The sequence below is a fragment of the Mastigoproctus giganteus genome, chromosome 10 (assembly GCF_048544385.1).
Source record: "Mastigoproctus giganteus isolate SK-2022 chromosome 10, ASM4854438v1, whole genome shotgun sequence".
Classification (NCBI taxonomy): domain Eukaryota; kingdom Metazoa; phylum Arthropoda; class Arachnida; order Uropygi; family Thelyphonidae; genus Mastigoproctus; species Mastigoproctus giganteus.
Window position 1 is genome coordinate 117,880,464 of NC_143584.1, and position 243,793 is coordinate 118,124,256.

General features: G+C 38.2%; 1 protein-coding gene and 1 non-coding gene across 2 annotated transcripts; one reads left to right on the forward strand and one right to left on the reverse strand.

The window, feature by feature from the left end:
* Positions 1–39,967: 39,967 nt before the first annotated feature.
* Positions 39,968–40,040, reverse strand: TRNAR-UCU (transfer RNA arginine (anticodon UCU)). Its single transcript has one exon. It is a non-coding gene; the product is annotated as a tRNA-Arg (tRNA).
* A 210-nt stretch (positions 40,041–40,250) lies between these two features.
* Positions 40,251–220,525, forward strand: LOC150079250 (uncharacterized). The gene is made up of 4 exons (XM_090383001.1): positions 40,251–40,362; positions 118,636–118,712; positions 197,246–197,908; positions 220,295–220,525. Exons 1-4 carry the CDS (start codon positions 40,353–40,355, stop codon positions 220,523–220,525), a joined length of 981 nt encoding a protein of 326 aa, XP_090239127.1. The 5' UTR covers positions 40,251–40,352.
* Positions 220,526–243,793: the final 23,268 nt, after the last annotated feature.

Consider the following 243,793-nt stretch of genomic DNA (forward strand, 5'->3'; position numbering starts at 1 on the left):
TCCAGATCCTGTTGCAGCAGCATAGTGTCAGTAGTGTCCTTGACACTATGCTGCTGCAACAGGATCTGGAAAGGTTGAGCAGATGGGCTGAGAGGAGGTTATTGGAGGTTTTACGGTGCAACGGCAGCTAAAGGCCATTATGCACCAAACAATGGTAGGAATACAGACTTTAAAAATAAGTTAACAACATTTTGTTGATTGCCAGTTGGATGAACAGCTTTCTCTGTTTCAACTAATTTTTCATATGTTTTGGTTTCCAAGCTGTTTTTTTTTTTTTTTTTTTTTTACTGTGTTCCAAAATTTTGCTTTCCCCAAGCATAGGTGTTGTTACCTGTGCAGTTCAATAAAGTTCATTGCAAACTCCATAGAAATTTAAGCTTAATCTGCTTCAAAGTAACGATAACTGCACATTAGCCTTAGAATGTTATCAGAACCACAGTTTTGTTTATGGATAAATTTGGCATGGTCCATTAATGCAAAGTATTAAGTGCAAGTTTTATCTGCAAGTATGCTTGTGCTAGTTTGTTTCATGAATAAAACCAAATCTGCTTTTTTTCACAATAAAGTAAAGATTTTTCTGCAGTTTTGAATTAACATTGTCCATATCACCATATAAAGCAGCTTGCATATGTGGACTGCTATTGTTACCAAGAAAGATGGATCTGTAAATTTCAGCATCTGGAAATTATGCTTCTGTATGACCTAATTGAAATGTTTAAGGCTTTAAATAGGTTGCATGGACATCTGTCTTATGTAGGGTCTCTCTCAAACATTAGTTCAACTCCACCATGGTACACTATGATTATATATAACTGTAAAAAGCCCAGAAATGTGTGTAGGTGTTGTTTATTTGTTTTTGGCCTCTTATTTACCAGGAAGCAGAGATCACCAAAGAATGCTTCCCAGTTCCCGGCCACTCCACAAGGAGGCAGACCATGATTTTTCTTGTACTCCCATGGAAGAAAACAACAATAAAAAAATAAATAATAAATAAATAAAAAATTACTGCTCCCAAACAAGCAGTGCCAGCAACTGTGATAGGAAAGCAGAAATAAGAAGAATTAAGGAATAAAAATTAAAGGTATGAGAGACCGCCAACATTGATCAACATTGCACGAAGTGAAAAGTAGAAGTAATGGTGAAATATCTTGCATTATTAGAGATAGTTCCAACAGATGATTTCATTAATCACCCACAGTAGGAATATAGCAGGTGTGAGCAACATCAGTTGCGGGATCAGGAATAGTAAATTCTGCAGAACTAGAAGCAGAAGTTGTAAAATCCAGAACTGAAGAGGAAAAAAGTCTACATCTAGTGAAAACTGCTTGGGAAAAGACTTGCAGTTCAGTGTGAAGTGTATTTTTGATTATAGAAACACAGGTTCATTTCCAGAGGTAATAAGACCAGTAACAGTAAAATGCTTAATGAAGGTCTGAGTATTGGAGACAAAAAAACAAAACACATTCCCACTCTTTAGGGCAACCACATAGAGACAGTAAAGATTAAGAGAGATTAAGTATGAAGAGTTTGCAATTCAGAAAACCATGCCCAGTGATTAGATAAAGGATATAACAGACATGAAGAGCACCATTTATGAAAAGAATTCTGAACAGTGTAGGATGAGAAGAAAACACACCTGCCAATAAGTAAAAGGTTCCAGTAATGGTGACACTCACTCACCCTTAGTATAAGAGTGAACACTGAGTTCCCCTGGGATTCAACTTAAGGGGTGTCAACTCAAGTCAATGTAAAAAGTGAGCCCACAATAAATGAACAAAAGGTCAAGAGGAAGAAACTAAAACAGTTTTTAGTGCATGAGTGGAGACAGTCCTGCACACATGTATATACACAACAGCATGGATTTTTGGATGGACTGTAATTTCTTCTAGAATGTAACTTTTTTTAGAGTGCCAGAACCAGGCATCCATGCCATAGTAATAGATAGTCAGAAAGGCCACTTTGTATAGAATGTGAAAGGTGCAAAAATTAAGACCACATGATTGCTAACATGGGGATGTAATTTTTGACCCTATCTCAGATGTAATTAACATGGTTAAAAAAAGACAAGCATTGATCAAAAAGAATTCTTAAAACATATTCAGAAACCATAGTGAGAGAGCCAAGTGTGAGCCAAGGAATTTTCAGTTTGCCTTTTGGTAGCATCATTTTCATTTTGTTAACAAAAATAAAATAAATATATAAGGAAAACCATGAAGCTAAATCATTCATAATGGTGTTACCAAAGATTTCAAGACTAGCATGAGAGTTGCCAATGAGAATAGTCAGGTCCTTGGCATATGGTAGTTTGGAATGATTTGGAAGAGGCTTTGGAAGCCACTCATCCAGAGCAGAATTCCAGACATGTAATCCTAACACCAATCCCTGAGGACAACCTCTTAGCAAGGCATGTGAAATAGTTTATTCAGATATTAAAATGAAAGTTTTGTGTTCAAAATAACTCCAAAGTAGCTGGTAAAGAGGTAAAGGGCAGTGTACTGCACAGCCAGCCAAGAGAGCTACACCAGAGAAATAGCAAGAACATACTTGGAGATATTAGAATGACCTCTAGAGAAGAGTTCAACAGTAGCTTCCTGTGCCATGTCCTGACCTGGAAGACATACTGAACCTAAGAGATTATGCATTGGTCCTGAAATAATCTAATACAATGAAGCCACCAAGTGTTATAAAATTTTTCCAAGGTTGGAATGTAGAATTTCACAATGGAAGAAGCAGAATGTTTATCAGTATTTATCCAGTAAAAGTCAGTATTAGAAGTAGCAAATGATGCAAGAAAGCTTATAAAGCATCAGCCAAAAAAAAAAAAAAAACTATGTGCTCATGAAAGCTGTTTTATGTGAAAACGGTCTTTGACGAAAATCGGGACCATTTTACAATCGAACAGCTAGAACCGAAGTTATGAATGATGTAATGTTTTATGCTCACTCCCACTACTTACTCTACCGAATCAACGTTAGTAACAGCGTCATACTTCAGTCCTAAATATTTAGTATGAACAATGTTTTATGCACGTGCCTGCTACTTACTCTACCGAATCAACATTTGGAAGAGGTTAGCGAAATCCAAGCCAATAACCTAATTACCTATTTGATTATAGCCATTTGTTAAATAGCACGATTACAAAAATACAAGTATTTGCATTGTTAGTTGCTGCTATAGATGTTTTCACATTAATAATTTTCTGTGTAGTAAGGGACTGAATGCCACACTGCTATAGCCTTTTTGCTGAATGGTGCCAAAGTAAAATGCAGAGCATTGTGAAGAGTAAAGATGGAGATAGCAACGAGCGAACAAAAACAACAGACTATCAAGATTATGTAAAACAAACAGAAAATCAAGCGGATTTAGCAGTGTCTTCAACCAGCAATGCCACTGTTCCATCTAACGATAATGTACCTGAAGTAAGTATTATGTACAAAGGAACATGTCTCCAATTGCGAAGCAGATGAGTTTAAATGATCAATGCAACTTTTCCTTATCCCAATTACCATTTACATAAGAATGTGCATTGAGTGATTGAAAGGTTATTTATAAAAAATGATTTCTGTTCTGTATGCTACATTTGCGATCGTCTATAGTTCAAACACAACAAACCAGCTGCTAAAGATGCACCATTAATAGTGACTGCATTTCCCGATATCGACGTTGATGGGATTCTTGGGTGGAATAGCAGCAGAGGATCACTTAAGAACAACACCATTCCAGCGACTGGAAAGATTACCATCAACAACTTAGTGGTACCCGTAAAACCTATCCAACTTCCTGTCCCATATTTTGAATACTATGATGTGGTCACAAAGGAGCTGGATGCAAAAAATTAATTTTGATGGATTATATAATTGGATTTCAAGAAAGCTTTTGATACTGTCGTACATGGAAGACTACTGTACAAATTGGAGTAGTGTTGGGATTAAGAGCAAGTTCCTACATTGGATAATATTATTAGTGGAGCCCCAGGGTTCAATATGGGGCCCACCGTTGTTTTATATATTTATCAATGATATTGATGAAGGTATAACAAGCTTAATGTCCAAGAATGCAGATAATACAAAGATTGGCAGATTGTTAATGACAATAACGGCAGTGTGCTACTGCAACAGGATCTAGAAAATTTGGGCAAATGGGCTGAGAAGTTGCAACTAAAGTTTAACGTTGACAAATGTAAAGTACTGCATATAAGTAGAAGTAACCCCAGAGAAACATATCAATTTTGTGGTATGACACTTAGAGTGGTAGAAAATGAAAAAGACCTGGGAGTAGTTGTGCAGTCAATTATGGAGTTTTCTGAACAGTGCAGACAGGCTGCCAGAGCAGGTCATGGGATTTTGTCAGTAATATACAAGAACTTTGCGAGCAGGGATAAGATGATTATCCCCTTGTATAAGGCAATGGTCAGGCCACACCTTGACTACTGTGTACAGGTCTGGAGACCTCATTTTAGGAAGGATGTAGAGTTGGAGCAAGCACAGAGAAGGGCAACAAGGTTGGTGAGTGGAACAAAGGGGTTCTCACCTAACTGCCCTCTTCTGAATGGAATCTAGAAGCCTGAGAGATGTTTGGGGGCCACTGCCCCAGATGTGGGAACAATATTCCATGGTGGGGGGGGTTTGCGATTTGTACAGACTGAACAGCTGTTTGGAAGAAAAGTAATGCAGAGAGCGAAAGAGAAAACCATGTTTTTTAGATGCAGAGGAAGCAATATTTGTAATGTGCTTGTGCGAAGAGAGATTAGAAGTCAGGGTAATCCCCAAAAGAGATATATCATCTTGCCTAGAAATCTGAGTGCCACCTATAAGCATAGGAGCAGAAAAATCCTTTTTGCAAGATATAAGACAAGACTGAGTTTTAGAAGCGTTGAAATCAACTAAGTTGTCTTTGCCCCACTGGAGAATTACCTGGAGATTGGCATTTAAGGAATTGGTAGCAGATATTCGAGAAGTTGAAGCTGATTGAGCAGGGCAAGGTTTCTCAAATTGGAAAGTGGAATGCAATATGCTATTATCGGCAAAACTGGATAGGATTTCCACTCAATGGAAGGTCATTAATATACAAGAAGAAAAGAGTGGGGGAAAGAACTGAACCTTGGGGGACACCAGTGTTAGTGGAGAAGTTAGAATACAGCCATCACCCTTGGTGGGCGATCAAAGAGAAAACTGGATAACCAATTACTTCGGTCATACTGCATGATGGAAGAGATGGGGAAGGGTTGACCGGAACTTAGCTCTGTAGACTAAATATGGGTTCACCACTTCAAGCCTCCAATAAGCAAAGTGGTGGTATTACCGGTTGATGAGAGTCATCTACCACCTAGTATTGCCTGGTAACACAGAGGGGCGGCATTCCTCCATTTGGTGTGGGCACCACACCTCGACCCCTGCTTACGTTGGTTCATATCTGGATGGTCACCCACAGTGTGCTTGTTCATGGAGGTTATACCCATAATTACTAACAGTCCCACCATCGTGAAGGTGCAAGCAGAGGATTTGGCTGTCACAGACCGTCCGACCTTTGCCAAAATTGGATCTACTTGACTTGAAAGTCACCCGAATATCAGTTCCATCAGCGTTTTAGACTCTCAGGTAGTCAGTACAGCTTATCTGGCATATCTGAGAGAATGTCTGTCACATCCTCAAAGACCTTATGTGGTATGCACTTCTTTTCTTTGGTGGCATGTCTAAAATTAACTGGTACAGGCATATGAATGATGCAAGAGAGCAAGCTTATATATCATCAGCCAAAAAAAAAAAAAAAAATCCCATTTCGCCCATCCATTAGCTCGAAATATTCGTCTAGTTCTGCCTTAGATTTATTTAAGCTGTCAACTACAACGACAGATAGAAGTTTTTTCCAGCAATTAACCACCTGCTGGCTAAAGCCAAACTTCCCCACATCTATTCTACAACTGCCTTTTCTCAATTTGAATTTATGTCCCCTCAGGAAAGAGGAGGAATCCCACCAGCATTCAGATTGCTCAAACGTTTCAAGGCCTTATACACCTTAAGAAGATCACCTTGCAGGTGCCTAGTCTCCAGGCCTTGTAATTTGCAAAACTTAAGCTTTTCTTTGTAAGCACAACCCTTTGTTTCTTTCGTGTTGCCCTTCTCTGTACTTGTTCCAGCTGCTCTCCTAAAATGAAGCCTCCAGACCTGCATACAATATTCAAGGTGTGGCCTGATCTCTTTGAGTATTTCCAGAGTTTAATTCACCTCTGCCATTCCCCTCCCTGAATAACTCCTCCTGTGTGAATGTAGATTCAAAGTACTCATTTAGTTTGTTAGCTATCTGAGTAGATCATCACCCCAGGGGCTCACATCTGATGAGTATGGGCTTGGCACACCCAGGGTCCTGAGCTGGATATCATCATTCTTTTTTTTTTTTTGGTGATCCTCTCTCTCAGGGTAACTCAGAATTTTGTTTTTGGTTGGGGCAGCATATGCCTCTTTGCACTATATGGCTAATAATAATAACAGTTGAACCATCGATATCAAGTGGGCTAATCTGATCTTATGTTGTAACAGGCCAAGTTCAGTTTCTGTGCATAGCAGCCTGGTCGTACCCAGTGATTCTTAGCGCCCTCTGCTTCCACTCTGATCCTCTCGCTGCCGTAAGAGGGGAGACTGAAAGCCACTGGGGACAGGGCCATTTGTTTCGGTGTGCTGTCGTGTGCTTGAGGGTTTTGTCTTTTCCTCTTCATGCTGACCAGGTGTCTTGGAGTGAACCACTACACGTTCATAACAAGGCTTGCCATCGAGGTGTGCGTGAGTGGATTTTAGGGAGGCAGGCCAACCAGAACTGTCCTAAATCTTCTGAGATAGAAAGATATTGGATCCATTAGTGTTTTAGACTGAGTGTCTGAAAACACAGAATGCCTATTCCCCCCTCTATGTCCCTCTTCACCATCATACCGATATAAAAACCCACAGAATTCCAGTTTATCAGTGTTATCACAAATGCAATAAGATCGACTTTACTACCTGTTTATAATAGATTGCGCTAACAGAAAAGCCCAATAAACCAGAAAGTGCAAATTGTTTTTTGGTCGTGACCTCCAGAAACGTGTTTTTTAATGGAAAGATCCCTTAGTGTCTCTCCACCCGCAAAAATACATTTTCTGTATTTATTTACCCTGGCATGTTTCAAGATGCTGACAGAGAGAATGCGACATACAAATAACACAATAACGTTTATTATAAACAAAAAGGTCATGTATACAATCTTCTTTCCAACAATAATAGTACAATGAGTAAAGTATGTATCGATTCTAAGTGCAACAATATGCTAACAACAGGATATAATTAGAGTTATGAAATCCAATAGTGATTTCATGGTCTAGTGATTTCATGCAATTCTACATTCTATCTTCCAAAATAAATCCGGTCTTTGACTTCTGACATCCTCTAAATAATACTAGAACATAAACCATGATATACCTTATTGAATTAATACCAATTTCTACATATAAAAGAATAAGAAAGGAGGCATTGAGTTTAAAGAAAATTTGGCTGTTTCACACATGTTCATTCATATGTAAGAATGGTTTGCTTACCAGTTTAAGTGGGTTTGTTCCGGGGCCTGTTACAAAACTTCCTTCTATAGTGAAGTTGGCGGCGGTCCTCTCTGGTCTTCACAATTCTATCTTTCCTTCCAGAATGGATGGTGCGGACAGCTACTGAAGAGGCTCTGGTGAGAAGCCGATGGCGACTTTGGCAGTGACGGTGAACTGCGGGCAACTATGATGGTGGTGAAGATCTTCCGAGGAACAATGTTGACCAGAGCTAGTAGAGCCGTCAACGGTGGCGACAGAGGCACCCCTTTGGACTCATTTTCGGCCCTTTTTATATTCTGTGCTCTCCTTTGTCTTCTATAGCAAAACTCTCTCATTGGCCAATGGAAGTCACGGGTTTCCTGCCCAAGATGGTCCAGGGATGACTCATGCTTCCAAAAGGGTCCCTCTGCCTCTGGTTGACTTATTTGGGTGCCGTGGTGTTGGAGACCTTAACAACTAACAAGTGCCCACCTACTTTCTCAAGCTGGCTTCCCTTCTTGGCAACATCCCACGACGTCCGTCCTGTTACCCCGGTCGTAAAATATTTTGGGTATCGCGGTTGGCGAAAGGGCTTGACCTGCTGCATTCTTTCATTGTAGATTACTTGATGCAATTCTAGATGTAACCCTAGATAACATTTTCTCTGGCTCACTGTATCCTATGTTCGACATATGCTGCGAGTGTACTAGTCTTTGGCCCGGGTGCTATGATAGTCTTCGGGGAAGTTCTATCTTACTTGTCATCAGATATGGGGGGGAAGAAACTAATTAGAGCAAGAGGTTTTCATGTTCCCTGGGATACAAACTTTGCCTAGCTACAATGGAAATATTCTCTTTATTCTTTCAACTAGCAATATGTACCCAATAGTTACGCAACTCAGGCTTCATGTTGTTCTGTTACGATATTAATAACTGAGTATTAGTTTGATTGATTGAAATTACAGGGAAGGTAAAAACTCTCTGGCTAACAATAATTATGACCTTTTAGAGAGTTAAAAAGCTTAGTAATACAGCGAAAACTTTCAGCTTCTAAGAACTTGGAACGAATTACGAAAAAAAAAAAAAATACTATATGTTATGTTCACATTACGATTTTTTCACGATACCTCCATTTATCCCTACAGATGTAAAATAACTTTCCATATTTTTTCAGTAATACGTATTACTGAGAATTACGTAAGTCGGTGAGTTCCTCTATTGTTATTAGCTATATGGTGCAAGAAGCCTGAGACTTATGCTGCACCAGCCAAAAAAAAAAAAAAAAAAATTCTGAGTTACCCTGAGAGGGAGAGAAAAGCAGAAGGGAATCACCAAGATAAAGAAGAATAATGATATCCAGCTCAGGACCCTGGTGTGCCAAGCCCATACTCACCAGATGTCAGCCCCTGCGGTCACGATCTTTCCTGAAATCCAAGTATATGATATCAAAATTATTTTTTGCATCCAGTGCCTTTGTTACTGCATCACAGTATCCATTAAAACTAATTAGACAAGATCACCCCTTAACAAATCCATGCAATGACTACAGTATAATTGCATTGCTTCTTTAATCAGTGATGCCATTATTTTCTCTGAAACATAGGCTAACAGGTCTGTAATTATTGATGTCACCTGTCAATCTCCCCTTTCGTGAATTAGGGACACATTTCCTGAACGGATACATTGAGTGGAGGCCCCAGTTTGCTGCCTCCCTTAATCTAATTGGATAAATCCCATGCACCCTGGCTGCCTTTTTTATGATTAGTATAAAAATGCATGCATTTTTATTTCTTGCTCCATCCCCATCAGCAAGTCACCCTATATTTTTGCCACTACTATACTCAGAGAATAATAACCATTTCATGCAGTAAGCTATTTTTGTCTGTTCTAATGTACACACCTTGACTTGGAACTTGGGAGGCAGCAATAGAGACTATTGTGAGTCCGGCTAAATCACAGCAAGAGATCGTCACTCGATCGGTTCGGACAAACGTGGATTTAAATTTCATTAAAACAATGAGAAAGTAATTCTCAGCGGAGAAATTAGAGTATTACTATAAGTAAGGAACGTACCTTTGAGGTGAAACCTGAACTTCCTAACTATGAAGTGATTATTATCTGGAGATTGGTATGAATAAGAGACTTTAGATTTAGCGACTAATGCTGAACAATCTGGATATGCCACCTCATGCAGATGCAAAGTTTCTCTTTCTACTCATAAGATTCTATTTTTAATTGGGTCAGGTTTCCAGGACAATAATTTTTCTTTCCCCCACAAAATTAGTCTCTTGACCAATACAAGGATTCAAACCTAAGGGGGAAGGGACCTATATATATTTGGAGAGGGCAGTGTCGTTCATTGGTTGGGAAGTAGTTTGTTCGTAATTTTGTCGGTTGTTGAAGTCGTGACTGATTGTTGTGGAGTGGTGAAGAGAAGCAGAGATCCAGTAGAAAAATTGTCGTTGAATTAGTGTTATGAGAAAAAGTTATACACCATGGAACGCTGTCTAGAGCCTTCAAACATTGGAGGAACACCGAAGTTTTCTGGTAAGTTTGCTTGTACTTTAATAGCAAATTAAACGGAACAACCCAACAATAAGACCTACCCCTCCCTCCGCACTGTCGTTGATTACTTACATTCCTCCTCTCAGATTTACTGGTAAACATTTTTCCTATTGTTAATACTAAGCACTATTAAATGGTCAATCACTGGTAAACATACCAGCCAACTTTACACAGTTACCTAAATATTCGGACAGCAAGGTGCCTATTGACGCATTTGAGTACGAGCAATGAATATCTAATAAAGGCCTTACGAAGAACAAACCAATTAATATACATGTGCCAAGTATGTCTCAACTTTTAGTATATTGAGCAATCTTCAGTATATCGCAAATAAGATACAGAGTCGTACTCTTTAATACTGAGATGCAACCAGCCACTGCTTTGATTCGTTTGTATCATATATGTATGTCTAATAAATCATGTTTTGTTTGTTTATTCCTGCCTCTTTGACCATTCTCTAGTTACACATAGTTCACAGAATAAGTTTTTAATGGAAAAGAACCACCATTTGCGGCTGCTCTGGAGTCTAATCATCTGAAATGGGACCAGAGTGGAAATCACAGCGCCTTCTTGTTGTCGCGGATCTATCCTTCATATTTCAGGATAAGATTTGAGGACACGAGATAGTAGTCCTAAAAGTAAATCACTAGTCGATCATATGAAAACCCAGGTTTCCTCGAATACTAATATTAGTGATAGCCTTGCCCGGTAGCTTTATTTTACTCATTGAATGTTGAGTAATTGTATGAGTTGATTGTCTTAATCGTTAAGTGATAAAGGTTATCCGGCAAGCACACTATAACGGGAAAGCCTGTGGAATAACTGGTGCTAATTGCGACCAGGATTGAATTATCTTCCCGGGATGAAAAACCGTTCTTTGTGAATGCCTGTGATCAATTCTAAGTGTTGTAAACTGAGGAGAGTAGTGACAATAGGAGAAACTAGAGTGTAGAAGTTGAAATAAAGGGGATTACTACCCTAATAGAAAGAAAAAACTTCCAGCACTGGCAGTTTTGTGGGTACAGAGAATAGTTGAGGCATTTTCTGTAATTTTGTTTTTCTCTTTCAGCAATACAAACAACACAGACTTCTACAAATACGCTCATATCAGTTAACAGTGAGCAACTAGTAACGTTTTGAACTATTTATTCTCACAAAAAAAAAAAAAAAAAAAACAGTTGCTATATGTTAGAAAACTCGTTTTTTTTAATTGCTCAGTACTAACATTATAGTTCTGTTTCAGCTACTTAAAGGTAAATACACTATTTTGTGGGATCCCAGTTTTACCCAAACATTAATAGGGTCACTCTAATTTTACCCAGACTGATAAATCTGATATGGATGAACAAGGCTCTCAAACAACAGATATGGAATTGGCAGCTCCTTTATTCGGGGCGCAGCAAATACAACCCCCTCCCAATCCTGTTAGGCCTCATGTGCCCATCTTTTTTAGCAAACGTGATGAACATCCCTCAGTCCAGTTGTTTTTTGAAACGTTAGAGAGCATCGGCAAGTTAATAGCAGTCTGTAAAGCAAAGTTTTGTTCCCTCGCTTCAGAGTTTTTGGCCCAATCAACCAATTTACGTAAAGAAAAAAATTATAGCGCCTTCAAAAATGCCTTTCTGGCACAATTTGAGAAAACAGAACTTATAGTAACCTGCTTACATCAGTTCACAACAGCCGTACAAGGATTGGCAGATCAGTAAAGAATTTAGCCCTGCTAGCCTTCAAAACTCAGACCAATTCTGAAGAATCTTTTAATATACTTGATCAAGCTATGTTAGCTCAATTCCTCAGGGGAATTTCAAATAAAATTAAAAGAATGGTACTTTCCCAGCACCCCTTAACCTTTGCAGAGGCAGTCACGATAGCGAAAAGAGAGGAAACTAATAACGAGCTTTTAGAAATGAGAAATCAACCGAATAATGCTTTTTCTAGTCAAATTGACAGTGATAAAGTCAGAAATCAGCAAGAAAATCATTTCAAAAGCATTATTAGCCCCTTACAAGACCAAATACAGGACCTCAATGAGCATTAGCATTGACAATAAACAATCCCACTCATAACAATTCAGAAACTCGAGTCGCACCTATTAATGAAATAGACCGCTGCCAAAGCTATAATATCCCCGCACTTGCGAAGAGTTTAGTTCACAATATTCACAGACAGGCAAGGAGACACCGTTGCCCTGACAACGCAGACCAATGAACCTTACTGGAGATGCTCTCCTGCTACATGCTGTTAGGAAGCATGGTTTACCAAATACTGCCTGTGAAGCAAGACAAAGGGGGAATTGTTTTACTTGTCGCGGTCGACAAAGCATGCACCGCCCGACACCAATTTCTTCTCCTTATCAGTGCACAAATTTCGGAGCAAGTGAATACATCACAAAAAACACTGCATCACAAAAAATTAGTACGCCCCATGTTGGTGGCGAAACTATAGTTTTAAGGGGAATAGAGGTAGTAATGCAAATGGAAGGTATGATAACAGTAAAAATAGAAGAAATATGAACTCATATCCAAGGGAAAGAAGGGGAATATTTAGAAATGAGTTTACTTCTGATCAAAAACACCCTAAAGCAATTTTAGGTAGGCCAATTAATCAGGTAGATAGTGGAAGTTATAGGTGAGGTAGAGATAGCTTTTTTTTTTACTAAGACGGATGTCAGGACAAAGTAAAAGGGACTATCAACGACATAATACGGCTTCCCCACGTAAAAATTTAGACAAAGTAAGTAAACCTTATACCCAACATAAAATGTGCAACATGGGGTGTATATTTTGGGCAATGACGCAAAATTACCGATAATCTTAGGATTTATTCAAAACGTTCCGGCTAAATTTTTATTTGACACAGGAGCAAGTGTCTCGCTTTTGAGTACTGAATTATATAATAAAATTAAGTATGATAGATTGCTAAATCCCCAGACCTAACAATAACTGGTGTTTCCGGTTATGTTGTTCCCATCCATACTGAAATAACAGCGAGTCTTAAATTGGATAATGCAACCTTCCTGGAAAATATTTTAGTCACTTCTAGTAATTTTAAAGGGAAGTATGATGTAATATTAGGGTTAAGCATCTTAAGACGATTTTCGTTTACGATAGATCTGGGTAAAGGGACTATACGCTCAGTCCCATTGAGAATTTGCTTGAAAGAAGGTATTCGGGAACAGTTTTTGAATTCTAAACCATCAGTAGCTAAATTAACATTTACTACCAACTTCTGAAAGAGTAGTAATGGCTTTCTGTAACCAGCTGCTGGCATCTACTGAACAATTAGTGTTAACAGAACCAAATTCTAATTTAAGTTGTGATGATTTGGCTATCAGGTACTCAGTGGATAAGATAGGACCAGAAAATTAAGTATTAGTGGCTAATTTGACAACTGAACATCTACACCTTCCTAAAGGAATGGGTGTTGCTAGCCTAGAAAGTGTTAGGAATAATCCAGTTACTTTTACAGGTGAGAAAGGAGATGAGAAAAAGGTATCTCCTGTGACTTTAAAAGACTTTGACCTGGATCATGTGACAGATGATCAAAGACACAGGTTGTCAGACCTGTTGTACGAATACAGAGATGTATTCACTAAATCTCCAGCCCAGGTAGGTGATTCTAAAGTGTTTAAACACCGAATTAAATTGACCGACAATATCCGAGTGAAGCAGATAGCGAATAGAGTTCCTTTTATGTTGAAAGATGAAGTTTGCAGGCAAGTGAATGATTTTTAGAGTCTAATATCATCGAACCCAGCAATTCACCTTATTCTGCCTATATAGTTTTAGTGAAGAAGAAAGATGGCACTTATCATCTCTGTATAGATTTTGCAAGCTAAACGCTAAAACTATCTCCGACAATTTTCCGATCCCTAACATGGTAGAAATTCTGGAAGTTCTTGGCCAAGTGCGTTATTTTAGTTCCTTGGACTTGCAGAGTGGATTTCACCAAATCGAAGTTCACCCCGCAGATCACCATAAAACAGCTTTTACCACAGGGGAATCATTATTCCAATTCCGAAAAATGCCTTTTAGGTTAAAAAATGCCCCGTCTTCATTTGTGCACGCTATAACCTTGACATTAAAGACCTCCAAAAAGACTCAATCTTCACCTACCTAGAAGACATGATTGTCGCTTCTTCTGACTTTGATTCACATCTCATGAAACTGCGGAAAGTCTTTCAGCGTTTAAGAGAATACGACCTTAAATTGAAGCCGAAAAAGTGTTTCTGAAGGAACAGCTGAGGTATTTATGTCACTTAGTAAGCGGTGATGGTATTCGCCCGGATCCAGCTAATGTTGCTGCAATTCGAGACTGTTGACTTCCAAGGACAGTCAAACAAGTCCAATCATTTCTTGGAATGGCAGGATTTTATAGGAAATTTATCCCAAATTACACTGAAATTGCACGCCCATTGACCCAGCTTACCAAAAAGGAAACACCCTTTGTTTGGAACAGTTCCACTCTGTTGGTTTACCCCGATTTCACGAGACCTTTCATTGTTTCTTCGGATGCATCATCGTATTGTGTTGCAGCGTGCCTGAAATTACAGGTGGATGACAATTCAAGACAACCAGTCGCCTACGCTTCTAGGCTCTTAAAATCTGAAATTATGTACAGCACTATGGAAAAGGAAGCCTTGGCATTGGTTTTTGTAGTAACTCAGTTTAGACCTTTTCTAGTGTCCAATCACTTTACGCTTATAACGGATCATCAACCATTGAGCTTTTTGCTCAATCTGAAAAATCCCTCATCACGACTGGCACGATGGAGTATGTTACTGCAGGAGTATGATTATAAAATTGTTTTCCACCCCAGTAAAGTATACACTCAAATGAAGACTTTTTCTCGGCCAGTGTTAGAGGAGAAAGAAAATCAGAAAAAGCCAAAGAAATCTAAAACTATAGAGTTAGTCGCTCCCATATCAGCTGATGTAACCATGGAATCACTGGTTATGCCCCAGCAACAAACCAGAACTTTGATTAAAACCCTGCAAAGAGAAGACCCAATTTTAGAAAAGTTAATTGAACAGTTGGAAGGAATACCCCAGGCATCTGCAAAAATCTCAGATTCCTTCTATTTAACTGAAGAGGGAATACTATATCACTACACGCTATCTGACCCTGGAGCTATGCGAGAAGAGTCAACTGAACAACTCGTAGTACCAACTAGTTTGAAGACAGATATTCAGGTCATGTCATGACAGTGTTCTCAGTGGAGGACATTTGGCTTTGTAGAAAATTAGAGAAGGTTAGGAAAAATTTCTTTTGGATTGGGATGTACAGCAACGTTAAGAACTATATTGAGTCATGTTCATCGTGTATGGAACATAAAGGTTACAACCCTAAAGCAAAGGCGGCTCTGATGAGAGTCCCTGTTGAAAACTCACCATGGGTTAGTTTCCTTAGACATTCTTGGACCACTTCCAATGTCCTTGAGAGAACATAAATATCTATTGTTAGCGGTAGATAATTTCACTCGTTATGCTGAAGTAATTCCCATCCAAACTCAGAAGGCCGACGAAGTGGCTACGGCTTTTATAAACAATGTAATCACTAGACATGGGATGCCCAAATATATATACTGACGGATCAAGGTACTAATTTCATGTCCTCATTGTTGCAACAAGTGTGTGAGAAACTGAACATCCACCAACTCCACACATCTTTTCACCCTCAGTGCAATGCTAAAGTTGAACGTTTAAATCGTACCTTATCAAACAGTTTTTCACATGTGGTGAACGACGCTCAGTCAGATTGGGATGAAATGGTTCCACTGCTGTATATCATGCTGCCACTCACAGTGCTATGCAAGAAAACACCCAATTTCTTAATTTATGGAAGAGATTTAGTGTTACCTTCAGACTTATGGCACGCTAAAGTGAGACATTCGTACGCATCTGTGGAGAACTATTCAGAACAAATGTGTGCACGCCTTAAGAGAACTTATGAGTTTGTTTCCGAACATTTAGAGAAAGCAGTGCAAAAACAAGAACGCAGAGCAGCAGTTGCTGTAGATAAGAATATTCATGTTGGGAACCTAGTTTATCTGTTTACCCCTAAGGTGAAAGTGGGAACTACCAAGAAACTGGCTCACTTGAGCACAGGTCCATACCGTGTGATCAGTCAGACCTCACCGGTCAACTTTGAAATACAGAATTTATATGTTCCCAAGGACAGACAATTAGTGCATGTAGATAGATTGACGAAAGTAATTGATAGGAGAGTTTTTCCTGAACTTAGAATGGAGGAATCAGAAGATAGTGAATCCCCAGATCAAGAGGACACAGAGAGAGAGTGCCAAAAGAAACATGGATCTTTGATGATCCCATGGTGGAAGAGAGTGATTGGATCCCACAAACAGACCGGGCCTGTAATAACCCAACCAACTAGAACTGCAATTATTCCAGAGTCCATTCCTTTAAAGCTCCTCCCAAATAAGGATCAGAATAGACAAGTGAAGATAAAACAGCCTGAAGTGTTAGTGGAAACTGCCCGTGAACCAACCCAGTCGCATGGGTATAACTTGCGCAGTCGTGATTGTGTGACCCACACCCCACATATAGTAACTATCACCCCTCCGACCCAAAGTGAAATGTTAGTTCCCGAGTCAGCACCCGATAGAAGAGAGGGAACAGAACAGTTATCCCCCTCAACGAACAGGGAACTTCTGACCAAAATGAACCAAGCGGAATAGACAGAGCGATACAGTGTTATGTTAGGCCCCCTCACCTTGAGGATGGACCCACAAAACAGTGATCAAAAGTTTGATTTAGCTGGTTTACTCAGAGATGCATGGAGGGATTAAAAAAAAAAAAAAAATTTTTTTTAGGACGTAGGAAAGACGCACAAGAGTAACAGGTTTTTTTTTTCCCTCTCCCTTTATAGTTTGGTTTTCGTATTCTATAACAAGTATGAAGCTCAACCTGAGATGTATGCTGAGAATGATGGTTCTAGGAACATTTTTCCTGTTTTGTCAAGCCGATAGAGTTGTGTCAAGTAAAACATGGAGTGTGTGTGTGTGTGTGTGTGTGATGACTAAACCTTCCTTGTCTCTGCGTAAATTAATCAACCCAGAATAGTTGTTCAATAATGAACTGTGGAAATTGCCAGTGGGTATCCCGGATTCTTCTTGAAAACAGCACTTTGATCCCAACGGCCCATTTTTTGTTAAAACAATCTAAAAGAGAATGGCACTTCAGTCATTTAGAGTATTGTTATGAAACAGAATGTGATCAGCAAGCTTCATGTATATGTCAGAGGCAAGCAGATGAAACATATTGGCTAGTGGAGTGTGGATCACAGACTGTCAGGAATCCGCCAGTGATTTCCTACAAAATGTGTTTGACACCACCCATGAAAGATTTGCATCAGATTAGACACGAGACACATTTTATCTGACGAACAAGTGCATTTTGAGGAACAGGGATTAGAGGTCATATTTACGGACCCAGTTTTCACTACATTAGAGAAGGACACTTTAATAATAAGGAAATTTGGCAATGAAAGAACTTTTGTAATAAACAAAACCATTTCAGGCAGAAGTTCCTCGCGAGCTCATGTTAACCCCAGGACCATTAAAATTTCTTTACATTCCAGCTAGGCATGTTGAAAATGCTTGAAAAGTAAGGGTAGCTAGTGTGTCACATGCAAAACATCCAATTGGTCTAGTAATGTCTTCCACAAATTTGGGGCATACTGTGTGAGTTTCCAGGTAAAAATCAAATTCAAAAAATGACAAGTCCAGGGTCAGTGGAGCTGATTGTAACATTGTTGATGTGAGCCTGCCTGAGGGCATGTAAGATGAATGTAAGAGATTGTTATGCATTTTTTGTTGGGAGTTGATAAACAATAGACACTGTTTCCCACCTATCGTATCTTATATAATATATCTAATTTTGGGTATTCTGGTGGCAACAATTATTTGGTACTCTAAGCTCATCATTAAATCCATAGCGCAAACAGTCAAGGGTTTTTCCTGCTGGTTAGTGCCCTGTGGAGAATGTTTCGGATTGCTTGGCACCTAACAAGCATAGCAGGCCTCACCACCGATGCAGCTGTTAGAACAACCACAGGAAGGGTGCAGGAATACTTGGAAGAACATATCCCCATGGAGCCAAGACCACTTCTGCGGGTCGCACCCTTCCAGATCCTTTTATACCTATTTGCACTTATACTTATAGCCGATTCAACATGTACCAATCACCAGATCTTACATGCCAAGATAAAAGAATTCCATGCAGACTTATGCCGACCTTGCAGAATCTCCACTAAAGTCCGTGTTACCTTATTAAATTTGGAATACAAGCAATGTCTATGGTTTGTTTCCGACACTGAACAAACTCTTTTTCAATTACAGCCGACTTTTAAACAAGTACAGTGTCACTGGCAGACAAAAAGAATGTACTACACTTTTCCCACGGAACTACATCTCATTAGTCAAGTTTGCTTGCCCTCAAAATGCCTTTTGTGCGTCCCTGGCTACCATTTTGAGGCAATAACTAAGGAATCCCTAAGCTGGCCTGGAATTACAAACTGCATTGCAGGAGATAGTGGTTCGAACTGCCTCATCATTGATAGTCAGTCCTGTTTACACTATCGAGTATGGTTGGTCCCAGACTTTACACAGGTGTACAAAGTCCGGAAAATTGAAGGAGTCGCTTGTCTTTACATAGTCGAAGTTCAGACACATGCTAATGAGACCATTGAGACTATTTCTCTAAATAATTTTGCAATCACACGAAATAACATTGAGATTCAAGTCTTAGGAACACTCGATCAACCCACCGATATCCTTGAACATCATTTGATTTTGAGAGTGTGTGATAATAGTGAGGCTTATTTAGACCAAGCAGCTTTAGTGTCCAGACCAAAATACGGAGTAATCGGTGACACACAAACAAATTACAGTTTCAAAACAATTCATTTTCGATGACCGGATGATACAATGTCAATTTTTTGAAGAAAAGGTGCGATGTCAAAAAAGTGAATCTTACTTAGAACAAATGACAGCAAACAAAATCAATAAACTTCCAAAAACTCAAATTTCACACCAGCTGGAAATTGAGCCCTCAGGCAGGCTCACATCAACAATGTTACAATCAGCCCCAGTGACCCTGGACTTGTCATTTTTTTAATTTGATTTTTACCTGGAAATTCACACACTATGCCCCAAATTTGTGGAAGACATTACTAGACCAATTGGATGTTTTGTATGTGACACACTAGCTACCCTTACTTTTCAAGCATTTTCAACATGCCTAGCTGGAACTGTTTCAGTAAACTTTCAAAGCATATTAGTGGCCACAAGATCAGTTAAACTAACCCAAGAAACAACCACTTACACTATCCAGTTCAAGACAAATACCAAATGTCGCAATGAAAATCTGTGTCTAGTTGCCCGAACCATCCTGAAAGACAGAATTTTGTTTGGAAGACCCAGCACTACAAATAAGTCACCCTAGCTCTTCACAAGTCTCCTACATATCTAGTTTTGCACCCGGACAGTCACCTTGGTCAGTATGGTTTCATGAATTAATTGATGGAGGATTCATTTCCTGTATCAAAATACCTATTATCCTGCTCTTAATGGCCTTGTTGGGAATTTTTGTTGTTTCCTCATGCATGGCATGCTTCTGCAAATAAATTAACGGCCATGTATTGTGGAGTGAGTACGAAAGGGAAACTTGAATGCGATGTTTGTGATAGAGAGAGGACAAGAAGAGTAAATGGGAAGTGTAACTGTGAGGTGCAACTGTTATAAGATGTCCCCCCCTCCTCTGAGTTGTGCATAAAAGGGGGAGTGAGGTGTGTAAATGAGGCAAATCTTTCGTCTGAAACCAAAACTCGAGCGAAGGGGCAAGTGAATGGATTTTTTTTTCTCTTCACACTTATTTTTTTTTTGTTGTCTTCCCATCTGCAGTTTCGCCAGTATTCTCCTCCAGGACTTTTCTTTCCTTTATTATGAGACTATGGACCTACCTTAGCACCCCTGTGCGTCGATTTGTGGGAGGCTCAACTCGCTCCTCCCCTTCCAAGAACACCAATCAAGGGCGCCCTGGAGCAGACTTGGTGGTGACTCCCCGGACACTAGCCGAGCACTGTCGAAGACGCCAGACAATGGGACCACAACCAGCAAAAAGGATACACAAGGATGACACCCACCTCTAAATGTGCTTTCCCCGTCAGACATCACAGCAGTGTGCAGGAGATTCTTAGCCAACCCTCATCAGATTTTCCCTGCACAAGTTCGCCACGAGACGCCCCTCCAAGATGCTGAGCATTCCATTCTCCAGTTGGACGGTCGTAGACTTCCGTTTCGTAAGGGATTGCGAACATCCCCTATGCACCGTAGAAATAGCTCTGATTACCCGCAACAATCAAAACTTTGCTGCTATACTAAACCCTGGAACTTTCACCTCTTCACACTTCAGGGCATGGGTAAATCCATTGGTACGTCCCTACAAAATAATCTTCACAGATGGAAAGAGAAGGCTCGAATACTTCAAGAGACACTACCATTTTAAACAGTAATTAACATCCAGGACTTCTGTCCCAGTCAGGAAGCGCTACCTGAAGTAGGGGACCACCAATTCCAGTGCCCCTGGGGCCACTCAACCATATCTTGTACTGTGCACTCGGCCAGCGTTCGCACTTTTGGCTTGAGTGCGAGGGCCTGGTTGAGGTGCGACGCGCTTCAGGTCTGACACAGTGGTGGGTGTGATATGCCATCAGGCCCTTTGAATGTGCACTCGGAAAGGACAGCACCAAGGGTAGAGGTAGAGAATTGAAGTTTGTAAATGGAAAATATTCTAGTTTTGTAAAGGTTAAGTATTAGCAAGGCTAATAATACTTAAATAAGTTGTAAAACTAGTTCTGTTAAACTTCCAAATATTGTTATCTATGAATTGTGCATATATATATATATTGTAGTAACCTATATTAATCAAGAAGGTATTTTATGTTATCTTGGTATTTATCTAGATATATTCTTTTACCTATATTCAATGTAAGTATAACTAAAAGCCATGTATTTAACCGTTACTGATGTTGAAACTAATTATATTGGTGCAGACAGGGTTATAATACCTGTCAAAGCTAACCATGCTAAAAATTACCTGCTTAGGTAATTTTCTATGTTGATTTTTCTTTGTGTTTTGTGGATAATCATGAAGTACATGACTATATAAATAGCCATGCAACTTCATGCATAAATATATTATAAATCAACTAAGTATATCACCCTACAGTTATGTGTTAAACATAATTGTGAGTTACTATAAACATTTACTCTGGTGAATCCTTATGTATTTTGAGGAGTAGCTGACTCACTTTGTATGTAACTGAAAGGTATATCTTATTAAATAACAACGTATGTATAATGTGTTATCTTTTTTTACACTGTCATAGATACAAATTATGTCTAGTGATTAGTTTATATAATACCATGTTATTGAATGCTTAAAGTAGGAACAGATATTAACCTTTTTATTTATATTTATTTCATATCGTATTGCCCTCTTGAGTGAGAAGAATATCGCAATAGTCACGTGAAGCCAACTCTAAGAGAGATGAACACCTCAGCGCACTTTGGACTGCCAGTGATATATTTCTTCCAGCGACCAAAACCACAGTTCCTAAAATCAACAGCTATCAACTAGAGAACATTTCTACAACATAAGAAATAAAAGAAAAGTGTGTGTATTCCAGAGACATTTTATAACAAACTTTGAACATGTTTTTTGAGCAAAATATTAAGTTTCCAAACTGGAAAAAAAAAAAAAAAATTGTTCCAACCAAAGTAAGATGTCACAGATTTTGTACCATAATGACATGTTGTCCACAGACAACCCAACCGACATGTAAAAATTAGTATGGAATACATTATTTTCTTTTAGGTACTAATTGTATTAGGTAAGAATAATTCAATTATGTTAGAGGAGATATGCGAGTTTTCTTCTACTCCCCCCACCGAGAGATTCCATACCTAATTTTTTTTCGGTTCATCCAAAACCTAGAATTTTGAGCATGAAAACTTTTCTTTTTCCCCTGCTAAAAATTTTTGTCCATATGGGGAAGGAGTATAAAAATGCATACATTTTTATTTCTTGCTCCATCCCCATCAGCAAGTCACCCTAAATTTTTGCCACTGCTATGCTCAGAGAATAATAACCATTTCATGCAGTAAGCTATTTTTGTCTGTTCTAATATACACACCTTGACTTGGAACTTGGGAGGCAGCAATAGAGACTCTATTGTGAGTCCGGCTAAATCACAGCAAGAGATCGTCACTCGATCGGTTCGGACAAACGTTGTGGATTTAAATTTCATTAAAACAATGAGAAAGTCTAATTCTCAGCGGAGAAATTAGAGTATTACTAAGTAAGGAAAAGGTTTCACCTTTGAGGTGAAACCTGAACTTCCTAACTACGAAGTGATTATTATCTGGAGATTGGTACGAATAAGAGACTTTAGATTTAGCGACTAATGCTGAACAATCTGGATATGTCACCTCGTGCAGATGCGAAGTTCCTCTTTCTACTCATAAGATTCTATTTTTAATTGGGTCAGGTTTCCAGGACAATCATTTTCTTTCCCCCACAAAATTAGTCTCTTGACCAATATGAGGATTCAAACCTAAGGGAGAAGGGACCTATATATATTTGGAGAGAGCAGAAAGAGTCGTTCATTGGTTGGGGAATAGTTTGTTTGTCGTTTTCTCGGTTGTTAAAGTCATGACTGATTGTTGTGGAGTGGCGAAGAGAAACAGAGAGATCCAGTAGAAGAATTGTCGTTGAAGTAGTGTTATGAGAAAAAGTTATACACCATGGAACGCTGTCTAGAGCCTTCAAAAATTGGAGGAACGCAAATGTTTTCTGGTAAGTTTGCTTGTACTTTAATAGGAAATTAAATGAAACGACCCAACAATAAGACCTACCCCTCCCTCTGCACTGTCGATGATTGCTTACATTCCTCCTTCAGATTTACTGGTAAACATTTTTCCTATTGTTAATACTAAGCACTATTAAATGGTCAATCACTGGTAAACATACCAGCCAACTTTACAGTTACCTAAATATTCGGACAGCAAGATGCCTATTGACGCATTTGAGTATGAGCAATGAATATCTAATAAAGGCCTCACGAAGAACACAATCTAACTAATATACATGTCTCAACTTTTAGTATATTAAGCAATCTTCAGTATATTGCGAATAAGGTACAGAGTCATACTCTTTAATACTGAGATGCAACCAGCCACTACTTTGATTCGTTTGTATCATATATGTTTATGTCTAATAAATCATGTTTTGTTTGTTTACTCCTGCTTCTTGACCATTCTCTAGTTACACATAGTTCACAGAATAAGTTTTTAATGGAAAAGGACCACCGTTTGTGGCCGCTCTGGAATCTAATCATCTGAAAAGGGACCAGAGTGGAAATCAAAGCGCCTTCTTGTTGTCGCAGATCTATCCTTCACATTTCAGGATAAGATTTGAGGACACGAGATAGTAGTCCTAAAAGTAAATCACTAGTCGATCATATGAAAACCCAAGTTTCCTCAATAGTGATAGTCTTGCCTGGTAGCTTTATTTTACTCATTGAATGTTGAGTAATTGTATGAGTTGATTGTCTTAATCGTTAGGTGATACAGGTTATCCGGCAAGCACACTAACAGGAAAGCCTGTGGAACATTAGTTTTAGCAGAAAAGTCTTCAAAAAAAGTAGGAAACACCAATTCTAAAAGGCATTTATCATATGGGTTTAAAACAATAGATGTAACTGAAATTTTGTAATAAAAATGCCCATGAGATGATTAACACCAGTACAGCAAAAATTTTTAATCTTTTATACAGCGAAGCTAACTTCTTCCTGAGTGAATGGAGATATGAAATTGTCAAAGGAATAAGGGGCATTAAGATCACAAATAGATTGGTGTAAAGCAGAATGATCGAGATAATTAAAGCATAGAAAATCCATTTAACAGTTATTCCAGGGGATTGTCCATCTATAGGGAGAGAATTGTAAATTTATTTGGGGGAGGGATTTATTTAATTGTAAATTTATTTGGGGGAGGGCAGTTTATGTCTAGTAATATGATAGTATAAATCAGAGCTGTAATGTTCAATACGTTCTACGTTGACATTAATATTTGTAAAATAATAAGAGGAGTTTACCTCAATATAGTACATAGAACACTTCCGTAAGTTTCATGTTCAAACCTATTCGGTAATTTTCATTCCTGTGATCACAACATACGGTCGAAAAGCCTTGTCAGCTTCAGGAAAGAAAAATCGTTTTGAATATTTTTGTTAGATTCTTTTTAATATTTTTAATTGTGTTAAATTGATTTTAATTGTGTTAAATTGGTTTTTAATTATTTTTTATTCTAATGTAAGTTTTTCGTTTTAATTTCTGGAGAGTATCATATGGAAGTATTCTACGTACTATATTGAGAAACTCTTATTATTTTACAAATGTCTAGTAATATGATAAGTATGGTTCTAGGATCATTGTTGACACACACACAAGGACAAGATGATGCCAGTATTTCATATTGCAATCAGAGATGGCTTTGATGCATCATTTGTTTAAAACTTTACAGTCTCATTTTAGATATTCTACATCAGGAGCAGGTCAAGAATGACAGTGTTAAAAAGTGCATCTGGCTTTAAAAATTGTCTCCAGAAAACTGTTAAATCACCTGTCCACCTGGTGGGATTGTTTACAGTAACTTTTTTCCTTGCAGCTTTGAAATAGGCACGAATCAAAACTTCATCTAAAAATGTAGAAAGCTCATTGGCAGAGACTGCATTAACAAAACTAAATTACCTTTCATTCCTATTAATGAAGTTGGAAAAACAGTCTCATAAGACAATTTAAAGAAAGCCTTAAATGTAGGAGTATGAGTGATGTTAAAGGTCTAGCATCTTAAGTGAAAAAACAAGTAATGCACTGCATTCATTAACTAACATTTCAGGCACTTTTTTATTATTAAATTAATTGAATTTTTGTTCCTTTTTATGTGATTAATAGAAGTGAGAAGTAAATATAGTTATCTCCTTATCAGATTAATTACTAACTTTAGAGAACACATAATAAAGCACTATGGTTTTATTTTCTCTAAACTGATTTGTTCCGTTTAATTTAGCTGTATAATATTTATTACTTTTCCCACATAGTATTTGATGTGAAAACATCTTTGGCCGCGCTTAATAAATTTCGGACTGAAGTAAATCCAATTAGTCATGATTTTGCGACATGGAAATTAGGTCATTTGATGACACTTTGGTTTTTTGATTTGATTGACTAACCAGAAATGACATTTTGCGACACGAAAATGAAGTGTCGAAAAATCATAACAGAATAGTGAATTCCAAGGGGATGAAATAGGTGTCAATCAGAGTTGTCAATGACTGAAATTACGTAATTTTCAGTGTGGCTATTTGATCAAAAATCATGATTCTTTGCCATGTCATTTCCGTGTCGCAAAATCACGTGTCAACACGATTTTGTTGATTTGAAGCACTATTCATGCGACAAGGCATGAATGATGCTTCAAATCGACAAGCCTGTCGTTTAACCAGCTTTATTTTTTTCTTGTAACACAGGAATGTATGCTGGCAACCTAAAGGTTGCAGGTTTGAATCCCGCATTGGGCTTGGGTCAGAGTAGTGCAAAATCCTTGGAAGGTGCATTATGGCCACCGAAGCTGATGCGCCAACAACTAACAAAAAAAATGAATGTATGTTTGTGAGTTTGAAGCTGCCTGAAGCGGAGACAGACATTAACTTCTTGATCATTGCGATGGGGTCTTCTTTGTTCTCGCCCAAAGGATTGTTGAGAGCGTTATTTAGCCACAGCAAAATGTGCGTGTGTAGACTACCACGATGTTGAAATTGTATGCGCTTGAAAAAGTTGACCGTGTAAAATTGACCAAATGGGTTATAACATTTTGACTGCAATATATTCATAATTACATCCACAATCTTCTTGAAGTATATCGCACAAGTTACAGCATCTTCATTCACTAGCTTCTGCATGAAGTCTGTGTCGCTCGCATCAGCCCCACTAATATTGTGCCCCTTATTCTGTAGCTTGTACAATAGCTCAAGTATGCGCGTCCAACCGCTTTCAATGGCACTCAGAGTCAAGAACATTGTAGGTAGCTCTCTAATCATGGCGAATAGATCGCACTTACGTTGAGCCCAGTAGTAGATTGAGTTTGTAACTGTCCTTAGGAAGGCCACATTGTTTTCAATACAGCTGTTAATGTATTCTTTGGGTTGAACTTACTTGCAGGTCAGGTTTGCATCTTTACCTATGTATTTGAAAGCCACCGTCAAAGAGTCTCGTTTATCTCATTATCTTCATTGCTACATGAAGGAGATATGGAGTGGGGCCACGTCGGTCAGATCGTCTGAGCCCACTCATTGCCATCATGAATGGAATCACATAAATTCACTGAACGTTCTGAATTGTCCAAGATGAATGCTGGGAAAGGAGAGTTCCTCTGCATGCTTGTCAAACAGTAAGTTCTGCAGTACGTTAGTTTTTCCTGGGGCGATTCTAAGATATTTATCGTCACTCCACAATGTTTGGTGTTCGACGATGAGACTTTGCTCGATTGGAACCGCTTTGCTTATGTAGTCTTTAGCCAAATTAATTTCCATGTGACTGTCATTAAAGAATGACAGTCAGATACAATCCATAGAGAGGAATGTCGACCAAGTATTGAAGCCATGCTTTAACCACTCGCTTTCTTACTAAATCGATCAAATAGCTGGACTTGTGTATTTTCTTGCGTTTTATGTGCACAAATAAGGCGCATGAGACACACATACGGACAATACGGTATTCTGGGCCAAGTGATCAATGTGCCAGTTTCGGTCAATCTGCCTTGGCAAGCGATGGACCGTCTCGTTGACTAAAACAGGCACATTGATCACTTGGCTCAGAATGCATATATTTGTCTCAAGTGCCTTATTTGTATGAACGATAAGTGAGGAGAATTTCTAGGTGGACAAAACCGTTCGACTTAGAGCACTGAAATGGTGCTTTTCTTAAGTGACCCTCTGCTGTTGATGTCAACATTGGGAAATGCAGTGCATATCAATGGTGTATCTTTAACAGCTGGTAGCTTTGTCGTTTCGAACCATAGACTATTGCAAATGTAGCATACCGAACAGAAACCATTCTTCATAAATATCCTTTCAAACTCTCAATGCACATTCTTATGTAAATAGTAGTTAGTGTAAGGAAAAGGAGCATGCTCATTTACACTCATCTGCTCCGCAATTTGAGAAATGTCCCATTGTGCATAATACTCACTTAGGGTACGTTATTATTGCTGCTCTTATGTTATTTCTCCCTGATTGGGGGTTCCACCTCGTGATGGGTATTGCTACCAATTATAAAGGGTGGTTGTTGTTAGGTCTGATGTTACTGTTGGTCGAGGAATTCTCTGACAATCCTACAGTTGTGCAGGATGGCAACTTTCAGGAGTTCCTTGTAGATGTTCGCTGGGAGACCTATTGCTGCTAGGCTGTTATGTAGGTTCTTTGGCACCATACCTGTGGTTGACACGATGATCGGGATGGTCAATGCTTGTTGCATATGCCACATCTCTTTGATCTCCTGTCTTAGGTTCGTGTACTTCCTGATTTTTTCTGCATTGGTTTTTTGCAGGTTGCCAGTGTTGGGTACCGCTATGTCAATCAGATAGGTGGCCTTTTCCTTCTTGTCCACGAGGGATATTTCCAGTCTGTTGTGCGGGATTGTCCTATCCGTTATTATGGCGTGGTCCCAGTACAGCTTGTGGGTTGTGGTCTCTAGTACTGCCTGGGGTTTGTAATTGTAGTATGGTATACTTTATTATTATTGTTGTTGCTCTTATATTATTTCTCCCTGGTTGGGGGATTCCACTCCGTGACGAGTACTGCTACCAAGTAAACAGGGTGGTTGTAATGTCTGGTGTCACTCTCGGTTGAGGAAATCTCTGACTATCCTACTAGACTGCTATGTAGAGTCTTTGGTACAATACCGGTTGTTGACATGATGATTGGGATGGTTGATACTTCTTGCATATGCCACATCTCCTTGATCTCATGCCTCACGTTCATGTACTTCCTAATTTTTTTTCTCATGGGTTTCTGGACATTGCTAGTGTTCGGCACCGCTATGTCAATCAGATAGGTAGCCTTTTCCATCTTGTCTGCAAGGGTTACGTCCTGTCTGTTGTGTGGGATGGTCTTATTCGTTATTATGGCGCGGTCCCATACAGCTTGTGGGTTCAGGTCTCTAGTACTGCCTGGGGTTCGTACTTGTAGTATGGTACACTATCTTTGGTCAACTGGTATTTCCTCGCTAGCTTCTGATGTATTATCCTGACTACCTGGTTGTGTCTATGAGTGTACTCAGTCTGGGTGATCGCGTTGCATCCTGCGGTGATAGGTTGGATTGTTTCTGAGGCCAGGTGGCCTCTTCAACATGTGTCATTTGACATTCCGGGCTCCTTTGAGATGTATTTTTATAGTTTCTGGTGTTGAGTTCTTCGGTAATCTGGAGCAGTTGCTGAAATTGCTTCTCGGTTGCTGCGTAGAGCTTCATGTCATCCATGTACATCAACTGGGTTAGGGTGTACAGGTTCTTACTTCCTTTTTTGAGGTTATTTCCATACTGGCTGTCGTTGAGCATGCCAGTACGGAAATGGTGGATAGCGGGTTGAGTGCTAGCCAGAACCAAAGTGAGCTCAGAGTATCTACCTGAAATGTTCCTCTTCTAATGGGAATTGGCCTGGTTGTGATGTTCTTGACCTTAATGGTGATACTCCATTTCGCCATTGTTGCTCCTAGGAAGTTTGTCACTATCAGATTGACCTTGTAGATCTTCAGGGTCTCTATTAGCCAGCTATTATTATTATTATTGCTGCTCTTATATTATTTTTCCCTTATTGGGGTGTTACGGGTATTACAACCAAGTACACAGGGCGTTTTGTTGTTATGTCTGATGGTCGAGGAACTGTTGTTACTGTTGGTTGAGGAACTCTCTTACAATCCTACAGGTGTTCAGAATTGCAACTTTCTGGAGTTCCTTGTAGATGTTGGCTGGGAGACCTATTGCTGCTAGGCTGTCATCTAGGATCTTTGGCACCATACCGTGGTTGACACCATACCCGTGGATGATCGGGATCGTCATTACTTGTTGCATATGCCATATCTCCTGTCTTAGGTTCGTGTACTTCCTGATTTTTTCCCCATGGGTTTTCTGCAGGTTGGGAATCGCTATGTCAGATAGGTAGCCTTTTCCTTCTTGTCCACAAGGGTTATGATTGGTCTGTTGTGCAGGATTGTCCTCTCCGTTATTACAGCGTGGTCCCAGTACATCTTGTGTATTGGGGTCTCTAGTACTACCTGGGTTCGTAATTGTACTACGGTACACTTTCTTCGATCAACTGGTATTTCCTTGCTTGCTGCTTCTGATGTATTATCCTGGCTACCTGGTCATGTCTGTGAGTGTACTTAGTCTGGGTGATCACCTTGCATCCCGTGGTGAAGTGTTGGACCGTTTCTGGGGCCAGGTGGGATCGTCGACATTTGTCATCTAACACTCCGAGCTCCTTGGCGATGTATTTTCTATAGTATCTGATGTTGATTACCTGGTCTTGGATGGCGAGCATGAATCCTTCAGTTTCGGGGAAGAGCATTCCGCTCGTGAGCCATGCATTGGAAGCAATTTTCTCTATGTGACCCTGATGTAGATCATTGTAGTATCTTCCGTGGAGTGTCTTCTCTGCCCACCTTTCTAGCTTCGTTTGTACCTCCTGGTTGGGGGGAGCTCCTCGCTTAGGTTGAGTGGAGTATAGCGCTTCGCTATCTTCCTTATGGCCTGGTGGAGTGCAGCTGCGTGTTTCTGGAAGTATTCTTTCAGGTTAACTATCGCTGTCTTCTGTTGCTCAGTGAGGTCTATCAGGCCCCTTCCTCCTTCCTGGGCAATTGTCAGTCTCTCCACGTAGCTCTCGGATGGTGTAGTCGGCCCTTGGTCATCATTGTTCTTGTGTTTCTCATGATATCCTCCAGCTTGCTGTTAGTCCAATCTATAACCCCGAAGGAGTATGTTAGCACTGGGACTGCATAGGTGTTTATGGCTTTAACTGTGTTCCCTCCGTTCAGCTTTGCTTTGAGTAGGTTTCTGGTCGACCGGGCTGGCCAGGTGGGTAAAGTGCCTGCCTGTGAACCCAAAGGTCGCAGGTTCGAATCCTGCCTCGGGCTTGGATCGGTCAGGCAGGCCTTAATTTGCTTGTTCTGTAACTGCTGAGCCCTATCATCCTCAAGTATTTGTAGGCCTCTCCCTCTGCCATGGCTTCGATCTCTTTGCCAGTCAGCAGCTGGTAGTTTCGGTTAACTAATCTTCCCTCATGCAATCCTTGCATTTGTCATGACCAAATTCCATCCTAATATCCTTGCTGAATTCTTCAGTGATCAGGAGTAGTTGCTGAAGGTGCTTCTCGGTTCCCGGGTAGAGTTTGATGTCATCCATATACATCAGGTGGGTGACGGTGTACAGGTTCTTCCTTCCTTTGAGGTTATATCCGTACTTGCTACTGTTGAGCATGGTAGATAGCGGATTAAGTGCCAGACAGAACCACAATGGGCACAGGGCATCTCCCTGAAAGATACCTCTCCTGATGGGGATTGGCCTGGTTGTGATGTTTTCGACCTTAATGGTGGTACTCCATTTCGCCATCGTTACTCCTAGGAAGTTTGTCACTATCAGATTGACTTTGTAGATTTTCAGCACCTCTGTCATCCAGCAATGAGGAACAGAGTCGAAGGCCTTGCGGTAATAGATGTAGGCTGTGTACATGTTGTGGCGCTTCTTGTTTGCTTGCTCCATAACCGCAGCATCAATGGTTAATTGCTCCTTGTATCCTTTGCTCAGCTGCTTGCATCCTTTCTGCTGTTTGGCCATTATGCTCTGGCTCTCCAAGTGGTCTGCTATCTTCCTGGTTATGCAGCTGGACAGGATCTTGTACATTGTTGGGAGGCAGGTGATTGGCCGATATTTTGCTGGGTTTCTTGTATCTTTGTCTTTAGGCTTCAGATATGTGATTCCTTGAGTGAGAAACTTCAGGATTGTCTCTGGATGCCTTATCACTTGGGTGAACTGCTCTGACAGGTGCTTGTGTGCGCAAGTGAGCTTCTTCTAACAGTAGTTGTGGACATTATCTATTCCTGGAGTTTGCCAGTTGTGAGAGTTCTTGATTGTCTGTTTTACTTCTTCCCGAATCTCCCATCCTCTCAATTCTTGTACATCCTTGGTTTTCTTGCATTCTAGTTCTAACCAGGTGGCTCGGCTGTTATGTTTAACTTCCCTGCTCCATATGTTTCCCCAGAAATCCTCAATCGTCTTCTTCTCGGGTGGTCCGTTCCCTTTATTATTATTGTTGTTGTTCTTATATTATTTCTCCCTGATTGGGGGTTTCCACTCCGTGACGAGTACTGGTACCAAATACAAAGGGTGGTTGTAATGTCTGGTGTTACTGTCGGTAAAATCTCTGACTATCCTACATGTGTTCAGGATTGCAACTTTCTGGAGTTCCTTGTAGGTGTTCTCTGGGAGACCTATTGCTGATAGGGTGCTATGTAGAGTCTTTTGCACCATACCGGTGGTTGACATGATGATTTGGAAGGTTGATACTACTTGCATATGCCACATCTCCTTGATTTCATGTCTCACGTTCCTGTACTTCCTAATTTTTTCCTCATGGGTTTTCTGGACATTGCTAGTGTTCGGAACCACAATGTTAATCAGGTAGGTGGCCTTTTCGATCTTGTCTACAAGGGTTATATCCAGTCTGTTGTGCGGGATGATCTTATCTGTTACTATGGCATGATCCTAGTACAGCTTGTGGGTTTGGGTCTCTAGTACTGCCTGGGGTTCCTACTTTTAGTATTGTACACTTTCTTTGATCAACTGGTATTTCCTCGCTAGCTTCTGATGTATTATCCTGGCTACCTGGTCACGTCTATGAGTGTACTCAGTCTGGGTGATCACCTTGCACCCCGTGGTGATGCGTTGATCTTTTCTGAGGCCAGGTGGCATCGTCGACATGTGTCATCTGACATTCCGGGCTCCTTTGCGATGTATTTTCTACAGTTTCTGGTGTTGATTACATAGTTTTGGATGGCCAGCGTGAATCTTTCAGTCTCGGGGAAGAGCATCCCGCTTGTGAGCCTTGCATTGGAAGCAATGGTGTCAATGTGATCTTGATGGAGGTCATTGTAGTGTCTGCCATGGAGTGTCTTCTTTGCCCATCTTTCTAACTTTGTTTCTTGTACTGTCTGGGTGGGAGGGGTTTCCTCGCTCAGGTTGAGTGGGGTATACCACTTATCTATCTTCCTTATTGCCTGATGGAGTGGTGCTGTTGTTCTCGAAGTAATCCTTCGGGTTAACAATCACTGTTTTCTGTTTCTCTATCAGGCCCTTTCCTCCCTCTTTCTGAGGTATTGTTATTCTCTCCACTGCTGAATTCGGGTGGTGTTGGCAACTCTTGGTCATCATTGTCCTTGTCTTTCGCATGATATCTTCTAGCTCGGTGTTAGTCCAATCTATGACCCCGAATGTGCATGTTAGTTGTGGAGCTGCATAGGTGTTTATGGCTTTAACTGTGTTCCCTCCGTTTAATTTTGCTTTCAGCAGGCTTCTGAGTCTCTGATGATATTTTTCGATCAGGCACTCCTTGATTTCCTTGTGCTCAAACTGCTCAACCTGCATCATCCCTAGGTATTTGTAGGTCTTTCCTTCTGTCATAGCTTCGACCTCTTTACCATTCAGCAGCTGGTAGTTTCAGCCAACTAATTTTCCCTGGTGCAGTGTGTGGGTCTTGCATTTTTCTAGACCAAATTCCATCCTGATGTCCTTGCTGAATTCTTCGGTGATCCGGAGTAGTTGCTTCTCTTGCCACGTAGAACTTGATGTCATCCATGTACACCAGGTGGCTGAGCGTATACAGGTTCTTCCTTCTTTGAGGTTATATCCATACTTGCTGCCATTGAGCATGGTAAATAGTGGGTTGTGGGTTGAGTGCTAGACAGAACCATAGTGGGTTCATCGCATCTCCCTGAATGATTCCTCTTCTAATGGGGATTGGCCTGGTTGTGATTTTCTCGACCTTAATGGTGGTACTCTATTTGGCCATTGGCGCTCCTAGGAAATTTGTCACTATCGTGACCTTGTAGATCTTGAGGGTCTCTATTAGCCAGCTATGAGGTACGGAGTCGAAGGCCTTGCGGTAATCGATGTAGGCCGTGTATAAGTTGCGATGCTTCTTGAAATCTTGCTCCATAACTGCGGCATCTATGGTTAATTGCTCCTTGCGTCCTTTGCTCATCCGCTTGCATCCTTTCTGCTGTTCGCCCATTATGTTCTGACTCTCTAAGTGGTTTGATATCTTCTTAGTTGTGCAGCTGGTAGAGATCTTGTACATTGTTGGGAGGCATATGATTGGCCTGTATTTTGCCGGGTTTCTTGTATCTTCATCTTTAGGCTTCAGATATGTGACTCCTTCAGGATTGTCTCCGGGTGTTTTATCATTCAAGTGAACTGCTCTACTAGGTGCTTGTGTGCGCAGATGAGCTTCTTGTACCAGTAGTTGTGGATTTTATCAATTCCCGGGGTTTGCCAGTTCTGGGTATTCCTGATCAACTTTTACTTCTTCTAGAATCTCCCACTCTCTCATCTCTTGTATGTCCTTCGTTTTCTTCTGTTCTACTTCTATCCAGGGTGCTCTGCTGTTATGTCTTACTTCACTGCTACAGATATTTCCCCAGAATTCTTTGATCATCTTCTTCTCGGGTGGTCTGTTTCCTGATTTCTCATCTTTACCCAGTTTCCTGTAGAAGGCTCTTTGGTCCTCATCGAAAATTCGGTTGTTTATTTTCCTCTAGGAGCTCTCTTTGTATCAGTGTAGTCTCTTGCTGAGTGCGAGGAGGTTCTGCTTCAGTGTGTCCAAGTATTCTCTGATTTCTGGTCTTATGTTTGCTGTGGACGCTGTCTCTCTTGAGGATGCCCTTCACTTTTCCAATCAATTTCTTACTTCTATTACCCTGTTGGTACTGGGTGAACTGACCTATCGTGACTCTTAATTCTTCTATCTTCTGCTGAAGTGTTCTTTCCCAAGCTGGTGATTCCTTCTGTTGCTGGTCTCTCGTTTCTTTTCCATTAATCCTAGTGGCTGCTATGGCTGTGTGGATAGCCTCCAGTGTTGCACCATTGTTGTCAAGGTAATGTGGCATTATTTGCCGATTGAGGTGATCTGTTACTCTCCACAGGATTTTATTTGGCCTCTGCTTAGGTATCACGTGGGTTCTTGTGGGGGCCATTCCTTCGAATTCTGTTAGGGCCTTCTTCCACTCATCTTCTATTCTGGATAGCATGACTTCGTCTCTTTCCACTTCAGCTACTCTGGGTTGTATTTCTTCTTGCTGTTTCTCCTCTGGTTCCATGTTGACTATATTCTTTTTGCTTTGTAGCAGATCGCTGACATTCTGCTTGATTTTTACCAAGATGGCAGGAGCATTAGGTTCTTGGTGATGATGGTCCTTCTTTGGTCTGCTGATCGCTGTTCGGTGACCTGAATATCCAGGTATCGTTCCAACTACTTAGTATGTAGTCATGATCTGTACATTGTCATATCAGTCTCTAGCCTGGTTATTTCATAGTATGCTCGCATGATGTACGTATTCATTTTAATGCTCCAGTTCATGCGTTCGCATTTTCTTCCTTCTTGGGTTGCGCAGGAAGCATTGCCAATTGGTGGAGCTGGAAGTTCTTACTCTTCTCTTGTGGTAGCCTTATGGGGGACAGAGCCACTTGCTCCAGAGATTGTCTCCAACTTTTCAAACCGAGCCCTCTGCCCAAGGCCTGAACGCAAATGAATTTATCCTGGGCCACACTCGATGCAGTATGAATAATATTTAACTGCGACATCATCCATATATGGAGGTGGACTTGTTTAGCTACGGATTATGTCCAGTGGTTTATTTATTTAGTTCTCCTGGGTGACAGCAAATGGCACCACCATCTGCCTCAGCTTTCACTGCACCCTTGCCCTCGGGGAAGGTAAGTCCTATGGGGTAACTTTTTCGCGATGTTTTTTTTATTATTATTTTTGTTTTTTTAATCATTTTAATAATATTATTATTATATCGGTCTCCCAGCATAATAGAGCCGAGTTTGCTTCTACCAATACGGGATTCGAATCCGGGTCCATTAGGCTGGTAGTCCAGTGTCTTAACCACTGAGCCATCGTGCCCTATTATTATTATTATCATTTTATTTTTTTTTTTAATTTTTTTTTAATTTTTTTTTTTTTTTTTTTGCAATGGGATAACATACAGGCTGATAAGACCATACTAGGAGATATTAATATTAATTTACTAACCGATGAAACTGATAATGTGATACTCAGATACTCTGCAATCTTAAACAATTATGGATTTGGACATATCTTACTTGGAATAACTAGGCAACAAAGAATGGAGGGTGATAGAACAGTAAGCTCTTGTTTAGATCACCTTATAACAAATATAAAGTTGAAGTATGCTAATGCTTACATACTATTAAATCAATTTTCAGATCACAGAACATTTATACTAATAGTGGATATGTACTCATAACAACATCCATGTGAAGATATAAAATTAACAAATGTTACGAAGAAAAATTATTTATCAACAGGTAAACTGAAAGAGAACATAGATAACATGTTAATACAAGAGCAAGTATCTTAAACAACAAATGTAAATGTCTTTTCAAATAAGATAATACAAATGATAAACAATTCGAGGTTTAATACAGAGAAAAAAGTAAATCACCAGCTTGCAACATAAATTCTAGGAGTAGCAGGATTAAGCTTAAGAAACATTTGATGACTAACGAAATAGAAGAATTAATGGTACAAAGGGCTAAATACTTCAGGCAGTATAGAAATTGTCCATCAAAGAGAGAACATTATTACAATTATAAAACACTCAGAAATCAATTGACAGGTATGATTAGAAAAGAAAAAAACACTTATTACAATCAACTTTTTATGGATAAGCAGATAACTCAAAAGGATAAATGGAACATTATAAATAACCTGGTCATAGGTTATTATATAAATAAATAACCCCTATAAATAACATATATAAATAACCCCTTCTTTTTTAACCCTAACTTGAAAGTTGTCCCCCCTTGAAAAAAACTAATAATTTCCATAATTTCCACTCAATTTACAAAATTGAAACTCTTGATATACATAAACAGAAGTATATTCTTTGATTTCCTACCTTTAGCGCTCAGCAAAAACTATTAATTCACTCGAAAACAGCAAAAATATACGATCACATATACATTTATGAATTATTACTTGGGCAAAACGGCGTTCGAAGCTTTAAAGAGACCAGTGATCGAAAACACTCTCTCAGATTGGACACTTGTTGGTTTAATGGTCAGCAGTGCTCTATAAACTTTCTCCAGCTTTTCACTTCTACTGCTAGTTGCCTCCAAAATTTTAAATTCTTTGCTGATTTCCAATTCATTCGGATATTTTGAAGGCTCTTCAGTTAATCTCTTTATTACACTATCATACTCTCGGATGAGTGTATCTCCAACATCGGAACTAGACGAGTCTTTGTTTTCTTCTAAAAGAACAGGTCGTTTATTTTCAGTTTCTTCATTCAACGCTAAGACTCCTTCGGAATGTTTTGCAAATAATCTCTGATAAATCTCTTCAGCACGCTTTTTCAAAACTTGCTTACTTGGAAAATCAAAAGTTCTTGAACCTGAATCCTCTTTTCTAAACTTTTTGGGATTATGTAGATAGCTCAGCAAAGCTACAGTTTGGCAATTTCATGTTGCATTGCAACGCTGCAAAAAGCTTTGGTGAAACTTTAAAGCAAATGGGTTTTCTGCTGTATCAAGCTTAGCAAGCAGAAATTCTATTGAAGACTCTGCTTTAAGTAAGTCTGTATCTTCTGAGGTATTAGCATTAGCATTAGCATTAGCATTAGTAGAGGCATTTGATGCAAGAAAGCAAGCTTATGCAGCATCAGCCAAAGAAAAAAAAAAAAAAAAAAAAAAAGTAACATAAATAAATAAAAATAACCACTTCCACTTCACCCCTCTGTTCGTTCGAAATACCTGTCCAGCTGAGCCTTAAACTTATTTAGACTATCAACTTCCACGACAAGGGATGGAAGTCTGTTCCACCCACCAACCACCCGCTGGCTAAAGGCAAATTTCCGCACATCTATCCTACATCTGTCTTTCCTCAATTTGAATTTATGCCCTCTCAGGTGATTTTTCTGAGCTAGAGGAAGAATCCCATCAGCATTGAGCATGCTCAAACCATTCAAGGCTTTGTACACCTCTATCAGATCACCCCGCTGGTGCCTAGTTTCCAGACACTGTAATTTGCAAAACTTAAGCCTTTCTTCGTAAGAGAACCCCTTTGTCCCATTCACCAATCTAGTTGCCCTTCTCTGTACTCGTTCCAGCAGCTCTACATCCTTCCTGAAATGAGGCCTCCAGGCCTGTATACAGTACTCTAGGTGTGGCCTGACCATTGCCTTATACAAGGGAATAATCACCTCCTTATCCCTGCTAGAAAAATTCCTATATATCATTGACAAGGTTATAGCCTTCAGAATCATTCCAACTGGTCGCAAAGTTTCACATAGCAATTCAAGTGTTTTTCAGTCATCGTCAGACACAGCTTCAGTTGACAGTACTACATAGAGTATTTGGAATGCAATTTTTCAATTTCAAAAATCTTTCAATCATATAGAATGTGCTATCCCATCTAGTCTTGTAATCTAATATAAGTTTATATTCTTTCCCATTAAAATTTGCTTTAACAAAATTTTGTAATACAGTATATCATTTTTGGTAGGCGATTTTCGAAAAAGCTTGCAAATTTTTCTGACTTTGTTAATAGTTTGTGCAATATCGCCATTGGATCGAAGAAATAAATGAGCTCATCGGTAAAGTCGGTTTGATAAAGCATGCCTTGCTGTCTTTCTTCAACTTCATCATCACTACTTTCTTCATTATTTTCATTTTCTTCATTGTCTTTGGGAGACTCAGAGACTGTGGCTGGCACCATAATTGATTGCTTTTTCATAAAGTACATCTATAACTGACGGATGTATACAATGGGCTATACATTGTTGATGATTAGGCGTAATTTGCTTGCCAAACTTAATCATCATTGCTGCTCCATCGGTGGCGCAGGCAACAATATCCTCATCCAAGTTCAAACCAAATTCCTTCAAGTGTCCATTCACAATTTGCTCAGTTCTTCTGCTATCAAGTGAACCATTAATCTCAATAAGACCTAACTACCAATGATTGTCTTTTGAATGCACATTTATATTCATATAGCTTTTTTATTTTGTATAGAGTCAATGAATACCGTGCATCCAAAACCAATGAATTTTTGAAATGCTGAATGAGTTCTTCTTTCTTAGTTTTATAATAATTCAGAACCATATTTTTAATTCCATTCACTGAGGCTGGTGGCAATTTATCGTATTTATTTCTCTGAAGGTGAAGGCTTGATTGTATAAACTCACTCTTGGCAATTGAATTAAAAGAAAATCCATCTAAAGCAGCTAATTTTGAAATCTCTTGTTCCATAGACTTTTTAACGATAAAATTTTCAAATGTTCTTACCATTTTTACAGGAGGTTCACTGTTATCTTGTTTAATGTCAATCTGATGCATTTTCTTTAAATGCAACATCAAAGATGATGTAGATCCTCCAGACGACTTCACTATCTTCTGACATTTCGAATATTGTGCTTCATCTTTGCTTTTTCGGGAAAATAATTCCATACATTTGATTTCATCTTAGACATATTAAGAGTAATAAATATTAATTAGTAGGAATTTATATCACCGACAATTTTAAATAAAAATATTGAAGATAACAAAGGCACAAGACTATGCCTCACTCCCGCAAGCATTGAATGAAGAGTCTAAACGAGGCAAGTTTCAAAATTTTCACGAAAGAAATTTTTTATTTATTTACTTGCAATTTTTTTTCCCCCAATTAAATCTATTGTATTTTCAAAATTACATAAAAGCTAAATTTGGTGAAGCTGCTTTTTGGAGAACATTTGATCGCAAATTTAATAGGAATAAAGAAGCAAAAAACTTTCTACGGTCGAAATTTGATGCAATATTCAGCGAATCTGTTTCTAGTGGGTAACCATCAATAAGGCGCATTCCATAACCTGCCTGGCGAACAAGATAGATGGAACGGAGAAATGTTGAGCATTTTCTTTTATGCTATCGCTCCGACTCAGTCGTAAATGAGTACAACTGCATCGTGCCATGATACAGGTGGGAAGATAAAAGGTACCCCTCCTAGATTTGGGCCACTTGCCCATGAGATTCGTACCTAAACATAAAATAAAATAAAAAACATGTTTAAAACAAACAAAAGAAAATGTGCGTAACAAAAAACTATATATTCGAGGGCTGACTAAGAAAATATTCGAATCCAGTTTTAGAAGCTCGGTTTCGGTTTTAACAACTCAATATGAAAACCGGTTTGCAAGCCCTAGTTTAAATGCTGTCGTATGACGTCTCTTGTAAAGCTGCATCTCTAACATTTTTTTTTTTTTTTTTTTTTGATGCAATAGGCTGACTCTTCTTGGCTTTAGTAACTTTTGCTGAAACACAGAAATTCAGCTGCTATAATTGTACCATACATGCAAAAAAGACATTCTTAATTGTTTCTTTTTTCCACAACTCTCTACATGACTAAACGTATGCAGATACAAAAAAATAATAATAAAAAAAAACTTACTCATCCCTGCCGGGACTCGAACCCGGGACCTTTGGATTAGAAGTCCAACGCGCTATCCACTGCGCTACAGGGACTTTTTTTAAGGGAGTAAATAATATTATATTTCTAGAAATATCGTTTGAGATTTATAATTCAGTTACATAAAATTTCTTGTTTTATAATTTAATACAGAATACAAATTTCTTCAAGACATAAATAAATGTAATCTTGTTAATTTAACGTACAATCTTATAAAACTACTTTTACATCCCACTTATATTAATGGCGCTAATCGCTAAGAACAAAATGTCGATATATTGAGCTTACGTGAAATAATTTCGAAAGTTTGCACTGTTCAGATTGCATGAAAGCAGAGGAGGTAGTCAGTGGTTAATCTGTAATTTTGGATGTTTACAGGTAATTCTTCGAAACTAATCTGTTTCTAGCTGCCTCCGTACTAACCAGCTGTTCTAATTCTATACGCGAAAGCACGCGCTTCAATTGTGATGTGATGAATACACTTAATTTAATGTTAAAGGTGTTATTTTCATCAATTGTAATAGCTATTGTAGCTGCACTGATGCAAATGTACATCTCATAATTGGACGTGTCATTTTAATCTCATCGAACACCCGTGCTTTAATTGAGTGTGTCAATAGTGGTGAAAATACTGTAGGTTGATGTTGCAGTTTTCTGTTGTTTGTTGCTAAAATATTAATATCCTCATTTACTTCTTAATTATGTTATTGCGTTGTTATACATAATCATATTATTGTGTAACTGGACATGTGCGTCTGGAAACTAAGCACTTGCAAGTATATCTGACAGGTGTACTCTGCGCTCAGAGCGCCAATCTGAATACAGTGTAGTATTTTACAGCTGCCGTTTCAGGCAAAAAAAAAAAAGAAAAAGAAAATTTTAACACAAGAAGCAATGACCAGTGTTGATACGCCGTTATTGGGCGCACTTACATAAATTTACATTATTATTATTAGCTATATGGTGCAAGGAAGCCTGGGGCTTATGATGCACCAGCCAAAAGAAGAAAAAAAAGAATTTTCCAAGTTACTCTGAGGGAAAGAGAGAGAGAGAGAGAGAGTCAAAATAAGAAGGGAATCACCAAGAAAGATATGAATGATGATATCCAGCTCGGGACCCTGGGTGTGCAAAGCCTATACTCACCAGATGTGAGCCACTGGAGTTTCATTTAGGGTACTTGTGGCTACTGGTTCCAGATAAGTGTGCCACTGTTCTAAGTGTAAGCACCAATATGCAACTGTAAGAAAAGCTATCATTCCAAAGTGCCAGTATTGGCAATTCTGCTGTTGATCTTATGTTACCTTCGAGAATCAGTAAACGAGTCACCAATGGGAAGAAACATCTCTTTGGTAGCTCATGCTTCTGCGTTTCATGTAGGACTACTTTATATATATATATATATATATATATATATATATATATATATAAAAAAAAAAATTTGTAGTCCTCACAAAATGAATACATTTCATCCGAATTGGGTGGTTATATATATATATATATTTCAGCTGTCACGATATTTTATGATAAATGGTAAATAGTTAAACCTTACTGCACGTCATTAATGGACTAAAGTCCCTTTAAAAGTACTACTAAATGATGGATAATGGGCAGTCGGTCAGTCATGTTTTTTTTTTTTTTTTTTTAATTAGTAACATAACTAGTGCGTATCGATAAAAATAAACACTGCTTACAAACTATTAAAAGGCCCAGACCAAGGCTGGGTTAATCCAACTGTACAAATTTTAGTTTAAGCTTGATAATTGTCAGTAGTCTATTCCCAGTGGAAGTATGGGAAATGTCATTGAACTGGGTATGCATTTTTTAAAATAATTTTTTAATAAAAACATAATTATTTTGGAAACTTCATATTTAGCTTAGTAATAGAAATATTGTATTTAGCTTAGTAACAGAACTCATACATTTTCATAAAAAATAAATAAAATCACTGGTTATGACAACTAATTAATCTGTTGATGAAGAAACTGATTCCTCTCTCCACCCCTCCCCTACCAACCAAGTCAAAGGTGGAGAATCATGTCCAGATGGAAATGTAGATTTTTCTGAACATCCAATCTCAGCAAAAAGTATTATCAGATGAAACTATACATGTTCCATGCAGTCCATTAACATCATGCTTCTGTTATTGATGATATACACACATAGAATGCAGATACTGCTCAGAAGGTGGCCCACCCTCTCGGCAGTACCTTAATCTGTTACGTGTAAGTTAATGAGGCACAATAAAAACATATCAGAATTGGTTTGTGCTGGTTATGTTAATCTCCCTGCTTGCAGAAACAAATTTTATTTTAAGCTCGCTGGTTTTTGGCGCTAGTTGTTCTCAGCATGGACATTGGAAGCTTTAATTTTAAAGGTTAGACTGCCAGTAGGGGATCAAAGAAAGACAAACTACATTCAGACGGGAATATAGAAGACTTTGCCACATTTTAGCTTTTTTTTTCTTTGATAAATTTAAAATCGTTTACCTGTAATAAATACAGGGTTGTTAAAATTAAAGTATCCCTATGTAGAGGGCTCTGGAGTGAGTTCTAAGGCTCGTACTGAAGAGAATTTAGAATGCGAGCGCATTCTTTATTGGAAAAAAAAATTAGTTACAAAATTTGTCACTATATGGCTGGCACTGTGGCAATATAAATCACTTGAACAGTGCTACAATTGTTCAATGTGTCCTCCATTTTGGACAACAACAGTTTCCATTCGAAGAACATCATTTTCTACAGCAGAACGTAACATGTCAACTGGAATAGCCAGCACATGACATCTAATGCTGTCCTTCAGATCTGCCAGGGTTTGACATCCTTCCCGATACACCTAGTTCTTCAAAAAACCCCACAACCAGAAGTTGCATGGGGTGAGGTCTGGTGATCGGGGTGGCCAAGATGTTTGGAAACAATGGCTGGTGACCCGTTCGTCTGTAGTGTTGCCTTAGCAATCTTTGGACACAACGGTGGATGTGGGATGGTGCACCATCTTGCACGAATATGGTATCCTGAAGGCACCCACATTGTTATAGCTCTGGTATTGTGAAATTTGCCAACATTTCATAATATCGCTGTCCAGTGACGGAACGGGTACAGGGGTCCAGACGGTGTTACCTGTTTAAAAAAATATGGCCCAATCATGAATATGGCCGTAAATCCACACCACACTGTCACTTTTGGAGAATGCAATGGGACCTCTTGAATAACTTGAAGGTTTTCCGTTGCCCAAATGCAACAGTTGTGTGTATTCACTTATCCATTTAAGCAGAAGTGGGCTTCATCACTCCAAAGGATGTTCCATGGCCAAGTGATATCCACTATCATTCGTGCCAGAAACTGAAGTGTGTATGTGAAACGAATATCTGCATCACCATGCTTTAGCTGCTGTAGCATGTGCATCTTATAGTACTGCAACCTGACCCATTACTAGCCTTACGGTGGAATACAGCATGTCCACTTCACGAGAAACAGCTAGCACACTTGCGCTACCACATGGAGATTGACTTGATAAATCCATGACAACCATAGCCACATCTTCAACACAAGAGGAGTCCACTCATTTTCGACCTCTATCTGGTTGAACACCAAGATGTCCTGTCGATTCATATTTCGCAATCATTTTGTGGACAGCATCAACAGCATAGGTCCCACGCCTTATGAGCTTCCAACGCTGGAATTCTCTGATAGCCACAGCTGCATTTTTGCTGTTCTGATAGTACAGCTTCACTAATAATGCCTTTTCCTGCAATGTTGTTGGCATTGCTGCTGCTGTAGTGCAGGCAAACATCTACTGTATGATTTTGAAGAGACTGCTTTGCTTTTATACAGTACAGTAGAGCTGAGAAGTGGCGCTGTGGCAATAACTTTTATATTATGCATATAACGTAAGTTTTTTTGCATAACATAACTAAGATAGTTATGCGCCATACAGTGACAAATTTTGTAACTAATTTTTTTTTTTTTTTTTATAATAAATGGTGAGTGCATTCATTATTGTACCTGTTGTCCAAATTTCTCTTCAGTACGAGCCTTAGAACTCGCTCCAGAGCCCTCTACATAGGGATACTTTAATTTTAACAACCCTGTATTTCTCCCTTCCACTTTCAGTTATTTAAATGCTCATTTTTTTATTGAAATGTCCTGTGATGGGCATTAGAAAACCACCCACTTCCCTTCTTTCCCCCATAATTGTTTATATCCTGATTAGTCTTCATCTGAAAATTACTGGATATTCATTGAATTCCAGGAAGGGTTGTTTGGTAATTTTGTGGTCAGTTTTAGGAAAGTTTACCTGAGGGAACTAATTTTATTTCATTTTAATTCTGTTTACTAATCTCTCTCAGAGCCTTTTAAACCTCAATCAGGTCATCTCTGAGGTGCCTGGCTGCCAAGGTCTGTAGACCAGATAATCTGAGTCTTACCGCGTAAGGTTGTCCTTTTGTGTTTTCTCACCATTTGAGTTGTCTGTCTTTGGACCCTTTCAAGAAGCTCAATAGCTTTTTTCAAATGAGTTTTCTATACTTGAACACAGTATTCCAAATGTGGTCTTATAATTGCATTGTACAGTGGGATTATGACCTCCCTATCTCTACAGGATAACGTTCGATGAACCATCGATAGGACACCATGGGCTTTCCTGGCTGCCTGGTTAGACTGTTCAGGAAACTTCATATCCACTTATGTCGTAATTTCCAGATTCCTTTCTTCCTCTACTGTTTTTATTTCAGCCCCACCAAGTGTATAATTTATTTGGGGCTTGCTATTCCCCAAGAGATGATGATGAGATTCTCACTTGATGAGAATCAACCTAAAGAGCAAGTTGGCTTTAGGACAGGATTCTCAACTATGGATCACCTTCATGTAATATCACAGTTAATGGAGAAAGCAAATGAATATAAAACACCATTATGCCTGTCATTTGTGGATTATGAAAAGGCATTTGACTCCATACAACATAAGGCAATGTTTTGGGCACTGGACAGACAAGGAATAGATACTCCATACATTATGATTTTGAAGAAAATATTTGAGAACGCTACCTCCTTTATTAGACTAGACTAGGGGCAGGCTGTCCCGAGAGTGCAAGGGATGTACTGCACCTGGGCATCAATGTTCAAGGGGTGCCTGAAACTTTCATACATATATAAAGAAAATTTTAAAGGAGGGTGCCAGATTTCAATTTGCACCCAGGTGCCACATACCCTCGGAACGCCCCTGAACTAGACAAAGACAGCAGCAAATTTAAAATTGAGAAAGGAGTTCGACAAGGCGACAAAATATCTCCAAAGTTGTTTACTGCTGCCCTTGGGGAAACTTTCAGAAGATTAGAATGGTCGCAGAAAGGAGTCAATGTGAATGGAGAGTACCTAAACAATTTACGATTTGCAGATGACATGATCCCAAAGAATTAGAGGAAATCTTAATCAGTTATGCAGAGTTAGTAAGGATTTTGGACTAAAGATGAATAGCTAAAACAAAAGTAATGATGAACAAGTATGCTACAGAAAGGGATATAATCTTTGAAGGAGCAGTAATTGAAAAGGTGGATTCATATACATATCTGGGAAAGTCATTAGCTGTAATAATGATAAATGGCTGGAAGTCAAGGGAAGAATAAATTTCAGGTGGATAGCATTCTGAAAATACAATCGCATACTGAGGAGCAATATCCCAATTTGTCTGAAATGTAAAATAATGAACCAATGTATACTCCCCACCATGACTTATGGAAGTGAAACTTGGGCACTCACCAAAAGAATGGAAGAGAAGCTGGAAACTACAAGGGAAGAATAGAATGAATTATATTAGGAATCAGACTGTTAGATAAGAAGAGAAACACATGGATTAGGTAGAAAACACAAATAAAGAACATTATTATCAAAACTAAAGAACTGAAATGGACTTGGCAGGACACACATTCCAAAGATATGATGACAGATGGACTAAGAAAATAACAGAATGGTACCCAAGGGGAGTTAGAAGAAACCCTTGAAAACAACACCGGAGATGGACAGATGAAATTCACGAGTTCATGGGTAGTAAATGCATGGTCATTGCACAGAACAGAAGGAACTGGAAAGTTGCTGGAGAGGCATTCATTCTGAAGTGGATTGAAAATGGCTGATGATGATTTCCCAAGTGTAAGACCCTGCATTTAGCAGCATTAAAGCATAGCTGCCACTTCTGAAGCCTGTTCAAGTCATCCTGATAAACCCTTGCTTATAAAATGCTTGACACCGATCATTAATGACTCTACTAATCTTTACAGCATCTGCAGATTTCGACATCATGCCTTCTATCCTTTTATCATTTCATTTATGAAAATGAGAAACAATGTGGTCAAAGCAGCTATCCTTGACGGAACCCCCTCTCCTGATGTTACACCAATCTGAAGCATATCCATTAATCACAACCTTCTGCTCTTCAGCCACCCAGCAATCCATCTTAGAATCCTAGCAGTGATCCCAACCTGTTCAAGCTTATACAGTAACCTCTCAGGAAGGACTGAGTCAAATTCTTTGCTAAAATCCAAATAAACTGTCGAAATTGTTTCCTAAATCCAGCTCATGAGTAACTGTGTCAAAATAGCCTACTAAGTTAATTAAACATGATTGTCCTTAACAAAGCTATGTTGTGTGTCTTTCAGAATGCCATATCTCTATAAATGTTCCTGGATTGCACTCTTAGTCATTGCCTCTAAGAATTTTCCTACCACTGAAGTCAGATTAACCAGTATGTAGTTACTAACTTTACTCTTAGAACTGCCTTTATGTATTGGCAATACATTGGCACTTCCAATCCAAGGAATCTCCAAGTCCAACAATGCCCTCATGATTAACTTCAATGGTTTAATACACTCCCTAGTGGTCTCCCTGAAAACTACCAGGTATATGCCATCAACTACAGGAGCCTTACTTGCCTTATGTTCAAAAGTTTTTCTAATAAACAATTATCTGTAATTATGAAATTGCTAATTTCATATGGCTCAGCCTCACTTGCACAGCCTCTTCTCAGCATGGTCTTTTGTCAGTAAAGACTGATTCAAAGTACCTGTTCAGTTCATCTGCAACATTAGATGGGCCCGGGGGCTCACATCTGGTGAGTATGGGCTTGGCACACCCAGGGTCCCGAGCTGGATATCATCATTCTTCTCTTTCTTGGTGATTCCCTTCTACTTTTTTCTCTCTCTCTCTCTCTCTCAGGGTGACTTGGGAACTTTTTTTTTTTTTTCCTGGTGCAGCATAAGCCTCAGGCTTCCTTGCACCATATGGCTATTAATAATAATAATAATAATAATAATCTAAGTCTTTCCTGCACCTAGTGCACAAGAGTCTGATTTGATTAGCTTTCTTCTCTGTTGTATTCGCATACATGAAAAAGTCCTTGTTCCCATTCTTTGCTCTCTAAGCAAATGATTTTTAATATGCAGCCCCGGCCTCCCTAACCTTATTTTTGGTAGTATTACATTTTTTTCATTTATTGAGTACAACCAACTTGTACCTGTTGTAGGCTTCAGTACTTTTCATTGCTCTGTAACTATCCCACACTGTCTTTTTCTGCCCTATTTGATAGCCAGTCCTATGTATAGCTGACAGCATCCTGTGTGGATTAAGCCACACAACTCTCATCATTGCAGGACAAGGTCCAAATGTAAAGTAGGGACTTTACATTTGGACCTTGTCCTGCAATGATGAGGGTTGTGTGGCTTAATCCACACACCCCAGTGCCAAACTTACAAAAGCAACAAATTCTTTATATATTTATATGATTTATAATAGAATGTGATTGGGAAGGGGAATTTATAATTTCACCAGTATTACACAACGGTGCATCCAAATTGTGATGTTAGCACTGAATATATTAATTGCTAAGAAGTAAAACAAACATGTAACATCATAACTCTGCTAATTTAATAAATTAATGCACATTATTAAAAGTATTTCAGTTATATGAAGTGTGATGTCTGTTCTTTTCTGCAGCCAGCAGTATTTAAACTGCCTAGTTAATACAATGGTCTTAATGCAGAACAAACTTTGCATTTTACAATGAGTTTCCCTGACATTTAACTACTTTCAAACAAGTGTCACACCAAAATATTTCTGCTATTTAAAAGAAACCACCTGTTATTGAGAAGAACTAGTAAGTCATGAAACTGGTGGTTATCGTTTAAGTGGGTAATCAATTAACCTCTTTCCGATGGCACATTACAGCCTAAGCTGCCAATGTGCCATACAAAATTAAAGAATTTTTCCAGTGCATCAGCAACTATGATGCTATAGTGCACCACTTTGGCTAGGCAGTTTAAATCTTGGTAGTCACAAAATCACAAAAATAGGCCTTTCTTTCCACTGTTATTTTATTGAATAAGAATAGCTAGAAATAACTAGTTATATTTAGATATTATTTTATGCAGTAAAATAACTAAATATATTAATTTATGAAATAAAATAATAGCTAAAGAAAATATAAATTAAATAGCATACACAAAAGCACTCACCAAAAGTGTTGGGTTACTCAGAGAATTCGGAATGGAAATATGAGTGTCATTAAGAATGGTTGTCGGTGCCACTGCGGATATTGAAACATTTTTCAGTATCGTTGTGAGTATCCTTTGTAATTTGTGGAGTTATTGTTACATTCTACAATTTGAAGGACCAGCAAGATCTGAAACAGGCTGTCTCAACTTTTGGATGTTTTCAGATTAATAATATAGGTTTGTGGAGGTGGGGGGGGGGGATATTTAACATAATATTCTGTTTCAAAACTTATCTAAAATTCATCAGATTAATCTTTTAGTGATCGAATTTGTTTGAAAGTAGTACAGTATAAGGCCAAATCATTGTGAAGGCAAAGTTTGTTCTTTAAGCCTATTGCAGCAGTTTAAATTCTGCTGGCTTCAAAAACATATGAAAGGATGAGATAGCCCTCCTAACTTTTTATATAATTTCAATAAAATCAAATACCACTAGTTCATTTATAATTTTTAAACTTTTAAATTTCTTTTTTTTTTTAAATAACTAAATGCAACAAAGCATAATATGTTAAGAGTAAGAGTTTTATATCTATATAATATCGGTGTGGATACACCTCAGATAACTCTTAAGGAAAAAAACTATTATAGTAGTAGTGTGGAAGGCATCATTTCCTCTGTATCTCATATTGTGCTCATCCTTCACAATGAGTTGCCATGGTATTGCACTACTTTGAATAAGTAACGCTTCACTAATAGAGAAGACTTGTTACTTATTCTCGGTGGGCACCAACACCCAGACGGTACCTTATAAGTTATACATATAAGTTCCTTTTTCTTTTTTTTTATATGTATAACTTCAGTGAAGTTACAAATAACATGTAACTCACTTGCATACTATTCACCTTCAAAACAATTCACTCTCTTCTTTGACCATGAAAAATTCAATTTTTCATAGCCAAATTCACTGAATGTTGAACTATTAAAAATTAGAATTGGAACTTACAGACTTTCACCACCTCAGTCATGTCCAGAACTAATTCTACAACATAAGTCTGTCTGATTTGTTGATCTGCACATATGTTTCCTCCCTGACAAGCAGAATGCAACAGGTATAGATCTAAGCAGGAACAACCGGGGGGAGGATAATTGTTGATCCTTCAAGCTCACTCAGTGTTGACCTATTGAAATTAGAATGGAAGTACCATTCTAATTTTAATAGGTCGACCACCTCAATCATGTCCTGAACTAATCCAACAACACAGATTGGTGTGATTGCCACCTGCACAATTTGTTCTATCCTGACAAGCAGGATGCCAACAGGTATAGATCTTAGCAGAAAAAACCAAGGGAGGGTGTAATTGGTGATGCATATCATATATTGAAGGTAAAGTGGAGAGTACATGGTAAGCCCCTGTAATCCTTTCCAGAAAGAGATTTCTAAAAGGAAGAAAAACTTTTTCTTGCAGCACATCAGATATTGTGTTGAAAGTGCATCACGTGCCACTTAAAGGCATATCCCTGAGCTGCTAGAATTTATATCCCCCCCCCCCAATACTGATCCATGGCACCAAATGCTTTTGATAACTGGATAAAGGAATTATTGTATATTGATGTCTAATTATTTATGTTTTTGTTGTTTTTTTTCTCACATTGGTAGGTGTGCTCAAAAAATCTGTTATTTTTATATCTGCTAATAGTAATACTACATTTTTTGCAAGAAAAGGAAAAATAAATAAATGTGTGCTTCATTCCTGAGGCTTTGCTACCTGGGAGTCAAAAATCTGATGGAAGTGATAGTCGGGTCCCACTTGCAAGTAAAGTGGATCGAATTTTGGCAAAATCCAGTCATTTTGAGACAACCAAAATGGTGGGGTGTTAGCATGCATATTAGGTATATGTGTGTACTGGAGCTGGATAATCCATACACATACACACAAGGACCATAAAGTTTATTTTGGCATGATGCCAACTACTGAAAAGGTCAAAAGTTGTGGATCATGCTCCTTCATTTAAGCATTTTTCAGTGAGGGAACTAGGGTGTCTGTAAAGTGTGCCAATGAGTTATTTTATTATTTTTTTGAATTTATGTTTTTGACTAGAAAAGGGCTTGTTCACATTTGGATAGAAAATAAAGGATGTCACATCAAAAAATTTATCAATTAAAATTTTAAATAAAAGTGGTTGGGGGATGCACTTGGTGGGTGAGATGCACACTCATTAAAGTGCATCTGGTATTCCTATCTACTACCAACCAACCAGAATATTTTGTGATTTTCATCTATTCATTTTTAACATTTACAGCATTTCCGTTTAAAAAAACTTTCCTATATATATATATTGCTTTTTTTTTTTTTAAGATTCTAAGAAGGAGTAAATCTGGATATAACCCTCCTTCTTCTGGAGTTTGGGTTTTGGGAAGTGTGTGATAGAAACTGAAGTCTAGGAATCGTTTACTTCATAGAATTTTTTTACAATGCAAGTTACATATGTTTATTTCATATTTAACTTTAAGCTTTGCAGGTAGAAAGGCTGTGCTTTACAACTCAGTGTCTTTCCACGCTCTCTTCAGTTTTTTTTTTATTTGGCATAGTTTTTTTTTTTTTTTTTTATGTGATCCCCAAACACGAGAGGTATTAGAACCTATAGTACTTAGTACCGTGCTTGGGTTGGAGGTTGAGAAGACGAAAGAAGATATTTGTTGACATTGGACTAGAACTTCTGTAGACTGTAATTTTCAGGAAATACGTATGAAGGAAGGTTGTTCCAGAAAACGGCAGTTGAATGAATAAATGAGGAAGATGAAAAGTTGGTTCTGTGGGTTTGAAGTTGGACAGTAAATGGATGTTGGCTGGTGGCGGCACGTGTTCGGACTGTTTTTAAAGAGAGCAGGAATTATAAAGCCAATTCAGAAGAACAGTGCCCATGGAAGTATCTGTAGAAGAGGCATGCATTAGAAATAGTATATCTATGAGACAGTGAGTGGAGAGACTCTGTTAGAGATGAATCATTAATTAACCTAACTGCCCTCTTCTGAATGGAATCAAGAAGTCTGAGAGAGGTTTTGGGGGCACCACCCCAGATGTGGGAACAATATTCCATGGCAGGGCGGATTTGTGATTTATACAGAGTGAGCAGCTGTTTGGAAGAAAAGTAATGCTGAGAGCGAAAGAGAAAACCAAGTTTTTTAGATGCAGAGGAAGCAATATTTGTAATGTGCTTGTGCCAAGAGAGATTAGAAATCAGGGTAATCCCCAAAAGAGATACATGTATATCATTTTGCCTAGAAATCGGAGCTTAAAAGATAAGCATAGGAGCAGAAGAATCCTTTTTGCGAGATATAAGACAAAACTGAGTTTTAGAAGGGTTGAAATCAACTAAGTTGTCTTTGCCCCACTGGAGAATTACCTGAAGATCGGCATTTAAGGAATTGGTAGCAGATTTTCGAGAAGTTGAAGCTGATTGAGCAGGACAAGGTTTCTCAAAATGGAAAGTGGAATGCAATGTGCTATCATCGGCAAAACTATGGATAGGATTTCCAGTCAATGGAAGAAGGTCATTAATATACAAGAGGAAAAGAGTGGGGGAAAGAACTGAACCTTGAGGGACACCAGCATTAGTGGCGAAGTTAGAAGACAGAGAGCCATCTACCATCACCCTCAGTGAGCGATCAGAGAGAAAACTGGATAACCAATTACTAAAAACAGTTGGCAAACCATAAGATGGAAACTTCTCTAGAAGATGCCAAACACGATCAAAAGCCTTTGAGATGTCAAGAGCAACTACTTGTGTTTCACCGAACCTTTCCATTGAATTAGTTCATAAATGGGTAACACAAGCCAGAATATCACCAGTGGATCGACACTGACGGAATCCATACTGGAGATCGTTGATCAGACGGAAGGTTTCTAGGTAGTTTAAGAGTTGGCGGTTAATTGATTTCTCCATTACTTTAGAAAGAGTAGAAGTAATTGCAATGGGACGATAATTGGATGGGAGGGATTTGTCACCCTTTTTAGGAACTGGCTGGATATGAGCAAATTTCCAAGAAGAAGGAAAAATACCTTTGGAATAAGAAAGTGAAAAAAGGCGGCAAAGAATAGGAGTAAGTTCAGGAGCACAAGTTTTGAGAACAAGTGGAAAAATGCCATCAGGACCTGGAGCTTTCTTAACATCAAGATTCATCAATATCCTTTTGACGGGAGACCACAGGAGGCATTGAATGGAGTGTGTTGGGAATGGTGAGAGGTGTTTTACCAAGATCATTAATACATGAGCTGGAAGAAAAATGGGATGCTAGCAGGTCAGCTTTATCCTTGGCTGAAGTGACAACAGAACCATCTGGTATGGACAGAGGTGGGAGCCGAGATGGGCAAAAGCTGCGGCCAATAGCTTTGGCAAGGGACCAGAATGCTCAGCTACCATTAGGGCAAGAAGCAAGTTTTCTAATCTTAGCCTGTTCAAACTCTAGTTTGGACTGATTAATAAATGCTTTACAATTGTTGCGAGCTTTGGTGTAGGCAGAAAATGAAACTGAAGAATTAGAAACAAGCCAATTACGATATGCAACATTCTTCTCTTGAACAGCTTTAGCACATTTATTGGAAAACCAAGGTTTAGATAAAGGACAAGATTTTAAAGTGGAGTGTGGGATAAAGGATTCCATTCCTGCAAGAATAATTTCACTGACACGATCTGAGCAAACGTTGACATCAGAAGTTTTGAAACAGTAATCTGACCAAGGAAAAGAAGAAAAGTCTTGCAGGTCATCCCATTTTCCATTCTTGTAATGCCAAACAACACAAGGTTGGGAATAAGCATGAGATAAAGGTTCCATTGGAGACGAGACAATCAACAAGTTGTGTACTTAGAAGGGTTGTTTGTGAGAAAAAGATCAAGCGTATTGGCTGTATGATTAGGATTGTCCGGTATTCTTGTAGGTAAATGAACAGTCTGTGATAGGTCATTAGTAATTGATCAAAGAGAGGAGATTCCAAATTGCCAAGTCTCTGACAGGGAATATCAGGGAATATGCACAAGTACCACCTTTGAGGCGAAAGGAATCACACAGCGAATAATTTGGGCATCTGAGATGAGCAGTAGTTGAATTAACCGATAACTCAGATTCTGTCAGAAAAAGTACATGGGGTTTGGCAGACTGCAAGTGGAAATGGACATCGTTGAGATTAGAATTGAGACAATGTATATTTGTGAAATGAATTAGGAAGTGCTTGGGAGGTTTAGATCTTTTCGCAGATAAGCTTGCTCTATTAGTTTGACAATTCATGGTGTATTCAATAGTAAGAAAAAGTGAGTGGGACATGTTGTATGAAGTAATGAAATTTTTGGATATGGCGTACATGTGGTAAGAATATACCCAGATCCTTGACATAACGTGGCCTTGACAATGCTCCCCGCATACACACTACTCGGACTCCCTCCAGTCACTATCTGGCAGAGTAGAGGTAGCAAGATTATACACTAGCTGATTCGGAAGCCTCCTAGAGAGTTACCAATAGGTTTGGTCCGGTGTACTAACTAGCGGCCAGTCTGTGAACACCGTTTTAGAGCTGTACCCTCGAAATGTAAGGAATATTGGATCTCGCCACGACATTCATCATAACCTTAAAAGTCATCAATCATACTGCATGATGGAAGAGATAGGGAAGGGTTGGCCGGAACTTAGCTCTAGAGACTAAACATGGGTTCCACCACTTCAAGCCTCCAATAAGCAAAGTGGTGGTATTTCACCGGTTGATGAGAGTCATCTACCACCTAGTGCTGCCTGGTAACCAAGAGGGGTGGCGTTCTTCCATGTGGTGTGGGCGCCACACTCGACCCCTGCTTACCTTGGTTCACACCTGGGTGGTCACCCACCATGTACTTGTGCATGGAGGTTATACCCAGGATTACTAACAGTCCCACCATCGTGAAGGTGCAAGCAGAGGATTTGGCTGTCACAGACCCTCCAGACTTCGCTGAAATTGGGTCCACTTGACTTGAGTGTCACCCGAATATCAGTTCCATCAGCGTTTTAGACTCCCAGGTAGCAAGTATAGCTTGTCTGGCATATCTGAGAGAATGTCTGTGACAACCTCAGGGACCAAAGGAGTTTGCCCACTTTCCCTTGCTTATAAAGGAATCAGTCTTGTGTTGAACATTCCAGCAATGAATTTCATTAATGAAGAGCATTATCTTAATACTACATTTATATTTTTAGAAATTGAACATGGCATTAATGAATTTCATTAATGACAGCATTATCATTATCTTAATGCTACATTTATATTTTCAGAAAATGGATATTTTGTTGCTTAACTTTGTGATTTTAGCTGTTTATATCAAAGACAGTTATCAGTAATGTTCAACAGCACTGCATGGCTGCTGCTATTATTTCACAAATGATTTTAATCATATAGCAAAACAACAAACAAATACACACAACACAAATAATTTACAACATTCTATATTATTTCTACATAACATTGTAGGTGGCATATTCAAGATATGTTTGGTTAAATTTATTAAAATCTTTATAAAATTTTTCATTTTTTTTTAACAGCATGCAGAAGTGCAAAAAAATAAAAGAGTGTAATACATTGTGTGCTGGTTTTTAACTTACATTAGCATTAGTAGAGGCATATGAGGCAAGAAAGCAAGCTTACGCAGCATCAGCCAAAAAAAAAAATGCTCCCATTTCACCTCTCTGTTCGTTCCAAATACCTGTTTAACGGAGCCTTAAATTTATTTAGGCTATCAACTTCCACAACAAAGGATGGAAGTCTGTTCCACCAACCAACTATCCGCTGGCTAAAGGCAAACTTCTGAACATCTATCCTTCCTCAATTTGAATTTATGCCCTCTCAGATGATTATTCTGAGCAAGAGGAAAAATCCCATCAGCACTGAGCATGCTCAAACCATTCAAAGCTTTATACACCTCAATCAGATCACCTCGCAAGTGCCTAGTCTCCAGACACTGTAATTTGCAAAACTTAAGCCTTTCTTCATAAGAGTAACCGTTTGTTCCATTCACTAATCTTGTTGCCCTTCTCTGTACTCGTTCCAACAGATCTACATCCTTCTTAAAATGAGGCCTCCAGACCTGTATACAGTACTCAAGGTGTGGCCTGACCATTGCCTTATACAAGGGGATGATCACTCCCTTATCCCTGCTATAAAAATTCCTGTATATCATTGACAGGACACTGTCAGCTACTCTTGCAGACCATCTGCACTGCTCAGAAAACTTCATATCTACCTGCACAATTATCCCCAGGTCCTTTTCGTTCTCTACCACTGTCAGTGTAGTCTCCGGTACATCTTGTACCCTATTATTATTTTATTTATTTTTTTACTTGGTCTCTTTCCAGGAAGCTCAGGCAACCTAGAGGAGACTAGCCAGAGAATTATGTGCAGCCTGGCTACCTCCTAGTGGTGTGTGCGGGCAATGTGGGGTCCCACCAGGGGCCCTACAGCCAAAAGCCGGGACACCCAACAGAACCCAGCACAATACTTCATTTACAACACAAAAATTTTTTTCTGGCATTCACAGTGATACTGTTAGTCTCCACAGAGTTCATATGGCGCAGATGTGGGAAACCACCGGAGGAACCTTTCCCCCAACACTATGTCAGTGTAGTACCACAGAGTTGATACATTACTCTGGGGTTACTGCTTCCCATATGTAGTACTTTACATTTGTCAATGTTAAACTTCATTTGCCACCTCTCAGCCCAACTTTTCTAGATCCTGTTGCAGCAGGATCTATCACTGTAGAGCCTACGTGCTCACATGAACTTGAGTCATCTCAAGCAAAGAGAATCAAAAAAGATGATTCTTCACATGACCTACCTGCTTTTTTAATTTTACACTAGTTATCAACGAAACCTCTTAGTAGCTTATTGCAATTTCTTGTGCAGAAAAGCATAGAGGCTGTAGCAGGTACTTCCAAAATTGTCAAATGCCTTCGCTCAGGAGATCTTCTTATAGAGACTTCCAATCCCAGTCATTCTAGACAACTCCTGAAGCAAACGACCTTCAGAGGCCTTCCTATTTCAGTAACCCTGCACAGAACTTTAAACACCTCAAAGGGAGTCATTTCAGAATGGGACCTCCTTAATGTTCCCGAGGAAGAAATTGCTGAACTTAAGGCACAACGTGTTGTCGGTGCTGAGAGAATTATGACCAAACAAGATGGTGTCCTTACACCCACAAGAAATGTTATCCTTACCTTCAGCAGTCAGAATCTACCAGAATCAGTAAAAGCTGGCTGCCTTTCCTGTAAGATCCGACCATATATACCAAATCCACTTAGATGCTTTAAATGCCAGAAGTATGGTCATTCTCAAACAGCATGCCAAGGTAAGGCAATTTGTCCCCTGTGTGGCTCATCAGACCATTCCCAAAGTGTCCCAATTGCCAGGGTACTCACCCCGCATATTCTAAAACTTGTGAATCATGGAAAATGGGAAAGAAAATAATGAAGTACAAGGTTGAGAAAAATGTATCATACCAAGAGGCACATAAACAGATATTAAATGTGATGCCTGCCAAAACATATTCCAATGCAGTCAAAAACACTAAAGAATTTTCAACACAGACTTATATTATTATTCCTCCTAAATTATCTCTTGCTCAATGGGCTAGATCCATCCTTGTGGATGGCGAGACACCGACAGCAACTAAGACTCCATCAAATTTTACTAATACAATGCCATCCAAGCCACAACAAGACGTTCCCAACTCAGACACATTATCAAAGGAGAAAGATGCTCATCATACACAAAATAAACCAACTGAACGAACTATGGAAATCTATGAGAAGTTAGGTAATGAAGATGCTGTTTTCATGCTGATGATGAGATGGATATTACTTTCCCAGTCTTTTCAAAACGAGAGAAATATAAACAGGATCGAGGGAAAAACAAACGATCTGACCAATCCACCTAACCTAAACCCAAGTAATGCAGAAAATTATTCAATGGAATTGTAGAGGACTAAGAAGCAATCTTAACGAATTAAAATACTTAATGCACCAGCATGATCCTGCATGTATTTGTCTACAGGAAACTTATTTATCATCAAATTATACCCCATACTTCTCATGGTATATACTATATAGAAGTGGCAGATGTTCTGAGTCTCCGGCAAGAGGTGGAGTAGCAATATTAGTTCATAGTAATGTACCATCGAAACCTGTTCAGCTTTCCACTAATCTAGAAGCAGTAGCCGTTCATATTGTTCTTGAAATTAATCTCACTCTTATTTCCATTTATATTCCACCAAACGTTTCATGTTCCATTGCAGAACTTGACGATTTACTTAATCAACTGCTCCAACCTTTCTAGGTGATCTAAATGCTCATAATCCTTTGTGGGATTCCCCGAACATAGATCATAAAGGGAGGATGATCAAAATTGTACTTGATAATCATCACTTAACACTATTGAATATTGGTGTGCATACTTATATCCACTTGCCTACAGGTTCAAGCTCTGCTCTGGATCTGTCCATATGTTCCTCGTCCATTTATCCTAGCTTTTGATTGGACAGTATTAACTGACCTTCACAACAGTGATCACTTTCCTATAATATGCAAAATACAGATGGATACAAACTATACATCTAACCAAAGAATTACGTGAATTTTCACCGAGCTAACTGGGAGAAGTTTTCGAAAACAGTGCAATTTGACAATCATTTGATTCTTACTGCATCTATTAATAATGCCACTAGACATATAGTAGACGAACTACTTGGAGCTGATGCCAGCACAATACCGAAAGTAAACCTTACGAAACAAAGGTATAATAATTGGTGGACAAGGGATTGCTTTCTTGCCAAAAGAAAACAAAACAAAGCTTGGAACATTTTTCGCCGAAATGCTACAATGGAGAACCTTATAAACTATAAATGGCTGAAAGCTGAAGCACACCGAATTCGTAGAAAAGCTAAACAGGATGCATGGATTGGATTCAGTTCTACCATCTGCAGAAACACTGACCCCAGAATAATTTGGAAAAATATCCATATCCTCAGTGGAAAGTGTCAACAAACCAAAGCCCCAATCCTGTCCTGGAAAGGAATAGATATTTCTTCTCCAACTGATATTGCAGAGGCATTAGCAGAAACATTTGCAGTCACTTCACCATCTCAATCTTACGAAGACTCATTTAGATGCAAAAAATGTCTGTGGAAAAATATAAAATTAACTTTGTTACAAACCAATCTTATTCTTATAACCTTCCGTTCACTATGAATGAACTCAACAAAGCTCTCCAGAATTCTTGAAATAGTTCTGCTGGACCAGATGGCATTTTCTACATAATGCTTCGCCACCTAAACTCAAAATCTATACTACTGAAATTTTACAATAGAATCTTTGAGGAGAATGTTTACCCTGATACATGGCATCAGTCAGTTGTGGTAGCCATAGCGAAACCCGGGAAAGATGCTACCTCCCCCAATAGTTATTGTCCTATATCTTTGACCAGCTGTTTAGGAAAGATAATAGAAAAGATGGTTCACAGAAGACTTGCCTGGATTGTTGAAGATCAAGATGCTATAACACGCCATCAATTTGGTTTCTGCCGTAACAGGTGTACAACTGATGTCCACATCAAGGTTGAAGCTCGCATTCGAAATGCTTTTCTTAAAAAAACAGCCCATGGTAATGATAACTTTTGATATTACCAAAGCATTTGATACAACCTGGAGATAAGGAATCCTCCAAGACTTATACAAACTTGGACTGAGAGGTAACCTGCCTAGATTCATTCAGAATTTTCTTCACCTCAGGACCTTTCAAGTAAGATTCCAGAATGAGCTGTCCAAAATTCACATGCAAGAAGGAGTACCTCAAGGATCGACTTTAAATGCCATACTCTTTGCGTTACATACCAATAGCATTATAAGAGACATCCCAGCTATGATAGAAGTTTATATGTATGCAGACAATCTTGCCATTTCCTGTCAATCATCGAACATGGCTACCTTGAAAGACAACTACAGATAGCAATAAACAAAATTGAAACTTGGATAGTTTCAATTTTGTTTATTGCTATGGATAGTTAATCGATAGCAACGGCTATCAATTAACCGATGAGAAAACAGCAGCAATACACTTCTGTAAATTACGATTGCTTCATCCGGAACCCATATTAAAACTGAAAGGCAGAGAAATACTGATGACCGACTCCATAAAATTATTGGGTCTGAATTTAGACACCAAATTAAATTTTCATAAACATGTAACCTATCTACGAACTACATGCCTCCAGAAACTAAACATCCTTTGTGCAGTATCTTCAACATCTTGGGTGCTGACAGACAGTCATTGCTGAATTTATATCGTGCTCTAATCCGGTCATGATTAGATTATGGAGCTATAGTATATGCATCAGCTAAAAACAGCATCTTACGGTCTGAAAACCATTCAACACAGTGCCCTTCGATCAGCACTAGGCGCCTACAGAACCTCGCCAGTACAGAGCTTGTATATTGAAATTGCGGAAAGTGCAAATATGCTTTTACCTCCATGGAATAAACATGATATAAACATTGATCTTTACTTCACTCAATGGTCAAAAAATACCATTCCATCGCTTAACATCCGACAGTTACATGCCAACTATACTTCGCAATGCACTGGGAAACTCATAATCTATACGGATAGCTCTAAGTCCCAATCACATGTAGGTGCAGCAGCTGTGTTCCCTTCGCACATAATTTCAAATTCCTTCCATCTGCAGAGCTGTATGCTATACAGCTTGCATTAAGTGAAATATGTCAACAGTCGTCCCTCTCTGCCTTAATATATACCGATTCGCTCATTTTATCTCAGCCATACAGGATATACAACATTCTCACCATCCCCTTCTACAAGAAATTAGCTTTCTTATCTACCGATGTCAAAAAAACACTCTGAAATAACTCTTTGCTGGATTCCAGGACATTCTGGAATAGAAGGCAATGAAAATGCAGCCAAGTCAGCATCAGAACTATCAAACGAAACAATGATAGTACCATACACTGATTTCAGACCAATTATTATTAGAGCAAGTGAAGATGAATGGACTCAAATATGGGGAAATCAAACTAATAATGAACTCCAAGAAATAAAACCGAATCCAGAAATATGGAAATCAAGCATCAGAAAAAGTCGCAAAGAAGTAATGCTTGCGAGACTACGAATTGGCCACACTCACCTTACGCATTATCATCTACTAGCTTGTTGTTGTTTGTTATTTGGTTTTTAGGAGCATTAGCAACTAAGGCCATATTGCTCCAGGATATGCGGTGGTCATTCCCTGACCTTTCTGCATCCTCCGTATTTGGTGGTGACGGGCTCGAACCCCAGTCTAATCAAGGAGCGTGTACGCACTGCTGCTCCTTCCCATCTGGCTACGCAGGCGCCATATCATCTACTAGCTAATGAGAATACCCCTCTCTGTTTTCAATGCCAAGTTCAGCTTAGTTTGGATAAAGGATGGTCATCCCATGATGACCATCCTTTATAAGGTAAAGTCTGATGGCACAAGGTTGGGACTGTATGCAAGATGTGAAAGAACAGTGCTCTCAAATTTGGCAATGGTGTCTCTTGCCAAGATGTTGGTATGGAATTTAGAATTGGTAGTGTAGCTTCTTCTTTCAGTGTTTCTACCCAGCAAACAGGGTTTTATTGCACACTCCCCACTTCCAATTTCTCTCTTATTCCAAACAATGAAAAAAATGATTTTTTTTCTAGTGGGTGGCTGAACTTGAATTTTTTCATCAGCGAATCTTTTCATCTTGTGCTTCAAGTTCAGTTTTCATCTGAGCTTGAATTTTTTCATCAGTTGCCACTCTACCTTAGATTCATAGTGGTTTACTCAGGTCTTATTCTGAGTGATGATGCTTTCAAAAAAAGTCACCTATGGACTCGTACTGCTTCAGAAGGTCAGTGCACTTGTATACTCTTTGCTCGTTTGCATAATCTACCTGACACACGGCTTCCTGACTTTCAGATTGTCTACAATTGTTTTTGACTTCATTAAAGCCTGTTCTCGCTCCTGCACATGTTTACTGGGTTTAACCACTCTCTCCTCATTTTTCATCATCATTGCAGGCATGGATATCCTAACCTTGGCATATCCATCAAACCACTGCCAGCCATCACAAAGATGCTTAACCTACTACCTTACTGTACTCATATCAACTGCCATGTTCCCATAAACATTCTTTAAATGTCTGTGAATTTCAACAGGCTAAATGCTCTCTGTATGCAGAAACTCAAAACAATGCTGCTTAGTATGCATATCAATCAACCTGCATTTTCATAGACTCGCACAGCCACCTCATTGCAGTGTTGAAACCGGCAGCAACATTAAAATCAGCAACATTACATTTTGTACGCAATATACACGAGAAGAGAAAAAAATTAGAGTCATTATTTTCGGAGCGTCCCGCTTATTTTTTAAATTTTATTTAAGTGACACCTGTGAGGTAGTACAACACAATTGCAAAAAAAAAAAAGTTGCAAGAATACTCTCACTGCATTGCACAGATATTTTCGTGCAGTTACTCTGTAAACACCATAAAATTTTACTTTTAAGACTATTTTAGTAAAGCTATGTCTATGTTTAGGAAGGTAGAGAAAGTTTCAGTGAAATACCTTGAACAAAATCCTTTGCACTTCTGCTACAGTGCACAAGAAAAGAACTGCAGGTTTAAAATTCTTAAATTAAAGGAGCCAGTAGACTGATATGGGATATAATCAGAGAAATAACTATAATTGAGAATAAAATGGATTTTGTTTTCAAAAAATATTGTTTTCAAAAAATACAACATCCTACAATAAGTATAAATTAGTAGTGGTAAATTGAAGTTAGCAACTAAGCTTGTATGGCATCGGCTCACTTCATTTTCTTCCCTTCATAAAATTTGCTAACCGTTCTTTAAATTTATTTAAACTACCCACTTCTACAAAACCAACAGGAAGTTCTTTCCAACAATCACTCACTCTAGTTAGAAGCACATTTTGCATCTGTCCTGCAACTATCTAATTTTTCTAATTTTAAATTAGAAAAAGAGTTCTAATTTAAATTCACGTACCCTTGTGTGTCTTGTCCAAGAAAGAATGATTTCATCGGCATTTAGTTTATGCAACACATTTAAAAAATTAAACCAGTAGTTTTCAACTGTGCTGCCACGTCGCCCTATGGTGCTGCAACAAAATTCGAGGGGTGCCACGTAATTTGGGTTTAAGTTACTTAAATTTTTTTTTTTTAAATTTATATATTTATTTCATTGTAAAAAGGTACATCCTTATTATTGTGTTCCATAAACCACAATGACATTATTTACATATGTCAACTAATCATTCTATTTACAATTCCAAAATAAAAATAAAAAATACAAAAAACCTCACATAAAAGATAACTAGCAGGGATAAGGAGGTGATTATCCCCTTGTATAAGGCAGTGATCAGGCCACACCTTGAGTACTGTATACAGATCTGGATTCCTCATTTTAGAAAGGGTGTAGAGCTGCTGGAGTGAGTATAGAGAAGGGCAACAAGATTAGTGAATGGAATAAAGGTTGTTCTTATGAAGAAAGGCTTAAGTTTTGCAAATTGCAATGTCTGGAGACTAGGCACCTGCGAAGTGATCTGATTGAGGTGTATAAGGCCTTTAATGGTTTGAGCAAGCTCAATGCTGATGGGATTCTTCCTCTTGCCCAGATTAATCGCCTGAGCAGAGATAAATTAAAATTGAAGAAAGACAGTTGTAGAATAGATGTGCAGAAATTTGCCCTTAGCCAGCGGGTGGTTGATTGCTGGAACAAACTTCCATCTGTCGTTGTAGAAGTTGACAGCTTAAATAAATTCAAGTCAGAACTAGACAAATATCTGGAGTGAATGGATGGGCAAAATGGGAAGGGTTTTTTTTTTTTTTATTTTTTTTGGCTGATGCTGTTATAAGCTTGCTTTCTTACATCATATGCCTCAGCTAATGCTAATAACAGTTTCATTGCATACAATATTACATTACGGTTAACCTTGTCGAGTGAGACTCAACATTACACTAACATGTGCCCCAGAACTTGTGTATCAAATTAAGTTTGATGATAAATTGCTATGTATATTGAAGATATATTGGCTACTCGGAAGAATTTTGTACATCTTACCTATGTGAGTTAGGATTTTCTGTGCTAACCACTATAAAAACTAACAAGAGAGAAAGACTACAAACAATTGAGGGAGAAACGAAAGTATGTCTCTCCAATGTTCCACCTAATATCAAAAAGATCTGCGAATCACACCAGGCACAAATATCTCATTGAAAATTTATGTAAACCATGTGTTTAAATACCGTACTTGTACTGTATCTTTCCAATTTTGGGTTGATCTACACTGATGATTATTTAATAGCTCTGTATAAAGAATAAAATTATTATATAAGTATATATAATATGTATACATTTTTTTTAAATATTTTATATATATATATATATATACACACACACACACACACACACACACAGAGAGACAAAGACACAGAGAGAGAGAGAGAGAGAGAGAGAGAATCTGATCTAACAGGCAGAAAATAGGGGTGCCACAAAATAAAATAAATAACTTAAGGGTGCCATTTCAGCCTGGTCTGTACTTGTTAACAGGAGAGACTGCTTCTACAGGGATGGGAGACACTTAAATAGAAAGGATGCAAGAATATTTGCTGATGCTATCGAGGTAGTGTTATGTGGGTTGGAAAACTGCTAGCTTGGGGGGATACAAGGACTAATAGATTAACAGTAGCCACTGGCAGAGGTGAAAGTGATTCTTGCACTGCTTCTATTGGAATGAGCAGCAGCCTGAAAAACAAGATGCAGGGTATTTCAGAGACTACTGGAAGTCACTGCGGTACAAGTAAACACATGGGTTGTGTTAGGGTAGCTAAGAATAGGAACAGGTGCATGTATACTTGCGTGTACACCAATGCTAGGAGTTTGGTAAATAAATTTGATGAATTTGAGGTATTGCTCAAAACATCAAAGGCAGATATTGTTGATATATCAGAGACGTGGTGTCACACAGATATAAGGAATGCAGAACTGGAATTTGGGGAGTACAATGTGTACAGGAAGGATAGACAGCATAGGAAGGGAGGAGGGGTTATGCTATTAGTTAAGAAACACAAAATCCAAGGAAGTGAAGCGAGTCCACATCACTGGACAGTGCAGTGTCGAGTCAGTTTGGTGTAACATAAGCATTGGGAGATCAAAATTGAGAGTAGGAGTGTGCTATAGGCCTAATGACTCTGATGAATATAATAAGAAACTGTACAGGGAAATAGAGTGGGCCAGTAAATCAGTCTTATAATGGGGGATTTTAATTTCCCAGATATTGACCGGTATTTGTGGGTTGTTCACTCACACACTAGCAAGGCTTTTGTGGATTTATTGGATGATTGTTTTCTACATCATGTTCGGGAGGCAACTAGAGGGAGTAATACTCTTGATCTGATTATCAGTAGTGATTTTTCATGCATTAAGAATCTGCAGATAAAGGAACCACTAGGTGGCAGTGATCAGTGTGCTGAAGTGGGATTTACTCAAAGAGGTAACTACCATCAGGGGTAAAGGGAAGGGTTTTTGCTTTTGTAAAGGCGACTACGATGGTCTGAGACAGTATTTAAATTCTGTACAGTGGGACCAACTGATGATGTTACCGACAGCAAATTCAAAATGGGAAGCATTCAAGGAATTTATCTTTTAAGCTACTGGGCTTTACATACAAACTAAGAAATATTGTTCAAGGTTTAGGCCTAAATGGATATCAGATGAACTAATGAGACATGGCAGAGAAGAAAAATGCATGGGATACATATAAAATAATGGGTGATATGGAAGCCTATGATAGATATAAGCTGGTCTGTAACCAAGTCACAAAGGAGATTAGGCAGGCAAAGGCAGATTATGAGAAATCCTTGGCAAAGGATGCAAGGAAAAACAGGAAAGAGTTCTTTACCTATGTAAACTCTAGAAAGAAAGGGATGAATCTGATTGGTCCACTGGATATTGATGGTTCCACTGTTGACGATCCTGCTCAGGTGGCTAACAAACTAAACGAGTACTTTGCATCTACATTCACATGAGGAGTTATTCAGGAAGGGGAATGCCAGAGGTGAAGTAAACTCTGGCAGTGAGCTAGATGATTTTGTAATAACCGAGAGGAAAGTGGAGGAGAGATTGTTGAGGATAAACTTAAAAAAGGCACCTGGGGTGGATGGGATCTATCCAGTTATATTAAAGGAGGCAGCAAAGGAAGTAAGCAAACCCTTAGCCATAATTATTAGAGCTTCTTTGAAATCAGGGGAGGTACCCATAGACTGGAGATGTACAAATGGGACCCCAATTTACAAAGGCTGACACAAGTAATTATAGACCTGTGAGTTTAACTTCTGTTCCAGGAAAATTAACGGAGGCACTAGTTAAAGAAGCACTGCAGGATCATCTAGACAAGACTTCAGTTATAGCTCGGACACAGCACAGTTTTGTTAAGGGAAAGTCTTGCCTGACCAATTTGATTGGATACTATGATGGAATCACAAAAGAACTGGATTCAGGGAATAACTTTGATCATTATAAATTTGGATCTTAGAAAGGCTTTTGATACTGTTGCACATAGAAGACTGCTGCACAAATTGGAGCAGTGTGGCATTGGAGACAAATTGTTGCTATGGTAAAGGGATGGTTGAGGGGGAGAAGACAGAGTGGTAATCAATGGACACTGCTCATCATGGTCTAATGTTATTTCAGAATAATCACATGACAGGGCATAAATTCAAATTGAGGAAAGACAGATATAGGATAGATGTGTGGAAATTTGCCTTTAGCCAGCGGATGGGTGGTTGGTTGGTGGAATAGACTTCCATCCCTTGTTGTGGAAGTTGTTAGTCCAAATAAATTTAAGGCTCAGCTGGACAGGTATTTCGAATGAATGGAGGAGTGAAATGGGTGTTTTTTGTTTTTTTTTTTATTTTGGGCTGATGCTGCATAAGCTTGCTTTCTTGCATCATATGCATCTTCTAATGCTAATTAAAAAAAAAGGATGAAAACCACTTACTTAAACAGAGTTCAATCATGTTTCCTTGCAGGTACCTAAATTTCCAGATGCTGCAATTTACAGAACTGAAAACATCCCACCTTCTAATTTGAATCTTGGTAAGATTACCCTTTTGTGTTCTCTGCACTTGTTTTTCTAACAGATCTGCGCATTTCCTAAAATGAGGCTTCCAGACCTGTATGAAGTACTCCAGGTGTGACCTAACCATTGCCGTTTACAATGGAATACTGTCTCTGCTGGAAAAATTGCTGTTTATCCTTGACAGAACACCGTGAACTACCCTAGCTACTGTAAACTGCTTAGAGAACTTCACAGTGGACTGTACAGTTACCCCTACTACATGACCTCGAGTGTGCTACGTTCTGGAGTCAGTGCTATCCAAATGCATTTATTAATGTTAAACTTCAGTTGCCACTTTTCATCCCACCTTCTAATTTGAATCTTGTTGGAGTAGCATACTTTGATTAATGTCATTAACCACTGTGCCAACCTTTGTGTCATCAAAAAACCTAGACATTAAACTTGTTATACCTGGCTTCATGTTTAAAACAACACTGAGCCTAGAACTGAATCCTGGCAAGCTCCACTAATAACAGTAGTCCAAGGAGAGCAGTATCTGCTGTTTACCACTGTCTTCTACCAGCCAGCAGTCCCTTTATTCATAGTAGTAACTTACTCATAATGCTATACTGCTCCAATTTGTACAGCACACTTTTACTTGGAATATTATCAAAAGGTTTTCTGAACTCAAAGTATATGATGTTAAAATTATTTTTTGCATCCAGCTCCTTTGTTATTCCATCATATTATCCAATAAAACTGGTCAGATAAGACTGCCCCTTAACAAATCCATGTCCTGACTAAGGTATAACTGCATTCCTGTATAGATCTCTTCTATTACTTCTTTAACCAGTGAGTCCATTATTTTCTCCAGAACAGAAGTCAAACTAAAGGGTCTGTACTTATTCATCACTTTTTGATCTCCCTTTGTGAATTGGAGATATATTTGCACATCTTCAGTCCATGGGTACCTCCCTCAAATGCTCCCATAATTATTTCTAAAGGTTTGCTTTATAACTGGATATTCTATCCAGTTATATATGTTTCCATATATAACTGGATAGAATCCATCAACCCGAGGTGCGAAGTTCATAAGTACTCTTGCTTTGGGTGACCTGGATTCCAGCTCATGACCTGCTAAATATGGTGCCTTTTTTGTGAACTTTCCTGACTATGTGATTGTCTGGAGTATAAATAGAAAATTTATTTAAATTTTAAATGTACAGGAACTCCTTGACTTAAGTAATACTCGACTTACGCAAATTCAACTTTTCATAAGTTTTTGCCAGCTGGTGCAAACTAAAAAAAAGTATGGAAATGTATTTTACATCTGTAGGGGTAAATGGAGGTATTGTGAAAATATCGTAATGTGAACCCAATAACACTTTTTTTTTTTTTTTTTGTAATTCGTTCCAAGTCCTTGGAAGTTGAAGATTTTGTTATATTACCAAGCTATTTATCTCTCTAAAAGTTCATATTTATAATGGAAATTCCCATTATAAGAATCAATTTTGAACGCCTTTGTGATATTTTTCTAAATCATGTTTCTGGAGGTCACGACCATAAAACAATAAAAACAATTTGCACTTTCTGGTTTATTGGGTTTTTCTGTTAGTGCATCTAATTATAAAGGGGTAGTAAACTCGATCTTATTGCATTTGTGATAATACTGATAACTGCAATTGTGTAGGTTTTTACATTATGGTGAAATGTGTTCCCCTTCACTGAAATCTTCAATCATATAAAAAACAAATTTTCAGAAACTTCTCTTCGTTCCTATTTACGCATTACAATGATGAAGAGAAAGCGACCAACTTAAAGTGCAAGTGGTGGTAGTGTCAGAAAACGAAACAAAATTGATTTAGAAATGAAGATGAAAATTATTAAGAAGTACGAAGAAGGACAGAGTTTGTCATCTATTGCAAGGGAATTAGGTCTTGCTGCTTCAACAGTCAATACTATTTTAAAGGACAGTGTGCTTATAAAAGGACATGTTAAAGGATCAATGAACTTAAGATCAACAGTGATCACAAAACTGAGTTCAGGTGCTATATCAAAGATGGAACAGCTGTTAATAATATGAATGGAAAATCAGATTCAGAAGCGAGCACCCCTGAGTCTAATGACCATTCAAGCAAAAGCAACAAATATTTATGAAGATATTAAGGATAAGTATGGCGAACCTCAACCCAAGTTCGTGGCAAGCAATGGGTGGGTTAATAGGCTCAAGCATTGCACTGGTTTCCACAACGTTAAAGTATGTGGTGAAGTCTAGTGCCGATTCTGCAGCTGCAGAGAAATTTTGTGATGTGCTGGAAAAAATTATTGGTGAAGGCAGCTTATTTTTTTTACGTTGACAAGACTCCTTTGTATTGGAAAAAAATTCCGGATCGAACATACGTTGCCAAAGAGGAAAAGACAACGCTAGGTTTCAAGGCTTCAAAAAATAGGGCCACTCTCTTGTATGGGGCTAATGCAGCAGGAGACTACAGATTAAAACCACTGCATGTGTACCATTCTGGAAATCCTCGTGCATTTAAGGGCATCAATAAAGCCACCCTGAGGATTGGTTTAAATGCTGCTTTATTACCGAGGTTGAAAAATATAAAGACAACGATGTTCCTTTCAAGATTTTGCTTCTATTAGATAATGCTCCTGGACATCCTGTGCATCCAGATGATTTCAATTCAGATGTGAGAGTCATATTTCTACTGCCAAATAGGCGCCTCCGTAGCCAGGTGGGAAGGAGCAGCAGTGCGTAGCACACCCTTCTTGATTAGACCGGGGTTCGAGCCCGTCACCACCAAATACGGAACATGCGGAAAGGTCAGGGAATGACCACCGCACCGGAGCAATATGGCCTTAGTTGCTAATGCTCCTAAAAAACCAAATAACAACAACAACAACTACTGCCAAATAGACTTCACTCATCCAACCTATGGATCAGGGTGTTATTTCGAATTTAAAAGCATACTATTTACGCACAACATTTGCTCAGGCATTGTCTGCAATAGATGATGAGAAAAATTTCATGTTAAGAGACTTTTGGAAATCTTACAATATTTACCACAGCATTTTAAACATTAATTAAGGCCTAGGTGGAAATTACTAAAAGTTGTTTATATGGTGCATGGAAAAAAATATGCCCACGGCACATAAAACGCTTCGAAGGATTCGAAAAAGACTAATCATATGAAGAGGTTACAGATAAGATTGTAATGGTTGCAGAGCTAGTTTAGTTGGAGGTTGATGCCAAAGACGTGGAGGAATTAATAGAGGAAGAAGAGAAGGAATTATCTAACGAAGCACTTATTGACTTGCAGTCATCAATAGTAAAAGAAGAAAATGCTGACGAATCTCAAGATAAACCAAATGAGGAGCCGAGATGCTTGATCACCAGAGAGATGGTAATGGCATTTCATGCAATTGTACCGGCAATGGCAAGGGTTGAGAAGATGGATCCTGACAGTGAACGATTGTTAAAAGATAACAGAGGAATAAATGATATGCTTGCTTGCTACAAAGAAATCTATGATGAAAAGAAAAAAAAGTCACCATCCAGTCATCCATTAATATGTTCTTTCGTATGATTGAGCGGCCAACCCCCTCTAAATCTCCATAACCCTCAACCTCTGCAGCGGTGTACTTATCAGCTGAAGACATCAATTTTGGTAACGATGCTCAAGAGGTAAAACTTACTGACGTTATGCCTGTCTCCTCTCTTTTTTTGTAATTTTATAATTTAGAAATTTTTTTAAATTGCACGCTTTTGTAATTTTTCCTGTGCATGAAATAAAAAATTGAATAAATATTTCTATTTACATGTTCGTCGAATATATATATTTTTTTGATTCAATGATTCAGCGAGTGCTGCACAAGCATGGGGGAAATTCTGACTTACATAGCGTTCTGCAAAATGCAGCCCTTATGTAAATCAGGGAGTTGTAGTTGTAATGCAGTTATTGTTAGCTTCAGACAATCCATGCAAGCTTTGTATGTATATTGTTATCAGTAACTCTGTGACCTATGTGATGCTAGTAAGCAAAATAAAATTTGCTGCCCTAAATGTTGAATACTGATAAACGTTAACCAATCAAAAAGCAATGTCAAAAAAAAAAATTGACACCCTTCTGAACTGCCTACGGATGGCAGTTCAGAAAAGCAACACCTACCTACTTGCAGTGGCCCTAATTGTTATATAAGACTCGTGAACAATGGTAACGATTGTAAAGAGATACACAGCATGCATCAATTAATATAGTCGGGTGTCGTATAGCTTATTTTTAGTTTTAGGCAATTTGTTGTCTGGCCTCTTTTTTTTTTTTTTTTTTTTTGTCAATATTTGTGCTGAAATATTTGAATTTAATATTTAAATTGGCCAAGTATTATTGTTTAGATTTTACTATTTCTAAATTTAAATTTTGCCTGTTCAATTGCCTTTTTTTCTCAATGGAAAAAATTGTTTCCCCACATCGGCTTAGTCTTAAAATATTATTGATGTACTTTTGAAACGAACATAATCTGATTTTATTTGGGAGGGAAATAAAAAGAACACAATGGTTGTATATGATAGGCGTTTTAACCTGTATCAAACAGCCAGCTGTAAAGGATACGGTTAACAGATGTCCTCGTTTCCTAGGACAGATCCTAGTTTTTAGCGAGTACTCCCTAAAAATGAGGACATCCGAGTACTCAGATGTCCTCACTGATTTTACACTTGTGTCCTAGATTTTTATAATTTATAAAAATCATCCCATCATAAAATGAATTTTAATTAAATATTCTGTGTTGCACCTTCGGTCAATACAACATTTGTAGGAAATTTTAAATTCTTTTGGGCAATTTATACTAAATTGCCTTAAAGAATTTAAAATTTCCTACAAATTTCCAGAATAAATAAAAATAATGCACTGGTTACATTAAGTGGACTGTATTATTACATAAGTAGACTGTATCATCATCATCATTTGCTCACAAGCAAATATATGGGCTGCGTTAGGGTAACTAAGAGTAAGAACAGGTGCATGTATACTTGCATGTACACCAATGCTAGAAATATAGTAAATAAATTTGTTGAATTTTGAAGTGCTGGTCATGAAAATTCATCACAGGCAGATATTGTTGGGATATCACATTCATGGTGTCATACAGATATAAGCAGTGCACAATTGGAATTTGGGGAGTACAATGTGCACAGAATGGGTAGAAGGGAGGATGGGTTATGCAGTTAATTAAGAAACACACAAAATCTGAGGAAATGCATCCAGTTGACATTGGAGGACATTTGAATTGAGTCAGTTTTGGTGAAATGTAAGCACTGGGAAAGCAAAAATGAGAGTAGGAGTGTTATAGGCCTAATGACTCTGACTAGTATAACCAACAGTTGTGCATAGAAATAGTGGGCCAGTAAATCAGAATGTCTTGTATGGGGGATTTTAGCTTTCCAGATATTGACTGGAACTTGTGGGTTGGTCACCCGCACGCTAGCAAGACTTTTGTGGATTTATTGGAGGATTGTTTTCTACAGCAACATGTACAAAGGGCAACCAGAAGGAGTAATACTCTTGATTGGATTATTAGCAGTGATTATTGCATTAAGAATTTGCAGATAAAGGAACCATTAGGTGACAGTGATCAGTGTACTGATGTGGTATTTCCTTAAAGATGTAACTACCCTCAAGGATAAAGGGAAGGGTTTTTGTTTTTGTAAAGGTGACTACAGTGGTCTCAGACCATTTTTAAATTCCATACAGTGTAGGGTTACCATCTTCTGAACTCATAAAAAGAGAACATTTACATGTTTTGGGGCAAATAAAAGAGGACAAAAAGTTCATCTTGGATTAAAAAAAGAGGACAGAAAAGAGGACAAATATATTATGCAAATAATAAAATAAAGACACTGTAAACCACATTTACTGATGTTTAGGACTAGTACATTCATATTTGTCTTGAGAAATTATTTCTTTCAATAGCTCTGGATTACCTCTCAAATATGCGTAAAAATTAACGCATAACATATGTTTGAAATTGTACTGCAAAAACAAAATACCTTTTACAGAATTGACATTTAATCTATTCCTTTCTTTCGTCCACTGACTTTGCATTAGAGAGAATACTCTCTACATTTACATTGTGAGGAGGAATTTCAAAGAAAAACTGGGCAATTTTCAACAATTCTGAGTGGAATTCAATATTTTTTGAATTACTAAAATATTTGGCCCACTTTTCATGTATTAGCATGTTTTTAAAGTCTTTATTATTCATTTGACCCTCAAAAAATTTCTTCAAATTGTTAAATTGGTCAAAACACTTATCAATTGTTACCCCTTTGTCAATCAAGTAGGAAATAGAATATTCTACATCATTCCAGCTTGGTACTGCATCCATTTTCATCCACATAAAATAGGAAATGGATTCCATATGGTGAAGCCACTTATCTAAATATTCCATGCAATTTCTATACAGGTTTTTTGTATCACTAGAAAATTTTTCACATTCAAGTACAAGTCCTTCATGTTTTTTGTATAGCATTTCCTTTACTCTTAATGGCATGAAGTTGTGATCCATCCGTTTCAAGATAATTTCTTTCACTGAAACTAAGACATCTAGCACTTCTGCAGCTGAGTTTCCCTTTCAATTCGTTGTATGTGTGTATGGAATACACTCATAAGTGATTGCATGAACCAAAGATGAATCTCACTAAATCCATTTTCAAAGAACCTTTTTAATCACAATGGGAGGTTTTTTTCTTGGGACAGAAAATAAGCCTGTAAAGCAGGAAACATATCTATGAACCTTGTGATGCTTGGAAATAATGAAAGTCTTCTCGTCTTGCTGTGAGAAAGGAGCTGTCTATATTCAATCTCAACAAACTCACAGTATTCCTTAAGCTCTTCAGTCTGGACTGTATAATTATGAAAATACTGGTAAATTTTAAAAACAATGTTCTCTATATCAACTTCTCAAAGTTCTGCGGCATTCCGAAGACAATTGTTCAAAATATGTGCAGGGCAGCCCACTCCAATCAAAGTCTTGTTATGCAACAATTTCTTTAATTTTGCAAAGACATTATTCCCTTCTTCATTTCGTCTCAGTCCTCCAAACATTGTATTGCAATTGTCCCCAGTGAATGCAATACATTTTTCACACAAACCATTTTTTTCAAGAGTTTCTTTAACATACGTAGAAATGTATCTGCAGTCTCGTTAGGCATCTTCTGTAATTCAATTAATTTTGTTTATAACCCTCCTTCGTTTACATCAAAATACTGAATAATTAATGGGAAGATTTTTTTCAGAACCATGATTACTTCCATCAGTTTTTACAGTAACATTAAGAGAATGATTTGCAAGTACAAAGTTTACAATGGCTTCGGCTTCTGTCTTGGTTCTAGTGCAGTAAAATCTTTTTGCTATCTCAGAATCAAAAAATACATCTTTTAACATGACAGTTGTACAATCCATTGATTTGTAACTACTATGATGTTTAACAGTGTGAAAAGCAAAGGTATCCTCTGCAGCAGCCAGATCATATTCTATTTTACCAACAGCTTTGACAAAAAAAATCTGTAACCTTTCCCGAAGAGGGCCTCACCTTTGAACTGCTTTCTTGTACTTCTCAGTTTCAATGTGATGCTTCAAATTTATTGTCAAGAATAATGATGATGGAACTTCAGATAAACCATATGGACATGCCTTAGTAGCTGGAATTGATCGCTATCCACGGAAGGTAACACGTAGGATGGGAAAGAAGAAGATAAGTAAACGTTCAAAAATAAAACCTTTCCTCAAAGTGTATAACTAAAACCACCTCATGCCTACCCGGTACATATAATTTCAGTATCTTGTGCAATGTAGATAATATTCATTTAGTTTTATAAAAGTAAAATTATAATATATAGATAAGCAACTGTAATGAGAAAAAGATTGAGTGTTGGCTGTTGGTCTGGTATTCTAGTGGGTAAATGAATAATTTGTCTGAAGTCAATAGTAATTGCCAAAGCCTCAGCATTTTTACCTGGAATTGTGAACATTAAAATCACCACGGAAAATTTCCTCACTGTTAGGCAAGTTGGACTGGAGAAAGTCGGATTTCAAAAAAAGGAAGCCAAAGAGTTCCAAGTGATTAGCGGAGTTGGGAGATTAATAGAGGCAACAGATGAATTAGACAGAATAGGACAGTGAGATTTTAAGCCAGAGGAGATCAAAAAGGAAGTTGATAGCCTGATATTGAGGGACATCAGTAAGACAAAATTCAGTATTCTGGAGGCTGTTCAAAGCATTATCTGAGCCTTCAAGGAAGCAGCTAGTCCAGGGGCTCACATCTGGTGAGTATGGGCTTGGCACACCCAGGGTCCTGAGCTGGATATCACAATTCTTCTCTTTCTTGGTGATTCCCTCCTACTTCTGACTCTGTCTCTCTCTTTCTCAGGGTAACCCGGAAAATTTTTTTTAGCTGGTGCAGCATAAGCCTCAGGCTTTCTTGCACTATATGGCTAATAATAATAATAATAATAATCACCAACCCCTTTATTGGCTACTGAAACATATGTCCCCATTCTGCGAACTTTACATTCAGCTTCCCATTCCTCTCGGCCAGATACAAAACATGGAAATTTGTTTTTCATCTCTTCTGTAAACATGCACTTCCTTTTAGGCATTTTAGGGGAAGTATATTCTTTATAATATTAATTTTTATAATTGAAATAATAATAAATATTTTTTATTGTAAGTAGTGAAGCATAAATTTTATTAAGGTTAGGTTATGTTTTACATTCACAACTAAACTAACCTAATTGCAGAAAAGTACCTACAGGTATAAAGATGGATAATAAATATTTTTGTAATTAAAGTGAAAAACAGTATTTTAAAAAAGGTAAACTTTGGCATTAAATAAACCAGTGTCTGCCTCTTGATTGGATCGTTGATAAGTAAATTTAGGACAGTATGCAACTTTCGATCAATTTGGTGTGCACACAGCTCAAATACACGTTTTCATATGCTGCAATCAATTTCTAGAGAAAACAGTCCCTCTAACTGTCAATATTTATTTGACCTGCTGGAATTCCTGTAATTTATATATCTTTTTCTAGCACACCATCTGATCTTCACGCGGTATCTACTCTCTAAACCAAAATATTGTATTCCTAGACTATATATAAAATTTATATGTGCGTAAATTCTGAAGTAGGCGTGGGTTGGTAACAATCTCAATGCACTAAACTGAGCATCGTCGGGGTCTTACGCCTAATTGTCAACATGGAAATTCGAATTGAAGAATCGTCTCCTATTCCGAAAGAGATTCTGTATAACGTAACTTGGTAGTTTTCGTCGAGCTTGCATAAAAAAATGGCGTATAATATAAAAATCCGGGCATTTAGACAAATTTATAAAAATCCACCCGGACAAAAATTTTAGACAAAAAATCCGGACAAATCTGGTTAAAAGAGGACAAATGGTAACCCTAATACAGTGGGATCAACTGATGTTACAAACAGCAAATTTTAAATGGAAAGCCTTCAAGGAATTAGTCTTGGAAGCTACTAAGCTTTTCATACCAATTAAGAAATACTGTTCAAGGTTTAGGCCAAAATATATGTCATTTGAACTAATGAGGCTTGTGGCAGAGAAGAAAAATGCATGGGATGCATATAAATTTTAAGGTAACACAGAAGCTTATGGTAGAAATAAGCTAGTCTGTAATCAAGTCACAAAGAAAGTTAGGCAAGCGAGGGCTGATTACGGGAAATCCTCCTTGACAAATGATACAAAGAAAAACAACAAAGACTACTTTACTTATGTGAACTCTAGAAAGAAGGGGATGAATACCATATGCAGTACTTTGCATTTGTCAATATTAAACTTCAGTTCCCACTTCTCAGCCCATCTGCTTAACTTTTCTAGATCCTGTTGCAGTAAAATACTGTCTTTACTGTCATTAACAACCCTGCCAACCTTTGTATCATCTGCAAATTTAGACATTAAGCCAGATATACCTTCATCGATATCTTTGATAAATACACAAAACAATAATGGCCCCAGCATTGAACCCTGGGGGAATCCACTAATAACATTAGTCTATGAAGAGCAGTGTCCAGTTATTACCACACTGTCGTCTGGAATCTATCCAGTTATACTGAAGAAGGCAGCGAGGGAAGTAAGCAAACCCTTAGCCATAATTATGAGGGCATCCTTAGATTCAGGGGATATCCCCATGGACTGGAGATGTGCAAATGTATCCCCAATTCACAACAGGGGTTCAAAAGGTAACAAATAATTATAAACCTGTTAGTTTAACTTCTGTTCCGGAAAAAATAATGGAGTCAATGGTTAAATATGTGTTGCAGGATCATCTAGACAAGCCTGCAGTAATAGTTCAGACACAGGGTTTGTTAAGGGGATGTCTTGTCTGATCAGTTTGATTGGATACTATGATGTGGTCACAAAGGAACTGGATGCAAAAATTAATTTTTTAATTTTTTAATTTTTAAAATTTTAAGGTAACACAGAAGCTTATGGTAGAAATAAGCTAGTCTGTAATCAAGTCACAAAGAAAGTTAGGCAAGCGAGGGCTGATTACGGGAAATCCTCCTTGACAAATGATACAAAGAAAAACAACAAAGACTACTTTACTTATGTGAACTCTAGAAAGAAGGGGATGAATCAGATTGGTTCACTTGATATTGATGGTTCAAATGTTGATGATCCTGCTCAGATAGCTGACAAACTGAATGAGTATTTTGCATCTACATTCACACATGAGAAATTCTGTAAGGAACGGGAGGACAGAAGTGTACTAAATTCTAACTGGGAGCTAAATGATTTTGTAATAATAGAGAGCAAAGTTGAGGAGAAATTGTTGGAAGTTAAACATAAAGGCACTAGGAGTGGATGGAATCTATCCAGTTATACTGAAGAAGGCAGCGAGGGAAGTAAGCAAACCCTTAGCCATAATTATGAGGGCATCCTTAGATTCAGGGGATATCCCCATGGACTGGAGATGTGCAAATGTATCCCCAATTCACAACAGGGGTTCAAAAGGTAACAAATAATTATAAACCTGTTAGTTTAACTTCTGTTCCGGAAAAAATAATGGAGTCAATGGTTAAATATGTGTTGCAGGATCATCTAGACAAGCCTGCAGTAATAGTTCAGACACAGGGTTTGTTAAGGGGATGTCTTGTCTGATCAGTTTGATTGGATACTATGATGTGGTCACAAAGGAACTGGATGCAAAAATTAATTTTGATATATATTTGGATTTCAGAAAAGCTTTTAATATTGTTACACATGGAAGACTACTGTACAAATTGGAGCGATATGGCATTAAGGGAAAGTTGCTACAATGGATAAAGGGATGGTTGAGTGGGATACGACAGTGTGGTAATAACTGGACACTGCTCTTCATAGACTAATGTTATTAGTGGATTCCCCCAGGGTTCAATGCTGGGGCCATTATTGTTTTGTGTATTTATCAAAGATATCGATGAAGGTATATCTGGCTTAATGTCTAAATTTGCAGATGATACAAAGGTTGGCAGGGTTGTTAATGACAGTAAAGACAGTATTTTACTGCAACAGGATCTAGAAAAGTTAAGCAGATGGGCTGAGAAGTGGGAACTGAAGTTTAATATTGACAAATGCAAAGTACTGCATATGGTAGCAGTAACCCAAGAGAAAGTACCAACAGCATGGTACAACCTCGGGAGGTGGAGAATGAAAAAGACCTGGGGAGTAATTGTGCAGTCAGATATGAAGTTCTCTGAACAGTGCAGATGTGCTGTCAGAGCAGGTTATGGAGTATTGTCAATGATATATAGGAATTCTGCTTGAAGAATTCCTATATATCATTGACAAGGAGGTGATTATCCCCTTTTATAAGGCAATAGTCAGGCCACACCTTGAGTTCTGCATACTTGTCTGGAGGCCTCATTTTAGGAAAGATGTAGAGTTGCTAGAATGGGTATAAAGAAGGGCAACATGATTAGTGAGAGGAAAAAAGGGATGCTCTTACCAAGAAAGGCTTAAAGTTCTGCAAGTTGCAGCACCTGGAGACTAGGTACCTTTTGGTGATTTGACTGAGGTGTATAAGGCCTTCAATGATTTGAGCAGGCTCAATGCTGATGGGATTCTTCCATTTGCTCAGATTACGAACCTGAGGGAGAATAGATTCAAATTGAGGAAAGACAGTTGCGGAATAGATGTGTGGAAGTTTGCCTTTAACAAGCATGTAGTTAATTGCTTTGACTGACTTCCATCTGTTGTTCTGGAAGTTGATAGTTTAAATAAATTTAAGCCTGAACTAGACAAACATTTGAAGTGATCGGATGGATGAAATGGGAAGTTTTTTTTTTTTTTTTTTGGGCTGTTACTGTATAAGCTTGCTTTCTTGCATCATATGTCTCAACTAATGCTAATTTGTCTAATCTAAAATCGATGATAGTAGATTACTTGACCAATTTATGAATTTTAAGGAATTTGTTTCTGAGAAAGAAAGATGATAATTGGGAAAACTTATTAGACGTTAGAAAGTGGGCTGAATATTTTAATCAGTGCAAGAATTCCGAGGTATGTTCTGAGCTTTTAATATAATTTTGTCGATATACATTTTTCATTTTTGCTCACAGTGGAACGTAAGCATGTATTTTCATTAATTAGCAATCACTGGAGCGACATTAGAAATACTGTAATATGGAAACAAATACTGTGAATAGTATTTTGTTGATTACTTATATATGCATATAATTTCAAAATGGATTGGCAGTAAAAAGATATATGTGTTGTAATTTTTTAATAATAAATATAAATTTTGAAATGACCACATTTTTAAAATTAAAAATGCTCTAGTTTCTGAAATCTAGATCTGGTAACCCTATACAATTAGGGTTAACATCCCTGGATCATAAGAAAAGAGTACAGTACACTTCAGGTGATCAGGGAATGGTTGGGGAGGGGCTGGTAATTTCATATAAAAAATGTAGAATATAATTTTTATTAGTATCACAAAAATCAAATTATATCACAAATTAAAGTAGGTAACTATATACATTGCAAATGCTTTTGCAATGAACAACTATCAAAGATCAATAATTAGAGCTTTAACAAAATTATAATATAAAGTTTTAATTGAATAAATATTTTGCCTTACTTTGAACTTCGGCTAACATTTTTTTTTTTTTTTTTTGGTTCCCCATCAGTGGCGGATTTCCGCACAGGCGCACGAGGCGCGCGCCTGGGGCCTCTTAAATAGAGGGGGCCTCAATGGGGGGGGAATAAATATTTTGCCTTACTTTGAACTTCGGCTAACATTTTTTTGGTTCCCCATCAGGATTTGGCGGATTTCCGCACCGGCGCGCGCCTGGGGCCCCTTAAATAGAGGGGGCCTCAAATATCAGGTCTCAAAAAAAAAATAAAATTGTTTCATTTTTAATTTTTACACTCATCATTATTACCGTTACTGAATAAAACTACAATTTAATATGAGAAGTTAGTAAACTCTTATGCGAATATCCCTACATATTATATGAAATATCTATGCGAACTAAGTGAATCTGAAGTAGAATACGTATTATCATTAATGCTTAGTTGTGCCATTTTTTTCATTTAAACATTAGTTAAAATATGTATGAAAGAATTGCGCAACCAAAATTATTAAAACCGCAACACCAAATCTAGAGCGCGTGCTATAGTAAAAACTTGCGCGTAGAATGAAGTGGTACCGAAAATATTTAGAGGGGGGGCCTCAAAATTGAATTGTGCCTGGGGACTCTCAAGTGCTAAATCCGCCACTGTACCCTATACAGTAATTGTAAAATTGTAAGCAATCAAATTCTTTGAAATTACTGAACCATTAACAAATTTTTCACGAGTCGACAGCCAATCTATTTCTTTCATCATGCTAAAGACTCTTTCAACATTAGCATTGTGGCTTGGTATTATAAAAATGAAGGAATGTATTTTTAAAAACTCTGAACTCCTAGTTTTATTCACGTTTTTGAAGTAATCTAACCATTTATCCAATGATTTTTTCATAGAAAATTCAGCATTGGTGTTCACATTATCCAAAAATTTATTTGTTAGAAAATTAATCAAATAGTAAAGCATCATCAATTTCTATAGTTTTCGATTTTAAATATACAAGAGTTTTTTTCAATTTCATCCCAATTTGGCTTGTCCTGTAATTTCATCAATTTAAAATTTTTAAATCCTTCTAGAGAAGATGTCCAGTTTTTGAGATATTCCAAAGATCTGACATATGTTGACAAACTTGCCCTTTTATATTGCCGGATCTTGGTTCATTACAATTAATTCTTCAAATTTCTTTTACTTTGAGCGGAAGAAATTATTATTATTAGCCATATGGTGCAAGGAAGCCTGAGGCTTATGCTGCACCAGCCAAAAAAAAAAAAAAATTTCTAAACTTCCCTGAGAGAGAGAGAGAGAGAGAGAGAGAGAGAGAGAGAGAGAGAGAGAGAGAGAGAGAGAGAGAGAGAGAGAGAGAGAAGGGAATCACCAAGGAAGAGAAGAATGATGATATCCAGCTCAGGACCCTGGGTGTGCCAAGCCCATACTCACCAGATGTGAGCCCCTGAGTAGATTCTTGAAACTTTCGAGCAAGTAAAATATCTTCCACACTTTCTAAAGTGTGAGTAACCCCAGAGTAACTTATCTACTGTGTGGTACTACACTGACAGTGGTAGAGAATGAAAAGGACCTGGGGGTAATTGTGCAGGCAGATATGAAGTTTTCTGATCAGTGCAGATGGTCTGCAAGAGTAGCTCATGGTGTCAGAGCTGTTGGAACGAGTACAGAGAAGGGCAACATGATTAGTGAATGGAACAAAGAGTTGCTCTTACAAGGAAAGGCTTAAGTTTTGCAAATTACAGTGTCTGGAGACTGGCACCTGCGAGGTGATCTGATTGAGGTGTATAAAGCCTTGAATGGTTTGAGCATGCTCAATGCTGATGGGATTCTTCCTCTTGTTCAGAATAATCGCCTGAGAGGGCATAAATTCAAATTGAGGAAAGACAATTGTAGGACAGATGTGCGAAAGTTTGCCTTTAGCCAGTGGGTGGTTGATTGCTGGAACAAACTTCCATCTGTTGTAGAAGTTGATAGCTTAATAGATTCAAGGCAGAACTAGACAAACATTTGGAGGAGTGGATGGGTTTCTTGCATCATGTACCTTTGCTAATGCCCATGATTTCTATTAAATTATTTTTTTCATTTTCAATCTTCTCAATATTGCAATGAAAAACATTCATGAGCGAGTGAACGAACCATAAATAACTTTCGTTTAGCGGATTTTCACAAAATAATTTTATTAACACTGGTGGATGTTCCTGCGACAGAAAGTAGCTTTGAAGTGCGGGGTACATTTGCAACACTGTGTATGCAAGGAAATGACAGCCACCTGGTCTGGGCGTGAGAAAGCAGTTTTCGATATTCTACGTCAACAAAATCGCAGAAGTCTTTTAGAGCCTCAGTTCGGATAAATTTTCATGATCAAAGATTCACTATCAATTGGTAGACCATTAAAAGTATGTTGTACACAGTTGTGCAAGTATGAGCTGGGCATCCATCTGCAATCAATTCTTTTTTAACGGCATTTTGTAGAGGAAGAAAACGCAATATATGTGGTTGAATTAGAAGCGTTAGATAATCTGATTTTTTTATTTTATAATTTCAAAGTTTCAAAAAGAGTACATTCGGCTTTTGTAAGAGTACGCTGTTTTACCACCCGAAAAAAAGAGAACATGTACTCTTAACCCTGACTTGGTCTGATCCCAGTGGTGGATTTAGTACTTGAGAGGCCCCAGGCAACCCCCCCCCCCCCCCTCTAAATATTTTCAGTACCACTACAGTGTGCATTCTACGCACACGTTTTTACTATAGCACGCGTTCTTGATTTTTGTGTTGCGGTTTTAATCATTTTGGTTGCGCAATTCTTTCATACATATTTTAACTAATGCTTAAATGAAAAAATGGCACAACTAAGCATTAAATGATAATACGTATTCTACTTCAGATTCACTTAGTTCGCATAGATATTTCATATATGTTGGGATATTCTCATAAGAGTTTACTAACTTCTCATATTAAATTTTAGTTTTATTCAGTAACGGTAATAAAGATGAGTGTAAAAATGAAACAATTTTATTTTTTTTTCGAGACCTGAGATTTGAGGCCCCCTCTATTTAAGAGGCCCCAGGCGTGCGCCTGTGCGGAAATTCGTCACTGTCTGACCCTTTATACAAGAGTACGGATGGTAACCCTATATACAAGGGCAGTTGTGTCATGTCTCCTCGTAGCCGAGTGGTCAGGAGCGGGAGTGCAATAGCACACACTCTTTGAGTAGACCGGGGTTCAAGCCTATGACTGCTGAATACGGTCGATCTGCCAACCCGCACTGGACCAGCGTGGCGGATTATGGTCCATTTCCCTCAGCATGAATTATTGAGGAGGCTTCCATCCTGCAGTGGGTTGATAATGGCTGCGCTTTTTTTTTTTTTTTTTTTCCTCTTCCATTTGTTCCAATGGTGACAAAAGAAATAACATTCAAAATAATTAAATTTAAAAAAATAATTTCTGGAGTGGAAAGCAGCAATCTCCTGAAATATAAATTTAAGAAAAAAATAAAGTAGTAATAAAAAATTAGTTAGAAAATAAGAAAAGGGAATAAATGGAATGAAAATGAATATTTTAGTGCTTAACTTCGCGATTTTAGCTGTTTATATCAAAGATCAGTTGTCGGTAACATTCAACAACACTGCGTACACTGTATGGCTGCTGCTATATAGTGTTGTTGCCATACGACATACTACGGAATTACGTTTTTAAATTATTTGAATAAGGCTATTAAAATTTCTAATTTCTTAGCTAAAAAAATACCACCTACGTGAATAGCACTTTCACGAAATTTTGTACAATTAACTGAAATTATTTATTAAAAGTTAAAAAAAAAAAAAAAAAAAATCGTGTTTTTACTCCAGTACGGCCACCAGGTCAGTGGAGTTTACAATAAATCATCAGTACAAACATTAATCATATTTAGCAGTCACGGGCTTGAACCCTGGTCCGCTCAAAGAGCACCTGCTATTGTATTCTTTCTAATGACCATTCTGCTACAATGCACTATACTACAAGATAGTAATTTCGAGATTCCCAAAGTGTGGGGCGCACTTCACTCTGTGGGCATACACTTGTTTTTGTTGGGGGTGGTTGTTTTCATGAATGTTGTTTTTTTTTTTTTTTTTTTTTACTACATAATAGATAAACCAACCCACTAATCCAGATACAAAGTTTTTGTTTGTTTATTTCTTGAAGTTCACTTCAAAAAATAAATAAATAAAGCAAATAACTTTTCTTTCGTCATTCTCGACTGTACTTCATATGGAAAAATAATTCAACATTAAATGTTTCAAAAGATTCTAAAGAAGTTTCACTTCTGCTATCCGTGCGCAGCACGTGCGCGCGCGCACGCAAGGTCCAAGGTATAAAAGTTTGGGAACCTCTGACTTACGAGATACGATATTCGCGCTGAAATCACTACTGAAGTCACTACAGTAGCTTACTAAATCCTTAACTAAATTTAAAAATACTCTGGCAAAAGGGACTGTGACTATTAAAACGGTTTATGTTAATTAGTAAAAAGCGCAAAAATTTTCGAAAAACGTTATCCATTTCGAGTTGTGAATTCTTCACCTATATACAGGGAGATCCAAAAGTCAGTAAACAATTAAAGAATCGATATTTCAGTGAATTTTTGACGTATGGTAACGAGATTACGCAGAAATGCATAAAATACGTGGATTTTTTTCTCCGAAAGAATGTCAAAAATTAGTTCCTAGTATTTCCACCAGGTGGCGCTGTACTATGAATGATGTGCCGGTGTCTGCTATAAAGGTACTCATTGCAAGAACAACAGCTAAGTTTTAGTGACCGTTTGGGAACGAAAAAGAAATGAAGCTAAGCGGTCATGTTATCATTACCGGATAAAGCACTGTTGGTGAAATGTTATTACCTTAACGCTGCAACTGCAGCTTTGCGATCTTTCCGTCAGCTGAAGGGTATGCGACGTGGTAAAGGACCAATGACTATTACAGGACTAAAGATGATGATTAAGAAATTTGAGACAACTGATTCGTTACAAGATCATCCACTAAGTGGAAGACATAGATACTCTAATGGCATCATCATCACATTCTTGAAGTTTCACGTCTAACTGGCATACCATATGGGAATATGTGGAGATTGTATGGATATCCAATCTCCACACACTCCTTTATACAAGAGTTTGTATAAAGGCGTTTATACAAGAGTGGATATCCTCCGTAGATATCCATACAAATTTTCAACACCTTCAAGAACTCAGGTGCCCCGATTTTGCAAAGCGGGAAGCATTTGCATTACGATTCTTCCAGCGAATTGAAGAACGTGACAACTGGCTGTCAAATGTTTTGTGGACGGATGAAGCCCATTTTACTCTCAATGGCACTGTAAACACACATAATTGCAGAATTTGGGCAACGGAAAACCCTCGAGCTTACACGGAAACTCCATTGTATCAGTCAAAAGTAACAGTGTGGTGTGGTGTGGATTCACCTCTTCATTTGTTATAGGGCCATTTTTCTTTCAGGAAATCAGTGGCTCTGGTTTTGAAACTCACTGTCACACGTCAGCGTTATGCTGACATGTTACGAAACTTCATTATCTCTAGCCTGGGGGAAAGGCAAGCTTTGGATGTTGTGACATTCATGCAATATGGAGCACCACCCCATATTGCTTCTCCTGTGAAACAACTGTTACTCTCAGTATTTAGAGAGAATCGAGTGATAAGCTGTCACTTTCAGCATGAATGGCCTCCTGACCTGACGACTTGATTTTTGGTTATGGGGCTACCTGAAGTCACGAGTCTTAGTTATTGTTTACAGAGATCGCCCGACTTTATATGACGGCAGGTATCAATGATACCTCCAGAAATGCTGTCATTCTGTCCATAATGTCGTTTCTCGTCTTCAGGCAGTGCTCGATAACGAGGGCCGCCACATTGAACATTTACTATAATGAGGTGCTTTGTGGTGTTAATGATCAAGCGCCACCTGGTGGACATGTGGAAATAATTTTGACATTCTTTCGGAAAAAACCACATCAAAAATTCACTGAAATACCAATTCTTTAATTGTTTACTGACTTTTGGATCACCCTATATTATTTTGGCTAAATCCAAACCTTGGGTACAAATTGTCTGCGCAGTGGGCGTGGTCTTAAACAGATATTGTACAGTCGAGTTCTGTGATTGGGCGATTATTGTGATTATAGCAGAAAACGAGTTTCTGTGGTCTTAAACAGATATTGTACAGTCGAGTTCTGTGATTGGGCGATTATTGTGATTATAGCAGAAAACGAGTTCCCTATTTAAAAACAGTGGTAAGGGATATTTTAACCAAACATGCTGAGCTCTTGCTATCATTAGTCTTAGTTAAGCTATTTATCCTCCACCTTACCGCTGTTTTTATAGCGGAAACTGAGTTCCCTATTTAAAAATAGCATTAAGAGATATTTTAACAAAGATTAGTTTTTATGCGACTTCGAGAGGGATTTATGCAAAAAAAGTAGTTATTTTTGAAAATTTGTAATTATATTCGCATATTTTAATTCCGCGTTGCCGTTTCTCTTTACCTTTATTTAGTCTTCGATGTATTAGGATGTTTTTGGTGTGTTACATGTGGGCAGGGACAGCAGTGAGTGGCACCTGCCAATCACTGCATTGTTTCTGTCCGTTAGTCGAAATTTGGACTTGTACCCAAGAACTGGAGATTTACCATTATTTTAATTAGTTTATTATTTATGATTATATTACTTATTAAAATGTGAATTGCGATGCTAAATTTAAATGTATATACAGGGTTGTTAAAATTAAAGTATCCCTATGTAGAGGGCTCTGGAGCGAATTCTGTGACTCGTACTGAAGAGAAATTTGGACAACTGGTACAATAAAGAATGCGCTCGCTATTTATTGGGAAAAAAAAATTAGTTACAAAATTTGTCACTATATACGCTGTTCAAGTGATTTGGCAATACAACTTGAACAGCGCAACAATTGTTCATAGTGTGCATAGTATTAGGGTCAGGTGCCACCTGTGGTTTCCCGCATCTGCGCCATATGTTCGCTGTGAAGGAATACAGTACTACTGTAAATGCCAGAAAAGTGTTGTGTGTTGTATATGACATATTGCGTTAGGTTCTGTTGTGTGTCCTGGCATTTGGCCGCAGGGCCCCTAGTGGGACTCCACGTTGCCCGCACACACCACTAGGAGGTAGCCAGTCTGCCCATTATTCTCTGGCTTGTCTCCGCCAGGGTCGCCAGAGCTTCCTGGACGGAGACAAAAAAAAAAAAAAAAGGGTAGAGTCGGGGAAGTACAGAGTGTATGCAAGAAAGGAGGGTATAGCTAGAAATATGGAGGATGTAGGCGAAGGTATCCTCCAGGTTATCAATGGAGCAATAAGCTCCATCAGTTGAAAGGGGAACCCGGGAAGGATGATAAATAAGACAGCAAGAGAGCCGTGTGCAAGTTGCCACTGAGGAATGAGGTGGTCCATACGCCAGTCGATCCTATCCAGGTTAAGATCGGTTGGCCAGTTAGGTTAGGATCAGATGTTTGGGTTGTTCCTATTTTGTGTTGGCAATAGGGTGCTCCTTCTTGTGAAGAGGGCTTGTGCAAACTTAGTAAACTCATAGTAGTAGTTTTCTTCTGTGATGAATAAGTGTTCATTTCCTTGAGGGTTATCTTGTATACGAGTAAACAGGATGCTGCGGAGGTCCTCATAGTATTGACAGGTATATACTAGATGGTTCCAGTCTTCTATTTCACCACATGCACAGTAGGGGTTGTCAATGATTCCCATGGATTTTAATTTATGGTTTATTGATCCGTGTCCAGTAATGAGGTAGGTGGTATAAAGACCAGGAGAAAACCAAATTGGAGATTTAGGAAATACGGCATTCACATACGGTATAAATTTCTTGGTGATTAGGCCCTTCTCGGTAGCAGTCCATCTGTCCTGCCAGGTCTGAAGTAGTAGGATGGCAATTTTTTTCTTTTCCTGCCTGATTTCATTCAGGTTATTGATGGAGTGTCCAAGGATAGTTGCTGGTATACCCCTGGATAGACAGTAGTGGAGGCCCCTTCGAATAACCTCCAGATCAAGCGGAAGGACGCCCGCAAGAACCTGAAGGGCTGGGTTGCTAACTGTGCAGCATGCCCTTGTAATAGTAAGAAGGATGGTGCGCTGGATGGTTCCCAGTTTACTTTTGTTGTTGTAAAGAGTTGCCCTGCGAAACCAGACCCCTGATCCATACGTTATGAAGAGAAGGAAGATTGATTTGTACAGAATCTTAAGGGTGCGTCGGTTCAATCCCCAATCGCGACGACTCACCCGTGCGATGAGAGCAGTGTAGTTTCTCACTTTCGCGTGGAGGTGTGCAAGATGTGGAGAGAGAGTGAGCTTAGGGTCAAGTACTATTCCCAGTAGTTTTAACGTAGAAACTAGCTTGACGGTTTGGCCTTGAAGTTTGATAGTGGGGTTTCGCAACAATTGTTCAATGTGTCCTCCATTTTGGTCAACAATAGTTTCCATTAGAAGAACATCGTTTTCTACAGCAGAACGTAACGTGTCAACGGGAATAGCCAGCACATGACGTCTATGCTGTCCTTCAGATCTGTCATAGTTTGACATCCTTCCCGATACACCTGGTTCTTCAAAAAAAAACCACAGCCAGAAGTCGCATGGGATGAGGTCCTGTGATTGGGGGTGGCCAAGATGTCTGGAAAAAACGGCAGATGACCTGTTTGCCTGTGAAGTGTTTGTTGCCTTAGCAATCTTTGGACACAATGGTGGATGTGGGGTGGCACACCCACATTGCAGCTCTGGTATTGCGAACATTTCATATCGCTGTCCAGTGACGGAACAGGTGCAGTGTCCAGTCGGTGTTACCTGTTCAAAAGAATGTGGCCATAAATTCTCACCACACTCACTTTTGGAGGATGCAACGGGACCTCTTGGATAACTCGAGAGTTTTGCCGAAATGCAACAGTTGTGCGTATTCACTTGTTCGTTTAAGCAGAAGTGGGCCTCGTCGCTCCAAAGGATGTTCCATGGCCAAGTGATATCCACTGTCATTCGCGCCAGAAACTGAAGTGCATATGTGAAACGAATATCTGCATCACCATGCTTTAGCATGTGCATCTTGTAAAGATAGTACCGTAACACCTGAGGCATTATTAGCCTTACAGTGAAATACGGCATGTCCACTTCACGAGAAACAGCTGGCACACTTGCGCTACCACATGGAGATTGACTTGATAAATCCACGACAGTCATAGCCACATCCAACACGAGAGGAATCCACTCGTTTTCGACCTTTACCTGGTTGATCACCAAGATGTCCTGTCGATTGAAATTTCGCAATCATTTTGCGGACAGCACAAACAGTCATAGGTCCAATCCTTATGTGCCTCTGACGCCAGAATTCTCTGATAGCCGCAGCTGCATTGTTGCTGTTCTGATAGTATAGCTTCACTAATAGCGCCTTTTCCTGCAACGCTGTTGGCATTGCTGCTGTAGTGCAGGCAAGCATCTGTATGATTTTGAAGGGACTGCTTTGCTTTTATAAATAAATTTAATAAATTTTCTGTTTATACTCCGGGACGACCAAACGGTCAGAGGAGTTCACAAGATAGACAGAATACAAGAAACAGCACCGTATTCAGCAGTCACGGGCTTGAACCCCGGTCACTCAAGGCACGTGTACTTATGCACCCGCGCGCCTGACCACTAGGCTACGGCGCTGAGAAGTGGCAATAACTTACGATACGTTATTTGCATAATTGTAACTAAGATAATTACGTGCCATACAGTGACAAATTTTGTAACAAAATAGTTTTTTCCAATAAATGGAGAGCGCATTCTTTATTGTACCAGTTGTTCAAATTTCTTTTCAGTACGAGCCTTAGGACTCCCTCCAGAGCCCTCTACATAGGGATACTTCAATTTTAATAACTCTGTATATATATATTAATTTTATACATGAAATGTTAGTGCAGAAAAATATTTACACAAAAATCGTGATAAAAATAGTTCCCCGAAAACTTTTTTGCGAACACCGGGGTATCATGTTCAAAATCCAGACATCTTTTTACCCTAACTATAACTGCATAATACCTCACATAGAATACTGTTCAAATTTCTGTTTTGAGGGCAACTGTAATTTTTTTTTTTTCTATGAGCAATGCCTGCTACCAAATCATTTTTAGAAAAAAAATAAAAACTGCCTCCCCTCCTTTTGGACTTATACAGTATATAGTAGTACGTAGTAGTAGTGGCACATGATGCAAGAAAGCAAGTGTAGGAGCTTATGCAGCATCAGCCAAAAAAAAAAAAAAAAAAATCACACCATTCCCTCCAAATGCCTGTCCAGTTCCTCCTTAAATTTATTTAACCTATCAACTTCCACAACGACAGATGGAAGTTTGTCCTATCAATTTCCACAACGACAGATGGAAGTTTGTTCCACCCGCTGGCTAAAGGCAAATTTCCGCACATCTATTCTACATCTGTTGTTTCTTAATTTGAACTTATGTCCCCGTAGGTTCGTAATCTGAACAAGTGGAAGGATCCCATCAGAATTCAGCGTGCTCAACCCATTCAAGGCCTTATAGACCTCAATCAGATCACCGCACAGGTGCCTAGTCTCCAGCCACTGCAATTTGCAGAACTTAAGCCTCTCTTGGTAAGCCTCTCTTTTGGCAAAGTCAGGCACACTGACACGAATCTAAATTCCTTAAAACCTCAAATTTTCCCGGATAGTGAGCAGCTTCAAGATCTGAGTACATCCTCTTTTCTTTCATTATAAGATTTTATGGATCAGAGCTGAACGAACATTGTGAACACCTACAGTCATAGTAATATATATGATGCGGTGGAAGCCGTGGTGGCTTTTAGAACCAAAGTTGATATCAGTAATCAATTATTTCATTGTTTAGAATTTCGGATAAATAGTTTTCTATTGAATTAATATTACACTCACTGGCTCAAAAAATATAAACATTTTGCAATTGGTTTCACCAAATAAATGTATGCTATGGAAATATAAGTTATTTCATGGTATGATCACAAGTTCTTTGGTATCAGATAAATACAATTTTTTTCTGGATATTCTTAATGGATCAGGTAATGGGAAGTCAAGTGATGTTTCCGATTTTCAGAAAGGTGTTATTTTTGAAGCACGTGTAAAAGAAGCCGTAACAGAAAAAAAGAAATTAGTGTATCAAAACCAACCATCTCAGACATATATACAATGAGTGGAAGATGAAAGGAGAATGCACTGCTAAAAGGAAGTAATGCGGCAGAAAGTCAGCACTCCAAGAGCGAAACCGCAAGAAGTTAATGCGGACGAATTGTGCATCAGAAGAGAAGGTCTGGTGTGCAGTAAATGACTGAAATTGAATTTATGCAAAGACTCATTTCCAACAGAACTATGCGGCGGGAGTTGAACCTGAGATTTAGTAGTCGTGTGTCTATAAGAAAGGCACTTCTTTGTTTAAAAAAATCGAAACATTTTGGCTGGAACAGTGCCGCTAACGCCAAGACTGGACTGTGGAACAATGGAAAAAGACTGGTCTGACGTGTCTCGATTTACACTTTTTGTACCAATCGTAGTGTACCTTCAATTTCATGAAGGCAGATTCTCGTGTCCGCCATTCAAGTAGCTGAAGGTGGTATCATGATATGGGTTAGGTTCTCGTGGTACGGACTGGGTCTGGTTATATCGTTAAAAGAACGCGAACCATCTTCATACCGCAGTGCTTCGTTTTAACCCAGATTTCGATGGATGTCCTCAAAACGACAGCGCAATTATCCATTGCAAAAATTTTATCTGAATTCTTTCCAGCAACAGCCCCAACATCTACTCTTGCCGCCTAATTCTCCAGATTTGAATTCAATTGAAAATGTCTGAGATGTGTTGGATGGGGCAGTTTGGCTTCGCAGTTCTCTGCTGACCACAATATAGTAGCTGACAAATATGATATAACCAGTCCTCCATCAAGAAGAATAGTCTTACCTGGAACTACACTTCCTCAGATTCTAGTGGTCTATGCCATGACATGTGAGGACTGTAATTTGGGAAACACGCAGCCCTCCTAGCCATTAAATAAAGGTTTTTAATTTTTTTTACCAGTGACTGTAGAATGGTTAAATCAAAGGAAACGAACTTTTCCTGCACATTCCGAAAAAGGGAAAAAAGTTCCTCTTCGTTAAAAAATGACATCCAGTTTCATATTGGGCTTTTCCAACTCTGCCTGGACAAAGTGGCAGGTAATTTATTTATTTTTTTTTTTTTATGATTTATAACATGCTGCTCGAAGGTAAACTTAATGATTTCCAGCCTTCTGTTACTTCCAAGGATTATATATATTTGTGATCCTCTAGTTCTTGTCTTCCCAACAAGTGACCATCTTTGCAATTTTATATAAGCTGTTTATTGAAATATTACTTCTCCTGGCTAAACGCTAATCATCTACGTTTCAGAGTTCTATTAAACCACGTTATCAGGTATCTAAACCATTGCAAGATGAACAACTTGCAAATCTTGAGAACAACACGCTGTTCCAATGTTATTCTCTTCAAACTACATGTTGCAGCCTTTGCTTTGTGATGTGGCTCTGCCGTGTTGGAATCTATAAATACATCCTTAAAATTGTTACAGTGCTTTACTGAATTTTCCGGAACAACATCGTAGGAAGTAGTAACTCGCAGTACTTTATAAGATAGTCCCCCAGACACAGATTCTTTATTGAAAATTGTTTGTATTTAGTTAACAGGATCGTTAGTCTCACAGTGATTCAAGAGGAGCATGATGATGGAGTTTAGTGAAACTCAGAAGAATAGACAATCTGTATTAGTAGTCACGTTTCAATTGACATCTTGTGCCAGTAGCAGCCTGATAAATTTAACTGGTAGTGCCAAAATATACTAAAAAAATATATTTTTTGACTGTTAGAACATTTCTTTTCCACAATATTTAAATCAGATAATAGTAACGGCAAGTAATGCAAGAAAACTTAGCTTAGTATTAGTCCAAAAAAAACCTACAAAAAAAAAAAAACGGTTCACTCATCTGTACCCTTCAAGAATTTGTCTAGTTCTCCCTTGAATTAATTAAATCCATTCACTTCCACAATAACAGACGAAAGCCTGTTCCAAAAATCAACAACTCGCTGACTGAAGGCACACTTCCGCCCATCAATCCTGCAACCATCCTTCCTCAACTTCAATATTTGCCTCATCATGTGTATAGTCTCAGCAAGTGGAAGTATACCATAAACAATCAGCCTTCTCAATCCAGTCAAGGCTTTAAATGCCTCAATCAAATCTCCCTGCAGGTGCCTGGTCTTGAGACGCTACAATTTTCACAACTGAAGCCTTTCTAGGTAAGTGTAAAGTATGTTGATGTCAAACGGCACTAGGGGTTCGTTCCCCCATCTCCGCATTGCTTTCACTGTAGGTGAATCAGTTCACTCGGAAGGCCAGAGATTTAAAAGTGTATGGATATTGTACATGTGTAATGTCATGTACCATTGGCCTTTATAGGTATGTTGAAGGTCTGACGGCTCTGGGGATTTCTCCCATCTCCGCGTATGTTCTATGTATCGAGTGATAGTACCCTGTCGATGCCAGAGGTTTAAAAATAATGTATGGGTTATGTGGTATGTCGTTTGTTGTGCCCATTGTTCATCCGGCCTATTGGCCGCCGGGACCCCAGTGGGACCCGGCGTTACCATACCTAGCGACGGGGACGCTGGCCGGGTGTACCAAGAGACTAATTATACTCTGGCCTTTCTAGGTAAGAGAACCCTTTTGTTCCCTTCACCAATCTAATTGCCCTTCCCTACACCTGTTCTAGAAGATCTACATCACTTCCTAAAGTGACGCCTCCAGATCTGTATACAGTAAAGATGCGGCCTCATAGCAATTGATAATCACCTATATCATTGACAAAAACTCATGAGCTGTGTCTGGTAATGTCTGCACTGCTGGGAGAAGTTCAACGTCTGGCTGGACAATTACCCCAGGTCTTTTTCATTCTCCATTACTGAGTGTAGTACCACAGTTGATATTAATTCTGGGATTACTGCTACCCATGTGCAGTACCTTTCATTTGTCAATGTTAAACTTCAACTGCCATTGCTCAGCCTATCGACCCAATTTTCCTAGATCTTGTTGCAGCAGCTCACCCTTATGACAGTAACCACCCAGTCAATCTTTGTATCATTTGCAAACGTTCACATTAAGCTTGATAGGTATTGAAAACAACAATGGACCCAGCACCCTGGGAAGCCCTACTAATAACAGTCTATGATGAGCAATGCCCATTGATTACCAATGTCTTCCACTTAATCGTTCCTTTAGCCATAGCAATAACTTGACCTTAACACCACATTGCTCTAGTTTGTACAGCAGTCTTTTATATGCAACAAAATATCAAAAGCCTTCCTGAAATCTAAGCATATGATAATAAAATTAATTTTTGCATCCAGTTCCTTGATCACTGCATCATAGTAACCTATCACATTAGTTAGACAAGACCCTTGACTAACATGGAACAATCCATGCTGTGATTGCAGTATAAACGCATTCTTGTCCAAATAGTTTTGCATTACTTCTTGAACTAGTGATTCCATTATTTTCCCTGGTACAGACGTTAAGCTAATAGGTCTATAATTACTCATATCGCCTTTTGATTTCCCCTTTATGAATTGGGGATATTCGTAGTTCTCCAGTACATAAGGACCTCCCATGAACCCAAGGAAGCTCTCATGATGATGGCTAAGGGTTTGCTTACCTCCTTTGCTGCCTCCCTTAATTTAATGGGATAAATTCCACCCACTCCAGGTGTTTTTTTTTTTTTATGTCCTTCCTCAACAGTTTCTCCTCCACGTTTTGGTATCACAAAGTCATTTAGTGAAAGCTTTCAGCCTAGGTCCTCTGATTTCGTTTATTCTATAACAGCAACGGAAAGTCTCTTTTTGACTTGAATACGTCTTTTAATTCGGTCCGATATAGGGGGTTCTCTACGAAAACTCTAGCGTCCAAAAAAATGGCAAGATTTGTCGCGCTTATATCTCGTAAATTATAAATGATAATCTAATGATTTAAATTTTGTTGGATAGAGGGTTTGTCCGTATCTAAAATGGTGGGTAGTGGGGGTGTGCAGCGGTGAGGGGTAGCGCTTGCGCGTGTACACTGAAAATGGCGACGCCGCGCGGCGTTTGGGCAGTGTTACTTTGGATTGCGAAGAGATAGGACGCTGAAATTGGTGTTGATTTGTAGAGAATAACAGAATCTACAATATTATTTAGCAATAATAAACAATAAAATAAAATTTTTAAAGTGATAAGCCGATAAGTGTGCTGAGTTGAAGAAAATTTTTATAATGTCGAAAAAATTGTAAAGGAAATATGAACAGAAATGTAAAAACGTATATCATTGGAAAGAAAAATTCAAAAGTTCAACTTGAAGTACATTTCTACATCGCCCACTACTCTGGGCAATACTTGTATAGCTTTAACCTTTGTAAGAAACATCGATGTAAATACTGTGCCATATGTATCTTACTTCTCCTATCACTGGCCTTCGGTGCCACCGTAGCCAGGTGGGCAGGAGCAGCAGTGCGTAGCACACGCTTCTTGATTAGACAGGAAAGGTCAGGGAATGACCACCGCATATCCCCGGAGCAATATGGCCTTAGTTGCTAATGCTCCTTAAAAAAAAAAAAAACCCAAAATAATAAAATCATTGGCCTTTGATAAATAAAATTATACTTCACTTATAACCACCAAGACTTTACATCTTCCTCTAATAACACAAAGACAAATTCACGCCTTACACGATTGCGATTGTGTCCCCGCACATAACCCACACCAATTCTTTTTTTTTTTTTTTTTTTCAATGGTTGTTATTGTTTTGTTATTTTGGTTTCCATATTTGCTCCGGGAATATGCGGTGGTCATTCCCTGACCTTTCCGCGTTCTCCGTATTTGGTGGTTACGGGTTTGAACCCCAGTATAATCAAGAAGCGTGTGCTACGCACTGCTGTTCCTGCCCACCTGGCTACGGAGGCGCCTGTTTCAATAATTTTTCAGCAAAAGATAGAGACAAACGAAAACAACCAATAATAAACAATATAAATACACAGTGGGAGTCAATTAAATAACGAGACTGCGTGCACTCTGCGTTTAGTATTGACGTAATAGGCGAAAGTAGTACATGATTAGATCCGCTAGTGAGGTCAGCGGATCTAGAAAACTCGTGAGGTCAGTAGTTCGTGATTTATGACGGAAAGAGTAATAGTAGTTTTGTGCATATCGTCAGAAAATGGAGCAAAGGGCAGTTATCAAATTTTATTGTAAATTGGGAAAAAGTGCTACGGAAACTTGACGATTTAAATAAGGTTTATGCTGATGAATGTTGGCTCGACCAAGAGTGTTTTAATGTGTTTTCGTAAAGGACGTGAGTCGTTAGAGGATGATCTCCGACCTGGCCGACCGATCTCTATTCGAACACCGGAGATTGTTACATTAGAAAAATTGTGACTGAAGACAGATCAATTTCAACGAGGTTGCTTGCTGAGTTGATAGGTAGCAATAAGGAATCTGTACGAGAAATTCTAAAAGAAGAATTGGGTAAGAGAACAATTTGTCCCCATTTTGTACCGCATTCGTTGAGTTTCGAGCAACAAGAAAAGAAAGTCGAGTGTTGCATCGAGTATTTTTGGCAAAAAAAAAAAAAAAAAAAAAAAATCGATTCCAGTCATTGAACACCCCTCCCTCCCCATTTCAACGGATTTGGCTCCCACAGATTACTTTTTGTTCCCTCAGATGAAAACAGCCATGAAAGGAACGCGATATGGAACGATAAAGGACTATGAACCATGTGGTGCAAGAAAGCCTGAGGCTTTTGCTGCACCAGGCAAAAAAAAAAAACCCAAAGAAATCTGAGTCACCCAGAGAGAGAGAGAGAGAGAGAGAGAGAGAAAGAAAAGAAGGAAATCACCAAGAAAGAGAATGACTATATCCAGCTCAGGAACCTGGGTGTGCCAAGCCTATACTCACCACATGTGAGCCCATGGGGTTAAATCGAAAGTGATTATTTCGAGAAAATATATAACCTCACTTGCCGTTAGTGTTATTCTTTTTTTTTTTTTTTTTTTTGTAGTAGTAGCATCAGTCTCGTTATTTAATTGGCACACTGTGTTACTGTATATAGATCAGTAATAAATTCCAACAGGTGTGTACATTTTTTTTTATCAGTTGTTCAAGCAGTGTCTTACCCAATGGCATTTCACAGCCGTCGCTGGCTTATACAAAATTCTCACGTGGTATAATCAGGGGTGTGCTGCCAATTTTTTAAAAAGGCGGCGGGGGGGGGGTTGCTCGAGAATAATTTCGGATGACGGTCATCTCCAGTTAAAACTTATAAAAACTTTTTTAAACAAGAGGTCCGCCCGTTGCATTCTCTAGTGCATCGCTCGTTATAAATATACACTGTGCTGACACTTTATTAGGTACATCCGTATTGTGCACACAAATGGTTTGTCCCACAATGTTGCAAGTCACATGACCACAGTTGTGGATATAAATGCAGCAGAACAACCTTTCTAGCATCAGTTAAGCGTACAAACAGTAGAAAGAATGGGGAAAAAGAGCGATCTAAAGGATTTCGAACGTGGCATGGTAGTAGGTGCAAGACGTGCTGGACAAAACATCTCTGAAACGGCAGTTCTCTTGAACTTTTCACGCACCACAGTGTCAAGGGTGTATCGACAATGGTGCAACGAACAGAAAACATCCTCTCAACGGCACTCCTGTGGAAGAAAATTGCTTGTTGAGAGAGTCAGAGAAGGATAGCTAGAATTGTGCAAGCAAACAGACGGGCCACAATGTCGCATATCACGTCAGAATACAATCTTGGTGCGCAGAACAAAATATCGTAACGAACCACTGGTTTCACTTTGTCGCGAATGGGCTACAACAGCCAACGGCCATATCGCGTACCTTTGGTGCGCGATATGGCCGTCGGCTGCTGTGGTTTTGGGTTGTGTTATGGTGTGGGGAATGTTTTCTTTGCTCAAGTTGGGTCCATAGATACCCACAGATTCACGTGTGAATGCCACATCCTACCTAAATCGTTGCTGAAATGCATCCGTTCGTGTTGAAAGTTTATCCTCAGTCAGATGGTTACTTCCAGTAGGATAATGCGCCGGTGCACAAAGCTCGAATCACTATGGAATGGTTTCAGAAACATGACAATGCCTTTTCTTTGCTGCAGTGGCCCGCTCAGTTTTTCGGATCTCAATCCTATTGAACATCTTTGGGATGAGCTGGAAAGGGCTGTTCGCTGCAGGACTACATCTCCGTCGAATCTAAAGGAATTGCGTGACACACTAATGTCTACATGGTACTCCATTCCTGCCGAAAGTCTATGAGCTTATGCTGCATCAGCCAAAAAAAATAAATAAATAAATAAAAAAATCACACCATTCCCTCCAAATGCCTGCCCAGTTCCTCCTTAAATTTATTTAACCTATCAACTTCAACAACGACAGATGGAAGTTTGTTCCAGCAAGTAACCATCCGCTGGCTAAAGGCAAATTTCTGCACACCCCAGGGGCTCACATCTGGTGAGTATGGGCTTGGCAAACCCAGGGTGCTCAGCTGGATATCATCGTTCTTCTCTTTCTTGGTGATTCCCTTCTACCTCTCTCTCTGAGACAATGGTGCTTTTTGACTGGTGCAGCATAAGCCTCAGGCTTCATTGCACCATGTAGCTAATACTACTACTACTACTACTAATAATAATAATCTATTCTATATCTGTCTTTTCTTAATTTGAATTTATGCCCCTTAGGTTTGTAATCTGAACAAGTGGAAGGATCCCATCAGAATTCAGCGTGCTCAACCCATTCAAGGCCTTATACACCTCAATCAGATCACCGCGCAGGTACCTAGTCTCCATCCACTGCAATTTGCAGAACTTAAGCCTCTCTTGGTAAAAGGATCCCTTCATTCCCCTCACCAATCTTGTTGCCCTTCTCTGTACACGCTCAAGTAAATCTACATCCTTCCTAAAATGAGACCTCCAGACCTCATTTTAGGAAGGATGTATGCAGTACTCAAGGCATGGTCTGACCATTGCCTTATACAGAGGGACAATCACCTCCTTTTCCCTGCTAGCAAAATTACTATATATCATTGACAAAACCCCATGACCTGCCCTGGCAGCCTGTCTGCATTGCTCAGAAAACTTCATATCTGCCTGCACAATTACTCCCAGGTCTTTTTCATTTTCTACCAACTTAAGTGTAGTACCACACAGTTGGTACGTTTCTCTGGGGTTACTTCTACCCATATGCAGTACTTTGCATTTGTTAAGGTTCAACTTCAGTTGCCACTTCTTAGCCCATCTGCCAAATTCAGGCTGTTTTGAAGGTTAAAGGAGGGTCGACATGCTATTAGGTAGGTGTATCTAATAAAGTGGCAGCACAGTGTATTTCAGTGTAAAGGAGTGAGGCTTTAAGTTCAGGAAAGCATGCGCTGTTGTCAATACAGGCCATTATTAATAGCAAAATCAAAAAGAGAAAGAAAATGAACCTTTAAAAAGTTCAATAATGTTATAATGGCATGAATTAATTTCGAAAAACAGATCCATTTATACTGAATTTTCAGTTTTGCAAGCGACCTCTATATTATAGTAGCTTGCCACATTTTTTGAATTTTAAATATGGCTAACAGTCTATTGTAGATTGGGCGCATCGCTCCAGTGATAATGCTTGGTAGTTTTTATTAATTCAACAATATCGAACAAAGAAAGGGGAGGAACTTAAATCCTCAATAATATTTTTATTGTTATGAGAATTCATCACAGATACCATTAGTGTACTTTAACAATGAGGATTTTAACATGGGTGTAGAGGGACATTTTCTCAGTTAATAGTAATACGATAATGAATTTAAAATATTACACTCCAAAGGAAATCGCCGTCCACAATACGGAAGATGATCTTTGGGTGTCGGCTTTTGGATATGTCTTTGACCTCACTTCCTTATGTCAACGATATAAAGGTCTGTTATTAAAATTTTTATTTCTGGTTTTGCTCTATGATAATGAAATGTTAAATACACAGCTCGACAAAATTAACAGAACAGGTTAAAAAAACGTGTAATTTGCAGCTTTCGAGGAAGCGGGACAAAATTTGGAATGGTGGTGTACTGTAGAATAACGATGAAATGAGGAGACGAGAAACTTCGGACAGGTATACGGGTTGTATAAGAATTACCAAAAAGATAACATCGATACAAGATGCTAGAAAACATGGTCACATGACATCACTACTGCGTATGATCCCCTCCAACGGCTAAACAGCCTGACAGCGGTGAACTATGCTCTATATAAGGGTGTCTATAAGATGCTCCGCCAACAATCTAATTCTTCCACTAGCGCAGACAAGGGCCGCCTTAACGCTACGGTCAAACCTGCCATGGCCGAGGGGCCTAATTTTCAGTGTATATATTTTCAAACGTAGCGATAAAATTTCTAATAATAATAATAGTTTTTACACATGACGGAAAAATATGTATCAATGTACGGATGAATAAAACAATATAATATAAATATAAAAACCTATGTAGTATTTTATTTATATGTATGTGTGTTATATATATATAAGGGACCTCAAATTTCAATATGGCCGAGGGCTTGTTTCATCCTTAATCCCCCCTCCTGGCACAGACCTTAACTGACCAAGTGACAGAGGAGTTGGCTGTCGGCTTGAAATGCGACGCCCAAGGGCGTCCCACTCATGTTCCATCGGCTTTAGTCTGAAGATCGTAATGACCACGGCAGTCGTTGAATGTCTTCAGTTTCAAGGTATTCCTCCACCACTTGAGTTCTATATGCAGTGTTGTCATGCATGAAAAAAAAAAATCTGGGCCAACCACACCCCTACAAAGTTGCACATAGGATTCGAGAACTGTTCTCCGTACCTCGGCGTAGTTACGGTATCCCTACCAAAAACATGAAGAGGGGTACAGCCATTGATCATTATTCCACCCCACACGAGAACACCGCCTCCACCTAAGTGTCCCTTTCACTAATATTGGAGAAATGGGACCCCATTCTTTGTTGTCTGTAGATGAAATGGTAAGTATCCTTTCAAACAAATTTACCAACAGACTGGAAGAAAATTTTTAGATTGAAAAACTCCAAGTAAACTAAAGAGACGATACGTCTCCTTTATTAGACTAAAACTTTCAAACTAAAATGAATTTAGTTCATATCAGTTTGAAAGCTGTTACTTCAAAAGTACAAAATAAATATAGTGTGGAGGCTAGTTCAAAAATATAAAAAGAAATGCTTAATGGAACGGAAACGGAAGCAGGATACACACAAATAATTTACATTCTATATTGTTCGTACGATTTTAACGCAACTTAGTATGGCTGGACAAATCTTTCTTTTAGAAATTTTGGCAGCCGACGTTCTATCTCTTAAGGAAAAGCAACAAGAAGTATCTTGTTGCTTTTCCTTAAAATAAAATTTTATGAAAATTCATTCATTAGGAATTTTTACATGCCGACGGACGGATATGGTGAAGACAAAAGGCATTTTATGTTTATATGGCAACAGGGGCGTATTCACGGGTAGATAAAGAGGGCAGATGCCCACCTTAACCAAAAATTTTAAATTAAAGAAAAAGAACGCAGGAGGCTTTCTAAAAAAAAAAAAACTCGAAAGCCTGTTCACCATGCTCCGATGATACCTGGACCTGGTTACCATGCTCCCATTACGATGACACCTGGATACGCCACTGCATGGCGTATCCAGGGGTAAAACAGAGCAACGATGAAAAGAATAAGAGAAATTTATCTCAATATAATTCGTAGAACGCTTCTTAATAACACTCTCCGGCAAATAAACAAATATAAAAATTAACGCAAAATGAATACAGTAATAAAATTAATTTAAAAAAACACTTAAAAAATTTAAACAAGTTCAATGCAAATTTTGAAAAAAATAAAAATAAAATAAAATACTTTCCTTCCTGAAGCCGACAAAGTTTTCGACCACAGGAATGGAAATTACCGAGTATGTATGAGCCGAAATCTGAGAGATTTGTCTTCACGCATGCGCGTAAAAGACCACGAATCGGAGATTAGATATGAACGTTAATAAAATTCTCATGTCATTTAATTTCGATGGTTTCTGCAATTAATACTTTAGTACAATTACGTAGAACATTAGGTATTTTGGCCTCATTGAATGAAAATGTATGGTTTTCGTTAATGGCATGAAAGGCAAATTCCGACGCTACAGAACGAGAAGCATGAACTGAGGACGCATGCTGTTTTACTCTCAAATCCAGTGTGTACTACGTCGAACCCTGGTAAGACGAGTCGCAATCACTGCAAGAAATGTATACCAGGTCATTTACTTGTGTAGTGAAAGAAGAAAGGACTGCGCAATTGTTCAGTATAGTGTAATTTCCGTATTGGTCTGGCCACAATTTTAAATTAAGTATCTTTAAAGAATTTTAAGTTCTTTGCCAGTTTGTGCCACTTTTCAGCATATGGGACAGAAATAAAGTAGTTTTTATGTTACTGTTGTTGGTTGTGTAAGTTTTTTTTTATCCCATCTTTAGCTCGTAGCCTAATTTGGTTTATTGAAGCAAGGGAGTGACTCCTGTTTAAGAAGCTGCTGGTTAATATTTGTATTTCTGAGTCTAAAGCAGATTTCGTCATTGAATATTTATAAGCATTGAGAAATTGATTGAAAATAATAGACCTTTTGTAAGGTAATGGGTGATAGCTGTTATAATGCAGCAACAGTTCTTGTCGGGTTACGGGAGCTTCCCGAGTAAGCATGAAATTTAGAAAATTTAATTACATGTACTTTGTTTTAGTATTTTCCCTTTCCAATGTAAACTTGAGTCCAGGATGAATATTATTAAACTAATGTAAAATGTCTTAAATAGTGCAACTATCGGTGATAACCAGAACGTCGTCTAAATACCTCCCGTAATACTGGGTAGAAAAGCCGTTAAATGTATACGAACAATAATTGAGCATATACGTTCCTCGTCATTATACATTCGTGTATACATTCCTTGATATTAAGCCACTTAGACTCAATCCCATTGGCAAACCAAAAATTTGTTCGTATACCCTGTCTCGAAAGGTGATATACAGTAGTTGGCTTTAACTAGGAGTTTAATCAAGTGAAAATTTTCTTTAATAGAAAGCTTCGTATAATTAATCGGTATAGAGTTATTATTTAACATATCCATAAAATATCTAATGTATATTCGATGTTTACATTCGTATATAACGAAGGAACATCCAGTGAGAATAAATTATCATTATCGCCAAGTCTACAGTCCTTAAGGTTATTAAATAATGGACCGTAGCTTTTTATCCCAAATTGTATCGCCTGTCTAAAGGGTTTTATATTATTATACAGTAGCGTTTCGCAAACCGTGTGGTCCGTGGACCCCTGGGGTTCGCGAAACGTTCAGAAGGTATCAAGTAATATGTGTCTATATTCTTAAAAAATATACTGATAGAATGACAACGAATTTCATTATAGAACATTACTTATTTTCGATACGATTAGTATACATATTTCAAATTACTCGTTCTATATATAGCAAATTGATGATAAATAAAGTTATTATTCTATATCTGTACAAAAATAAGAATAAATTTGAGTTGTTTTACACATAAAACTTTGAATTTTCTTTATATATATATAAAATATTGAGGAAAATAATAGAAAAGGTAAATCAATCAAATAATACCATTCAGGGAAAACGCTAAGGATTAAAAAAATAATAAATAATAAAAAAAAATATTATCGCTTTTTACCCACAATCCGGGATGACTTCAACTGGGGCCAACCACCCAGACTGAAGACAAAAAACGACAAGAAGTTCTCTTTTTCTGTAATGATCAATATATGCTAAGTAATTTAAATCTAAACCAAATATAGTGATTAAAAATGTTAGGAAATTTTAGAATCAAAAGTAAGAAAATATAAGTAAATTATAAATAAATTATAAATGTCATATATTAATCATTGTTGACCCGACAGAGAACGTAATTTAATGATCACAAGAAGATTAAATATATATATAATACATACTACATATCTACCGTATCCAGGACATAATTTAGTAACGATAATAGTCGTCAAGATAAATGTGGTGCCCCTATGTGATGGATACGGTAAAAATAAATAAATGATTAATTAACCAATCAAATTTAAGTTAACGCAAAGAGAAACATGCAGATAGTAAGAAGAAAAACTAAAGGAGTAGGAATAATAGAACCTGAACTCCATAAAGGCGAAAAATAGTGGTATAGATAAGAAATATTTTCTCCCACGTCCTCGGATTGCCCTAATAATTTCGGAGAAATAAAAATAAAGAGTGTAGGACAGCTAAAAGACAATACAAGACATAAGTTGTAGCTCGGGTATGCCCGGGATCGCAAACCCGTTCGTATAGTAGGACTCTGAGTTGAATTTGCATGTTACCTCAGCGTGAATTTAAGTAAACTTAAATGAATTTAACTATGTATTAAAAAAAAAAAAAAAAAAAAAATGATACACTGTAATATGCAAGCCGGTGGGTACAAGTTTTCTACGGCGTAAGACACCAAGAAAGCAAAGTGTATCCTATGTACATATATACATGGCACTAAATATGACAATTATATTGAACCAATGTGTTCAGAAAACAAATTTTTGAAATTAATTATGCTTATCGCTTTCCTCAAGTGGTATTTCAGGTAAGCGATGGAGAAATTATTATTAATCAACTTGTTGTACAATGCTATTATGTTTGCTGAACAGTTTTTATTATTATTGCAAATATAATCAATCCTCAGATATTGGGATAAAATGATATTAGCATGCACTGATTTACCTTTTACCTTTTCTATTATTTTCCTCAATATTTTATACACATTATGGTTGTAATGCATGATTGCTCTGCAACTGCATTGACCCATAAATATTAGTTACAGTCGTTATAATTATTAACTTTTTTATTACTAATATATATATATATGTGCTGCCATCCATAGTTCATTATTCGTCTATATAATCTGGTTAAGATTACTTTTTGTCAGTGGTGTGGCTTTGCTTTGGAGTGTTTGTATCTGTTCTATTTTTAATTTTCGCTGCATCAGGACCACCAATATTCAGGTCCTCTGCATTGGCGGTTCGATCTGGGGATCGGGTGGTGGACTGATCTTTCGTTCGACTCGCCTTTGCGGCGTTTTGTCTAGCGATCGAAATGCAGCGATTCCCTGACCATTATTGGCCTTGTGGTCCTCTGTTGAGATGGGGCGTAATGGTCAGTATATTTTTTGGTTTATTTTTGCTTTATTTTTTTTATTTTATTGTAGTGGTTTACATCTCTGTTGGTGATATTGCACATAAATTTGGATCTGGTGCACGTCAAGAGGGGGCGCCGTTAAATTTCTGTTTAATTGGCATTCGAAATTTAATGGATTATAATTTTATTATCTTTACATTTAGATGTTCTAAATTATCTTAGTTTCTGCTGCAATATTTTTACTCTTGTTACCCATCTCTTCCCTCCCTGTTGGTTTTGTCTTATGTTTAATTTTGACTATTTTCGCTCTTCTGCCTTGTCATGCTGCTGGAATTATAATTTTTTTTTTTAAATTCTTATTCTAATTTATTTTTATTGTTATATATGTATGTATATATATACATAGATAAAAGGGAAATCTGGTCTTGCGATAGCGTATGCTACAGAGTAATAAGATACAGACTGTCAACTAGCTGAATTAATCCCAGCGCCACCAATATTGGACATATAAACTAACCTGTCAATCAAAACCTAGAGAGTACTAACGCGCATGCCCAATACTAATAAAGTTATTATTGTATTAAAAAAAATAATATTCGGCATAGCGAGTTCATTTTTAATTGCATTTTTGGTTACTATAATTATAATTATTTGTGTTATTATTATTGTATTATTATTATCATTTTTTTTTTTTTTTTTTTTTGTATTTGCCTACTGACATTATGAATAAGTGTCTTTCATGTAATAATTGGGGAGTACGGTTGTACCGGTTTCCAAAGGTAATTTCTCATAATTGATAGAATCAGAAAATATTTAATGAAATGTAAAAAAAAAATATATATATAATAATAATAAAAAAAAAGCTAATTAATAACTGATTCCAAACTTATTCCATTAATTATTATTATGAATAGTGTATTGATATTAAGCGGAAGTTAGGTGTACATTTACAAAGTGAAGTCTTAAACTTTTATCTTAGTCAGTATTGGTTTATGTATGTTGTCTGTTAGATGTATTGCTGCTAGGCGCCTCCGTAGCCAGGTGGGAAGGAGCAACAGTGCGTAGCACACGCTTCTTGATTAGACCGGGGTTCGAGCCCGTGCCCACCAAATACTGAGGATGCGGAAAGGTTAGGGAATGACCACCGCATATCCCCGGAGCAATATGGCCTTAGTTGCTAATGCTCCTAAAAACCAAAACAACAACAAGTACTGCTGCTAAGCTGTTACGTAGTTGTCACATTTCTCTTGTCATTTAGAGGATATATGGAATGCAACATTCCCATACTGTCACCATCTTGCATGTAAAGTCTTAACCACAGTGTATGTATTCTCTGGGAAATCTATTGCTGCTCGGCTGTTATATATTGTGTCATATTTCTCTTGCCATTAAGAAGAAATATATAATAATAATAATTATTATTAGCTTATATGGTGCAAGGAAGCCTGAGGCTTATGCTGCACCAGCCAAAAAAAAAAAAAAAAAATTCTGAATTACCCAGAGAGAGAGAGAGTCAGAAGTAGAAGGGGAATCACCAAGAAAGAGAAGAATGATGATATCCAGCTCAGAACCGTGGGTGTGCCAAGCCCATACTCACCAGACATGAGCCCCTGCGGTTATGCAACATTCCTACAGTGTCATCATATACCATGTAAAGTGTGAACCTTTTATTCCACTCAGTGCTGGTTTATGCATGTGTTCTCTACGAGATTTGTTGCTGCTAGGCTGTTATGTAAGTGTCACATTTCTGTTCCATTAAGAAGACATATGTAATGCAACATTCCCACAGTATGTTTTCTCTGAGAGATATATTGCTTCTTGGCTATTATATATTGTCACATTTCTCTTGCCATTAAGAAGATATATATTTTTTATTACATCTTTCTAACTCAGACCTAGTGGCTTTTTTGTTATTTGGTTTATAGGAGCATTAGCAACTAACGCCATATTGCTCCGGGGATATGCGGTGGTCATTCCCTGACCTTTCCGCATCCTCCGTATTTGGTGGTCATGGGCTCGAACCCCAGTCTAATCAAGAAGAGTGTGCTACACAGTACTGCTCCTGCCCAACTGGCTACGGAGGCACCTTAGGTGCAGTCTCCATACTTGAACACAGTATTCCAAGTGTGGTCTAACAAAAGCCTTATATAATGGAATTATCATGTCCCTATCTCTACTTGCAAAAGTTCGATAGATCATCGATAGGACACCAAGGGCCTTCCTTACAATGCTCAGAGAATTTCATATCTGACTGTATCATAACACCCAAGTCCCTTTCCTCCAGTACTGGGTTTAGTTGAACTCCACCAAGTGAATAAATTATTTTGGGATTACTGTTTCCCAGGTGTAATACCTTACACTTTGTTGGATTAAAGCATAGCTGCCATTTTTTTGACCATTCCTGAAGTCTATCTAAGTCTCTCTGAAGAAGCTCAGCTTGACAGCGATCATTAACTACTCTACCAATTTTAACATCATCTGCAAATTTAGACATCACGCCCTCTATCCCTTCATCAATGTCGTTTATGAAAATTAAAAACAACAGTGGTCCTAATACTGATCCTTGGGGAACCCCACTTCTTACATCAACCCAATCTGAGGAATAGTCATTTATCACAACCCTCTGCCTCCTGCCCTGAAGCCATCCTGCTATCCATCTAATGATTTTTCCAGTGATTCCAACCTGTTCCAGCTTATAAAGCAACTGCTCATGTGGGACTGAGTCAAAAGCTTTGCTGAAATCTAAATAAACAATGTCGAAATTATTCCCTAAATCCAGTTCATGAGTGACCCTTACATTCCCCTCACTTCATACATACAGACCCTCATGGGTAGTACAGTTGGTAGAATCACTGTCCTTTCCACGCCGGTTGAAAAGATATCAGTTCAATTTCAGTAGATGATGAGGAATTTTTAAGCACCTTTTTCACTCTGTGGCCAAGTTAGTTGGGCTCAGGTGAGGGTAGTATGGTTTTTTCTCTTGGAAATCCCATGGTATATTGATGATAATTTATAGGCTTTGGATGGGTGCCAAGTAGAAGTTTCTTTAAACTACACATAATAACTCTGCAGAGTTTTGTACTATCACAAGAGATAGTGTGGAGTGTAAGGAAACATCTAGCTCTGCCTCAACATCACACAATAGCACCTATATATATGGCACCTGTTATACATAACACACTACACTCAAAGTCAGTGAGGTCATGCTGCTGCTCCGTTCTCTTGCTGAATTGCACATATACAAGTGGCGTTTAATAAATTATCTACCTACCTCTGAAGGTAATGAGACAAGAGGCAAAAATTTTTTATTTTTCAGCGTAACTTCCCTGAGCTTCAATACACTTGTTCCATTTTGTTGGCAATGAGGAAATACCAGACAATAAAATTCTTTGTCCTGTTCATAAAAGAATGCAGAAACAGCAGACTTTAGTTTATTATCATCAGCAAAGTGACGTCCACGTATGTTTTTCTTGAGCTGTCGAAGCAGGAAATAGCCACTTGGGATCAGATCCTGCGGCCTGTAAGATGGATGGGTAAGTTCTGTAAAGTCACAGTCTCTCAAATCAGCAGCAACAGCATATGATCTGTGCACTGGTGCGTTTTATTGAAGAAGCAGCACACTTCTGGAAAGTTTTCCATGGCATTTTTTCCTTTATGATATCCCTTAGGGTGTACAGTAGCAATGCATATGACTCCCCGTTGAGTGTCTGCTTGTATTCCAAGTTTCCCTTGGCATTACAAAAAATAGTGGCCATAATCTTGCCAGCTGAAGGTTGTGTCTGAAATTTTTTGCATGGGGGAGAACCCTTGTGCTTTCATTGCACTGATTCTTAGCATTAGCATTAGTAGAGGCATTTGATGCAAGAAAGCAAGCTTATGCAGCATCAGCCAAAGGAAAAAAAAAAAAAAACCACTTCCACTTCACCCCTCTGTTCGTTCAAAATACCTGTCCAGCTGAGCCTTAAACTTATTTAGGCTATCAACCTCCACCACAAGGGATGGAAGTCTGTTCCACCAACCAACCACCCGCTGGCTAAAGGCAAATTTCCGCACGTCTATTATACATCTGTCTTTCCTCAATTTGAATTTATGCCCTCTCAGGTGATTTTTCTGAGCTAGAGGAAGAATCCCATCAGCATTGAGCATGCTTAAACCATTCAAGGCTTTATACACCTCTATCAGATCACCTCGCTGGTGCCTAGTCTCCAGACACTGTAATTTGCAAAACTTACGCCTTTCTTCGTAAGAGCACCCCTTTGTTCCATTCACTAATCTTGTTGCCCTTCTCTGTACTCGTTCCAGCAGCTCTACATCCTTCTTGAAATGAGGCCTCCAGACCTGTATACAGTACTCTAGGTGTGGCCTGACCATTGCCTTATACAATGGAATAATCACCTCCTTATCCCTGCTGGAAAAATTCCTGTATATCATTGACAATACTCCATGAGCTACTCTTGCAGCCCGTCTGCACTGCTCAGAGAACTTCATATCTGCCTGCACAACCACCCCCAAGTCCCTTTCATTCTCTACCACTGTCAGTGTAGTACCACAGAGTTGATACGTTGCTCTGGGGTTGCTGTTTCCCATGTGTAGTACTTTACATTTGTCAATGTTAAACTTCATTTGCCACCTCTCAGCCCATCTGCTCAACCTTTCCAGATCCTGTTGCAGCAGCATAGTGTCAGTAGTGTCCTTGACAACCCTGCCAACCTTTGTATCGTCTGCAAACTTGGACATTAAGCTTGATATACCATCATCAATATCATTTATAAAAATGCAGAAAACAATAATGGACCCAACACTGAGCCCTGAGGGACTCCACTAATAACATTAGTCCACGACGAGCAGTGTCCATTGATTACCACTCTCTGTCTTCTCCCCCTCAACCACCCCTTTATCCATAGCAGCAATTTGCCTCCAATGTCACAATGCTCCAATTTGTGTAGCAGTCTTCCATGTGCAACAGTATCAAAAGCCTTTCTAAGATCCAAGTATATAATATCAAAGTTATTCCCTGCATCCAGTTCTTTTGTGACTGCATCATAGTATCCAATCAAGTTGGTCAGGCAAGACTTCCCCTTAACAAAACCATGCTGTGTCTGAGCTATAACTGAAGTCTTGTCTAAATGATCCTGCAGTGCTTCTTTAACCAGTGCCTCCATTAATTTTCCTGGAACAGAAGTTAAGCTCACAGGTCTATAATTACTTGTGTCAGCCTTTTATCCTCCTTTGTGAATTGGGGTCACATTTGCACATTTCCAGTCTATGGGTACCTCCCCTGAGTCCAAGGAAGCTCTCATAATTATGGCTAAGGGTTTGCTTACTTCCTTTGCTGCCTCCTTTAATATAACTGGATAGATCCCATCCACCCCGGGTGCTTTTCTTGTGTTTATCTTCAACAGTTTCTCCTCCACTTTACTCCCAGTTATTTCAAGATTCTGTAGCTTACTGCTAGAGTTGAATACACCTCTGGCATTCCCCTTGCTGAATAACTCCTCATGTGTGAATGTCGATGCAAAATATTCATTTAGTTTGTTAGCTACCTCAGCAGGATCATCAACACTTGACCCATCAATATCAAGTGGACCAATCTGATTCATCCCCTTCCTTCTAGAGTTTACATAAGTAAAGAACTCTTTGCTGTTTTTCTTTGCATCCCTTGCCAAGGATTTCTCGTAATCTGCCTTCGCCTGCCTAACCTCCTTTGTAACTTGGTTGCATATCAACTTGTATCTATCATAGGCTTCTGTGTCATGTGTTAATTTGTAAGTATCCCATGCATTTTTCTTCTCTGCCATATGCCTCATTAGTTCATCTGACATCCATTTTGGCCTAAACCTTGAACAATATTTCTTAGTTGGTATGTAAAGCCTAGTAGCTTCCAAGATAAGTTCTTTGAATGCTTCCCATTTTGAATTTGCTGTTGGTAACATCATCAATTGGTCCCACTGTATAGAATTTAAATACTGTCTCAGTCTATCGTAGTCGCCTTTACGGAAGCAATAACCCTTCCCTTTACCCCTAATGGTAGTTACCTCTTTGAGTAAATCCCACTTCAGCACACTGTGATCACTGCCACCTAGTGGTTCATTTATCTGCAGATTCTTAATGCATGAAGAATCACTGCTGATAATCAAATCAAGAGTATTACTCCCTCTAGTTGCCTCCCGAACATGCTGATGTAGAAAACAATCAGCCAATAAATCCACAAAAGCCCTGCTAGTGCGGGAGTAACCAGACCCCAAATTCCAGTCAATATCTGGGAAATTAAAATCTCCCATTATAAGACTCTCTGATTTACTGGCCCACTCTATTTCCCTGTACAGTTCCTTATTATTACTCATCAGAGTCATTAGGCCTATAGCACACTTCTACTCTCAATTTTGATCTCCCAATGCTTATGTCATACCAAACTGACTCGACACTGCACTGTCCAGCGATGTCGACTGGCTTCACTTTCTTGGTTTTTATGTGTTTCTTAACTAATAGCATAACCCCCTCCCCCCTTCCTATCCTGTCTATCCTTTCTGTAGACGTTGTACTCCCCAAATTGCAGTTCTGCATCCCTTATATCTGTGTGACACCACGTCTCTGATATCCCAACAATATCTGCCTTTGATGTTTTGAGCAATACCTCAAATTCATCAAATTTATTTACTAAACTCCTAGCATTGGTGTACACACAAGTATACCTGCACCTGTTTCTATTCTTAGCTACCCTAACACAACCCATGTGTTTACTTGTACCGCAATGGCTCCCAGCAGTCTCTGAAATACCATGCATCTTGTTTTTCAGGCTTCTGCTCATTCTAATAGAAGCAGTGCAAGAATCTCTTTCACCTCTGCCAGTGGCTACTGTCAATCTATTGGTCTTTGTCTCCCCCCAAGCTAGCAGTTTTCCGACCCACCTAACACTGCCTCGATAGCATCAGCAAATATTCTTGCACCCTTTCTATTTAAATGTATCCCATCCCTGTAGAAGCAATCTCTCCTGTTAACAAGTACAGTCCAGGCTGAAAAAAATTCTACCCCTTGAGCCTTGCACAATCTTTCCAGGGCCGAATTGATCGACAAGGCTCTCATCATATACTCCCTCCTATCGTGTCTGGGCAGAATTGCAGACACTTTCAAATTCAACCCTAATTCTCGGCTTTTGTTCAGCAGTGACCTGTACTTGTTAAGTAATTCTGCCGGTCTCCTACTCTTAATATTATTAGTGCCAACGTGTACAACTATATCACCTTATGTGCCCTTAAAAGATGATATTCGCTCTACAACGTCATCAACCTTTGCCCCTGGCAGATATACCCTGGTCCTGTTCCACCTATCCTTTTTACAAAGCATGTTCCCCGTTTCCCTGACAATAGAGTCACCAACAACTACTAGTTCCTTTGGGACCAGCGCATTCTGCCTTGGGGGTTGCCTCTGTGTCACGCGATGCCCAAGTGCAAGCTCTGGAGTTGATGTGGGCAGCTGAGAGCTTGATGGGCCCCTCAATTTAGTTTCTTCGAGGGCATCCACCCTGTCCTTCAAGCTCTCATATAGGCCCACAAGAACGCCGAGTTGTTGCCTGATATCGATACACTCCTTGCATCGCGCACACACAAAGACATCCCCCATGGCAGTATCATGTCCCGTACCCGATTGCTCTGCAAACATCAAGCAAACAGTGCATTTTATAAGGCTGTGAGTCAGAGGACAACTGCCCCCCTCAGTTCTGCTCTGAGCCACAGCACTTCCGTTAGCTTGAGCCTTTTGCTTTGCTGCTCTGGTCTGAGTCATGATTCTATTAATCAGTCATGATTCTGAGTCATAATTCTATTATTAATTAATTATAGTTAATTATGTTATTAATTATGTTAAATATAATTAATTATATTACGTTTGTAATCTAAGTCGTTATATGTATTTATTTAAAGGTACAATTTAACTGCTAACGAAGTTCAAGAACGCTATCTAGTACGGTATATAACTATCGTATCACAATGGCGGGAAATTTACGAACGGTAGCGGAGTTGAAACACGTGGAAACCCTTACCGATACTTTTATGCAATTACAAGGCTGAGTAAAGAATAAATACACCAAATTAATCAGAAAATCACAAAATAAAGTTATACTACTAAATTTAAATCAAAAGTTTTAGAAAAACAATAATTTCAAATCAATAAATAAGAAAAATCCACTTAGCGGCTTTGAACACGACCGTCTCTAGTAGCCTCGTCAGCAGACTGACGAGGCAACTAGAGAGGCTTCTTGCTTGGACTCAAGATCCCACTGATGAACCCATGTTTCATCACCCGTAACAATTCTGGAGATGAAAGTTTCAGGATCACTTCCATAAAGTTCTAAATTCTCCTCTCGATACTGTAGTAGTAGTAGTGGCACATGATGCAAGAAAGCAAGTGTAGGAGCTTATGCAGCATCAGCCAAAAAAAAAAAAAAAAAAAAAAAAAAAAAAATCGCACCATTCCCTCTAAATACCTGTCCAGTTCCTCCATAAATTTATTTAACCTATCAACTTCCACAACGACAGATGGAAGTTTGTTCCAGCAATTAACCACCCGCTGGCTAAAGGCAAATTTCCGCACATCTATTCGACATCTGTCCTTTCTTAATTTGAACTTATGTCCCCGTAGGTTCGTAATCTGAACAAGTGGAAGGATCCCATCAGAATTCAGCGTGCTCAACCCATTCAAGGTCTTATAGACCTCAATCAGATCACTGCACAGGTGCCTAGTCTCCAGCCACTGCAATTTGCAGAACTTAAGCCTCTCTTGGTAAGAGAATCCCTTCATTTCCCTCACCAATCGTGTTGCTCTTCTCTGTACACGCTCAAGCAAATCTACATCCTTCCTAAAATGAGGCCTCCAGACCTGTACGCAGTACTCAAGGCGTGGCCTGACCATTGCCTTATACAGAGGGACAATCACCTCCTTTTCCCTGCTAGCAAAATTCCTATATATCATTGACAAAACCCCATGACCCGCCCTAGCAGCCTGTCTGCACTGCTCAGAAAACTTCATATCTGACTGCACAATTACTCCCAGGTCTTTTTCATTTTCTACCACCTTAAGTGTAGTACCACACAGTTGGTACGTTTCTCTGGGGTTACTTCTCCCCATATGCAGTACTTTGCATTTGTCAAGGTTGAACTTCAGTTGCCACTTCTTAGCCCATCTGCCCAAATTATCTAGATCCTGTTGCAGTAGCACACTGCCATTACTGTCATTAACAACCCTGCCAACCTTTGTGTCATCTGCAAACTTCGACATTAAGCCTGATATACCTTCATCAATATCATTGATAAATACACAAAACAACAGTGGACCCAACACCGAACCCTGTGGGACTCCACGAAGAGCAGCACCCATTGATTACCACCCTCTGTCTTCTCCCACTTAACCATCCTTTTATCCATTGTAGCAACTTACCCTTAATACCATTCTGCTCCAATTTGTACAGTAGTCTTCCATGCGCAACAGTGTCAAAAGCTTTCCTGAAATCCAAGTATATGATATCAAAATTATTTTTTGCATCCAGTTCCTTTGTGACCACATCATAATAACCAATCAAATTTGTCAGACAAGACTTTCCCTTAACAAACCCATGCTGTGTCTGAATTATTGCTGCAGTCTTGTCTAGATGATCCTGCAATGCATCTTTAACCAGTGACTCCATTATTTTACCCGGAACAGAAGTTAAACTAACTGGTCTGTAATTACTCGTGTCACCCTTCGAACCTCCTTTGTGAATTGGGGACACATTTGCACATCTCCAGTCCGTGGGAACCTCCCCTGAGTCCAAGGATGCTCTCATAATTATGGCTGAGGGTTTGCTTAGTTGCTTTGCTGCCTCCTTTAAAATAACTGGATAGATCCCATCCACCCCAGGTGCCTTTCTTATGTTTAACTTCAACAATTTCTCCTCCACTTTGCTCTCAGTTATTACAAAATCATTAAGCACACTGCTACAATTTGATAACCTTCTTCCATTTTCAAACTGTAATAATTCCTCACGTGTGAATGTAGATGCAAAATACTCATTCCGTTTGTTTGCTATCTGAGCAGGATCATCAACAGTCGAACCATCGATGTCAAGTGGACAAATCATATTAATCCCCTTCCTTTTAGAGTTTATATAAATAAAGAAATCCTTGCTGTTTTTCTTAGCATCTTTTGCCAAAGATTTCTCGTAATCCGCCTTCGCCTGCCAAACCTCCTTTGTGACCTGATTACAGACTAGCTTATATCTGCCACAGGCTTCTGCGTCACCTGATAATTTATATGCATCTCATGCATTTTTCTTTTCTGTCACGAGTCTCATTAGTTCATTTGATAACCATTTAGGCCTAAACCTTGAACGATATTTCTTAATCGGTATATAAAGTCTTGTAGCTTCCACGATTAATTCCTTGAATGCTTCCCACTTAGAATTTACTGTTTGTAACATCGTCAGTTGATCCCACTGTACAGAATTTAAAAACTGTCTGAGACCACTGTACTCCCCTTTACGGAAGCAAAAACCCTTTCCTTTACCCCTGACGGTAGTTACCTCTTTGAGTAAATTCCACTTCAGCACACTGTGATCACTGCCACCTAGTGGTTCCTTTATCTGCAAATTCTTAATACACGAATGATCACTGCTGATAACCAGATCAAGAGTGTTACTTTCTCTGGTTGCCTCTCGAACATGCTGCTGCAGAAAACAATCATCCAATAAATCCACAAAAGTCTGACTAGTGTGTGAGTGACCAACCCACAAGTTCCAGTCAATATCTGGGAAGTTAAAATCCCCCATTATAAGACATTCTGATTTACTGGCCCACTCTATTTCTCTGTACAATTGTTCATTGTACTCATTCAAGTCATTAGGCCTATAACACACTCCTACTCTTATTTTTCCTTTCGCAGTGCTTATCTCACACCAAACTGACTCAACAGAGCACTGTTCATCTATATTAACTGGGTGCACTTCCTTTGATTTTATGTTTTTCTTAATTAACAGCATAACACCCCCTCCCTTTCTGTCCTGTCTATCCTTTCTGTACACATTGTACTCCCCAAATTCCAGTTCTGCATTCCTTATATCTTTGTGACACCACGTCTCTGCTATCCCAACAATATCCGCCTTTGATGTCTTGACCAACACTTCAAATTCATCAAATTTATTTACTATACTTATAGCATTGGTATACATGCAAGCATACATGCTCCTATGCCTATTCCTTGTTACCCTAACACATCCCATATACCCAACTATTCCATGATGACTGCCATCCGTCCCTGAAACCCCAACACCCCTCGCTCCAGGTCGCTTCTTATTCTAATAGAAGTTGTGCAAGAATCACCTTCACCTCTGCCTGCGGTTACTGTTAAACTATTTGTCTTTGTATCCCCCCAAACTAGCAGTTTTCCGACCCACCTAACACTGCCTCGATAGCATCAGCAAATATTCTTGCACCCTTTCTATTTAAGTGTATCCCATCCCTGTAGAAGCAATCTCTCCTGTTAACAAGTACAGTCCAGGCTGAAAAAAATTCTACCCCTTGAGCCTTGCACAATCTTTCCAGAGCTGAATTGATCGACAAGGCTCTCATCATGTACTCCCTCCTATCGTGTCTGGGCAGAATTGCAGACACTTTCAAATTCAACCCTATTTCACGGCTTTTTTTCAACAGTGACCTGTACTTGTTGAGTAATTCCGCCGGTCTCCTACTCTTAATATCATTAGTGCCAACGTGTACAACTATATCACCTTTTGTGCCCTTGAAAGATGATATCCGCTCTACAACGTCATCAACCTTTGCCCCTGGCAGACATACCCTGGTCCTGTTCCACCTATCCTTTTTACAAAGGATGTTCCCCGTTTCCCTGACAATAGAGTCACCAACTACCAGTTCCTGTGGGACCAGCGCATTCTGCCTTAGGGGTTGCCGCTGTGTTGCGTGATGACCAAGTGCAAGCTCTGGCGTTGATGTGGGCAGCTGAGAGCCTGGTGGGCCCCTCAATTTAGATCTTTTGAGGGCATCCACCCTGTCCTTCAAACTCTCATATAGGCCCATAACAACACTGAGTTGTTGCCTGATTTCCTTACACTCCTTACATCGCGCACACACAAAGACATCCCCCATGGCAATATCATGTTCCGTTCCAGAGAGTTCGGCAAACATTTCACAAGTTGCACATTTTTTTAGGCTGTGATGCGTTGGAGAATTGCCCCCCTCAGTTCTCCCCCGAGTCACAGCACTCCTTCCACTTTGTGCCCGTTGCTTTGCTGCTCTAGTTTGGGGCATGGTAGTTTAAATTAATAAAATCAATAAATTAAATGTCAATAGTATTTGAATAGAAACTATTAAATAGAAACAGTGAAGCGTATTACTATATAATTATGCGTTAGAGCTACCTAGCTACCTCAATTAAAAAATTTGAATTCCCTACCACTATATCCAAAAACAATGGCTACAAAATTGGAACGAAATAACGGTTTTACCTATCGTAAGTAAAATCCACAAAAACTCTTTATCTAAATTAAAAATAAAAAATAACCAGCGTAACTATAACTATATGACTACGTATTAAGTACAATATAAAATAACAATCATGTAAATAAAAGGCAAACACTTATCGTTTTTGCGGAGCCTGTAACTGACAGCTCTGTACTCTGAATTGCTTCTGCACAGGGTCAGAAACCTAGGGACCCACCTTGCACTGACCTTAGTCATCCTAAAATGTTCATGGAGGATGGTTATAACTGTTTCCTCAGATATGTCACATTCCCCTAGAGATTTGGGACACCTTTAAACGTGTCATTCAGCACAAGGGTTTCCACAGCTTGGCACATTTCTGGAGTGGTCACTGTCACAGGCCTTTCTGGATGTGGATCATCTTTGATTGACTCTTTTTCCCACTTGAATTGTTTTGACCAGAATTTCACCTGGTACTGTGAAGGTGCGCTGTTGCCATACACAGCCACCATCCTTTTGTGATTGGCCTTTGGCCCATTTCCTTCTTTAGTGAGAAACTTGATGACTGAATGATGCTCCAATTTCAGCAAATCCATAATTTGATACAGGTGTCTTCCTTCTTTCTGTTACAGCAGCACCACCTAAAAACATAGTGGGATCAAAATTAGTATGATTCAAGTTGAGATATGCAGGAACATGAAAAATCATGAATCATTGAAATATAACTATAGGAAGTACCTTAGGTAGATAATTTATTGAACGCTCACTCGTACATTATCCCTCAGTGTCTGACTAGCTGTTTTTTAAAGCCATTTATAGACTGTACTGTTCTATCTGTGATGAACAGTTCATTCCTTGGATGATCAGGGTGTACCTAATAATAAACTTTTCATTCAGTGTGAGAAGTTTATTAGGTACACCCTAATAAACTTTTACTTTTATATATATATATATATATATATACACACACACACACACCCTATGTGCGTGTGAGTATTTATATGTATATAAAATAGAAAAAATTATTAATATTGAAGTCATAAAAAGGAAGTTGTAGTGATTGATGTATGGAGTAGTATTTATTTATTTTTTATAGGTAATTCACTTCTCTTCCCATTACTAGCATTTGCTGGAAAAGATGTTTCCATTTGGTTTGATGAAAAAAGCAAAGATGTAAGTATAATTAATCAAAAATATTTGATGTACTTTGAAAATATGTAAAAATGTTCATGGAGGATGGTTATAACTGTTCCCTCAGATATGTCACATTCGCCTAGAGAATTTTCAACAGAAATTGCAATCAAATAATTGCAAGGGGAGAGGGATTTCTGTGCCATTATAATAATGGCTTTAGTTGTTATTCTATTTTGGAAAGCTCTGGGTTCATGTCCCATCTTAGGCCAGAGGAATTTCCAATGCTCTTTTCATTAAGGTTTGAGTTAGTTGATCTTGAGCAGAAGCGTAGAGTTTCACCTTGCCAAACAGACAAGTCCATCCTGAGCATATGCAGCTACAGACTCATATACACACAGGTAATGGGGAACTATTCATATAACCTGTATAAATTGTTAATGATCGTTGCTAAGCAGTGCATCTTAAGGACAACTCAGATTTCAGGGATGATCAGAAAAGTGGCAATTACATTTTAATGCACCAGAATTAATCTTACACTTGGGGAATAGCAACCAAAATAACTTACACACTTGGTGAGTTTGAATTAAAAACAGTAGAGAAATAAAGGGATTTGAGAGTTATGATACAGTCGGACATGAAGTTTTCTGAGCAGTGTAGGCAGGTAGCAAGGTAATTCCATGGTATCCTGTTGTTGATTTATTATATGTTTGCTTGTAGAGATAGGATTGTCATAATTATATTGTACAAGGCAATTGTAAGACTACACTTGGAATAGTATTGAAGTATGGAGACTGCATCTAAAGAGAGACGTCAAGTTTCTTGAAAAGGTCCAAAGTTGGGCAATGTGTCTAGTGAGACTGGCAAAGGGACGTCCATATGAGGGAAGACTTATGTAGACTGCACAGTTTGAGTTAGGCTCTGAAGGGAGAAAGTAAAATGAATGAAGGTGAAGCTCACAATTATAAAAGATTCCAGAACTTAGGGACCATAAATCCAAATTATGAGGGAAGAAGTTTAGACTGGGCTGCAGGAGGTTTTCTTTTAGCCAGCGAGTTATCAATTACTAGAGTAAGTTTCCTCCATGGGTGGTTGAAGCCAACAACTTGGAGAGGGTCATTTGGGTAGGTATGTGCACGAGAAGGGAGTCAAATAGGTAATTTGTTTTATTTTGTTTTATAATTTATTCATTATTTTTATTTTATTTTATTATTATTATTATTATTTTTTTTTTTTGATTCTACAGCAGAAGTTTTGGACTTATTGCACAATATGGCTAATATTAATACTAAATTCCCAGAATAAGTGACAGCCTTCAGGGAGAATATTTACTGTATCATAATCAATAGCAGTAGGGTGAAAAGGAAATTGTACAATGTAGAAAAACATTGTACAATTTGAGGTATTGCTCAAAACATCAAAGGCAGATATTGTTGGGATATCAGAGACGTGGTGTCACACAGATATAAGGAATGCAGAACTGGAATTTGGGTAGTACAACGTCTACAGAAAGGATAGACTGGATAGGAAGGGAGGAGGGGTTATGCTATTAGTTAAGAAATACATAAAATCCAAGGAAGTGAAGCCAGTGGACATCGCTGGACAGTGCAGTGTCGAGTCAGTTTGGTGTGACATAAGCATTGGGAGATCAAAATTGAGAGTAGGAGTGTGCTATAGGCCTAATGACTCTGATGAGTATAATAAGAAACTGTACAGGGATTTAGAGTGGGCCAGTAAATCAGAGAGTCTTATAATGGGAGATTTTAATTTCCCAGATATTGACTGGAATTTGGGGGCTGGTCACTCACACACTAGCAAGGCTTCTGTGGATTTATTGGATGATTGTTTTCTACATCAGCATGTTCGGGAGGCAACTAGAGGGAGGAATACTCTTGATTTGATTATCAGCAGTGATTCTTCATGCATTAAGAATCTCCAGATAAATGAACCACTAGGTGGCAGTGATCACAGTGTGCTTAAGTGGGATTTACTCAAAGAGGTAACTACCATTAGGGGTAAAGGGAAGGGTTATTGCTTACGTAAAGGTGACTACGATGGACTGAGACGGTATTTAAATTCTATACAGTGGGACCAACTGATGATGTTACCAACAGCAAATTCAAAATGGGAAGCATTCAAAGAACTTATTTTGGAAGCTACTAGGCTTTACATACCAACTAAGAAATATTGTTCAAGGTTTAGGCCTAAATGGATGTCAGATGAACTAATGAGGCATATGGCAGAGAAGAAACATGCATGGGATACATACAAATTAATACATGACACAGAAGCCTATGATAGATACAAGTTGATCTGTAACCAAGTTACAAAGGAGGTTAGGCAGGCAAAGGCAAATTACGAGAAATCTTTGGCAAGGGATGCAAAGAAAAACAGCAAAGAGTTCTTTACTTATGTAAACTCTAGAAGGAAGGGGATGAATCAGATTGGTCCACTTGATATCGATGGGTCAACTGTTGATGATCCTGCTCAGGTAGCTAACAAACTAAATGAATATTTTGCATTGACATTCACACATGAGGAGTTATTTAGCGAGGGGAATGCCAGAGATGTATTCAACTCTAGCAGTAAGCTAGAGAACCTTGTAATAACTGAGAGTAAAGTGGAGGAGAAATTGTTGAAGATAAACACAAGAAAGGCATCCGGGGTGGATGAGATCTATCCAGTTATATTAAAGGAGGCAGCAGAGGAAGTTAGCAAACCCTTAGCCATAATTATGAGAGCTTCCTTGGACTCAGGGGAGGTACCCACAGACAGGAGATGTGCAAATGTGACCCCATTTCACAAAGGAGGATCAAAGGCTGACACAAGTAATTATAGACCTGTGAGTTTAACTTCTGTTCCAGGAAAATTGATGGAGGCACTAGTTAAAGAAGCACCGCAGGATCATTTAGACAAGACTTCAGTTATAGCTCGGACACAGCATGGTTTTGTTAAGGGTAAGTCTTGCCTGACCAATTTGATTGGATACTATGATGCAGTCACAAAGGAAATGGATGCAGGGAATAACTTTGATATTATATACTTGGATCTTAGAATGGCTTTTGATACTGTTGCACATGGAAGACTGCTGCACAAATTGGAGCAGTGTGACATTGGAGGCAAATTGCTGCTGTGGATAAAGGGGTGGCTGAGGCGGAGAAGACAGAGAGTGGTAATCAATGGACACTGCTCGTCGTGGATTAATGTTATTAGTGGAGTCCCTCAGGGCTCAGTGTTGGGTCCATTATTGTTTTCTGTATTTATAAATGATATTGATGATGGTATATCAAGCTTAATGTCGAAGTTTGCAGACGATACAAAGGTAGGCAGGGTTGTCAAGGACACTACTGACACTATGCTGCTGCAACAGGATCTGGAAAGGTTGAGCAGATGGGCTGAGAGGTGGCAAATTAAGTTTAACATTGACAAATGTAAAGTACAAATGTAAAGGAGATTGTTTCGGCCGTCATTTAGTGTAGCCACGATTTCTCGAGCTCCTGAATTTTGAATTATTTAATGTGTTTAAAGTGTTTTCTTCCACTGGAAAAGTGTGCCAGCTGAAAGAACTAAGTAAGCGGATTATTTGGGTGAGAAAATTTTGTCATTATCAGAGTTATCTTGTGAGAACCCTCTCGTTATCTACTTAATCTCATTAGGCTTAGCATTCTGCTGACCGCATGCTAACGCTTTTTGCTGTAATCACATACGCATTGTTGATAATTAGGCTTAGTGGTTTCACTATTTCAATTTAAAAATAAGAATCTGGGGTTTGAATGATATTGCTCGTTCCCAATAGAATTTGCTTAGACAGGTAATATGTCTAATCTTGATTTTAAGCATTCATACTTCACGTAATAGTTGAAACGAGCTGTTGGTTTATAGTGATTCAGTGCAGCGGAACATAGCAATATTCTGCTTGAGGCAATACGGCATTTAAGCTTTGAACAAGGTTAAGCAGAGACAAAGTTAGGGATTAAACCTCCTCCACTCCCACCTGCATACTTCAGCAGCTAGTCATCGAAGGATAGAAGTGCCCTATCTTGTTGTACTATAGACTACCTGCCTCGAAATTACTGAAATTCCGTCTCCCGTTTACATTTCAAAATGACAGATTTCAACGCATCAGCCGTGCCGCTTACTTGCTGCATTTGTCTGACCAATGATGACCTCATAATTAAATGCGTTAATTGTCACAAAAGCTATTGCAATAAGCCTGATTGTACTTCGGTAGATATTAAGAGATTAAGCAAAACTAGAAAACGCAAGTTTGAATGTGACGCTTGTAGGCAACAAACAGGGAAAAATAATAAAGAATTACCTAATGAAGTCATTTGTGAAAATTCTTGCGAAGAACAGATTAATGATCTTGAACAAGCAACAAGAGTAAGCCTCTCGCAGACTGACCTTGGAAATGGCATCTTGGGCCATCCTGAAGGATCAATTTTGGAAATCTTGGGATGTGATATTTGCCCGGAAGACTGCGAGCACTCTGAAGGGGCTTCCGCTAGACAGAGGAGCAATCATAGCCTGAAGGAAAGGCAAGAAGAGAACCGTAAAGAATACGTCTCGCGTACGGAATTAAAGGATATCCTTGCAGACTGCATCAGCCCCTTTTCGATGCAGGCTGTGGAATACGCTGAAAACCTCGCGAGCAATTTAATCCCTGTTCATAAAATGCTACAGGAATTGCAGGAAGAGAATTTTCTTCTCAAAGAACAAAACAGTAGAATATTGCACACCCTTAAACGACTAGAGGAAAAGCTAGATTGCTTTAAATCAGTCCTTGTTGCACAAGTGGCTCAGATGCCCCCGTAACTGACGAAACTTGCTATGCGAGGCAGAGCTACCCAAAGAAAAGTGGTGATATGCAGGGACTGCACAAGAGGATTGAAAGCATTGAAAATCACAAATAGACAACAAGAAACGAATTGCATTTGGGGGGAAACATATCAGAACGAATTGCAAAACTACAAGACAGCCAAATAATATATGACCTTCAAGTCCAGCCGAGAACTGTCTGTTTGCAGCAGGACCTCGCAAGCAATAGTACCAAACCCAGTGAAGCTTTAGGGGCAGCACAAGAAAATGGCTCCACACATTCCACTAGGAAAAGTCGAAACCAAAATAAAGAAGTCTCAGAAAAATTAGGACAACAGGAATCCACTGAAATGATTGGGGCATGCATGTATTCCAAGAGTATGAATGCCAGAGTTACATCTTCCCCCTCAGATCATGTTCCTGCAAACCCACTCGCCTATGCGCACATCGCTAAGCTACCTAAAAAGCATAACACTTTTGAGGGTGGAAATACCCGCCCATCTCAAAATTTCATGCCTACTCTGGCCGAGGACGGCCGACGACGTAATCCAGTTCGCAGAGAATGTATTAACGTATCTTCCAGTAGCACACCTGAAACAAACAAACGGTTTTCTGAAATCTACAACATTACTTCCGTTGCAACCAGAGAGAAAATTTTTGTATCAAGGCTGGGGCCCACAACACAGCCCAGAAACATTAAAGCCATGTGTGAGGGCGAACATGGGATAACTGTAGAAGTAAAGCAAGTGAAAACACGACACCCAGCTTACTCCTCCTTTATAATCTCTTGTCCACCACATAAAGCAACTTGCCTACAAGACGTAAATGCCTGGCCAGTAGGTACCTTAGTCAAGCCCTACAGAGACAGATGGGCCAGACCACGGGTTAAAAATGATTCGAGGAATTGGGCTCAATAGCAATCAAAAAAACTCCCCCCAGCTGGGGATGCAGAACATCACATCCACTTGTTTGCACAAAACGTGAGGAGCATCTCAAATAAGCTTCACATCTTACAAACGATGATGATGTACGAGGACCTGGATTTCATTTGCCTAATAGAAACCTGGTTGGGAAATGGAAAACAGTTAGATCGGCTAACTGCGGCAGCAAACTGCAAATGTGTGGGAACTGGAAGAACAGATAGGTGAGGAGGAGGAGTTATAATTTGCTATCAAAATAAATACCAGCCTATAAGAGAAAGAAAAACCAATTCAAACAACTTTGAAGGGATTTGCGTTACCTTTTCAAAAGAGCATATGAAAATACAGTTATGCATCATATACCTCCCACCTGAGCACACAAAGGAGACAAGAAACGAACTCTATGCTTGGCTTGCTGCAAATCTAAAGTCATCAGTCGACACAATAATAGCGGGGGATTTTAATCTGCCTTTTCCGAAACACAGGGAGGCCAAGAAAGAGCTGGATACTACATTGGGTGCTTTGCACTTAATGCAACTTCCGACACCAGTGACAAGGGGAATGCAGCAACTTGACCTGTTGTATCATAGGTCCTTAGACATAAGACTAGCGCAAAACTGCAAAAAATTTAAGTCGGACCACAATCCCATTGAAATAGAAGCAGCACTGAAGATGCATAAAAACATGCAGGGTAAGCACACGAACTGGATAAAACAAAGTAAGTATCTTTTCTCCGTGAAGTATATTAATCCAGAAGTCATTCTCAGTCACCTGACTAGTTACAACTGGAACGACCTGCAAGAAAAGCCAGTAGACGAAGCTTTAGAAATGATCACTAAAAAGCTTTACCAAATAGGATTGGAAGGAGCAGCAAAAGAAATCAAAATATCTGAGAGAACAAAAGAATGGTTCAACCCACAAATGAAAGCAAGTTTCCTCAGGAAGCAAAAACTGTATAGAAAATGGCAAAGAACGGGTCATCCCGCCGATCACGTGCGTTATAAGAAGGAAAGAGCACACTTCATCAAAGCAAAACGACAGGTACACTGCAGTGTTGTTCGTAACAAACTAAAATGAGCAAAAAGAATTACTAGCAATAGAAATAGCACCGAAAATATGACCGAATGCATTTTCAAGGAATGGGCTAATAACACTTTTGGTAACCTGCACGGACTGAATCAAATTAAAAACACTGATAATTGTAACAAAATTTTGGAATTCCTGAAAGATATAAACAAGCGAAACTATTCGGCAAGAGAGGAACCAACAAGACCTCCATTGAGTGAAATACAAATCACCAAAGAGAGCGTAATGAAAGCAATCAACGATCTGCCCAATAAGGCCACTGTTGGACCAGACAAATTTCCAATGTTCATCCTTAAAATAAGTAGCCCATTAATAATAGATCTATTACTGCACATCTATCAGGAAATCATCAGGTCAGGAGCTTTCCCGCAAGCTTGGAAAAATTACATTGTAACCCCAATACCAAAGATTAAACACCCAAAATCGGCTAAGGATTACAGACCAATTTCTGTTAGTTGCACCCTACAGAAGGTTTTCGAAAAAGCAATGCTTCCCACCATCAATCAACACTGCTTTAGCAATAGACCACCACATTTGCACTCAGTCATTTCGGGGAGATCAACAATAACAAACTTACTGGAAACCCTTTTTCGCGTGCAGAGAGCACTAAATGAGAAAAAACAAATTGATATTATTTTTTTGGATATCTCCGCAGCCTACGACAACGTCTCAACTCCAGCGCTCATTGTGATTTTAAGGAATTATTTTAATGTAAGAGGAAACTTGTTAGCTATAATAACCAGCCTGCTAGAACATAGAAAACTTACTGTTAAGCACCAAAAGCTACAATCATACTTTACCATCTCGCGAGGAGTGCCACAAGGGGGAGTTCTTTCGGCTACCCTTTTCGCGGCCGCCCTGGAGCCGTTTCTTGCACAGTACCATGACTTTATAACATATGCTGACGATGTAAAATTCTTCATCACTTCCAAAGACCATGAATCAGCAGAAAGTATTTGCCAGATGGCAAATAGCACAATCCGAGAATTTGAGAGCTACCTGGATTGCATCGGGCTCCGTATTAATGCACAGAAGTCTGCCCAAATGACCATAACTTACAAGCAGAATAAAAATGACATCTCGATCTCTGTGAACGGGTCTAGCGTTGAAAAAGTGCACTCTCACCTGGACCTAGGTCTTAAGTGGGATGACAGACTCACCTTTACTCAACACTTCGCCCATATGAAGACAAAAATATTCGGCGCTTTATGGGCTACTAGACAGGAACTGGTAGGAATTAGTGATCATCATCTAGCGACCAAGTACATTTTAATGTGTGTCCTGCCAATTGCAGTGTATGCCTCGCAAATCTGGTCATCAGCTCCAGATTCACATTATAAGTCCGTCCTTGGGATTGAGTACTGGTTCTTGCGATGGCTTAACAGAGTTGCTGGCCACCCTTTTACTATCTCAAGGGCCATGCTCTACTCAAACCTTAACATCGTACCCTGGATGCAGCGGACAATTAACAGGAACATACACACTCTCGCACAAATGCTCACAGGCAGAGTAGATGCTCCAGTCCTGGATAATATTCTAGTCAAACCGCGTGCCACTGCTAAACGTTGCGGGGAAGTAAATAATCCACTCCGTCCAGTCCTAAACAATCTTAGTAGCCTGCAAAGATTCTTCCCATCAAATACAGCGAAAATATTTAACTCACTACACATAGATGCTGAAAAACTGTGTGAGGATGCAACATACCGGAAAGAGATCTTCCAGAATTCGTACAGATTTACCGAAATATGAATCGGCTGCAAAGTACCAACGAATTGAGAGTAAAAGAGAAACTTTCTACTTTAAGAACAATAATAATTGTTGACCGGAAAAATACACCTTCTGTAACAGTTATGTAAATAGTTAAGTTATATGTGGAATTATTAGTGAATTGTAAATATATGAGCTGTATAATGTTTGTACACAATCATAAATGTGTAAATACTGTATGTATTAAACATAAAATGTATGTATTAAACATAAAATGTGTACACAATATTTTGGGATGAGACTACGTGCACAGTATGTGTAACCAATTGCACATAGTATCTCGTACCCTGATATGTACTTAGCACCCTCCTGGCACTTTGCCGTCCCGGGGTGGTTCCTTATGGAAATAAACAGATAATAATAATAATAATTACTACACATGGGAAACAGCAACCCCAGAGCAACGTATCAACTCTGTGGTACTACACTGACAGTGGTAGAGAATGAAAGGGACCTGGGGGTGGTTGTGCAGGCAGATATGAAGTTCTCTGAGCAGTGCAGATGGGCTGCAAGAGTAGCTCATCTATGCAAGAGTATTGTCAATGATATATAGGAATTTTTCTAGCAGGGATAAGGAGGTGATTATTCCCTTGTATAAGGCAATGGTCAGGCCACACCTAGAGTAATGTATACAAGTCTGGAGGCCTCATTTCAAGAAGGATGTAGAGCTGCTGGAACGAGTACAGAGAAGGGCAACAAGATTAGTGAATGGAACAAAGGGATGCTCTTACGAAGAAAGGCTTAAGTTTTGCAAATTACAGTGTCTGGAGACTAGGCACCAGCGAGGTGATCTGATAGAGGTATATAAAGCCTTGAATGGTTTGAGCATGCTCAATGCTGATGGGATTCTTTCTCTCGCTCAGAATAATCACCTGAGAGGGCATAAATTTAAATTGAGGAAAGACAGATGTAGGATAGACGTGCGGAAATTTGCCTTTAGCCAGCGGGTGGTTGGTTGGTGGAACAGACTTCCATCCCTTGTTGTGGAAGTTGATAGCCTAAATAAGTTTAAGGCTCAGCTGGACAGGTATTTCGAACGAACAGAGGGGTGAAGTGGAAGCGTTTTTTTTTTTTTTTTTTTTGTGGCTGATGCTGCATAAGCTTGCTTTCTTGCATCAAATGCCTCTACTAATGCTAATGCTAAACATCATAAAGGCAGAATAAATACACCCTTACTGAAGGTAGATTTTTCTGTTAAAATAATTTTTATAGTTTAAAATTATGTCAAGGGATCTATTAACATTTTATCGTATAAATGGTGGTGGGATGAAATATATTCCTAGAACAAAAAAAAAGAAAAATATTTCAGTCTTTCCGTGTGCTTCAGTAACCAGTAATGGAAATCGTTAAATTACGATACCCAATGTTCAATTCGTTAATTTTTATAATAATGTAAATTATATGCATAAACTATGATTTAAAGGAAATTAAAAACACTATTACACCATGTGATAGAGTTTTAAATGTTTATTGAAGTGAATCGCATCAATTTACACTCAGTACTTTGGCTACATTTCGAGGCTCGATTGAACACTGCCATCAGGCCTATAGGGGAAATTAAAACATGAAAGAAATCAAATTATCAATTGTAGGACTATGACAGGATTGCATTATGAAGTTACATTAATGAATTTTATTACAATATTGGCATTAAGTTAAGATAAATTACTTTAAATTAAATTCATTACAAAAGAAAGTTTTACGAGAAATTGTCCACAAGGAACATTGAGTAGATTTGAATTTAAATTTAGAAAACACAAGGAGGACCATCTTGTGTTATTGAAAGGAGGTGCACAAAAAACATAGAAAATTATAGTAAGTTTACTCAGAAGAGGTGGGAATATGGAAGAAAAAAAAATCTAAAGATGGAGAGAGAGAGAGAGAGAGAGAGAGAGAGAGAGAGAGAGAGAGAGAGAGAGAGAGAGAGAGAGACAGACAGACAGACAGAGAGAGCTTGAAGTAGAATGCTAGACTAGGATAGTTGAACTGGCAAGATGTGACTGTTTTATAGTGCAAGAGAGGGAGTGATCACTCAGGATTAAGAATTATGAACCACCCTCTAATAGGTTGACTTCAACGAAAGGGTAAAGAGATTTGTTAGATGAAAAGAGCTTCAGGGTAAGATGGACAGTACCCACTTGATAAATAAATGTTTTGATGTCAAGATTTTGTGGAGGTGAAGCTTAATAATTAGGATACAAACCAAATTTTATGAAAATGATGAAATAAAGAATTAAGGAAATATTTATATGGATTAAAGAGAAACATTTGAACTTTCTTTTTTTTTTTCATGAATGGATTGAGCAAGCTCAGTGCAGATGGCATTCTTCCTCTTATCATTAGGCATATGGTGCAAGGAAGCCTGAGGCTTTTGCTGCACCAGCCAAAAAAAAAAAAAATTCTAAGTTACCCAAGAGAGAGAGAGAGAGAGAGAGAGAGAGAGAGAGAGAGAGAGAGAGAGAGAGAGAGAGAGAGAGAGAGAGAGAGAGAGAGAGAGAGAAGTAGAAGAGAATCGCCAAGGAAGAGAAGAATGATGATATCTAGCTCAGGACCCTGGGTGTGCCAAGCCCATACTCACCAGATGTGAGTCCCTGGGGTTAGCGCAGACTACATGTGAGGTGACAAATTGGGGAAGAATGTTTGCAGGATAGCTGTGCAGAAGTTTGCCTTCAGCCAGGCCAACTTCCTCCTGGTTTGGACAACTGTCGGAAGTGGCCATCCTGTTGTAGCAACATTAGCATTAAGTTGAGACACACGATGCAAGAAATGATGCATTATGCTTATGCAGTATCAGCCAAAAAAATAAAAGTAAAAAAAACCCTTCCCATTTCACCCATCCGGCCACTCCAAATGTTTGTCTAGTTCAGCCTTACATTTATTTAAGCAATGAACTTCCACAACAACAGATGGAAGTCTGTTCCAGCAATCAGCTACCCATTGACTAAAAGCAAACTTCTGCACATCTATTTTACAACTGTCTTTCCTCAATTTGAATCTATGCCCCCTCAGGTTCTTGGTCTGAGCAAGCGGAATTATCCTGTCAGCATTGAGCCTGCTCAAACCATTCAAGGCCTTATACACCTCAATCAGATCACCTCGCAGGTGATCTGTTTGAGGTGTGATTGAGGTGACCTCAATCAGATCACCTAGTTTCCAGATGCTACAACTTGTAGAACTTAAGCCTTTTTCATAAGCGCAATCCTTTGTTCCTCTCACCAATCTTGTTGCCCTTCTCTGTACTCGTTCTAACAACTCCACATCCTTCCTAAAATGAGGCCTCCAGACCTGTATACAGTACTCATGGTGTGGCCTGACCATTGCTTTATACAAAGGGATAATCACCTCCTTGTCTCTGCTAGCAAAATTCCTATATATCATTGACAAAACTCCATGACCTGCTCTGGCAGCCCATCTGCACTGCTGCTCAGAGAACTTAACATCTGACTGCACAATTACCCCCAGGTCGTTTTCATTCTCCACCTCCCCGAGTGTAGTACCACAGAGTTGGTACGTTTCTCTTGGGTTGCTGCTACCCATATGGTACTTTGCATTTGTCAATGTTAAACTTCAGTTGCCACTTCTCAGCCCATCTGCCGCCGACCAGGCTAGCTGGGTGGGTAAAGTGCCTGCCTGGCAACCCAAAGGTCGCAGGTTCGTATCCCGCCTCGGGCTTGGATATTATGATGGTGCTGCACTGTCTGGTTGGACTTCACGGCCACAATACACGAAGGAAGCAGGAAAAAAATGGTTCCTTCGTGTATTGCTCACATCATACAATAAAAAAAAAAAAAAAAAAAGCCCATCTGTCTAACTTTTCCAGATCATGTTGCAGTAACATACCGTCTTTAGTGTCATTAACAACCCTGCCAACTTTTGTATCATCTGCAAACTTGGATATTAAGCCTGATGATATACGTTGATCGATATTATTGATAAATACACAAAACAACAATGGGCCCAGCACCGAACCCTGGGGAACTCCACTAATACCATTTGTCCACGAAGAGCAGTGTCCAGTGTATCCCATACCTGTAAAAACAGTCTCTCCTATTAACAAGCACAAACCATCCTGAGAAAAATAGCTACTCCATGAGCCTTGCACACTCTCAGTGCCAGATTTATTGATAAGTCCCTTATAATGTACTCCCTCTTATTGTGTCTGGGCAGGATTTCAGACACCTTTTCTAATTTCAATCCTGATTTGGTTTGAGAAAATGAATATCACATGGAATCAGAGGTGTGATGTAGTCAGTTTAGTAAAAATTGGAAATATTGTTCCCTGAGTATAAGTGACAACTTTACAATCTTGCATCTTACTGTAAAATTTTACAGTAAGATGCATAATTTTCTATTTTTATGGCTGTAAATTTAGCTGTAGGAGATCAGGGGCTGTTTTCATTTCCCAAAGTTGTACTCTTTACCCTAGCAGGGATATAACATTCCACTTTGCAGTACATTGCATTTTAATTCAGCTGCTAAAGCTCTACAAATATAGAATATCATGAATGAGAAGAGTAGAGGTGATTAAAAAAAATAACTTTCATGATTTTTGTAGAAGTTGGTAGCCAGACCAAGAATTCCTGTTCTCATTAATGTATTTTTCCAGATCAACAGTGCATGAGCACTGTAAAAATAAAGTATGCTCATAATAATGGCATCAGTTATTAAATTGTAAACAGGGGTATAAATGGAAAATTTTATAAAATGGAACCTTCGTTAATAAAATATTTTATTTTTACTAATTAAATATGCATGTGACAATAGCGATGTGTGTGAAGAACTGGAATGGTGTGCCAACGCACACCAGTCCATTCTAAGGTCCTGGCTGAAATCCTCTCATTTATTTGGTCTTCTAAGAGTATACAAAGAGAATATTTATTATTATTATTAGGTTTGAAGGCTTTATTTCATGTATCAAGAGCAAAACTGTGTTGTTAAAAGGGCACCTGTCTATTACAAGAACCCCACAATGTCGAATAGATGGAGTCAGTCTGTAGCCTGGGGTTCAAGCCTGTCACCACCAAATACGGAGGTTGCGGAAAGGTCAGGGAATGACCCCCGCATATCCCAGAGCAATATGGCCTTAGTTGCTAATGCTCCTAAAACCAAATAACTAACTAACTAACTAACTCAGTCTGTAGCATGTGAAGATAGTCAAATACCTAGGGGTTAAGATTGACAGGCGGTTATGGTTTGTCTCACAATTACATTGTTGAGAAGATTCATACATTTTTTTGGTGTGATTGGGTGGGTGTGTAACTAGGAAGGAGTGGGGGATAAAAGGCAAGGCACTGAATCTGTTTTATGACTGTATCTTCTTGCCAATTTTGAGCTATGGTGCACATACCTGGCTAGATTGTGCATTGCAAAAGGCAACCATTAGGAAGATATTTGCAATTCAGTTGGTAATATTACAGCTCAGTATGGCCTATAGAACTGTCAAATGAGGCCCTGTGGGTGATAACAAGATGGCTGCCACTGGATTTGGTCTTAGTATTTAAGCCAACATGCTTCTATTTGCGGCATAGACCGCCATACAAGTGGATATCAATTGAGATTCGTTGTGATGGTGGTTATAATGAGGAGAGGAAATGATTGTGGACTCTTCTTGTTGACTGGTGGCAAGACAGATGGAACAATTGCACCAAAGGTTTAATAACCAAAAGTTTCTTCCAAGCATTAAACAGTTTGGGAAGGGTATGCCAAGTTGGTTTCGACCAAACCTGTATTCAACATTCCTGATCACCCCCCCCCCACTGTTCTTTGGTAGACATCATACTGAAGCAGTTGTTAAAAATATTTTCCATCACACCTCTTGCAGGAATCATAAGCAATTGGCCCCTCTCAATTGACTTTAGGGCCATTTCAGACATTCAAAAGAAAAGCGAAGGCAGCAGAAAAGTGGATGCAAATAAAATTAAATACCTTTCAAACATTTACATTTTTACTTTCAAATATTTCCCCCTCTTATTAGAAATCATGTGGGGCATCATAGCAATGGCAGTCATTTGAGAATGGACTATGGGACTATGCAAACATATACATGGCATTGTACTTCCTGCATTTGCCAAATTATGACAAGGTTTGCTACAGAATCTTGGAAAAGTGTGAAAGGGCTTTAGTTTTATTAGTTAATAGCATAAATGCCTTTGCTTTTCTCCAAATTTTTTGCCTTTCTTTTGAACGTTTGAAATGGTCCTTACTTTTACTGAACCATTTCCATATACTGTTGCACAACTGGTCACCAGATATTCAAAGTCCAATTGTTGTTAGCATTTTCATTTTTAGAATGAATGTGGTCAATTCAAAAGTGTGAGTTCCCAATTTGCTGTTCAGTTTTACTTATATAGATTTATGTGAATTTGCAGTGGGTGAGAGTTATTTACATTAAAGTAGAAAAAATTGATAGTAATGGCTTCAGTTTCTGGTAAGAAAAGAGGAGTTGCTGATGAACAGAGAGTATTTTAGAAGAAATGGACACATTTTTTTCATTGAAATGAAAAACAGGCCTGTTCTTTCACAACAGAAACCGACGCCTATGTGAAGAGTTGGTTTCTGTTACGAAAGAGTTAATGTTAAAAGACATTACGGCGAAGGTAAAGAAAGCAAACTTGAGAACCATGGCAAACTACAGGAACCTTACTGGACAAACTGGTTTGTTGCTACCACAGTTTCTCCCTGCATTCTTGGTAAACAGATAGCACATGTTATTGGTAGCAGAAATCAAGAATGATATAATAATTTACACGTAGGTGTGACAGACAATGTACTGATTGGTGTGAGAACAAAACATCATAGTGTTAAGTGATTGATTGGTGTTATGATATACATATATATAAAGAATCTTTCTTTCTTTTCCTGTTATTTCCTAACCTAACATTTAAGGTCAGGTTATGAAATATAATGAAGAATAAAGAAACCTTGGTAAACTTCAGAATAGGGTGCACACTCCAGCATAACGAAACATAACCTTTTTCATTAGCCTGCTTGAATCTTTCCTGAATTAGTGGTGTAAACTAACATAACATTTTTTCGCTAGCCAAAAATGAAAGTCTATTAATAAACCCACACAATTAAAAAACCAGTAGTCTGGAATGCACACCCTGTTCTGAATTTTAGCCAAAATTTCTGGTAAACCTTTTCCTTTTTTCCTAACCTTTAAGATTAGGTTAGGAAACCTAACCTTAAATATCTACAAAGAAATCAATAATCAGTGGTTGTTTTAATAGAGAAAACACTCATGAACTCCAATAATCTGCTTTTAATAACGAGCAAAAACTAATCATTACATAGTCTTCATGCCTACGTGTCAATCATATTGTTCTCGACTTCTACTGCCGCTACTGATAACACGCACCATCTGTTTACTGAGAATGCAGGGTGAAACTGCGGTAGCGACAAACGAGTTTGTCCGATAAGTTTTCTGTAGTTTTGAAGTGGTTCTCGTGTTGGCTTTCTTTACCTTAGCCCATGTTACGATGCAATCCATACATCTATGGCCGACCAGGCTAGCCGGCTGGGTAAAGTGCCTGCCTGGTAACCCAAAGGTTGTGGGTTCGATTCCCACCTCGGGCTTGGATCAAAGTACTGCAAAAACCTTGGGAGGTGCATTATGGCCACAGAAGCCTATGCGACAACAACTACCAAAAAAAAAAAATACATCTATGTTCTACAGCATCCAAGAACAATTTTGCGAAGGTAAACTGTCTGCATCGAAAAGTAAGGTTTTGGATTAGCAGTCAGTCTTCCAAATTATGAACTCTCAAGCAGAATCTGTTGTCAAAGCCAACTATGCAGTGGCAGAAATCATTACTAAAAAATCGAAACCCTTTTCTGATGGCAAATTTATCAGTGTGTTTTGATTGTAATGCTGAGATTATGTGCCCAGAAAAAAAGCTCAGTTTTCTGAAATCAATTTATCATGGCAATCTATGGCTAGAAGTATTGTACTCTCCTCCAATGAGTGTTGAGTATATCCTAAAATTGAGCCTCTAATTTCAAATATTATTCGCTGATACTCGATGAAAGTGCGGATGCCACCAATACAGGTCATCTAGCTTGTTTTGTATGTGTTGTCAATGAAGATTTAAATACAAGAAGAATTAGCTGCCCTAGTCCCACTGAAGGACACAACCAGATCCAGTGATTTTTATGCATGCGTGAAGGTTCAAACCCAATCGTTACCTTGATTGATCTGAACCTCAACAACATATCATGTGTGATTACCAATGGAGCTCTTGCTATGGTAGGAACACAAGAAGGTTTAGTCAAGTTATTTGAAGTGATGCTGCATGAGTTGGAAATAACTCCTAATGAGATATCACTGTATCATCCACCAGGAGAACCTGGTTGAAGACTTAAAGTCTTCAGTTTGACACTTTCAGTTTCAGTAGACATGACACTTTCAGTTGAAGACTGAAATTGTCATGTCTGCTGTCATGAAAATAGTTTCATTTGATCTAAAGCCCTCCACTACAGACAGTTTCAAGAAATGCTCATTTCCTTGGGCATATAGTTTGGGGATGTTCTTCTTCTTCTTTAATGCTGCCGAATGGCGTTTGCGACTTCGTTTTGATATTGTTCTCTGTCTAGCGCTGCGTGTAGAATTTGTGCTGTTGTCATGTGAAGCCAGGTGTTGATGTTATCTAGCCATGCCATTTTCGGTCTGCCTGGGCGTTTCTTGCCTTCGATCTTTCCCTCCAGGATGAGTGGTAGTAGGTGATATTTTTGTTGGTTCCTAGCGATGTGACCTAGGTATTTGCATTTCCTGCTGATGATGGTTTTGAGCAGGTCCCGTTCCGTGTGCATGTCCTGCAGGACCTGTACGTTGGTTATCTTGGCTGTCCACGGAATTTTCAGCATTCTTCGGTAGAGCCACATTTCGAAGGCCTGGAGCTTTTTTGTAGTGGCTGATGTTAGAGTCCAGGTTTCTACACCGTAGAGCAGTATTGGCCAGATGTAGCATTTCAATGTGCGTAATTTGAGCGATGTTCAAGCTTCTGTCGGTGAGGAGGGTTCTCCATTTGGTGAATGCCTGCCTGGCTTGTTCAATTCTGCTTTTGATTTCGGCCTCATGGTTCAGCTGGTCATCAATGAGTACTCCGAGATACTTGAAGCGGTGTATTTGCTCTAATTTTTCGTCGTTTAGTTTGATCGTGATTTTGCTTGCAGTCCTGCTGACCTTCATCACCTTTGTTTTCTTTTTGTTGATTCGTAGCCCCCATGCTTGGCTTTCTATGTCCACTTCGTTCAAGATGGTCTGTAAATCTTGTTCTGAATCCGCTATTAGTGCTGTGTCATCGGCATATCTTAAGTTATTGATGTAGTGTCCGTTAACTTTTATGCCGATGTTCTTGTCAGCCAGTGTTTGGTCGAAGATCATTTCCGAATAGATGTTAAAAAGAATGGGAGATAATGGACAGCCTTGCCGGACGCCTTTTTTATTGGAATTGGGTCTGTCAGGTCGTTGTCATAGCGAAGCCGGGCTGTTTGATTCCAGTAGAGAGTTGTAATAAAGTTGATATCATTGTTTTCAAGCCCAAGTTTTCTCAGTCGGTCAATTAGGCGGTCGTGGTCTACTGAATCGAAGGCTTTCTTGTAGTCAATAAAACATATATACACGTCTTTTTGATGTTCATAGCACCTTTGTAGCAATATTTGTAAACAGAAAATTGCTTCTCTGGTGCCTAGTCCCCTGCAGAATCCGACTGTGTGTTTCCTAGTGCACTTTCGCACTTACATCTTATCCTTTGCTGAATCACCTTGAGGAAGACTTTTAGCACCTGGCTCATTAGACTGATCAGCCTGAAGTCTTTCGCATTTCCTGCTGGTAGCCTTTTTTGGTAGGGCCACAAAGATGGATTGGAGCCATTCGGATGGAATGTTGTTGTTGTTGTTGTAGATTTGATTGAACCATTTCGTTAGTTGTTGGATGTTGCTGTAGTCTAGTTGTTTCAGCAGTTCCACATGAATCTGATCAGGTCCACAGGCCTTGCCTGGCTTTGTTATTCAGATGGCATGTTCAACTTTAGATGTTAATATGTGGAGATTGTCTTCCTGTGTTTGTTGTTGCGTTTCTGCCGGTTTTCTGTTGGTGCCGAACAGATTGTATATATAGCTCTTCCAGGTGTCGAGTTTGGCTTGTTTACTTAGTATAGGTTGATTGTTGTCCGTATATAAACTTGGGATAAGAGCCGGTTTGTAGATGTTTCCAGCTTCTTGTGCAGGTTATAGTTCACTATTCTGAAAGTCAATGGGAATATGTTGAAGCTAAGGGAATATGTTGAAGTGAATGTTCGATCTCAAAGCTGAAATTCAGACTTTCGTGAAACTGTAAGGCACCTCAGTAATTCAGTTTGATGATGAATGGATGTGTGACTTGCCTTTTTAGTTGACATTACTCTGCATCGGCCGACCGGACTAGCCAGGTGGGTAAAGTGCCTGCCTGGCAACCCAAAGGTCGCGGGTTCAAATCCCACCTCGGGCTTGGATCAGAGTACTGCAAAAAAACCTTGGAAGGTGCACCATGGCCACAGAAGCTGTTGCACCAATAACTAACAACAAAATAATAAAAAAAATTACTCTGCATCTAAATAAGTTGAATATGCATCTCTAGGTGAAAGACCAGCTTATAAATACAATTTATAAGCTGGTCACAAAGTTTAATTTCAAGAGCCATGATGTTTGATCACATCATGGTTCTTGAAATCAAACTTCATTTGTGGGAGTTACAGTTAAGAGAAGAAAAATGCATGGGATGCATATAAATTATCAAGCGACTCAGAAGCCTATGGCAGATATAAGCTAGTCTAATCAGGTCACAAAGGAGGTTAGGCAGGCGAAGGCAGATTACGAGAAATCCTTGGCAAAAGATGCTAAGAAAAACAGCAAGGATTTCTTTACTTATATAAACTCTAAAAGGAAGGGGATGAATCTGATTGGTCCACTTGACATCGATGGTTCGACTGTTGATGATCCTGCTCCAGATAGCAAACAAACTGAATGAGTATTTTGCATCTACATTCACACATGAGGAATTATTAAGGTTTGAAAATGGCAGAAAGTTATCAAATTGTAGCAGGATACTTAATGATTTTGTAATAACTGAGAGCAAAGTGGAGGAGAAATTGTTGAAGTTAAACATAAGAAAAGCACCTGGAGTGGATGGGATCTATCCAGTTATGTTAAAGGAGGCAGCAAAGCAACTAAGCAAATCCTTAGCCATAATTATGAGAGCATCCTTGGACTCAGGGGAGGTTCACACGGACTGGAGATGTGCAAATGTATCCCCAATTCACAAAGGGGAATCGAAGGGTGACACGAGTAATTACAGACCAGTTAGTTTAACTTCTGTTCCGGGTAAAATAATGGAGTCACTGGTTAAAGATGCATTGCAGGATCATCTAGACAAGACTGCAGCAATAATTCAGACACAGCATGGGTTTGTTAAGGGAAAGTCTTGTCTGACAAATTTGATAAGATATTATGATGTGGTTACAAAGGAACTGGATTTCAGGAAAGCTTTTGACACTGTTGCGCATGGAAGACTATTGTACAAATTGGAGCAGAATGGTATTATGGGTAAGATGCTACAATGGATAAAAGGATGGTTAAGTGGGAGAAGACAGAGGGTGGTAATCAAATCAGTGGGCGCTGCTCTTCGTGGACTAATGTTATTAGTGGAGTCACACAGGGTTCGGTGTTGGGTCCACTGTTGTTTTGTGTATTGATGAAGGTATATCAGGCTTAATGTCGAAGTTTGCAGATGATACAAAGGTTGGCAGGGTTGTTAATGACAGTAATGGCAGTGTGCTACTGTAACAGGATCTAGATAATTTGGGCAGATGGGCTAAGAAGTGGCAACTGAAGTTTAACCTTGACAAATGCAAAGTACTGCATATGGGTAGAAGTAACTCCAGAGAAACGTACCAACTGTGTGGTACTACACTTAAGGTGGTAAAAAATGAAAAAGACCTGGGAGTAATTGTGCAGTCAGATATGAAGTTTTCTGAGCAATGCAGACAGGCTGCCAGGGCAGGTCATGTGGCTTTGTCAATGATATATAGGAATTTTTCTAGCAGAGAAAAGGAGGTGATTGTCCCTCTGTATAAGGCAATGGTCAGGCCACGCCTTGAGTACTGCGTACAGGTCTGGAGGCCTCATTTTAGGAAGGATGTAGATTTACTTGAGCGTGTACAGAGAAGGGCAACAAGATTGGTGAGGGGAATGAGGGATCCTCTTACCAAGAGAGGCTTAAGTTGTGCAAATTGCAGTGGCTGGAGACTAGGCACCTGCGCGGTGATCTGATTGAGGTGTATAAGGCCTTGAATGGGTTGAACACGCTGAATTCTGATGGGATCCTTCCACTTGTTCAGATTACGAACCTAAGGGGGCATAAATTCAAATTAAGAAACAACAGATGTAGAATAGATGTGCGGAAATTTGCCTTTAGCCAGCGGGTGGTTAATTGCTGGAACAAACTTCCATCTGTCGTTGTGGAAGTTGATAGCTTGAATAAATTTAAGGAGGAACTGGACAGGCATTTGGAGGGAATGGTGTAATTTTTTCTTTTTCTTTTTTTTTTTTTTGGCTGATGCTGCATAAGCTCATACACTTGCTTTCTTGCATCACATGCCACTGTTACTACTACTACTACTATTATGCTCACTTTCCAACACATACATTGGAAGTCACTGCGGATATGGTGGAACCCCCGGTGCCATCAGACAACTAACACATTGAAGCCACTGGCAGACTTCAATATATGTGACTTTGTTGTTGTGGAGTGGTCTTGTTTGACAAATCTGATTATCTACTATGATGTAGTGATCAAGGAACTGGATGCAAAAAATAATTTTCACATCATATACTTGGATTTCAGGAATGCTTTTGATGCTGCTGTATATGAAAAAAAAAAAAAGCACCATGGTACCCTGTATGCACGAAAGATGTTTTATTTTATGTGAAACATCCTTGGCTTGGATGAGGTTAAAGGTTTTAGGAATGAAAAGAATCTGCACACGTTTAACATTTTAAAGCATTTATTTTTTTCTCAACAGTTTTATCAATTTGAGGTTGCGATACATGTTCAATAGGTAATTTACTTACAATTGGTTTGATAGATAAATTATGATATGTACACTTGAGATTGTAAAGAGTGGAGATTGGAGTTTGATATTAACAGAGTCTTTTGCAGTAGAAATGGATGAGCTGATTCATCATAGCTATCATTGCGTTCATGAACCCATTTCCCATAGGTTCTTTAGGACCATTATTAAGCCACAAAAGAATGTGAGCATGTGGACTGCCACGATGTTGAAATTCGACATGTTTAAAATAGTTGACAACGTAATATTGTCAAAATGGACTGAAATGCTTAGACTGAATTAAAGTTAGAATACAATCCACAAGTTTATTAAAATGAATTGCACACATTACAGCTTCTTCATTAACTAATGTCGATTTTTCCTTAAAATGAAGAGCTTCTGCTTGCTCGTCAGAGATATCCAATCCACCATGTTTTTATCTATATAAAATTTTTAGCAATTTAGGCCAACCAATTTCATTTGCACTCAAAGTTAAGAACGTAGGTTTACCCAATTGTCTGATAATTGCAAACAGATCTCTTTTATGTTGTATCCAGTAATAAGTTGAATTAGGAATTGATTTCAAAAATGCTAAATTCTTTTCAGTGCAGTTATCGATGTATTCTTGAGATTGGATTTGTTCGTTGGCAAGCTTAGTTTTTTTCCGATGTATTTAAAAGAAACTGTAATGAATCTCTAGTTCTTAGTCTCATTACATTATTTCCATGGCTGTATAAAGAAGATGATAAGGTGCCACTCCAATGTAAATGCTAGGAGATGACAGTTCTTCAGCAAGTTTGTCAAAAGTAAACTTTGTGGAACATTTCATTCACCAGGAACTATTCGTAAATATATGTCATCGCTCCACAAAAGTTTGTTGCTGAGTGACTAAACTTTCTTCAATAGGTATAGCTTCACTCATTTTATCATGTGTAGGATCATCATCGCGTTCCATATCTTCATTGAAGAATGCTTCGGCAATCTCCATATCGTACAGACGATACAAAGGAGTCGTGACTCATAAGTAGATATTTTAACCAAACCCTTTCATCTTGTTTGGGCCACTCCAAGGTAAATGCTAGGAGATGTTTGTTTGTTTGTTATTTGGTTTTTAGGAGCATTAGCAACTAAGGCCATATTGCTCTGGGGATATGCGGTGGTCATTCCCTGACCTTTCTGCATCCTCCGTATTTGGTGGGCACTGGCTTGAACCCCGGTCTATCAAGAAGCGTGTGCTACGCACTGCTGCTCATGCCCACCTGGCTACGGAGGTGCCTAACTTAGGAGATGACAGTTCTTCAGCAAGTTTGTCAAAAGTAAACTTTGTGGAACATTTCATTCACCAGGAACTATTCGTAAATATTTGTCATCGCTCCACAAAAGAGTTTGTTGTTAAGTGACTAAACTCTCTTCAATAGGTATAGCTTCACTCATTTCATCACGTGTAGGAGCATCATCGCGTTCCATGTCTTCATTGAAGAATGCTTCGGCAATCTCCGTATTGTGCAGATGATACAAAGGAGTCGTGACTCATAAGTTGATACTTTAACCAAACCCTTACATCTTGTTTACAAACCAAGGCCATTATATAACTCAATTTCTGAATTTTCTTACATTTGATATGAATGTTAACGTAATAATCTTTTGATGAAAACCGTTAAAATTTTTTAAACGGTTTAATCGAACAGCTATTAAAACCTAACAGCTAGAACTGAAGTTATGAATGATGTAACGTTTTATGCTCACGCCCACTACTTAGAAGGCTGATGTTGAGCAAAATCTTGAGAAGCAGATTTCATTAAACTCTGCATTTGTTTTCGTTCTCTGTATTTTTGAACTTGTTCTTTTGTCGACACTAGAGGCTTCTTTGGTGGCTTTGAAGGTTTTATTCTTGCATAATATTACTACCCACTACTTACTCTACCGAATCAACATTAGTAACTGAGTTAGTGTCATTTAGGAAGTGATGCCATTTGCATCATTTCTGTCTCTTAGTTTAAAGGATGTAATGTTTTATTCTCGCGCCCGCTACTTACTCTACCGAATCAACATTAGTAACTGAGTAGGAAGAGATGTCATCTGCATCACTTCCGTAAGAAAATTTTGTTACCAATTGGTTTTGCTTCAGTCCAAAAATGTAGTAGGTGCTGCCATAGATGTTTTCACATCAAAACTGCTGTACAAACTGGAGCAATGTGGCATTAAGGACAAGTTACTGCCAGGGATAAAGGGATGGTTGAATGGGACAAGACACAGAGTGGTTATTGATGGGCAGAATTGAAACCTGGGAGATTCCACTGCTCTGGTGGAATCTCCCAGGTTTCAATTCTGGGCCTGTTGTTGTTTTCAATATTTATTATTGATATTGATGAAGGTATATTAGGCTTAATGTCATGTCCAAGTTCACAGATGATACAAATGCTTGGCACGGTAGTTAATGACGGTAATCAGGGTGTTTACTGCAACAAGATCTAAGAAAATTAAGTCGATGGTCTGGGAAATGGCAGTTGAAGTTTAACAGTGGCAAATGCCAAGTACTGCATATGGATAGCAGTAATACCAAAATGAAGTAACATACCAACTTCATAATAACTGCACAATCCTATACCAACCGTTATTAAATAAAATAAATAAATAGCATTGTGTTATATTAAAATAATAATGATGCAAATAAATAGAATGATATAATTCCACCTGATAAAATGGTAACTGTCTGTTCAATAAAATATGAAATTTGAAATTGCAGTGAATAAATTACAATAAACAATATAGATAAAACAGGATAATAAAACCGATAAAAGTGCTAAAACACCGTAGCTTTCAGAGGCATCCACCTCCTTTTTAAACAGTGAGGTTTATCATACAGCACATCCTTAAATATCAGCAGGCTCTCACGGTTCTCAGCCTGTGTTTCTACAGGAGCATGGGCAGTATTCTCCCCATGTGCACTGGAACCGTTAATGGCTCGGGAGCGTGCCAGGCGGAACTGCTCATCCCATCCAAGAACCACCACCTCGAAGAGGGGATGAATGCAGATTCCCCTGTCTCTATTAATGGTATTGCTCTCAGAGGAGCAAATCCACAAACTCTCGAGCCATTTGCAGTCCCAAAATCTATGTGCCGGTCGACAATAACAGTTTCGTCTGTGGATATTTGATGGATTCTGCCACGGCAGACTTCCCATAATCTGTGGTCTTTATCGCATTCATATGCTCCCCCAAACGATCTTTAAACCGATGTTTCGTTTCACCAACATAACATTCCCCACAATCCAGGCACCTTATCTCATACATGACCCCACTTGTACACTCCTTTGGTATGGGATCCTTGACCTGTGACACAACTGTGTGCAACCTCCGCCCTGGCAGCTGCACACAGCGTGTCTGGCAATCATACAATACCCAAGCTATAGGCTCAGTTAGGCCCAGATAGTAGGGAATGTATGCAGTGGCAACTGGTGTAACGACACCAACAAGTATGTTGGTTAAAGCACCCCTAGTCGACAGACACTGCATTGTCTGGTGACTAGGCCTTTGCAGGGAGATCTGATTGAGGTGTTTTTAAGGCCTTGAATAGATTGAGTATACTAAATGTTGATGGCATTTTTCCTCTTTCTGAGACTATACACATAAGGGGGCATAAATTAAAACTGATGAAGGATGGTTTCAGGAGATATGTGGGGGTTCCTCTTCATTAAGCGGGTAGTTGATTGTTGTAAAAAGCTTGCAACTGTTCTTGTGGAAATGGGTGGTTTGAATAAATTTGACAAATAACTAAAATTCTTAGAGGGTATGGATGGGTGAAGTGCATAGTGTTTTTTTTTTTTTTTTTGTTTTCTGATGCTTATAAGCTTGCTTTATTGCATTATTTGCTACTACAGTACTATTGAAAAAGGGAATAATTTTAACATTATAGAATAATGTAATGATTTGAAACATTAATCCATCCCTGTCAGTAATCATTCAAAAGCATTCATGACAGCAATTAGTGCTAGTAATGATATCGGCAAAATGATGCAAGCTTTACATAGCACTTGACAAGAAATAAATAAAATAACATTATGAAGATGATAATGAAGTTATTTGCTACTGACTTGGGTAAGTAGCAATTAACTTCATCTTGATGCAGTGCCAATTGACTGGTTGCTTGCTTTGGCATTTATAGCACATTGTCTACTTTGGTCATAGTGATGATGATCTGGTTTTTGAGAAGTTTATATGAGAAAGTAGCAAATCAAACTTGGACAAGGGAACAAAGATGTTTATTATTATTATTATTATATCTATTTTTTTGTTGTTCACCTAAACATTTTGTTTTATAGAAATTCATGAAGTACATTTTTTAATGAGTCTTGCTTGTCATTTTAAACTTTAATTTCTTTTACAACCTTGACATTACAAAGAGTATAATTTACTTGCTATATGCCAGTGAACTTACTGTGAGTTTTACTGACCACCAGCACTCTGTCCACTGCACTGATTTTACCATTGTCCCCAATCCTTGCTACAGATGTTAATATTGAGATATTGTAAATGAATGTGACATTAAAAATACAGTAAGACGTAGTGTTACAATTTGAAAAAAATTGATTTTATTATTATTGGTTATTATGTTAACATCTGTTAATGTTATAAATATGTTCCTCAGAAAATACAGTCTAGCCCACTTTAAAATGTGAACACTGGTAGTTGAAACCAATATTGCTTCACACTTTTAAAACATCTAATTTGTAGTAATTGTCACAAATATGGGAAACTGGAATTTGATGATATACATAATCTGGTTTTTATGAAGGGGTTACAAGGATAATGTTTCAACAATCTTATGCTAATCTGTTCTAAATAAGATGTGCTGCTCTGGGAGGAAGAGAAAAAATGTTGTGATATATTTCAGAAAAGTTTCCAAAACAAACAAGCTACGAGTGTCTTGGATGGATTTGTTATCATTTGCTAAACATTACAAATTTTCACTTATGAAAAAAAATCTGTTTGATTTTATACAGATTTACTATGCATAGTATATGAATATATACTTTGGTGGTATTCATATAACAAAACATATATATATATATATATATATATATATGCATGCATTGTTATATGAATAGCAAACTTTGAAATCATAACTGTAAATTTAATCTGTGTATAGTTCAGTTTTGTTTAAATTACTAGAAATGAATTTCAATGTTTAAATTTCAGTCTAAAATTTGTAGGAGCTTGAGAAAAGTAATAATTATAAAATTTTTTTGTTAGGTATAAAATTCATAACTTTAATAATTTTAATTGATTTTTAGGGATTTAGTTTTGATTACATTAATGCTTCCAGAGGAGTTCTTGTTATTATTTACATATTTGAGTCTTGCACCATATTTATTAATTTTACAGATGCTATAAAATTAATAAATATAGTGCAACTGTGAAATAACTAATTCAGTACACACAGGTTTCAGTTAATCAGGGATCTCTAATTATAGAAGAGCCCATGATTAACTGCACTATACAGAATAGTACACCTGGTACAATTATAATCCCTCAGTTTAGGGACATCTTGACCACAATGTCAAATGATCTTGGTGAATTCCACAAAAGAAATACAATACTGTTTATTATTTTGTCTGAGTTACAGCATATGTCAGAGAAAAGTAAATTGTGGGCTGTCCCTTTAACTTCATAAACTAAGTGGTAGTATTAGTAATGGCCATATGGCATTATGCTGCACCAGCCAAAAAAAAAAAGAAAGAAAAAAAAAAAAAAAGAGTGAAATAATAATAAAAAAATTAAATAAATAATTAATAAATAATAAAAGAAAAGGAAATAGACAACCTATGCATTTCCCCAAACTATCAACTTCTACCACCCATGTAGGTAACTTATTGCAATAATTTATAACTTGCTGGCTAAAATAAAACTTTCTGCAAGCAGTCTAAACATCCCCCCCCCCACCGTAAATTGGATTTATGGACGCTAGTTCTAGAATCATTTATAACCATGAAAATTTCTTCCTTATTCATTTTACTTTTGCCTCTCAAAGCCTTAAATACCTCAATCAGATCTCCTCTAAGGTGCCTAGTTTTCAAGCTGTGCAATCCACATATTCAAAGTCTCCTCATATGGATGCCCTTTTGCCGATCACCAGGTGAGTTACCAGTCTTCAGGCCCTTTCAAGAAGCTCAATGTCTTTTTTTTTTAGGTGCAGTCTCCGTACTTGAACACAGTATTCAAAGTGTGGTCTAACAATGGGATTATGGCATCCTTATCTCTAATAGCAAATGTTCAATAAATCATTGATAGGACGCCATGGGCCTTCCTTGCAACCTGTCTACAATGTTCGGAGAACTTCATGTCTGACTGTGTCATAACTCCCAAGTCCCTTTCTTCCACTACTGACTTTAGTTCAACTTCACCAAGTGTATAAGTTATTTTGGGGTTACTGTTCCCCATGTTTAAGACCTTGCACTTTGCTGGATTAAAGCAAAGCTGCCACTTTTCTGACCATCCCTGAAGTTTATTTAGGTCACTCCGAAGAAGCTCTGCTTGGCAGTGATCATTAACTACTCTATTAATCTTTACATCATCTGCAAATTTAGACATCACACCCTCTATCCCTTCATCAATGTCATTTAAGAAAATCAAAAACAACAGTGGTCTTGTACTGATCCCTGGGAAACCTCACATCTTACATTAACCCAGTCTGAGGAATAACCATTTATCACAACCCTCTGCCTACTGGCCAAAAGCAATCCATCTAAGGATTTTCTCTGTGATTCCAACCTGTTCCAACTTATAAAGTAACCACTCATGTGGGACTGAGTAAAATGCTTTGCTGAAATCTTTGTTGAAATTATTCCCTAAATCCAGCTCATGAGTGACCTTGTCAAAATAGCTAACCAGATTTATTAAACATGATTTTCCCTATACAAAACCATGCTATTATGAGTTGTTTGGGTTGTATAGACTCATATAAAGTCACTGTGAATGAGTTTTTCACTGAATTTTTTTTTTCCTAATCGTATAAAAAAAAGTTACAGTATCAATTAAAAAAAAAAAAAAATTACAATCTAAAAATAGCTGTTTTTAATGTATAGTGAATGTATTGTCACCCTATATAATTCTGCATATAAAAAATGCAGGACCAAGAATCTCTTATCACTTTTTATCAAAGAGGTGATAATCTTATTCACAATGGCAGTAGATAGTCCTGCAATTTGCTAACAAACTTTAGCATGCCATAAATAAGTTAGAAAATATTAACCCTTTCCATGAGTTCAATGATTTTGTAGTGTCTTAGGCTGTGAAATCTAGTTTTCTATAATGACTATTATTATTATTATTATTATTGTTGTTAGCCATATGGTGCAAGGAAGTCTGAGGCTTTTGCTGCACCAAAAAAAAAAAAATTTTTTATTGCCCTGAGAGAGAGAGAGAGAGAGAGAGAGAGAGAGAAGGAAATCACTAAGAAAGAGAAGAATGATGATATCCAGTTCAGGATCCTGGGTTTGCCAAGCCCATACTCAACAGATGTGAACCTCCTGGGGTTTTATACCATGTGAATATTATGATAGTTTATTTTGCCAATAATTAAATTCCTATTCATTAAGGTAATGTTTCGGGAACCTTGCTGGAATCTATTCTTAGACCACACATAGGCTGTTTTTTTTAAAAAAAAGAATAAACCAAATTACTTCTAGTGGATAATTACTATATGCAATTTATATTATTAGTTTTACCTCTATATATAACATATAAAATGTATAAATTATATACAGTAATTAAGTTTTGTATATGTTATATTAATATTAACATTAAATCAACTTCATGACAACCAAGGCCGGAGTAAGTACACTTCTACTTCCTTGCGCATATTTTAATCCCGTTTCCATTGTAATTGTCATTTACCCGTAACTTATCTCCTTAACTTAAAAACTAATCACCCTAAAATTAGCCAATCACTTGTTATTCACCCTAATAAAAATTGCAGATCGATCAAGGTGAGTACTGAAAAAATTAAGCCTTTGCTATTTTTGAATTTATTAACATAATAGTAATATGGTTTATTCTTTTTCTTTCTGTTTTTTAAAAAAAAAAAACCTATGTATGGTCTGGAACTGGGGTCTGGCAAAGTTTCTGAAATGTATATGGATTTAGTTATTAGCTAAATAAACTATCTTCTATTCATGTGGTATAACAGTGGTCATTTTAGAAAACTAGATTTCATGGAAAACCATCATGTAATGTCCTTCTCCAGCTGTCTTAGGCTGTGGAGCAAGCTTCCTGTGGAGAGTTGAACATTTGTAAAAATGAAAAATAACAAGTCATTTTTTTGTGTACGTTTATTATGATTGTTTGATAAATGATGCTTCTTTTTATTTACTAATCTATTAAATCAAAATAAATTGAATTTTGTCTGTTGTCAGCACTTATTCTCTTGCAGTTTGGTGTATTTCCTAGACTGGTCCCCAGTGACATACTCCATAGCAAAATCTTGCCATTAGAGCTCGTTCACATGTTACATCTGGGTTTTATGCCACTGTGCTTTCCAGCAGTGGCAAAAGTCATACTCTGAGCACTTTCAAATTTTTAGCAGTAGCAAATAATGCAAGAAAGCAAGCTTATATAGCATCTTCTAAAAAAAAATTCATTCCCTCCAATAGTTTGTTTAGTTGTTCCTTGAATTTATTTAAATTATCAACTTCCACAAGAACAGATGAAAGTTTGTTCCAACAATCAACCACCCAGTGGCTAAAGGCAAACTTCCATGTGTCTATTCTGCCACTGTCTTTCCCTAAAGAATTCCTCATGTATGAATGTAGATGCAAAATACTTATTCAGTTTGTCAGCAACTTGAGCAGGATTATCAGCAGTCAAACTATCAATATTGAGTGGACCAATTTGATTCATCCCCTTTCTTGTAGTGTTTACATAAGTAAAGAAGTCTTTGCATCTTTAGCCAAAGATGTCTCTTAATCTGCCTTTGCTTTCCTTGACCTCCTTTGTGACTTAATTGCAGAGTAGTTTATATCTACCATAGGCTTCTGTGTCACCCAATATAATTTATATGCATTCCATGTACTTTTCTTCTCTGCCACCAGTTTCATCACTTCATCTGACATCCATTTAGGCCTATACCTTGAGGAGTATTTCTTAGTTGGTATGAAAAGCCTAGTAGCTTCTGTGAATAATTCCTTGAGCATTTCCCATTTATAATTTGCTGATGGTAATATCATCACTTGGTCCCACTGTATAGAATTTAAAAATAACCATTTATCATATACTCTGAGACCACTCTACTCATCCTTGCAAAAGCAAAAACCCTTTCCTTTACCCTTTATGGTAGTTACATCTTTAATAAATCCCACATCAGTACACTGTGATCACTGCCACCTATACAAGCAGTGCAAGAATCACTTTCATTTCTGCTGAGGCTGTTGTTAATTGCTTAGTCTGTAACCCCCCCAGTTGGCAGTTTTCCGACCCACCTACCACTACCTCTATCGCATCAGCAAATATTCTTGTCCCCCTTTCTTTTTAAGTGTATCCCATCCTTATATAAGCAGTCTCTTCTGCTAACAAGCACAGACCATGCTTTGAAAAATTCTACCCCATGAGCCTTGCACAGTATTTCGAGGGCTGAATTGATTGACAAGGCTGTCATCATATACTCTCTCCTACCGTGTCTGGGTAGAATTGCACACTTTCAAATTTAACCTTAACTTTCAACTTTTTTCAACATTGCCCTGTGCTTGTTAAGTAAGTCTGCAGATCTCCTACTCTTAAAGTCATTAGTGCCAACATCACCTTTTGTGCCCTTAAAAGATGATGTTTGCTCTACAACTTAAAGTCATTAGTGCCAACATCACCTTTTGTGCCCTTAAAAGATGATGTTTGCTCTACAACATCATCAACTTTTGCACTTGGAAGACATACTCTGGTCCTATTTCACCTCTCCTTTTTGCACAATATATTTTTCGTTTCCCTGACAATAGTCACCGACAACAACTAGCTCCTGTGGTACCAGTGCATTCTGTCTTGGGGGTTGCCACATCAATGTCAAAGCTTGCCTGATGATCAATTGCAAGCTCTGCCATTGATATGGGTAGCTGAGAGCTTGATAGGCCCACTTTAATTCCCTCAAGGCATCCACCCTGTTCTTCATGTTGTCATAAAGGCCCCTAACAATGCTGAATTAGTGCCTAATATCCTCACACTCTTTACATCAAGCACACACAAAAACAGTCCTCTTGGCAATATCATGTCCCATTCCTGATAGCTCTGGAAACATCAAACAAGCAGTACATCTCATAAGGCCTTGATCTGGAGGACCCCCCCCCCAGTTCTTCTCTGAGCCACAGCACACCCACTAGCTTGAGCCCTTTGCTTTGCTGTTCTGGTCAGGTGCTTTAATTTTCATTCACATTCAATATGATGAAAAATACTTCACTAAACAAATATCTAATATATCTAATGCAGTAATAAAACTATGCACCAGTTAGGCTATGTGGTTTACATTATTAATTATATATAATTAAAATTTAAATGTTCTTATTGATACACCAGTTATGCAGCAATAATACTACCACACTACCAAGTTTGTGTTATATGTATTAGGCTATTCTGTTATGATGAAAGGTTATAAGTTAATTATAATATATAACAAAATTATCCAACTAATGCCAACTTTAGTGATTTGAACTTTAGAACCACCTATTTACCACAATTAAAATTTTTGAATTCTCCTACCACTCAGTCTATAACTATAATAATAGCAGCAAGATTTAAACAATACAAAGGTTCTACATATATTAAGTAGTAACCTGCAAAATGTCTAGCTAAATTAAAAATTAAATAATGAGCATGAGTATGACTATAAAGCTACTTAGATTATGATTTAATAAGACAATTATGATAATAAAGTGGTAAAATTCTTCTAAAACTTATTGTTTCTTGGAGCTGACAATTCTTTGACTAGTGAGTAGTTACTCTTGTCCTTAATGACATTAAACAACACTTAGTTTTCTTCATATCTGACTGCACAATTACTCCCAGGTCTTTTTCATTTTCTACCACCTTAAGTGTAGTACCACACAGTTGGTATGTTTCTCTTGGGTTACTGCTACCCATATGCAGTACTTTGCATTTGTCAATGTTAAACTTCAGTTGCCACTTCTTGGCCCATCTGCTTAACTTTTCTAGATCCTCTTGCAGTAGCATACTGTCTTTACTAACTCTGCCAACCTTTGTATCATCTGCAAACTTGAAAATTAAGCCTGATATATTTTCATCGATATCATTGATAAATACACAAAACAATAATGGGTCCAGCACTGAATCTTGGGGGACTCCATTAATAACATTAGTCCATGTAGAGCAGTGTCCATTTATTACCACTCTCTGCCATCTCACACTTAATTATCCTTTTATCCATTGCAGCAACTTGCCCTTAATGCCATACCGTTCCAGTTTGTACAGCAGTCTTCGATGTGCAACAGTATCAAAAGCTTTCCTGAAATCCAAGTACAGGGTTGTTAAAATTAAAGTATCCCTATGTAGAGGGCTCTGGACTGAGTTCTAAGGCTCATACTGAAGAGAAATTTGGACAACAGGTACAATAAAGAATGCGCTTGCCATTTATTAAAAAAAAAAAAAAAAAAAAATTTAGTTACAAAATTTGTCACTATATGGCTGGCACTGTGGCAATACAAATCACTTGAACAGTGCTACAATTGCTGAATGTGTCCTCCATTTTGGACAACAACAGTTTCCATTCTAAAAACAGCATTTTCTACAGCAGAACGTAACTTGTCAACTGGAATAGCCAGCACATGACGTCTAATGCTGTCCTTCAGATCTGCAAGAGTTTGATATCCCTCCCGAACCACCCGGTTTTTCAAAAAAATCCCACAACCAGAAGTCGCATGGGGTGCGGTCTGGTGATCGGGGCTGCCAAGATGTCTGGAAACCATGGCTGATGACCTGTCCATCTGTAAAGTGTTGCCTTAGCAATCTTTGGACACAACGGTGGATGTGAGGGTGGTGCACCATCTTGCATGAATATGGTATCCTGAAGGCACCCACGTTGTTGCAGCTTTGTGACAATGTATTGCAAAATTTGACGTTTCATAATATCGCTGTCCAGTGACGGAACAGGTGCGGGGTCCAGTCGGTGTTACCTGTTCAAAAATATATGGCCCAATCATGAATGTGGCCATAAATCCACACTACACTGTCGCTTTTGGAGAATGCAACGGTACCTCTTGGATAATTCCAGGGTTTTTTGTTGCCCAAATGTGACAGCTGTGCGTATTCACTTATCCATTTAAGCAGAAGTGGGCTTCATCACTCCAAAGGATGTTCCATGGCCAAGAGATATCCACTGTTATTTGCACCAGAAACTGAAGTACGTATGTGAAACGAATATCTGCATCACCATGCTTTAGCTGCTGTGGCATGTGTGTCTTGGAAGGATAGTGCTGCAACACCTGATGCATTACTAGCCTTACAGTGGAATACAGCATGTTCACTTCACGAGAAACAGCTGGCACACTTGCGCTACCACATGGAGGTTGACTTGATAAATCCACGACAGCCATAGCCACATCTTCAACACGAGAGGGGTCCACTCGTTTTCGATCTCTAGTTGGTTGATCACCAAGATGTCTTGTCTCTTCAAATTTTTCAATCATTTTGCAGACGGCACAAACAGTCACAGGTCCACAGCCATAAGCCTTATGTGCTTCTGACGCCAGAATTCTCTGATAGCCGCAGCTGCATTGTTGTTGTTGTTCTGATAGTACAGCTTCACTAACAGCATCTTTTCCTGCAATGTTGTTGGCATTGATGCTGTAGTGCAGGCAAAGATCTACGGTATGATTTTGAAGAGACTGCTTTGCTTTTATACAGTACAGTAGAGCTGAATAGTGGCTCTGTGGCAATAACTTATGATTATGCAAATAATGCAAATAACGTAAGTTATTTGCATAGTTGTAACTAAGATAGTTACGCGCCATACAGTGACAAATTTTGTAACTAATTTTTTTTTTCCAATAAATGGCAAGTGCATTCTTTATTGTTCCTGTTGTCCAAATTTCTCTTCAGTACGCTTTAGAACATGCTCCAGAGCTCTCTACATAGGGATACTTTAGTTATAACAAACCTGTATATCACATCAAAATTATTTTTTGCATTCAGTTCCTTTGTGACCACATCGTAGTATCCAATCAAGTTGGTCAGACAAGACTTCTCCTTAACAAAACTGATGCTGTGTCTGAACTATTACTGCAGTCTTGTGTAGGTGATCCTGTATCACCTCTTTAACCAGTGACTACTCCATTATTTTCCCGAGAACAGAAGTTAAACTAACAGGTCTATAATTATTTGTGTCACCCTTTACACCCCCTATGTGAATTGGTGATACATTGGCACATCTCCAGTCCATGGGGACCTCCCCTGACTCTAAGGATTCTCCCATAATTATGGCTAAGGTGCAGATAGATTCCATCTGCACCAGGTGCCTTATGTTTTCTCCAACGATTTCTCTTCCACTTTGTCTCAGTTATTACAAAATCACTTAGCTCCCTGTTAGCGTTTGATAAACTTCTGGCACTCCCCTCATTGAATAACTCCTTATGTGTGAATGTAGATGCAAAATACTCATTCAGTTTATCAGCTACTTGAGCAGGATCATCAAAGTTGACAAGAGTTTACATAAGTAAAGAACTCTCTGCTGTTTTCTTTGCATCCTTCGCCAAAGATTTCTCGTAATCTGCCTTTGCCTGCCTAACCTCTTTTATGACTTGATTACATACTAGCATATATCTGCCATAGGTTTCTGCGTCACCTGATAATTTATATGCATCCCATGCATTTTTATTCTCTGCCATGAGCCTCATAATTCATATGACATCCATTTAGGCCTGAATCTTGAACAGTATTTCTTAGTTGGAATGAAAAGCCTAGTAGCCTCAAAAATGAAGTCCCTGAATGCTTCCGACTTAGAATTCACTATTGGTAACATCATCAGTTGATCCCACTATATAGAATTTAAAAACTGTCTGAGGCCACTGTAGTCACCTTTACGAAAACAAAAACCCTTCCTTTTACCCTTGATGGTAATTACATTAAGTAAATTCCACATTAGTAGACTGTGATCACTGTCACCTAGTGGTTCCTTTATCTGCAAATTGCTAATGCATACATTATCACTGCTGATAATCTGATCAAGAGTATAACGCATCTGGTTGCCCCTCGAACATGTTGCTGTAGAAAACAATCCTCCAATAAAGCCACAAAAGCCTTGCTAGTGTGCAAGTGACCAATCCACAAGTTCCAGTCAATATCTGGAAAGTTAAAATTCCCCATTACAAGACATTCTGATTTACTGGCTCATTCTATTTCTCTGCACAACTGTTCGTTGTACTCATTAGAGTCATTAGGCCTACAACACATTCCTACTCTCATTTTCCCTTTCCCAGTGCTTATGTCATGCCAAAATGACTCAGCATTGCACTGTCCACCCATATCAACTGGATAAACTTCCTTAGATTTTATGTGTTTCTTATCTAACAGCATAACCCCTCCTCCCTCCCTTTCTACCCTGGGTGTCCTTTCTGTACAGATTGTACTCCTCAAATTCCAATTTTGTATTGCTTATATCTATGTGACACCATGTCTCTGATATCCCAACAATTAGCCACACATCAGACAAAAAATGAATCATTTGATAAATTTTCAAATCATTGTCAAGCAAGTGCCAGTGAACTTTGGCAGGGCGAAGTATAACAGATAAATCAGTGAGGTAAATAATGAATAACAGAGGCCACAAAAGCCTTGCTAGGGAACCCTGCACAAAGAAGTAAATGTAAAGGACAAGATGCCATCAATGAATATTAATGGCAGGCCAGTCATGTGAGAAATTCACACTGCAGTGAATTTGCAATACCTTGATATACAAGGCATAAAACACAACTGAAATTTGTGCCTACCGGGCTAGCCGGGTGGGTAAACCGCTTGCCTGGCAACCCAATGATCGCGGGTTCGAATCCCGCCTCGGGGCTTGGATCAAAGTACTGCAAAAAACCTTGGGAGGTGCATTATGGCTGCAGAAGCCGATGCGCCAACAACTACCAAAAAAAGAAAAAAAAAAAAAAAAAAAAACTGAAATTTGTGAATAAAAGGCTGTAAAAATAAACTCAATTGTATTATTTATATATAATAAAATATTATTGGTTGATTTTAATTTAAACTTAACTATTGCATTATTACTGATTTGTGGCATAGAAAGTTTATACAAATTTTTTTAATACATCATTTCGTGCATTTTTTTTTATCTTGTGGTACAAAGGATGCAGGTAGAGTTCAGATGCAGGTCTAATTCAACTCTCTACCTTTGGGAAATCCGACCTCTTACATTTGCACAACCTGAAGAATAACCATTAACATTAGTAGAGGCATACAATGCAAGAAAGCAAGCTTATGCAGTATCAGCCAAAAAAAACCCCTCCCATTTCATCCCTCCATTCATTCCAAATGCCTGACCAGCTCAGCCTTAAATTTATTTAGGCTATTAGCTTCCACAACAAAAGATGGGAGCCTGTTCCACCAATCAACTACCCGCTGACTAAAGGCAAATTTCCGCACATCTATTCTACAACTATCTTTCTTAAATTTGAAACTGTGTCCCCTCAGGTTCTTAGTCTGAGCAAGACGAAGAATCCCATCAGCATTCAGCTTGCTCAACCCATTCAAGGCCTTATACACCTCAATCAGATCACCTCGCAGGTGCCTACTCTCCAGGCACTGCAATTTGCAGAACTTAAGCCTTTCTTGGTAAAAGCATCCCTTTGTTCCCCTCACCAACCTTGTTGCTCTTCTTTGTACTCGTTCTAGCAACTGTACATCCTTCCTAAAATGAGGCCTCCAGTCCTGTACACAGTACTACTCTAGGTGTGGCCTGACCATTGCCTTGTATAATGGGATTATCACCTCCCTGTCCCTGCTAGCAAAATTCCTATATATCATTGACAAGACTCCATGACCTGCCCTGCCAGCCTGTTTGCACTGTCAGCGAACTTCATATTTGGCTGCACAATTACTCCCAGGTCTTTTTCGCTTTCCACTTCCCTGAGCGTAGTACCACCCAGTTGGTAAGTTTCTCATCGGTTATTACTACCCATATGCAGCACTTTGAGGGCGCCTCCGTAGCCAGGTGGGAAGGAGCAGCAGTGCATAGCACACGCTTCTTGATTAGACCAGGGTTAGAGCCTGTCACCACCAAATATGGAGGATGCGGAAAGGTCAGGGAATGACCACCACATATCCCAGAGCAATATGGCCTTAGTTGCTAATGCTCCTAAAAACCAAATAACAAATAACAAATAAGCAGCACTTTGCATTTGTAAATATTAAACTCCAGTTGCCACTTCTCAGCCCATTTTCCCAACTTATCTAGATTCAGTTGGAGTAGCATACTGTCATTACTGTCGTTAACAACCCTGCCAACCTTTGTATCATCTGCAAACTTGGACATTAAACCTGATATACCTTCATCAATATCATTGATAAATATGAAAAACAACAATGGGCACAACACCGAACCCTGGGGAACTCCACTAATAACATTTGTCCACGAAGAGCAGTGTCCATTGATTACCACTCTCTGTTGTCTCCCACTCAACCATCCCTTTATTCATTGTAGCAGCTTACCCTTGATGCCATACCTCTCCAATTTGTACAGCAGTCTTCCATGCGCAACGGTATCAAAAGCTTTCGTGAAATCCAAGTATATGATATCAAAATTATTTTTGGCATTGAGTTCCTTTGTGACCACATCATAGTAACCAATCAAATTTGTCAGACAAGACCTCCCTTTGACAAATCCATGCTGTGTCTTAACTATTACTGCAGTCTTGTCTAGATGATCCTGCAATTATTCAGCCCTCTTTTGACCTCTTAAGGATTTTCCCTGTGATTCCAACATGTTCCAGCTTATACAGTGACCTCTCATGTGGGACTGCTTTGCCAAGTCAATACTTTGCTTAAATTCAAGCAAACAATTTTGAAATTATTTCCTACATCCAGCTCATGAGTGACTATTAAAATAGCTAACCAGGTTAGTTAAACATAATTTTCCTTTTACAAAATCATGTTATTGAAAATTTATTTAATATGGGGAACAGTAATCTGGGATTACTGCTCCCCGTACTTGAGTACCTTGCATTTGTCAATATTAAACTTCAGTTGCCACTTCTCAGCCCATCTGTCTAATTTGTCTAGATTTTGTTGCAGTAGCATACCTTGATTACTGTGATTAAATACCCTGCCAACCTTCATATCATCTGTAAACTTAGACATTAAGCCTGATATACCTTCATCAGTATTATTAATAAATATAGTAAACAACAATTGGACTAGCACTGAGCCCTTGGGGACTCTGCTAATAACATTAGTTCAAGAACAGCAGTGCCCACTAATAACTACTCTCTGTTTTCTCCCACTCAGCCTTCCCTTTATCCATAGCAGCAACTTGCCCTTGATGCCACACTGCTGTAATCTGTATAGCAGTCTTTTATGTGCAACAGTATCAAAAGCTTTTCTGAAATCTAAGTATACAATGTGAAAATTATTTTTTTGCATCCAGTTCCTGTGTTACTTTATCATAGTGTTCAATCATATTGGTCAGATAATCTGATAAAATGTTTCTTGCAAAATTTAGGTGCTTGCAAATAGGTGACATAATCATATTGTTACCATGGCACAAGAAGTACTAGCTAGTAACTTTTGTTAATCTGTATGTATGGTATTGCCTTGGGCAATTGGTCAAAAATATTCATGTAGTGAGTCTCTAATTCTAGCTTGAGCTGCTTTACATGGGAAGTAGCCCAGACTTGTCCATAGCTGATATGACCATGCTAGTGGCAATTTCTGCTTATCAATGCCATAGAGGATACCTAAATTTTAACTTTTGTTTCTCTATACAGGGAACATTGGTGAAAAATTTGTCAAAAAAGTGGGGTATATTAGGTCTGATTCAAGCAAGAGCCATTTGGTATCAAAAAGTGGCTTGGGCTTGCCCATTGCCTGAGTTATGGAGTTGTGGCAGCAAAATTCTTTATCTGATTAACTTTTCTTTCTATATGAGAGTCTTACACTCCTTAATAACCCTTAACTAAATAAAAAAAAGTTATTCCCATTTAAAAATCAAGAAATAATTCAAAATTGTTCACTTTTTGATCATTTTTATTTTCAATCTGCTATGAACAGAACTGTGAAAAAACTGACTTTTTTTATAATTAAAAACATATTTTTAAAATTTTATAAAATCATAAAATTAATTATTTTTTAAAATGTTTTTAGACATGAGCTTTATGCATGCTTTTATCATTTCCTTTATTTGAACAAGTGAAATGTAAATTTAAACCTGTGTTTCAGCAAGTGGACTCTAGCCAGAGACTCTTCTATGATGTCAGAGAGTGTAACAATTGGAGGCATTGCCAAAAAACATGAAGCCTGTGCTTTAATAATTGGATGAGAGGGGGAGAGATATTGCTAATTCTAAATCCTTGTTTTACAGCATGTTTATGAGTATATAATTATTGAGAATGGGTGTATCTTGATCATGCATTTTTCTTGTTTATGCAATAATTAATAGAGATTACTGGAATTTTCAGTGGAGATATCAAAGAAAATACTTTTGTTGAAACATTTTGTGAATTTCAGCTGTGTGGGGACAGAGTATACAAAGAACATGACATTGATGAAATCATTTGGGGTCTAATAGAGCCTGCATGTACATGCTGAAAAACAAGAATTTTAAACCTTTGTTGCAGTAATTGCTTTACTGCATAAATATTAAAAGCCTCAGAAAGATCAGAGACTGTGGTGTTATTGTGGCAGCAATGAAAGATCTCTTGACAAAAAAAAAGGGTATAAAGGCTGGAAGATTCAGGAATTTTCAACATCAAAAATGATCAGGTTGGGACTCCAACCTGATCATTTTTGATGTTGAAAATTTACTCACCAAGAAAGATTTTCTACAGAAACCTCAGCAGCAAATGTTCCTGGATGCAGTTCAGAGTGAGATAATGGTTCAGTTCTCCACTACCACATGGGGTAATCTTAACTGGGTACTTCAGACTTTTCCCTGGGGGAGAGAAATCTTGAATAGACAGAGCCATATCTTTGTAGGATGGTCATCTCTCAGGTTTAGAGACTTTGTACTAGTGTTGAAATGTTATAAATGCCTCAGCTATGGTCACACCTCTTCTCAATGCTTAAAAAAAAAAGTAGATTTGTGGCTACTGCGGAAGCAGAGTCCCATTTACATGAATTTTCACGAAAAGACTCGCCCTGCGAAATGTGCCAACTGTAAGTTGATCAATAAGCCAAATGATCACTTGGTGAAAGATGAGCCTGTCCTGTATATAAGAGAGCATCTGACAATATCACAGCAATAACAATTATGGGACAATCTTTTCTTAAATTCACACATCCTGAAAATATCACAAATCAATGCACATAAATCTATCACAGTTGTTCCAGCAACTAATGGAAGAACATTGTATTGATATCTTTCTACTGCAAGAACTGTACTGCATCTGTGGTAGGGTTGCCAACTATCCTTATTCCTTTTGCATTATCTAGATCAGTGGTTTCCAAAGTGGGGTGCACGAGATAATCTGCAATAAATCAGTATTTATTAATTATAAAAACTAGTTTTTCAAAACGTAATTGAAAATAAAAATTATAAATAAATGTTTTTTTAATAATTCAATATGCGGCTTTGTTTGATTGCGTGGCTTTATTTGATCATGCACATTCAAGTACATGCATTTTGTACTTGAACTTCAATTTAATTTTGTTTTGTATTTTTTTAATTTGTGATCTTTTCAAATTATATGTGATTTTAGATATAATGCCTTCCATGTAAATGATTTATAAATAATAAAAAAAAAAAAATATATATATATATATATATATATATTAAACTTATATATTTAATTTTTTATTCCGGGGTGCTTGCTAGTCTTTTTAAGTAAAATAAGGGTGCATGACCAAAAACGTTTGGAGACCACTGATCTAGACTTTAGAAATCACCTGTTTTGCAGCCACTGTTGTGACGAATCCTGATCTGGTGGTTATGAGAACTGGTTCTCTTTTTTCCGCTAGCATTTTAGGGGCAATTTCAGGTGCATCACTTTTCGCTCAGTTTCTCATCACTTTCCACCGTTTTTGTCTGCAGGATGTCTACTCTAACTTCCCCCCCTCCACCTTTCTCTTTTACTCCAATATTCCCTTCCATCCTCAAGGGCCTTCCTGCATTCCTGTAGAGGCAAAACTGTAGGTAGTTCAGCCGGATATTTCTTTAAACAGTAGTGGCCCAAAGAGCTAAACATATCATGGTACACAGTTTGCCGATCTGGTGGCCATGTTTGGGTTTATTGGATGCCTGGAGAGTGTTATTTACAAGAATGTGTCATCCCAGCTATTGTTGTTGTTGTTATTTGGTTTTTAGGAGCATTAGCAACTAAGGCCATATTGCTCCGGGTATATGCGGTGGTCATTCCCTGACCTTTCCGCATCCTCCGTATTTGGTGGCTCACGGGCTCGAACCCCGGTCTAATCAAGAAGCGTGTGCTACGCACTGCTGCTCCTGCCCACCTCATCCCAGCTATGAAGTATGGTGGAGGTGCTGTCATTGTCAGGGGTTGTTTTTCATGGTTTGGGCTTGGACCACTAGTTTTTGTTCCTTGAACAATAAATGCCGTGTGGTACCCTGACATTTGGGACAATTCTGCTCTTCCTACACTGTGGCAGCAGTGTGAGGAGAGCTACTTTCTGTTTCAGAATAACCACCATGTTACACTGCAGCCTGTAATGACTTAGAAGATATATGTATGCAGAAGCTTTACTGGCTTGTCTAGAGCTCTGCCCTTAACCTCACGAATACTTTTGGGATGAACTGGAATGTTGGCCTTGGGCCAGGCTGTATACCCACAGTTAGTAGCCGAATTGACCGCTATGTCAAAGGAGGACTCGACCAAAATACTGTATTCCTGTGTTTAATAATATATTTATCAAAAATTTTTTCAAAGTCTAGTGATGAGGATACAGTATGTAATTAAGGCCAAAGGTGGGTTGACTATGATGACTTTGAAATATGCAAGTGTTTGGTTACTTTTGGCAATATAGCGTACAGATACTTTATTTGTGTGTGTGTGTGTGTGTAAAATATGAATAATAGGGTTCAGAAGGTTATAGTAACATTATGAAATTAATATTATATAATTTTAAAAAAGTTTTAATATTTAAGAATTATCATACGAAGTTTTAAAAATGAACATAATTTACTGTATTCATTTTATTTTTTTAAGCTAGTAACATTACTTTTTAAAAAAAATCCGTTTAAGAGAGAACTTTTTTTTTTTTTTTTTTTTTTTGCAAAATTATAGCTTTCAAAAAAATCTAACTGTAAAAGTTTTACTGTTTCCACATGCTGTTGTTCTCTAGCCATGCTTGTAACTTCCAAACTTTGTAGTGCATCATACTGTGGCAGGAACATCAGTAGGTTTGATGTTTTTTACTGTCTTCTGATTCTTGGCCATTTTTGTCCATTTCCATTTCCTTACACATCAGCATCGATATTCTCATCAATTATCAAACAGTTTTTCCCAGAACCGGCCCCAGGTCTATTAGTGCCCTGTGTGAGAATTTTTCGTGCACCCTCTCCATGAATATCCTATTGTTTATGTATTATATTTTTACTATTAACTGAAAAATACTTATTTTTTTCATTTTAAAAAAGAAACAATGTATTGTCGTTGATATTGCAATACGTCATATGTCAAAAAATACCAGTTTGGGATTATGGCACCTTTGTAATCAAAATAACCAGTTCTACTTTCCTGCAAGAGGTCATATGTGAGAGGCCAATAGCAAGGGAGGAGTGTATGCAGCAGCAATAAGACCAGTGTCTAACATATTTCACTGAAACCGTTTGGTATGCCCTGAGCTTTTTTTTTGACATATGACGTATTGCAGTATCAACGACGGTATGAGAGCCCCTGAAGGATAGAATCAAATATATTATTTAGAAAATAAATAAATTAACCACATTTTGTACTATAATAATGTTATTTTTATTTATTATAATATAAATTATATCAACGAATAAATTTTGCATCCCCTAAATTTTGGCACCCTGTGCGGCTGCACTACTTCATTGCCCCTGAAGCCGGCCTTGGTTTTTCCTTTATCAATATCCAACCACTTCTCAATTTGAACTTTCACGGGATCTGGCTCTCCGAAAATATCAATTGAATATTGAATGCAATATTCGAGAATAACTGCATTAATATTCAAAAATATTTCATTCACCAGTGACACAGTCGAGGCTCTTTCCAACTTCATCTACATTATTTATGGTCAGTTTATGTTGCCTCATAAGACATCAGTTTTTTCTAATAGTTGCATGGTGCTTCTTTTGATATAGAGCTCCACCCAGTGCCCATTTTGAATGCAACTACTTTTAAAGTTTCTTTAAGAAGTCAGCCAGGTTAATAACAGTTCATTCCTTGTAACTTATTTTGAACACATGCAGGATTCCTTGTTCAAGAGGATGGATTAAAGAAGTGATTTTTTTGATAGATGCATACATTTTATTTTACCATCTTTGGATACAGGGAATCAGCAAGTGCACGAGCTGGGCAGTTATCCAAAAGCAGTAGCAATTAGGTTCCCGCCATTTCTTTATCAATTTCTGGCATACTGATAAAATAAAATTCTATGAAACCATTCTAATAAGAAGTTTCCAGTCATCTGAATATAGGAATTATTTTTTACTCTGTTGACAGAAGTTATTTATTTTTTTTATGAAAACCTATAGTACTGTACTTAGTACAATGCATGGGTTGAAGGTTGAGAAGATGAAAGAAGATATTTGTTGGCATTAGACTTGAACTTCTGTAGATTGTAATTTTCAGGAAATATGTGTGAAAGAAGGTTGTTTTAGGAACGGAAGAAGAAAAGTTGGTTCTGTGAGTTTGAAGTTGGGCAGTAAAAGAATGTTGACTGGTTGTAGCTTGTGTTCGGGCTGTTTTGGAAGAGATAGCCGGAATTACAGAAACCAATTCAGAAGAACAGTGCCCATGGAAGTATTTATAGAAAAGGAATGCAGCAGAAACAGAACATCAGTGAGACAGAGTGCACAGTTAATTAATGACTCATCTCTAACATCTGTTAGAGATGAGTCATTAATTAACTTAACTGTCCTCTTTTAAATGTAATCTAAAAGCCTGAGAGGGTTTGGGAACACTACCCCAGATGTGGGAACAATATTTCGTGGTAGGGCAGATTTGTGATTTGTACAGAGTGAAACAAATGTTTGGAAGAAAAGTAATGCCGGGAGTGAAAGAGAACACCCTGTTTTTTTAGCTGCAGAGGAAGCAATATTTGTAATGTGCTCATGCCAAGAGAGAGTAGAAGTCAGGGTAATTCCCAACAGAGATATATGATCTTGCCTAGAAATTGAAGTGTCATCGAAGATAAGCATAGAAGCAGAAGAATCCTTTTTGAGAGATATAAGATAGGACTGAGTTTTAGAAGGATTGAAATCAACTAAATTATCTTTGCCCCACTGGAGAATTACCCAGAGATCAGCATTTAAGGAATTTAAGGTAGTGGATATTCGACAAGTTGAAGTTATTTGTGCAGGGCAAGGTTCGTCAAACTGGAAGGTGGAATGCAATGTGCTATCATTAGCAAAACCATGGATAGGAATTCCGGTCAATGGAAAAGGTCATTAATATACAAGAGGAAAAGAGTGGAAGAAAGACCTGAACCTTGGGGAACACCAGCATTAGTGGAGAAGTTAGAAGACAGAGAGCCATCTACCATCATTCGCAGTGAGTGGTCGGAGAGAAAACTGGATATCCAATTACAAAAAACAGTTGAGAAAACCATAAGATGGAAGCTTATTTAGAAGACCTTTATGCCAAATACGATCAAAAGCTTTTGAAATGTCAAGGGCAACTGATTGAGGTTCATCAAACTTTTCCATTGAATTTCTCCATAGTTGAGTAACATAAGCCAGAATATCACCAGTGGATCGACTGATGGAATCCATACTGATGATCATTGATCAGATGGAAGTTTTATAAATAGTTTAAGAGTTGGTGGTTAATGGATTTCTCCATTACTTTATAAAGCAGGGGTTCTTAACCTGTTGCTTGCGAGCACCAGGTTAAGAACAATGGTGAGCATCATTGCACCCAAAAATTTTAATTGAGAAATGTAATTTTTGTATGAATAATATGGCTAAAAAAATTAACTAAAAAAATGTATTTTTAATCTTTAAGCAAAAAAATTTTATACAGGAACTCCCCGACTTACATAATACTCAACTTACGCAAATTTGACTTTATGTAAGTTTTTGCCGGCCTGTGCAAACTGAAAAAAATATGGAAACGTATTTTGCATCTGTAGGGATAAATGGAGGTATTGTGAAAATATCGTAATGTTGAACCCAATAACATATTGTTTTTTTTTTTTTTTTTTTTTTTTTTGTAGTTCATTCCAATTTCTTGGAAGTTGAAAATTTCGCTATATTACTAATCTATTTATTTCTCTAAAAGGTCATATCTATAATGGAAATTGCACTACACTTTCATCGTTATCATATGTTCCGTTATAAGAATCTTTGAACGCCTTTGTGATATTTTTCTAAAGCATGTTTCTGGAGGTCACAACCAAAAAAAACCAATAAAAACAATTTGCACTTTCTGGTTTATTGGGGTTTGCTTATCTCTTAGCACAATCTATTATAAATGGGTAGTAAACTTGATCATATTGCATTTGCGATAACACGATAACTGGAATTGTTTGGTTTTTACTTTACAGTATTATGGTGAAATGAATTCCCCTTCACTGAAATCTTAAATCATATAAAAAACAATTTTTCAGAAACTTCTCTTTATTCCTATTTACCTATTACAATGATGAAGGGAAAGGGACCAATGGAAAGTGCAAGTGCTGGCAGTGCCAGGAAACGAAACAAAATTGATGTAGAAATGAAGACAAAAATGATTAAGAAGTACGAAGCAGGACAGAGTTTGTCATTTATTGAAAGGGAATTAGGTCTCGCTGCTTCGACAGTGCACGTAATAAAGAACATGTCAAAGGATCAATGCACTTAAGATCAATAGCGATCACAAAACAGCATTCAGGTGCCATATCGAAGATGGAACAGCTATTAATAATATGGATGGAAAATCAGATTCAGAAGCAAGTGCCCCAAGTCCAAAGGCCATTCAAGCAAAAGCAAGAAGTATTTATGAAGATATCAAGGATAAGTATGGTGAACCCCAAGCCAAGTTTGTGGCAAGCAATGGGTGGTTTAATAGGTTCAAGCATTGTGCTGGTTTCCAAAACATTAAAGTATGTTGTGAAGTCGCCAGTGCCAATTCTGCAGCTGCAGAGAAATTTTGTGATGTGTTGGAAAAAATTATTGATGAAGGCAGCTATTCAATGCAGCAAATTTTTAAAGTTGACGAGACTGCTCTGTATTGGAAAAATATGCTGGATCGAACATACATTGCCAAAGAGGAAAAGACAATGCTAGGTTTCAAGGCTTCAAAAGATAGTGCCATGCCCTTGCTTGGGGCTAATTCAGCGGGAGATTAGAGATTAATACCACTGCTTGTGTACCATTCTGGAAATCCTTGTGCATTTAAGTGCATCAATAATAAAAAAAAAAAAAAGTAAAGTGCAGCCATTATCAACCCACTTCAGGATGGAAGCCTCCTCAACAATTCATGTTGAAGGAAATGGACCATAATCTGCCACACTGGTCCAGTGCAGGTTGGCAGATCGACCGTATTCAGCAGTCAGGGGCTTGAACCCCGGTCTACTCAAAGAGCGTGTGCTACTGCACTCCCGCTCCTGCCCACTCGGCTGCGGAGGCCGGTTAGTGCATCAATAAAAGCCACCCTACCCATACATTTCCGATCGAATCAGAGAGCATGGATAATGATATCTCTCTCTTTGAAGATTGGTTTTAATGCTGCTTCATTCCTGAAGTTGCAAAATATTGTAAAGACAACGATGTTCCTTTCAAGATTTTGCTTCTATTAGATAATGCCCCTGGACATCCTACGCATCTGATTTCAATTTGAACGTGAGAGTCATATTTCTACTGCCAAACACGACTTCGCTCTTCACTATGGATCAGGGTGTTATTTCGAATTTAAAAGCATACTATTGACTCACAATATTTGCTCAGGCATTGTCTGCAGCAGACGATGAGAAAAATTTATTGTTAAGAGACTTTTGGAAATCTTACAATATTTACCACCAGGGCTGGCCCAAACAAAAGCGGGGCCCGGTGCAAAGTTGACTTGATACAAATTTCATACAACAAAATAATTTATTGCATTTTGATATTTATTACATTGCACAAATTGGTTTAGTAAGGATTACATGAAAATGATAAATAATTAAATTATTTTAATAAAATTAACATTTCAATCACAAAAAAATCTTCAATAAATCAAATAAGAAAAATAATTGCTTCATATACTTATAAAATATAATCTGGCATGCGACTTAATCGAATAAGGTCACAATATGTGATTTTTGTTTCATTTTCTTACATATTTTAAAGCAAATTCGTTGATAATATCATCATAATTTAGTTTTTTGGCTATTTCGGATTCGATAGATTAAATAGCTAAGGAGGTAAATCGTTCTTGACTAATGCTAGATCTCAAGTAATTTTTTGTTATTTTCAATCTTGAGAAAGATCTTTCTGCAGATGCGATGGTAATTGGTAAGGTTAATATAATTTCAGAACAGTAACAAAATTTGGATACAATTCAAATAAATTATTTTCCAGTAAATTTTGTAATATTGTGATCCTGGAAGGCAAAACTCGACGACAAATTTTGATTTCATTAAATAAATCAGTGCAATCAATATCGTCTTGCAAGGTCGCATTTAAGTCTTTGCAACATTTAAGAAGATTATTTTCAGTCACTTTTTGAATATTATCCGAATTATATAAAAAACCGTATGATGTCTCATGTTCGTGATAGATTTCGAATCTTTTCTTAAAAGAAATAATTGCACTATCGATTATGACTAGAAAATATTGAATTCTGAAATATTCTTCCCCTGATGAAATAGGCTGATCGGTTCCTTCATAACAAAATTGCTTTGTTTTTCATCCAGTTCTTTGATTCTTAAATTCAGATGGCACTTATAATTCTTCAGCTATTTCCTTTGCAGTTATTAAAGAAGATTTGAATCCAGATTCACGATACTGTTCAAAAAAATTTAAAAGGCCTTTTAAATGTGAACTTGCAGTACCGATATCTGTTTTGAAATATCTTGCTCACAATATTTACTTCATTCAGTATGTCATACCAAATGACCAAACTTAATAAAAATTTAAATGAAGTAAGTTTATTTTCAATTGATTGGATTTCGTTTTCATGTCACTGGTATGTTCATAAAGGTATTTCAAAGCTAGAGAAAATTGTGGTACTTGGTATCTCACAGATTTCGCACTTTTGAGGCGACATTCCCACCTTGTTTCTGGCAGTGGTTTTGGAGTAAGATGTTTGACATGCTCTTTTAATATATCCCAGCATATCACAGAACTTGCAAAAATATTATATATGCTTTTTAAAGTCTCAAAAAATGAATTTTCAAGAGAAGATGATTTTGAAATGTCTCCAAGAACTAAATTCAAATTATGACTTCCGCAAGGCATATACTATTCTTTGGAATTCTTTTGCAGGATAAGTGCCTGCACATCTTTATATAAACCTCTCATATGAGCTCCGTTATCATACTCCTATCCCCGACAGGTTCCCTAAATCTAATTCCTCCTTATCTAATATGCTTTCAATTTTGGCTGATAACCCTTTTCCTGTTGAGTCTTTTACTTTCAAAACAAATAAATTGTTCTTGTATACTCACATCACTTTCAGAGTTTCATTAGGATGAGAGCTGGCTTTATGATGATCAGGATCGTTTTCGTGGATGTCACATGGCGTAATTTCATTTCCGCAAGTTTGATCTTCCAGTAACTGTGAATTATGCGTTTCTTCAGTTTGTTGCACATTTTCAGTTTTTAAAAATTTTGCAAGGGAGTTCACCTCTGTTTTTCCGTAATTTCTTCTCTCTTTCTTTTTTCTTCAATTTATCAGAGCCACACATATACTTTCTTCCTGCATCTCTGTCTCTGTCTTTTGTAAGGTTGAGTGTCCGACCCCTTCTAAATCCCCACAGCCCTCAACCTCTGCAGTGTTGTACTTAACAGCTGAAGATGTCGATTCTGGAAACGATGCTCAAGAGGTAAAACTTACTGACATTATGTCTGTCTCCTCTCTTTTTTTGTAATTTTATAATTTTGAAATTTTTTAATTGTACGCTTTTGTAATTTTTCCTGCGCACGAGATAAAAAATTGAATACAGTAAATAATTCTATTCACATGTTCGTCGAACATTTCTTTTTTGATTCAATCAATTCAGCGAGCACAATTGTGAGTGCTGCACAAGCATGGGGGAAATTCCGACTTACATAGAATTCCGCGAATGCAACCTTTTGTTGGGGAGTGTTAATTGGGAAGTGGCTGTATTTTAATATATGGTGCTCACATTTTGTTATTAGCAGATTTTGGAAGAGATTTGCTTGGTATTATTCTATAATATAAAGCAGTTTTGTAACTGTTGTACAACTTTTCATCATAGTTGCTTTCTTGATTTATTACTCTTTGTAGTTTATCTGGAAACTAAGGATTTTGTCCTGCTGCAGTCTTTTCACCAACTCCATGATGTCTTTGCCAATGCTAAAGTAACCTATCTGTGGCATAGAATTCTCCTTAATAATTTAAATTGTGAAGAAACTTTTCTGCTTGCATCTCGAGTGATGGTCCAGAAATTAGTACACCTGAACTCCTGGATAAATTCACCCATAGTTTCATTATTTAAAAGTCATTTTTTCTTTCTTTCTTTCTAGGCAAGGAACATCATCCACCTTATTCAGGAAAGAAAGTAGTGTTTCTTCTGCTGTCCACCCACATACCAAATTCCCTTTTAATTAGAGCTTTTGAAATTTCCTTTTTAACTTTCTCAATTATGGATAGTTTTTCCTCTACTGTATACAACTTTTATTTACCTGAGCCATTACAAAAAATTAAGAATAAAAAAAAAATTCTATTTAAATAACTAAAAAAATATATACAAACACATATTACAAAATTAAAAACTTCACTGTACTGTATAAAAGTATGCATCATACAATGAGAATAACAACACATCATGGGCTGATGTTTACAAGGACACTGTACGTTAAGTAAAAAACTGTGGATTATTCTTGCTTTAGCAGGCAGAGAGTGGCAATTTGTGTGTGTGTGTGTGTGTGTGTGTGTGTGTGTGTGTGTGTGTGTGTGTGTGTGTGTGTGTTGATGCATTTCAATGATGGAAGATTTATTAATCTTCCATCATTGAGCTGGGGAAGAGGGAAGACATTCTGACACCCGCACTATATCCAAATTTACTGTTTATACAATAGAATTATAACCAGTGAGCACTATTTATAGTATTTTTAATTGTATTTTCTGATCCCCCCCCCCAATTAGTTTGGGTTACTGATGTTTACTGTATTTTATAAATTTAGTCTTTGATCTCTCTCATACATATTCAACTGATTCCTTTCATTTAAATAGCAACTTAAATGCAGCAACCACCGGTGCCTCCATAGCCAGGTGGGAAGGAGCAACAGTGAGTAGCACATGCTTCTTGATTAGACCGGGGTTCGAGCCTGTGACCACCAAATACGGAGGATGCGGAAAGGTCAGGGAATGACCACCGCATATCCCTGGAGCAATATGGCCTTAGTTGCTAATGCTCCTAAAAACCAAATAACAAACAACAACAAAGCAGTAACCACCAATTTCAATGAAATATAATATCAGAAATGCCATAATCAGTATTTTACAACTTCGTGATGAATTTGATTGTCCACTAGTCACATTAAAATTAAATAAAATAATCACATATATTATGGCTGAAAAAAAAAAAAAAAAAAAAAAGAAAGAAGCATAAATATATTACCAGTTCAGTCAAACAGCATTGGCAACACAGTGATCTTTCTAATCTGACTGAAACATCCAAATGAAGAGCTGAAGATGGAAAAGACCACTATTATAACTTATGTAGCAGGACAAGTCCAAAGCCTTATCTCAGCTGTTTGAGGAGCAAATAAAAGTTACTCATATAAATGGATCTACAGCGAGTACAAACCATTCTCATCCATCCCAGATTAAGTTATGCTTAAAATCATTTCAGGTTTTGAGGGAAAGTATAAATCAGAATGTATTATAATTAATTTATAAGATGTACTTTTTGTAAAGCACACAATAATTAGGAGAAATAATTTATTCCAACTCTGACCTGATCATCACCCATAAACCAGATGGCATCATAATGTTGACAGTAGAGGAACTGTTTAGCAGGGAGTGATCACAGAATAAATTATAAGTTCTTAGCTGGATGGTGAGAAGAGAGGTAGCAGTTGTTAAAGGCAAAGGAATGGGTTTTAATTTTAGGAACGGCTTAAAGTACTGTATGCTTCTATTAACTGGGGAGATAGCTCACAGAGCACAAATCGCATTAGAATTATGGTGTACATTTAAAGCTATATTCAGAGAAGCCTTGAATGTGGATACGTAATTAAAAAAATACAGCATGAGGAGATTCTGAAATGGCTGAATAATGAACTAGCCAGTTTAACAGAGCAGAACAAGATGGCATAGAAAAGTTACAGAGTGATAAAAAGTACTGAAGCCTATAGCAGCTAAAAATTGATTTGTAATGGTACCTCAGAAAAGGTTAGGCTGGCAAAGAAAAAAAAATAATAATATTTTAATGCAAAGGCAGATTATATAAAATTGATGGCTAAGAGAGCAAAGAGTGGGGACAAGAAGTTTTTCATATGTGAATACAAAGAAGAGAAAAACAAATCAGATTATATTTTTGTGTAATGGGTGTGGAAAGGTCTTACATAATCCAGATGAATTGAACGGGTACGTTGCATTGATATTTACAGAAGAAAGACTGTTTGTGGTGAGGAAAAACTGTGAGTGAGCTAAGTTGGGAATCATGAAATTAGTGATACTGAAATTTTTAAGGATTATTTAGTGGGAAAACTTTCAAGCTTAAAGGAGAGTAAGGCTCCTGAAGTTGATGGCATACACTCTGTAATTTTGAGGGGGGCAGCAAGAGTGCATTGAATCAATAGCAGGGATTCCCTTGAAATGGAAAAGTGCCAAGGTATCATCAGTACATAAAGGCAGTTTTAAGAGTGATATGGATAACTACTGACCAGGTGCCTCCATAGCCAGGTGGGCAGGAGCAGCAATGCGTAGCACATGCTTCTTGATTAGACCGGGGCTCGAGCCCGTGACCACCAAATATGGGGGATGCGGGAAAGGTCAGGGAATGACCACCGCATATCCCCGGAGCAATATGGCCTTAGTTGCTAATGCTCCTAAAAACCAAATAACAACAACAACTACTGACCAGTCAGTTTGACTTAAGTGGTAGGAAAATCATGGAGGCATTGGTCAGGAGTGAAAAATACGGGATCATTTATATACAAATGGCATTCTGTAGGAAACACAGCATGGTTTTGTAAAGGGAAAATCATGTTTAACTAACTTGATTAGCTGTTTTGACAGAGTAACTAAAGAGATGGATGTAGAAAATAATTTTGACATTGTTTACTTGGATTTCAGCAAAACAGTCTCACATGAGAGGTTATTGTATAAGCTTAAACATGTAAAAATTACAGAAAAACTCTTTGGATGGATACAGATCAGAAGGGAGAGGATTATTCTTCAGATTGGACTGATTTAAAAAGAGGGGTTCTTAAGGATTGCTACTAAGACCACTGTTGTTTTTGATTTTCTCAAATGACGTCATGATGGAATAGGACCAGGGTATGCCTGCCAGGGGCAAAGGTCGATGACGTTGTAGAGCGGATATCATCTTTTAAGGGCACAAAAGGTGATATAGTTGTACACGTTGGCACTAATGATATTAAGAGTAGGAGACCGGCGGAATTACTTAGCAAGTACAGGTCACTGTTGAAAAAAAGCCGTGAATTAGGGTTGAATTTGAAAGTGTCTGCAATTCTGCCCATACACGATAGGGGGGAGTATATGATGAGAGCCTTGTCGATCAATTCGGCCCTGGAGGGATTGTGCAAGGCTCAAGGGGTAGAATTTTTTTCACCCTGGACTGTACTTGTTAACAGGAGAGATTGCTTCTACAGGGATGGGATACACTTAAATAGAAAGGGTGCAAGAATTTTTGCTGATGCTGTCGAGGCAGAGTTAGGTGGGTCGGAAAACTGCTAGTTGGGGGGGGGGATACAAGGACTAATAGATTAACAGTAGCCACTGGCAGAGGTGGAAGTGATTCTTGCACTGCTTCTATTGAAATGAGCAGAAGCCTGAAAAACAAGATGCAGGATATTTCAGAGACTGCTGGAAGTCATTGCGGTACAAGTAAACACATGGGTTGTGTTAGGGTAGCCAAGAATAGAAACAGGTGCATGTATACCTGCGTGTACACCAATGCCAGGAGTTTGGTAAATAAATTTGATGAATTTGAGGTATTGCTCAAAACATCAAAGGCAGATATTGTTGGGATAACAGAGACGTGGTGTCACACAGATATAAGGAATGCAGAACTGGAATTTGGGGAATACAATGTGTATAGAAAGGATAGACAGGACAGGAGGGGAGGAGGGGTTATGCTATTAGTTAAGAAACACATAAAGTCCAAGGAAGTGAAGCCAGTCAACATCAATGGACAGGGCAGTGTCGAGTCAGTTTGGTGTGACATAAGCATAGGGAAATCAAAATTGAGAGTAGGAGTGTGCTATAGGCCTAATGACTCTGATGAGTATAATAAGATATTGTACAGGGAAATAGAGTGGGCCAGTAAATCAGAGAGTCTTATAATGGGAGATTTTAATTTCCCAGATATTGACTGGAATTTGTGGATTGGTCACTCGCACACTAGCAAGGCTTTTGTGGATTTATTGGATGATTGTTTTCTACATCAGCATGTTTGTGAGGCAACAAGAGGGAGCAATACTCTTGATCTGATTATCAGTAGTGATTCTTCATGCATTAAGAATCTGCAGATAAATGAACCACTAGGTGGCAGTGATCACAGTGTGTTGAAGTGGGATTTACTCAAGGAGGTAACTACCATCAGAGGTAAAGGGAAGGGTTTTTGTTTCCGTAAAGGCGACTATGATGGTCTGAGACAGTATTTAAATTCTATACAGTGGGACCAACTGATGATGTTACCAACAGCAAACTCAAAATGGGAAGCATTCAAGGAACTAATCTTGGAGTCTACCAGGCTTTACATACCAACTAAGAAATATTGTTCAAGGTTTAGGCCTAAATGGTTGTCAGATGAACTAATGAGACATGTGGCAGAGAAGAAAAATGCATGGGATACATACAAATTAATGGGTGACATTGGAAGCCTATGATAGATATAAGTTGGTCTGTAACCAAGTCACAAAGGAGATTAGGCAGGCAAAGGCAGATTATGAGAAATCCTTGGCAAAGGATGCAAAGAAAAACAGAAAAGAGTTCTTTACCTATTTAAACTCAAGAAGGAAAGGGATGAATCAGATTGGCCCACTGGATGTTGATGGTTCAACAGTTGAGGATCCTGCTCAGGTGGCTAACAATCTAAACGAGTATTTTGCATCTACATTCACGCATGAGGAGTTATTCAGGAAGGAGAATGATGTAGGTAAAGTAAACATTGGCAGTGAGCTAGATTATTTTCTAATAACTGAGAGGAAAGTGGAGGAGAGATTGTTGAGGATAAACATAAAAAAGGCACCGGGTGGATGGGATCTATCCAGTTATATTAAAGGAGGTAGCAAAGGAAGTAAGCAAACCCCTAGCCATAATTATGAGAGCTTCTTTGGACTCAGGGGAGGTACCCATAGACTGGAGATGTGCAAATGTAACCCCAATTCACAAAGGAGGATCAAAGGCTGACACAAGTAATTATAGACCTGTTAGTTTAACTTCTGTTCCAGGTAAATTAATGGAGGCACTGGTTAAAGAAGCACTGCAGGGTCATCAAGACAAGAATTCAGTTATAGCTCAGACGCAGCATGGTTTTGTTAAGGGCAGGTCTTGCCTGACCAATTTGATTGGATACTATGATGTAGTCACAAAAGAACTGGATGCAGGGAATAACTTTGATATTATATATTTGCCTCTTAGAAAGGCTTTTGATACTGTTGCACATGGAAGACTGCTGCACAAATTGGAGCAGTGTGGCATTGGAGGGAAATTGCTGCTATGGATAAGGGGATGGTTGAGTGGCAGAAGACAGAGAGTGGTAATCAATGGACACTGCTCAATGTGGACTAATGTTGTTAGTGGAGTTCCTCAGGGTTCAATGTTGGGTCCGTTGTTGTTTTCGGTGTTTATGAATGATATTGATGATCGGTTATCAATTTAATGTCCAAGTTTGCAGATGATACAAAGGTTGGCAGGGTTGTTAAGGACACCACTGACGCTATGCTGCTGCAACAGGATCTGGAAAGGTTGAACAGATGGGCTGAGAGGTGGCAAATGAAGTTTAACATTGACAAATGTAAAGTACTACATATGGGAAACAGTAACCCCAGAGCAACGTATCAACTCTGCGGTACTACACTGACAGTTGTGGAGAATGAAAAGGACCTGGGGGTAATTGTGCAGGCAGATATGAAGTTCTCTGAGCAGTGCAGACGAGCTGCAAGAGTAGCTCATGGTGTCTTGTCAATGATATACAGGAATTTTTCTAGCAGGGATAAGGAAGTGATTATTCCCTTGTATAAGGCAATGGTTAGGCCACATCTTGAGTACTGTATACAGGTCTGGAGGCCTCATTTCAAGAAGGATGTAGAGCTGCTGGAACGGATACAGAGAAGGGCAACAAGATTAGTGAATGGAACAAAGGGTTGCTCTTACGAAAAAAAGGCTTAAGTTTTGCAAATTACAGAGTCTGGAGACTAGGCACCGGCGAGGTGATCTAATAGAGGTGTATAAGGCTTTGAATGGTTTGAGCAGGCTCAATGCTGATGGGATTCTTCCTCTTGCTCAGAATAATCAGCTCAGAGGGCATAAATTCAAATTGAGGAAGGACGGATGTCGGATAGATGTGCGGAAATTTGCCTTTGGCCAGCGGGTGGTTGGTTGGTGGAACCGACTTCCATCACTTGTTGTTGAAGTTGATAGCCTAAACAAATTTAAGGCTCAACTGGACAGGTATTTCGAGCGAACGGAGGGGGGAAATGGGAGTGGTGTGTGTGTTTTTTTTTTTTTTTTTTTTTTTTTGGCTGGTGCTGAATAAGCTTGCTTTCTTACATCATATGCCTCTGCTAATGCTAAAGGGAGAAAGGGTTTGATATCAAAATTTGCAGATGCATCAAGATCAGTAGAGTATTTAATGATCAGTGCCAAGCAAAGCTTTTTCAGAACAACTTAGATAGACTTGAGGAATGTTGAAAAAAGTGTCAGCTTACTTGGGGAATAGCAACCCTAAAATAACTTATACACTTGGTGGAATTGAACTATAGACAGTAGTAGAATAAAAGCATTTGGGGATTATGATATGTTGGACATGAAATTCTCTGAGCAGTGTAGACAGGAGGCAAGGAAAGTCCATGTTGTTCTACTGACGATTTATTGAACATTTGTTTATAGAGGAGGTCATAATCCACTGTATAAGCCAATTGAAGACCACCCCTAATATACTGTGTTTAGGTATGGAAACTGCACTAAAAAAAAAAAAAAAAAAAAAAAAACCACACCGATCTTCTTGAAAGGGACCAAAGATGGGTAACTCACTTGTCGAGATCAGCAAAAGGGATTCTATATAAGGACTGACTGAATATGGGAGTTGCAGAGCTTGGAAACTAGACACTTTAGCGAAAACTTGATTGAGGTGTATATGGCACTGAGGGGTGAAAGTAAAACGAATGAGCGGGAGTAATTTTCACTGTTATAAAGATTTCCAAAACTAGGGGAATAAATTCAAATTATGGGGAAGAGGTTCAGACCAGGTTGCAGGAAGTTTTCTTTTAGTCAATGAGTTAATTACTGGAATAAGTTACTTCTGTGGTTTGAGGCTGACATTTGGGGGAAATTCAATGTCCTGCTGGATAAACACAAATGTGAGAAGGGAGTCAAATAAGTAGTTTTATTTATTATTATTTTTTAATTAAATAATTAATTTTTAAAAGTGTAAGGCATTCTTGCATCATATTTTAATATTAACTCATTCTAATTGTTCAAGTAAAGGCTGCATTTATTATCTCTTAAATGATTAACTGTTTTATTATGTTAATAATTAACTATTTTGTGATTAAACTTTTTTATCTCTTAGGGGCTCACATCTGGTGAGTATGGGCTTGGCACACCCAGGGTCCTGAGCTGGATATCATCATTCTTCTCTCTTTTGGTGATTCCCTCCTACTTCTCTCTCTCTCTCTCTCTCTCTCTCTCTCTCTCTCTCATGGTACTCAAATTTTTTTTTTTTTTGGCTGGTGCAGCATAAGTCTCAGACTTCCTTGCACCATATAGCTAATAATAATAATAATAAATAATGTTATTGTACAGGTTTGGGCAGTAGCGGGAATTTTGTACATGTATATTAGCAAACTAGGTTTTCTACAAAATGAATCATTCTCGTGAGATGCCAAAAAGTACATTAAAAATAAATAGCAATATGCTTTTCCCTTTGGAGCAGTGCATTTTTATTTTAAATGCAGTTTAGGCACTTCACCACACTGAAGCAGTGTGGTGAAGTGCCTAAACAATATGAGATTGATGCATTTCTTAGCAAACTGTTTGCTCATATCGGTGTGCAAAACAGGCTATTATTCTAACTTTACAGTAATGTTCTGTAGACCTTTTGGCATAAAGGGTTTTGCCCTAAATGTACTTGTTTTTAAAATGATCCTTTGTCAACTGTTTAGCTGATCTGCATTAAACCTTTAATTATTTTAGTTTTTTATAAATTTGATTCACGCAGCATCAGAAAAAAAAAAAAAAACCTTCCTATTTTGCCTGCCCATTCACTCTAGTTCTTTCTTAAAATTATTAAAACTATCCACTTCCACAACAACAGAAGTTTGTCCAACAATCAACTACCAACTAGCTGAAGACAAATTTCTGGACATTTATCCTGCAGCCATCCTTCCTTAATTTGAATTTATGTTCCCTTCTGTGTTTATCTGTGTAAGAGGATGGATGCCATCACCACATAGCTTACTCAATCCATTCAAAGCCCTAAACCACTGGTGGCTAACCTTTTTTTTTAGCCAGGGGCCGAAACAGATAAAACACTGAAGTTAGCGTGCCATAGGGGTTATTGCAGTAAGTGCATTGTAGGCTAAAAGAAAAATGCACTAATTATGCATATTTTGAAACAGAATTTAATTTTTGTTATCTATATTCATATTTACAGTTTTTTTTTAACATTTAATGGTTAAATACAAAAATCAATCAGTTATTACATAAATACTAATAACATTCCTATTATATGGTTATAATAATATTGCTAAGTTCTAAGAAAGGTTCCTAAAACATGAGAAAGCAATATAGAAAAATTGAATATTATTATTAAAAATGAATATTCAAAATTTCAGTATTTTGTAAAATGCTAGTTTTAAACTTGGAAAATATATAATGCTCAATGTAAATATGTGGACTGCATCTGGGCTGCTTGTTAGACAGCCCTGCTTTAAACACCTCAGATAACCTTGCAGGTCCCTGGTTTCCAGGTGCTGTAATTTCTGGAACCGAAGTCTTTCTTGGTAAGAATACCCTTTTGTTTCCCTTACAAATCTTGTTGCACTTCTCTGCACTCATTCCACCAGAATGGGGTGCAGAGAAGATCCACATTCTTCTTAGAACAGGCTTCCAGGCCTGTTGCAGTACTCAAATGTAGCTTAACCATACCCTTATACAATAGTATAATCACATCCTTATCTTTGCTAGCAAAATTATTGTATATTATTGATAAAATCCCATGAGATGTCCAGGCACCATGTTTGCACTACTCAGATGACTTCATATTTGACTGCAAAATTATTTCTAGATCTTTTTCATTCTCCACTACCCTGAGTGTGATACCACATAGTTGACATGTTATTCTGATCTACCCATATGCAGTAACCTGCATACATTAGCATTAGTAGAGGCATATGATGCAAGAAAGCAAGCTTATGCAGCATCAGCCAAAAAAAAAAAAAAAAACCCTTTCACTTCACCCCTCCGTTCGTTCGAAATACCTGTCCAGCTGAGGCTTAAATTTATTTACACTATCAACTTCCACAACAAGGGATGGAAGTCTGTTCCACCAACCAACTACCCGCTGGCTAAAGGCAAATTTCCGCACATCTATCCTACATCTGTCTTTCCTCAATTTGAATTTATGCCCTCTCAGGTGATTATTCTGAGCAAGAGGCAGTATCCCATAGGCATTGCGCATGCTCAAACCATTCAAGGCTTTGTACACCTCTATCAGATCACCTCGCCGGTGCCTAGTCCCCCAGACACTGTAATTTGCAAAACTTAAGCCTTTCTTCGTAAGAGCAACCCTTTGTTCCGTTCACTAACTTTGTTGCCCTTTTTTGTACTTGCTCCAGCAGCTCTACATCCTTCTTGAAACGAGGCCTTCAAACCTGTATACAGTACTCAAAGTGTGGCCTAACCATTGCCTTATACAAGGGAATAATCACCTCCCTATCCCTGCTAGAAAAATTCCTGTATATCATTGATAAGACACCATTAGCTACTCTTGCAGCCCGTCTGCACTGCTCAGAGAACTTCATATCTACCTCCACAATTAACCCCAGGTCCTTTTCATTCTCTACCACTATCACTGTAGTACTACAGAGATGATATGTTGCTCTGGGGTTGCTGTTTCCCATATGTAGTACTTTACATTTGTCAATGTTAAACTTCATTTGCCACCTCTCAGCTCATCTGCTCAACCTTTCCAGATCCTGTTGCAGTAGCATAGCATCGGTAGCGTTCTTAGCAACCCTGCCAACCTTTGTATCATCTGCAAACTTGGACATTAAGCTTGATATACCATCATCAGTATTATTTATAAATAAAGAAAACAACAATGGTTAGTGGAGTCCTCCACCCTGAGGGACTCCACTAATAACATTAGTCAACGATGAGAAGTGTCCATTAATTACCACTCAACCATCCCTTTATCCACAGCAATAATTTGCCTCCAATGCCACACTGCTCCAATTTGTGCAGCAGTCTTCCATGTGGAACAGTATCAAAAGCTTTTCTAAGATCCAAATATATAATATCAAAGTTATTCCCTGCATCCAATTCTTTTGTGACTACATCATAGTATCCAATCAAATTGGTCAGGCAAGACCTTCCCTTAACAAAACCATGCTGTGTCTGAGCTATAACTGAATTCTTGTAAAGATGATCCTGCAGTGCTTCTTTAACCAGTGCTTCCATTAATTTTCCTGGAACAGAAGTTAAACTCACAAGTCTATAAATACTTGTCAGCCTTTGATTCTGCTTTGTGAATTGGAGTTACATTTGCACATCTCCAGTCTGTGGGTACCTCCCCTGAGTCCAAGGAAACTCTCATAATTATGGCTAACGGATTGCTTACTTCCTTTGCTGCCTCCTTTAATATAACTGGATAGATCCCATCCACCCCAGGTGTTGTATTTACTTCAACAATTTCTCCTCCCCTTTACTCTCAATTATTACAAGATCATCTAGCTCACTGCCAGTGTTTACTCCATCTATGGCATTCCCCTTCCTGATTAACTCCTCATGTGTGAATGTAGATGCAAAATATTGATTTAGTTTGTTAGCTACCTGAGCAGGATCATGAACAGTTGAACCATTGATATCAAGTGGACCAATCTGATTCATCCCCTTCCTTCTAGAGTTTACATAAGTAAAGAACTCCTTGCTGTTTTTCTTTGCATCCCTTGCCAAAGATTTCTCGTAATCTGCCTTCGCCTGTCTAACCTCCTTTGTATCTTGGTTACAGATCAACTTATACCTATCATAGACTTATATCTATCATAATGCATGGGATACAATAATTTATATGTATCCCATGCATTTTTCTTCTCTGCCATATGTCTCATTAGTTCATCTGACATCCATTTAGGCCTGAACCTTGAACAATATTTCTTAGTTGGTATATAAAGCCTAGTAGCTTCCAAGATAATTTCTTTGAATACTTCCCATTTTGAGTTTGCTGTTGGTAACATCATCAGTTGGTCCCAGTGTATAGAATTTAAATACTGTCTCAGACTATCGTAGTTGCCTTTACGAAAGCAATAACCCTTCCCTTTACCCCTGATGGTAGTTACTTCCTTGAGTAAATCCCACTTCAGCACACTGTGATCACTGCCACCTAGTGGTTCCTGTATCTGCAGATTCTTAATGCATGAAGAATCACTACTGATAATCAAATCAAGAGTATTGCTCCCTCTAGTTGCTTCCCGAACATGCTGATTTAGAAAACAATCATCCAACAAATCCACAAAAGCCTTGCTAGTGTGTGAGTGACCAACCCACAAATTCCAGTCAGTATCTAGGAAATTAAATTCCCCCATTATAAGATTCTCTGATTTACTGGCCCACTCTATTTCCCTGTACAGTTTCTTATTATACTCATCAGAGTCATTAGGCCTATAGTACACTCCTACTCTCAATTTTGATCTCCCAATGCTTATGTCACACCAAACTGACTCGACACTGCACTGTCCAGCTATGTCGACTGGCTTCACTTCCTTGGATTTTGTGTTTCTTAACTAATAGCATAACCCCTCCTCCCTTCCTATCCTGTCTATCCTTTCTGTAGACACTGTACTCCCCAAATTCCAGTTCTGCATTACTTATATATGTGTGACATCGCATCTCTGATATCCCAACAATATCCACCTTTGACGCTTTGAGCAATACCTGAAATTCATCAAATTTATTTACCAAACTCCTAGCATTGGTATGCACACAAGTATACATGCACTTGTTCTTTTTGTTAGCTACCCTAACACAACCCATGTGTTTACTTGTACCCCAAGGACTCCCAGCAGTCTCTGAAATATCCTGCATCTTATTTTCCAAGCTGCTGCTCATTCCAATAGAAGCAGTGCAAGAATCACTTTCACCTCTGCCAGTGGCTACTCTTAATCTGTTGGTCCTTGTATCCCCCCCCCCCAATCTAGCAGTTTTCCGACCCACCTAACACTGCCTCATCCAACCTAGATATTAAATTCTATACAGTGGGACCAACTGATGATGTTACCAACAGCAAATTCAAAATGGGAAGCATTCAAAGAACTTATCTTGGAAGCTACTAGGCTTTACATACCAACTAAGAAATATTGTTCAAGGTTTAGGCCAAAATGGATGTCAGATGAACTAATGAGGCATATGGCAGAGAAGAAAAATGCATGGGATACATACAAATTAACACATGACACAGAAGCCTATGATAGATACAAGTTGATATGCAACCAAGTTACAAAGGAGGTTAGGCAGGCGAAGGCAGATTACGAGAAATCCTTGGCAAGGGATGCAAAGAAAAACAGCAAAGAGTTCTTTACTTATGTAAACTCTAGAAGGAAGGGGATGAATCAGATTGGTCCACTTGATATTTATGGGTCAAGTGTTGATGATCCTGCTCAGGTAGCTAACAAACTCAATGAATATTTTGCATTGACATTCACACATGAGGAGTTATTCAGCAAGGGGAATGCCAGAGGTGTATTCAACTCTAGCAGTCAGCTACAGAATCTTGAAATAACTGGGAGTAAAGTGGAGGAGAAACTGTTGAAGATAAACACAAGAAAGGCACCCGGGGTGGATGGGATCTATCCAGTTATATTAAAGGAGGCAGCAAAGGAAGTAAGCAAACCCTTAGCCATAATTATGAGAGCTTCCTTGGACTCAGGGGAGGTACCCATAGACTGAAAATGTGCAAATGTGACCCCAATTCACAAAGGAGGATCAAAGGCTGACACAAGTAATTATAGACCTGTGAGCTTAACTTCTGTTCCAGGAAAATTAATGGAGGCACTGGTTAAAGAAGCACTGCAGGATCATTTAGACAAGACTTCAGTTATAGCTCAGACACAGCATGGTTTTTTTAAGGGGAAGTCTTGCCTGACCAACTTGATTGGATACTATGATGCAGTCACAAAAGAACTGGATGCAGGGAATAACTTTGATATTATATACTTGGATCTTAGAAAGGCTTTTGATACTGTTGCACATGGAAGACTGCTACACAAATTGGAGCAGTGTGACATTGGAGGCAAATTGCTGCTATGGATAAAGGGGTGGTTGAGGGGGAGAAGACAGAGAGTGGTAATCAATGGACACTGCTCATCGTGGACTGATGTTATTAGTGGAGTCCCTCAGGGCTCAGTGTTGGGTCCATTATTGTTTTCTGTATTTATAAATGATATTGATGATGGTATATCGGGCTTAATGTCCAAGTTTGCAGACGATACAAAGGTTGGCAGGATTGTCAAGGACACTACTGACACTATGCTGCTGCAACAGGATCTGGAAAGGTTGAGCAGATGGGCTGAGAGGTGGCAAATGAAGTTTAACATTGACAAATGTAAAGTACTACACATGGGAAACAGCAACCCCAGAGCAACGTATCAACTCTGTGGTACAACACTGACAGTGGTAGAGAATGAAAGGGACTTGGGGGTGGTTGTGCAGGCAGATATGAAGTTCTCTGAGCAGTGCAGACGGGCTGCAAGAGTAGCTCATGGAGTATTGTCAATGATATACAGGAATTTTTCCAGCAGGGATAAGGAGGTGATTATTCCATTGTATAAGGCGATGGTCAGACCACACCTAGAGTACTGTATACAGGTCTGGAGGCCTCATTTCAAGAAGGATGTAGAGCTGCTGGAATGAGTACAGAGAAGGGCAACAAGATTAGTGAATGGAACAAAGGGGTGCTCTTATGAAGAAAGGCTTAAGTTTTGCAAATTACAGTGTCTGGAGACTAGGCACCAGCGAGGTGATCTGATAGAGGTGTATAAAGCCTTGAATGGTTTAAGCATGCTCAATGCTGATGCGATTCTTCCTCTAGCTCAGAAAAATCACCTGAGAGGGCATAAATTCAAATTGAGGAAAGACAGATGTAGGATAGACGTGCGGAAATTTGCCTTTAGCCAGCGGGTGGTTGGTTGGTGGAACAGACTTCCATCCCTTGTGGTGGAGGTTGATAGCCTAAATAAGTTTAAGGCTCAGCTGGACAGGTATTTTGAACGAACAGAGGGGTGAAGTGGAAGTGGTTTTTTTTATTTTATTTATTTATTTTTTTTTTGGCTGATGCTGCATAAGCTTGCTTTCTTGCATCAAATGCCTCTACTAATGCTAATGCTAATGCCTCGATAGCATCAGCAAACATTCTTGCACCCTTTCTATTTACGTGTATCCCATCCCTGTAGAAGCAGTCTCTCCCGTTAACAAGTACAGACCAGGCTGAAAAAAATTCTACCCCTTGAGCCTTGCACAATTTTTCCAGGGCCGAATTGATCGACAGAGCTCTCATCATATACTCCCTCCTATCGTGTCTGGGCAGAATTGCAGACACTTTCAAATTCAACCCTAATTCACGGCTTTTTTTCAACAGTGACCTGTACATGTTAAGTAATATGTTAGACTTCAGTTGCTCCATCTCAACCCATGCCTATTTTTCTAGATATTGTTGCAGTAGCATTCCTTGATTACTGTTATTAACTGTCAACGTTTGGGTCATTTAACTCCGGGGGCTCACATCTGGTGAGTATGGGCTTGGCACACCCAGGGTCCTGAGCTGGATATCATCATTCTTCTCTTTCTTGGTGATTCCCTTCTACTTTTGACTCTCTCTCTCTCTCTCTCTCTCTCTCTCTCTCTCTCTCTCTCTCTCTCAGGGTAACTCGGGAACTTTTTTTTTTCCTGGTGCAGCATAAGCCTCAGGCTTCCTTGCACCATATGGCTATTAATAATAATAATAAAAAAAATAATAATCTACAAACTTAGATATTAAGCCTATGCTTCATCAGTATCATTAATGAATTTTGCAAACAACAGTGGGCCTAGCACTGAACCCTGGGAAACTCCACTAATGATATTAGCCCAAGAAGAGCAGTGCCTGTTAACTAACTCTCTGTCTTCTTCCACTCACCCATCCTTTTATTCATAGTAATTACTTGCCTTTAATGCAACACTACTCTAATTTGTACATCAGTGTTTTATGTGCAACAGTATCAAATGCTTTTCTGAAATCTGTGTGAGGTCAAAATAATTTTTTAAATCCAGTTATTTTGTTATTGCATCATAGTATCCAATCAGATTGGTCAGACAAGATTGTCCCTTGCCAAATCCATGCCGCAATTGCTGTATAACTGCATTCTTGTGTAGATGGTCCTGCATTACTTCTTTAACTAGTGACCCCCATTATTTATTTTCCCACTCACCCATCTTTAACTTAATCCGTTGACTTAACTCCTGTTCCTGGAACAGGAGTTAAGTCAACAGATCTGTAATTACTCATGTCAGCACTGTCTCCCCCCCCCCACGAATAGGAGAGATATTTGGACATCTTCAATCTATAGTACCTCTCCTGAATCCATGGATGTCCCCATAATTATGACCAAAGGCCTGCTTGCCTCTTATGGTTCTTCTCTCAAATATAATTGGATAGATCCCATCAGCCGTTGGTGTTATTTAGTCTTTCTCTAATTGTAGACTTCAGTTGGTTATGTTCTGTTGTTTCTCTGTTTTCATCTCTAAAATCTAGTCAAATTTTGAACTAGTTTTGAGAAGTTACATTGAATTGCTTAATAGCACAAGTGAGAATACAAATTCAATGCAGGAAACACATTTTACAAAGAAAAATCATCATACAATCTTGAAATGTTAAGAAAGCAGTGGGAGGGGAATCAAAGGAATGTGAGGAATTACTTATCAGCAGTTGCATTTGTCTCTAAGAATCCATGCAGAGAAGCATGACATTTCTCTGTTTTGGTGCTTTTACTTATTCAGTAAGTAAACTTCACTAATTAGTTAGAACAGCTCTCATAAGTTGAGCTATGTAGGTGATTATATATCACTTGCTTCATCTGGCAGTTTGATGTCAGAGTTTTCATTTAACAAATTTAATTATTGTTTACATTTTTAATCACTGGCACTATTTTTAAGTCATTATCAATGTTTACAGATCTAAATTAGTCCATTTTCCATTGCTTTAATATTCATTGTAATGGTGTCCTTCAAAACTGCTCAAAGACTAGGTATGTCTCTCTAAAATCTAGAAAATTTTAAAATCCAGCATCTTACAATCCCTATATGTTGTTGTTATTTGGTTTTTAGGAGCATTAGCAACTAAGGCCATATTGCTCCCGGATATGCGGTGGTCATTTCCTGACCTTTCCGCATCCTCCGTATTTGGTGGTGACGGGCTCGAACCCCGGTCTAATCAAGAAACGTGCTACGCACTGCTGCTCCTTCTCACCTGGCTACGGAGGCGCCACACACAATCCCTATATCTGTTTAGTTTTAAGAGTGTACTGTAAACTGACTGTGCATTAAATTTTGAATTTGATTTTTATTTAAACATAATTATGATATTACTTTGGCTGGTAATAGGTTCTGTTTAACTGAGAACTCTTTTAATCTCACAGAAGTCTTTGATAGATTCTTGGCTAACATCTTAATTCGATAACACCTTTGATTTGACAAGGTTGGATTTTCTATAAATGTGATTTGAGATGGGGATGGAAAAAGAGGTTTGTTTATATTGTAATGTATCTCTTTATTCGGTTCTACTTGGCACCTTGAAATTAAATATACTTGGTGAGGCATGCAGTAAAGTGTGTTAGTTGTCTGACGGCACCAGGGGTTGCCCCCATCTCCATGTTGTATTCTTTATGAGTGACAGAACTCTGTGGAGGCCAGAGATTTAAAAAGTGTGTGGGGAGTGGTCTGTTGTGTAGCGTTATGTTCTGTTGTTTCTCTGACCATTTAACCGTTGGGCTCCCTATTGGGACCCACCGTTGCCCACGCTTTGCCATGAGGAGGCAGATCAGGCACACAATAGATTATTTAAGTACTCTAGCAGGCTCCACCCCCTAATTTCCAAGAATTTCAGTGGCAAGGCCTAAAAAAAGAAAAAAAAAAAAAAAAAGGGGTGTACATTAGAATTTGGCCAAAAGAGATTTACAAGAAAATGGTAGAATTTAGACGTTGATTAGAATTTGGCAGCATTGTTAAGAGGTGTACTTGGTCAGTTTATTGAAGGGGGAAACTGAAGACTGGGGGAAAACAAATAGAAGAATAGGGATGATAGAGTAGGTATCCCCAAAGAGGTCAGTGGAGATGAACCTCACTAGGCGAAGTAATGGAGGGTAGGCAGGGAAGAGAGGAGACAGAGACTGGTCTCATCCCTCCCCTGCCAGGGGATGGGGTTTTAAAGGGAACCAGATTAGAGTACCAGTTCAGATCACCAATGGCGTGTCGGCAGCAAAGCCGCAGAATGTCTTCATCGGTGATGGTTGTCATATCCAAGTAGTATCGAATCCGGTAGGAAGGTCAAGCTGCCCATCCCACTCCGCGGGTTGGATATGTTAGTTGGCAGTGGGGAACCCACCAGGCAAAGGGGTGGGAGAGAGACATTTACTTCATTATTATTATTTTTTTTTCCACTCACACTCATTCATCTTTTTCTCACACACCAGGGGTGGGGTGCAATGATGTGTATTATAAATTTAAATACTAATTAAAACTAGGGTTTGTATGTACTTAACTGTAGAATTTATGGTTTGTGTTCTTTTTCTCACACACTTACACTTTCATTCATTCTTCTGGCTTTCATTTCATTTATTCAACTCTTGCTTTCTGCACTGCCCTCTCTGGGCACTTCAACTTACTGTTATTCTTCAGTTGTGGGGAAGGCCTAGTCGCAAGTTTTTGTAGGCTACGAGAGAATGCAATGATAGTGTTTGTGTTGTTAGTAAATGTTTGTTAGTATGTTATTTTTAACTTTGTATTCTTTCAGCCAATTACATTTGCTCTTCCACTCATTCCCATTCATCCTCTCTTTCCTTCATGCTAGGTCAGTCTTTCTTTCATCAAAACTGCCATTTATTCCCTTTTACCATAATTTATAGTTCACTCAGTGCCCAGCCTATTCATTAGCATTAGCATAGGCATATGATGCAAGAAAGCAAGCTTATGCAGCATCAGCCAAACAAAAAAAAAAAAAAAACCCACTTCCACTTCACCCCTCTGTTCGTTCAAAATTCTGCCCCCCTTAGTTCGTTCAGAACTGAGGGGGGCAGTTGCCCTCTGAATCACAGCCTTTTAAGATGCGCTGTTTGCTTGATGTTTGCGGAGCAATCGGGTACGGGACATGATACTGCCATGGGTGATGTCCTTGTGTGTTCACGATGCAAGGAGTGCAAGGAAATTAGGCGACAACTCTGCGTTGTTATGGGCCTATATGAGACCTTGAAGGACAGGGTGGATGCCCTCGAAGGAAATAAATTGAGGGCCCATCAAGCTCTCAGCTGCCCACATCAACGCCAGAGCTTGCACTTGGTCATCTTGCAACACAGAGGCAGCCCCCAAGGTAGAATGCGCTGGTCCCACAGGAACTAGTAGTTGTTGGTGACTCTATTGTCAGGGAAACGGGGAACATGCTTTGTAAAAAGGATAGGTGGAACAGGACCAGGGTATGTCTGCCAGGGGCAAAGGTTGATGACGTTGTAGAGCAGATATCATCGTTTAAGGGCACAAAAGGTGATATAGTTGTACACGTTGGCACTAATGATATTAAGAGTAGGAGACCAGCGGAATTACTTAACAAGTACAGGTCACTGTTGAAAAAAAGCCGTGAAGTAGGGTTGAATTTGAAAGTGTCTGCAATTCTGCCCAGACACGATAGGAGGGAGTATATGATGAGAGCCTTGTCGATCAATTCGGCCCTGGAAAGATTGTGCAAGGCTCAAGGGGTAGAATTTTTTTCAGCCTGGAATGTACTTGTTAACAGGAGAGATTGCTTCTACAGGGATGGGATACACTTAAATAGAAAGGGTGCAAGAATATTTGCTGATGCTATCGAGGCAGTGTTAGGTGGGTCGGAAAACTGCTAGCTTGGGGGGGAGACAAAGACTAATGGATTAACAGTAGCCACTAGCAGAGGTGAAAGAGATTCTTGCACTGCTTCTATTGGAATGAGCAGAAGCCTGAAAAACAAGATGCAGGATATTTCAGAGACTGCTGGAAGTCATTGCGGTACAAGTAAACACATGGGTTGTGTTAGGGTAGCTAAGAATAGAAACAGGTGCATGTATACTTGCGTGTACACCAATGCTAAGAGTTTAGTAAATAAATTTGATGAATTTGAGGTATTGCTCAAAACATCAAAGGCAGATATTGTTGGGATATCAGAGACGTGGTGTCACACAGATATAAGGAATGCAGAACTGGAATTTGGGGAGTACAATGTGTATAGAAAGGATAGACAGGACAGGAGGGGAGGAGGGGTTATGCTATTAGTTAAAAAATACATAAAATCCAAGGAAGTGTAACCAGTCGACATTGATGGACAGGGCAGTGTCGAGTCAGTTTGGTGTGACATAAGCATAGGTAAATCAAAATTGAGAGTAGGAGTGTGCTATAGGCCTAATGACTCTGATGAGTATAATAAGATACTGTACAGGGAAATAGAATGGGCCAGTAAATCAGAGAGTCTTATAATGGGGGATTTTAATTTCCCAGATATTGACTGGAATTTGTGGGTTGGTCACTCACTCACTAGCAAGGCTTTTGTGGATTTATTGGATGATTGCTTTCTACACCAGCATGTTCGGGAGGCAACTAGAGGGAGTAATACTCTTGATCTGATTATCAGTAGTGATTCTTCATGCATTAGGAATCTGCAGATAAAGGAACCACTGGGTGGCAGTGATCACTGTGTGCTGAAGTGGGATTTACTCAAGGAGGTAACCACCATCAGAGGTAAAGGGAAGGGTTTTTGCTTTCGTAAAGGCGACTACGATGGTCTAAGACAGTATTTAAATTCTATACAGTAGGACCAACTGATGATGTTACCAACAGCAAATTCAAAATGGGAAGCATTCAAGGAACTAATCTTGGAAGCTGCCAGGCTTTACATACCAACCAAGAAATATTGTTCAAGGTTCAGGCCTAAATGGTTGTCAGATGAACTAATGAGACATATGGCAGAGAAGAAAAATGCATGGGATACATACAAATTAATGGGTGACATGGAAGCCTATGATAGATATAAGTTGGTCTGTAACCAAGTCACAAAGGAGATTAGGCAGGCAAAGGCAGATTATGAGAAATCCTTGGCAAAGGATGCAAAGAAAAACAGAAAAGAGTTCTTTACCTATTTAAACTCAACAAGGAAAGGGATGAATCAGATTGGTCCACTGGATGTTGATGGTTCAACAGTTGAGGATCCAGCTCAGGTGGCTAACAATCTAAACGAGTATTTTGCATCTACATTCACACATGAGGAGTTATTCAGGAAGGGGAATGTCGTAGGTGAAGTAAACATTGGCAGTGAGCTAGATTATTTTCTAATAAATGAGAGGAAAGTGGAGGAGAAATTGTTGAGGATAAACATAAAAAAGGCACCCGGGGTGGATGGGTCTATCCAGTTATATTAAAGGAGGCAGCAAAGGAAGTAAGCAAACCCCTAGCCATAATTATGAGAGCTTCCTTGAACTCAGGGGAGGTACCCATGGACTGGAGATGTGCAAATGTAACCCCAGTTCACAAAGGAGGATCAAAGGCTGACACAAGTAATTATAGACCTGTTAGTTTAACTTCGGTTCCAGGAAAATTAATGGAGTCACTGGTTAAAGACGCACTGCAGGATCATCTGGACAAGAATTCAGTTATAGCTCAGACACAGCATGGTTTTGTTAAGGGCAGGTCTTGTCTGACCAATTTGATTGGATACTATGATGTAGTCACAAAAGAACTGGATGCAGGGAATAACTTTGATATTATATATTTGGATCTTAGAAAGGCTTTTGACACTGTTGCGCATGGAAGACTGCTGCACAAATTGGAGAAGTGTGGCATTGGAGGCAAATTGCTGCTATGGATAAAGGGATGGTTGAGTGGCAGAAGACAGAGAGTGGTAATCAATAGACACTGCTCAACGTGGACTAATGTTATTAGTGGAGTTCCTCAGGGTTCAGTGTTGGGTCCATTGTTGTTTTCGGTATTTATAAATGATATTGATGATGGTGTATCAGGCTTAATGTCCAAGTTTGCAGACGATACCAAGGTTGGCAGGGTTGTTAAGGACACTACTGATACTCTGCTGCTGCAACAGGATCTGGAAAGGTTGAGCAGATGGGCTGAGAGGTGGCAAATGAAGTTTAACATTGACAAATGTAAAGTACTACATATGGGAAACAGTAACCCCAGATCAACGTATCAACTCTGTGGTACTACGCTGACAGTGGTAGAGAATGAAAAGGACCTGGGGGTAATTGTGCAGGCAGATATGAAGTTCTCTGAGCAGTGCAGACGAGCTGCAAGAGTAGCTCATGGTGTCTTGTCAATGATATACAGGAATTTTTCTAGCAGGGACAGGGATGTGATTATTCCCTTGTATAAGGCATTGGTCAGGCCACACCTTGAGTATTGTATACAGGTCTGGAGGCCTCATTTCAAGAAGGATGTAGAGTTGCTGGAACGAGTACAGAGAAGGGCAAGATTAGTGAATGGAACAAAGGGTTGCTCTTACGAAGAAAGGCTTAAGTTTTGCAAATTACAGAGCCTGGAGACTAGGCATCGGCGAGGTGATCTGATAGAGGTGTATAAGGCTTTGAATGGCTTGAGCATGCTCAATGCCGATGGGATTCTTCCTTTTGCTCAGAATAATCACCTGAGAGGGCATAAATTCAAATTGAGGAAGGACGGATGTCGGATAGATGTGCGGAAATTTGCCTTTAGCCAGCGGGCAGTTAGTTTGTGGAATAGACTCCCATCGCTTGTTGTTGAAGTTGATAGCCTAAACAAATTTAAGGCTCAGCTGGACAGGTATTTTGAACGAACGGAGGGGTGAAATGGGAGTAGTGGTTGTTTTTTTTTTTTTTTTTTTGGCTGATGCTGAATAAAGCTTGCTTTCTTACATCATATGCCTCTACTAATGCTAATGCTAATTATATGTACCTTCATAATATGACTATGCTTGACCATATGCTTGCATTTCACTATGTACATAGACAGTACATAGTAAAATGCAAGCATATGGCATCGAAATGAAAATAAGAAACAATTTAATATTAAATGTAATATTTATTAGAAATTTGAAACAAATCTTTCAAACTAGTGCCTTTGCTAGCTAAAAAAACGTATCCCGCCAGTGCTATCACCAGTTTTGCTAAAGTGTTGATAAAGGAGTTTTGCCTTTTCACGAATGATGAGTGAACTTAATGGAATTTTATTTTGAGTTCGGTCTTCTATCCACAGATTTAAAGCGTTTTCCATTTTTTCTAATTTAACATCATGAGTTACAGAGCAAATTTTTGAAGCAATTAGCGCGTTTTCACAGACACAATGGCGAATTTTTTCTTCTGATTTCTTGATTGATCTTACCCTTGACTCATTGATTTTATAATGTTTTGCCACTGAGAAGACACTTTCACCATTAGAAATTTTATCTAATAAGTCAATTTTATTCGCCAATGTCATCACCTTCTTTGATAATTTCACATTCACATTTCCCTCGTTATTCGTAGCCATATTTTTGTACGGGTTAGAAAGAACTTGTCCAAATAAAGTCACTTTCTTCCGTTAACATACTCGAAAAGTCTGTTTTACACTGCAAAATGGTAGATTTATCAATTTTGTAAGCATATCAATTTATAAATTGATAAATTTATTCAATTTTAAAAGCATATAAATTAAAAACAAACGACGAAACCTTCCATGGCAAGCGCATAACACATACGAACAAGGATTAGCGAGAAACATCCACGCTCGCGATTTTGTCACCCCTCTCCCTCCACCCACTGAGCGCTGTTTTGACCGGGAAAGATAATTTTAGCCACGCCCATGTTTTTTTATTCTGGAAAATGTTCAAGGCATTTTAAAAATCATATTTGTTTTAGGTTTCATTTTATGTTAAATCAGCGACCGCGAATACGCGAAACCGCGAATACAGATACCGCGAATAGCAGGGGTTTACTGTACTCAAGGTGTGGCCTGACCATTGCCTTATACAAGGGAATAATCACCTTCTTATCCCTGCTAGAAAAATTCCTATATGTCATTGACAAGACACCATGAGCTACTCTTGCAGCCTGTGCACTGCTCAGAAAACTTCATATCTTCCTGCACAATTACCCCAGGTCCTTTTTGTTCTCTACCACTGTCAGTGTAGTACCACAGGGTTGATACGTTACTCTGGGGTTAGTGTTTCCCATATGTAGTACTTCACATTTGTCGATGTTAAACTTCATTTGCCACCTCTCAGCCCATCTGCTCAACCTTTCCAGATCCTGTTGCAGCAGCATACTCTCAGTAATGTCCTTAACAACCCTGCCAACCTTTGTATCGTCTGCAAACTTGGACATTAAGCTTGATATACCATCATCAATATTATTTATAAATACAGAAAACAACAATGGACCCAACACTGAACCCTGAGGGACTCTACTAATAACATTATTCCACGATGAGCAGTGTCCCTTGATTACCACTCTCTGTCTTCTCCCCCTCAACCATCCCTTTATCCATAGCAGCAATTTGTCTCCAGTGCCACACTGCTCCAATTTGTGCAGCAGTCTTCCATGTGCAACAGTATCAAAAGCCTTTCTAAGATCCAAATATATAATATCAAAGTTATTCCCTGCATACAGTTCTTTTGTGACTGCATCATAGTATCCAATTAAATTGGTCAGGCAAGACTTTCCCTTAACAAAACCATACTGTGTCCGAGCTATAACTGAAGTCTGGTCTAGATGATCCTGCAGTGCTTCTTTAACCAGTGCCTCCATTAATTTTCTTGGAACAGAAGTTAAACTCACAGGTCTATAATTACTTGTGTCAGCCTTTGATCCTCCTTTGTGAATTGGGGTCACATTTGTACATCTCCAGTTTATGGGTGCCATAGACTGGAGACTCCAGTCAATGTTGCAAAGAGTCCAGGGCCATACCCCACTTAGGTGGTTTTGGGCTAACAATTGCCACACATGGCAGAAACCTTTTGGTAATCAGACTGCTGGTTTCCTGCTCTCACTTTGTTTGCCATAGCTCATGGAGCTCTGTGGCTATTCTTTTGTTTTCAGCATTGAAGGTGTTGGTTGTATCAAGGGCTATCCCCAGAGATTCTGTGGGTATGCCCTTTTTAAATCTATAATACAAGCCTCTTTTGGCTACTTCCAGATAAAATGAAAGAGCTCCGGCCAGCAACTGTAGCGCAGGTGCTCTTACTGTGCAACATGCTCTTGTAATAGTGAGAAGTATTGTATTGATTCTAATTTATTCCTATTTCTTACTATGGCCGAGCGGGTGAACCATGCACCGACTCCATAGGTGATAACAGGTAGGAACATTGCACGGTATATGATTGCCAGGGTCTTTCTTTTGCGTCCCCAGTCTGCTCGACTGTTCCTGGCAATCATACCTGCATAATTACTCACTTTCTTCGCCAAGTAGATCAGATGGGGGTAAAAAGTTAATTTTGAATCAAAGACCACTCCAAGATATTTTAGTTCTGTTACCATTTTTATAGTGGTTGTGTTAATTTTGATTTGTGGACGTCTTCTTATGTCCAAATTGCCTTTTAGAAGTATTTTGGTTTTTTCTAGTGATATTTTGAGCATGTGCATTTGTGCCCACTCCTGCAACTGCAAGAGGGCAGCATTTGATCTTTGCTCTACAACCACTTGCGTGTTACCTTTTACAAGGAAAATCATATCATCTGCAAAGACCAGGCTTCCTACAGGGCCCAGATCCAAGGCCAGAAATTCATCCAGAACAATGTTCCAGAAGAAAGGGCCAAGGATTGAACCCTGCAGGCAGCCTTTATTCACAGGGCTGTCAATTCCTGGAACCTTGTGTGTACTGAGACACTTCTGTCTGTAAGGTAGCTGTTTATTTCCTTATGGAAGTTTTGTAGGGCATTTGCCTGGCGGAGTCTCCTAAGGACACTAGGCCACCAGAGTGAGTTAAATGCCCCAGCAAAGTCAATGGAGATTTCCAGCATATATTTCTCCTCTGAGTTTTTAACTGTTGTCAGTAGGTGGTGCATGGCATCCTCCGTAGAATTGCCCTGCTTAAAACCATACTGATTGTTGCAATGTAAACCTGCTTCCGTGTAGTATTGAGCTAATCTACAATGTATTCATATATTTTCCCTAGTACAGGCAGTAGGGCTATTGGTCTATATGATTTGGGATCAGTAGGGGGTTTTTCGGTGTTTTTGAGAATTAATCTTAACACAGCTTTTTTTCCATATTTTTGGGAATATATCTTCTGTCATACAGTTATTATATAGTGCTATTAATTTGATAATCTCAATCTCTAAGAGGTCAAAACCTGGGAATTTATTTTTTTTGGTTTTAAATAATGCTATTTCTAAGTCTTGTATAGTAAACAGAGGTTTAATATTGGCATTCTCATATTCAGTATTTTCTTTTATAATGTCTAGCTGGGTGGGGGAATGTTCCTCAGTTTCAGTCTGAATAATACTCTCTAGGATGTTATTTACAGAATCTGCCCAACCCAGGGTTGGGGTTCCATCTGGTTTTATAGTAGTTTCCAAGACTCTTGGCAGCTTGTTGATCACTATTCTGTAGACAACTCCCCAAGGGTTATTGTTTCCAGTGGTTCCCCACCAAGTGCCTCCAGCATTCCTTTTTCTTGTCTGTTATGAGGACTGTATATTGATTCCTGAGAGTTCTATAAGAATCTCTCAGTGCATCCACCTCATTTTTTGGCCAAGATGTTCTGGCTCTTTGAAAATTTCTCCTTGTCTGGTGCACCCTTCTCCTGAGTATAGTCAGTTCAGGGCACCACCAGGGGACTGCCTGCTTCCTCGGCTTTTTCCGTGGGATAGACAGGTTTGCTGTTTTTGTTAAAATGTTTGTCATAGTCAGTGCTTGCTCGTCCGGGCTACAGTTGCCCGATCTAGACCACACATTTTCCTGTTTTTGCAGCTCAGCTGCTGTATGTTCTGCAAAAATCTACCAGTTTGCCTTTTTGAGGTTATACCTTTTGGTATCCAACAAGGAGTGTTGGGTTATTTGTAATTGCCTGTTTAGTTTGAAGGTGATGGCTCTATGATCTGATGTGGACCAGGCTGGCTGGACACACCAGTCTGTAATTTTATAGGCTATTGAATTGGTGGCAAGAGTGACATCAGTGTCACTCTCCCACATGCTACTGCTAAAAGTTGTCAAGTTATTAGGTTGATTTATCACTTGAAAGGGTGAGGTGGCTATAAAAGGCATGCAGTAGTGAAAACAGCAAATTCTTCATCCCTTCTCCATAGTATTTGTGAATGCACCCACCCATGTTAATTAAAATTCATATAGTGGCAGCTAAGGGGGCCCAAAAACTATCACTATATTATTTATTGGTTTCATGATGCTGATTGGTGGATGGAGCAGTGTTATTAAGAGTGAGTGGCATGTCTTTCTTGCATACATTGGCATAGTATAAAATCGAGTTATTTTATTCACACCTCAGTTAATTAACAAGATAATTTATTTCTTTTTTTCCACCTTTATTTGTTAAGTTCAAAAAGAACATTTCACAGGGAATCTAGAAATGTTGCCAACTAAGTTAAGGAGAGTTTGAGTTGGAGTAAGGTACATGGATGTAGTCTGTTCTAATTTCTGTAACTACAGGGTGATTCACTACCAGTGCGACAAACTTGCAGGAGGTGTAGGGGGCACAAAGACGAATGGGAATCACATAGCATTGCAGAGTCCGAAATGCCTTCGTCATGCGGTAGAGGATGTTGAACGGGAGGTCGCGTGAACAGCGATCCCGCTGGAAGTCAGTATTTGCAAACCGTTTCTGTCGAAGAAACCAAGTAGCAAAAGTCCTCCGGAGTGGATAATTCGCAGGCTCCAATGATTGGACGTGTTGCAGATGGTATGAACTCATTTGGTTTGTTGACAGTATCCTCCATACAGTGGATTGGGAAATACCCAATCGTTGGCCTATCGCTTGTACTCGGATTGCCTTCTGCAAGATGTAGGACATTCTCCTCATTGTCTGGCGTCCTCGTCGTTCGCTCTCGATTCATGGTACCTCTCGTGAAACAACCAGTCTCGCGTAACCTTCTGTGCACACGTACTAAAATCGTATGATGAGGAGCACGCCTGTGCGTGAAACTTTCCTGGTACAAGTGCAGAGCAGCGCGCCCGTTACAGTCTGCAGCTCCATACGCAAGGTGCATGTCGGCCAGTTCAACATTTGAATACTCGTCCATCCTACTGCCTCGGGAACCGGTTCGCAAATGCTGACTTCCAGCGGGATCGCTGTTCACGCGACCTCCCGTTCAACGTCCTCTACTGCATGACGAAGGCATTTCGGACCCTGCAATGCCATGTGATTCTGATTCGTCTTTGTGCCCCCTACACCTACTGCAAGTTTGTCGCACTGGTAGTGAATCACCCTGTATATATTTAGCACAATAAATTCTACTTAATCATATGATTTATTAGTATTTTATTCTTTTTAAAAATATTTCTTCAAATAAATATATTCTATCATTGTTTTTTTTTATAGGTAAAGATGCATATTGATGCAAACACTAATAGACTGGTCCCATTTTTTCCATTTGGTCAATTCATTCATTCCCCTGATCCCCATGAGGAAATTCAATTAGATAATACCTATAAGTATACTTTGCTGATACCAGCTGGTTTAGACAGTGGAGAGAAGCATACAGGTATTAAGACTGAAAAAGTCACAGAAGATATTTCTTTACAGTATGAATCAGGAGTTGATGAAACTATATCAGTGCCTTTAGAAGAGGATGACATAAAATCACATATCACAAAATATACTGGAATACAGGAAGACACAGAAAGTGATTCGAAAGCGTTAGCTGCTGAAAATCAGCAAATGAATATGTTAGAAATTTCAACAGAAAGTAAGCATATACAAACTGTCCAAGAAAAAGATATTTCTGACACAGAAACTAGTACTGATTCAAAGAATATTGATGTGAAAGGTGACAGCAGTGCCCTAAACCAATCTCTTTTGGAACAGGAAGTACAAAACTCTGAAAGTGTAATGCTGTATCCACCTGTTGAAGAGATAGACATGTTTGATGGATCTTCCCTGCCTTGGTGGAAAGATGAAAAATATGTAATTGGTTTGCTGACTAATCAAACAAGAAAAATTCGTGTAGTAAACACCACAATTTCACAAGAAGTTACTTTAGAGGTGAGTTACTGCTATGGATCTTATTATGATTATTTTATAACCTACACTGAACCAGCTTAGTTATCGAATAATCAAGTCTCAGACCAAAGCAAATACGATTGTTTTAAGTTTGGATCTGTTTGCCAGTAATGAGCTATTAATAAAATTGAACCACATCTTTTTTTAAAAAAAATACTTGTTGGTTTTTCCAGTTTTCTTATGTGACAGAATCATATTTTTTCATATTTTTATATTACATATAGGGAAAGTGCCAATTCTACAAGACTCACAGAAACTTGGATTTGTTGCCAATAATCTGATAATGAAATTGAGTTGTAGGTTTTTTTTACCCTCCACAGTTTGCACCTAAATGGAACAGATATGCTCACATGGCATTTTTTAGACACCAACAGTCCCTCATTTTTTTTTTTTCCATTATAAAAACTGGAGTTTTATTTTTTTTTGCTGAATTACGAACAGTATTCTATTAATTCATCAATATCAGTGTTCTGAAAAGGGCAGGTCTTCAGGTGCTCACATCTGGTGAGTATGGGCTTGGCAAACCCAGGGTCCTGAGCTGGATATCATCATTCTTCTCTTTCTTGGTGATTCCTTTCTACTTCTCTCTCTCTCTCTCTCTCTCTCTCAGGGTAACTCAGGAATTTTTTTTTTTTTTTTTGGTTGGTGCAGCATAAGCCTCAGGCTTCCTTGTTACCATGTGGCTAATAATAATAAACAACCACTTCACCATATTTCCTTATTATCAGCACTCCTCTTCATCTATCCATATTCACAATCTCTTAATTCATTTCTTATTTTTAAAAAACTGTAAGAATTCACAATGTACAAATGATTTTGTTAAGTTTGCTGGTCTGTGAAAAACTTGTCAAACTGAAAAGGGTCCTTATTGTCACTAAAATTTGATAAACACTGCACAACTCCATTCTTCCAAATTGAACTATTTTTCTCTTGTTCTCCCAGTTTCACAAATCACTTGGAACTCACTGACTCTCTCCAGGTCAACTTTCTAACAGTGAGTATATTTTATTGTTCACAACTGCAGTTGGCTTCAGTTTACTGGTTACATGGACCCAGCTAGAAAAGATGCTGAAGCTTTTGATGAGGCTTATTGCAATTACTAATGAGTTTGCATAGCTTGTTCATTTAACTACCAGACAATCCTAACCACACACCCAACACGCTTGATCTGTCACCAACAGCCCTTTAGTGTGCACAGTGACATTATTCGTGTAGGGATGAAATCCTTTTTTTCTGCATTCTACCCTAGAATCTCATTCTCTGTCTTGGTTTTTTAATAAATGTGCTAACTCTGTTCAAGATAAGAAAAGAGCACATCACAGTTGTTTTGTATCCAAATCTACAGGTTCATTTTCTGTGTACATTAAAGCTTGCAACAACTGAAAAACAGTTATTAATCAATCCACGCATGATTTTCAATAGTGTAAGGGTAGAAAGTTGCTTCTTATCCATCCAAATGGGAATCGAAAATTCTGGTCTTTTACCAAAGCTATTGTCAGAAACCTCTGTCCATCTGTACTCCCCGTTACAATCTGATGGTTCTACTGCATCCTCAGCTAAAGATAAAGCTAGCTTACTAGCATTCTACTTTTCTTCTAACTTTTGTATTGAATCTTGGTCAGTCACTTGCTACTATACTGAATAAACTCCATTCAGTGCCTCTTTGGTCTTCTAACAGGATGTCAGAAGAATACTGAACAATATTGATTTCAAGAAAGCTCCTCTAAGTCCAGATAGCATTTCTGCATTTCTTCTATAACCTGTGCTCTGAGTTTGCTCCTTTCTTTATTAACTGCCATCCCATTGGTCTTACTCTATTTTTTTCAGATTAAAGGAGAAATCTATGGAACCGCCAATGCTTGAAACTATTCTGAAAGATTCCATTTTCATTTTTTTTTTTTTTTTTATGTGAACCCCAAACACGAGAGATATTAGAACCTATAGTACTTATTACCATGCTTGGGTTGGAGGTTGAGAAGACGAAAGAAGATATTTGTTGACAATGGACTTGAACTTCTGTAGATTGTAATTTTCAGGAAATACATATGAAGGAAGGTTATTCCAGAAACCGGCAGTTGAATGAATAAATGAGGAAGCTGAAAAGTTGGTTCTGTGGGTTTGAAGTTGGACAGTAAATGGATGTTGGCTGGTAGAGGCACGTGTTCGGACTGTTTTGAAAGAGAGAGCAGGAATTATAGAAGCCAATTCAGAAGAACAGTGCCCATGGAAGTATCTGTAGAAGAGGCATGCAGTAGAAACAGTACGTCTATGAGAAAGCGAGTGGAGAGACTCTGTTAGAGATGAATCATTAATTAACCTAACTGCCCTCTTCTGAATGGAATCAAGAAGCCTGAGAGAGGTTTTGGGGGCACCACCCCAGATATGGGAACAATATTCCATGGCAGGGCGGATTTGTGATTTCTACAGAGTGAGCAGCTGTTTGGAAGAAAAGTAACGCCAAAAAGTAAAAGAGAAAACCAAATTTTTTAGATGCAGAGGAAGTAATATTTGTAATGTGCTTGTGCCAAGAGAGATATATCATTTTGCCTAGAAATCGGAGTGTCCCTAAAGATAAGCATAGGAGCAGAAGAATCCTTTTTGCAAGATATAAGACAAGACTGAGTTTTAGAAGGGTTGAAATCAACTAAGTTGTCTTTGCCCCACTGGAGAATTACCTGAAGATCGGCATTTAAGGAATTGGTAGCAGATTTTCGAGAAGTTGAAGCTGATTGAGCAGAACAAGGTTTCTCAAAATGGAAAGTGGAATGCAATGTGCTATCATCGGCAAAACTATGGATAGGATTGCCAGTCAATGGAAGAAGGTCATTAATATACAAGCGGAAAAGAGTGGGGGAAAGAACTAAACCTTGGGGGACACCGGCATAAGTGGAGAAGTTAGAAGACAGAGAGCCATCTATCATCACCCTCAGTGAGCGATCAGAGAGAAAACTGGATAACCAATTACAAATACAGTTGGCAAACCATAAGATGGAAGCTTGTTTAGAAGACCTTTATGCCAAACACGATCAAAAGCCTTTGAGATGTCAAGAGCAACTACTTGTGTTTCACCAAACCTTTCCATTGAATTAGTCCATAAATGGGTAACATAAGCCAGAATATCACCAGTGGATCAACACTGACGGAATCCATACTGGTGATCGTTGATCAGACGGAAGGTTTCTAGGTAGTTTAAGAGTTGGCGGTTAATTGATTTCTCCATTACTTTAGAAAGAGTAGAAGTAATTGCAATGGGACGATAATTGGATGGGAGGGATTTGTCACCCTTTTTAGGAACTGGCTGGATATGAGCAAATTTCCAAGAAGAAGGAAAAACACCTTTGGAATAAGAAAGTGAAAAAAGGCGGCAAAGAACAGGAGTAAGTTCAGGAACACAGGTTTTGAGAACAAGTGGAGAAATACCATCAGGACCTGGAGCTTTCTTAGCATCAAGATTCATCAAAATCCTTTTGATATCCTTTTGACGGAAGATCACAGGAGGCATTGAATGGAGCATGTTGGGAATGGTGGGAGGTGTTTTACCAAGATCATTAATACATGAGCTGGAAGAAAAATAGGATGCTAGCAGGTCAGCTTTATCCTTGGCTGAAGTGGCAACAGAACCATCTGGTTTGGACAGAGGTGGGAGCAAAGATGGGCAAAAGTTGCGGCCAATAGCTTTGGCAAGAGACCAGAATGCTCGGCTACCATTAGGGCAAGAAGCAAGTTTTCTACTCTTAGCCTGTTCAAACTCGAGTTTGGACTGATTAATAACTGCTTTACAATTGTTGCGAGCTTTGGTGTAAGCAGAAAATGAAACTGAAGAATTAGAAACAAGCCAATTATGATATGCAACATTCTTCTCTTGAACAACCTTAGCACATTTATTGGAAAATCAAGGTTTAGATAAAGGACGAGAGTGTGGGATAAAGGATTCCATTCCTGCAAGAATAATTTCACTGACACGTTCTGAGCAAACGTTGACATCAGAAGTTTTGAAACAGTAATCCGACCAAGGAAAAGAAGAAAAGAAGTCTTGCAGGTCATCCCATTTTGCATTCTTGTAATGCCAAACAACACGAGGTTGGGAATAGCCATGAGATAAAGGTTCCATTGGAGAAGAGACAATCACCAAGTTGTGATCTGAAGTGCCTAAAGGACCTCTCACTTCAACCGTGTACTTAGAAGGGCTGTTTGTGAGAAAAAGATCAAGTGTATTGGCTGTACGATTAGGATTGTCCGGTATTCTTGTAGGTAAATGAACAGTCTGTGCTAGGTCATTAGTAATTGACCAAAGAAGATCAAAGAGAGGAGATTCCAAATTGCCAAGTCTCTGACAGGGAATATGCACAAGTACCACCTTTGAGGTGAAAGGAATCACACAGCGAAAAATTTGGGCATCTGAGACGATAACTCAGATTCTGTTAGAAAAAGAACATGGGGTTTGGCAGACTGCAAGTGGAAATGGACATCGTTGAGATTAGAATTGAGACAATGTATATTTGTGAAATGAATTAGGAAGTGCTTGGGAGGTTTAGATCTTTTCGCAGATAAGCTTGCTCTATTAGTTTGACAATTCATGGTGTATTCAATAGTAAGAAAAAGTGGGTGGGACATGTATGAAGTAATGAAATTTTTGGATATGGCGTACACGTGGTAAGAATATACCCAGATCCTTGACCTAACGTGGCCTCGAGAATGCCCCCCGCATACACACTACTTGGACTCCCTCCAGTCACTATCTTGCAGAGTAGAGGTAGCAAGATTATACACTAGCTGATTGGTAAGCCGCCTAGAGAGTTACTAATAGGTTCGGTTCGGTGTACTAACTAGCGGCCAGCCTGTGAACACCGTTTTAGAGTTGTACCCTCGAAATGTAAGGAATATTGGATCTCGCCACGACGTTCATCATAACCTCAAACGTCATCAATCATACTGCATGATGAAAGGGAAGGGTTGACCGGAACTTAGCTCTAGAGACTAAACATGGGTTTCACCACTTCAAGCCTCCAATAAGTAAAGTGGTGGTATTTCACCGGTTGATGAGAGTCATCTACCACCTAGTACTGCCTGGTAACATAGAGGGGTGGTGTTCCTCCGTGTGGTGTGGGCGCCACACCTCGACCCCTGCTTACGTTGGTTCACACCTGGGTGGTCACCCACCATGTACTTGTGCATGGAAGTTATACCCAGGATTACTACAGTCCCACCATCGTGAAGGTGCAAGCAGAGGATTTGGCTGTCACAGACCATCCGGACTTCGCAGAAATTGGGTCCACTTGACTTGAGTGTCACCCGAATATCAGTTCCATCAGCGTTTTAGACTCCCAGGTAGCAAGTACAGCTTGTCTGGCATATCTGAGAGAATGTCTGTGACAACCTCAAGGACCAAGAATGTCTGTGACAACCTCAAGGAATTTGATCTATGATTGCCATATTGCTAATCATAGATCGTCCACTGGTGAAATTAGCATTAGTAGAGGCATATGATGCAAGAAAGCAAGCTTATGCAGCATCAGCCAAAAACAAAGCCTTCCTATTTCACTCATCCATTCACTCCAAATGTTTGTCTAGTATGCCTTGAATTTATTTAAGCTGTCAACTTCTACAATGACAGATGAGAGTTTATTCCAGCAATCAACCACCCTCTGGGTAAAAGGAAGTTTCTGCACATCTATTTTCTACAACTGTCTACCCCCCCCCCCCCAGGCGATTAATCAGGGCAAGAGGAAGAATCTCATCAGCACTGACTTGCTCAGACCATTCGAGGCCTTATACACATCAACCAGATCACCTTGCAGGTGCCTAGTCTCGAGACACTTTAATTTGCAAAACTTAAACCTTTCTTCATAAGAACAACCCTTTGTTCCATTCACTAATCTTGTTGCCCTTCTCTGTACTCATTCCAGCAGCACTACATCGTTCCTAAAATGAGAACTCCAGACCTGTATACAGTACTCAAGGTGTGGCCTGACCATTGTCTTATACAAGGGGATAATCACCTCCTTATCCCTGCTAGAAAAATTCCTGTATATCATTGACAAGACACCATAAGCTACTCTTGCAACCATCTGCACTGCTCAGAAAACTTCATATCTGCCTGCACAATTACCCACAGGTCCTTTTCGTTCTCTACCACTGTCAGTGTAGTACCACAAAGTTGATACATTATTCTGGGGTTATTGCTTCCCATATGTAGTACTTTACATTTGTCAGTATAAACTTCATTTGCCACCTCTCAGCCCATCTGCTCAACTTTTCTAGATCCTGTTGCCGCAGCGTACTGTCATTAGTGTCCTGAACAAACCTGCTAACTTTCGTATTTTGTATTGTCTGCAAACTTGGACATTAAGCTTGATATAGCATCATCAATATCATTTATAAATACAGAAAACCACGATGGACCCAACACTGAACCCTGAGGGACACCACTAATAACATAAGTCCATGATGAGCAGTGTCCATTGATTACAACTCTGTCTTCTCCCACTCAACCATCCCTTTATCCATAGCAGCAATTTGCCTCCAATGCCACACTGCTCCAATTTATTCAGCAGTCTTCCATGTGCAACAGTATCAAAAGCCTTTCTAAGATCCAAATATATGGTATCAAAGTTATTCCCTGTATCCAGTTCCTTTGTGACGACATCATAGTATCCAATCAAATTGGTCCGGCAAGGCTTCCCCATATCAAAACCATGCTGTGTCTGAGCTATAACTGAAGTCTTGTCTAGATGATCCTGCAGTGCTTCTTTAACCAGTGCCTCCATTAATTTTCCAGGAACAGAAGTTAAACTAACAGGTCTATAATTACTTGTGTCGCCCTTTGATCCTGCTTTGTTAATTGGGGTCACATTTGCACATCTCCAGTCCATTGATACTTCCCCTGAGTCCAAGGAAGCTCTCATAATTATGGCTAAGGGTTTGCTTACTTCCTTTGCTGCCTCCTTTAATATAACTGGATAGATCCCATCCACCCCAGTTGCCTTTCTTGTATTTATCTTCAACAATTTCTCCTCCACTTTACTCTCAGTTATTACAAGATTCTCTAGCTTACTGCCAGAGTTGAATACACCTCTGGCATTCCTCTCGCTGAATAACTCCTCATGTGTGAATGTCGATGCAATATATTCATTCAGTTTGTTAGCTACCTGAGCAGGATCAGCAACAGTTGACCCATCGATTTCAAGTGGACCAATCTGATTCATCCCCTTCCTTCTAGAGTTTACATAAGTAAAGAACTCTTTGCTGTTTTTCTTTGCATCCCTTGCCAAAGATTTCTCGTAATCTGCCTTCGCCTGCCTAACCTCCTTTGTTACTTGGTTACAGATCAACTTGTAGCTATCATAGGCTTCTGTGTCACGTGTTAATTTGTATGTATCTCATGCATTTTTCTTCTCTGCCCTATGTCTCATTAGTTCATCTGACATCCACTTAGGCTTAAACCTTGAAAAATATTTCTTAGTTGGTATGTAAAGCCTAGTAGCTTCCAAGATAAGTTCTTTGAATGCTTCCCATTTTGAATTTGCTGTTGGTAACATCATCAGTTGGTCCCACTGTATAGAATTTAAATACTGTCTCAGTCCATCGTAGTCACCTTTACGAAAGCAATAACCCTTCCCTTTACCCCTAATGGTAGTTACCTCTGAGTAAATCCCACTTCAGCACAGTGTGATCACTGCCACCTAGTGGTTCATTTACCTGCAGATTCTTAATGCATGAAGAATCACTACTGATAATCAAGTCAAGAGTATTACTCCCTCTAGTTTTTTTTTTTTATGAAAACCCCAAACACGAAAAGTATCAAAACCTATAGTACTTAGTACCGTGCATGGGTTGAAGGAGAAGTATGTGGGGAGGGGGATGCCGGAAACTTTGCTCTAGAGACTAAACATGGGTTTCACCACTTTAAGCCTCCAATAAGCAAAGTGGTGGTATTTTACCGGTTGATGAAAATCATCTACCACCTTAAGTTGCCTCCCGAACATGCTGATGTAGAAAACAATCATCCAATAAATCCACAAAAGCCTTGCTAGTGTGTGAGTGACCAGCCCCCAAATTCCAGTCAATATCTGGGAAATTAAAATTCCCCATTATAAGACTCTCTGATTTACTGGCCCACTCTATTTCCCTGTACAGTTTCTTATTATACTCATCAGAGTCATTAGGCCTATAGCACATTCCTACTCTCAATTTTGATCTGCCAATGCTTATGTCACACCAAACTGACTGGACACTGCACTGTCCAGCAATGTCGACTGGCTTCACTTCCTTGGATTTTATGTATTTCTTAACTAATAGCATAACCCCTCCTCCCTTCCTATCCTGTCTATCCTTTCTGTAGACATTGTACTCCCCAAATTCCAGTTCTGCATTCCTTATATCTGTGTGACACCACGTCTCCGAAATCCCCACAATATCTGCCTTTGATGTTTTGAGCAATACCTCAAATTCATCAAATTTATTTACTGAACTCCTAGCATTGGTGTACACACAAGTATACATGCACCTGTTCTTTTTCTTAGCTACACTAACACAACCTATGTGTTTATTTGTACCCCATTGATTCCCAGCAGTCTCTGAAATATCCTGCATCTTATTTTCCAGGCTGCGGCTCATTCCAATAGAAGCAGTGCAAGAATCACTTTCACCTCTGCCAGTGGCTGTTGTTAATTTATTAGTCCTTGTATTAGTCCCAATCTAGCAGTTTTCCGACCCACCTAACACTGCCTCGATAGCATCAGCAAATATTCTTGCACCCTTTCTATTTAAGTGTATCCTAACCCTGTAGAAGCAGTCTCTCCTGTGGACTACATTTACAACTAGCAAACTGTTCTTCACATGAACATCAATTAGTGTCCCTCACAATTCTTGTTGCCCCTCTTTAAAGGACTCTCAATTGTAAACATAAAGGAACAATGAAATTTTTTTCCCTATTTGTGAAAGGTCCCTGTATCTCATAGATAGGACACTTTATGCTTTCCTAGCTGCCATGTTTACAGTGGATCGAAAATTTCAATTTCATGTCTGATTGAATCATAAACCCCAGGGACTCACATCTGGTGAGTATAGGCTTTGCACACCCAAGGTCCTGAGCTGGATATCATCATTCTTCTCTTTCTTGGTGATTTCCTTCAACTTCTGACTCTCTCTCTCTCTCTCTCTCTCTCTCTCTCTCTCTCTCTCTCTCTCAAGGTAATTCAGAAATTTTTTTTTTTTTTTTCTTTTGGCTGGTGCTGCATAAGCCTCAGGCTTCCTTGCACCATATGGCTAATAATAATAATAACCCCAAGTCTTTCTCATCCCAAACCATTTTTATCTCCACTCTACCCTGGATATCATCATTCTTCTCTTTCTTGGTGATTTCCTTCAACTTCTGACTCTCTCTCTCTCTCTCAAGGTAATTCAGAATTTTTTTTTTTTCTTTTGGCTGGTGCAGCATAAGCCTCAGGCTTCCTTGCACCATATGGCTAATAATAATAATAACCCCAAGTCTTTCTCATCCCAAACCATTTTTATCTCCACTCTACCCTAGCTTATAAGTAACTCTTCTTGGATTTATTTTCCCTAGGTGCAAACCTTACATTTAAAAGTATTTAACTTCATTTGTTCTTTTTCAGAACATGTGCAAATGATCTAAGTCAGTTTTGAAGCAAAATAACCTGGTTTTTCTGATTGTTTACTACCATTCAAACTTTTAAATCATGGCATCATCCCTGTATTAAAAAAGATAAGAAACAGATCTGGTTTAAAAATTAATCCTTGAGGGAATTCGTTTGCTACATTGGGTAATGGCAAATGATGCAAGAAAGCAAGCTTATATAGCATCAGCCAAAAAAAAAAAAAACACACGGTTCACCCATCTGTACCCTCCAAGAATTTCTCTAGTTCTCCCTTGAATTTATTCAACTCATCCACTTCCATAACAACAGATGGAAGCCTGTTCTAACAATCAACCACCTGATGGCTGAAGGCAAACTTCTGCACATCTATCTTACAACCATCCTTCCTCAACCTGAATTTATGTCCCCTCATGTACGTAGTCCCAGCAAGCAAAAGAATACCATTAATATTCAGCTTATTCAATCGATTCAATACTTAAACACTTCAATCAGATCTCAGCGCAGGTGCCTGGTCTTGTGATGCTGAAATTTGCAGAACTAAAGCCTTTCTTGGTAAGAGCACCCTTTTGTTCCCTTCACCAATCTGGTTGCCCTTCTCTGCACCCCTTCTAGTAGATCTACATCCTTCCTAAAGTGCAGCCTCCAGACCTGTATACAGTACTGAAGATGTGGCCTAACCATGGCCTTATACAAAGGGATAATTTCCTCCCTATCCGTGCTAGCAAAGTTTGTGTATATAATTGACAAAACCCCATGAGTTGTCATGGCTGTTGTTGTTGTTGTTATTTGGTTTTTAGGAGCATTAGCAACTAAGGCCATATTGCTCCGGGATATGCGGTGGTCATTCCCTGACCTTTCCGCATCCTCTGTATTTGGTAGCGACGGGCTCGAACCCCGGTCTAATCAAGAAGCGTGTACTACGCACTGCTGCTCCTTCCCACCTGGCTACGGAGGTGCCACAATTGTTGTCATGGCAGCATGTCTGCATTGCCCAGAGAATTTCATGTCTGACTGCACAATTAACTCCCAGGTATTTTTCATTTTCCACTACCCTGAGTGCAGTATCTTAACCCCAGAGTAGCTTATCACACAGTTGATAAGATTATTTGGGGTTACTGCTACCCAATTGCAGTAATTTGCATTTGTCAATGTTAATCTTCAACTGGCATTTTTCAGCTCATCAACCAGTTTTCCTAGATCTTGTTGCAGTAGCTCACCTTGATGACGGACATTAACCACCCTGCCAACCTATGTATCATCTACAAATTTAGACATTAAGCCTGATATAACTTCATCAGTATCATTGATAAATATTGAAAACAACATTGGACCCAGCACAGTAAACAACACAAGAGTAGCCCATTGATAACCACTATCTGTCTTCTTCATCTTTATTTTATAGCAGTAACTTGCCTTTAACATCATATTGCTCCAGTTTGTACAGCAGTCTTTTATGTGCAATAGTATCAAATGCCTTCCTGAAATCCAAGTACATGATGTAAATATTATTTTTTGCATCCAGTTCCATGGTCACTGCATCAAAGTAACCTATCAGATTGGTTAGACAAAACCGCCTTGACAAATCCATGCTGTGATTGCAGTATAATTGCATGCCTGTCCAAATGGTCCTCCATTACTTCTTTAACCAGTGATTCCATTATTTCCCTTGGAATAAATTTTAAGCTAACAGGTCTGTAATTATTCATGTTGCCTTTTGATCCCCCTTTATGAATTGGGGATATAGTCACACTTCTCCAGTCCACAGGGACCTCCCCTGAATCTAAGGATGCTCTGGTAATTATGGCTAAGGGTTTGCTTAATCCCTTTGCTGCCTCCCTTAACATAACTGGATAGATTCTATCCACCCAGGTCCTTTTTTATGTCCATCTCCAACAGTTTCTTCTCCACTTTCCTTTCAGTTATCACAAAGTTATTTAGCTCTTCATTAAAGTTTGATAAACTTCTGGCATCCCCTTCCCTAAAGAATTCCTCACATGTGAATGTAAAGGAAAAATACTTATTCAGTTTGTCTGCAACCTGAGCATGGTCATCAACAGTTAGTCCATACACACGAAGTGGCCCAATGTGATTACACCCTTCCTTTTACTGTTACTATAAGCCTAGAAGTCTTTGCTGTTTTCTTTGCATTCTTTGCCAGAGATCTCATAATCTGCCTTGGCTTGCCTGACCTACTTTGTGACTTGATTTCAGACTAATTTATATCTACCATAGGCTTCTTTATCACCTGATAATTTATATGCATCCCATGCAGTTTTCTTCTCTGCCACGTATTCCATTAATTCATCTGACATCCATTTAGGTCTAAGCCTTGAACAATATTTCTTTATTGGTATGAAGAGCTTGGCAGCTTCTTTGATTACTTCCCTGAATACTACTCATTTAGAATTTGCCATTGGTAACATCATCAGTTGGTCCCACTGCATACAATTTAAAAACTATCTGAGACCACTGTAATCACCCTTATGAAAGCAAAAGCTTTTCCCCTTGCCCTTGATATTAGTTATCTTTAATTAAATTCCATATTAGTACACTGTGATTGCTGCCACCAGTGGGTCTTTTATCTGCAAATCTTAATCCATAAGAATCTCTGCTGATAACCAGACCTAAAGTATTGTTTCCTCTTTAACATGATGCTGTAGAAAACAGTCATTCAAGAAATCCACAAGTTTTGCTAGTGTGTTAGTGACGAACCCACAAATTCCAGTCAACATCTGGATAGTTAAAATCCCCCATTATGAGACATTCTGATTTGCTGGCTTACTCTATTTCCCTGTACACCTATAGCTGTTTGTGTACTCATCACAGTCATTAGACCTATAACACACTCCTACTTCAATTTTGTTTTCCCAGTGCTGATATCACACCAAAATGACTCAACATTGCCCTCATCACCAAATTCAACTGGATGCGCACTGCCTTAGATTTAATATTCTTCTTAACTAAGAGCATAACCCCTCCATTTCTCCTTCCCTGGCCTGCCTGTATACATGGTACTCCTCATATTCAAATTCAGCATCATTTATGTCTGAGTGAGACAACGTCTCCACTATTCCTATAATGTCTTCATTCGAAGTCTTAATCAGGTATTGATTTATGACTATTCTCTTCTTTCTCCTATCCTTTAATCAGGCCTTGATCCAACTTAAGGATCTTGCTATTATTCCCAATTTGCCTCAGAAAGTATAATAGTCTTTTTGTGGGGAACTCATTAATTACTGAAGTCAAGTCAAAGTTGAATAATGTCTAGAGTTGTTTCTCACATCCAACTGTTTTTATGATTAGTCATAACAATTAACTTGATTTGTCAGCCAAGATTTTTCCTTCAAAAATCCATGCTGTGATCCATTAAAGATACCAGTCCTAATCAGTGGCTTCATGATCTTTTCCACCACTGAGGTCAGACTCATTGGTCTATAGATGAGCATCATGTCTTTTATACCCCCTATTCTGCAGACTGGTGAAAGATTAGCACTTCTCCAGTCCAGGGAAATTGTTATGGAGTCTAAAGTGATGGGTATAATCAATTATTTTGGTTATAGAAAATCATTTTATTTTTGATTAAACTCATATCATTTGAGTGGTTCATTTGATTATATCATTAGTAGTTACTAACTACCTATTAACCAATAACTACTAGTTAGTAACCAATAACTACTCAATGATTAGTAGTTGGTAACCACTAACCATTCAATTACTGAAATCTCTTGATTATTAATCATTTGTCTATGGAAATCATTCCATTACACTCATCATTAGTTTAAAGACTAGCTCATTAACATCCACAATGGGACGATTCACTCATGCACAATCTTTTTTGGTATAACAGAATGTATATTAATTTTATTGCTGCATTATATGGCTTGTATTACTTATTATTACAAATTTAGGACAAAGGTCTCGTGATAAAAGAAATCTATAAAATATAATTGAAAAATTCAGGCATATTCTCAGTCTGTATGTATTGAGCATTATGTTTGCTACTAAGTGCACTGATCTTGTATTGTGTACTTCACTGTGATTTGCCTTGATATTGCACTGTGCACTAAATTAACCCTGGATATAACTCCTGATGTGCCAGTTCTGGTATATGTATACTGGAGGTGACCACTCAGGTGTGAACCAGAAGATTGCCGCCCCTCTGTATTGCCAGACTGTCTACCATTCATCTACCGGTGCAATACCACCACTTTGCTTATTGGAGGCTTGAAGTGGTGGAACCCATGTTTTAGTTTCCAGAGCAAAACTCCAGAGCAACCCTCCCATCTCTTCCATCATGCAGTACGATTGATGTCTTTTGAGATTATGATGGACGTAATGGCGAGATCCAATCTTCCAAATGTTTTGAGGGTACAGCTCTAAAATAGTGTTCACAGGCTGGCATTTAGGTTGTCCACTGGACCAAACTTATTGGTTACTCTCTAGAAGGCTTTATATTTTCTTACTTTATATTTTCTATAAAGTAATGAAGTTTTTGGATACGGCATAAACTTGGCAAGAATATTCCCAGGTCCTTGACATAATGTTGCCTCAACAGTGACTATTTAACTGCCTCTACCCTTCTAAATAGTGACTGGAGTAGTAGATAGTCACTGTTGAGGCAACATTATGTCAAGGACCTGGGAATATTCTTGCCAAGTTTATGCCGTATCCAAAAACTTCATTACTTTATAGAAAATATCTGCCCTACCTTTTCTTACTACTGAATATATCATGAATAGTCAAACTAATGGAACAAACTTATCTGCGAAAAGATCTAAACCTCCCAAATACTTCTTTGTTCATTTTACAAATATATGTGGTCTGAGTTGCAATCTCTATGAAGTTCACTTCCATTTACAGTCCGCAAAACCTTACGTACTTTTCCTGACAGAATCTCAGTTATGGGTTGATTGAATCACTGCTCATCCCAGTTGTTCTAATTATTTGCTGTATGATTCCTATCACTTCAAAGGTGGTACTTATGCATATCTGCTCTGATATTCCCTGTCAAAGACTCAGTAATTTGGAATCTCCTCATTTTGATCTTCTCTGGCTTAAAATCTCTTCCCCCATTCTGTCAAATTTGTATGTTCCCTCTGTCGTTCTCCCAACTCCACTAATCACTTGGAACCCTTTGACTTCCTCTCTTTAAAACTTGACTTTCTCATTCCAACTTTCCTAACAGTGAGATAATTTATCTTGGTGATTTTAATGTTCATAACTCCAGCTGACTTCAGTTTTATAATCTTCAGTTTTGCAATTACTACTGACCTTGCACAGATTGTTCATTTACCTACCAGAATACCAGACAATCCTAACTGCACAGTGAACACACTTGATATTTTTCTCACAAACAATCCTTCTAAGTACACGATCAATTTGAGTAGTTCTCTAGGCACCTCAGATCACAACTAGGCGACGGTCTTGTCTCCAATGGAGCCTTTCTCTCATGGTCATTTTCAACCTCATACTGTTTGGCATTACAAGAATGCAAAATGGGATGGTCCAGGAGATATATTTTCTTCTTTTCCTTGGTCAGATTACTGTTTCTCAGATCATCTCAGTGAAATCATCCTTGTAGGGATGAAATCCTTTATTCCACATGCCACCTTAAAATCTTGTCCTATATCTAAACTTAAAATTTCCAATAAATGTGCTAAGGCTGTTCTAGAGAAGAATATTGTTTATCGCACTTGGCTTGCATCCAAATCTACAGGTTCATTTTCTATATGAAAGATTGCAACATTTGTTAAGCAGTTATTAATCAGTCCAAACTAGATTTTGAACAGGCTAAGGGTAGAAAACTTGCTTCTTGTCCAAATGTAGTTGGATATTCTGGTCTCTTGCCAAAGCTGTTGGCTGCAACTTTTGCCCATTTCTATTCACACCTCAGCTGAAGATAAAGCTGACTTGCTAGCTTTTCTTCTAACTTGTGTATTGATGATCTTGGCAAACAACCTCCTACCAGTCCCAGTACACTCCATCTAGAAACCTTCCATCTGATCAATGTTCGCCAGTATGGATTTTGTCAGTGTCGATCCACTAGTATACTGGCTTATCTTACTCATCTATGGACAAATTCAATGGAAAAGTTTGGTGAAACTGATCAGTTGCTCCTTGACATTTCAAAAGGTTTTGATCATATTTGGCATAAAGGTCTCCTAAATAAGCCTCCATCTTATGGTTTGCCAACTGTCTTTTGTAATTGGATATCTAGTTTTCTCTCTGATCGCTCACTGCGGATGATGGTAGATGGCTCTCTGTCTTCTAACTTCTCCACTAATGCAGGTGTTCGCCAATGTTCTTTCTCACATTGACTGGAAATCCTATCCATGGTTTTGCTGATGACAGCACATTACATTCAACTTTCTAGTTCGAGAAACCTTGCCTTGCACAAAGAGCTTCAACTTCTTGAATACAGACTACTCTAAATTTCTGATCTCAATTCTCCAGTGGGACAAAGAAAATTTAGTTGATTTCAATCCTTCTAAAACTGAGTCCTGTCTTATATCTTGCAAATAGGTTTCTTTTGCTCTTGTGCTTATTTTCAATGACACTCGGGTTTCTAGACAAGATGAAATATCTCTACTAGGGATTACCCTGACTTCTAATCTGTGTTGGCATAAGCACGTCACAAATATTGCTTCCTCTGCATCTAAAAAATTGGGTTTTCTATTTCATTCTCGGCGTTAATTTTCTTCCGAACAGTTGCTCACTCTGTACAAATCATAAATCCACCCTACCATGGAATATTGTTCCCACATCTGGGGAGGTGCACCTAAAACCTCTCTCAGGCTAATTAATGACACATCTCTAATGAAGTTTCTCCACTCTATCTCAAGATGTTCTATTTCTGCTGCATGCCTTTTCTATAGATACTTCCATGGGCATGGTTCTTCTGAACTGGCTTTTATAATTCCCACTCTCTCTTCCAAAACAGTCTGCATCCTTTTACTGTCCAACTTCAAACTCACAGAACTAACTTTTCCTTTTCCTCATTTACTCCTTCAACTTCTGTTTTCTGGAATGACCTCTCTTTATATGTATTTCCTGAAAATTACAACCTACAGAATATATCAAGTCTAATGTCAACAAGCATCTTCTTTCATCTTTTCAACCCATGCACAGTACTAAGTACTGTGTCAAATTTTTGTAGGTGTTAATACCTGTCGTGCTTGGTGTCTGCATAAAAAAAAAAAAAAAAAAAATATATATATATATATATATATATATATATATATATATATATACAGTGGGACCTTGACATTGATAATATCAACATCTAATGTTCTCAGGAACCAATTTACCTTCTATACAATCTTTTATTTTAAGGATTGATGATATTTGCAGTATCATCATCATCATCAGCCATTTTCAATCCACTGCAGGATGAAGGCCTCTCCAGCAACTTTCCAGTTCCTTCTGTTTTGAGCACTGGACATCCATTTACTACCCACAGACTCATGAATTTCATCTATCCATCTCCGCCTTTGTCTTCCAGGTTTTCTTCTAGCTCCTCTTGGATACCATTCTGTTATTTTCTTAGTCCATCTGTCATCATGTCTTCGAGCTATGTGTCCTGCCCAAGACCATTTTAGTTCTTTAGTTTTGATAAGAATGTCCTTTACTTGAGTTTGCTGCCTAATCCATGTGTTTCTCTTCTTATCTAACAGTCTTATTCCCAATATGATTCGTTCCATTCTTCGCTGTGTAGTTCTCAGCTTCTCTTCCATTCTTTTGGTGAGTGCCCAAGTTTCACTTCCATAAGTCATGATGGGGAGTATACATTGGTCCATTATTTTACGTTTCAGACAAACTGGGATATTGCTCTTCAGTATGTGACTATATTTCCTGAATGCTATCCATCCAAAATTTATTCTTCTCTTGACTTCCAGCCATTTATCATTATTACAGCTAATAACTTGTCCCAGATAAGTATATGACTCCACCTTTTCAATTACTGCTCCTTCAATCATTATTTCCCTTTCTGTGGCATACTTGTTCATCATTACTTTTGTTTTAGCCATATTCATCTTTAGTCCAAAATCCTTACTAGCTGTGCATAACTGATTAAGATTTTCCTCTAATTCTTTGGGATCATGGCTTATGACCACAATGTCATCTGCAAATCGTAAATGGTTTAGGTACTCTCCGTTCACATTGACTCCTTTCTGCGACCAGTCTAATCTTCCGAAAGCTTCCTCAAGGGCAGCAGTAAACAGCTTCGGAGATATTGTCTCCTTGTCGAACTCCTTTCTCAATTTTAAATTTCCTACTGTCTTTGTCTAGTCTAATAAAGGAGGTAGCACTCTCGTATATTTTCTTCAAAATCATAATATATGGGGTATCAATGCTTTGTCTTTCCAGTGCCCGAAACATTGCCTTATGCTGTATGGAGTCAAATGCCTTTTCATAATCCAGAAATGCCAGGCATAATGGTGTTTTATATTCATTTGCTTTCTCCATTAGCTGTGATATTACATGAAGGTGATCCATAGTTGAGAATCCTGTCCTAAAGCCAGCTTGCTCTTTCGGTTGATTCTCATCCAGTATTCTTTCTAATCTGTTAGTAATGACCCTTGTGAACAACTTGTAGATGTGGGATAACAAGCTAATTGGTCTATAATTTCCAATTTCTGATTTATCTCCTTTCTTATGCAGCAAAACTATGATTGCATTATTCCACTGCTTAGGCGTCACACCTTTTCTAATGAACTTTGTGAAGAGCCTTGCCAGTTTTTGTGTTATGTCTCTTCCTCCCAATTTTAACAACTCTACAGTAACTTCATCTTCCCCCGGGGCTTTCTGATTCTTCATTTTCTTCAATGCATGTTCTACCTCATCAGGAAGAATATTGGGTATGTCGTATGTGTTGCTACTTTGCAATCCATCTTCCCCACTGCTGGCATCATTCCCCTGCTCCTTGTATAATTCTCTATAGTAGTCTTCTGCTATTTCAATTATGCCTTCTCTGCTGTTTATAAGTACACCATCGCTATTCTTCAGTTTCAGTATCATTTGTCTTTCTGTATTACTGCTCATGGCTGCTGATTTAAATCCTTTGTTTTCCCTTAATGCGTGTTCTACTTTTCTTGTGTTAAATCTTCTTATGTCCTCTCTGAGTCTCTTTCTTAATGGCTTTGCATAACTCAGTATACTCAATTTTCTCCCTGTCAGTGTTTTTCTTGCTTTTCATTTGTCGTCTTCGGTTCATCATGACAACTGTTTTTTGACTAATTTTTTCTTCTTTGGATTTCTTTTTCCCTATAGGTTTCTTGGGCTTTATTTGCAGTAAACGATGGCTTTCTGATATAGCTGGATATTTCTGATGCATGGGCTGAAATTTTGAGATGCGTGGTGCTTGGAACATCACTCGTATGATTGTTCTCAATGAATTAGAATCTTTGTTATTGTTCAACACAACATTCCTGCGTGTTACAGTATTTGGGACAGTTTCTTTATCTTCTGTTTGATGTGCTTGTTCAGTATATAAGCAGAGTGTATTTTTATTAATTTTACGTAATTACAGTAATTCAATTGTGGTTATTTTTGAATTTATTAATTAAATAAATTGAAATGAAATAACCATGGCTCCTAAAGCGCAAGTTAAGATTAAAGTGAAACAGGAGATGATAAAAAAACATGGAGTAAAAATTAGTGCATTAGTATGTGAGTGTGGTTTTCTCAATTTACCGTTTCTACAATAGTTAAACAAAAGGATATTCTAAAGAGTGTTAAAGTTAGTGATGATTTCACATCGGTGTATAAGGGAAGAGACGTTATTATGGAAAGGATTTTGTTAATATGGATTAGGGAAAAGCAGATGAAAGGTAACACAGTGCCCAGACAATTTATCTGTAAATGTGTAAGCAGATCTATGACAATCTGAAACTTAAAGCTCCATCAACCAGTGGCAGTGCTTTGTGCTTTGAAGACTTTAAAGTCAGCAGAGGCTGGTCCGAGCATTTCAAAAAAAGGGCGAATATCAAAAGCGTTGAAAGGCATGGAGAGGCATCCAGTGCTGATTAAAAAAAAAAAAAAAAAAAAAGCAGCTGAGGCCTTTAAAATTGAATTCGAAGAGTTTATCAGGAGGGTTATCTTCCCCAGCAGGTTTTTAATGTTGACAAATCCGGCCTCTTCCAGAAGCGAATGCCCAGGAGAACATACATCACTAAGGATAAGGCTAGTTTACCTGGGCATAAGCCTATGAAAGATAGGCTCACACTCCTGTTGGGTGCCAATGCCTCTGGAGATTTTAAGCTGAAGCCTTTGCTGGTGTATCACTCTAACACCCCCCCCCCCAGTATTTTTCAGAACAAAAAGTCAACAAAGGCATGCTGGGAGTGTTTTGACAGAGTAACAAGAAGACCTTGGTTACAAAATATGTCTTCAGTGAATGGGCTCTTGAAGTTTTTTGTCTTTCAGTGAAGGGTTATCTTGAGAAAAATAAGCTTCCTGTTAAGGCACTGCTCCTGCTGGATAATGTGCCAGCCACGTTCCCAACCTTGTTCAATCTCTTGAGGCACAATTTGACTTTGTTCAAGTCAAATTTTTGCCACTCAAAACCACTTCTCTTCTTCAACCATTGGACCAGCACATCAAGAAAATATATACCAAAGAAATGTTCACAAGTTGCTTTGCAGTGTCCTCTAGTGAAAATTCCGTCACCCTCAAAGATTTTTGGAGGTCGAAGTTTAACATCCTGGACTGTGTGAGGCTGATTGTAAGTGTTTGGAATGATGTTTCCACCAGGTTCTTAAATTCAGCCTGGAAAACATCTGGCCTTTAATCATCCATAATTTTGACAGATTTGAAGATGATGATGCTTTGGCGCCTCCGTAGCCAGGTAGGCAGGAGCAGCAGTGCATAGCACATGCTTCATGATTAGACCGGGGTTCGAGCCCATGACCACCAAATACGGATGATGTGGAAAGGTCAGGGAATGACCACTGCATATCCCCGGAGCAATATGGCCTTAGTTGCTAATGCTCCTAAAAACCAAACAACAATGATGATGCTTTGACAAATGATATTGTCATTCTTGGTAAATAAATGGGTCTTTAGGTTGATGAAGCGGATGTGGAGGACCACATTCTCTGTATGTGTATTTATGCTTATGGGCATGAGCTAACGACAGAGGAGCTACAGTGTTGGAGAAAATTGCAGAGAGTGACACTGGAGAAGAAGAGGAAGAAGAAGACACCCAAAAAGTGTCAGCTGACAAGTTGAAGACTGTCATTTCTTGTTGAGAGCATTTAAGAGAAGTGGTAAAAAATACCCCAACATTGAAAGCACTGAACTCATGATGTACAAAATGGAAGATAGTCTTTTCTTACTTCAGGAAACTACAAAAAATTCATCAAAAACAGTCCACTTTGGACAGTTTATCTGCCAATAGCAACAAAAGACTTAAAGACATCTGATGCCTGATCCCACCACCGCTACGCCACCATTGATTTCATCAGCCCTGCACTTCAAGTCTAAGGTAAATGCTAATGTGTTGTTTGTTTTTTATTTTAAGATGTTTTATAACTATTTATTAAATAATATTTATAAAACACTCATTTTTAATATAAAAATCAAGTATAACATGTAAGGAATACATATTTTAGCAACCCCAATATTTTATATTGGGGTTGCCTGTCAAGAGTTTAGAACGAATTAGAGAAAATCAATATATTATTGGTTTCAACTTGCAATATTTTCAGCATACAATGGGTTTTTGTAGAACAAATTACCATTGGATGGGGCCCACCGTATATCATCCACTCCTGGAACCCTTACCTTCAATCATTTTCAGTAGTTTTCCCATGTGCGTGCTCTTCTCCAAGTCTATCTCCTTGACAGTGTCCCTTCTAGTTTGAATCATCTGCGTTCTCTTTCCATTTTTCTAAGGCATTTCTGAATATGCAGTCATACTATTTGGTCATTTTGCTTAATTTAAGGTGTACTTTATCCTTACAAAGTTTAAAATAAACTGGAACTGATGTGATCACGCACTTTCCTTGTGAGATATGGCCACTAGGAAGAATGATTTTAGAAGAATTGACGCTTTCGAGATGTGGGTTTGGAGTAAAAAAGAGGTGAAAAAAAAAAGGGTGAAATGAATGGGCACAGCTAGAAATAAGAGACTATTTAGGATGGTAGGAAAAATTGGAAGTATGATAAATGTTATAAGGACAAGAAAGAAATATTGGACATGTAATATGTATTGGTGGAGGGGACAGTTGAGAGAGTTATTTGAAGGAAAGGCAATTATACAGGATACCGAGAAAAAAAGAGAATTGAATTGGAACATTGGATGGTTTGACTGGCTGAGGGGAAACACCCAGGAACTTTATGGTAGCTATTAGAGAGAGAGAGAGAGAGAGAGAGAGAGAGAGAGAGAGAGAGAGAGAGAGAGAGAGAGAGAGTTGGGGATATGATTGAGTTCTGCTTGTCATGAACCTGACATGTCACAGAGCTCTTATGATCTGTGGGTTTTCTGTCAGCAGATTTAGGTATCAGATCCCACTAATAAGTTAATTAGTCTCCGTGAAACTATTTCATTTAGTAAACAGGTCCCAACACAATTTTACACAGGTTTTACCTTATTGGAAGAAGGTTTTTATGAAGCTGGTTAAAAAAAATCTATGGTATTAACACTCAGCAATTTAGAACAATTATATAAATAGTAAATTTTGAGTTAAATATATGAATTTTCAACACACAGATTGATATTGTTTTTCATTATACACATTATTTCTAGGTGTGTTCTGAAGAACCCCTACAAGATATCCTTGAGAGATATTTGATATTTAACTGTCATGCAAAGAGTTACACCTGGAAATATCAAGGAAAAATCTTAGATATGAAAAAATCACTCAGTGAAAATGGAATCGTTCATCATGGTTCTTTATTTAAATGGTTAAAGCTGGATGAAGATGAGTTTCTGCCTGCGCTATTTATATATTTCAATGATGATCTCACAGAAATGTAGTACTTTATATATATATATATATATATATATATATATAATATGTTGTTACAATTCTAAATAAAACCATAAATTAGATTTTGGAGAACACTTGTATTTAAAATTATAACTAAGTGAATAATCAATTTTTTTTTCTGGTCACAATGGATTAAAAAAAAAACAACTTGTGTTATGGAGGGTCAGTAAGTTACAAGGTATGGAATAAAAGAACAACCAGGAAATTGATCTGAACATAGCATTTATTTTTCAACATAATCACCAAAAAGATTTATGCAATGACTTCTTTGCTTTATGAAATTCTGGAAATCAGCTGCTGTGATCCTTGAGGTTGTCACAAACATTCTCTCAGATATGCTAGACAAGCTGTACTTGCTACCTGGGAGTCTAAACCAACTAAAGTGACATTCAAGTCAAGTGGACCCAATTTTGGCAAAGTCCAGACGGTCTGTGACAGCCAAATCCTCTACTTGCACCTTCACATTGGTGGGACTTTAGTAATCCTGGGTATAACCTCCATGCACAAGCACACTGTGGATGACCACACAGGTATGAACCAACGTAAGCAGGGGTTGAGGTGTGGCACCCACACCACACAGAGGAATGCTGCCCCTCTGTGTTACCAGGCAATACTAGGTCAACCAGTGCAATACCACCACTTTGCTTATTGGAGGCTTGAAGTGGTGGAACCCATGTTTAGTCTCCAGAGATAAATTCCAGTCAACCCTTCCCCATCTCTTTCATCATGCAGTATGAATGATGACTTCTGAGATTATGATGAACGTTATGGTGAGATCCAATCTTCCTTACATTTTGAGGGTAAAGCTCTAAAGCGGTGTTCGCAGGCTGGCTGCTAGTTAGTACACCGAACTTATTGATAACTCTTTAGGAGACTTCCGGATCAGCTAGTATATAATCTTGCTACCTCTACTCTACCAGATAGTGACTAGGGGGAGTCCGAGTAATGTGTATGCAGGGGGGCATTGTCGAGGCCACATTATGTCAAGGATCTGGATATATTCTTACCATGTGTATGCCGTATCCAAAAATTTCATTACTTCATACAGCATGTTTCCCCCCCCCCCCACTTTTTCTTACTATTGAATACACCATGAATTGTCAAACTAATAGAGTAAGCTTATCTGCGAAAATATCTAAACCTCGCAAAGACTTCCTAGTTCATTTCAAAAATATACGTGGTCTCAGTTCTAATCTCAACAATGTCCATTTCCACTTGCAGTCTGCCAAATCCCATGTACTTTTTCTGATAGAATCTCAGTTATTGGTTGATTCAACTACTGCTTATCTCAGTTGCCTAAATTATTCGCTGTATGATTCCTTTCACCCCAAAGGTGGTAATTGTGCATATGTCCGCTCCGATATTCCCTGTCAGAAATTTGGAATTTCCACTTTTTGATCTTCTCTGGCTTAAAATCTCTCTATCTCATTCTGTCAAATTCATCTGTTGTCTCTACCGTTCTCTCAACTCCACTCATCAATTTGAGCTCTTTGACTTCCTCTCTTTTGCAACTTGACTTTCTACACTCCAACTTTCCTAACAGTGAGGTAATTTTCTTTGATGATTTTAATGTTCACAACTCCAGCTGGCTTCTGTTTTCTAGTCATACCGACCCAGCTGGTCAAGATGTTGAGGCTTTTGCAATTACTAATGACCTTGCCCAGATTGTTCATTTACCTACAAGAATACCAGACAATCCTAACCATACAACCAACACACTTGATCTTTTTCTCACAAACAACCCTTCTAAGTACATGGTCGAAATGAGTGATCCATTAGGCACCTCAGATCACAACTTGTTGATTATCTCATGGCTATTCCCAACCACATGTTGTTTGGCATTGGCATGCAAAATGGGATGACCTGTGAGATTTCTTTTCTTCCTTTCCTTGGTCAGATTACTGTTTCAAAACTTCTGATGTCAACATTTGCTCAGATCATGTCAGTGAAATTATTCTTGTAGGAATGGAATCCTTTATTCCACACTCCACTTTAAAATCTCGTCCTTTATCTAAACCTTTGTTTTCCAATAAATGTGCTAAGGCTGTTCAAGAGAAGAACATTGCATATCGTAATTGGCTTGTTTCCAATTCTTCAGTTTCATTTTCTGCCTACACCAAAGCTCGCAACAATTGTAAAGTAGTTATTAATCAGTCCAAACTAGATTTTGAACAGGCTAAGAGTAGAAAACTTGCTACTTGCCCTAGCCGAGCATTCTGGTCTCTTGCCAAAGCTATTGGCTGCAACTTTTGCACATCTCTGCTCCCACCTCTGTCAAAACCAGATGGTTCTGTTGTCACTTCAGCCAAGGAAAAAGCTTACCTGCTAGCATCCCATTTTTCTTCAAAATCATGTATTAACGATTTTGGTAAAACACCTCTGACTATTCCCAACATGCTACATTCAATGCCTCCTGTGGTCTTACGTCAAAAGGATTTTGAGGAATCTCGATGGTAAGAAAGCTCCAGGTCCTGATGGTATTTCTCCACTTGTTCTCAAAACCTGTGTTCCTGAACTTACTCCTGTTCTTTGCCGCCTTTTTTAACTTTCTTATTCCAAAGGTGTTTTTCCTTCTGCTTGGAAATTTGCTCATATCCAACCAGTTCCTAAAAAGGGTGACAAATCCTTCCCATCCAATTATTGTCCCATTGCAATTACTTCTACCCTTTCTAAAGTAATTGAGAAATCAATTAACTGCCAACTCTTAAACTACCTAGAAACCTTCCATCTGATCATCGATCGCCAGTATGGATTCCGTCAGTTTCGATCCACTCGTGATATTCTGGCTTATGTTACCCATTTATGGACTAATTCAGTGGAAAAGTTCGGTGAAACACAAGTAGTTGCTCTTGACATCTCAAAGGTGTTCGATCGTGTTTGGCATAAAGGTCTTCTAAACAAGCTTCCATTCTATGGTTTGCCAACTGTTTTTTGTAATTTGTTATCCAGTTTTCTCTCTGACCGCTCACTGAAGGTGATGGTAGATGGCTCTCTGTTTTTTAACTTCTCCACTAATGCTGGTGTTCCCCAAGGTTCAGTTATTTCCCCCACTCTTTTCCTCTTGAATATTAATGACCTGCTTTCATTGACTGTAAATCCTATCCATAGTTTTGCCAATGATAGTACATTGCATTCCACTTTCCATTTTGAGAAACCTTGCCCTGCTCAATCAGCTTCAACTTCTCGAATATCCGCTACCAATTCCTTAAATGCCGATCTCCAGGTTATTCTCCAGTGGGGCAAAGACAACTTAGTTGATTTCAATCCTTCTAAAACTCAGTTTCTCTTATATCTTGTAAAAAGGATTCTTCTGCTCCTATGCTTATCTTTGGTGACACTCTGATTTCTAGGCAAGATGATATATCTCTTTTGGGGATTACTCTGACTTCTAATCTCTCTTGGCACAAGCACATTACAAATATTGCTTCCTCTGCTTCTAAAAAACTTGGTTTTCTCTTTCGCTCTCTGCATTAATCTTCTTCCAAACAGCTGTTCACTCTGTACAAATTGCAAATCCGCCCTACCATGGAATATTGTTCCCACATCTTGGGGTGGTTCCCCCAAAACCTCTCTCAGGTTTCTAGATTCCATTCAGAAGAGGGCAGTTAGATTAATTAATGACTCCTCTCTAACAGAGTCTCTCCACTCACTGTCTCATAGACATACTGTTTCTGCTGCATGCCTTTTCTACAGATACTTCCATGGGCACTGTTCTTTTGAATTGTCTTCTATCATTCCCACTCTCTCTTTCAAAGCAGTCCGAACACAAGCCGCCACCAGCTAATATCCATTTACTGTCCAACTTCAAACTCACAGAACCAACTTTTCATCTTTCTTGTTTATTCATTCATCTGCCGTTTTCTGGAACAACCTCCTTTCATACATATTTCCTGAAAATTACAGTCTACAGAAGTTCAAGTCTAATGTCAATAAATATCTTCTTTCCTCTTCTCAAGCTCCAACTCAAGCACGGTACTAAGTACTATAGGTTCTAATACCGCTCGTGTTTGGGGTTTTCATAAAAAAAAAGACACTGTAGTTATAATCAGTGATGTACGTAATTTTCAACCCGAATCCAAATGTACGTTCATTGCAGTGGATCCTAGTTCATCCCCACCAGTAAGGAGAGTAATGATAACTGTTTTTCTGGGATTGTAATGTCATTTTACTTGTGCATTTTCAAAAGAGTGGAGATTCAATGAATGCTTCATCTATTACACATTTCAAAACAATTCACAGAAAAAGGTCTGGGCTCTTGAGACAGAGTGCTCTGTTGAATGACAATGTAAGGCTGCATACATCACATTCAACCCATGTTAATGTTAAACTTCAAATGAAGTTAAATTCAAATGAAGTTTAACATTGACAAATGTAAAGTACTACATATGGGAAGCAGTAATCCCAGAGTAACGTATCAACTCTGTGGTACCACACTGAACTGACAGTGGTAGAGAACAAAAAGGACCTGTGGGTAATTGTGCAGGCAGATATGAAGTTTTCTGAGCAGTGCAGGTGGTCTGCAAGAGTAGCTCATGGTGTTTTGTTAATGATAGTTAATGATATACAGGAATTTTTCTAGCAGGGATAAGGAGGTGATTATCCCCTTGTTTAAGGTATGGCATGACCATAAGGCAATGGTCAGGCCACACCTTGAGTACTGTATATAGGTCTGGAGGCCTCATTTTAAGAAGGATAGAGCTGTTAGAACAAGTACAGAGAAGGGCAACAAGATTAGTGAATGGAACAAAGGGTTGTTCTTACGAAGAAAGGCTTAAGTTTTGCATGCTCAAACCTTGAATGGTTTGAGCATGCTCAATGCGGATGGGATTCTTCCTCTTGCTCAGAATAATCGCCTGAGAGGGCACAAATTCAAATTGAGGAAAGACAGTTGTAGGATAGATGTGCGGAAGTTTGCCTTTAGCCAGCGGGTGGTTGATTGCTGGAACAAACTTCCATCTGTCGTAGAAGTTGATAGCTTAAAATAGATTCAAGGCAGAACTTGACAAACATTTGGAGCGAGTGGATGTTGTGAAATAAGGTTGTTTTTTTTTTTTTTTTGGCTGATGCTATATAAGCTTGCTTTCTTGCATCATATGCTAATGCTAACCCAAGAGACTATTAATGATTTGGGGTGGAGACTTCTTAATTATTCTTCTTATAGCCCTGACTTCATCCCTAGCAATTTGGTCCATTTCTTCTTTACCAGGCATGTGAAAAATATAGATTAGTAGGCATATGGTAAACTTTTACAGTATTTTTATGCTTGAAATGAAGGCATTAAATAATTGAACTGTTCACTTTTATGAGCACAACTGTGAAAAACTCTTTTTTTTTTTTTTTTTTATATTGAAAGTGTATATTTTTACTTAATTTTTTAAAATACCCCCTGACATACTTCAAACATGTGCTTTTTCATAACATGTTTTTTAATGCCCTCATTTTGGCATTATTGTCACTGTCAGTAAGCAAAACTTGAAAGGAATATTGAAAAACTGTACCCTGCACTGATTGGCACCTTATCAGACATAAAAACCTCTGACAGTAGTGGCCATTTCTGTTTCCTTGCTTCAGATCAAAGGTCACAACAGCACCCATCCTTTATTGGACCTATAGACACCACTAATTTTAAATTCTTGCTTTAGTGTGGTTAATAAATTGTATGCAAGAATTGGCTTTATAAAGTATAACAAAAATTTACTTTATTATTTTTTATGATAAAACTTCTATAACAAGATTAACAATACAGATCAAAAGTCAAGCCAATAATGAAGGAATACTAAAATTCGCATTGACATCACTTTAATAGATATTTTTATTTTCAAATTTAAGTTGCTTTGGTGGAGATTTACCACCAAGTGCACCCAGTAAAGGGTTAAATGATAGCATAACAGCAAATGTTTTCTGTCAATGCAGAGGCTGAAAATGATGTGTTACTGGTTACAATGGAAATTGATGTATTTTTATGCAACTGATTTCCCAGAACTTGATAAAGTAGCGTGACAAGTGTATAAATTTATTGATTATGGTGAAAAATAAATGCTATGTTCTCCAGATAAGTTTCTGCCTGCTTCTTTTTCAATTTACTTTGTGATGTACTCTCTCTTATATATATATATTATATACAGTATATAAAATAGAAGCATGCCCAGCGTACCGTAATCTTATAAATAAATGTGGGCCAGGTGGGGGGTACCACTGCCTGAGGAGTTGTGGTGTGTATGATGTTTTTAGGAAGGATAAGAAAGGTAGGAGTGGTGGCATCACACTTCTCATCAAATGCACCCTAAGCACAAATATAGCTTATGCTGATTCAGAAGTTAGATTAGAAGATAAGCTAATATGGAATCTCTGTGGTATGAGTTAGTTGGAAGCAAAAAAAAAAAAAAGTGGTGATATGCTAGAGAAAAGATTGTGAAGAATATGGCAAGAGCCTCTGTGAGATAATGGAATAGTATTAATGATAGTGGCAAATTATGCAAGAAAGCAAGCTTATACAGCATCAGAAAAAAAAAAAAAAAAAACCCCATTTCACATATCCACCCAATCCATTAGTTTCTCTAGTTCCTCCTTGAATTTATTCAAACTATCCACTTCCACAACAATGAATGGAAGCTTGTTCCAGAAATCTGCCACCCATTGGTTGAAGGGCAGTGGGTGGTTGATTGCTGGAACTTCCACACATATATTCTGCAACCATCCTTCCTCAATATGAATTTATGTGCCCTCATGTGTAGTCTGAGCAAGAGGAGGAATCCCTTCAGCATTGGCTTTACTCAAGCCATTCAAAGCATCAAATACACCTCAATCAGAACATCTCGCAGGTGCCTAGTCTCCAGACACTGCAATATGCAGAAACGAAACCTTTCTTGGTAAGAGCACCCGTTTGTTCCCCTCATCAGTCTCGTTGCTCTTCTCTGTGCACGTTTTAGCAGTTCTACATCCTTCCTAAAATGAGGTTTACAGACCTATATGCAGTCCTCAAAATGTGGCCTGATTATTGCCTTATACAACAGGATAATCACCTCCTTATACCTGCTAACAAAACTCCTGTGTATCATTAACAAAACCACATGAGCTCTCCTGGTAGCATATCTGCACTGCTCAGAGAACTTTATATCAGATTGCACAATTATCCCCTGGTCTTTTTCATTTTCCACCTTGTTCATGATTTGAGGAACTCTATGTGGTACTATCTTGAGTGTAGTACCACACAGTGGATATGTTACTCTGGGATTACTGCTACCCAAATACAGTATCTTACATTTTTCAGTGTTAACTTCAGTTGCCATTTCTCAGCCAATTTGCCTAATTTTTCTAGATTTTGTTGCAGCAACATACCTTCATTATTGTCATTAACCATCTTAATGCAAAGGTTGCCAGAACCTTTCTGTTACCTGCAAACTTAGAAATTAAGCCTGATATACCTTCATCAGTATCATTAATAAATACAGAAAACAATAATGGGCCCAGCAGTAAACCTTGTGGGAACCCACTAATAACATTAGTCCACGAAGAGCAGTGTCCATTGATAACCACTCCGCCTTCTCCTATTCAACTATCTCTTAATGCCACACTGATCCAATTTGTACAGCAGTCTTTTATGTGCAACAGTATCAAAAGCTTTCCTGAAATCCAAGTAATATGATATCAAAATTATTTTTTGCATTCAGTTCCTTTATCACTGCATCATAGTGTCCAGTCAAACTGATCTCTGCTTAACAAACCCACTCTATGACTGAAGTATAACTACATGCATGTGTAGATGGTCCTGCATTACTTCTTTAACCAGTGACTCCATTAATTTACCTGGAACAGAAGTTAAGTTAACAGGTGTGTAATTACTTATATCACCCTTTGTGCATTGGGGATATATTTGGAAATCAGTCCACAGGTCCCTTCTCTGAATCCAAAGATGCTGTCATAATTATGGCTAAGGGTTTCCTTACCACCTTTGTTGCTCTCTTAATATAATCAGATAGATCCAATTCACCCCAGGTGCCTTTTTTATGTTTAACTTCAACAATTTCTCTTTCACTTTCCTCTCAGTTATCACAAAATCACTCAGCTCCCTGTCAGACTTTGATACACTTCTGGCATCTCTCTCTCTCCCTAAGGAATTTCTTGTGTGTGAATGTAGATGCAAGCTGGGGCTGAGGATCATCAAAAATTAATGTGATCCTGATGATCCTCAGATTAATATAATCTCAGGATCATCATCAGATTATATTAACAGTTAAAGGAAAAGATTAAATTGCACAGTGTAATGCAACCTTTTCCTTTGACTGTTAATATAAGTAAAGAAGTTGTTTTTGCTTTTCATGGCATTCTTTGCCAGAAACTTCTCATAATCTGTCTTGGCTTGCCTATCCTTTGTGACTTGCTTGCAGACTGTATCTTCCATAGGCTTCTGTATCACCCGATAATTTATATTGATGCTATGCATTTTTCTTCTCTGCCATGTGTCTCAGTAGTTCATTTGACATCCATTTAGGCCTACCTTGAAGAATATTCCATAGTTGGTATGAAAAGCCTAGTAGCTTCTATGATTATTTTCTTGAATGCTTACCATTCAGAATTTGTTGTTGATAACATCATTAGTTGGTCCCACTATATAGAATTTAAAAACTCTGAGACCAGTGTATTCTCCTTTATGAAAGCAAAAATCCTTCCCTTTGCACTTGATGGTAGTTACATTTTGAAGTAAATTCCACATCAATATACTGTGATCACTGCCACTTTGATCTTTTACCTGCAGATTCTTAAATACATTAAGAATCACTGCTAATCAGGAATATTGCTCTCTCTAACATGCTGCTGTAGAAAACAGTCATTCAATAAATTCCCACACTTCTTGCTAACCCACAAGCAACTAACCCACAAGCTCCAGTAATATCTGGAAAGTTAAAATCCTGCATTATTAGACATTTTGATTTACTGGCCCACTCTATTTCTCTGTACAATTCATTGTGTTTATCACAGTCATTCATCCTATAACACCCTCCTACTCTCATTTTTGCCTTCCCAGTGCTTACATCCTGATGTAAGCACTGGGAAGGCAAAAATGAGAAGTCACTGAATGTTGCACTGGCTACCCATGTCAAGTGGATGTAGTGTCTTAGATTTTCTGCATGTCAAGTGGATGCAGTGCCTTAAAATTCTGCATCCCTTATATCTGAGTGATACAGTGTCTTTCATATCCCCACAATTTCTGCATTTGATGATTTGAACAGGTGAGCAAGTGTGAATGTCATATTATAGACGATTTCGATTTTTCCCTTATTGAATGGAACAAGTAAGATGGACCCTCGCCTTGGGGGAACAAAGTTTATAAATAAGCTAGATAACTATTTCTATCTGCATGTTAAGGAAAATACTAAGGGGAAAGTATATTCTAGACCTTATCATCATCCATAAACCAGATGATATGATAGGGCTGACAGTATGGAGTGATCACAGGGTTTTAAATTGAATAGTGGTGGTGGGGTGTAGTTGTTAAAGACAATGGCATGGGTTTTAAATTCAGAAAAGGAGACCATGATAGTTATGGTTCTATATTGCACTTTCATCAACAGGACAGTCAGTATAGAAGAAGGGTGAATGCATTAGAATTATGAAATATATTTAAAGCAATAGTCATGGAAGCCTTGAATGCACAGAAATCATTAAGAAAATATAGGATGATACTGAGAAGGATAAATATGGAGCTGGCTGGTTTAATACAACAGAAAAATATCGGATGGGAAAGTTAAAGAGCAATGAAAAGTATAAAAGTCTATTAACAGCTACAAGTTGATTTGTAATAGTACCAGAAAAGGTTAGGTTGGTAAAGTTTTAAATAGTTAACAGCTGATGATCCAAACATTACTGCATATTGATCTTATTTGCCTAAAAGCAAGTAAGGTTTCCAGAGTTGACAGCATAGTCCTGTTAGGGAGGCAAAAAGAGAGTGCATTGAACCATTAAATGTTAATTGTTAAGGCATCTTTGGACTTGGGATAATTCCTCTGGATTCCTTCTTGGAGAATTTCCAATATATTGCCAATACATAAAGGCAGTCCTAGGAGTGAAGTGGGTAACTATATACAGGTCAGTCTGACTTTAGCAGTAGTGAAAATCATGGAAACAGTGATCAAAAGTGCAATATAGGGATGTTTGGATAGTGTAATTCTTAAGGGTATGCAACCTGGTAAGTTATTTTGACAGTCAGTCATGAGCTGGATGTAAGAAACAATTTTGACATTCTTTGCATTTTAGAAATGCATTAGACTCAGTCTCACATGAGAGGTTCATGTATAAATTGGAATGTGTTGGGCTCACAGGTAAGATTTTTAGGGGGATTACAAGGTGGGATTCTTCAGGATAGGAGGAAGGCCACTGTGATTTATGATTAATTTTCATATTCATCTAATATTAGAAGTGGGTATGTCCAAAGACAGATTCTGGGACCAGTATTGTTTCTGATTTTCATAACTGACATCAACATAGGAATAGAGGGTGTGATGTAAAAATTTTCAGATGGTATGAAGATTGGAAGGGTGGTTAGTTATCAGTGCTAAAATGTAATCCTAGAGGACAACTTGGACAGGCTTCATTGATGGTTGGAAATGTGACAGCTATGTTTTAATATAACAAAATACACATACATTTGGGGAATAGCAACTCCACAATAACACACTTTTTAAGGTTGAATTAAAAGTAATACAGAAAGAGTTCACCAAACCTGAGGCTATGCCTCAGTGGATTCAAGAAAAAGGGAGCTGGTTCCTGTTGCATTACATTGCTGGTCTGCTTTTTTTGTTGATTATCAAGAAGAATTTTTAAGCAAAGCATGAGATTGTGTCCCCCATTTCTCTTTTCTCAAATACTTTTTATTTCCCAAAATCAAATTGGCAGTGAAAGTACAAAGATTCGTGGTATGGAGGACATTAAAACAAATATGACAAAGGAATTGGTGGCATTCAAATGCATTTAAAAAAATATTTTGAACATCTCTATGAGTTATCTCACATGTGCAATTTTTGAAGAAATATTAAAAGCTTCCCCCTCCCCCCTTAACATCTGGTGTTCTTTAAATTGACTCACTCAACTAACTTTTGAATGGCATGGTGCACAGGTTAGCCTTGATCCAATACTTGAAATAAAATCACATCAAGAATTCACCTAATATGGAGCCTACATAAAGCGAGTAAGGTTCCTATTCAAGTAAAAATGTAAAAAATGTGTAAATTTTTCAGAATATGTTTAGTTTAAATATGTTTTGTGGAAAGAGATTAGTTTGGTTTTTTAGAATGTTTTTTTTTTTTTTTTTTTTTTTTTTGTGTTACAATTACGATAGCAATCACTGAAGAAGTGAAATATAAAAAAAAATCCATTGAATGTATACAGTAGAGTACTGAAAATCTGAATGTCAATAATCTAAACGAGCCAGCAATTATTTATTTATTTTATACTGGTGCGATAAAATCATTACAGTAAGTGCCGGTTATTGTTATAACGTTTGCGAATTGAATTTTGATTCTATTAAATGGAAATTCTAATAAGAAAAATCGGATTATTATTCACAGGCTATAAAAATGAAGATGTAAAGCACAAACTTACACTTTTATTACCTTACCAATTAAAAAATTAAATGATACGTGAAAATCGGAAGAATATTATCCATAGGTTAGCAAAATAAAAATAAACTGATGCTTACATACATAGCTTAATTAATATACATACAGTACTAATTAAGCATAACACTTTGTAATCTGTTATTCAACACACTTTGTAATCTGCTTTTTCACACTTTGTAATCTGATATGGTTTGCCAATGATTTTATTCTGAATGTCAAGAAGTATCGTGAATGAGAAGGCAAAATGGGTGAGGTCTTGCTTATCCTAGACAAAGTGCCATCACATCCTTCAGTGAAAACATTAAACAAAAATAGATGACAGGTTTGAGGTCATGTTTCTTCCATCAAACTTTACTGCACTCCTCCAATCGATGGACCATGGAGTCATTGAAAAGTTGAAGAGAATCTACAAAAAAATAAGTATTGTGTTGTTTACTTTTAGCAGAAAGTATCATAGCTTTTCTAAAAAGCTCAGTCTCAAGGACAGCTGCTACACATCAGCTGATGCATGGGAATCACTCGCTGCACAGAATTTAAAAAATGCTTGGAAAAAACTGTGGTCTATTGCAGAAGAAACCATAGGAGATGAGCATAATCAAACTGAAGGAGGTGAGGGACAAATACTGAATGAGATGATCAACTTGTTTCACCCAAACACTGGGTTTGAAGATGGTGATACAAGGGCCTGGATGAAAAATGATACTGATGCTATAGATTTCCTGTTTTAAATGAAAATAAAATTGTGCATATAAAATAAACTGGAGCTCCTGAAAATGATATGGACAAAGACGATGACAAAGAAAATGACATCAACACTGGGCCTACGCATGATGAGCTTTCACAGTGCTAGAGACTGCGATGGCTTGGTACAAGCAACAAACTGAATGCTGTCTAACTCAACTACTCTTGCTGAAAAGAGCTAGAGAGCAAAGAAACGAAGTTCAAAAATGGTGCGGCAAAAAATAAGTAATTATTTTCATTAATTTTTTTATTGTGGCTGAAAGTTCCATTTGTTTTGTTACCTACGAACAAAATATGTAAGTACAACTGAGTGATTTTATTTCTAAACTTACTAAACCTTTTTTTTTAAATTTCCAGAATGGTATTTTTGATAAGTTCAAAAATCCAAACAAATCGGAAGTCCGAACTACCCCCGGCCCAATTAGTTCAAATTATCAATGCTCTACTGTATTTATGTTCTTAAAAATTTACATGGATGAAAAAATTTTACTTTTTTGTACCAAAATGAAATTTGTTTATTACTGGTACCAGTTTACAAATTATTAATCTGACCTGCAGAGATGATCAGACATTTTGACCTTCTCCACAAAATTTAATTCAATCTATGAGAATGATCAGAGATCAAAATCAAATGGAATACAAGCACATTTCTTTTTAAGCTGGTTGATTGTTCGCACTTCATACAAACACATGCACTGGTATCCAAAAGTTGTTACAACTACAAGCAGAGATATCAAAAAATGTATGTACTTGATGGAATTCTAGCAAAATTTTTATGGAAAACTATTATTATAAGACTCAATTGTACTGAGTTTGAAAAGAAACATGGCTTTCCAAAATTGAGGGACTAGTCCTGCATAATTCAAATATTTAATAGGAAGTATGACATTCCTGATAGTAACTTTCATGATGAGTTGTCATGTTGTTTATGACCATAATACAAAAAAAATAAAGGTGCAACCAAGTGACATCAGGTAAAAATCCTTTGATGTCATAAGTTTTGAATTTTTCAGAATGGATTTCATGCTATATACCCCCCAGGGGCTCACATCTGGTGAGTATGGGTTTGGCACACCCAGGGTCCTGAGCTGGATATCATCATTCTTCTCTTTCTTCGTGATTCCCTTCTATTTCTGACCTCTCTCTCAGGGGTAACTCAGAATTTTTTTTTTTTTTTGGCTGGTGCAGCAAAAGCCTCAGGCTTCCTTGCACCATATGGCTAATAATAATAATAATAATAAAAAAATAATACAGTATGTCAAAATTTGAGGATCAGGTGTTTTAAAATTTCATTGAAGATATGTAAAAGATTATCCACTGTGAAACTACTGGAAATTTTAATCAAAATAATGGGATACCATCAGGTCCAAATGTAGATATGTTTACTAATCCATTGATAACACCAGTTTATTTATTGAGGCCGATGATAAGGTCTGCCCCTTCAAATGCAGAACTTAGCACATGGAGGAAGTCAGCATGCCCAGTTCATTTTCCTAAAGCATTCCAGACAAGAATTGGAATCGGGTGTGGAGATCCTGCTAACCACTTTATTTGAGGAATATTCTCACTTTGAAAGAATCTGTTGACCATGTGAATGAGTTGAGGGCCTGTGACACTATGAAAAGCCTCATTAGAATCAAAGTATCTCCTGTTTTCATACCTTTGAGTATCAAGGTGTCTCTTCCAAATGTTTAGAGATTCGTGTAGACACTCATCCTGATGTCTTCCATTCAAGACTATCACACCACAATAGGGCACCACTTCAGAGGGATGGAAGTTTGTCAAGAGCATCTGGGATTCTTCAGGGGGACACTAGAATATCCTTTCAGAACCCTCCATAAGCTAAGATCTGCTCTTGTAGAGGAGTGGATTCATTACAACTTAACACTAGACTTGTAGGCAGCATAAGAGTTTTTTGTGAAATTTATTTTGCTGCCAGTAATTATATTCTTGATTAAATGCCATCATGCAGGGCTGGTTCATTGACTTTGGATGGCAATAAATTGTTAGTGTCAGTTGGCAGAATGATGTAAGAAAGCAAAGCTTAAGACAGTATCGGTCTTCAAAAAACTCAATATAATCCATGCCAACTTTATTTTTTAAAACCTGTAGGATGAACCTTGTAGGAATATCCTTAATTAATTTTCTACTTTCAAAATTGAAATACTCTGTTATATGTGTGTAGTGAAGTTTTTTTTTTTTTTTGTTTGTGCACTATTGATAGTTTTCTTCTAATTTTATTCATCATGGATCATTGCCAGCTAGTTTAGTCAAACATTATTCCCTGTGCATTATTTATAGTATTTGCTCTAGACTGCTATTGCTATATCCCAGATATTCAACTCTGTTTTAGTGGTCAGTATATTTGCCATCATTCTATCAATTAGGGGTTGGCAATCAGCATCCATGGGTTCTGCAACCTGCAGTATTTGAATGATGAGTTAAAATACATTCTTGTCTATGAATGTTGAAAAATCAGAAATGCAAAAACAAACATGAAGGTGATAGCATTTGGCATACTTTAGCCTTTAACGAAATTGGTGAAACCAAACTTCTAAAATTTGTTATGGTTATCAGCATTCTACATACACTTAAAATAACTGTAAAACTGATATAATGAGATCATGTAAAATATAATGGCAATGTCTATATAACGGATGTTCTCATGACCCTCATTATTATTTTAAGTTGCTAGAGATTTGTATTCCACATGATAAAGGTAGAAATCGAGATTGAACCCACAGTGCCAAGAGGTTGCTGTTCCCTGTTTTACAGGTTTAAACTACAGCAAATATTACTTACAATCAAAATTTTACTCTACTTTACTACTGAAAGTGTACTAAACTACACAAATTACCTCATAACACTTATAAATAATAAAGAATATTGCATGCTAACTTTACTGCATCACAGGACCTTGACTGTTCAGGTGATTAGTAAAAGCCAAGTATTGCTGAATAAAATGGAGACTTCAAACAGTGTGCAGATATTAAGTGTTTATTATATTACTTCTGCTTACATTCACAACACACGTTCAGCGACTGCTTAAGTAGAATTGGCATTTACGTTTGTGGCACATCAGTTGGGTACTGCTTTATATGTATTTGCTTTTTAAGTGGCAGTGAATATATTAAAATGATAAACAGAAAAAAAAAAATTGAATATCTGCATGTTTGTAAGTATAACTTACTGGGATGTGCTTTAAAATTTTTATTGAATTATTCTCTTATGTCACTAGTAAAGAAACCATCTCTAAAATTGTGTGTGTGTGTGTGTGAGGGATAGGAGGAATGTACACAGTCATGTGGAAATCTGCAAGTCTCTCATGCATGAGTGGAACAGATGAATCTATTTGCAGTGATATCAGATATAGCAGCAGTGGTTGGTAGAAATGTAATGGGGTCAAACGAATTATGGTTCACAGTGATTAGCACCAGATAAACTGCAGCCATCATTATCAACCCACTGCAGGATAGAAGCCTCCTCAACAATTCATGCTGAGGGAAATGGACCATAATCTGCCACGCTAATCCAGTGCGGGTTGGCAGATCGACCATATTTAGCAGTCAGGGTCTTGAACCACGGTCTATTCAAAGAGCGTGTGCTACTGCACTCCCGCTCCTGACCACTCGACGGTGCTAATTAATATGATGTGATGTGGAAGCTGCACAATGTAATGGACCCTGATGCTTTCTGCCTTCTGTGCTGGCTGCTGAGGTATGCTCTCATGTGGATGTGGGAAATATTTTTGTGGCACAGTACCCTGTCATTGATGGCATTCTATAATGGCGAAATTGTACTCTGATGGCAATGGAGTGTCTCCAGATGACAGTGCCCATAGTTGACAGGATACAAGTTGTACAGCAATTGGTGGCAGAGCACTCAAACGATATGCAGAATTTGCCATGTGTTTCACAGTCACTGTACATGACTGCCATCAATGATCTGTGGGATCAACTGGAATGTTGCATCCAAAATAGGCTTCAGAAAAGAAATTTCATCGCTGGTGGCACCTGTGCATACTTAGCTGGATCTGTGCCATAATTGTGGCTGTCACTGCTGCTAAAGTGAACCTATGTGATATTAAGTATGTTTTCTAATATGTTGGTAGAGCAGTGTATTTGGGCAACACCAAACTTATTTTGTTATGTGTATCATTACACTAACCTTATATTTAGATTCTCTACTGATAGATGATTATGTATGTTCTGTACTGAATTATAACAGTTATAACTTTCGAATGCTTATCTATAAGAAGTTTATGGGAGTATCATTAACATAGAATGGGTAATTGTTTGAAGATGGTTTTGGCTTTCTAAGTCAAAAGGCTGCTCAAAGAAGGCAAGTGAAAATATGTAGCCTTAGATTTCTGCACCTATATCTAAAAATAAGTAACATGAAGAGAATTATAGTTATTATTCATTTAAGTGATTTATTTGGTACCGGTATGTCACTCATCATTAGAAAATCATGGCACTAAGCACTAATCTTAAAGCAGAGAATGGCAAACACAACAATGGTGCCAAAAGTGTATTTATTGTCAGAATTGAGCTGTACATGCAATTCGGCATGTGCAAGTATCAAAGGAAAACCCCAAACTTCTTTTCAATGCCAAATATATATATACAGAAATGCAATATAGTATATAATTAACAATCACATATTGCTGAAAGGAGGGAACTGTTTCCTGAACTGCTTGAAGAGGCAGTTTAGAAGTCTTCATTTATATATTAAACCATTTTTTAATTAGTCTATGGTTAGGGGGAAAAAAAGAGAGAGACTATTTTCTGTCATTCAGAAAATGAAGTAAGTTTGATTTATGCAATGTGGCTGCAAGAAAAAATTAGTCTACACAGTTTTATAAATAGGACTAAATATTAATAGCTATTGCCTAGGAACAATTCTGATATAAGAAAGCACAGCCATAGCATTATATGAAGGATAATATTTACATTTACTAAATTTGTGACCTGGATATGGCTTAAGGACAGATTTACAAGGATGTGGAACAAAATAATTTCATTATACTATCCAAATTTCTGAACAATGCATATTATTATTATGTTTGCTTTTGCTGACATACTTGTAATACTCATTTTTGTTTGTTGTGCATAATTCTTTTAATTACCTATTAGTATACAAATAATTTTTATAATTCATATTAAAATTTAATATCTATTGCCAATGGTTAAAGCCAGATTATTTCTGATTTAGTTGATTTCTTTAATCTTTCAAAAAAAGGAAAAAAGAACTAGAAACATACAAGACATAATATATATCTGTTTTTATAAGATAAAATTTGAATATTTACAATAAAAAAGTTTAAGCTAGGTTCAACATACTGCAGCAGATAATTCTGAATAACACTACCCTGTTGGTAACAAATATGTCTGTGTGTATACACACAGACATATACACTCTCTCATATACAGTGATAAACCATCAAACAGGTATTAGAAGAAAACAATAACTATGGGTAACATGCTGTAGATAATTTCAACATTCTGATATAATAAACTGTACATTATATATGAAATAGGCCATTTATATGTATAAGAAGGCAGTTCTTCCTAATACAGTCATAATGCATATGGTGTGGTAGGACAATAATCCATGTCATATTAAATATATATGTTCAGAATGCAATGCAGTGCATTTAACAAGTTTCAACAAATTTAGAATAAACAATCATCATTAAATGTTAATATTATATACACCAGCAAGACTTCTCCACCTAAAATCCATTCTTTGAATATCATTTCTGAGCTTAATCAGGCATCTTTAATTTTCTTTAATTAAAATCTTGGAAGACATACATAATACCCCAGAGAGTATGGTCTAACCCCCATTACCCCTTTCTGCCCTCCCTAAGCTTAATATTTGCTCTTAAGAGGCATTATGCACTTTTAACTACATTGCATTTCATTTGTTATTTCCAATTTATATCTCACCTTAGTTTCTACAATGTTATTTTTGTAGAAATTAATCATTTATAACAATTATATTTTTGCTTTCTATCTGAAATGCTTGATACCATTTGATATTTTAATATGGCTCTTTTCCCAGCTATAAAAGTTTTAAGTGTAGTACTAGAAATTTTGTGTGAAAACAAATTACTAATATAGTGCTTTAACTTATTTATGAGATAAAAGATACAAAAAACAAAACATAAGAGATGCATGACAAAAGATTACAATGTTCAGTAGAATTCCTTAGTAGGTATTGATCAATGTCGGGTTCTAACCAGGTAATGAACTACTATTGTTTAATCCATGAGTATATCTTGACTTACCAAAATATAAAACAATTGTATAGTATGAATCAGAGCTTTATACAATAAAACAATTGTATAAAGTTATCAAGTAATTTTAAGTCGTCCACATTGCATGATTTTAAGAAAATTATACAGATTACATACTGCAAAAAAAAAAAAAAACCTTCAGAAAAATTCTGCAAAACATTTTACATTCATTGATTGTATTTTTTGTTATTTAAATTTTTTTTTTTTTTTTGTAAAGAAGTTGCAACATACACATTTTGCAGAACTCAGTTTAAGAGTTGTTAATGTAATTTTAAACTCCTATGCTTAACATAATATCTACCTAGTTATTAGAACTTATTTGTCATTTATATATTAATACTTATGAATTTATAAAGCATTGACTTGCAATATTGTTTTGAATTTAATTAAACATACTAAATATATAACTATAAGCGGTTTTGAAGGTTAGACTTTTATAGTTGCATCTCGAGAATTGTAGAGCAGAGTGGATATTTTAGGGTGCTTTTCTCTTTTATTTATGATTTATCCTTAAAAAATTATTCCTTTCTGATCAACTAAAACTTCCATCTTTCAGTATTCTGAAATTCCATGAAATTATTTTCATGGTGAGAATATCCACATAGAGAGGAGACTGAGGGTCAGAAAAAAAAAAATAAATAAATAAAAAATTAAAGAACAGTAATAAAATATTGCAAAATTTGCTTAGGGGTTCCAGTTAACTCCAAAAAAGATGAGTGTAAATGAATTAATGGATTTTAATAATAATGCTTAAATCATGTTTGGCTTGAATACTTTGTTTATCCCCCCATTTCCTTAGGGGGGAATGCTTGACAGTTTGAGAACCACTGTTTAGATGACAATGCCATAAATATTTCAAGATTATAGTATGTATTTATATAAAGTAAAATTAAAACATATCAAAATTTGAAGAGAGATTTAGAACTCAAAATAGACTAAAAGTAATGTGAGACATATTATGGAAAGCAGTACAAAATTAAATATTAGATATTTGTAATTTACTTTCAGGATTACCATGCTGCATAAAAAAAAAAAAATTTCCACAGATGTTTGTCATTTTGTATTTATACTAATTTATAAATACAAAATGACAAACAAATTTTGATTAAAAAAACTGAGAAATAGAAATAACTCAAGAAATAGAAAATTTATAGTTTTAATAATTTATACAGAAGAAAATTTATACAGTTTTAATAGAAAAGTTTAAAAATAATGTAGTCTATTTTAATTAGAAGTAACAATCGTCTAAGCATAATTTAAAAATTAAGTTATTTATATTTTTTTCCCTTAAGTGGGATTGGTAAGTTTTCTGTTACTTATATATCACACTGGCTGTCCATAATTGAGTGATCAGTGTGGAAGGTAGTGAGATCCACACATCTCATGTGTGGATTTACATCATGCCACTAATATATGTATCCCAATTAAGAGTAATTGTTTATAGCAAATACACACCAGACAATTTGGTCAACAATCACAAACTTTATATACTATATTATTATGTGCAAATATAGCTGCCCCCTCATTGTTTAACAAAAGGATATGTTTCTGAAAAGCCTTTGGTTAAATTATTAGTTATTTGGAGGTTCTTTAATGAATTGACTAATCTGGTTACGGTGTTCCAGTTCAATGATGCTTGATGTGATTTTTTTTATTGTGCATTGTGCATTCACAAGTTGATTTTCATGCTGTGTGGACTGCAATATCTTGAATAACTCTCTGGGGGGTACCCATCTTCCTTTGCATGAGATTGCTAACCACAACTTCAATCAAAGAGGTCTTTAAGGACTCCATCTCTGACTGGATTCAAACCTCTCCAAACGAGCAATGTAAACTTACTTAAGATATACTATAAAAATATATAGTATATAATATTAAACTTATACACATAAAAGTGATAATTTTATGAAAATTATTAACATGCTTTAATAGCAGTATAACTGTCCAAAAAGGGCTGTAGTTGAGATTAATTTAATAAATTTAATAAAATACATTAAACAACCATATGTTTCACAGTTCTTTGCTTCCTCCTCCTCCTGTTGTAAAAAAAAAATACATAACTTTAACAAATAACACATTAATAAGATTCCAGTGCAAAGGCATTATACCTTCTTCCACAGACACAGAGAACTGTATGAAAAAGGTTTATTGAAGGGGGATGCTGGGTGATTTGTTGTGATGGGCCTGCATGAGGAAGCTCTCACACTGCAACCACCCTTACTGAGCAACTGGGATGGAGAGAATATGTATGTTTGCTCTGGTTGCTCCTAGTTGACTGACCTAGTTGACTAGGAAGCATAACATAGAAATCACGTACATTGGCAGCAAGAAAGACTCCTCCATTATTCTGATCCCCCCCCCTCTCCCCTCGGCAAGAGAAATGTAGTCTGTTGCTTTTATTTCCCATACTGTGAATATGGAAAATTTTACAGAGTAAACTCTGGAAACACACACACCAGAGGGAGTATGGCTCAAAGTGGTATTAATGAGAACCACAATTTCAAGGCAAAAGATTCCAAGATCTTAAATATAGCTCATCACAAAAAATAGCATGATTTTATGGAAGCCTTTCATATACAAAAGGTCTACTGTAACAACATCAATAGGAATATTGGCAGGTTAATTCCTCCTGCATGGCTCGTCCTGTTCCAAACTAAAGGAAACAATCCCATAACAGTATTATTGATTCACTCACAGGTTTGGTTAGAATTTACAGGAAGAAAAACAACCAATCATCTAACAGCCAATAAGGGATGACCAGAGCCACGAAATTCTCTCCATCTGAGATACTAAACAAGATCTTCTGCAAATTGAGGGCTTTCTCTTGCAGACCCACAACATCATCCCATCACATGACAGGTCATCTAAGATTCCCTTCAACCTTTTCATAGGGATCTTTGTTTCTGTGGAAGATGACGTGCTGCCTTTGAATTTGAATCTTACTAATGTGTTATTGTTAAATTTATGTATTTTTTTTTATCGTGGAAGAAGGAACGATACGTTTCAGAAGGCAAGCACCCTCTAAAACATATGATTGTTTAATGTATTTAAATTCATTAATGTACATTATGAAAAAATAATACATTGTGTAGTGTTTATCTCTTGTTTATCCCTGCATTCACCATCATGTCTTTCAACTCCTATGTTTTAAATGTGCAAATTAATTCATATTGAATTAAAAATTAATTAAATATAACACACTACATTTAATTATAGATAAAAAAACATGATTTCCATAGCACAATAAAAACTAACAAGTATATATAGAGTATATAAAGTATACCAAGTATATAAAGCAGCTCCTTATCAGAGGCAAAACTAAATTCTGAATGGCCCATGTAATCTTTAACAACCATATCAAACTAGTCATTAAGCACCCTTATGATGGACCTGGTGGTATGGTAGCTTCACTACCGCATGCATCTAAAAACGGACAGATTGAATTGTCCAGTTTGATTTATTTATATTTTAAAATCTGTTTTTTTATGCTTATAATCAAGCAATATGTAATATTTCAGTATATATAGTATTTTCATACAGTTCATAGTTATATATTATGCATTACTCAGTATCCAAAAATTTACAGTTTTTGATTATTCCTATACTGAATTTGTTTCTACCTTACTAATTTATAAGTTTTAAAACACAAAAATTCATTAGCCAAGGAATAACATATATATATGAGTTAATATATTTAATTTATCTATAATTTAATTCTTGTTTTACTTCTGACACCAACACACTGTCTACCTCAGTGTATATACATTTCATATTAACAAATTTTATTATATTAATAAAGTAAAGTTAGATAAAAGTCTAATATTTAAACCACTTAACTGCTACAACCAAATGATGAAGATATTAAATTTTCATTGTCCTTATCTAATGTACTTCAAGTATCAGAAATGAGTGGTTTGGATATTCTCCAAACATACCCAAGTCTTTCCACTTTCCTGACAAGTTTATTTTTATAATAACATACACGTAAGTTATAAATCCAGTTTAATTTAAGAATACAAATATATACTAACAGTAGCTTTCGAGACGCGTGTCTTCATCAACTGACATTTAAATACAAAAATATACAACGGATAAGTGCAATGAGCTGAGTGAGGCACGTTAATCATGCGTCATTGTTGTTGCATGGACGTGCGCTGCTTTCTACTCCACTGATCATCTAGCATTAAAACTGTTGTCTCTAGGATGGGGTGTAGATGTATGCCTTTCTGGCGATTTAATGCCTTTGGATTGTTTACTATGTTGAGTGACTCTAGCCATAGTGACTCTAACCTATGGCTAGAGTCACTCAACATAGTAAACAATCCAAAGGCATTAAATCGCCAGAAAGGCATACATCTACACCCCATCCTAGAGACAACAGTTTTAATGCTAGATGATCAGTGGAGTAGAAAGCAGCGCACGTCCGTGCAACAACAATGATGCATGTTTAACGTGACTCACTCAGCTCATTGCACTTATCCGTTGTATATTTTTGTATTTAAATGTCAGTTGATGAAGAGACACGCGTCTCTAAAGCTACTGTTAGTATATATTTGTATTCTTAAATTAAACTGGATTTATAACTTACATGTATGTTA

Coding starts and splice junctions, on each gene's coding strand:
- LOC150079250 (XM_090383001.1), top strand. Junction 118,713..197,245: donor TTGATGAAAAAAGCAAAGAT/GTAAGTATAATT, acceptor TTTTTTTTATAG/GTAAAGATGCATATTGATGC. Junction 197,909..220,294: donor CACAAGAAGTTACTTTAGAG/GTGAGTTACTGC, acceptor CATTATTTCTAG/GTGTGTTCTGAAGAACCCCT.